Source organism: Balaenoptera ricei, chromosome 1, assembly GCF_028023285.1.
Source record: "Balaenoptera ricei isolate mBalRic1 chromosome 1, mBalRic1.hap2, whole genome shotgun sequence".
In the NCBI taxonomy this organism is placed as follows: Eukaryota; Metazoa; Chordata; class Mammalia; order Artiodactyla; family Balaenopteridae; genus Balaenoptera; species Balaenoptera ricei.
This window is the reverse complement of record NC_082639.1, coordinates 44679122-44965564: the sequence shown is the minus strand read 5'-3', so window position 1 is coordinate 44965564 and position 286443 is coordinate 44679122. Positions and strand designations below refer to the sequence as shown.

Below are 286443 nucleotides of genomic sequence, written 5' to 3'. Positions count from 1 at the left end.
ATCCAGCAAGGTAGGCTTCTGTAAAGGTGTTTCAGGGACCCACACCCAGAAGCACCCGCAACGTGACCTACCTTCCCATCGCTTACAAGTCTCTCCTCTCAATTTCTCTCTGTGCATTTAATGTGCTCTTGAAATAGACTTTCCTCCATGGAGCCCTCTTGATGGCCACTGGACATATGCACAGGAATAGGCACTGCTTTTAGCATCTCCCTGAGTAGGTTGATAATTAAGGAGGGAAAATCTTGCTGTTGCCAGAAACAGAGATAGAATGCAACCTTGCCCGCTGATGGGCCTGGGCTGTCCAAAGGCAAGGCCATCACTCCAAGGTCAAGACATCTTCTACAATCCAGACTGCTTACTCCCTCCCACTGGCCAAAAAAGAGCCTGCCTTTGTCTCCCCAACTTTCAGACCTTGTGTATGACAACAGGAGTTTTTTGAGCCCCCTCTGTGTGTCAAGCACATGACATACGTTAACTCATTCACTCTTCAAACAACCTAGAGAGAAACAATCCAAGCTCAGAGCACCGGACCAGGGCTGCTGGACCCTAAGATCGCTCCTCTTCCTCTGAGTCCCACTTCCTTCAAGTTGGCCCTTGTGTTTTGTTCACAATGCAGCTCCCAGCACCAGAGCAGAGTGAATGCTCAACAGCCCACATGACAGCGTGCAAAGGCTCTAGATGAGCTCACAGGGTTGTGGGCTCAGAGCCAGGAGAGACAAAGGGAAGTGGGGCCTGCACAGGTCACTCTGCAAGTGGGAGAGTGGCAGAGGCTGGATGCACAGGCTTGCTAACTCCCAGCCAGAGCTCTGGGATACACACAGCCCCTCCAAGCTGGTCAGTCTTTCCATGAACTTTTTCTCAGGGCATCTCATCTCCTAATGATGGGAGTTCCTTGAGGCCAGGTCATTCAAGTCTTCCTTTCACACAACAAACGCTCAGTATGTCACACAGCATGGATGCCCACAGTTTTGCTGGAGACCCCCATGTGGCTGTCAGGCTCCACTCAGGGAGATGGCCCCAACTCTCGAATCCCAAGGCCTCCAGGTCTGTCAACAAGACCCAGAGTTTCACCAGGCCTTCTCAGAAGGGCTTGAAGGGAAATCAGTTGAACCCCTATTTTACAGATAGGGAAGGGCAGGGACTTGCCACTTAGTGTAGAACCCAGGGAAGGAAAACAGGAGCCACATCTCAGGCTTTGTCAGCTTGTCACTCTCCTTTTTCCTTTCTCCCCCAGACAACACTTCCAAGATTCTGTTTCCCTACATGTAAAATGAGAGGATTGGGATTTATAGTTGCTAAGGTTTTCTTTAGCCCTTTTTGGGTTCTAACATTCTGTAACTAGTATTTACAATAGGCATCATTTATTAAATGTGGAAAGAATAGTCTCTTCAACAAATGGTGCTGGGACAAGATGCAAAAGAATGAAGTTAGACCCTTACCTCACATCATATACAAAAATTAACTTAAAATGAATCAAAGACCTAAAGGAAAGAGTTAAAACTATAAAACCTAGAAAAAAATAGGAGTAAATCTTCACAACCTTGAATTAGGCAATATTTTCTTAAATATGACATTAAAAGCACAAGCAGCAAAAACAACAAAGATAAACTGAACTCCACTAAAATGGAAATTTTTTGTGCTTCAAGGGGTACCATTAAGAAAGGGAAAAGACCCTCTGAGACCCTCTCCAACCAGGCTGGGCCTAAACCCCACCCACACACCCTCACCCAGGGCCTTACCTCCAAACTCCAGAACTCCACACTCCAGAGGCCCCCCTTCGGATGTGCTGCCTCTCCCCTTCCATATAGGTCCTAAGCAGAGGCTCCGCTCCACACTTCAGTGTTGCCCTGCCTAGGCCCCACCCCCAAGGCCTTTTCGGCTGCGTGGGTCCTGAGCCTAGGCCCCGCCCCACCCTAAACCCCACCCCTGCCTAAAGGTAGTTTAGTTCTACCACCCGCCTAAACTCCACCCTCATAGACAAGGCCTTTTTCTTTTTTTCTTTTTCTTCTTTCTTCTTTTAGGTTGGAGTTCTGTTTTACCTTGTTGTTGTTGATTCATTTATATTTTTATTTTTTCTAATAAATCTTTTATTTTTCTAACTTTATTTTATTCTTTACACTTTGTTATTGTTCTGCTCATTTTAGCTTGTTCCCCTTTTTTTTTTCTTTTTCTGTTGTGGTTTTGTTTTACCTTGTTGCAGTTGATTCAATTACATTTTTATTTTTCCTAATATATTTTTTATCATTCAAATTTTACTTTATTTTTTATTCTTTGTTGTTGTACTGCTCCTTTTCTTCTTTCTGTTTTTTTGTTTGTTTGTTTTTGGTTTTTGGTTTTGGTTTTTTTTGTGGGTTTTTTTGCCATGCCATGCAGCTTGCGGGATCTTGGTTCCCAAACCAGAGGTTGGGCCCGAGCTCCTGTGGTGCGAGCACTGAGTCCAAACCACTGTACTAATGGAGAACCTCAGACCCCAGGGAATATTAATCGGAGTGAGACCTCCTAGAGGGCCTCATCTCAGCACCAAGACCTGGCTCTACCCAACTGCCTGCAAACTCCAGCACTGGATGCCTCAGGCCAAACAATTAGTAAGACAGGAATACAGCCCCACCCATCAGAAAAAAAAATGAAATGACAAAATAATATCTTGCAGACAAAGGAGCAAAGTAAAAACCTACAAGAGCAAATAAATGAAGATGAAATAGGCAACGTACCTGAAAAAGAATTCAGAGTAATGATAGTGAAGATGATCCAAAATCTCGGAAACAGAATGGAGAAAATACAAGAAACGTTTAACAAGGATCTAGAAGAACTAAAGAGCAAATGAACAGTGATGAATAACACAATAACTGAAATTAAAAATACTCTAGAAGGAATCAATAAGAGAATAACTGAGACAGAAGAACGATAAGTGAGCTGGAAGATAAAATGGTGGAAATAACTGCTGGGGAGCAGAATAAAGAAAAAAGAATGAAAAGAATTGAGGGCAGTCTCAGAGACCTCTGGAACAACATTAAGTGCACCAACATTCGAATTATAAGGGTCCCAGAAGAAGAAGAGAAAAAGAAAGGGTCTGAGAAAATATTTGAAAAGATTATAGTTGAAGACTTCCCTAACATGGGAAAGGAAATAGTCACCCAAGTCCAGGAAGCACAGAGAGTCCCATACAGGATAAACCCAAAGAGAAACATACAGAGACACATATTAATCAAACTATCAAAAATTAAATAGAAAAATTATTAAAAGCAGCAAGGGAAAAGAAACAAATAACATACAAGGGAATCCCCATAAGGTTAACAGCTGATCTTTCAGCAGAAACTCTGCATGCTGTAAGGGAATGGCAAGACATATTTAAAATGATGAAAGAGAAAAACCTACAACCAAGATTACTCTACCTGGCAAGGATCTCAGTCAGATTCGACAGAGAAATCAGTAGCTTTACAGACAAGCAACATCTACGAGAATTCAGCACCACCATACCAGCTTTACAACAAATGCTAAAGGAACTTCTCTAAGCGGGAAACACAAGAGAAGAAAAAGACCCACAAAACAAACCCAATTCAATTAAGAAAATGGTAATAGGAACATACATATCGATAATAACCTTGAATGTAAATGGATTAAATGCTCCAACCAAAAGACACAGACTGGCTGAATGAATACAAAAACAAGACACTTATATATGCTGTCTACAAGAAACCCACTTCAGACGTAGGGACACTTACAGACTGAAAGTGAGGGGATGGAAAAAGATATTCCATGCAAACGGAAATCACAAGAAAGCTAGAGTAGCAATACTCATATCAGATAGAATAGACTTTAAAATAAAGACTGTTACAAGAGATAAGTAATGGCACTACATAATGATCAAGGGATCAATCCAAGAAGAAAACATAACAATTATAAATATTTATGCACCCAACATAGGAGCACCTCAATACATAAGGCAAATGCTAACAGCCATAAAAGGAGAAATCGACAGTAGCACAATAATAGTGGGGGACTTTAACACCCCACTCATACCAATAGACAGATCATGCAGACAGCAGATAAATAAGGAAACACACGCTTTAAATGACACAATAGACCAGATAGACTTAATTGATATTTTTAAGACATTCTGCCTGAAAGTGGAAGAATACACTTTCTTCTCAAGTGCACACAGAACGTCCTCCAGAATAAATCACATCTTGGGTCACAAATCAAGCCTTGGAAAATGTAAGAAAATTGAAATCATATCAAGCATCTTTTCCAACCACAACACTATGAGATTAGAAATCAATTGCAGGAAAAAAAAAAACAGTAAAAAACACAAACACATGAAAGCTAAACAGTGCACTACTAAATAACCAAGAGATCACTGAAGAAATCAAAGAAGAAATTTTTAAAAATACCTAGAAACAAATGACAATGAAAACGATGATCCAAAACCTATGGGATGCAGTAAAAGCCGTTCTAAGAGGGAAATTCAGAGCAATTCATGCTCACCTCAAGAAACAAGAAAAATCTCAAATAAACAATCTAACCTTACACCTAAAGCAACTAGAAAAAGAAGAACAAACAAAACCCAAAGTTAGTAGAAGGAAAGAAATCATAAAGATCAGAGCAGAAATAAATGAAAAAGAAATGAAGGAAACAATAGCAAAGATCAATAAAACTAAAAGCTGGTTCTTTGAGAAGATAAACAAAATTGATAAACCCTTAGCCAGACTCATCAAGAAAAAACAGGAGAGGACTCAAATCAATAAAATTAGAAATGAAAAAGGAGAGATTACAAATAACACTGCAGAAATACAAAAGATCATAAGAGACTACTACAAGCAACTATATGCCAATAAAATGGACAACCTGGAAGAAACAGACAAATTCTTGGAAAAGTACAACCTTCCAAGGTTGACCCAGGAAGAATTAGAAAATATAAACAGACCAATCACAGGTAATTAAATTGAAACAGGAATTTAAAATCTTCCAACAAACAAAAGTCCAGGACCAGCTGGCTTCACAGGTGAATTCTATCAGACATTTAGAGAAGACTTAATTCCTATCCTTCTCAAACTCTTCCAAAAATTTGCAGAGGGAGGAACACTCCCAAACTAATTCTACAAGGCCACCATCACCCTGATACAAAAACCAGATAAAAATATCAAAAAAAAAAATTATAGACCAATATCACTGATGAACATAGACGAAAAATCCTCAACAAAATACTAGCAAACAGAATCCAACAGCACATTAAAAGGATCATACACCATGATCAAGAGGGATTTATCCTAGGGATGCAAAGATTCTTCACTATAAGCAAAACAATCAATGTGATACACCATATTAACAAATTAAAGAATAAAAACCATATGATCATCTCAATAGATGCAGAAAAACCTTTTGACAAAATTCAACACCGATTTATGATGAAAACTCTCCAGAAAGTGGGCATAGAGGGAAACTACCTCAACATAATAAAAGCCGTATACAACAAACACATAGCAAACATCATTCTCAATGGTGAAAAACTGAAAGCATTTCCTCTAAGATCAGGAACAAGACAAGGATGCCCACTCTCATCACTATTATTCAACATAATATTTGAAGTCCTAGCTATGGCAACCAGAGAAGAAAAAATAAATAAAAGGAATACAAATTGGAAAAGAAGTAAAACTGTCACTGTTTGCCGATGACATGATACTATACATAGAAAATCCTAAAGATGTCACCAGAAAACTACTAGAACTAATCAGTGAATTTGGTAAAGTTGCAGGATACAAAATTAATGCACAGAAATCTCTTGCATTTCTATACACTAACAATGAAAGATCAGAAAGAGAAATTAAGGAAACAATCCCATTTACCATTGCAACAAAAAGAATAAAATACCTAGGAATAAACCGAAGGAGGCAAAAGACCTGTACTCAGAAAACTATAAAACACTGAAGAAAGAAATCAAAGATAATGTAAACAGATGGAGAGATATACCATGCTCATGGATTAGAAGAATCAATATTGTGAAAATGACTATACTACGCAAAGCAATCTACAGATTCAATGCAATCCTGATCAAGCTACCAATGGCATTCTTCACAGAACTAGAACAAAAAATTTTACAATTCGTATGGAAACACAAAAGACCCAGAATAGCCAAAGCAATCTTGAGAAAGAAAAATGGAGTTGGAGGAATCAGGTTTCCTGACTTCAAACTATACCACAAAGCTACAGTAATCAAGACAGTATGGTACTGGCACAAAAACAGAAATATATATCAATGGTATAGATCAAGGATAGAATGCCCAGAGATAAACCCACACACATATGGGCACCTAATTTATGACAAAGGTGGCAAGAACATGCAATGGAGAAAAGACAGCCTCTTCAATAAGTGGTGCTGGGAAAACTGGACAGCTACATGTAAAAGAATGAAATTAGAACACACCTTAACACCATACACAAAAATAAACTCCAAATGGATTAATGACCTAAATGTAAGGCCAGACACTATAAAACTCTTAGAGGAAAACATGGGCAGAACACTCTGACATAAATCACAGCAAGATCCTTTTTGACCCACCTCCTAGAGTAAGGGAATAAAAACAAAAATAAACAAATGGGACCTAATGAAACTTAAAAGTTTTTGAATAGTAAAGGAAACCATAAACAAGATGAAAAGACAGCCCTCAGAATGGGAGAAAGTATTTGCAAATGAAGCAACTAACAAAGGATTAATCTCCAAAATATACAAGCAACTCATGCAGCTCAATATCACAAAAACAAACAATCCAATCCAAAAAGTGGGCAGAAGACCTAAATAGACATTTCTCCAAAGAAGACATACAGATTGCCAGCAAATACATGAAAAGATGCTCAACATCACTAATCATTAGAGAAGTGCAAATCAAAACCACAATGAGGTATCACCTCACACCAGTCAGAATGGCCATCATCAAAAAATCTAGAAAAAATAAATGCTGGAAAGGGTGTGGAGAAAAGGGAACCCTCCTGCACTGTTGGTGGGAATGTAAACTGATATAGCCACTATGGAGAACAGTATGGAAGTCCCTTAAAAAACTAAAAATAGAACTACCATGTGACCCAGCAATCCCACCACTGGGCATATACCCTGAGAAAACCATAATTCAAAAACAGTCATGTACCACAATGTTCATTGCAGCACTATTTACAATAGTCAGGACATGGAAGCAACCTAAGTGTCCATCGACAGATGAATGGATAAAGAAGAGGTGGCACATATATACAATGGAATATTACTCAGCCATAGAAAGGAATGAAATTGAATTATTTGTAGTGAGGTGGATGGACCTAGAATCTGTCATACAGAGTGAAGTAAGTCAGAAAGAGAAAAACAAATGCTATATGCTAACACATACATATGGAATTTTAAAAAGCAGTACTGATGAACTTAGTGTCAGGGCAGGAATAAATACACAGACATAGAGAATGGACTTGAGGGCACAGTGGGGAAGGGGAAGCTGGGATGAAGTGAGAGAGTAGCATTGACATATATACACAACCAAATGTAAAATGGATGGCTAGTGGGAAGCTGCTGCATAGCACAAGGAGATCAACTCAATGCTTTGTGATGACCTAGAGGGATGGGATAGGGAGGGTAGGAGGGAGGCTCAAGAGGGAGGGGACATGGGAGTATATGTATACATATAGCTGATTCACTTTGTTGTACAGCGGAAACTAACACAACATTGTAAAGCATTTATACTCCAATAAAGATGTGAAAAAAAAAAAGAAAGGGAAAGGACAATCCACAGAATGGGAGAAAATATTTGCAAATCATATATCTGATAAGACACTTGTATCTAGAATACATAAAGAACTTCTACAATTCAATAATAAAAAGACAACCTAATTTTAAAATGGGCTAAAGATCTGAATCAACATTGCTCCAAAGAAGATTTACAAATGGCTGAAAAGCACATGAAAAGATGCTCAACATCACTTGCCCCAGAGAAATGCAAATCAAAACCACAGTGGAATACCACTTCACACCAACTAGGATGGCTGTCATCAAAAGTCAGATAATAACATGTGTTGGTGAGGATATGAACAAATCAGAACCCTCATACAGTGCTGGTAGGAATGTAATAGGGCAGTTGCTGTGGAAAACAGTTTGGCAAGTTCTTGAACAGTTAAACATAGTGTTACCATATGACCTAGCCACTCTACTCTTCCATAGAATAAATACCCAAGAGAAATTAAAAACAGGTTCACACAAAATCTTGTACATGAATGTTTACAGCAGCATTATTCATAATAGCCAAAAAAATGGAAACAATCCAAATGTCCACCGACTGATGAATGGATAAACAAAATGTGGTATATACATACAATGGAATATTATTCAGCCCTAAAAAGGAATAAAATATTAATACTGCCACAACATGGGCGAACCTTGAAAACATTATGCTAAGTGAAAAAAGCCAGTCACAAAAGACCATACATTGTATGATTCCATTTATATGAAGTGTGTAGAATAGGCAAATTCATAAAGACAGAAAATAGATGAGTGTTCGTCCAGGAATGAGAGCTTGGGGCAAATGGGAAGTAACTCTTAATTGTTATAAGGTTTCTTAGCGGGGGTGGTAAAAATGTTCTAAAATTGATTATAATGATGGTTGCACAATTCTAAAAACCATTGAATTGTACACTTTAAATGGATGAATTGTATGGTATGTAAATTATGTCTCAATAAACCCATTATTTTTGAAAAAGAAAGTCTGTGTGTGGAATTTGTTCTTATAAACCTAGAGAAATGATGGCAGAACCCATGCAGTCTAATTAAGTGACATCTTGGCAGCAGCACCAAATGACTAATCTGTTATTTTTCCCACTGGCACTGCATTTCTCATCAGTATGCAGCCCTGTCCCTTGCTTGGTCAGCTGTCTCACCTCAGAGACAGAAAACTAACAGGTCAGGTACTAATTATAAAAAAAACTCTCCTTGAGCAGAAGAAAGGAACAACAGGGAAACGTGTGCATACCAGGTACATACTGCAGCAAACCTTTTATTTTTTTTTTTTAATTTTTAAAAAATTACTTTAGGGCTTCCCTGGTGGTGCAGTGGTTGAGAATCTGCCTGCTAATGCAGGGGACACAGGTTCGAGCCCTGGTCTGGGAAGATCCCACATGCTGTGGAGCAACTAGGCCCGTGAGCCACAACTACTGAGCCTGCGTGTCTGGAGCCTGTGCTCCGCAACAAGAGAGGCCGCGACAGTGAGAGGCCCGCGCACCGCGATGAAGAGTGGCCCCCGCTTGCCGCAACTAGAGAAAGCCCTCGCACAGAAACGAAGACCCAACACAGCCAAAAAAAAAAAAAAAAAAATTATTTTTAAAAAGATTTTTATATTTTATTTATTTTTGAATTTAATTTTAATTTTATTTATTTATTTTTAATTTCTGGCTGCACTGGGCCTTCACTGTAGCTCATGGACTCTTTGTTGCAGGCTTAGTAGTTGCAGCCTGTGGGCTTAGTTGTCCTGAGGCATGTGGGATCTTAGTTTCCCCACCAGGGATCAAACCCACGTCCCCTGCATTGGAAGACAGATTCTTAACCACTAGACCACCAGGGAAGTCCCTGCAGCACACCTTTTATACAAACTAAAAGATTTAAAGTCAAGGGTTGATCTCTAAAGAAACCTCAAAGAAACACCATGGAAAAACATGCTCTTACAGGCACAAGGGCTGATAGGAGGTGAGTTGGGTGCTTTTACAGCTGTGCCGGGAGCCTGGGTAGTCTTTGTTCTTACAAGCAAGTTTTCCCACAACTTCTTTTGTTCTTTCTCCAGGGGAACAGCCTGTGCAAAGGTGTAGAAGTGGGAGAGAGACAGTGGGGTGAGCTGAGCACTGAGGTCGTTCAGGCCGATGCAGTGGGCAGGGTGGGGAGGGTGGGAGGCTGGAGAGGTCAGTGCGCCAGGACCACCCAGGGCTCTGACTCCAGCTGACGAGTTTGGATGGTCTAGCTGGGTGACCTTGGGCAAGTCACCGACATCTCTGAGCCCAGTTGCACATCTATAAGTGTCCTCGGAGGGTGGTAGTAAGAATCCCATGAGATAATACATTGTAACAGGATTAAGAAGGTTCTTGGAAGGAGCAAGCACTGAGTAAATATTAGCTGTTACAAGGACGATGATGTTTCTCTGGCTTCCCCAGATTGCCTGACACAGGGAAAGTCTAAGTGAAATAAGAGAGGGAGCCTTGATAAGCCTTGATCTCATCTCCTCCTAAAACCCCGTTAAGGTGACGGGACAGAAATAAGAAAGACCGTGGGAACAGGAGCAGAGCCAGTGGAAGACGGGGCTGATGGGGCCGTGGAGACTGCACTAGCCGGGCAGAAGCAGCTCCATGTCTGCGGAGGGGGCACTGCTGGACATGAACAGGGTCTCCCACGGAGCCCCAGAAACGCCCAGGACTCAGAGGCACCAGATATTGAAGAAGGTGGGGGCTAGGGGTGGATTAAAAAGAAGGGGGGTGGTGGAAAGTCAGTGTGGGAGATGTTAGACTTCCTGGTACCCCCTTTCCCAACCCTAAAGCCAGGCAACTAGTCCTCTCCTTACCACTCACCTCCCACTCCCAGGAGACCAGGAGATGAAGGTTCATTCTCCAGAGACAAAGAACCAGGGCAGATCCTGACCCAGAAACATCCTGAAGGACAGGAGGATGGAGAGTCCTCTCCGCAGTAATTGGTCTCTAGAACCCTCTCCTCGAAAAGCTGACTTGCTACCAGAGCACCGCAATGGAGCCCACAGTCAACAAGTTGTGCCCCCCCCCCCCCCCCCCCCCCCGCCATCCTGAAATCAGACACACAGCTTCTTTTTTTTTTTTTTTTTAGTGCCTGTAACAATCACCAGGAACAAACAGGGACAAAATAAACCCTGGAGGAAACAGACAATGCAGGCAGCAGAGCAAAACTGAAACAACAAACAAAGGAGAACTGAAATGAAACCCTGGACAGAAGGTTTGAAAGGTAACATTAAGGAAACCCTTCAGAGAGTAGGCAAAAAGTATAGAAATAGAGAATAGGAAAAGATAAATAAGAAGGCTTGAAGATCAATCCTGGGAGTAATATCTGACTAATAAAAGTTCCAGAGAGAAAAGAGAAAATGAAGGAAGGGAAGCTACAAAAGAAGCATTAAAAGAAAAATTTTCATAATGGAAGGATATGATCCTCCAACTTGGGAGGCCAGGACAATGGATGAACAAAAGAGCCTCACCGAGACAAGTCATTTGAAAACGTCTGAAGACCAGGGATGAAGGAGGGGTCCTAAAAAGAGGAGGAGGAAGTGGAGGCTAAAAGGAGCAAGAGAGCCCCATACAAAGATACAGGGTCAGAACGTCAGCGAATTTCTCAGAGTAACACTGGAAGACAGACAACTGTAGAGACAAGTCTTAAACCTTCTGAATGGAAACAATTTTCACCGTAAAATTCTATGCCCAGCTAAACTAGTAATCAAAGGTGAGTGTGGAATAAAGATATTTTCAGACGTGAGCTACAGAAAAAAGTATTTTCTATGCACCATTTTTCAAAAAGCTACCAGAGGACAAGCTCCACTAAACTAAGGAAATAAAGCAAGAACGAGGAAGGAATTGGATATTGCAAACAAGGAAGCCAGTGCAGGAGAGGTCAAAGCCAAGGCTAAGTGGACAGCCACGCAGCAGGGCTAGAGGAGCAGAGGGCTGAACTGGAGCCTCTGACGCATCCGGCAGTGTGGACAGTGCTATGGAGAGGTGATATACGTGGCCATCAGAGGGTTTGCGAGGGATGAGCAATAGGAACATAGAAAACTAGACAAATGAGAAAACAAGGCAATTATTAATTTCAGAAAACAGTAGAAGTATGAGAAAAAGAAACTAATCAGAGTACAGTACTTGGATTAGCAAATATTTACACAGTCACGATAACAAAACTCCAGAATATCTATTTAATGAAAATTTATGTGCTATAACTACTGGGAGTTTGGGGAAGAGGGAAGTGGTGGGAGCATCAGAAGAAAACCAGGCCATCACTGTCCCCCAGGAAGCCAGCAGAAAATATCTCAAAGTTAAGAGGCAAGAAATAGCAGTTAACGTATTGTATTGAAGTGTGAAAGTGAATACAGAGGAAAAAGCTTTAGGATTTGACTGTAGCTGCCCCTGGGAAGTGGAACTGGAATTGAGGCTTCTTGGGACTGGGATAATTTGGGGACTGTTGATTTTTCTTCTCAGCCCATAGTACACTACTTGGTTTTTTTAAAAAAACAATGTGTTTATATTACTTTGAGAAAAATTAAAATGAAGGAGCAGTAGGAATAATTAATCCTCTTGGTAGGTGAAGATACTGATGCTCACTAAGTCTAAGGGGCGTGCCCAAGACCCCAGCATGGCCAAGTTAGGACAGGAGCTGGGTGCCCCACTGCCAGGTGGCTCTCGGGTACCAATGACTGTAAGCCATGGTCACAGGAAAGATGAAAACGGGAACGTTACCATGTTGAACCTCAACCTTCCAACGCTGGAAGGACCATTTGAAAAAAGTTCAATCCATGTATGTTATGGTTGGTGAAGCCAGTTGAGTTCAGGAGAAACGTATGACCAGAATTTGTATTTATTTGATCCAAAAGCTTGACTTTCAAAGAGGGGGAAATATGGGACCAGGGGAAATTCTTCTCAGTGACCGTGAATTCCCGGGTCACAAAGCAGAGGAGACAATTTCCATAATATTCCACCTTATTCTGTGCACGCTTCCAAGCAGCCTTTGAAGCTGAGTTTAGAAAGCAGCCGAGAGGCTCTTGCTCTAAAACAAATCAGCTGTTTCCCGCCTACCCCTCCCCAATGCCCACCCCCTCCACCCCACCCCACTGCCTACTTTTGCAGCCTCAGCTCCCAGCAGCCCCCTCTCAACCTACACTCCAAATGGGGGCAGCTCAAATATAGGGTGTGGGGTTTGGGGGTGCCAGGGCTGGACCGGGTGTGGTTGCTCTGTGAGTGCCCTGGGCACAGCGGGCCTCGCCCGGACTGGAAGCCAGTTAATGTTGATGGAGGGAGGAAAGGAATGAACATGTGAGTGCTGGGCTCGGAGGTGCATCCAGCCTGGCGCCCCGGACAAGCTGCCTTCGCCTGCAAAGTGGTGTCTCATAGGGTTGTCTGCGGGGCCCCTGGTTCAGAGCCACTGGGGGCCACTGGTACAAATGCAGATTCCCGGCTCCCTCTCAGGCCCTCTGAGCTTTGCAGCCTGCGCCCCAGGGCTCAGCGCCCTTCCTCCAGCTGTGGCAGCCTTCTACTGGGCTGAGAGGTCTACTTGCGGCCCCCAACCCTGGTCCCAGGGATTTGTGCCTCCTGGCTACTCACAGAGCAGGGTGAGAACAGAGCCGAAGGCCCAAGACCCTCCCCTGGTGGGGGCATTTGGGGGCAGGTGGCCTTGAAAGCATTCAGTTCCTTGTGCCTCAGTTTCCACACCAGCAGAGTCAGGGCGCCGACTTCCCAGAGGGGTGTGGGGATTGGGCCAGTGTGGAAACATCCTCAGCAAACTTCAAAGCCCTTCAGAGCCGGGAGGCAGCCTCCTGGCCGAGAACACTAGCGGAGGCCGCAGTGGGCAGTGGGTAGGTGGGTCCAGGCACAAATCACTGCAGGGTGTGGGGCTAGGGAGGCACAGGCGCTGCTGGGCCCACCTCCCTGCACTTTCCACACCCACCCAAGTGAAGAAGGCACCACCATTGACCAACGGGAAACAGGCCTGACAGCGCTTGCGGGGACTTTACCCAAGGTCTCTGGCAGAGCTGGGAACCGAGCTGGGCCTCCTGCCTCCTCTCCAGGACGGGAGAAGCCCTACCCCAAGACAAACTTTCAAATTCTCATTGCAGCTAATAGCCCCTTCGAGATATAGTTAAGTAGAGACTACGGAGCCCTCTCTGCTGGAACAGCCTGGGTCCTGGCGCCCCCTCGTGGCCGTTCCTTCAGCTTTCCCCAAAAGCACTTTGCAGTCCAGCTGCCTGAATTGCTGGTGGGAGGAGACCCCGGGGTCCCCACCAGCTGCAGGGGGATATCCCAGGTGGAGGAAGGGGTCAGAGGCCTGGATGCCTCTTGGATTCACTGTGCAACCTTGGACAAGCTCCTGAATGCAGCCAAACCAAATTGTCAGGGGAGATTAGAGCAGAAGGCACCCTGGAGACTACTAACCTCCCCCGACTCATCTTACAGGGGAGCAAGCGGGCCTAGAGATGCCAGGCAGGTGTGATGCGGGAGTGGACACGGGGGTGCTGGGGAAGGTGCACCATCATGCACTGGCTGGCTCTGGAGAGGGGGGCTTCCAGAACCAGGAGAACGCGCCCTCCCGACTCTCACCCCCAGCCCAGGACCCAGGGTCTTCGGGTCAGCCGCTTCCCTCCCCCCCTCACTGTCTCCACTGTCCTCCCTCCCCACAGCCCGACTCCTGGCTGCTCCTCCTGCCCCAGACCCTCAACACTGCCAGGACGGTCCCTGGGCAGGCTGGGGGCAAGCTGGAATTCACGTCCAGCCTCAGTGCCACCCCAGCCTTGCCCCTGGGGCCCCCTCCCAGCTCCACGCCCCTCCACCCATGCAGTGCTCACACTGAGGACCCCACGGGCCAGTCCTGTCCAGGTGCTAGTGGCAGACTCTCCTGGAGAGGCAAACCTCCTTTCCCTCCTCCCTCCCAGAACCCCAGCCACAGGCCCCCCTCCTGCCCCCCCAGAGTCGGGAGTGCTGATGGCCCTCTGTGACCATCAGAGGGCCCTCTTGTGACAGCTGGCCCAAAACCCCACAAACTACCCCCCATCCTCTGCCTCCTCCATCTGTAGCCTCTTTGCTCTTTCCTCGTCAGCACTTAAAGAAGTTCTCAGCTAATCTTAACACACACACTCACAGACCCCCTTCCCTCACCAGCTACTTCCTATTTCTTCAGAGCCCAGTCTTCAAAAGAGCAGTTACACTCATTATCTCCCCCTTCCCACTTCACAATCACTCCAAAGCCCTCTTGTTCTGAAATCCATTTGACACTCTTTAGTCCACTCTTGACCCATTCAGCTCAACCAGCTGACCCAGGTTCACCCACTATGTCTGTCCTCTCGGGTCTCCAGGCCTTTGCATATGCTGTTCCCTCTGCCTGGAACACCCTTCCCTCCCTTCCTCACAATACTAATACCTTCTTATTCTTCAGCACCAAGCCTGAGTGTCACTTCCTTTGGGAAGCCTTCTCTGATGCCCCAGCCTGGTCTGGCACACCCTCTAAAGGCAGCCCATGATTCATGTGACCTGGCCCCTGGTCCTCTCAGCCCCAGGGAATTTCTTTCAGTTTCTCAAATATGAAAACCTTTTTCCTACCTCAGAACCTTTACCTGTGCTACTTTCCTGCCAGGACCCATATCTGCCCACCCTGTCCCCCATTTATATCTGGAAAACTGGTGTCTCCTCTTCCGGGAAACCCTCTCTGCCTCTTCAGAGGCCTCCCTGGGTTCCTGAGGTCCCAGGCTTCCTCTGTCACAGCATTGACCCCTCTGGGTGTCACGGAATGCATATGTCTGCCTCCTGTAAGCTTAATGGCTCGTCATTCCTGGGCACCGTTCGAAGCACTTTGTATATATTAATCCTATACTGTATAGAATAATCCTATTGCTATCCCTGTTTCACAAGGAGAGAAAGTGAGGCCCTGTGTCCTTCATTAAGGCCAGAGCCAAGCACACAGTCTGCACCAGGCAGAGCTTCCCAGATCTAGAGCTGAGAACCGATGCCTCCAAATCTGGTTTAAATGGAAACCAGCCTCTGAGCAGCTCCCCACCACCCCCCCCCCCAAACCAGCCCTGGATGAAGGGTCTGCATCCCCTTTCATGCTGTTTATTCTTTTGAACAAATTGTGAGTTTTATAAGACATTCAAGGCCTGTGGTGGCAAACACATGTTCCCATGGTGAGAGTCATTGGACCTGCTGGGCAGAGGGCTGTGAGTGCAGACGGCCCAGCCACCCAGCCCTGCTCTTCCTGTCCCTACTCTTCCGAGAGCTGTGGACACCCTCAAGCACCTACAGCCCCTTGGACCACTGGAGAGAGAGGCCGCAGCTTCATCTCCGCAGCTCCCTGACTCCACCCCCCGCCAGCATCTCCTTCACATCCATGGCTCCCACACTCCAAGGAATGCCCCCCAACCCCACTCTGCAGCAGCCGGAGCCTCACAACACTGCTGTCATCTCCACTCAGCAGGGAAGGAAACCGAGGTTCAGAGAGGGCAGGTGCCTTACCCAAGGTCACACAGCTGGTTAGCCGAAAGGTTTTGTGTCCCTTGTACCTGGCGCATTGTACTCCACGCATGATGTCCTGGAAAAGCCTGAAGCTCTAGGAAGCAGGGGCGCTGCAGTCTAGGCCTGACTCTGCACCTTGGGAAGTCACTCACCTCCTCAGGCCTCAGTTTCTCCTTCTGAAGAACAAGGGGGATGGGCCCACAGAGCTCTGCAGACCCCACACTTCCAAGGAAACAGCTTGGCCGTGTGACCTCAGGCAGCCCTCACAATCATCAGGTCCACCCCTCTGAATGCTGACTCTGTCAGTGAAAAGACTCTCCCTATCTCTTTTTTATCAATTTTACAGGTAACCCTCAGAAGTGTCCAAAACAACGGAGGTTGTTTTAGTCTCACAAGCATTCTCCAACCAGAACTTGGTTTTTCAAAATAAAGTAATTGAACAAGTGCCCCATAAAATGTGACACTACGTAAAGATTCAAATATGAGGCAACCTCTCTTTTCGGAGGGATAAATTTGGGGGAATAACCACTTGCCTCATATTTGATCATGTATGGTAGCTGCCCCTCCCCAGAGGCCTGGGGGAGCACCCTGGCTGCACTAGGCCTCTTTCAGGGCACCACTGACTCCGTGCTCCAGCCACACCCACAGCAGCCCCTCCCTGAACCCCTTAGGAAGACTTTGGTCTTATGGGGATAGTTCCTGGGAGGGGAAGGCTGCAGACCCAGGTGGGCTAGGGCAGATATGTGAGACAGTGACATTGCAACAAAAACAGAATGATGAAGAAGAGCTAGACCAGCAAAAGCATTCTGAGATGAGGAAACAGCAGGTGCAAAGGCCCTGGGGCAGGGATGAGCTGGGAGTATGAACTAAGGGGCCAGAGTGGCTGGCAGGAGGTGGGTGAGGGAAAGAGTGCTAGAAGGTGGGCCGGCAGGGGCCTGGGCAGTGAGGTTCATAGCAGCACTGCCCCCCACAGCCAAACCTGCACACCGAGTGCCAGCAAGAGGGACAATGTGAGAAATCTGGGACACCACACAGGAATATCACATAGCAGGTAAAACAAAAGGGCCACAGCAGCCCACAATGATGTGGATGAGTGTGAACGATATATTGTAATAATCGGTGAAAAAAGTTCGCCCCAAAGATTACAGCCTAAAATAACTTTAAAAAAACACTTAGGAAAACATATGGATGTGATGAAATAAAAAAAGGAAAGCTAGTGAATGAGACACAGGGATTCAGGGTGCTGGCTACAGTGGGTGGGGGAGGTGAGGGTAGAATTGGGGACCAGATGGCTGGATGGATACTGTCAAGGGCCTGGCTTTTGTCTGGAGCAATGGAGTGATGGGTGCTTATCACATTATTAAAAACAAACAAGCAAATGGAAGTAGGCCGTGCATGGGCCAATGATGAATTTATCTCATGTACCAGCCTGGGTGGTGACCATTTGATTCAGAACCTCAGAAACCAGGCCAAGGAGTTGGGGTTTTACTGGAAGAGCAATGGGAGCCACTGCAGGGTTTGGGGCCGGGAGTGACCTGATTTGATTCATATTTTATAAGGATCACTCTAGTTGATTACGGAGAATGGAGTGGGGAGGGGAGGCAGGGCGTCCAGTTAGAAGGCCACTGCCATCCACCAGGCAGGAGGTAATGCTGGGGGCAGGGGTCAGTGGTGGCTGATAAAGCTGAGAGCTCTGTTTTGCCATGTCCAGTTTGAGATGTGGAGCTGGTTACTCTCCCTTTGCATCTCACACACAGATCCCTTCTCCACCCTGTGTCCCGAGGGGCTGACCCCTGTGGACAGCATCTCCTGGGCTCCTTTGCTCTCTGGCTTCCAGTAGGAGACCAGAGGATGGGAGGAGATAGAACTTGGGATATCTCCTCTGCAATGAAAGGTATGTGGCTCCGTGTGGTACCAACTACCACTAAATAAGAGGCATGGTGCTAAAGGGGCCTCTGGGTTTTGGAGGTTGCATACACCACACCTGGGGGTGCAGCTCTGACCTACTGACTGGGGAACTGGTACACCTGCCAGTTTTGGATGGGCCCATAGTAAGAGCGGGCTCTGCATTTGGTCCAGACTGTAGTGCAAGCTGTCCTGCCACACGGGCCTTATGACCCAATAGATCCAACGGGACTTGGGGTGACGGGGGCCGAATGGCGTGGGCTGGTGTCCCTGGCATGGCCCCCACAGAATCGCAGCGCAGACCGCTGAGGTTTGGGAGCCCAGCTTGCTCTCCTCCACTGACAGCTCTTCAGGCTCTGGGAGAGACTGGACCCCGTGGCCACGGGACACTGAAAGGCTGGGTGACCTGAGCTGCCGGCTGGATGTCCTCCTGCTGCCTACCCTCCGCTGCCCCTGCCTTCTCCCCTGCTCTGTGCCCCGGAGCCTGACCTGTGTGGACTCTATCAAGGGGCTCCTTTGTCCTCTGGCTTCTGGCTGAGCTCAGCATTGAGGAGCCCCAGCAGGAGATTGGAGGGGGGAGGGGAGAGGGGTCAAAGTGGAGTGTCCCTGGGAGAGGTCCTTGCTCTGTCATAGCAGACTTCTCTACACGACTCCTTCCATGTCCCACTAGCTGCTCTGTCCCCTCGCCCCTCAGCCACCCCAGGGATGCTACCCAAGCTCTCTAGGTACTGCACTGTCCTTGTGGTTTCTCACTCCTCACCAAGCTTTTTTATTAATTCCTTTATTGGGCCCCTTAAATTATCTTAATTTGAACATGCTGTTTCCTACGGGGATCCCGTATGATAGGTGTGTAGGCAGAATTCTAAAATGACCCCAGGAGTCCGCCCCCTGGTGTACATGTCCTGTAGAAACCCCTCCCCATGAGTCTAAATATGATGGGATAGTCACTCCTGTGACTACATTACGTAAGACCCTATCATAGCAGACTGGAGAGAGATTCTCCCGCTGGCTTTGAAGAAGTAGGCTGCCATGTTGTGAGAGGCCCACATGCCTGGGGCTGAAGGTGGCCTTTAGGAACTGAGGGTGATTCACCACCAACAGCCTGCAAGAAGACCCCAGTCCAACACCTGCAAGGAAGCGAATTCTGCCCGAATGAGCTTGGAAGAGGATCCTGAGCCTCAGACGACATTGCCATCCTGGCCGACACCTTGATTTCAGCCTGATGAGACTCTGAGCAGAGAACCCAGTTATGCAGTTACCCAGCTTCTGACTTACAGGAACTACGAGACAATAAATGGGTGTTGTTTTAAGCCACTAAGTTTGTAGTGATTTGTTATGCAGTCATAGAAAACAAACACGCTGGATTTTATCCGCTCCTCCAAACCATAGGGTTGAGCGTGAGCAGCAAATATGTGCGCAACACTGGGCTGCAGCAGGTCCACAGGCAGAAATAAATCATGCGAACACTTGGCTTACACGCCCATGGAACCTTCTGCTGGACTCTGCCATCTCCTTTGGGGAATTCCCTGTGACCAATTAGCAGAAGAGAAGCCACTAGGAGCCTGATTTACAAATGGGTGTGCATGGTGTGTCACCACCAGCCAGAGTGGATGGAGGCTGCATTACAACCCCATTCAGGGGCTTCCCTGCGAGTGGTGAAAGGAGATCCTCCTATGCGCAGGGCTTAACTTGTACCTGATGCCCACGTCAGAGGAAGGAGGGATGGCCTGAGGTATGGATCTACACTGATTCATGGGCAGAGGCGTATGGGTTAGCTGGCTGCTCAGGGTTTTGGAAAGAACAAGATTGGAAAACTGGTGGGTATGTGGCTGGACCTCTCAAAAGAGGCAGTGTGTGAAGATATTCACTCCCAGGAAATGTGCACCAGAGGGTAACCACTGCAGGTGAGGCTCTCAATAGCTAGAGGGACAAGAGGACCCATCTTGCAGATGTCAGTTAATCTCTCTCCCCAGCTCAGTGGGCTCATGAACAAAGTGAGTGTGACAGCAGGTGTATTAGTCTGCTTGGGTTGCCATAACAGACTGGGTGGCTTAAACAACAGAATCTACTACACACAATTCTGGAGGGTGGGAAGTCCAAGATCAAGGTGCCGTCAAGGTAGGTTTCATTCTGAGGGCTCTTCTCTTGGCTTGTAGGCAGCGTCATCTTGCTGTGTGTTCACCTGACCTCTTCTTTGCATGCATGGAGAGAAAGAGAGAGGGAGCTCGCTGGCGTCTCTTCTTATGAAGACTATTCTTATGGGATCAGGGCCCCAGACTTATGACCTCATTTAACCTTAATTACCTCCTTAGAAATCCCATCTCCAAATACAGCCACACTGGGAATTAGGGCTTCAACATATGAATTTGGGGAAGACACACTCAACCCATAACAGCGGGGAGGAAGGCTTTTCATAGGCTCAACAACATGAACTCCCCCTTACCACAGCTGATCTGGCTGCTGCCGTTGTTGAGTGCCAAGTCTGCCAAGAACAGGCCAGTGCTGGCCAATGGTGCCCAAATGGCACCACTGTCCAGGAAACCACGATAATGGCAAGTTGATTACCTTGGATGTCTTCCACCATGAGGACTGCATCAATTCATCCTCATGGAATCTGGGTATAGATTTGCCTTTTCTGCTGGATACTTCTGCCAGCACCACCATCTGTGGTCATACAGAATGCTTTCTCCATCACTATGGTGTGCCGCACTGTTGCCTTCAACCCAGAAGCGCAATTAATAGGGAGAAAAGTGTCGCAGGGGGCTTGCACCCAGCAGCTAGCCTGAGGGGATGGAGGAATGGCTGCTGAGGGCTCAGTTACAGCACCAGCTGGGAGTCAGCACCCTGTGACGACGTAGGGGATCCACTGCTTAGGATGGGGTGTGTGCTTAATCAGTGACCGATGTACAGTGCTGTCTCCCACCAGGAGCGTCCCCACTCACTTTTAAAAACAATAACAGCTTTATTGTATATAATGCACATGCCATATTATTCACTTATTTAAAGTGTACAATTCAGTGGGCTTTGGTATATTCATAGTAGTGCAGCCATTACCACAGCCCACTCACGGTTATCCCTTCATAACCCACTTGCGAAGTTTTGGCTTCCCGTCTCTGCAACATAACAGACCATGTTGGAGCTCTGCCCAAATTCCCTCCGATTGCTGCTGTCCATGTTTGGGCCCTTCCTGGGTTCGGCGTGTTTTTGCTTCCAACAGGCACATCTGAGACCTTTTCAGAGAACATCCCTTGGGCTTCCAGAGCCTGGTTGGCCCACAAGCTCAGACAGCTGGAGGTGCCTGGGCATTTACATCACCCCCGGGGCGGTCCTTAACCAGTGACTGAGGGTGAAGGAGTGTGACAGCCCAGTTCTCTGGCCTCAGCTCCCGGGCTGAGGCTGAGAGCTTGCCTGAAATGGCATCCTTCCTGGCTTCTCCCCCTTCCCTGTCCTGCTCTCCCCTCTCCCTAACTGGTCTCTCCCAAGAGCACCTCCTTCATAAATCACTTCTACACTAACCTCACCTTGGGGTCTGCTTTGAGGAATCCAAACTACAACAGCAGCCTTGGGCTCAGCAGGCTGGGGGGTGCTAGTTCTCAAGGCTTCCACCAGAAAACACTGCCATGGTTCCGCTAAATTAGAAGCGGGGCTGCCTCTTGGCCACTTTGGACTCCTTGTGCTATTGAACTGACAGGCAAAGCGTTGCCGTGCTGTCCTGAGTGGGTGGCCGCAACTACCAAGGGGCCACCGGGCTCTGCTGCACACAGGGAAAAGAAAACTGGGCCTGGAACCTGCAGAGCCACTGAGGTCGGGGACAGATGCTTCCATATCCTCTAAAACAGTAGGCGGAAAGCTGCAGCAAATGACAATGATGGGCTGACCAAGGACTCGGGCCACGTGAGGAGGAAGAGCTGGGTCACCCTCCCTGGCACAGAGCTCCCACCAGCTGAGCGGCTGGCAGAGCATGAGGGGAACATAGAACGGGTGCTAGAAAGAAGCACTAATGATGATTCGCCTCTGCCTCTCAACCAGCTACAGACGTGGCGACTGCCACCACGATCCGCGTCTTATGCTGACTGGTCAGTTTCTTTCCCCTTTCCTGCCATCTAGCTGATGCTCTGGTTTAGGTTCCAGGCTGGAGTGTGACTGAAGTGACATCACCCCAGGACGATCCAGAGGCTGATGGCTTGTGTCCCTCCTCTGATCTTGAAGATAAGAGTTTCTTGCTCTGAGAGAAGAGTAAGGACACTGAGTGGCACGGGGTGGACTGTGGCAGCGACTCTCTGCCTCCCCCCAACTATTCTCTGCCCTCTTGCCCTATTCTGTGCCCAAGGGGCTAAGCCAGAGCACTGTGAACTGCATCCCACCCTCACCACCAACCCCACCGCTGCCCACAGCTCCTTTGCCCTGTGGCTTCCAGTTGGGTTTGGCCAATGGAAAGCACCAGCAGGAGATCAGAGGAGGGTGGGAGGAGAGTGAGGTAGGGCTGTTTCTACCCAGTTCCCTCCATGGTCTAAGCTATTTTGTGGGGCCAAAGTTATATCCCTCCATGACTGCAGCCCCTGCAGGCAGACCCGCCTCCACAGGCTCCAGCTCACTGTGGGAACACTATTTTCTAGTCTAATCCTGAACCTTCCAAGTTGACTCCTGTTTCCTGCCAGGACACCTTTTAGACATGCAGGGAGAGAGGTGCGTAGACAAAGCCGACACAAGTGTGGAGCCCGGGCCAGCCCTTACAGCACACTAGACTGAGTGTAAGGACGTGGATCTGGACGAGTAACTCCAGAGAAAGAGCATTGTCAGGAAAAAAGGAGGGTCCAGGGCCTGCCTGAGGAGTGCCAACATCCAGAAAGCAGGCAGAGCAGGGGGCAGAGCAGCCATGCATGAAGGAGCAGCGGTGAGGCAGGAATCAGGAGAGAATAGCGTCCCAGAATCTAGAGAAATGTGTGCAAAATGCATCAGGAGGTTGAGGGAGCAGAGGACAGAGGATTGACCACTGGATTTGGCCATGAGGCTATCACTGGTGACCTGGATGGATGAGTCAGATGTCATCCTTACCTGTGACGATCCCACTGGAGAGGCAAGTGAGTGCAGTAATGTCTTGGAGGGAGAGGTACAGGACACACCTGGCATCAAAGGAGAGCAAGACTGGACTTCCTTGGGAGGCTCAGAGCAGGCTCCATGGAGGTGCTGATGAGGCCCAGGGGAAGGGTGGCCCAGGCAGAGGATGCTGTGTGAGCAAGGCATTTTGGGAAATTCTCGTGCAATGGGGGCAAAGAGGCATAGAAGACTCTGAAATGCTCAGCTGGACTGTGGGTTGTGAAAGGCCTGTAGGTCAGCCTGAAGAACTGGGCCTTGCAGCAGTGGGGAGCAAGAGGAGGGTTTCATGCTGGGGACTGCCCAGGCCAGGATGTGGGAGGGAAACAGCCACCTTATCCTAGGAGCCCAGCACAAGGCCTGGCCCATTGCAGGCACGCAATAGATGCTCATTGGCACTGCGGACAGAATACGGGCCGCTGCTGATGTTAAAGATGGTGGCTGGCATCACCCTGTGACTAGGTTGGTACACTGTGTTAGCAAAACATTCATTCCAAATCGGAAAAAAAAAAAATCCAAAATCCAGATGTTCAAAAACACTGACAAAGACCGACAGTGAAATGGCCAGGGTTTCCAAACCAGGTGTGTTTCACATATTTCGGAACGAGGTGTTATTATCTCTTGTTTCCCCAAGTCGGGGGGTGGGGGGAGCAACTCTACCAGCAAATGGCTGACAACACTGGGAGGCAACTCAGTGTTTGCTGGGTACCTGGAGTATAGCTGGGAATTAATTGTCCATGAATGCGGAAACGCAGCCAAGTCCACACAGAGTTCCATGGACAGCATCTGCTCCCAGGAAGAAAGGAAGGAAGGGAGGGAGGGAGGGAGGGAGGAAGGAAAGAGGGAAGGAAGGAAGGAAGGAAGGAAGGAAGGAAGGAAGAAAGAAAGAAAGAAAGGAAGAAAGAAAGTCCTGATTCCAATTAAAAGAAGAAAAAAGATGAAGACACCACCCAGCACCTAATTACTGACAGACCAATGCCTGTGTTAGCTCGAATGTAAGAGCTGACATGATAGAATGTTAGCATCTCACGATCTGCTGTTAATTAAACGTAGCACAAAGGCGCAGAGGAGCCGTACATCTGCTCACAGGATGCCGCATGGCTTGGGGAACGCTTCCTGGCCCGCCTACCCGCTCACTCACCGGGGCTGGCGTGGAATCCCCAGCCTGGGCTTGAGGGCGGGGGTGAAGGACTCTATGGTTGGAGGTTGGACGGCCCCAGAAGGAGTGAGAGGTGGGCTTGAGCTTGCTCACCCAGATGCCCTCTGCAGATCGGCTGTGTGTGTGTGCCCAGCCAAGGGTTTCTCTGAAGGCGGAGGGGTCAGTTTGGTGGCCCTGCTTGAGAAGAAAATCTTAGCCGGAGAAACCTTTAAAATTTTAAGTTAGCAGTAAGAGCAAAATATTGGAAACAACCTAAAAGTTTCATAGCGGGGCACTGGTTACATAAAGTAAGGTGCATCCATGTAGTGAAGGACTACTCAGCTGCTATCAAGAATGAGGCCAGGAGGATCTCCAAGCTCTGATGCGGAAGTTCATAACCAGGGTCCGGAAGAGAATTAGGGGCTCTGTGAACTTGGCTGGGGGAAAATTACATCTTGATTTTCACTAACCTCTAACTATAATTCAGTGTTTCTGTCAATTATGAGTTCAGGCCACCAATCCCAGTAGAATTAGCAGTGACTTGGTCACCAATAGAAATCACAGATTTCCTTATATCATTTTACAGTGGTTGCAAATAACTCAAAATATCAATTATATCACTACTTAAAAACGGTTAATAGTGATTAGACCCACCGATAGATTTTGTTATTTAATGTGTTAGTAAAGAAGTACACGTATTACTAAACCACAAATGTATTTCTCTATTTTGACAAGTATATTAAACATAATTGGTTTCCTCTGTAACCTTATGTGTTTTATTTTATCCATTTAAAGCAATGCTCTGAGAAGGGGTCATAGGCTTTTCCAGACTGACAAAGGGGTCCATGGCTCAAAAAAAGCTCAGAAAATCTGATCTGGTGTTAACGAAAAGAGAAATGTGCAGAACAGTGTGGATCATACACTACCATTTGTGTGTTTTAAAAAAACATATCAGTGGAACAGATTAGAGAACTAAGAAATAGATCCACACAAATATGCTCAATTGATCTTTGACAAAGGTGCAAAAACAATTCGATGGAGGAAAGACAGACTTTTCAACACATGGTGCTGGAGCAATTGGTGCTGGAGCAATTGGACATCCACAGGAAAAAAAATGAAACTCAACCTCACACCTCAGACAAAAATTAACTCAGATGTAAAATGTAACACTGAATCTGAAAAAACTGAGTAGGCTGTATCAATTATCAATATTCTGGTTATGATACTGCATCATTGAGGGAAACTGGGTAAAGGGCATGTGAGATTTCTCTGTGTTATTTCTTAGAACTGCATGTGAATCTATACTTATCTCAAAATCAAAGTTTAGTTAAACAAACAAACAAAAAAGCTTGTACAAATCATCTCTGGAAGGAGACAGAAAAAAGAGGAGATGTCTCTGAGGAAAGAAACGAGAATGGGTAACAGAGGTGGTGAAAAAAAAATCTGCTTCTGGCTTATACTTTTACCGTTTTCTTATATTCACAATTAATTAATTATTTTAAAACAAAAACAAACAAAAAGTTTGGAGAAAAATGAAGAAATGAGCATGACGAGAAATCATCCCGATGAAAATCAAAACTGTTTCCTAGGTTACATTTGAACTAAAAGTACCATTACTGATAATTTTCCTATCTACCTTGTGGAAGGGTATATATTTAAATTTTAATATACCTCATTTTTAAAAAATCAAGTACTCATTTTTTAAAAATCAACTTCATGCTACTTTGTTCATTTTCAAAATGAAAATAAAAGGTTTTAATTTTTAAAATAATTTTATTCCTTGTATAAGACCTGAGCTAGGTTGTTCTTTGTGTTCAGCCTGTCCACATGCCTTGAAAGCAGCTAGGCTGGGTGGACTACCATTGGGCAGCAAGTCTCAGGGGGCCCATGACTTCCCCAAGACTCACAACTCTCCCTTGCTGAGAAGCAGGAGAGGCCAGTGTGGTTGGGAACTTAGCTCTGGACTCAGATGGAACTCAGATTTGATCCTGGCTCTGCCACTTATAGACTGTATGACCAAGAGCAGGAACTTAACCCCTGTGGGCCTCAGTTTTGCCATCTGTAAGATGGAGGAATTACAGTGCCTGCCTGGAGGAGTCGCTGTGAGAATTCACAGAGAGAATTTGTGGAAGCACTCATACAGTGCCTAGCACATGGGGAGCATCAGGAAGTAAAGAGCCACAGCTGTTAGCCTTTGTGTTTCTTAGCCTCCCAACACAGACTCAAAGAGGATGCTGCCTTCAATCATCTGACCCCACGAGTACCATATACCGTGCACTGAGAGGTGGCATCGAAGGCGTATTTCTCATGAGAGCTCCCTGCATCCTCAGCACACCCCTGAGCCAGTGCTAAGAGGGCAAAGGAGGCTCAGAGAGGTTATGTGATGTGCCTAAGTGCACACAGCTAGGAAGAGGTAAGGAGGAAGAGTGGGGCCCTAAGACCTTGGGTCTTGGCCAAGGAGAAGAAGCCACGGCTCATTCTAGGGCCTCTGAGCAGCTCTCTAGTAAGAGGGGCCTAGGTCCAAGCCCTCCAAGACCACGGCGTACAGGAGTGGAAGGAGCTGTGAGAATCCCCAGGACGGCAGGAGACGAGGGAGAGGACCTCGTCTCCTGCCCTAGACCCAGAAGGGCATGTTTAGGCTGCAGAGGATCCCCACCCCACTCTCCAGGAAAACTGGGAAGGTCAAGGAGGGAGGGCTTCTCTCCAGTAGGGTTTGGGGGGCCAAAACCTACAGGTGCAGCTTTAGAAGACACGCCTCTGTCCTCCACTCTGGCCACAAGAACAAGCATTCTGTCAGTCCCAGCTCACACCATGGGGCTTGAGGTGAAGCCCAGGCCACAGCAGGGGCTCGAGCAACAGGAGGTGTTGACTGCCTTCTGGCCCAAAGACCCCAAGGGCCCTTTCCACACTGGTCACAACAATGCCTATTTTAGCATTCTCTCAGGAGGCTTTGCATGCTGGGGTCAGTGAATAGAGTGAGCAGTGGTTTTAGGAGGCAAAAGTCCTCAGGCCGCTCTCTCTGTGCTATGCTAGAATCTGCCGAGAAACGAGGGTACATTCAGGTAGTCTGTGTTCAAAAATATCTCAAGATGGTAAGTCAGGGCAAAATGGATATTAACAACTCTGTAACTGGTGCCCAGGGATGTATGTCATCCTCTGTATGCCCTTAGCCACTTATAAGCTGTGTGACTTTAGGCGAATCACTATCCCTCTCTATGCCTCACTTTCCTTCATAAAACAGGGATGATAACATACCTCTTCCCTGGGCTGCTGTGAGTATTAAATGAGGGAGCGGTGCAGTGCTTGGCACACAGTAGAGTTTTGGTAAAGGCTGACTCCCTGTTCCTCTGCCCCCGTGTGACGCCCGAGCAGATAGAGCACAAGTGTAAGGCAGAAACGCCGAGTGAGTGGCCAGAGGCAGGGTAACTCAACCCTCCACCCAATAATGCACAAAATGACCCTGAAATTCTGCAACTGGTGCTGGATAACCGTAGTCCTAATGAATGCTGAGCCCACCTGGGAGTGGGGACACAGAGACAAATGAGACCCTGTCATTGCCCCCAGGAAGCTCACGGGCTTGTGGGAGGGACATCTACTCGGTGGGATCAGTGTGATAGAGGGCCTGGGCAGGCCCCAGAGATCCTCCTAACCCAGGCTGAGGAGCCCTGGAGGAGAGGTCACCTGGACCAAGTCGGAAAGGGATAAGTAAAAGATGAGTTAGTTGAAGCTGGAAAGTCTAGGAAGAAGGCTTAGCGTGAGCCAAAGTGCAGAAAGGAGAGAAAGGGTGGGGGGATACGTCATGGGACACGGGGATTGGGGCTGGTGTCTGAACACAAAGATAGTAGAGCATCTATTTCAAGAGCAGGGCAGGGCAAAGGTGATTGCTGAGAGGTTGGTGATCATACAGCCCGGGCTAGAGGCTCATCATTTTGATTTCCCAGGGAGATCCCAGGTCTCCTGGGGGCGCTGCACGCCTATTCCTCCAGCTGTGCTTGCGGAGGCGCAGCAATGGACCCGCGCGCTTCTGCGGAGGCCAGTCGCTGAGCAACAGGCCCCGCCCCTGCGGTTGTCTCGCCTCCACGCGCCCTCTCCTGGCGGCCCCTTGCCACTGCATCCGGCGTCAGGGAATGCCGCCTGCTGCCTTCCAGAACGTTCTCCCAACTCATAGCCAAGCCTTGGTTATTTGGGTTGAGCAATGCTGCCCCCGCCGACGGTCTCTCTGCTTCCAATCTTTTTCTGCCTGGACCTGGCTGACTCCACCCCTGCAGGACCTGGGCTGGGCCAGCCAGTGAGGGAGGCGGCCAGAGAGGGGGGCAGGCAGGTTGTGCTGAGAACGTTGGTCTCAGAGCAGTAGGGAGCCATGAAAGGTGTGTGAGCGGGACAGCAACATGAGCGGATCTGGTGTTGCAATGCTCATGCTGAAGCTGCTGGAGGACAGCCTTGTGGAGCAGGGCATTCAGGGAGCACGGATTAAATTGACTGCAAAGGCTACAGGCAGCAGGGGTCAACTGAGCCCACCAGGAAGTAACCATGGTGACGGCACACAGGAAAGGGCAGGCTGGGGCTCTCAGAACTTGGGGTTCACATCAAGGGGAAGGGAGCTAGGCAGGGTTCCACCCTGCCCCACAGCTGGTCTTTTCAGCCCCAGCAGGCACCCTCAAGGCTGCAGGAAAAATGCTGACCAGTCTCTGAGACTCATCGGTTCACAGGTCTGCAGGACAACTGAGCGATCCTCCCCTTCCAGGAGTCCTATGGACATGGATCCCTAGAGGACAAGGGGACATTGCTCTTCTCCATAGGACAGAGCTTCCCATCTCAACCCTGCAGGCTAATTAAACATTGGTCTGGAATGGTGTGGAGTCCATGTGGTCACAGACTGCCTCTTACTTGAGTGTGTTGATCAGAAATGCAAAAACAGCTTTACGGATTAATGCAGTTTGGTTGAAAAATCTTTCAAAGCATGGGGTCTAAGATAAAGCAAAGTGATGAAAAATTAGGGTCACTGATCCAGCCCCACCTGGCCATACTGTCAGAAGGTCACAGGTCCAATGAGGGCAGAGTTACGCCAAGTGGAACCAGACGCCGGGTCTTCCCCCACCCTCCTGGGGTTCCTACAGCCCTATGGAACCAGGGGCAGCACCAGCATTGGGGTGGCTGATAGCTTTAGCCTCAAAGCCAGGCTAGTCCAAAATCACTGCATCATCAGGTCCAGACTGAAGCCAGTGTGACCTGCAGGCCTCAGTATGCCTGGTTCTGTTCTGCTGAAAGCACTGTCTGTAAAGCAGTAACTGAAAAATTCCTATGACTGTACTTGCTCCAGTACCTTCCAACAGAACAGGCCCAGGCCCTCGACCTCCAGCCACCACACTGATGTTGAGAGAACAGTTAGAATATCACTTCTCAGTGTTCTTCCTGCCACCTGTCCTAAGACGCCTGGCCCACAGGCAAGACAGGAGGCAGGTCGGCCTAGTTTCCTGGGTGCCAATCCTTCCCAGACAGAGAACACGACACTGTCCCTCACCCTCAAATCTGTCACTCCAGGTCTCCTACCCTTTCTATCTCCCTACTGAGAGTGCCTACCCTCACCTAACTCATTCTTGCACTTTAAGATGCAGTCAAAGCCCCAATTTTTCCAGAAGGCTTTCTCTGACCACCCCCCCCCACCACCGCCAACAGCCCCTTTGCCTCTCTCTGTCCCATAGCAATCCCACTGGACTGTCTATTTGTCCCACTAGATTCCATGCTCCTCATGGGCAGAGCTGATTGCCAGGTTCTGAATCCAGCAGAGATGCAGGATGCTTTTTAAATGACAGAGGAAGCGAAAACAAGGGAAGAGAACCAGGACCCTAAAACACAAAAATGGGATCAAGTTCTGTTTTTTAAAACCATGTCACTCAGCAGGGACCATGAAAGGAGCTAGGAAAGAGAAACTACAAGAAATCTTTACATTTTATGTGTCTGCATCAAATTTCCTTAAAAGGTCTCTACTGCTTAAAATAATAACAACAATACTGATAGTAAAAAACCTACTAGCCTGGTCCAAGGCTCTCACTTGGTAACCGAAGTAAAGGAAGGGCCTTGCCTAACTACATAGAAAGAGCAGGCCAACAGGCCACAAACCCCAGCTCCTGACTCCCCTACCCAATGCTGCCTTCTACGAAGATTTAAAGAGAGGATAAACCTTCCACAAGGATTTCTACTGCCAATTTTATTTCAATAGTCAACTGTTCCCAGAGAAGAAACTGCTGGTGCCACAGGTGATGTGGAAGAACCGTCCTATTCTCTGAGAACTGCATCAATGCTTATGAACAGACTACTTTTTAAAGCTGGTAATCACTATAAAAACACCAAACAGTCAAACTTTAATAGATTTTTTAAAACCAGAAATGATGCCTATAATGGCTTAAACTTCATGGAGGACAAGTAAAGCAGCCCTAGCGGCCGGAATGCTTATAGTAAAGGCCCCTGGAGAAGGGGCGAGGGGGAGTGGCCAGGCTGACCCTGGGGGACAGAGCAGAAAGGAAGGATGCTGCAGAACCTGCTGTCAGCACCCTAGTCCTGGCTGCTTGTGCCATCCACCTGGATGTGCTGGACACCTGATGTCTGTGTGGCCCCCAGCTGGGGACCAGGTGGAGGCAGCAAAACCAGAAGGCTGAAGTAGACGATGCCTCCTGTCCTGGAGCGGGACCTAAGGAATGAAAGGCTGCCTCTGGGGGTGAGTCTGATAACAGCAGCACAACTCAGAGATGGTTAAATTCATTCCTTAACGTGAGCTTCCGCCAGTCCCCCACTCCTTACAGCCCTGGCTCTGCCCTGGTGATTTCATCCTCCAAGCTCCTTTTCAACCCCCTGTTATCTCAGGATTGAGAGAACTTAAGCAATCACCTTCCTTCCTCCAATCTTGAAATGGGAATTAACTGCCATCTTACGCCTATCACTATCCTTCCTCCCTACACATCACTGAACAGAGACAAGAAAATTATTGCTGTAACACCCCCAAGGCCCCACTCTGCTGGCCTGAGGGCCTGGGCCTAGTCGGACTGCTCCTGGGACGAAGGCTGGCTGGGCTCACACGGCCCCTCCGCATACTGGTCATCTGTGAAGGACAGAGAAGAGGGGCTGGATTTAGCAAGAGGGAAAATTACCTGTTTTCAGATGTAAGTTTTCTCTAAGGCATTCTCATCATTCCCAGTCCCTACGGAGAATTAGTTATTCCCACTGCCACCTTTAATTTGCTAGGAGTCAGGACACTGGAATTCTAGCCCTGGCCACATGATACAGATTCAAGTTCAAACTCCAGCTCTGCTTGTCACAAGCTGGGTGGGAGGAAGCAAGCTACTCCCAGCTGTGAACCTCAGTTTCTCCTTCTCCTCAGCTTCTCCTTCTGTCAAAGGAGATGAGGCCATACTTTCAGCCTCAGCAGCATCAGGGGATTAGGTGAAACAGTAAATGAGAACTAACTTTTACTACCGCCTTCATCGTTTCAGCCATCTTCAGGATGGCCTCATGAAGTAAGGGACCCTTATTAGTCCGCTTGTGCAGATATTGAAACTGAGGCACCAAGGAGTGAATTAACAGGCCCGAGGTCACACCGTTGGCAAGCGCTGGAGTCAGGACTTATACCCAGGCTGTGCGGCACCAGGGCCAGCATACTTCAAGCCACACTGCACCATCTCCCCAGCTAACAGATCTAGGTGTTGCACACACAGCAAGTGTACAATAGGCCTCAGTTTCTTTTCCTGTGGAGCCTCAGGGGAGGATGGAAAGGGAAAAAAAAAAAAAATCCTAGAACCTTTAAAGCTGCAAGGGCCCTCAAAAGAAAACCCAAAGCATTTTCACATCCAGAGTTGCAGTTGACCCTCACAGTAACCCTGTGACAGGGCCCATTTTACAGGTGAGAAGACTGAGATCTAGAGGAGGGTGTGAGTGCCCAAGATCACCCAGTACACCAGTGGCAGAGCTATGAAGGGCAGGTTCTCTCCAGAGTGGCCTGGGGGAGAGGAATCATCCCCACCAGCCCCCAAACTGGCTCCAGCTGCTGCTCCAGGCTCAGCACGTGCTGTTTCCCCAGCCAGAGAGGCCTGGCACCTCTGGTCTTCTGAACACACCACATGCGTGCCATCCTCCAAGTCTCTGTCCACGGGCACTACTAAGGTGAGGAAATTAGCATTGGACCTGGAGCCAGACAGAGAATTCTGTTGAAATCTGAGCTCCGCCACGGACATATAGGAGAAGCTCTCAGGGTTCTGTCGGTTTCCTCACCTGGGAATGGGGACCCACCTCCCCTAGATGCTCACGGATGGAATTTAGGGAAGGGTGCAAGGAAGAGCTTACCCAGGGCCCAGCACATTTAAAATTCTGTTCTCCATTTCCCTTCTCTGCACGTCCACTTCACAATAGGGCCCCCTTCCTCCAGAAAGTCTCCCTGGCACCCCGGCAGCTGGAAGATGGGAGCTCACTCACCAGTGTCCACGTCAGACACGATGGACAGCGAGAAGGATGGCGGCGGGGGCAGGCAGTGGAGCACAGAGAGGTACCGCGGGGGGAACTGGGGCGGCGGCGGGGGGAACTGGGGCGGCGGCGGCGGCAGGTAGTAGCCGGGCTGGAGGTCTTCCACTGGCTCCACCACCTGTGGGGCACACACAGCAGAGAGCCAGAGGGGAGAGGGTTGGCCAGAAGGGCCGACCCAACGTTCATTCTCCTGAACGGGGGGCTCCCCATGGGGCAGATTCACCTCCGTGGCCCAGACACCGGGGCACAGGGCGCTCGGCAAGCACCTGCCATAGATGACTGAGGCAAGAAGGAACACAGGCACACCTCAGATAAGCCCAGGAGCAGGCGCACTTGCACAGGTCCACAACCTCCTTCCATCCTTACGACCCTAGGAGGGAGGTTCTACTACTATCCTCACTGTGGTGACCAAAAACTGCATCAGTGAGATGAAGGTACAGGCCCAGGGCCACAGAGCTGGTGAGTGGCAGAGGCAGCACTGAATCCCAAGTCGGCCTGACCCCACTGCTTTGCCACGGAGAAGGATCTGCATGCACCCCGACTACGTGTGGTCCCACCTTCTGCACGTGTAATGACTCAGACTCCAGGGTCGCTGGGCCTGGGGGGTGTCCCCCTTCTAACCGGACAGTGTAGTGCAGCCGTTCCTGAGGCAAGGGCAGCTGGGTGACCTCAGGAAAGTGGCTTCAGCAATCAGCCCTTCTGTATTTCTGTTCCTTCTCTGGAAGACGGAAGCTCACCCCACACCACAGGACCCCAAGGCTGGAATGAGGGGATGTGGAGGGGTGATGACTACACAGAAAAACTCAGAGAAACTTAACTGGAAAGACATGAATGGAATAGAAAATTATGAATTTCAGGTGTGGGTCCTATTATTTACTTCTCCATCCAGATACTTCAGAGCAGCCCTTCTTAAGCTGTGTTCCAGAGAACTCTGGTGTCCTACAAGGTATTTCCAAAAGTGCTCTCAACAGTGTTCTTTGTCCAGGGAGTTTGAGAAACCCTGCATACCACCACCACAGTGGTGAGTCACACACAAGCATATTAAAGGCCTCGAGGCAGTCTGCAAAAATCTCCTTAGGTTAACCCAGCACTTCCTAACTTAATTTGACCACAAGGAAGGGAAGATAAGCCCACTTCTGAGTACCTGCCATGTCCCAGACCCTGTGCCAGACACTTTGTACGCATTCACACCTTATTGCTGGAATCTATCAATGGCCCTATGAGATAGGACTCTTACCCCCGTCCTACAGATTAAGAACCCAAGCGAGGTCCTCAGAGGTTAGGTGACATCCCCAGGCCATGTGGCCAGTAAACAGCAGAGGTAGGATTGGTCTTTAGGTCTGTGCGATTCCAGGCCTGTGCTCTTTTGTGGGAAGAGAAAAGAGGAAGAAAGAAGTAGCAGGTGGGGCAGGACAGGAAGAGAAGGTGGAAGGTGGCTCAGGGCGTATCTAGGAGGCTGGGCAGGGGGCAGCAGGACAAGGATGAAAGCAATTCATAGGCTCTTGGGTTCAAAGCAGCTTCACAAATAAACGCCTGATCCTCTCTCCAGACGTGAAGGGGGTGCGAAGGGGGATTATTAGTGCTTTAATTCCAAGCTGCTCAGCGGAGTCTCTCCCTGGATCCCAGCTCCTGCCTGGGGCGTGTGGTGGCAGCTCAGGCCCAGATAAACCAACTGAGATCACACTCGTAACAAAGGCCGTCTGGCAGGCCTGTCAATCAGAGCCAGGCCCCAGGCTTCTGTGTGAGCAGACGGTGGGTGTGTGCTCCATTTGGCCAAGGTCCCTCTCTTTGTGTGGAGGCTAGAGACGCCGTGCTCTCCCTGGGCTGCAATGGGGTGGCCGGCACCCCCAAACTTCCGGCAGGGCAGGGGTGGTGGTGAGAGTCAAGGGCCATGTTTGCCCTGCCTCTGTCCTGGCTCTGTCACTGGCCAGCTGTGTAATCTGAATCCTAGTCCCTCACTCCCCAGTCCTGTGACCCTGGACAAATACATAACTTCATGGAACCTTCTTCCTCTGCCCTACAATGAAATAACATTCACCTCGAGGGCTGACATAAGGGCCAGTAGGCACTCTGGAAATTATCAAGACCAGGGGTGTTCAAACTTTTCCCCCTTGAATGAATGGAAAATGATTTCTAAATAAAACTTTAAAAGATCTGGAACAGACAGAGGAGAAGCTGCTGAGGTGAAGCAAGAGTGGGGATCCAGCCCCTGTGCGCCTGACCTGCCTGGTCACAGCTGCAACCCCACTGAACTGGCGAATGACCTGTGGCTAATGACCTCATTATTAAATGCCAAGCTTTTATCCTTTCTCTTACTCACTTCCCACATTAAACCAAAGAAGCCTACTCTCTACTCACTCTTCTCCACCCTCCACCCAAGGGAAACATCTCTGTAACACCCAGGGTTAGGCTTGTAGCTCTGAGGGAGAGAGTAAAGGTAACAGTGGTCTACATTTCCATGAACTTGAACTGCGTCTGAGCCAACCTCCCCCACAGGTCCAGCCTTATGGGGTCAAAGTCAGGACTGGTCACCCAGGCCTCTCACTGTCCTGCAGTCCTGATGGCCCTCAGTGGTTGCCAAAAGGGAGAAGGGTGGAAGGAGCTGGTAACCAAGGTCACAAAACCTGGTCACCCCACCCGTATCTCACACATCAGCTCTGACTTTTACACATCCAGCACTCAAAACTCCAGGCTCAAAAGCACACCAGTTAGTAGCCAACCACTGATCTTATAAAAGGATTAAATTTCATCCATTCTTTCAACAAATATCTCCTAAGGTGACTGGTGTTTGGGGAAGGTTTCCATATTTTTCCTGACTAAGCTTAAATGCCATTTCCTTCTGAAGGCCCTCTGCCGTCTCCAGTGGGATGTACCTTTGGGGCAGGGGACCTACGTCTGCTCCTGGCTCTGCCCTCAAATGTGTGGCTCCAGGAAAGTGATATTTCCTTTCTGGTACCCAGCAAAATGAAGGGCCCTTCTAGCACTGGCATTCCATGGGTCAAGGCTGGTGGTCACTCAGTGTTACTGTGTGGCGGTTCCTTGGGCTCATCTGAAATGTGTCTGTATTCCTTCTTGCCTGAGCTCCTGGAGCCTTTTAACCCATTCCACAGCCCAGTCTGACTTGTCTACATGTGTACAGACTTGGCTACACACGTGCATTCCCAGAGGCACACACGGTACAAGGTCAATGCTGTATCCTTCTGACCAGTGCCCAAGACCTGGTACAGAGTGGGCACAACGGCTGGCTTCCTGGGACTGAGGGTCCGTAAAAGCAGCCAGGGTAACTGGGATAAGGCGGAACCTCGAAAAGTCAGGGATGGGACTCACCAAGCCTGCTCCATGGTAGTGGCTGCAGGACACGTGCCGGAAGTCCTGCTGCAGGGGGACCCCTGGGGTAAGGGATGCATCCTGGTAGCCCAGCAGGAACGGGTGGTAGGGCTGCATGCTGGAGCAGCTGCGGTACCGCTTGGAAGGCTCTCTTTCCAGGTGCTCAGACCCCACCACATGATCTGAGTTGACGCTCAGAGGGGGCCCTGAAAAGGGACACAAAGAGGGAAGTGTTAAGAACACACGGAGCTAGGAAACAGGGCATCACATTACTGTCTGAAGGTAGCAGTACAATAAACACTCATATCCATTTACAGAGAACTCCCACATCCATTATGCTTTTGACCCTCCCTGCTTTTTAAACCCTTCACCCATGTTCCACTCACTGTTCTTAGGAAAAGTCCTTTGGCACAGCCACGAAGCCCCATGTGGGCTGGTTCCTGCCTCCACTCCAGCCTCCTCGTCCCCGAAAATCTAGCAGCTCCTTCTTTCTCCTCCACCTCAGGGCCTCTGCAGATGCTGTTCCCTAAGCTTGGAAGGCTTTTTCTCCTAACCCCACTTTGCCTCTTGAAGTCCTCAGTACTCAGCTCCTAATCTTCCTTCTGACCACAGCTAAACCATCGATTGATTATTAGAGCTCTATACACCAATCTGTGCGACTCTTTGATCAGTGGTGTCCCTCTCCCAAGGACAAGATCCTTGAGGGCAAGGAATCTGACTCATCCTTTTCATCACTAGTGTCTGGCACATAGTGCTCAGGGCTCAGTCCCTGTTCTTTGAGGGATGAAACAAAGGAAGGCACTGTGGGGCTTCCCCGGGGGAACAGTGGTTAAGAATCCACCTGCCAACGCAGGGGACACAGGTTCAAGTCCTGGTCCGGGAAGATCTCACATGGCGTGGAGCAACTAAGCCCATGCGCCACAACTACTGAGCCTGTGCTCTAGAACCCGCATGCCATAACTACTGAGCCCGTGCTCCACAACGAGAAGCCACCACAATGATAAGCCCACGCACCGCAACGAAGAGCAGCCCCCGTTCGCTGCAACTAGAGAAAGCCCGGGCACAGCAACGAAGACCCAATGCAGCCAAAAATAAATAAATGGAAGGAAGGAAGGAAGGCACTGTGTCCATGGAAAGGTATCCTTCTCCTAGAATTGCTGTTTCAGATCTGTCTTCCCCATCTAGTTCTCTAGGGACCTATATTTTCCTAGAATGTCCCAGAAGGCAGAATCGGGCTTCAGAGAGCATCAGGCCAATCCCTTTAGCATACAGAGGGGAGAGACTGCCACAGAAGGAAGGAGCTTGCCTAGGGTTACAGAGTGAGCAGGCCCCCAGCGTCCTGACTCAGACTTGTGCTCTTTCTACCACACTGCCATAGAGAAAACCAAGAAAACACGTGTCTGCACCCAAAAAGAGCCCCTTTAAAAAAGCTTCAAATCTACATGTGACTTGAAATTGTAATAGTGAAAGCCACAAGACCTAGGGAACAATGTAATTTATGCATATGGAGGGAGGGGAGAAAAAATAGGCAACAGCAATCATCTCAATAGACTGTCCTGTAGGGAGCAGAGATCGCATTCCCACCCACGCCTGGGAAAGGGCTGGAAGGGCTGCACAGATAGACCCATTGGGGCAGGGCATGGCTGAGGGGCGGGGCCTCTAGGGCACGGAAACGGAGGGGACGGTGCGCAGGCGCAGTCTTGTTGCGCTAGCCCACCCATAGGGACGTCCTGGGGGAGGAGCCTCCAGCCCAAGAAAAGGGCGGGAAGAGGCGCGCAAGCGCAGTATGGTCAGGCTCCCTCGGGCCTCTCCGTGGAGGGGGAGGGGCAGCTATGTCGACTGGAGGCCATTTTTTTCCTTTCAGGATGGAAAGGCAAAAAGCTGTAGCTAAAAGTTAAAAGCCCTCAGAACCACCCATTCCTTTCTCTCTTTTACCTTCTTGCAAAAAAGGCACCGAACCCAAATGCCTACTCAGAAAATGGTATCCCAAAGCAAGGTTACCTCTAGAAAGCATCTTCCCCACCCCCACCCCTTCCCCGCGGGATCCGAGCAGGCCTGGGACGCCGGCGTGGGGAGCGGGGAGGCGGCAGCCCGGAGAGGAACCAACAGCAGGGCAAGGCCGCGCGGGGCCTGGGAATCTTACCAAAGTCGGCGAACGGCGGGCTGAGCGCCGGCCGAAGCGGCCTGCGCAGCTCCAGGCGTCCGGGGCAACCCCGGCCTGGGGCCTCCGCCCCGAGCTGGGGCCTCAGAGAACTGGGCATGGTCGCGGCGGCTCGTTCTCTCGGCCCCACGTGGCCGCGGCCGCCCAGAACTGGCTGGAAGGCACCCGGGCCGGGGCTCGGGCCCCGCGGGCGTCTCTCGGGGAAGAAGGCGGCCGCGCGGCCCTCGGGGCCCGGGTGCGCGACTCCCGAAGCGGCAGGCAGAGGCAGCGTGCGGAAGCTTGAGCCCAGGACAGCGGCCGCGGCCGCGGCCCCGGAGGCCAGCTGGGGCCCCTGCACGCACAGGGCCACCTCCTGCTCCTCCTCGTAGGCCTGGTTCGTGAGCACCTGCTGCGCGGCCATGATCTTCTGGCGCTGGGTGATCAGGTAGCACTTCTCGCAGGTGCACTGCTTCCAGCGGCACTTGCCCGCGTGGCCCTTGAGGGGCACCAGGAAGCCATGGTTCCGGCACCGGCAGCACCTGGGGGCGCGCAGCATCTTGTCGGCCAGCTTGGCAAGGTCTGCCTGCATAGCACAACCGCTACCTCTGGGAGCTGCACAGCGAGTGGAGCAGCGATGAGCAGCGCCCCACGAGTCGCTCGTGCTGGGGACTTTGGATACACTTGTAACAAAGCGGCTCTCAGTGCGTCCCAGGAACTGCAGCAAGACCCTTGCATTTTCCCTTCCTTTTTTGGGTGCAAAATTTGGAGTTTCTATCCCTTGGTTAATAAGATGCAAGGGATTGGGTTGAATAAATTCTTCATGGAATGCTATTGCATATATGTCATCTGGATTATCTGATGTTTTAGGCATTTAATTTCCAAACTCTTTATTCCCGCCATCCCACAGACAGAAGCTATTTCGTAGTTTCAAAAAAAGGCGGAGTGATATTCAACGGTGCACAGATTTAAAGCTCCAGAGGAACATATAAACCCATTCCGGTAGAAAAGCATTCCAAGAGGCAAACCGTGTTTCTCCTTCCAAAAGCTGCTGCTTCTGCTGAATTTAATTTATCTCCCCTGCAGGGAAGCAACCGTTCACAGTGATGCTTCCAGAATATTCTCAAGAGCTCAGTGCAGTGTGATAGCTGCTCAAGGGTGTGCCCTATAGTAATTCCCATTTTTTAAGAGTCTTATTGGTATAGGAATGCATTTCTGGAAGATGGCATATTGCTGTTGTTGATGCCTTCCAAAGTCAAGCATACTTAGAATGCTTTAAAGTAAAATAGACTTAGGATATTTTAGCATGAGCTTGAACCATTGCCTAACTGTGCCATGAATTTAGTTACCTCTGTAAAACAACCCAAATCTCGGGACACCTAAAAAGCTGCCACAAACTTCATAGTTTCCCAAGACTACTAAACTAATTCATTTTTTTTGTTTTATAGAAATCTGTGACTCCCTGAGGTCTTCCCCCTCCCTCCTTAGGTCCAAAAAAGAAAGAAAAAAGCTTATGATCATAGGATCAATCATTTTCTTTAAGGAGGTAGTTATGGTTAATACCTGGCGAAAACGTGTGTAATTTTAACTGCCCTTTCTCTGAAGTTCTCTCTTTCGGGTAGCAGAATGGTAGAAGCTGAGAGCCAAGGCCTGGTGTCCACCTTGATCTTCCTGAGCCTCTGGTTGCAGCTGTATTTTGCATTTCTCACCAGCTGCCTGACAGTAGGAAGTGGTTGCCAATCTGAGGCTGATTATATACTGGAAAGCTGAAAAGAGGTTTCTAAAATCTTTTTCTGCTTTAAAGAAATATATTCCTCATCTTAATAAGAGGGCAAAAAGTATATTCTTCCTGTATTATTTGGCCCTTTAGGAATTTCACTGGTAATTTAAATCCATTTAAGGAGATCTAGGTTTGTCTCTGCTTTGTTCTAACACCCTGTATCTTAATTTTTGATTTAAAAAATAAAATATGGTCCCATAGATACAAGGACAGGCAAGCTCTTTTTCTGACTCTACTCAATTCAGAATGTCTAACTTTTTCACCGACCTTGTCAATTGAAAATGTTACTTAAAAATCATATTTTCAATACTACTGTCAAAAAATCTGGGGCATAAGCTGCATTGTTTCATTATGCTGCAAATTATAAGGTCATTTTCTGCATTATCAAATTTAAATTTTTTTTATATAAATTTATTTATTTTTTGGCTGTGTTGGGTCTTCGTCTCTGCGTGAGGGGTTTCCCTAGTTGTGGCGAGTGGGTGCCACTCTTCATCGCGGTGCGCAGGCCTCTCACTATCGCGGCCTCTCTTGTTGCGGAGCACAGGCTCCAGACGCGCAGGCTCAGTAGTTGTGGCCCACAGGCCCAGTTGCTCCGCGGCATGTGGGATCCTCCCAGACCAGGGCTCGAACCCGTGTCCCCTGCATTGGCAGGCAGACTCTCAACCACTGCGCCACCAGGGAAGCCCCTCAAATTTAAATTTTAACATCAGGTGACATCAGCTGATAAGGTCTAAACAAGAAAACTACTCTCATTTACATTTCATGCTTGACCACCCAAGCTCTCTTCATTTTCCTATTAATGATTTAAAGGAAAATCCTATTCAAAGACAACTATTTGAATTAACTTATTTTAGCCTTGTTAAGGACAAAATGCTTCCATATTTATTTCATAACTTTAGGGGCAAAATTTACCCAAGGTGATGTGAATTTGCATAGTGCTTTGAATTAATAAACAGCCATATATCTTTTTAATCAGTAGTCACATTATAAGATGCAGAAACCTCAGGGTTTATACAGTAAACAAATAAGAAAAAAAGAAATACTAGTTTATTTCTCTCTTCCCCGCAAAGTCTCAATCTGTGTAGGTAAATTCCAACAGAGCTTTATTTATTTCACTCTTGGAAATTCAGGCAAATTGATAGTTTTGTTTTATTTAGGTTGATGACTGATTACTTCTTAGGCTGCTGCTGCTATATAGAAATAGATAGACATACTTCTTTAAATTATTATTTAAAAAGATGGTAAGATGTAAAAGTGAAAAACTGGAAGTCAGAGAAGGATGACAGCAGTAAGTACATAATAGACCCCTTCCTTCCCCACACCTAAACCTTTGGCTGTTATGTTTAAGAAAGTCTGCATCATTGTAAGCAGTAGTTTATAAAATGACAAGTTATAGTTGCTGGGGAATCACCAGTTTGACTAGTTAACCACAAAGGGGCTGGTTGATGGTCATATCTGAGTTCCAGCTTTAGATACGGCTACTTTTTCCTCGGAGTCCCAAATTTCCTGCTTTGAATGATGCCTCTTCTCTTCGGTTAATACGATTGCTATTCGTAGTGTTTAATTCATATTCATCTTAAAGAGCCCTGTATTATGCAGTACACAGGGGTATCACTTAATCATTAAATATTGCATGCACTATAATGTTTCCTCACTGGTAGCACACAAGAATAAGGAAGGGCTTTTTTGCCTATAGCATCTTTCCCCCAGCGGCTATAACCTAGATATCTTCTATCTTCTTCTTCAGGTTCTCTCTAGTGAGCAATGAAAACTTTATTGAAGATTTTGTAGGGGATAGAGGGGAGGATTTACATGACACATCCTACAGCAGATGCTTTAAAATCCTGCCTTAGCATTTCTGTTCTCTCAAGATCCTCCTCTGCTGTGCCACGCCCACTGGAGAGGAACTGGTCTGGTCCCCCCCCCCCATCTCCACCACCTCCCACCCCCACCCCAGTACCCAGCCTCTCTAGTTTTTCTCTCCTTGATTTTTGAGAGTTCTGTAATGGATGTGACTATCTTACTTTTCTTTATGTCTAGTTCAATGTAGACATTCAGTAAATATTTGTTGAATGTACAAATGAATCTTACCTCCCTCTCCTGCCAATGTCAAAGTTATCTCCTTTCTCACCGGCACAGTAAATCAACTTGAATCCACCAACTTTTCCCAAACATCATACAAAACAGAAAGCCCAGAGTGAACAGGACTACTCTCCCGACAAGCAGAATCTGAGGATCAACTTTGGTTCCTTGAGCTTACCCCTTATCCCTGATGGTTTAATAACAGTAATAATACCTACTAGCACTTACTAAGTGTTTGTATGTGCCAGTAATTATTAAGTCCTTTATGTGTATTAATTCATATAATACTCAAAACAACTCTCTAAGGTAGGTACTATTATTTTCAGCTCCACTTTACACATGATGAAACTGAAGCCTACAGAAGTTAAGTATCTTGCCCAAGGTTTTCAGCCATTAAGTGACAGAGCCATGATTCAGAACCAGGAAATTTATCCTCAAGGTCCATGTTCTTAACCATATATCTGCTAGCTCAATATTTCTTCTAAGCAACACAGTGCTCTCCCCAAGAAAGCATTGGTGATTAATAGAAATGTTTGTCTTGTTACATACCCCATTACAGTTGGGGCAAAGGAGGATGAAGGTGTAGCAACTTGGTGAAAATTCCTAGGATGCCCTGCTTACTTGCTTTTCTTTACCCATAGCCAATATTCATTGAGTGCCAACTATGTGCTAAGCATAAAGGACACAGAAGTAAATAAAAAGATAGGATCCTTACCTTTATGTATACTTCCTAGCTGGCAAACCAGGCAGTAAACAAACAATTCCAGATGAAAGCTGAGGAGTAGTGGGGAGACCCAGGATGCTATGGGAGCCCATATGAGGGTCCTAATCTGGATCAAGAAGTCAAGGAAGACTTCCTTGAGGGGCTGATTCCTGAGCTCAGGCCTAAAGGATGAGTAGGAATTAGCCAGGTACAGGAGCAGGAGAGGTGTGTCCCAGAAAGAACAGCATGTTTAAGGCTGCAGCGTGGCTATCGTACAGTGAGGTCAGGAGACTGGAGGGAGAGGAGATGGAGAGGTTGAGCAGTAACCATGTGGAGGGAGTCCTTAGAGGAAACTATAGCAGTCACTTTTGAAACTGAGCAGTCACTTTTGAAACTGAGCAGGACCCTGCAGGGCCCTCCGGCATACAATAGCCCCTCCATGTCTCCCGTTTCTTATAAAGAAAAAGGCTTTATAGTCTCCTAGGCCTTCCCAGAGTTCCAAAGAACAGATGCAATCAGTTACTAATTAGGAAAGTGAGGGAATGCAGAAACAAAGGAAAAGCAGTCAAGAAACAATAGTTCAGCAGTAAAACAGAGTCCTAGTTCCTCCTCAAGGGATATACGCAACAATCTGACACGTATCTTTGAGTTATTCTGTAGGAACTGGAACTAAGACCCCCACCCGAGTGGAGGATGGTGATCACAAGCTGAGCAGGAGCACTAGACCCCAGACTGGTTGGAATCAGAAAGTTAATGGTTAAGATTCCTGAAACACCACCCTGTTACCTCACCACCAACCAATCAGAAGAAAGTCATCCCCCTGCAACCCTCACCCCAAATGTTGCCTCTAAAAGCCCTTCCCTGAAAGACATCGGGGAGTTCAGGTCTTTTGAGCATGAGCTGCCTGTACTCCTTGCATGGCACCCTATAAATAAACACCATACTTTCCTTCACCAGTAAAATGGCTTTGCTGCACAGCAGGTGAGCAGACCCAAGTTCGGTTCAGAATCACTATCTAAGAATAAGGAGTGGAAATGACATGGCAGAGCCAGGCCCAACTAGAACCCACATGTCCAGACATCTAGTATCTGTCCTTGGTTTTTCTTTCAGAAGGTGGAACAATAAGTCACTAGGACTCACATAGGTATTGCAAGATTAAAATGGAGCTGAGTGGGGTTTTCTTTGGGGCAGTTGTTCCAGGTGGGGCACACACTGGAGGCCAGTCATGGCCCTGAGCTAGCACTACGCTAGGCAGGGTTGTTCCTCCTAACCCTGGGTCCCTGACCGATTCATATGACATCTCCTAGGAATCTTAAACAGACGAAACACAAAAAGCAGCAGGGATGGAAGACAAAGGAGTGAGAGAAAAGAAAAATGAGATGAAATCAAACAGAAAGCAGTTGAAGAGATTGTGTAGATAAAGACTGGAACAAACAATTCTGTGGAGCAGATAAGAAGTACAACACCTGGGCAGAGAGGGCATGCTCACAGTGGCATTGCTAGCTGAGTTAGACTCAATAGCACTGACATTTGTTTTGTTTTTACTTGCTAATTTAATGGAAACAAGTATTTTTACACACACAGAAACTTTCACAGTATATATAACTGATCACTTGTACTTTTGATAGTACTATCCAATTTCTATAAATTTCAAGAAATTTTTTGTCTTAAAGGGTGACATGTCCCTATAAGTACAGTGTTAAAAGGGGCTAGTAGCTTTAATATCTCTGTCCTTTGTTAAAATGCAGATTTGGTTTAATACAACATGCATGAATTTAATGCCAATATATGCAGGATACTGTTCCCTAGTAAAATCAGAGTAAAAAGGAACAAAGTATACACCAGAAACTAGCACAACATTGTAAATCAACTATGTGAGAGAAAAAAAGAACAAAGAAAAATGTAATCTTCCTTTCTCTATGTATGTTCCTTGTCTAGTTTCTTAGAACAGTAAATTCCTATTTATCAAAAAAAAAAAAAAAAACACAAAACACCCAGTGTTTCTCCCTGAATTCTGCTTCTATGAGAACAGCAAGCAGACATCAGGAATTTATCTTTCAAAAGACCTTTTCATTTTATGTATAACGTCAGTACAAATTCAGTCCATGTTATAACTGTAAACAGATGACAAGAAATACTGCTCTAGAGACAGGCAAACTGGGTTGAGAACCTGATCATTACTTATTAGCTGTGTTACTTTCGTTGTCATTTAACTTCTTTGCACCTCAGTAGTAGTAGCGGTAGTAATGTTTGTATAATTGCTGCAAATTCCGAAGTGTCCCACATTTATCCCATTTAATGATATTAAGATTTAATGTATGCTTACAGCTTTGTAGGCAATGCAAAGTGTAAAGTGCAAAATGTGGCCTCATTTAAACCACAGAACAACATCTATAAGGGAGGTACATTTATTTTGTCCATTTGACAAATGATAAAACTGAAGCTTAGAGAAATTAAGAAATTTCTTACCCAAGGTATACAGGAAGTGTCAGAAATGTGTATGAATAGCCTCCAAGTCTGTATCTTAGCCACTACACTATAGTACCATCATTTAGCTATTTCATTTACTTTAACTATAAAGTAAGATCTCTGATTCTTGCAGGATTAATGAGATAAGGCATTTAGAATATCCAGCACAGCAACCGGTATCTGACACATGGTTAGCATGCATTATGCGATGTCAAGGAAGAGGAAGGGGCAAGGGAATGGAGAATGAGGAGAAAGAAGTAGTACCTCTGGCTTACCCAAGTCTACCTCTAATCAGAAGATTCGATTCAGCTGCACAACCTTTTTGTGGTGTCAGGCTCTCCAAGCACAGATTAAACACAAGCTGTCCAGTACCATAGCTATGAACCCATGTGGTTATTGAGCACTTGAAGTGTGGCTAGTCCAAATTAAGATATGCTGAAAATAAAATACACACCAGATTTCAAAGACATAGTATGAAAAAAAGAATGTAAGTATCATTAATAATTGTTTATAGATTATATATTGAAATAATGATTTTTTGGATGTATTGAGGTAACATGGTTTTTTTTGAAATGTGGTTTTTTACTTTTTTAATGTGGCTACCAGAAAATTTTAAATTACATATATGTCTCACATATTTCTATTGGACAGCTCTGAAAGAGAGATTTGCCTGCTCAATCCTCCTTCCATTTCTGAAGACCAGGTTTTCAACAGCAGCTCAAATTCAAGCTGTCTTGCCATTGTCATGAGGAGTACACCGCTTTCATACATCCCTTCCTCATGTTGGCTACATTACCTTCACTAACTTGAATGTACTCCTTGTCATTTCGGGCCTTTCCAATGGGATCAAAACACGCATGCTTTACAATTGGAAATATTTATCTGACTACTAGAATATGTTAGCTAGAAGAGTCTAATAAAGCTCTAGTTTGCATTTTGAATCTGCAGATGCATCGATGTTATTTTCATAGGAATATTTTCATATTTATCTTGTTAGCTATAAATTACCAATAAACTGCTGGGTAAACTCGGAAAGAAAGAAGGGTGTCATTATATACTAAGGTTACACCATTACTGTGATACATAGTCCATCAGATTCTCCTAAGATTCCAATCAAAGGGCACAGGTAGATTATGTACATGCTGCTTGATCAGTGGAGTTCTTTGGAAATTTAACATTGTTAAGAACTCTGGAAACTTAAAAAGTACTTGATGTATGTACTTCCCTCCCCAGAACCCACCACAGGTAAACAGTTATTACCACTAGGAGCACTAATGTTGCTTCACACAAGTAATTCCTTAAACAAACAAACAAAAAGGCATGAAGATCTGTTATGAACGATTTTCATCCAAACATACAGGGATTATTACCTCCCACAACATTCTCTTTAAACATGGTTAGACTGAGTTTAATGAGTCTGGAGATTGTTGCTTTTCCCCCTTTAACTTGCCAGATAAATCAGAAATATTTATTTTAAGAGACAATTTAAAGAACTCCGTAATTCCCAATCTGACGGAGTTTTACAAATAAATCTCAGTTAAATGCCTGTCATTGTTTCCAATCTGGTCAAGCAAAAAAGGGGAAAAAGTATACAATTCATCAGAATAATTAGTTGATTGGGGTTAAATAATTCTAAGAATAAACATTTGACCCCCTGGCACATCACAAACCTCCTGGAGAGAGGAGGATTATAAATTAAATGTACAAGATTTAAAATGGTCCAGATACACCCTGAAGATTATTGCAGGCATGTGGGACACATTTAGATAAGTTAAAACCAAGTGTGGGTTTAGAGTTTAGCCATCTTTGATCAGTGGTTTACTAAAGGTTCATTGCTTTGGTGTGAGGATGGGGGGGGAATGCAGAGCAGCGGGTAGAAAGAGAGGAATAGTGGCAACAGTGCCCCCTGCTGTCCAATGGGCCACCTCCCTTCCTTGAATCAGGGATTTTTAGAGACATGGTACCCCAGGGGATAATGAAACCCTCTTAAGTATGTGGAAGTCAGGAAGGAAAGAACTAACATTCATTGAGGGCCTATAACATTGCAAGCACTGTGCTATCATTTAAGTTAGTAATAATATGAAGTTCATTACAAATTCAGGAAAGAATAGGATGAAGTTTACAGATATAGAAACTGCGATTCAAGAAAGATAACTTTTACAAGATTCATAGCTAGAGTTGCAACGAGCCAGGATTTGGGCCCAGGGCTGCCTGGCTCCAACGCCAGTGATTCTTATGCCACAGCACACTAGTAGTGGCTGGAAGCCACGAGCACAGCTCAGACTCCTATAAGTACACTGTCCTGATTTGCCTGAGACGGAGAGGGTTCCAGGGACACTGGACTTTCAGTGCTACAACCAGGAAAGTCTGGGACAAACTGGGATGAGGTGGCAGCCCTAGGAAGAATTCAATTGAATAAGGCACTAGGCTGGAAGAGTCACTTTGGAAAAGGAAAAAGGCCGCCCGGTTGTCTGTCCTGTTCCTCTCTGTGGCCCCCCCTGCTGTGCCACAGGAGAGCAACCTCTGTTCTACTTGTTTTATGCCATGACATGTCCTGGGGCAGTGTCAAAGAAGTTCACACTTCTGTCACTTAGGATTTCTTCAGTTCCTGTCCTAAACCGTCTAAGTCAGTTGGAATTTAGTTAACAGAATAAATCATCCACTCAAGTGGAGGGGAAAGAGCAGAGACTATGGCATCACAGAAACATGGGTGCTGAGAGGATTAAGGAGGACCAGAAAAGGGGGACAAGTAACAGAATTGACACTCATGGGATGCTCATTAATGCACAGGGCACTGGGCTAGGTGTTTTGTGTGCATAATCTCTTCGTATAACAACTCTAAAAGGTTATAATTAGTCCTAATTACAGGTGTCAAAAATACATAAATAAATGGAGCTCAGAAAGGGGCTAAATAACTTGTCTAAGGCCACACAGCTAGAAAAAAAAGTGAACTCAGAATTTATTTCTGCCCAAAGCATGCGACTTTTTCCACTATACATAGTGTCTTACACATAGTAGTGCTTAATAAACATTGAATTCCCCTTCCCATTCAGTTCCTAAGAACTTAAACTTATTAATTTCAATGTCCTTCATGTGCTTTTTAAAAAAATGACATACCAAAAATTGTATTCTCTAAATGTTTATGATGGATATAGAGATTCACGATGGGGGATGAAGTTACCTGCTTAAGTTCATTGTATATGTTAAAGCTAAGAAAATAACTCAAGCAACTACTCCAGTTCACTCTCACTGATAAGGGAGTTGGCCAACGCCCACGGAGACTGGATAGAACACCGAATCATGACCTGATACATAAACAAAGTAAGCTGTGTTCTTACAGTCTCATCTGAAGTATTTCCTTTACAGTTTTTTAAAATGGCAATTTACCAGTCTAGATTAAATACAAATGAATGTCTGGCAAACTAAACTGTAATTACCAGAAAAACACAAAGGAGGTAGGTTAATAAAGGAAAGTTTTCTGACATACATACTTTGCCTCTGATTCTGAAAAACGACATGAACCGGCAGAGGAAAGTGGAAAGACATACACAAACACGTGGACATAGGGGTAAGGACATCGTGCACAGATATATACTTGTGTAATTGGAGCAGAGAAACCATCAATGGGCCTAAGTATTTATGGCCGAAAATCAAATACCCTACCTGCAAGTTAAAATGTCATGAGAAGAAAGTGAGCAAATATGATGTAGAGGTCACAGGATATTTGCCAGATACCTGAACAAACAGAGGTTCTGTAGCAAAGAGGAATAGGCAATTGGCTTTTGGGTAGACAACAGTGTCCGCCATTTATATCTATAAAATGGGAAGAATATCTATCTTGTACAGTTGTTGTAAGGATTAGAGATATTTACATCACCTGGAAAAGAGCAGGCATTTGAGAAGTGTTTGCTGTTTTATCTGGGAACTCTGTGATTCTGTTTTAGAGCTCATAAAATTCTGTTTGAGGACAATGTAGATTATTAGTTCTGCTTTGGTATATTAATTCAAAATATGCCTGGCACATAATAGAAGTTTAGTAAAAATCTGTTGAATGAATGAATACATTTTAACTTTCTTCTCTTTAAGTATAACAAATAAGAAAACATAAAAGTCTACATCTGGCCCTGTGGAAAGGTCTACTGTTCAACTCAAGTTAGCAGGGAGAATACAGCAAAAGTGTAATAATGATTTCAAGACAGAAATGTTGCCCTACGTTACATAAGTACCAAGGAGATAAACTTAATAGTGGTGGTTTTTGTGCTCTGTAATGCCAAAATACTTTTATAGGCTACTTCCAGTTGTTTCTGACTTTATGGCTTAGTTATTGAACTAAGAATTGTCTAAGAAAATTCTGGTCCTGAAGATTTCTAGATTGGTTTCTTCAACTTGTACATTTTCTTTAGCAATATCTTAACGGTAAAGAACAAGTATCTCATGTGAATGAGATAAGTTGATTTCACCTCAGTTTTCACAGAATAGCTGGTGACCTGTGTTACATGTTAGTAAAACATACAAGTTGTACCTTTAGGAAACAGAGGCCTAAGTAAATGGTAATTGCTATTATTACTCTGGTCCTCTTTACTCCTTGTTTTCTCTAAACTTCATTTTTGGATAGAGTCCAGCATTTCCCCAAATATGCTCCACGGAAGACTACGTCTGTGAAATGTGAATAGATATAATATAAAAAAGGGCTTCTGAGATCCAGTAAGATTAGGGAACCCTAAGTTAACAAAGTAAAGTTCTTTACTATGGAACGTCTCTTTAAGAAGGGAATCTGCAAGAGGAAGCTCTAGTGTTCCTTAACCTTTTATTCATTATTGGCCTTCCCTTCCCACATCCTTTTTAGACTTTCTTTCCCTAAAGGCCTTTTTCTATCCCCCTGACCCTCCCTGCTCTCCTCCCCCAACCTGGAAATTAAATAACACGGAATAAGATTTTGCTGGGTAGAGTTGAGTTTTGGAAGGTCTCAAACCACTGTACTAAGATTTTTTTGCCCCTTAAGAACCAGTTTTCACCACCTTAGGGATAATATCACCTCAGTTGAGAATGAATGCTCTAGTACAAAATGCCCCTCGAACTTGTTGGACCACTGACCTTTTTCAAGTGGACCAATATCCTCAGGAACATACTTAGGGAAGCCCTGATTTTGTCAGCATGGGATATTTTAACACTTCATTGTTCTCTTATGACTCAAGGAGAGAGTCTTCTCTTTAATACTGAAATTCCTGGTGTTAAAAGATAAATTGAGGCATATTAAATATTCTAGGAGTTTATATGAGCAAAAGTGGATTTTTTTTTTTAACATCTTTATTAGAGTATAATTGCTTTACAACAAAAGTGGATCTTAATCAGCATCGTTTAGCAGCACCAAACAGGAAGTATTTAGAAGTGCTCCGGTGACAGGAACTAGGGGAAAGACTTTATAGAGATGCTGAAGCAAAGCAAGAAAATTATTTGATTGGTTATAGCTTAAGCGTTTGCCTTATTTGGAAAATCAAAACCAATCACAAACGGCCTAGTTGGTTTCCTTACATAAATTGCCAAAGCATTAAAGTCCTCTCAGTCTAAGGGCCTTGTTTAATTAATTAACATTGGTATAGGACTACAATAGGGGCTTCCCTGGTGGCACAGTGGTTAAGAATCCACCTGCTAATGCAGGGGACACGGGTTCGAGCCCTGGTCCAGGAAGATCCCACATGCCATGGAGCAACTAAGCCCGTGAGCCACAACTACTGAAGCCCATGCGCCTAGAGCCCGTGCTCCGCAACAAGAGAAGCCACTGCAATGAGAAGCCCGTGCACCACAACGAAGACTGGCCTCCACTCACCACAACTAGAGAAAGCCCACAGGCAGCAATGAAGACCCAATGCAGCCAAAAATAAATAAATTAATAAATTAATTTTTTAAAAAAGACTACAATAAGGAAAGGAGTTCAATAAGACTTGTTGATTGAGGAGTCTTGTATCTGCCTCTGCTTTCCCTCTGGCCATCATCCCTAGTTTGTGGTTAGAATTTTACACCAACCAATTTTTAAAAAAATAATTATGATATAACATGTGTAAAGTGTGTAATGAGCACTAATTTTCAATGTACAGCTTGATGAATTTTCAGAGTTGTATACACATCCAGGATATGTGTTGAATTACTAATCAGAGAACCTTAAAAAAATTCTTGACCTCCCATCATCCACATTCTGTGGCTTTCAAACTTTAGTGAAGTTTAATGAAGAATCCACCCAAGGGAGCTTATTAAAATTGCGTAGTCCTACGCTCAGATTCTCATTCAGAGGGTCTAGGGTGTGATCAGGGATTTTAAATAAAATTCTCCAGATGATCCTGATGCAGGTGATCTATGGATCACACTTCTGAGAAACACTGGCCTCCCTACATGATAAAAGTCAAAGTCCTGAACAGGTATTAAGGCTTTGCCTAATTTGACCCAATTCTATTTTTTTCAGACTCAACCCTTGCTGGTTTCCACCATGCCAAATTACTCACCTCTCCTCAGTGGGTCATGCACTCATGTTTCCCCTAACCTGGAATTATCTTTCCATTCTTCTTAATATAACCAACTCCTACTCATCCTTCAAGACCTCTGAGAAGTCTTCTTAAATTCATCAGGCAGAATTAGTTGCCCCTCATTGTTCATCCAGAACTTTATTCAAACTCCTGTCATAATACTTAACACACAATACCAATTTTTAATCTCCTTGTTTAGACGTAAGCAAGAATATGTCTGGCTCTTTGCTAAACCCCTAATCCTGCATAGGGGCCAGCACACAGTGAGTGAATGAATGAATATATGCTACTTATTTACACGTGGAGTCATTTACTTCTCATTTTCCAGGCCAATGAGACTGCAAGCTCCCTAAGAGGAGAGAGGATTTCTGACTTTCGTAAACTCCAGAATCATGGCAGGGATTCAGTAGTCAATGAAAAAAATACCTAATGAATGAAAATAATCAGCACCCTTCTCTCAATTTAGTGAGAACCTCCATGCTTCCTGAACCTTCATAACTCTTGGAGGGAAACAAGAGTGGAGTGTGGGTGTTGGGGGGAGATATCCTTCCCATCTGCAAAAGAAGAATGTTAGGTAAGGCTAGAAGCTGAGGGACTGGGCCTCCAACGCCAGGTTCCTGGTTCTCTCTGCCCATTCCCTCCATAGAACACTCTGTGGCCATGGAGATGACCATTACCATAAGCGGGCAGTTGAGTGAGGACTCCAGAAAAGTCTTTCAGGAAGGCAACGGTGCATGGCGACTCTTCGCCCTCTCACTCACCTCCTTATCTATTTACTTGCCTATTCATGTGTTTACTCGTGTTTGTACTTGTTGATTTATTTTTTTAGCATCTTTGTAGAAGACTAAGCCGCTGAGCCAGACAGAAGCCACTTTAGGAACGGAAAGCCTGACCCACCAGCGAAAGACCTAGGGACCTAGGGAGACCTAGGGACCACTGACCATTGGGTAAGAAGGGCTGAGGGGCGGGATTCCTGCCGTTACCAGAAGCCCATTCACCCGAAGGCGTGGGGGCGGGGTGAAGGGCGGTCCTGGAGGTGAGGGGCGGGGCGATGCCCCTACTTAAAATTTCAGGAGGGGGATTGCAACCCCAAACAGCCCAGCCGATAGTAGGGGGTGTGCAGGTGCAGGTAGAACGCGACTGAAGCCCTGTGGGCGCCAGCCGGCCTGTTCCTCACCCTGACCTTTGGGTTGGCGGGCTCTCGGGGTTAAATTCAGACGCATGCGCAATGCACCGGGGCCCCTGAGGGAGGAAGGAGCTCCGGCAGAGGGGAGTGTGTGACTAAACCGAGCTCGGCCACGTGTGACGCTGGCAGTTACCGAGCCCTGAAGGCGAGAAGCGCGGGCCGACTCAAGGGCAGGCCCTGGGCGGCGGCTGCGGAGGAACCCAGCTATGAGTACGGCTCCACGAAGTACCTGCAGCTGTGCGGCCTGGGCGGGATGCTGAGCTGCGGGCTGACACACGCGGCCGTTGTGCCCCTGGACCTGGTCAAGTGCCGCATGCAGGTGGACCCCGGCAAGTACAAGGGCATCCTGAGCGGCTTTGGCGTGACGGTGCGGAACGACGGGCTGCGCGGCCTGGCCCGAGGCTGGGCCCCGACCTTCCTGGGCTACTCCCTGCAGGGCCTCTTCAAGTTCGGCCTATACGATGTCTTCGTATAGATCCGCTACGCGCAGCTCCTGGGCCAGGAGAAGGGCTACGAGTGGAGAAGCAGCCTGTACCTGGCCGCCTCGGGCCGCGGCCCCCAGGATGTACGGTGAGGAGGGCCGGTGGGCCTTCTACAAAGGCGTGGCGCCGCTCTGGATGCGGCAGATCCCCTACACCACACAATACTAGTGTGTAGGATGTTAACGTTTGTGGAGAGGTGACTTAACGTGCAGACCGACTTTAAGTGATTGATTCCTTCTTTCTGGCAATCCAAGAGAATTGCAACCGTTTCTTTTGGGGGTTTGAACCATTATCTTTGGGGAGTCGGCATGGTTGCTTTAACTCAATAGCTTTTCAACAATCATAACGAAAAAATTCTTAACAGGAAGTAATGTTAGGTGATTTCGTGTCTCTAGATTACACCTTCTTTGATTCACCATTCGGTGGAGATTATCCAAGCATCACTACTGAATAGCCTACTACTGAGGTTTTAAGGTCAGCACAACTATGTGGGACAGAGAGCAAAGTAAAATTCTGCTACATGGTGCTCATCTCAGTAGAAATCGTGCACCTGTTGAATAAAGGACCATTCCGTATTTCCTGTTCATGTCCATTACAGGTAAAAATTATTAAACGTTAAATTGTGACTTACATTGCCTGATAGCTTAGAAAGCATTCACTGTTTTCAAAGAGCATGACATGAAATCTGCATTTTCTCATTTGGCTTTGTCCTATTCTCTTCCTGATGTTGCTGATTAGAACCTAGCTCACTCCAGGAAATGCTACAATTGGATCAATGTGGAAAACCAAAATGAGATGAAGGGCAGGCTCTGGGAATAAGTATGTAAAGAAAAGTCTCTGTTCTCTAAAGATTTCTTTTGTACAACTCAGCTTTCAACAGCCATACATCCAAAGAAAATCATACCACCCTGACATTTAAACACACACACAACCCTACAAATTCCAACAAATTTTGGTTAAATATTAAAGAATGGTTTTTGTGATTTTGAAAGGAAAAAATCTCACTTTTAATGTAACAAATGTCATTCATTTAATTTGGTAGATATTTCACTGATCTTTACAGTGGTTGAGGTTCATAAAATTTATTGAAGTTATAAGGCATGTTTTCAGTTTTCTGTAGCCTTCACGTCTCTGACTGGGGAAACTATAAAATTAGTGAAATTCTGTGAATTAGAGATGTTTGTAGAATGTGAATAAGAAATAAACTTCAATATGATATTTGATATGATTTACCAAAATGTTACACAATTGCCCTAACAACTTGTATTAAAAACCACAAACTTAGGATATGTTAATGTTTTAACTATGTAATAGTAAACTGTTTAGTGGTTAACAGAAAAAAAGTGTCTAAGTATGTTTGAACTGTCTTGACTGGATAATAAAGAGCTTGGAGGAAAAAAGTCAGAACTTGTGAATGAGATGCAATGAAATTTATATTTAGCACTCCTATTTTCTTAGGGAGGATGCAGGAGACAGGTCATTGTGTATTTTTAAGATACTTTCACTTTCCCTAGGAAGTTAGTGTCCATGTTTGTGGAAAAGAAAAGTTCTCAAGGAAGGAGAATGATAAATTTTGAGGAAATAAATTGTGCAGTTTCATTTTTGCAAAATTTTAAAACATATATTTTTGACTAGTGTTGTAAAATGTTTGTAGGAAGTTTCTTTGGTCAATAATTTATTAAGTAAATTACTTTCTAATGTAATGTAATTTAAGGAATTGCTACAAAATCTATGGAGTTTCAAGAAAGTGGGAGACCGATTATTCTGGTCTGTGGTATTTCATGATTGTTCTGTTGACAACACCAGATAATTTCTGTAATATACAACGTGTATGTTTAGACAAGTATAATCTAAGGAGAACTGTTTGGCATGATTCTTACTGTCATGGACATGGTTGAGAGGATGGGTTTACTTCGTTTGGGTCAGCAGTTTTCATATTCAGTCCCTAGATTTCTTTTTTTTTTTTAATTTATTTATTTATTTATGTTTGGCTGTGTTGGGTCTTCGTTGCTACGCGCGGGCTTTCTCTAGTTGCGGCGAGCGGGGGCTACTCTTTGTTGCGGTGCGCTGGCTTCTCATTGCAGTGGGTTCTCTTGCTGCGCTTGTTGTGGAGCACCGGCTCTAGGCGCGCGGGCTTCAGTAGGTGGCATGCAGGCTCAGTAGTTGTGGCGCACGGGCTTAGCTGCTCCGCGGCATGTGGGATCTTCCCGGACCAGGGCTCAAACCTGTGTCCCCTGCATTGGCAGGCAGATTCTTAACCACTGCGCCGCCAGGGAAGTCCCAGTCCCTAGATTTCTATTTGCCTTTTTTTGTTCATGGTAGTTTACAAATGTCTGAATAAATAGGGACCATGGTAGCTAACAATAAAGAATAAAACATAATTTAAGAAAGATAATGTGAGTTCAGAGTCATGAGGTGTTTTTTTCTAGTTACTATTCCTTTGGAACAATTTAAACTTCTATTCAGTGTTTTACCTTGTCTGTAATTACCACTCTGTGAAATCGTGCATATCTGTTAGAATTAGAAAAGCCATAGATTATGTCTGGTATTGTTAGACATTTTATATTCGTTTTCATGTAATCTCAATCTTTGAAGTAGTCCATTTTATATATAAAGAAACAGACTCAGAAGCTAGGTAGCTTGCTCATAAAGCTAATAATTGATACAGTCTGAATCAGAGTCCATATTTTCTTCATCACTCTAGCTCAGCACCTTGACATAACCAATGACTATACTTTTCATAAATTGCTTTTTCTAATACCTCAAAAAATATATTTTTTAAATCTTCTATTTGTATATACTATAAAACTTTACTAATTTTGCACTAATGGAAAGTTTGTAATGTGTCTCAATTGTGAAAAACCTATTGTGTAATAACTTAGAAGTAATCAAACTGCAAAATACTTAAATACATTTAATTTAATATTTAAATTATTTCCTGCACCAGGTCAGTGCCTCATCCCTAACTTGAAGGGACTGATGATCATAAAAACAGTGATTTTAATTTTTAAAAAATTTCTGGTACTGCAGTTTCAACAAGAGGCTTTACCCTATCACATTCTCTAATTTTTTCCTCTAAGCTTTAGTTCCTACAGCTAAAAAAGCTAGCTTGGGCTATTTATCTTTTCCCCCAGGTGCTGATTAAAAGTAGCTTTTTCAAGTATTTGAGATTAATTTCATGATAGGGAGCTGTAATCTCATCCATTGATCTGTCTTTTGAGAAGTGAATAAAGAGAGTAGGTAAAATCTTGAAAAACAAAGGCCATATTTACATGTTAAACCACACTGATAAAGATTGGAAAGAATCAGAGTATTAATGTTATGAGTATTTTTCCTTGTTGTACAAGTGTGTCTTTAGAAAGTTTTCCTTTAGATCCTTTCAAAGGCAAGAAGAATTTTCTGAAGTCAGAAGATCACATTTTGACAGGCAACCATTCAATTAAAGTATGCTTGTTTTATGTGGTCTTAAAGATCAGTTATTTTTTAAATCATGAGCAAAGAACTATTTGAAAGGAAATTTAAATTTTAGTATTATTTATAAAGCTTTGTCTTTTTTCCTGAATGCTATTATTTGGATGGGTCGGTGAGTAGAGAGGATGCTAACGATGTAATTATAACTAAGATTTGTTTGTATGTGTGTCCATTTTAGTTAGCATATTTTGAGACCTTCAGTTATAGAGTATCCAAAATTTTAGAGGCAATTTGCTAATTCTGCCCATACCCCAGTCTATAACACTGTTGATCAACATCTACCATGTGCCAAGCATTGTTCTAGGCAGAAGAGTTCTCATGAGGAGCACAACACATGGTCTTTGCCCTTGTGGAGCTTAAAGTCTAGTGGAAAAAAATTTACAGTTGTGCAAATGCTGCAAAGAAGTGTAGGGTGTTGTAAGATTGTACATCTAAGTGGCATTTGAGATGATACCTAGAGGATAAGTAGGAGGTAGACCAGCAAAGAGAAGATACACAGCACAGTATGTGCATTTCCCCTGAAGAAAGAGAAGGACTGATGGTTTTGAGAAACTAAGACTTCACTTTGGCTGGAGCCCTTCAGTTGCAGACAGCGTGATGTGAAGTGAAATAGGAAAAGTAGACAGGAAGACATTCACTGCAGGCTCTGTAGTTCTTGTTGAAGATTCGAACTTAGAGTGTTCTTAGAGCCACTGGAAAATCCCCGAAGGACTATGAGCATGAAATGACCTTCAGTTTGCTGTCTGGAGAGAAATGGAGCAGAGGGAGAGAGGTTAGTTAAAATGTTCTTGCTGGGGACTTCCCTGGTGGCCCAGTGGTTAGGAGTCCGCCTGCCAGTGCAGGGGACGTGGGTTCGAGCCCTGGTCCGGGAAGATCCCACGTGCCGCGGAGCAACTAAGCCTGTGCACCTCAACTACTGAGCCTGCGCTCTAGAGCCCACGAGCCACAACTACTGAGCCTGCGTGCCACAACTACTGAAGCCCACGTGCCTAGAGCCCACGCTCTGCAACAAGAGAAGCCAAAGCAATAAGAAGCCTGCGCACCGCAACGAAGAGTAGCACCCGCTCGCCACAACTAGAGAGAAAGCCCACGTGCAGCAACAAAGACCCAACACAGCCAAAAATAAATAAATTAAATAAATTAAAAAAAAAAATGTTCTTGCTGTAATCCAGGTGAGAGAATGGTACCCTGGACTAGGATGATGACAAGTGAAATGTTAAAATACCATGAGAAGCCGAAAGGTGGAAACAACCCAGATGTCCATCAGTGGATGAAGAGATAAACAGATTATGATATATGCATGCAATGGAACATTATTCAACCATAAAAAGGAACGAAGTACTGATACATGCTACAACTTGGGTAAGAAAGAAGCCAGACACCAAAGGTCGCATATTGTATGACTCCTTTTATATAATATATCAAAATAGGCAAGTCCATAGACACAGAAAGCAGATTAGTGATTACCTGGGGTCGGGGTGAAGGGAATGGGAAGTGCTTATTTAATGGATATGAAGTATTTTCCCCTGGGTGATTAAAGAGTTTTGAAAGTGGAGAGAAGTGGTGGTTGGACATTGTGAAAAATTAAATGCCACTTAATTGTATACTTTTAAATGGTTGTGTGTTAAATGAATTTCATCTTCATAAAAAAAGCTATCATGTGATGCTTTATGCATAATACCCCCAAAGTGGAAACAACCCAAATGTCCATCAACTGATGAATGGATAAAAATGTTGTATATCCATACAATGAAATATTTTCACCATAAAAAGAGAATAAAGTACCATTTGCCGTAAAAAGAAACAAAGGAATAAAATATATGCTACAACACGGATGAACCTTGAAATCATTATGCTAAGAAGCTAGACACAGCCACACGTTTTATGATTCCATTTATATGAAATGTCCAGATTAGGCAAACCCATAGAAAGTAGATTAGTGGTTGCCAGGGGCTGGAGTGGGAGTTGAGGGATGGAAGGGAGGAATGAGAGTGACTGATAATGGGTACGGGATTTCTTTTTGGAGTGATGCAAGTGTTGTGGAATTAGTGGTGATGGCTGCACTATTTTGTGAGTATAGTAAAAGCTGTTGAGTTACACACTTTAAAAGGGTGGATTTCATGGTATGTGAATTATATCTCAATAAAGCTGTTATATAAATATCATGAGACTATAAAATGCACCTTAAATATCTATTTCTTCCTTAAAGTACAGCCCTTACCTCTATCTTCCTCAATCAAGTTAAGACTACAGCTCCAAATGTAAACTGCTGTCTGTGACATGTTAAATTCCATATAAATGAGTAGGAAAAAATCCACCATGTTGTGAAGGCTGGAAATTGCCTCTAAGGAATGAAAAATCTCTTGGTTTCTAGTCACGCAGAGATGATTAATTTTGGAGAATCATCTCACAATGTAAGGTGTTGAGCCACCAACAATTTTGCCCTCTATTGTAAGGAAGAAACGGGAACAGATGGATTTTGAGAAAAGCAGGTGTGTGTATAGTGTCCAGGAAAATCTCAGTTAACCAGAAACATTCAGGAATTGGTGGTTTAAAATCCCCTTTTGTTTGCAATCCTTGATTAATTTCTCTTTTATAATATACTGAATATGATTAATAATTTAGGGATTATTTTGTAAATAATTTTTTGTAAAGCCTCTGCACAAAGCTTTGTAAAGCCTCATGGGCCATCAGCTATGAAAATCAATGCTTGTTGAATAGCTATAGAAGGCGTAGGGCTTTTGTGGATGGATGTACACAGACTCTAGATATAAATGAATATGGATATGAGTATGCGTGTGGGTGTGTTTAATCCTCAGTGTTAGTTTGAAATCTTGTCATTTGCCTCTACTAAAACATAGAGTGAAGGAAAATATCTGGTTTACTCTAAGATTATTTATTGAGTATCTACTATATGATATTACCTCTGTTAGGTACTTTCACATGTTATTTTACTGTATTTTTACTTTGTGTTCTAGTATGTTGTTTCAAAAATTGGTGATTTCATGTCTAAACTATAGGTAGTCCTGTGAGTTACCACAGTGCTCCAAAATGGTAGGCTATTTCTAAGGAAATGATATTTCTAAATTATTATATTTTTAATATATGTATATCAGTATTTCTATCTTTCCTGCCATAAAGACATAAAACATGTTTTCAGAAAATACTAGTAAAAATTGGTATTCTGGAAAGAGATTCTGTGAGTTGAAAGAACTCTGCCCCTTTGCAAGGCTGGTAATTCACGTAATTGTCACAAATACACGTAATTGTCAGGCTTCAGACAGGAATTGGAGCTGCTGACAGGGTGATTGTTCGTTTTTAAGAGGATGGATGGAAACCTGGCAAAGAACCACGGTCCCTTCATCTCCAGTAGTGCTCGAATTCTGGCTGTAGTTACATCCTACTGCCAGATATGAGGATTTGTCACTGTAATCATTTTCTCATACCTTAATGTCTCCCCCGACCCTTACCAAGAATATAAAGCTTTTTGGTTGCGCTAAATCAGTTATCATTCATCTTATTTATCTGTGTTGTATTTTGAAACTTTTGCTTTTTTAGATCATTTCCTATATATGATAAATGCTGTTACTAATATTTATAGCAACCATTTACTGTACCAAGCATTGTGCTAAGAACTTTACATACAATGTATCATTTATTTACAACCATTTTGTGAGTTTGTTACTTGTATAAGTTAGGATTTTTTTTTTTTTTTTTGGCTGCAAACAACACAAAATCTATTACACAACAGGTTAAACCATAAAGAGATTGATTTTTTTTTTAAAGATTTTTTATTGATTGATTGATTGATTGCTATGTTGGGTCTTCGTTTCTGTGCTAGGGCTTTCTCTAGTTGCGGCAAGCGGGGGCCACTCTTCATCGCGGTGCGCGGGCCTCTCACTATCGTGGCCTCTCTTGTTGCGGAGCACAGGCTCCAGACGTGCAGGCTCAGTAGTTGTGGCTCATGGGCCCAGTTGCTCCGCGGCATGTGGGATCCTCCCAGACCAGGGCTCGAACCCATGTCCCCTGCATTAGCAGGCAGATTCTCAACCACTGCGCCACCAGGGAAGCCCAAGAGATTGATTTGTAACAAGAAATCTGGAGACAGGCACACCAAGGTTGGTTCAGTAGATTAGTGTTGTCCCCAGGGACCTAGGCGCTCTTGGTCCTTCTTCTCTGCCATCTGTAGTGTGTCCGTGATGTTTCCCCTTGTGTTCAAGAGATGGCTGCCACCGTACCAAACATCACGTCTCAGCAACAGCATCCAGATCAGGAAGCAAGGAAGGCAAAGGCAGATGGGCTTTCTCTTCATGTGTCTCTCTTATCAGAGAGAAAAATCTTTCTCACAAGCTTCTGGCTGATTTCCCCTTTGGCCTCATAGGCCAGAATTAGGTCACATGCTTTCCTGTAGCCCCTATAAACCAATCACTGACAACAAGAACGGAGGACTTAGATCAGTGTGACACATCTGCGGGGATTAGGCACATGGGGTCCTGAACAAAACCAAGATTTTCTGTTGTCATTGTTGTTAGCAAGGAAGACGAGGTAAATGGCTGTTGGGTAGGCAACCAGGGTTTGCCCTTATATTCTTTTCCTTTTTTCGCAAACGAGGCGACTGAGGCTCAAAGTAAGGTAAAACCATAGTGACAAAACCAGGATTCAAACCAGATTTGTCTGCCCCCAAAACAGTTTTGTTGTCACATTACTTGCTTTAGCTTGGAAATTGCTCTGAGACAGAGCTACTATAGATCATATCACAAGGGATTTATTACTAAAAGTGTCAGAAAAACTGCTTTCTAACAGCGACTAATCCATAATGAAGTCTCAAAACCAGGAATCTGGGCAATGGCGGTCCATGGATAATGAGATATGATTAAATCTAAAGTTTGCTATCATCATGCTCTGAAAAAGAGAAACCAGGTGAGAAGAAACACACAAAGAAACATCTTAAAAGAAAGCAAATGTTTGTAAACCTTTTTTATAGTCACCCTCAGTCTTTTCTTTCTGCACTTTTCTCCCCATTGACTTTCCAGAAATGGCCAATTTCTTTCAAATGCTGCGTACTAGAAAAATGCAAAGGATTCATCAGATGAACAAATTTCAAAGAGCCACTACCAATTTTTTTTCCTTAAGAAATACACCAAAAAAAAAAAAAAAATTGGTTCTGAAGAACCTAGGGACAGGACAGGAATAAAGACGCAGATGTAGAGAATGGACTTGAGGACACGGGGTGGGGGGAAGGGTAAGCTGGGACAAAGGGAGAGAGTGGTATTGACATATATACACTACCAAATGTAAAATAGATAGCCAGTGGGAAGCAGCCACATAGCACAGGGAGATCAGTTGGGTGCTTTGTGACCACCTAGAGGGGTGGGATAGGGAGGGTGAGAGGGAGACGCAAGAGGGAGGCAATATGGGGATATATGTATATGTATAGCTGATTCACTTTGTTATAAAGCAGAAACAAACACAGCATTGTGAAGCAATTATACTCCAGTAAAGATGTTAAAAAAAAAAAAAAAAAGAAATACACCAAGCATCCAATTTGCTGCTGATAAATTCTCCGTAAGTAGCATTATAATTAAGCACACACAAAACCATTCTGTGTTTCCAAGAATACAGCTGGGCTGGCCCTGAATCGGTGATAGCGCATGGGCACCGAGTGGCAGCGTTCCATTGCATCTCAACTACCATGTACCTTCTTTGTGCAGCGACCAATCTGTCTCTCCCCCCACACATCCTCTGAATCACAGGCCATTGCCCATTCACCCCGTGTCTGTCACTGAGCAAGCTTTTTGGGCACCTTCACTGAGCCTTGAGACTGGCTGTCCTGCTTCCAGGTTCCAGTCAGAAACAATGGCAGGAAACTGAAGTGGTACACCTTTCTCTGCATGAGTCCCCACCACCTCAGACCCCCGGACTTGGCCCTCGGAAATGGAACAATGGTCTGCGGCAAAACTGGGGAAAGAGAGACAGTGGAGGGCGGGGTGGCAGGAAAGGGTGGAGCAATCAGACCAGGCTTCCAAGCCTGGCTTCACCACTGGCTTTTCATGGCTTTGACAGGTTACCTTACCTCCCCAAGTCATAGTTTCCTCATACGGAAAATGGGGAACCACAGCACCTACCTTGAAGACTGATTGTGAGAATTAGCAATAAATCATGTAAAACACATGGTATAAAATAAAAGCTCAGTATATTATAGCACTTATTATTTTACCAGTCCCTTAGTAAAGGAAGGCGGTTAGCATGGAAAGATTTAGCCTGTGTTGTGTTGTATTGTTGTTATGGCTGTTCTTGGTTATATACAGGATTTATTTGCTTTAATTTTTAATGCATCATAAAGTACATAACCCTTTGTGGGAAATGCAGTGCGTAGGGAAATGAAAAGCAAGTAGCCTAGTCTGTTGTGAGTATAGAAGCCGACGGGGGCAATCCCATGTCTCCCTGGCCCCTAGGCAAACAATTTCTTTCACAGTGTGTTTTTGGTATGCAAATCACTCTATGCAGATTTCTGTGTGCAAAATACAACATAGAAAATGGCCCTCTTGCCAAGGGAGATAGGAGATGTTGGCTGCCATCAAATGAATTAGCTGCAAAGTTTAGATTTCTTTTCCTACTGCTCTTTCTAACAATGTATGGGGTGAGCATATTTTTGGCACATTAAACCGAATTATTTTGGCTTTAGATTGTGTGTTCTTGTGATAAAAGTGTGTTTATTGAAGCCTGCAACTACGTTTTGAAGGCATAATAATGTTTAGTGGTATTTAATTTAGCATTTCACAACAGTGTGCCACCTCCAGTCAGTAAAAATGCTTGTTCTGAAGTCACAGATGGCTTCTGTCTGAGGTTAGGCTGCTAGTCTCCACGTACTTCCTACTTTTCTGTGTAGATTTGTGCTTATTAACAGATTTAAGTTTATATTTTGGAAAATGTTTTCTCCCTAATTAATGGATGTCTTAGTAAGTGAAAGGAATACATTTAACATTAAAATCATCTTTTTCTTTGGGTGAGCATGGGAATCCAGCACTTCATTCACAAGGCCGTATTTTATCATCCAGGCAGAATAATAATATGTCTCTTTTATGGTGCTTCTCACCATTTTCAAAGTCTTTTCCTTTTGGCTCCTCTTGTGAGCTAATGGAAGGAGGTGAAGCAAAGCCTTTGTCTGAGGTCACTTGTTAACAGACAAGCCCAGGGCTGGGCGTTTTGTTTTTCCTGATCATGCTCAGGGAAAACTGCAACTGCAGGCCAGTGGCCCCAACTTTCCCCTCTTTCCTCTTCTTTCCTTTCCCTTCCCCCAACCATTTTTTGCTTGTTCTGAAAATTTCAAACTTGCCAAACACTCATTAATTTTACAAAAACAAAGTCTAAATTAAAGGCATTTTTCAAAGCAAAGTACCTCATCAGAGAGAGAATGACAAGTGTAGCTTACTTCTATTGGACATCCGAATGGCTGGAAAAGAGAGAGGAGATAATGTCTTCACTCACTCATTTACTCATTCATACATTCAGGCATGCGTGCATGCATTCATTCATTCAACATCGTGCTTAGCGCCTGTCAGGCATTGCCCTAGGCACAGGAACACAAAGATGAAAACAGTCCCAACCACTGAGTTCACTGTCTGTCAGGGAAGATAGATATGTGTAAACAAACCGACACTGGCGTTGATTCCCCAACAGAATTATGTACAAATATAAAGGTGGCACAAAATGGGACCATTAACTCCATCAGTCTTGTAGTAAGGAAACACTTTTTGGAAGAGTTACATCTGAACAAGATTTTGAAGGATGACTAGGTGTTCTCCAGGTCGGTGGGAGTGTGGAGAAGAAAGAGCACTTGAGGTAGAGGGAATAGTAAGGATGAAGCACGGAGGCCTGAACCAGCAAAAGATGGGGAAGATTTTCATCGGAGAAATTTCTTTGGCTTAAGAACAGGGAAGGAGGGAGGTATGGCAAATATTCCTAACATCTCGTAGATCTGTTTCCCCCTTTTATTTCTACTTCACTACGCGTGCAAGGTTACTTTATGGCTTGTCCAAATTATTGCCATAGGCTGGTCTTGTTGCCTCTAGCTTCTTCCTTCCTTAACACAGAAGAATACTTCAAAGGCCCTGCAGTATTCATCCTACCCACGTCTGTTCCACTGGGCAGAAAATAAAGCCCAAGCACCTTACCCCAGACCATCTGAGACCTGTTATGACATGGTCCCTCCTGGCCCCTGGCATTGATCGTTCCCGCGCCACTGCCCATGCCTCACACTGTCTCTCAGGTCCCAGGCTCCAAGCCTGGCCTGGCTGCTTCTACTTCCCTTCCTTGCCCATATCAGTCCCACTGATCAGGCTGTCCATCCCTCACTGATCTTCACTTTAGTCCTTCAAGAGTTAGCTCAGGGACACTTTGGCTGGCTGGAATTGGCTCCATCCTCTGTCTGCCAATATTGTGTCAGAGACTAAACAGGTTTTGGAGTCCCAAGATGTGGGTTCCAATCCTGGCTCTGGCTTTAGACAAGTTTCTGAGACTCAGTTTCTCCAACTGTAAAAGATGATGGTTTACCTTGCACAGTGGTTTTAGGATTAACAGAGCACATTGTTTGAGTGATTGACACACAGTCAGTCCTCAGACATTAGAGCTATTATTATTGTTATAATTTAACCTCTTTGTGAAATTCAAACAATTGTAACTACCTTTTTTTCTTTTTAAAAATATTTATTTATTTATTTGGCTGCGCTGGGTCTTAGTTGCGACACTTGGGATCTAGTTCCCTGAACAGGGATGGACCCCTGGCCCCCTGCAATGGGAACGCGGAATCTTAACCGCTGGACCACCAGGGAAGTCCCGTAACTACCTTTCTAATTTGCCACGAGGATCGTATAAACTGATGAGTATGAAATTTCTGTAAACTGAAAAGCCCTTAGATAAAGCTAATTATGATTTTTATCTCCTATTAGTGGATTTTTATCTACTATTTGTGTCTCCATTTATGTACTCATTCATCTTTTAATTCATTCTTCCATTTACTCATTTAACAGTAAGTAAATTCCCAATATTTGGTACATTGTAAGCTCACCATGGAGGATATAAAGATGAATTTGAAATGCCCCCAAAGAGTACAGGCCTTATGAGAGAATCAGACAGGAAGGCAGTCACATCTAAAACCAGGTGGGGAACCCAGGGACCAATATGACTATGGAATATGGGAAGGCTGAGAGCTCAGGGATGAGTTCCAGAAGAGCAGCCCTGTGCTTGGGTCTGGATGGATGTTACGAGTTGGGGAAGGGTGTGGCAGGCTGAGGGAACTGGGTCAACCTGGGCCGGGAGTGTGAGACCACTTAGGGTGTCGGGGAACTGCGGTGAAGGCGGGCATGGCTTTCAGTCATCCTTATCCCCCCGCAGTCCCTGCAGCACACAGGGCCCAGAGCTGCGCAGTAAGTCGTGACGGGATGTTCCCCAGTGCAGCGAGAAAAGCCGCCCCGGCCACCATGCCAGCTGTGCCCCCAGGTCCCCCAGAACTCTCCCTCACGGCCCTGAGGGTGGAGGTGGCGTGTTTTTGCCAAGGAGCTGCAACATCCATCGTGTAATGATATGAGTCAACGGGAAAACAGGGTTTGTGTTACAGAATTTTGCTTTGAGTCAATTATGCTGAAATGTATATAGTTACAAACTGAGGGACAGTCTGCCCTTTAAAGTCTGTGGGACAAGGGTGACACCATGGAGGTGTTAAAATAAACATTAAGTTCATGATCAAAAAATGGGCTATAGGGCACTGACTATAAATTGTCAGAGGTTGAGGATTAATGACCTTTTCTGCCCCATATGTGGAGAAATAAATGCTTAGAGCAGAAACATGCAGAATTCAGACAGGCCTGGTACTATGTTACTACCACCCTCTGAAATAAGGTTTTGAAAATAAACACTTGAAAGTCTGCCCAGATTGTTGTAATCTTATTAATCTAACAAAGAGACCCAGTAAGTGCCTCAACCAGGGGGATGGTGTTTACCATGTAATTTGCAACAAGCTGATAAACACACCCTTGCCCCACTTGCGGAAAACTCTGATGCTCCCTGCAAAGAAGCAGTTGGCAGGAACACAGTAATAAAGGATTAGAGACCCAAAAGCCACGGTTTAGGTCCTGAGTAAATGTTTGTTCATCTCCCCTACACCCCAGCCTCCCAGACCCCTGCCATTTCCAAGTTCAGAGGTACAGTGTGTGGTTCATCCCAGTCTTGCCCTCCTAAGGGTTCTGCCACGATGCTTCGGCCCTTCAGAGCAGTCTGCCAAGATCTCCCTATGCGGGATTTCTGCCCTGGGGTCTTGCTGGGCAACTCTGAGGTCATCCTGGGTTCTTTGGTGGATTTGGGGGCTGGCTTCTCTCCACAGTCTGGGGGGATTGCAGAGGGCAGTGCTCCCTCCCCCAGTCTGTAGGGGCAGTGTTATTTGACAACACTGGTGAGCATGGCTCCTCATAGAGTTCTTAGTTGCGAATCACAGGACGACCTCTGGCTAACTCAGCAGGAAAGGTATTTATTGGAAGAACAGTAGGCAGGAGCTAGGCAGGCGAGGCAGCCGGGGTCATGTAAACTTACCACAGGCAAAGTCTGGCTGCCCCATCACACAGCCCAGCCACCCCTTCCTCAAGTCCACCAGCTCTGCAAATCATCTCTAAGCATGGTCAGAACATTTGTCTGGCTCCCTCAGGACTAAGATTCCAGGAGGGGGCATGCATTTGGCTGCCCCCAGACCCAGTTTCCGCCTTCTTTGTGCAGCGTAAGCCCTGCCTGCCACCAGGACCCACACAAAAGGAAGAGATTTGGAGGTTGGATGGTCAAACAATGAAAAATATCCACTCACTCCTCTGAATAATAATGGCTAACACTTTCTGAACACTGTGTCAGGCCCTTTAGATCAGCGGTCCCCAGCCTTTTTGGCACCAGGGACTGGTTTCATGGAAGACCATTTTTCCACGGATGGGGCTGGGGGTGGGGTTTGTTCAAGCTGTAACGCGAGCGATGGTGGTTCAGGCCGTAATGCGAGCGAAGGGGAGCGGCAGATGACGCTTTGCTCGCTCGCTCGCCCGCTGCTCACCTCCTGCTGTGCGGCCCCGGGGCGTTGGGGACCCCTGGTCTAGATGGATGAACTCATTGAATCCTCACAACAGGCCCATAAGAAAGGGCTCCATTTTACAGATGAGAAACTGAGACATGAAAAATTGAGTTAACATGCCGAAGCCCTCGCAACTAGGAAGCCACGGAACTGTGAGTTAAGCCTCACCGTGGGGTTTGGACAGAAGTTAGTCACTGTCCGCAGAGGCTCTGGAAAGCTACGTGTAAACCTCACCTGAGATGAGCCTCTCGCATATAAGCCGGCTCACCCAGTTTGCTCCTCTAACCTGCTCTCCTTCCTGTGTTTTTCTCTGCTTCCAGGCCCACCTGCTCCCTCATCCACCTTGTCTATCCAGGCTCTCCCCCCCATCTGTTTATGCAGGACCCCTCTCTTATTTAACGCTGGTTCGAAAGAGTGTGTGGCCCACTCTGGAAATGCACTAGGACATCAAATGCCAGGATTAATTCTACGTGATGAATTCTTCCACTATATTTTAAAAACGGTTTCTCCTTATGAGGGTCTGTTCCAGGATCTGAATCACTGAGTAAAAAAGCATATTAACCTTTACAAATCTAATAGTCCTAATTTAAAAAAAAAAATGTGTCTTATCAATGAGTAATTGTAACATGTATAGCAATAGAATTTGACATTTAGGGATTTCTATTATTTTTCAAGATTGGCATGCTTGGAATCTTGTACATGGCACGTGATCAATATTTGCTGTATTAAGGAATGAGAACCAGAGGACTGTCACTCTGGTAATTGCAGCCTTTATTGAAAGATTGACATTCTCTTTGTGAGTATGTTACAAACAAAGCCTCATTTTCAGTCTTAAAATACCCTAAAATTTTAGTCTTTTATTTCCCCATTTCTTACCTCCTTTTAGATTACTGATTACCTCCACTTGCACTGTTGGGAAAGGGTTTTTTCTTTAGAGGTACTTTTAGTGACACCCCCCACCCCCAAACACACACACACCCACACACACAGCATGAGAGAATTCGTCATGTTTCACGCCATGACTGAAATCTAAATACGACTATTTAGATTCTGAAGCTACCAGGCAAGAACGTGTGTGTCAGTTTGTCTTCTTCTGCAGAGCCCGTATCCCACTGTGATTTCTCAGCAAGACATCATAATTATCCATAATTGTATTGGGCACAGCAGTCAGATAGTGTCTGAACATTAAAGCCATCCTTCTAAAAGCAAAATATCAATACAGTGGGACACAGCACGCCATGTCTTTGCAGGCCCGAGTTGTGGTTAGAAGGTACCCGACCAGCTCCTTCAACTCCACTCTGAATAAAGTTTCTCGAGTGACAATGGGCCAATGCTTTAGGAATAAATTTGTTTTGAATAAAAAGCAATTTAAGATGTAAGACTCCAGGAGTGACCCAAAAAGGAAGGGAAAGCCCTCAAGACGCCTTTCCCTAAATCGGGATGACTGAATTCGTTTCCACCAGCTTGAGCCTTTCCTGAAGGCGGTGAACCAGAGCACGTGCAGTCCCCCTCGAACAGCTTATCAATCTCCTGCCGCAAATATGAATCAGGGCTGCGACCGGATCCTCATCCCGCTTCCCTTCGGCACAGCACCTGCCGGGCTGCGTTAGGAGTGAGCGAGGCCCGCACAGATGGAGGTCCACGCCTGGCGCTGGGGGCCTCAGGAGGAGAGGAGGAGCCCTCACAGCTCACGCTGCTCTCCTCCCAGACCCTACGGCTCACGCGCCCTTGGGCTGATCTGTCACATCCTGTTGTCAGCAGCAGAGCAGCCGGCAGATGTGTGGTGCTCAGACCACAGAGACGCTGTCACAGCGGAGCTGCTCCCGGGTCGTGTTCCTGTGAGAGGGTAACAGTGTCTCAGCAGCTGCAAGCCTGGCCCTGCCGCTGGTTGTTTAGGGGGCTTGCCTCTCCCAGGGGTCTAAACCCCATAAAATCAGTCTCCCTAAAACTTCTCTAAGGTTGCTGTGCACATTGCAAATTCCTTGGGGGTACCTACCTGGCCCTTCGGGGTGAATTAAACATCTCGTGTGTCCATGGAAACCTCTGTGGCCCAGTAGCAGTGATCCTTTTTTCTGCCTGGACAGACTGAAGGTCCCTGGGCCTCCCTGTGGGCAGATAGACCTGGAGTCAGCAGCTGTGTGTTCCGATTCCAGCACAGCCACCCGGGCGGGTTCCCTAACCCATCCAAGCCTCGATTTCCTCACAGGAAAAGTGGGGATAATAGTACTCACCTCCAGAGGTGGTTTTGAAGCTGAGAAGTGCACACGTACAGCACCTAGCATGGCACCTGGCACACTCCAGGTGTCCTATTTACTGGACTTGTCTATTGTCAAGATCTTTAAAAAGGTGGCCAGTGTGACACATTTGAGACACTGCCCTGAGAACAGAAACAGAGATGGCCATCAGGGAGAGAGGCCTCCCCTACTCCCGAGTGCACGGGGAATTCTCCTTTCCCTGAGCTCTCCAACAGTATTTAAACTCCCAACCAGGCCCTGGCACGTGGACCTAAACTCCATCGTGGGTGAGCTTCACTTGCCCTGTGAGAGAGCTTGCAATCTGCCCTATGACCACTTCTCTTAAAATTTCTCTCCTTTTGTGTGTTCTCCTTTCATAGTTGGCATTAATGGCTTCAAAGAGCCGGAAGGGACCTTGTTGATCACCTGGGTCATGGGCAGAGTAACAAGGGCAGTGGCAGAGCTGTGGGTGATATCCCTGCACTCCTGGTCCAGCACTCCTTCTGTTCTCCACTCGGTCCTGGGCATGCGTGTCCTGAAGTGTGGTTGCCCAGGGAAACACTTGCTCGGCTGAGCTGCCCCTGCTTATCCAGCAGCACAGCCAGCCTCTTGCAGGAAAGAAGAGGGGCAGCAAACGCTGTGCTTAAGGCAGCTGTTTTGGGGTCTGGCCCCTGTTCACTGTGGAGCCCCCTAAGGTTGAACACGGGTCATCCTGGCATCAACAGTTACTGTCTGGAGAAGTTAATGACATGAGCCTCGTCTGTGGCTTCCTTCAGATCCTGGAAATTTTATTGTCTGTGAATGTGTCCTGGCCCCATGCTCCCTCCTCACCAGGCCCAGACTCCAGCCTCACACCTGTGCCCCAGTCCTTCCCCGCACCCTCCTGGCAAACCAGACCCTGGGACAGTCCAAGGGTCTCCCTCTTCCATGCCTACCCGGGTCACTGAGCACTGCTGGCTTCTCAGCACTTCTGGACGTTCAGAACTGTCATTCTCCCCATTCCACCCAACCTCCAGTTCAACCCCTCACTCCTCTCCTGAACCTTCTGTCCACAGCCCTGTCCCCTGGCTCCAGCTCTCCCTGGGAAATTTCAACCTCTGTGTTCCAGGGCTAAACTGCTGGCACCACCAGCCACTCTCCGGGAGTCCCTTACCCACAGGCTATCCATTCTCTCTTCTGAACAGGTCTTGATGGGCTACCTTCTCTATCACGCTGGTTCAGGTCATGGTCACCTTTGGTCTTGGTTTCTACACTAGCCTCCCAGGCACCCTGCCCCCAGCCTCACCCCCTCCTCTAGTTCTCCCTCTACTCTGAATGGGTTATCTCTGCAAGTCAGACCTCCTTCCCCCATCCATGAACTTCAGGGCTCCCCTATCCCCCTGGGGGGAATCTACCCCTGGCTTTGGCAATACATCATGACCCTCTGTGATCTGGTCTCTGCCAACCACTCTAGCCTAGGTCTTCCCTTTCTACCCCTCTGACTTCCTGGGTCCCTCCTCCTGCAGGTTCCCTCTCTGGCAGGCTTACCTCCCCTCCCAGCTTCCTTCTTCAACTGGCTGACTCCTCACCATCCTTCCAGACCCAGCTCCTGCATTGCCATCTCTGGGGCCAACCTCAACCTCTAGGGTTAAGGTCACAGCCCCTAACTGTCCTTCTTTCTAGCCTGGATCTTAAGGTGCTATTGCTGTCTGTCTACACATGTCTCCCAGACAGCTAGAGTGTTGTTCCAAGACAGGGCCATGCCCCTTCACCTCTGGCTCCCCTGAGCCTAACAGATGGGCAGTCAGTGGCTAACTTGCAATGGAGCTCAGGCTAGGATGTGAATACCCAACACCCATGCTTCTGGCCTGGGCAGACAGAATGATGTGCCCTGCTCATGTGAAAGGACCCTATCTCCAACTTCATCTCCTACTCCTCTTCAACTCTGGTGTCAAGAGCAGGGCTGCAGGGTCATCTAGCTTCAAATACTGACTCAATGACTTACTAGTTTGGGGACTTTGGGCAAGACACTTAAACTCTATGAGCCTCAGTTATCTCACGTGTAAAGTGGAGTTGATGATGCCTGCCTCGTAAGGTTCTGATAACAATTAAATAAGGTGATGCAAATAAAGACTTAGTAAGGCCCTGCACATAGTAGATACTTTAAAGTGGGAGATATTATCCCAGTGGCTTTTTTGGTAAATACTTTAAATTAAATGCAATAAGACTGTTGTATTATTGCATTAGCTATAGAAACATACCAGGGGGTGATGGAGTGAGCACTGGGATAGGAAAAAAAAGATCCTAGTTCTACCTCTGTCACCAAACCAATGTTCTCCATGGCTTAACAAAAGGGGGGAAGATTTGATTAAATTGGTAACTAGGTTCACTCCCAGCTCACAGATCAGCTGATTCTAAGATTCTTTGATTCGACAATTTTATGAATTACCATGTATAGCCTGAGGCTCTATTGAGGTTTTTTAAGGGGAAATGCATTCAAAACTTAATTCTATTGAAGGGCAAAAGACCAGCATTGGAAAGCCAAGTCAGGTGGCAAGTCCTTACCTACAAATATTTCCCACCCACATGAGAAGGTGACTTTCCTTCTGAGGGGTTCAGAGGCAGTGATGCTCAAAATGGCCATTTGTGAATCCCAACAAAGCTCAGCATTCCAGCAGTCCCTGTGAAGGGCTGGCAGAAGCTGATGTCTGCAAAATACAGCCTTCTAGATGAAATTTGCAGGGAAATAAAGCCTTCAGACATTACAGTGTTTTCAAATATCATTATTACTGCTCTATAAATGTCACACGCCCACAGTGTATCAGGTGCCACATGGGAAATATTGGATTCGGTTGGAGGTTTTCTTAAAAGACACATAACAGTACTGTAGGCCAGTCATCTTAGTTAGTACTTATGTACATGCTGCAGAAGCAAAGATTAGCTGTGTCAATATGTATAGAAAACCCTCACAAAAGAGAGTCTGTGGGATGTGTATTATCTGCACTTATGATCAAAAGCATTTGCCTAATTTTTTTACTTCTTTAAGAGCTATTTCACCCATAAATTACAGAAAGGTTGGAGGAGTGAGGAATTATTACAGCAATAATCAGGGGGAAATTATCAGAGATCCCTGGGGTCTCCTACTGGGAGTAGTTCAGAGCCTCTGCAGCTAAAAAGAGCAGTTCCAGACCTGTGAACAGCAATTAACCCTTCCATTTGCTTTTAACTAATGGGATTCAAACATAGTTCATTCCTTTTCAATTATCCTCACCAGCATACCAAAAGGGAAATTGCTTGGAGGAAAAAACATTTTTGATGAGAGACATGCAAGAGAAAAAACTACTCTCACTAATATGATTCCAAGTGCAAATTTACACACGAGAACTATGCATATAACCAGTCAGCTGTTTTAGTATCTGGGTATATGGACTGAATTGTTTCCCCTCCTAAATTCGTATGTTGAAGCCCTATCCCACAGTGTGATGGTATTTGGAGATGGGGCCTTTGGGAGGTATTTAGGTTTAGATGAGGTCATGAGGATGGATCCCTCATGAAGGGATTAGTGCCCTTGTAAGAAGAGACACCGGAGAACTTGCTTCCTCTCTCTCTGCCATGTGAGGGCACAATGAGATAGTGGCTGTCTACAAGTCAGAAAGAGAGGCCTCTCCAGAAACTGACATCCTAGCACAATGATCTCAAACTTATAGCCTCCAAAACTGTGAGAAAATAAGAAGCATCTGTTGTTTAAGCCACCCAGTCTACGGTATTTTGTTATGGCAGCCTTAGCAGACTAATACAATGTAGTTCTTACACTCTCAGCTTTCATCTTAGACAGTGATGAGATAAAAATTCAGGATTACATTAAGCAAAGAGCCACATTCAGTGACTATGTAGGCAGTGAGGTTATTGCCTTTGACAGGCTGGTAGGGGTGGGTACCGCCATCTCCCTATTTTCTTGATAGAGCTGGTTGCTATGGACTGAAAGGATGTGTGACTATCTGTTGGGGACTCAATCCAGAGCTAAAAATATGAAATTGTCCAATAATTTGGAGAACAGAGAAGTACTAAACAGCCTAATGCCAGCAAATGGTTTGAAATTGGGAAGCAATATTGTGGAGCCCCGGCAGGTGGAGGGCAGGGAGAGGGAACAACTTAGTTTATTGTGAATTGCATTTCTCTTTACTGCACAGTTTTATTTTTAATTGCAAAATGTCTGGTTGAGCAGTTATTACTGAAATTTATTTTTGTAATAAAAGCTCTCTGTTAAATCACAGTTTTATTAACAGTGACGTGAACTGGATTTTGCTGTAATATATAAGATACTGAAGTGCTTTTAAATTTTTGAAAAAAAAAAAAAAATTACAGCCCACCCCAAATCTTAATATGACTGTTAGGCAGAAAAAACAGTGACCTAATTGGATTGCCTGAGAACTCATGAGGCACCTGTGTTGAGCATGCTGAAGGCTTGGTTGGCTTCAGGAGCCTGGTGTTCTGGTCAATTCGACCCCAAATAGCTATGTGCCCTGGGACAAGTCCCTTCCCCTCTCTGGGTCTTAGTTTCCTCATGTGTTCAAAACAAAACAAAAGGAAGCTGAACCTTTCTGCTCATACAGAATGTACGCCTCAGGAACGCCGTCCACTCAATAGCAGGCAGCCCTGAAAGATAAATCCCCAGACCTGGCAGAAAATGAAGGGTTAGGGACAGAATTGAAACGCCAAAACCATTTACCCAGGTGTGGAGCCCCCTGTTTGTCTCCAGGTCACGGGAGGAAGGGCCCAGTCTGAGCTACTGTAGGGAGCCTGGCACAGAGGTGCCCCCTGGACTGGTCACTTGGGCACTAGGTGAGGACTCTGTGCTCCTGGAAGGGCTGGGCAGGTGCCAGGGGAGCCCATGGCACAGCGCAGCTCCCCCCACCCCAGCCTGAGCCACTCACGGCAGCCTGAGGCCGGTCTGAGAAGCAGCCGGGAAAAGCTCCAGCTGCCCTCCCTCCAGCGGGGCTGGTGAATGTCGGGGTTTGGGGGTGTATCCTTTCACTAGGGCTGCCATGACAAGGTGCCACAGATGGGGTGCCGTCAACAACAGAAGTGTATTTCTCACGGTTCTGGAGGCTGGAAGTCTGAGATCAAGGTCAGCAGGGTTGGTTTCTTCTGTCGCCTTCTCCTTCTGTCTTCACATGGTTTGCCCTCCGTCTGTCTGTATCCAAATATCCTCCTCTTATAAGGTAGATTAGGGCTCACCCTAACTACCTCATTTAATGTAACCACTTCTTTAAAGACTTTATCGCAAAATACAGTCATACCCTGAGGTATTGAGGGTTAGGACTTCAACATATAAATTTGTGGAGGGAAACATGTTTCCGCCCATGACCGGGGGCTGCTGATACTTTAGTTTGATAGGGACCCTGTATTAGCTTCCCAGGGCTGCCGGAACAAATTACCACAGACTGAGTGGCTTAAGACAACCAAAATTGATTTTCTCTGGAGGCTTGAAGTCTGAAATTAAGGTGTTGGCAGGGCCATACTGTCTCTCCGAAGGCTCTCATAGAAGTTCCTTCTTTGTCTCTTCCAGCTTCTGGTGTTTTCTGCCCATGTTTGGCAGTCCTTGGCTTGTAGACACATCACTCCGATCTCTGTCTCCATCTTCACGTGACGTTCTCTCTCTGTGTGTCTGTGTCTAAACTTCCCTCTTCTTCTAAGGCTTACCCTAATCTAGTCTGACCACACTTAACTTGATTATACCTGCAAAGATCCTATTTCTAGGGAATTCTCTGGCGGTCCAGTGGTTGGGACTCAGTGCTTCCATTGCCGGGGCTCAGTTTCAATACCTGATTGGGGAACTAAGATCCCGCAAGCTGCGCGGTGCAGCAAAAAAAAAAAAAAAAAAAAAGACCCTATTTCTAAATAAGGTCACATTCACAGGTCCTGGGAGGTAGGACTTGAGCATATCTTTTTTAGAGGACACAGTTCAACCCACAACGGACACCGTCTCCTTATGCCCCTGCCCTCCTGCCCTCAGAGCTGTTCAGGTACCATTACTTTGCTTGAAGGTTCAGGAAGGGTGCTAACTGGCTCCCCTTGTCCGATGCTTTTTTAAATGCCCAATGTCTTTCTCTTTCCCCGGTACCTTTTCTCTCCCTCTCTTTGTCTCTTTTCTCTTTTCTCCCTCTCCCCCCTCTCTTGTCCTCCCAGGTTTTTGTCTCTCTGCTCTGCCTCTCTCTCCCCTCACTTCCCACTCTCCTCATCCTGGCCCCTCTCCCACCCCACCCTCCTTGCTCAAGTATCTGCCCAGAGGACACCATTTTTTCTCAGATGTGATGAGCAGGAAGAATATTCTCAGTTGTTATAAAAATCCTAAGTCTCTGTTTTGCTTTAGTGGCCACACAATGGCTTTCTTTCCCAAACCTGTCATGGATTGGGTCTGCTTTTTCCAAGCATTTTATAATAATTATTTGGCTTTTTTGGCTTTTGAATTCTCTATGGAATTAAGAAAATAAAAATTAAAAATTAAAAATTAAAAAACCCACTGGTTGTTTCCTCCTTCTAAAAGGAAGCCCCAAATGGAGATGGGTCAGTTAATTCAGCAGGAGTCCACCCTGTGCCCAGTGAGGGGACAACCGTTGGTTTCTCATTAATATATAGGAGCCCATCATGGGCCCCATGTGGGTTTGCACACGGATACAGGCTCATGCAATCACATTGTTTCCTAAAGTCTTGTTGCTGGAGCCCTGAAGCTTCTACCAGGTTTTTTCTAGGTTGCTCTTGGCTATCTGGTCAGTCTATCCTGGGTCCAAATCTTGGTTCACCACCCTCACTAAGGAATACAGATGCTTAAGTCCTAAGTAAACTATTAGCAAACCAAGAGTATTCAAAGAATAATAGGCCATAACCACATAAGGCTTATCACAGGAATTCAAGGAAGATTCCAAGAAATGAACCATCAATACATGGTTCATGTACTGATCTCAAAAATCATTATTCTGGGGCTTCCCTGGTGGTGCAGTGGTTGAGAATCTGCCTGCCAGTGCAGGGGACATGGGTTCGAGCCCTGGTCTGGGAAGATCCCACATGCCGCGGAGCAACTAGGCCCGTGAGCCACAATTACTGAGCCTGCGCGTCTGGAACCTGTGGTCCACAACAAGAGAGGCCGCGATAGTGAGAGGCCTGCGCACCGCGATGAAGAGTGGCCCCCGCTTGCCGCAACTAGAGAAAGCCCTTGCACAGAAACGAAGACCCAACACACCCAAAAATAAATAAATAAATAAATAAACTCCAGTCCAAAAAAATCATTATTCTGAGTGAAAGAAGCCGGACAAAACATGAGTGCATAGGAAACTCTAGAAGGTGCAAACTAATCAACAGTGACAGAAAACAGACTGGTGGCTGCTTGGAGGAGAGGGTTACCGGGAAGGGGCCAGGAGGAAGCAATTTCAAAGGGGCACGAGGAAACTTTTGGTGGTGATAGATAAATTCACTCTCGTGATGGGAGATGGTTTCACAGAGGGTATGCATATGCCAAAACATCAAATTGCATACAAAAAGAGATCAAAGATGATTCTACGTTTAAGAAATCTTTTAATGTGGCCAAGTGTACAAGACTTGGTACAAGGGGTCGGGACATAAAATGGAAAGGCACATGGCAGATGGGCTGATACAGTGATCACCATGTCAGTCATTCCCATGCAGGTTTGTTCCAGGACAGTGGATCCTGGGGTCCAAAGTTCCCCTGAGTTCTCACCCTACCTCTGCCTGCGGTCGTAACTTGGCCGTTTGTGCTTGGGCCTTGAGCCTGTTTTCTGCAAAATGAGGATAATAACTGTGGAATGAGGATAGTCACAGCCAGACTTGGAGTTGTCAGGGTGAGAGGTAATACGAGTGAGGTGCTTGTGACAAAGTAGAGCCTCCATAGCTGGTAACGTTGAGAAAAGGATTATTCCTCACACTTTCTCCAGGAACCTTCTGTGTGCTCAGTATTACCTGGCAACCTGGATCCTGTGAGGAGAGACATGGTTCCTGCAAGAGTGTATGTGCAGGAAAAAACAAGACATCCGCTGGGCGCAGAGACCAGCCCACCTCAGTCCTCAGCACACTGATTTTTCAGGGTCTCTTTTATTCATTCATGAGTCCAGCCCAAGATCCATCTTCACCAGCTTCCCAGAAATTGTTTTGGGATCCCCCAGGGGAGGGAGGCCTTTTCTCACAAGCAAACAAATTTTAACAACTGTTTGAAAAGTGTTTCGAACATGCATTTTGAAAGCAGGGTGTAACAATAAACACAGGATAATAAAACATATATTTGAAAGGAAATTCACCTATGCATTTGATAAGAAAGTAAGTTAGTATTAATCCAGAGCAAAGGAGAGCATGACATTGAGGGAGCGAAACATTAAAAACATGTTTTGTTAGTTGAGTTTTTAACTTTTAGCATACATACTAATGTCCTTGTGATTTTGGAGGGCTTGAGGCCCTCATCAACACCACCATCCCTTGTGGAGGAAGAGACCAGCCGTATGGTGCGAGCAGGCGCCCTCAGAGGCTGCACTGGGTCAGCGACAGGCAGAGGTATAGTTGCATGTTGGCTGGTGGCCAGTCCTTCCAGCCTCACGCAATAGCCCATGTGTAGGTAGTTGCATGAAGGAGCAGACCCCATCTTGGGTCTGGTCAAGTTGCAGAAGGGCAAACCCCTGCCCCCCCCCATCATCATCATAATCATCACCACAGCAGCAAGCTTATATTGAGTGCTCACCTTGTCCTAGGCAATGTTTGAAACACTTCCCATCTTTCATGATTGTCTTGTTGAATCCTCACAACAGTCCTATGAAGGTTACTACTATTATTATCCCTATTTTACAGATGAGAAAACTGAGGCATATAGAAGTTAAGTCACTTGCTCAAAGTCTTGCATGCAGGGTCGGGGAGAGGGGGGGAGTCGAGATGCCAGCAAGAAGAATTAATAGGGGGGTATTCTTGTTAATGGACCAGTCATCTAAAATTTTGATTTTAAGGGTATAGACTCCCTAATCCCTAAAAGGATACAGGCCTGGGGACACTAAACTGGTGTGTGGGGGGGATGCCTATTATTCCCATTTAAATGATGTTCAGAAGAGGAGTAAGGGCAGGGCCAAGCAGGAGGCATGGGGTGATTCCTCTGTTTGTCTGCTCACACACTTCGGAGTGACCTCACACTTGACGGATGAGGAAACTGAGTCCAGAGGAGCTAAACAACTTGGCCAGGGCCCCACAATGAGTACAAGCTTGGACTTGAACTTGGGTCTTCCAGGTGCTAGCTTCGCTTACAGCTAAGAACTGTGAGAGTCCCCTCCTACTCAGGCCCCCAGGACTGAGGCCCCGGCAGGCGAAGGCTCTTGTTGAGGGCCCAGCTGGCCAGAGACAGGGCTCCGTGTCTCCCTGTCTCTCTCATCCCGTCCTTTTGTCTCCTCCACATGGGCCTGGTTCCCCAAGGCCAGGCACTGTCACTATGGGTGGAGGGGCTTTCCCACCACGGTCACCCACACCAGGAAGAGAAGTGCAGACCCTTGCAGCTGCCACCCATTTGGGCAAGCAGGGGTCCTCACGTGTCAGCTGGCCCAGCTGAGGCCCCGCTTTCTCTGCTCTGCTCAGGAAGGGCAGGCATAATCCAGGAGAATGCATGCAGCTTTTTCATAACCTTTAATACCTGCACATTGAAAAAAAGAACATCCACACAGAGAAAATTAAATGAATGCTCTGTTCAAAAGACTTCGGTTGGGGAAAGCTCTTGATCAGATCTGGGAATGCAGCCAAGAAAAAATCATTTCCACAGCCTTGCTGGGAAAGGCAACAATGACCCAATTAGAGAAGCCCTTGGGAAGGGCCTGTCCTGACTGTCCCCTCTGGAAGGGGCCTTGCCACCCCTTCTCTCCCAGAACCACATCCACACAGTTCTTTAGGACCTTTAATCCTTCTCCCTTAAAAAGGAAGGGGGTTGGGTGGTCCCTCCACTGGGGCCTGGGTTGGACTAACTGTGGCACATCTTCATCACGGAATACTACGCAGCATAAATAGTAGTGACCCGTGAACACGTGCAACAACAGTGATGAATCTCAAAAACAATATCCTAAGTGAAAGAAGCCAATCTCAGAAGGATACATGCTGTATCATTCCATTTCTATGATATTCTGGAAAAGGCAAAGCTACAGGGATAGAGAGTTAGAAGGGGACCAGTGTGGCCAGGGCTGGGGGTGGGTAGAGCATGAACTGCAAAGGGTCCCCAGGGAACTTCGGGGGATAACGGAAATGCCCTATGTTTTGTGGGGTGTGGCTACACTTTGTCAAAACATCTCAGACTGTGTTAAATAGGTAAACTGTATTGTATGTGAATTTTCTCTCTCTCTACACGGCTGATAGATCACTGAAAAATGAGGGAATGAATGAATGAAGGGTAGCAGCCACTGGCTGTTTCTGGGTCCAGTCTCTGCCCTCATGCAGGTGGGAGGGTGCCTTCAGCATCCCTCTGGAGAGGCGCAGCCCTGTGGGGAGCCCTCGCCAGGCCCCATGCCCACTGGCCCTCACACACGTGTGAATGAATGAGTCCAGAGACAGCTCCCCCAGGAGGGGCACCTCCGACCACAGCTCTCACAGATAAGGCGGGAGGCGGGTCGCTGGCCTCCGCCCAGCAGGCTGCCTGGTAGACGCTGTCCTGGCTGGGTTCCCGAGGACAGCCTGCTTCTCTCACCCACCCCGCACTGAGCCTGTCTTCGGTGCCAGGCCCTTCCCTGGAGGGGCTCACACTCTGGTGGGGGGGTGGCAGGGCCAGCTGCAGACAATTATGACAGGCAGGTCAGAGGAAATCCCTGGATTGTGGAACCCGAGGAGGGACCGGCCCTGATGGAAGGCCAGAGGGGCTTCCTGGCAGAGGTGACATTCAGGCTAAGCTGGGCCAAGGGTGAGGAGGGGGTAGCGGGTGAGAGACCTGGGGAACGCCCTGAGCCAGGGCAGGCATGAGGCACCTTGGCCTTGGGGAGGAAGGCTGGGGGGTGGCAACAATCGGTTCTTCCTGGAGAATAAGGAATGAGGCAGCTGGTAAGGGCCCTCCCACATCTTGACGGCTCAGGAGCCTCTTGGACTTTGGACTCTCCTGAGGCAACGGTGAGGCCCCAGGAGAGCAACATCATCAGACTTTCATGGCATAAAAGTCCCTGTGGCAGGGGATTTACATGAGCCACACCAACAGGTTTAGGGTGTGTGTGGCTCTTACAGGATGCTTATGTGAGCGCTGTCTCAAGCAACATCTACAGAGGCACTTTGTGAATTTATGTACAACTGTCATGGCCCCCTTCGGCCAACCCTGTGAACCCACGAGTGTGTGAACCCCGCCTCATGGGTGGGCAGATAATGTAGAGAGTCCCAGCCATCCTGTGGCGGGTCCAGGCTGGAGCCTGGCACGTTCCTCGCCACCCTGCCCGCTGAAGAGGGAGAGGAGAAAATGTCATTCATGCATTTCTGTGTTCAGCAGTTGGGTGCCATCTCCCCTGGGGTGCTACCTGCCCACACCCAGGAGGACTGCCTGGCAGGACCGGAAGGCCTCGGGCCTGAAGAGCAGAGCAGTTCTATGATACAATCTGCCCCCTGAGCCTCTGTCCACATGGTGGAGGCCTGAGCTGGGCTGGACGCCATTCACGACTATGGCCAGCAGGGGGCGCACCAGGACAGATGACTTTGGACTCGACCGCAAGGATCATCCAGGAACGGAGTCCTTCGTACACTCAAAACCAGTGTGCCTGCTCTTCCTCTTTTTCCTAAAGCCCAGATGGTCAGATGTCTTCAGTAAATCATGTTCAGACAAGTCCTTCTGCACCTGACACCCTAGACCAAGCCCAGTCTTTTGGAGTGAGGGATCCTTGAAAAGCCCCCGCCAGGAAAAGCTTTTTCCAAGATAACTAGTCAGTCCTATTTATGGAGGAAGGGGGATAAATAATCTCGGGGTGAGGACTGGGGGTTGCTGATTGGAAGAGGTTCCCGGGGCATTCACCAGAGCCATTTCTCAGAGCCCACTCAACCCGTTCCCTCATTAGGCCCCTCCCTCCCAGGGGCTCTGCGTGCCGGGAGGGGTGTCAGGATCGGGGAGCCCCACTCCCAGGACACCTGCACTGGCAGGGGTGGCTCTGACCGAGCTCAAGGGCTCAGGTCGGTTCACCCCGAAGTCAGTTCCAAGGTTACCTCAGAACCGCCCTGGCGGGGCACAGGGTGCTGTGGGGCTGGGGGGAGACCTTCTCTGGTTATTTTAGGGTGAAAGCAGGCAGCCTTGCTCAGGAGCGCGCAATGCGCTGTGCAGATAAGCGTCATATGAGCAGAGTTCAGCGCTGTAATTAAATACTACATACAACAAAGTTAATCCCACACCTACTTAAAGACACGTGTGAAAGCGATTGTGTAGCGGGATTAATTGGGCAGAAATAGAACATGTGTCACGTAAATGACTATAATTATCACTGCTTTTGCTCAGCAAACCTTTCTACAGCTTCCTGTCCTCCGCCAGTGCCTTCCTATCTAAGGCAGGGTTGACATCAGTTTCATGTCCATCTTACCCACACTGACAGAGACAGTGATTTTCCTGGAGGAACTTTCCTTCCCCTACTTGCAGTCCATGTGATTTTGATAGTACTTGACCCTACACCTAACTTCAGGGGTGAGCTTGTGACCCAAACATGCCCACGTAGAACACTGCCCACATCTGTGCCCCCGTGACTAGTTTAGGAATGGGCGTGTGACCCAGTCACAGTCAATGGACTCTTAGATCTGGAGGGAAGAAAAAAATCTCTTTCTGCAGGCCCTGATGTAGGGAAAGTGAGACCATCCCAAATTTATACTGGTTGATGAAAATAAACAAAGCAGAGAGACCAGGTCCTATTGACATCATGTGATCTCTTAGATTCAGCCAGGCCTGAAGCCACTGCTGAACCTTTTAGTTATGTGAGCCAATAAATTCATTTTTTTGCTCAAGCCAATTTCAGTTAGCTTTAGGTCACATACAATTAAAAATCCCCTCTCTGCTACACGTTAGGGAAGGTTAAGGCCAAAGGAAGATAGGTGGGGAATGGGAAGGAACCTGAAGCTGGACAGGTGCTAGGGAGAGAAAATTGGACAGATCCAAGAAGAACTTAGCAGGCATCAACTATAGGACTCCCTGAGTGACTGGATTTGCTGGGAGAGGGAGGGAGAGGAGTGAGGATGAGCCAGGGGGCCAGGGTCATGCTGTTCACCGAGCCAGAGAGTACGAGGAGGAAGAGAAGGTACACGGACAGACACCAGCTTCCACTGTGCAAATGATCCGTTTGGGTGCCTGTGGCATCTGGGCACTTATCCAGAGGGCTGCTGGCTGTGTGGGTCTGAGCAGGCACCTCGATGGTCAGCAGAGGGAGAGTCTGGGAGCCTTGAGAGTGGAGCTGTTGCCCAGGGAGGGGGAGAGGAGGACAAAGGAGCTGGGCCGGGTGCCAAGGGGCACCCACATTAAGGGAGGATGAAACGCTGGAAACAGAGAAGGAAAGGGTTAGGAGATGACAACTCTGGAGAGCCCCGCCAGAGTCATTGCCAGTCCCCTCATTAACCTGGCTGCCACCAGCCTGTCTAAGGGCAGGGACCGTGTCTGATTCAGTCCCCAGTGTGTCCTCAGCACAGCCTATGCCTGGCATGTGATGGTAGCTCAGTATCCCCATCACACTTGCTGGATGAATGAGTGAATGAAAAAGAAAACAGCAGAAGGGCTGATGGACTACAGAGAGGAATTTGGTCCAACTTCTTACCAAAAAAAAAAAAAAATCAGATCGGAACATTAGGACACCAGGTTGTCTTGTTCCTTGGGTTGGGCACTTTGTCTGGCACCTCTGAGAAGGCCTCTAATTTCGGGGCCGGAGTCCTCCCCCACTCCCCTTGTCTCCCTTATGCCGTCTCAAGTCCCAGCCAGGAAGGAGTTGGCAGGGAAACAGGCCACTGGCTTTCCTTTTCCTTTTCAAGAACCTGGCCTTCCCTTACCATAGGTGCCCCTCAGCGCCTGGCACTGGCTCCCCGTCCTCCTCTCCCCCTCCCTGGGCAACAGCTCCACTCTCAAGGCTCCCAGACTCTCCCTCTGCTGACCATCAAGGTGCCTGCTCAGATCCACACAGCCAGCAGCCCACTGGATAAGTGCCCGTATGCCCCAGGCACCCAAATGGATCATTTGCACAGTGGAAGCTGGTGTCTGTCCGTGTACCTTCTCTTCCTCCTCGTACTCTCTGGCTCGGTGAACAGCATGACCCTGGCCCCCTGGCTCATCCTCACTCCTCTCTCTTTGTCCCCCGCCCCAATCCAATTTCTTATCCAGTGCCTTTGATGCCACCTGCTAAGTTCTCAGATCTGCTCACTTCACTTTTCCTCAGTCCCTTCCAACTTCAGGCCCTTGAATCTGGCTCATTCTTTACCCAACTTCCTCTGGCTGCCAAGCTCCTCTGTTGGAACTGCAGGTGGGAGCAGGAACCAGCCTTGCCCCTGTGCCTGGACCCCCTGGACTGCAGGGAGCTGACAAAATGGAACTCCCAGTGGGCGTGGTGTCTTCTAATTTGCATGTCCCTAATGACCTTAATGATCTTAAGCATCCTTGCATGTACAGTACTCATTTGCCCTTCTTATATCTTCAGTGAAGTCTCTGTTCAAATCTTTCCTCAGTTTTTAAAATTAAGTTTTTATCATCTTATTGAGTTGCAAGAGCTCTTTATATATTCTAGATACAAGCCCTTTGTCGGATATATGTTGTTTTTGTTTACAGTTTTTTGGACATACAATTCACATAACATAAAGTTCACCCTTTTAAAATGTATAATTCAGCAGCTTTTAGTATATTCACAAAGTTATGCACTGATCACTATGTCAGATATATGTTTGCAAATATTTTCTCCCAGTCTGTGGTTTACTTTTTCATTTTCTTAACATATCCTTCTGAAGAACAAACCTTTATCATTTTGATGAAGTCCAACTTACAGATTTATTTCCTCTGTAATTTGTAGTTTTTGTGTTGTATTTAAGACATCTTTGTGAAACCCAAGGTCATGAAGATTTTCTGTTTTCTTCTAGAAGTTTTATAGTTTTGGCTCTCATATTTAGGTCTATGATCTTCTTCAGGTTAATTTTTGTATATGGTGTGAGATAAGAGCCAAAATTTATTTTTTGGTCATTTTGATCATATAATTGTTCCAGAACTGTTTGTGGAAAAGAGCATCCTTTCACCTTTGTTGAAAATCAAGTGACCATATATGTATGGATCTTTTTCTGAACTTTCTAGTCTGTCTCATTGATTTATTTGTCTATTTTTATACCAGTACCACACTATCTTGATTACTGTAGCCTTATAAGTCTTGAAACCACGTAGTGTATGTCCTCCAAGTTTATCCTTCTTTTTCTAAGTTGTTTTGGTTATTCTAGGTCTTTTGTATTTACATATAACTTTTGGACTCAGTTTGTTAATTTCCACACACTTGCAAAAAAAAAAAAAAAGCCTGCTGGGTTTGACTGGGATTGCATTGACTCTATAGATCAGTTTGGGAAGAACTGACATCTTAACAACATAGAGGCTTATGATTCATTAACATGGTCTATTTCTCATATTATTTAGTCTTAATTTCTCTGAGCAATGTTTTGTAATTTTCAATGTTTAGGTCTTGAATATCTTTTTAACACATTTATACTTAAGTATTTTATATTTTTGATGCTATAGTATGATATTACTTTTAAAATATCAATTTCTAATATTTTATTTCTAGTATATAGAAATACAGTTGATTCATGTATATTGGCCTCGTATCCTGCAAACTTGTTAAACTCTCTTATTATTTCTGGTAGCTTTTTTTTAGGAGGTTTAAGATTTTCTACATAAATAATCATGTAATCTGTGAATAAAGAAGTTTTACTTCTTCCTTTTCAATCTGAAAGCATTTTATTGCTTTTTCTTGCCTTATTGCACTGGCTAGAGCCTCCAGCATTATAGAAGTGAATAGAAGTGATAGGACATCCTTGCCTTGTTCCTGATCTTAGAAGGCATTCAGCTTTCTCCTAGAAAGCATTTGGTCTTTTGTACATGCCTTTTATCAGGTTGAGAAAATTCCCTTCTATCCTTAGTTTGCTGAGAGCAATTTTTATCATGAATGGAGACTAGATTTTGTCAAAACTTTTTTTCTTTTATTAAAATGATCATATGTTCTTCTTTTTTAGTCTGTTAATATGGTGAATTACATTGATTACAGTTTTTGAATATTAAACTAATCTTACATTCTCAGGATAAACTCCATTTAGTCATGATATGTTGTCCTTTTTATATATTGTTGGATTCCATTTGGTAAAATTTTGCTAAGAATTTTGCACCTATGGCTGGTAGGAACACAAATGATTCCCTATGTTGTGTGAGCTCTGGATGTTGTGTCCCCTGCTCCTTTGGGGCAGCTCTTCCCCAGCCTCATATAGTCTCCTCACACACATGCCCTGATCAGTTCTCAGCTGAAGGCATGAGCGAGGCAGATCTGCAGAGCTTTCTCTCTGGGCGGCCCCCTCTCCTCTGGTACTCTGCCCTGAGAACTCCGGTTGTCTCAGCTCCATAGACTTTTGTTCTGTCTCTTTAGCTCAGGGAGACCAGGTGCCACCTGGGTTCCTCTTCCTGCACCGAAGCCAGAAAACTCTCCAGACAGGAAGCTGGGACAATCAAAGACTCACTCCTAGGGCTGTCTCCTCTCTCAGGGTGACTGTCCTGCACTGCCTCTTGTTCAATGTCTGGAATCCATTGTTTCATATATTTTGTATAGTGTTTTATCTCTCTTGGGTGGGAGGGTAAGTCTAGTTCCTAATACTCCGGCTTGGATGAAAGTGAAGTTCCAGTCTTTTTTAATGTGAGAAATGTTGTCAGTTTTTAGGAAGTCAGCATCATCTTTTTTCTCACTCAATATTTTAACATCAGCATTTTCATGGGACTTTAAACATTCCATAGATGTCACTGTGAGAGATGCAAAATATTCTGTCAAGAGTGTGGCCAAGTTTCGTTGACCCTGCCCATGAGTCTGGACAATGCCCATCCCAGCCAAGTAAAAGGAGGTGCAGCTCTTCCCCCACCAGGGGCTCCACCTTCCCTCCCAGACTTTTCCCATCGCTCTGATGCACTTCCTCAATGGAAGACATTCTGTACCACAAACTTCAATGAGGTGGTGATTAAGGAGTGCAGAAGAAGCATTTTTCAAATCAAACCTATTCTTTTCTTGAATGGAGCAGGTGTCTGTAAGTCACAGTTACAGGAATGAAAAGGATCACATTATTCACAGATTTCCTGTAATTAAACTCATCGACTTTCTGAATGAAACCCTGTGCCCAAAATAATAACTATAGCTCTCATTTGGGGAGTTCTGTCCGTGCACCAGGCACATTCCTGGGCACCAGAGCCAGGCAGTGGTTTGCTCCAAATACTGGTGAACACCAAGGAGGCCTCGCCTGAGAGCCTAGAGTAGGCCAAGGTCTGTTGTTAGCTGAACTTCTGCTCTGACCAATCTTTCTTCCCTCTGGTGCTGGTAGAGACCTGGGGTAGCAGATAAAGGGAACCTGTTAGGAGGTGATTGATAAGATAAACTCAGCAACAATGTAATACTAATTACCACGATTTATTAAGACTCAGTGCTAAATACTTACTCTTCCCCCAAACCCTGTGAGCACTGGATTGGGAAATTACAGCTCAGAGCAGTGAATTAACTTGCTCAAGGTCACACAGCAAGTTGGTAGTATTACTGGGATTCTAACCTGGACACTCTAACGACAAAAACCTTTCTGTTAACTGCTATGATTTGTTTAGCTAACAGAAGCCCCCCGCCAATACCTATCCACCCTTCTCTCCACAAAAATCCAGGGGAGCTTGGGTGGCTGGGGTAGCCTGAGAATTGCTGAGCACCTAAGAAAATGCAGTCCTGGGAACTGACTGCAAGGGAGCTGAGGACTCCTAAAGCCAAGAGCCACACAGAGGCCATGCTTCCATCCTGGAGGGAGCCGACTGGGCCTCTGCCCAGCGCAGGTCTCTCCCGCCCCCATGCCCACACCTTGCCCCGAGGCCTGAAAGAACCAGAAAATTCTTTTTTTTTTTTTTTAAGTCTTCTTCCAATTTAATCTAATACTTTGCAGTTGTTACATAATCTAATCCATTTTTACCATAGGCATAAGAGTGTGTAAGTCCCTTATTAAAAAAAAAAGGAGGGGGGGTATTTTTGGTCTCTGGGGTTGCCTTCCCAGAATGCTGTTTAGGGTTTTGTTCTATCTTTTAACAAGCAAAAAGATGCGATGCACTGTTAGAGTTTTTTTTTTTACTATTATCACATATATTTGTTCTCAAATTTTTTATTGAGGTATAGTTGTTTTATAATATTATATTAGTTTCAGGTGTACAACATAGTGATTCAAAATTTTTATAGGTTATACTCCATTTATAGTTATTATAAAACAATGGCTATATTCCCTGTGCTGTACAATATATCCTTGTAGCTTATTTATTTTATACATAGTAGTTTGTACCTCTTAATCCCCTACCCCTATCTTGCCCTACCCCCCAGAAAATTCTTTAGTAAAGTCTGCCATTGTCTTGCCAACCAACATTCCCATTGTGGTGCATTACAGTATTCTCTTTTGGACTTTGCTGGGTGTTATTCTTCCAATTTTACTGATGAAGAAACCAAGGCAAGGGGGTGGGGGATGATATGTCCAAAGAAAGCAAAAGAAACAAGACTTGAACTGGGGTGTGCTGCAGATCCTGCCATACTCTGCTGAAATACGAACCACTGGTGGTGAAATGCTTCCTCATTTATCACGAGCCTTCATATCCCTTATCTCGCTTGTGAATCTACAAGTACTTATGTAGCAAGTGGAAAACAGAAGGCGCTCTGTCCCTCCCAGGGGGCTGGTGGAGGATTAGACAGATAACAGATATTACACTCTTAATCCGAGGCAACCCTGACCACACAAATGGATTCTGAAGCTTCCTCTAAACCATTCTGTGGATTAATTATGGCGTGACCCTTCAGGGTCTTGGTTAAGGACAACAAAAATAGACTTAAGCAACTTGAGCAGAAAAGAGGCTTGTTGAAAGGATATTGCTTTGAGCCAAGGGGGCCAGGCTACCGAGGACCCAGCCACAACCGTGCCTGGCATCAGTGTGCTTAGGGTATCCCTGCAGCATGACTGGGGATCCCATGGAAGACGTGCCTCCATTGGCAGGAATTTGCCATCACCACCATCACAAATAGCAGCATCAGCTAACCTTCACTGAGCCCTCACCAGGTGCGGGCATGTGCCAAATTCTTTACTTGTACTTAGTCATTTTACAGATGAGGAAACCGAGGCATAGAAAGGAGAAGCAAGTTGCCCAAGATTAACAGCCAGTAAATGGAAGAGACAGGATTCCACCATGCTGGTAATTTCCAGACCCCACACTCTTAACCACCATGGTTTGCTTTCTTGCTACCATCCTTGTTGGTTCCTTCTGCTTTGTGTCACTCCTTCAGGATCCAAGGTCCCAGCATAGTTCTGAGCTAAGCCCATGGCCCAGCTTTCAGGGAGAGGAGAGGAGACCATCTCTCTGCCTCAATTTCCAAAGTGAAAGGTATGGCCCTGCATCTCAACTGTCTTGAGATTCCCCCACATGTGGGAGGGGTTCAGATGCGGGGTGACCCTCAAATGCCAATGACCCCTACAGGCCTGAGATAGCTCCTAATAAGGACTGTCTGCCATGTCTGGTCCTCAAAACCTTCGGCCCCCTAGCTGGGGGTTGAGTTACACAGACTTTGGGCTCCTTAGCAAGTAGGGTCTTCCTGGGTTCCAGGGAAGAATGGGCAACTTGCAGCATGGGCTAGTGGTCCTTCATGGGGACCGCTGGGCTGGGGTTCCCCAGATGCTTGCGGGCCTTTTTCCACACAGGATGGGAAGCCACGCTTCCCAGGACGGTGTCGTCATCCCTCACTCAATTTTCCCGAGAGACACGGCGGCTGCCTGCCCATCCCTGGAGGCACATCTCAAGGAGAGCAGGACTGCTATCTTTGTTTGGCATTTTTCAATGTCAGCAGCAGAGAAGAAAAATTAGCCCAAAGGGCTGTTTAATTGCAATATAAAAAATCATGCTTTTGCAAGGGAAAAAAGGAGAGTTCTCCACCCCCTCAGTTTCCAGTGCAATACTGTATCTGCTGATTCGGTCTCATTCAAATCCAAACAAGCAACTCATCACTGCGAAAAGTGCCATTCAAGTGAACGCTCTCCGCAGGCCTGTATTTCGCCTTGAATGTTCCCAAGCCCAACTAAGCCCGGTGCAAACTACTGAACCCCAGCAGAGGGGGTGTGGAGGGGAGATGCTACAATGCCTCCTGAAACACGCTGAGGCAGAAGGAAGTCACCAGAAGCCTTGGACTGAGTCTAATGGTCTGGTTCAAATGCCAGCTAAGACCCAGGGCATGTCCTTTCCCCCCTCTGGGGCTTAGTCTCCTTTCTGTAAAATCAGAAGATCGGGCTGGATCAGGGGCGGCAAGTATGTGAACCTTGCACCCCCATTCTTCCTTCCCTTGCCCATGCTGACAGCTCTAATTACTCAAGGCTTTATTTACTGAGCCCAGGTTTGGTCTCAGAATCCTTCTCAAAACAACACTTCAGGCAGCTGGCGCTGAGATGAAGTGTGCTGCCACCCCTGGGCTAGAAGAGTCTCCTGGGTCCCTTCCAGGTCACACACTTCAACTTTGAGAGTAGTAGCAGCAACCGACAGACCCTGCTGTGTGCTTCCTGTGGGCCAGACAGTGTTCTGAGCGCTTGGCCCATGTGAGTACTTATTTGGCCCACTCAACAAACTGGTGCGTATTCCAATGGCCCCATCTTATGGAGGAGCCAGGCTGGATAGATAACTTGCCCAAGGTTACACAGCTGTAAGTGGAGAAGTCGGGATTCAGACTCAGGCCGCCAGGTTCTAGACTCAGAGCTCTCAACCCCTCACTGCAGTGTAGGTTCGTCAACAAAGGGCCAGCCTCTGGAGAGAAAGGGGGGCCACACCTGGGTCATCTTCATGTCCCCAGCACTCTGCACTCAATATGTGTTTGTAGACGAAGCAACTGAATGGATGAATAAAGTGAAAACAAGAAAAATGCTGGGAACTACACAATAATAATGATAATAATGCCATTTATTAAGCACTTACTGTGTGCTGGACTTGATCCCCCTCCCGCCACTTGGGAGGAGCTCAGTAAATACCGGTTGAAAATGGGCACAGTAATACGTGTCTCATCCAGTACTTTACCCTTTTCAGGTAAGACCCCCATGGCCTCATTGCACAAAGGCGAGAATGTTCCCTAGTTTCCTCTGTTAGTAATGGGCAGAGCTGGGCTCTGTGTCCAAGTCTGACTCTAAATCCTGTCCTTTCTGGACTCTGCCTACGTGCTCTGGGAGGACCAGGGAGAGGGCACCTGAGAACTTGGAGGGGGTGTGTCCCCGTCAATCCTGCCCCGGGAACCCCCTCAAGCTGCTGAGACAGTGGAGGTTAGGAGGCCAGCCCGGGAAAGCCTCCACGTTTCTGCCGTCCACGTCCTGGGCTTGCTCTGCCTGGCAGCTCCATGACAGGAGGCGGGGGCCTGGGGGAAGCACACAGAGTGTAGCGGTGCCCGTGGCATCCCCCCACCTCTGCTCTTGCCCCATCAACACTGGCCGGCCTCCAGGGAAGAAACAGCCTGACCTCGCTCAGGCAGAGGCTCTCCAGTCCTTTTGACTGTGACCCACGGAAAGAAATTGGTTTTACACACACACTTTAAAACAAGTCCTAGGGCTTCCCTGGTGGCGCAGTGGTTGAGAGTCTGCCTGCTAATGCAGGGACACGGGTTCGGGCCCTGGTCTGGGAAGATCCCACATGCCGCGGAGCAACTAGGCCCGTGGGCCACAACTACTGAGCCTGCGCGTCTGGAGCCTGTGCTCCGCAAGAAAAAGAGAGGCCGCGATAGTGAGAGGCCCGCGCACCGCGATGAAGAGTGGCCCCCGCTTGCCGCAACTAGAGAAAGCCCTCACACAGAAACGAAGACCCAACACAGCCAAAAATAAATTAATTAATTAAAAATAAAATTAAAATAAAAATAAAACAAGTCCTACAAGACAATATGTACCCTTTCTAATTGTGAGTATTGTGATAACTTTCTGTTCTATCAAAAGAAAACGCTAGTGGTGACGCACTAAGTTGATTCCACGGCCTGTGAGTGGGTTGTATGACTTGAAAAGCCTCACTCTAAGGTCACACATTAATAACAACTAATGTTAGTGGAATGCTCACTACCAACTCTGTAGCTAGGAACCGATTTCACTCACACAACAGCCCTACTAGGTAGATCATCACTATCGCTGTTTTTCAGATGAGGGAACTGGAGTAACTCAGCACTGTATCCCTGATGTGTTGGTCAGCCACAGCTGCAGAACAAGCAACCTCAAAACCGCAGTGGTGCCAGACAATAAGCATTTATTTCTCACTCACTCACAAGTTTGTGGGTTGGCTAGAGTGACTCTGCCCCATAGGTCTCACTCTCATCCTCATCCTCATCCCAGGCCAGCAGGTCAGCTGGGACACATTCTTTTCCTAGCAGTGGCAGGGACACGCAAACCCCACCCACGCACCCCCCGCTCCCCACCAAGCACATTTCAAGCCCCTGTTTGTACCACACCTGCCAACTCCCAAGCCACGGCGATGCACTGTTGCCCTTTAAATTAAGGCTTTGGACTTTTCAGAAGAAGAGAAAAGACACAGACCTACATAATCAGCACAGCAGCTCTGCACGTTCCATGCAGACTGCTTTTTGGGTTTAGAGTCAAATGAAAACGTCATTTAAATATCATCCATTCACATACTCCATGGTAAGACTTATAATTCTTTGCTTCTGTGCTTCCAGTGAATTAGTTCCTTTAAGAAGGAAGGAAGAAAGGAAGGGAGGAAGGAGAGAAGGAAACAAGGCAGGCAGAGAGAGAACCCCAAGCGTGGACATGTGGGCAAATGGGCTCACACCTCTGAAATTTCTTCACCTTTAAAATGATGACACAGATGAATACATTCCAACATGCTGTTGAGTGACAAAATTAGGTTATGGCGCAGCATGTAATGTTTCATTTTGCAGCTTTGTATTCATATTTAATATATATGCATGTGCATATGCATTTAGGTGCACAGATGTCTGAAAAAGGTTCACCTAAATCTTGCAGTGGTAGGATTTGGAGTGATTTTTAATTTTTTCTGTTTACTTTCTGTTCTGAGTGAATGTTTTTACCAGGAGAATGCATTGCGTAGAGCATCAGAGAAAGCAACGAGGGCAATCCCATTTGCTCAACAAAACCAGAAGCACCAGTGCCTGTGTCCTGGCCCAGTGTCCTCAGATAGAGGCAGCGGCCACCGCCTAGCTGGCCCTCTTCTGGAGCCCGGTCCTGCTTATCGCCCAGACGGGTTCCAGCCCACGCACACTCCCTCCTCATTCGGCTGTGTCCTTGTTCTTCGTGCTCACCACCCTGGACACTCTGGACATCTTATCTTTCACGTTCCATCTCCCTTCCCTGTGCCCATGACCCTAACAACATGGAGTTAATCTTCACTAACACTCTATGAGGCTGGAATGCATTCGTGCATTCATTCATTCATTTTCCACACAGGCACTCATCTTTCCATCCCTTCATCAAACATTCACTGGTGCCTGCACTGTACCAAGCTCTGTGCTGGATGCCAGGGACCCAGAGATAAATCAGATGCCAGCCCCCAAAATATCCCAGTCTAGCATGTGACACGTACTGGCTAACAGTAGTCTTTACAAAATGCTACAGGAGCACAGGGGAAGACTTTGAGTCTCCTGGCCAAACCCTCCAGTTTACAAATAGAGAAATAGTATCCCTCCAATATACAGAGAAGCACAATAAAGGCCCCAGTGTCAGAGCTAGAAGGCCCTTAGAAGCAGCTATTAGGAACTGTAAATACGTGGCATGTGTAGCATCGCCAATCAAATTGACCATGGCAAACGTTACTGATCACACAGGCATCTTTCCCCGTGAACCTGGGGCACCTTTGAGTCAGCGTCTGCACTCTGTGCTGGGCAGCCCTACCGGGGAACTGGCATGTGTGTTATCAAGTCCAACCCGGCTGGGGAATGGAGACTCAGAGAAGCTCAGAGGCGCTGAAGGTCACTCAGCAAGTTAATCTCTGGACCCCTTGCTCTTAGACACAGAGGGAACTGCCCACAGAGAGCTTGTGTCACTGTGCGCTTCTCCCCCTGCCGCCCTGCACCGCCGGCGTCGACTCTCGTCTTCCTCTGTTTTCTGCCACGTGCCAGGCAGGGAGGAGGGATGATCCTCAGTTGAAAAAAAAACTAGGAGGTGTTGTGGCAGGCGGCCTTTTAGCGGGCCTGTAAACTGCCAAGTGGATTAGGAGGGATAGATAAGCCGGAAGACTCCAGGCCCACACACGGTAACGGGCACAGCTTGCCCGGATTTCATTTCTGATCACACCGGAACGGAGCAAGAATTGCGGACAAAGTGCATGAACCTAAGCAGCCGTGCCTGATAATTTACACTCCTCACTGTCATTTTTAAAGCGCCATGTCTGCCTCTCTCCAACCTGGGAAACACTAAATCCGGCTGCTTGAAGAACCACTTCACACTACAATACGCCAAGAGTCTTTCTCAAGACTTGGCTTGGTTTCCATGGGAGCTTCCACACCGCACCCCACACACACCGCGGCCCTGCTCTGGGGACTGAACAAGAGAACGAGTCTGGCAGAGGGGGCGCTTGACACGCGGTCTGTGTTAGGCGCAGGCCCACAGCCCATACCCACACCCTCCTCTCCAAAGCCCCATCACACGTTAGGCATTAGAACAAGTTGGGAGCACAGGCTCTGGGGTCACGTGGACTTGGATTTCAGTCCTAACCCCAACACCTATGAATGATGGGACTTCGGATAAGGCACTTAATCTCTCGCAGCCTCAGTGCCCACATTTGAACATGGGCTAATGAGATCTACTTCGTGGGGTGGTGTGGGCAGGCCATGCTGAGAATATGTGTCTGACACTTTGCACAGTTCATGGTACCCAGTTAATACTTTGAGTATGAGAGTTAACATCTTGGTTACTCTCCAGACAGGATGCTGGACCTTTCCCTGCACCCTGGGGCCCATCTGAGATGCCCTACAAGCCAAGGTTCACAGAGCCCCACCGCCAGACACAGAGGATGGACTGTGCATGTACTGGATGGATGGATAGATAGATGGATGGAGGGGTGGATGGAGAGGTGTGTGGATAGGTGGGTGAATAGGTGGATGGATGGACAGGTGAATAGCTAGATGGAAGGATGTCCGAATAGGTTCTGTTTCTGGCACAGAGACCATCAAAGCAGGGATTTGAGAAGGCCCAAGTTTGGCCTCCTTGATGGCTATCTCAAAGTTAACATGTCCTGCTCCCCTCAGTAACCCATCACTCACCCACCATTAGAGAATTTCCCTAAACTCTTCCCAAACCTACCCAGATCCTCAGCAGAACTACAGAGACTCCACCCTGCCCCTGCCTTGTTCTGCCTCATTCGGTCCAAAATCCCTAACTTAGCACTTGAGACCACTGTGGCCAGGCCAGTCCACCCACCCCCTGAGCTAGGCACAGCAAGGTGCTTCATGGAGGGAGGGCTGGCTCTGGGAGGTGTCGGGAGCTCTGCTCTGGGCTCAGCAGTTAGAGCTGAAGCATCTGGGGAGGAGGCCCAGCAGGCAAGCGTGACTGGGATGAGGCTCTGGGCCTCTTCGAATCAGCTCAGCTGGGCCCATGGGCATCATTCCTTCCCAGCTTTAATCAAAGGCTTGCTGGGCAGCCTACTGTCTCACTCAGACGCCCAAGGCGGCACAGGGCGGGGCCTCCCTTGTATCTCCTGCGGTCACTTGACACACAGTAAATTGCTTTTCATGAACTCAGGCAGGATGCAATCCAAGGGGAGCCACTGCCTCATGATGAGTGACATTCACAAGGTGCAATCTTCATTCCACGCAGGCAGGGTTAGGGCTGCCTGGCACGGAGAACCCGCAGCAGTGGTGGGCTGCTGTACCCTGGCACTGGCCTGGGGCTAAGTGCATCAGCCAGTGGGGCTCCACTGAGGAGATGTCAGTAGAGACACAGGTGGAGCTGGGTGGGGTGCCCTGAAAAGACCGGTGCCAACTGCCCGCTGCTCGTTCCAAGCCTTGGTTTCCTCCTCTTTAAAATGAGTGCAATGGCTTGTCCCACGTTACTGGGTTATTCTGAGGATCAGACAGAAGTCACAGCAGTCATAACAATGCTTGCATTTGTACAGCACGCTACAGTCAACAAAGGCCCTTCCCTTGCCAGGAATGCAATTCGGTGAATATTCTCCCCTCACCTGTGAACTGCTGCCTAAAATTCGACCATGAGACTGGAGTTCCTTGATCCTAATCCGTTATTGCTCCCCTCCTGCCCCTTCCCAGAGGGCAGCGCTTTGACTGCTCCAGGATGGACTGTTCGAGAAGGAGAAGCAGCAGCTGCTGGCTTCCGGCTAGGGTGCTCGCCTCTGCGCCCTGCTGTCTCCTTCCATCCTTGTTGTGGCAGGTTTAGTGAGGAGCAGGAAGATGCTGGAGGCCTCCCCGTGAGGGGAAGGGCCAGGGAAGGGGGTCTGGGATGCCACAGAGGAGGCTGGCTCTTCTACCCAGGGGAGGATGGGAGGGAAGGGAAACGACCCCCACAAGGGCCAGCTGATCCCAGATGTACACTGGGTGTTTCACAACGTGTCGTGTGATGCTCCCACAACCACTGCTAGGTAAGTAGGGATTAATATCCCTGTTTTACAGGGATGGAAACCGAGGCCCAGAGAGGGCAGGGAGCACGTCGCAGCCACAAGGCTAGGAGGTGGCCAAGCCAGTACTCAGATCCGCTCTGTCTGAGGTGGGGGTGGTGGATGGGGGAACGAGGACAATTACATGGTCTTGGACATGTCGACAGACAGACGAGTAAGTAGCGGGTGGAAGGGTGGTGGATGGTGAGGGATGGGATTAGGAGGATGCAGGTTAAACCATAAGTTACCAGCAAAAGATGGAGTCAGGCTTCATCCCTGCAGCTAGCTCATTGTTCTAGATTCTCCAGTCTGGGCCTCACTGGGCCCCTAGTCACAGGCAGGAGAGGCCTTTACCTGGGCAGGGTCTCCAGGAAGCCTGGGTGGGCCTCCAGGGAGGGGGGGCGGGGCAAGAACAGTAGAGAAGGCTGACTTCCTTCCACTCTGACCATGGAAGGGCTCTCCCTCTGCCTGCGAACCCCCCAACCCCGGCCCCCGCTGCCCAGGGACCGAGGGACCGCCTGGCAGGAAGTCCTGCCCTTGTGGAAGTCGTGTTGAGAGGCCCCAGGCTTCTAGAATAGTCACAGCATCACTTCTGCCGGAACAGAAGAAGTCCACCTGGGGGAAGGGGTCCCCTGGGAGTCCCAGAGTGGCCAACGCAGAACTGTTTCTCACCCTGGCTTCCAGCAGCCTCTCCTCATCAAAGGCTCAGCCTCCTCCATTATTCACCAGGCCCGGGCTGCTCCCCCAGATCCACGGGCACTGGGGTCCACTCCTCCCCCGGCTCCTTTTACCCCGGGAGCCTTGCACATCAAAAGCTTCTCTCTCTCTGCGCTCGGTTTTATTTTTAAATATACTTATTTCCTTCCTCATCTCCTAATTCATCTGCAGGGACAGCTTTCCCTTCCAGTTGCCCAGGCCAGAAACCTTGGGATCATCCTGGAAGACTCTCTGTCTCTCCCACCCACATCCAGTGGGTGTGTTTACCACTGGAACACAGCTTGTCATTAATGTTTTGGGATAGTGTCTTCTAGTCCCTTTTGTTAAAGTTTTTATAGCAAGAACCATGAATTGCTTGTCTACTCCAGACCCTGTCCTAGAACATTTCCAAATATCATCTTATTCTTTTTTGCAACAAGCCATGTGGTAGGTACTGTACGTAACTTTCAGATGAGGAAACAGAGGCCAAGAGGGATGAAGAAATTTTCTCAAGTTTAAACAATTATCATAACAATTGTGTTAGTACTGGACATGGCAATTTTTATCCTGCCTTTTTCACTGAACTATGTTATTATCATGTCCCCATGTCATTAAAACTATTTGTAAACATAATTTTTAATGGGCTACAGAATATTCTTGCCAGAGAGCATGCTCTTATTTCCCTAACTAATCCCTTATCGTTTAGAATTTTGGATATTTCTAAATTTTTATTATCATAAATAATAAATGAATATTCTTAAACATAAAGCTTTCCCATATTTTTGATTATTTCCTTCATCTAGATGTCAAGAAAGGAAAACCCAGGGGTAAAGTTGTACAAACTTTTAAAGAAAAGTCTCTGGATACCTGTTACCAAATGCCATGTTGACGTCTGCAACTGGACTGGTTCCGAGTGTGTGTGTGTGTGTGTGTGTGTGTGTGTGTGTGTGTGTGTGTGGCAGGGGGGCTCATCTCAGATATTTTCCTGTGGTGTCTTTGTCCTATTCACGGCCAGAATGGCTCACGTTTCTCCGGGCAAGGCCCTCGTTCATTATTGAAGCCCCAGCCTCGGCATGGCTGCAGCCATGGCCTCTGGTTCACCACATTAATATTGCAGGCAGGGCTCCTGAGGACCTAAATATTTGATCAGATCGTGTGCTGGGCTGTCAGTGAGCCATATTCAGGGCAAATGAGACCCTCCTTCCCTTCCGCACCTCCCAAAGTGGCGTGAGGCCTGGCCACCCTCAGACCACTCGGTCAGTTGTCTGTGGAGAGCTAATCACTATGGGGAAGACAGGGTAAAACAATAATGACATGTATTAATTACCGCAGCCTCAGAATTCACTCCTTTTTTTTTTTTTTTAATAAATTTATTTATTTATTTTCGGCTGTGTTGGGTCTTTGTTGATGCTCATGGGCTTTCTCTAGCTGCAGCGAGCCGGGGCTACTCTCTGTTGTGGTGTGTGGGCTTCTCACTGCAGTGGCTTCTCTTGTTGCAGAGCACGGGCTCTAGGCATGTGGGCTTCAGTAGTTGTGGCATATGGGCTCAGTAGTTGTGGCTCGCGGCTCTAGAGCACAGGCTCAAGTAGTTGTGGTGCACGGGCTTAGTTGTTCCGTGGCACATGGGATCTTCCCGGACCAGGGCTCGAACCCGTGTCCCCTGCAATGGCAGGTGGATTCTTAACCACTGCGCCACCTAGGAAGCCCAGAATTCACTCTTTATGTCTCATTGTGACAGCCTGCAATAGCATTCTGCAATCTGGATGGGAGGGAAAGGCAGGGTCCACGACCCCCAGCCAAGGCCTGGTGCACACTAGGTCGCTGTGCATGTTTGTCTGTGAGTGGGTGACTTGTCCTTGGAAACTAGGAAGGTTCATTCAGTTCATTCACTCGCCACTTATTAAGCACCTACTGAGTACCAGGCTCCATGCTATGTACTTTGTAGTGATTATTTTAATTGCATTTAGTACCGTGCCTAGCCATAGTGTTTTAATTTTATTATTTATTTATTTATTTATTAATATTTATTTATTTATTTGGCTGCGTCGGGTCTTAGTTGCAGCACGTGGGATCTTCGTTGCTGCATGTGGGATCTTTAGTTGCAGCATAAGAACTCTTAGTTGTGGCATGTGGGATCTAGTCCTCTGACCAGGGATCGAACCCTGGCCCCCTGCATTGGGAGCGTGGAGTCTTAACCGCTGGACCACCAGGGAAGTCCCTACCCATAGTGTTTTTAAAGGGTTAGCTATTATAATAATAACAAAAATGCTATTACTTATTTGTTATTATTATTTATTATCTCAATTGTGTGAGGGAGGCATGATCACTATTCTCATTTTACAGATGAGAAAACAGAGGCCCAGAGACTCAGCTAAGGAGCCAGGAGGTTGACCACAGACCTTGACCATTCATTCTAGATCTAGAACTGGACCTGGATGCCACAGCTCTAGCTCAGGGTCCGGGGCTGCCTGGGACTCCACGCTTGTCTATCCAGGTTCCTCCCGCCCTGGCTTCAGCCCCAGGTCTCCGGCACCTGCTCCTTGCCCAGCTTGGCTACAGGGGGAGAGGGACAGGCAAACTCCTCGGGCTAGTGGACAGGCATGGCCCTGAGGGGAGAAGACAGTGGTACTCACGGAGGAGGCCCTCCTCTCGAGCTGACATCTAGCTTCTCACTCATAATGGAGCTCCAAGGCCTGGGTGACAAGGGCCTGGAAAGAGAACAGAAGTGAGCTGCAGGGGTGACTGGGGGATGATATAGCACAGAGGATGGTGATGGAGGAGGAGGCCCAAGGCAAACTGCTGGCCCTCAGGAACACTCTTGGCCATGTGACACTAATACAGAGCTGGCACCTTGAGATAAGGCCACCTGGAGCAGCCTTGTCCCGCACGCCAGTGAAGAGTGAAGGTCTACCCTGTGCAGGGGCCAAGGGTAGGGGCCAGACTCACCTGTCAGGTCTAAGGGTCACCCACCACCTCATTGCTCTGGGTAGCCTTCTGACAGATGTGTCCTGCTTCCCACGTTCTCCCAGTTCTCTCTGTAACACCGAGTCGCATGTCCCAAGAATACTATTATTCTGTGAAAATAATCAAGGGGGTGCGTAAACTTAGTCACACTGGTGTTCATCGTGGTGGTGATAACAGTAATGCTATATCCGTATGACTAGACCCATTCACGCACACAATCACTGATTCTCTCATTCATTCATTCACCAGACATGCTAAGAGGGGCAGAGTATCACTCCTCTACCTTAAATCCTCCACTGACTTCCCATCACACTTAGAATAGAAATCAAACTCCTCACCTGGCCTACAAGGCCCTGAGTAATACACACTCTGGTCTACCTCTCCCACGTCCTTCTCTTTCTCCACTAGCATCTGCTGTTCCCTTTGTCTGAAACATCTTCCCATCATCTTTCAGTCTCAGCTCAACACCTCCTCCCTGGCAGGCCTGGCACCTGAGGTGGCCTACCTACATGGGGTCCCTCTACCCCGTCACCCTGTTTTCGTTTCTCAATAAATTATTTCATTTAGTAATTTACTTGTTTGTTGTTCACTCCGATTTTCAAAGCCCATGAAAACAGGGCCTTGTCTTGTTTACTGGCTGTACCCTGAGTGTTCACACTCATGCCTGGCATTGATGAAGAAAGAAAGGAGGGAGGGAAGGAGACCAAGCAGGTCCTCTGTGCCGGCTCTGAGCCTAGAAAGCAGAGACTGGGGAGGGGGGAGGGGCGGGGGGAGGGGAGGGAAGGACGCTGCATGTACCAGGACCCACTGGGCTCTGCGAGGTCTCTTTATCTCAAGAGATGAATAGGGCAGGTGTGTCTTTGCCCTTGTTACACGTGAGCCTCTTTAAAGACAGGCCAGCTCCTCCCCTCCCCCAGCATTCTGGGCCGGCCCCTCCTCTCAGTCAGGTGCCCGGTTCCCACTTCGGGAGCCCGCCTGCCCTGCTTGTCATTCCGGCCGCGGCTTCCTTTGCTCACGCGCTTCCCACTGCGCCAGGAGTGGGTTTCTGATAACGTCCGAATAGATTATTTAAGAGACTTTCCGCAAGGCGGGGATGAAGCTCCAGGCTGATAAGCGGGTGGGGGCGGGAGGGGAGGTTCAGGGCTCCTGCGCGGGCCGTGGCGGTTCATCCCGAGCCCCCTGCAGGTGGTTCCGCGCCCGCGTTAGCGTGTTAATTACACCCGCGGGTGCGGCGGGGGATGGGGACGGTCTCACTCCTGAGCTCAAAGAACCATCGAAGAACCACGGGGCAGGGAGAACAGGCCGGGGTCACAGGCTGAGAGGACTGGAGAGAGCCCCTCAGAAGGCCCCCAAACGGGAAAGGGTTCCCGACACAGGCAGGAATCGGGATGGGGCGCCCCTGCGGAAATGGCGGGAATGGCGGGCAGGGAGGCGTGGGGTAGGGATGCCCTGTGAAGAGTGGAAGACCTCAGACATGGATGTGGTTGTTGCCTGAGGAAGCACCTCTGATTCAGGGGCAGAAATAGAGGCTGGACCGTTCAGGGGCCTATGTTGTCACTATGGGGACCCAGGTGTGCCTGTGGGATGCCAGCCCCCTTCCACATGACTGGACAGGGGTCCTAACCAGGGCAGGGGGCTGCAGGCAGGTCGCTTGTTTTCCCTCCGTGGAGGATAAGAGCACAGCCCCCTCAGGTCACCCAGTGTGGGGAGGTGAGGTAAAGCATGGTCTGGTGACCATTGAGTGGAAGCAGGGGTCAAGCCCACATGCCCAGGTGTGTAATACCTTCCCGTTTTTTCCAGGAAAACTTAATCTGCCCCAGGTGGTGAGAAGAAGGGGCTTGTGGCTTAGGCTAAAGCACAGATTGGTCCCCACCAGTCACTACTGTCCCCAGCCCCTGGTGCTGGCAGGCCTCTGGCTCTGAGGCCTCACTCGGGTCTCTGGAGGGGCTGCAATCATGTGTCCAGTCCTGCCTGAGGTCCTGTTATTTCAGGGCCTGTGTGTCCCCCCCCAGTGAGGGCTGCTGTCTTTTCCCTCTGGGGAAATTCCTTCCTTCCCTCTCCCCAAGCTTCCCTCAGAGGGCCCCTCACAAGCATAATTTCCTGAATGAGCTTTTGAAATCCAAACCATGAAGAGAAGAGGCCTGCTGTAAGCCTCCCCTGAGCCAGGAGGACAGAGCCCTTGCTTGAAAGAGGGAAGAGAGGGGAGAAATACCAGGAGAAAAACATAAACTGGCATCTCACATGATATTCGTGCCCTCTGTAATCCTAAGTAGCAGCAGCGTTCTTGGGGGCTGCCAGGATTCTTCTTCTGCTCTAAGGTGGGTGACAGAGTGGGCTGGTGGCTGCAAGGGGTGGGGCAGGGCAGGGCCCAGGAGTAATGGTGGGAGGAGAGGGTTCTTGGCTGGGGAATGGGTACTTGAGCCTTGGGTTTCTTTCTAAGTCTGAGGAAAAGTGGGTGCCTAGTTGGTGGGCTCTGTTCAGGGTATCCCTGAAAAGCTTTGTTTGGGGGATGGTTTGGGGCAAAGTACTCAAGCCAAGTGGGTTCAAGACTTGGCTGCCATGTGCCAGCTGTGACCCTGGACCAGTGTTCTGAGCCCTCTGAGCCTCCACCATCTCATCTGTAACTTTAATGTAAAGCACCCTCAGGCTCCACCTCCCGTGGCCCTACACTGGCTGGGGAGAGTCCCTCCAGCGCTCAGCACACAGGACGTGTTTTGAGTCCCAGAGGACTGGGAGGTAGAGAGCTGGTGTGGTGGTTGAGGTGCTAGTCTGGGGAATGAGGTGGTCAGGACTGAGGCCTGGCTACAGTGCATGGTGCTGTGTGATATCAGGAAGCCGTGGCCCCTTCCTGGGCCTCAGTTTCCCACCTGTGGGTGGGAATCTTAGCCCTTGCCCTACCCACTCACAGGACACAGATAAATAATAACAACTCATCCTCATCGAGTGCTTCCTGGGGGCTCTGCTGCCCTAAGAGCCATTCATGTATATCTCATTTAGCCCACACAATAGTCCTGAAAGGTAGGTACTATTATCCCACTTTACAGATGAGGTCACAGAGGCACAGAGGGTTAAATAACTTTCCCAAAGACACAGCCAATAGTGGCTAAAGCTGTCTTCGGAGTCAACACTGTTAACCATCACACCGTGCATTGGTACGGATGGGGAAGATTTGCTTTCCAAGTTCTTGGGTTGTCAAAGCTGACCCTTGCCACCCCCCAGACCCAGACACTGGCAGGACCTGACAAGGCCCCAGAGCCTGGTGGTGAGCTGTGCTCTTTCCCCTCAAAGTGGACCTGGAGGAGGCTGAACCCAAGGACTCAGGCTGCTGGAGTTGTGGGTGGGACTGTGGGAGAAGGAAGGAGGGGAGGTCTGGCGGTGGGGGGACAGACTGTTGGCAGCTGCGGCAGCAGCCTCGCCCCCATCCCCACTCAAGGAGCAGATCTGCGTCACCGACACTGGGGCCACCTCCCGCCCCCTGCCAAAACCCAGCAATGGCTCCCAGGTGAAGAGCAGCTGCCGCCCTGGGAGGGATGCCTGCCGCTGATGCCACATGGGAGGCTGAGCCATGAGGGCCCACCTGGCTCCCAGTTGGAAGGGTGAAAAGAAGGAAAGCAGCACCCCCCCCCAAAACCTCTGCTGGGCCGGCCCCAGAAAGCACTGCCTTGTTTTCATTTCATCCGCACAACAACCTGCAGCGTGCAACTGTATGACAGCCCAGTTAACACCAGAGAAACTGAGGGCTAGAGAGTGTGGGAAGAAAATATGCAACTGAAAGCAAAGGGGACAGCTGAGCATGGAGAGTTCTCAGGCGCTGCAGGTGATGCACAGTTGCACACAGGCTAAGGGCTCAGAGCCAGCATTTGCTGAGCACCTATTTTGTGCCTGGGGCCATTAGCTCCGTTTTATAGACAGGCAAACTGAGGTTCAGAAAAAAGGAAGTGGGGGGCTTCCCTGGTGGCGCAGTGGTTGAGAATCTGCCTGCCAATGCAGGGGACACGGGTTCGAGCCCTGGTCTGGGAAGATCCCACATGCCGTGGAGCAACTAGGCCCGTGAGCCACAATTACTGAGCCTGCGCGTCTGGAGCCTGTGCTCCGCAACAAGAGGGGCCGCGATAGTGAGAGGCCCGCGTACCGCGATGAAGAGTGGCCCCCACTTGCCGCAACTAGAGAAAGCCCTCGCACAGAAACGAAGACCCAACACAGCCATAAAATAAATAAATAAAATTAAAATTAAAATTAAAAATTCCTTAGCATGATTTAAAAAAAAAAGAAAAAAGGAAGTGGCCAGCCCTGGGTCACGCAGCAGGCTGTGTCAGAGCTAACAGCAGTTCTCTGCCCTCCTGGAAGTTTTAGTCTGTTGAGGGAAACAGATTCATACCAGACCAAAAGCAACTGAGCTGTGATTGAGATATAAACTCCCCTGGGAGACAGAGACAGGAGGGAGAGTGCCAGTCAAAAGTACTTAGTAAAGGAGAGGGAAGTGTCTGAGTGGGACATCTGGGCTGCTGAGCACTGGTTTAAATGGCAAGATGGGGGAGGGCACTCCAGGCATGGGAGGAGCAGGGCAAAGTCCTGGAGGCAGAGCGGGTCAGGGCGGCGTGGAGAACTGTGGGGTGGCCTGGGAGGCTGGAGCACTGGCCGAGAGAGTAGGGAGGGGAGGGAGGCAAAGTGGCCCTCTGGTGGGGTCCCCTGAGGAATGGAAGTCTCTCTGAGGTTTGGAGAAGGGAAGGCCTGTGGAAAATGGCTGGGAGGAAGAGAAACAGGGCACAGGCCACAGATAAGCAAGAGGGGAAGAGCTGGAAGTGGAGGGAGACACTGTGGGTAGGGCTCCTGGGTTCAGCTGGGCCAGTTGTCTTGGGCTTAGGCTCTGGCATCAGGCACACCTGGGTTTGAGTCCTGGCTCTGCCCTTACTTGCTGTGTGGCCTTGGAAGTTGCTTGCCCTCTCTGAACCTTGACTTCCCCCAATATAAAGAACTGCCTCCTGGGGTTGTTGTAGATGGCAGCCGTGAACCCAGGGCTTTTCATTTCTCCCTTCCAACCTAGGAGGTAGGAGCTGTCATTTCCCCCATTTCACAGGAGGGCGAACTGGTGACTGATCATGGCTAGGATGTAAGGGTCCAGACAATTCTGTCCACCATGGAAAATTAGATGGGTCGTATCGGCTCCAGGGGTGGCTGAAGCTCTGTTGGACCAGCATCACCCTTTAGCTTCTCTACCTAATCCTGCTTCCGCCTCCTCCCTTCCGCAGGTGTTGATCCCTAGTAAATATCCTCCACGTCAGACTCCATCTCGGGCTCTGCTCCTGGACAACCCCACCTGCAACAGGTGCATTTATGTTCCAGCCGGGGTGGCTGAGTCCTGGCTGTGCCCACAGACTCCTCTGTGAGCAGCGCGGCTCCGGTGGCCAGTTCTCGAGCCCCACCCCCCCAAAAAACTCTAGGAGGAGCAAGGATGAACCCATGAAAATGAGGAACCTGTGTGCAAGGTGAGGCAGGAAGATGCCTGTGGGGCCAGCCACACTGGGCCCTGTAGTGGGCTGAATGGTAGCCCCCAAAGATACTGCCATGTCCTAATCTCCAGGACCTGTAAGTCTTGCCTTATTTGGAGAGAGGGTCTTTGTAGACATTTAAGTGAAGGATTTGGGGATAAGGAGATCATCCTGGATTATTCAAGTAGGCCCTAAATCCAGTGATGTGTCCTTGAATGAGTGAGACAAAGGAGAGAGACATGCATAGACAAGAAGGTGATTTGAAGATGGAAGTGATATGGCCACAAGCCAAAGAAGCTGGCGGCCACCAGAAGAGGCAAAGAAGGAACCCCATCAGAGCCCCTGGAGGGAGTGTAGTCCTACCTTGATTGTGGACTTCTGGCGTCTACACTGGGAAAGAATATGTTTCTGTGGTTTTATGCCACTCAATTTGTGGTAATTTGGTACCGCAGTTGCAGAAAAGGAGTACAGGCCTCATATCCAGTTGGAAGCTTGGGGAAACTTTCCAGGAGATCCCTGGAGGTCCCCGAGGTTGGGCACTCCCGGCCTGGGCTGGGGGTCAGAAGAGAGGAGGCCGGCTCTTCAGAGGAAATCTTGTCTATCTTGGATTTTGACCTTGAGTAGGAAGTACTCCTCAGGAAGGGAGGGGAGAAGACAAGCCAGGGAGAGAAACACGGTTTGCAACAGCCCAGAGAACTGAAAATCATAGTGCGTTCCAGAAAATTCAACTTGTAGATATCGTGGGAGTAGAAAATTCCCGAAGGAGAGAGGAGAGAGACACAACTCAACGGGAGGCAAGGGCCCCATCTCAGAGGTCACTGGGTGCCCACGTGAAGCTTGTTTTTCTAAATGTTATATTTTAAAACAGTTTCAAATTTCTGGAAAAATTGCAAAGGTAGCACAGAGAGTTCCCATACACCCAAATTCCCCTATTATTAACATCTTACATTAGTATGGTACGTTTGTTACAATTAATTATTCCGTACATTAAGTCAAGTCCATACTTTATTCAGGTTTCCTTAGTTTTTACCTAATATCCTTTTTCTGTTCCAGGAGCGCATCCAGGATCCCACATTACATTTAGTTGGATGTCTTCTTAGGCTCCTCTTGGCTGTGACAGTTTCTTCTTCTTCCCATGTTTTTGATGACCTTGGCAGTTTTGAGGAGAACTGGTCAGGTATTTTGTAGACTGCCCCTCTGTTGGAATTTTTCTAGTGCTTTTCTCATGATTAGACTGGGGTTGTGGGTTTTGGGGAGGAAGAGCCAGAGATAAAGGGCCACTTTCATGACATAACAACTGTACTTGCTGCCAGCAGGACTTAACCACTGTTGTTGTTGACCTTGATCCCCTGGCTGAGATAGTGTTTGTCAGGCTTCTCCGCTATAACTGTGAAGTTACTCTTTTTTCCCCCTTTCCATAATATCTTCCTTAGCAGCAGGTCATTCTGCACAGCCCACCCACCTTACGGGGTGGGAAGATAATGTTCCATCTCCTTGAAGGTGAGGGGTTTTACGCAGGAAATTTACACAGTCAGGTTTTCTTCTTAAAGCCCAGTTTTGACAAAAATGTGGGGAAATAGACACCCTGATATTCTGTCGGCGGACGTGGAGATCAGAACAGTGTTTTGGAGGCACAGTTTGACACATCCGTCCACATGTTAGATGCACATACCTTTAGGCCTAGCAAGTCAACACTGCACACATGCCTGACCACGGGTGCAGTGATGCCTGGACAGGAGTGTCTATGGCAGCGCTATTGGTAGCCATCAGAAACGGGAAACAACCGAGCGCCCACTGACAGGGCAATGGATGAGAGAATGGGCTAGATCCATCTCACAAAATACCAAAGAGCCATCAAAAAGAAAGAGGTAAATCCCTGCATGTGGACCCGTGAAATTCTCCAAGATATATTACAAGTGAAAAAAGTATTCGCAGTCTCATATGCATGAATGAAGCCATTTGCATGAATAAAAATGATGTGCATTTATATATGCACATAGGAATGGAAAATGTGTGGCAGGACCCATAAGGAACCATCACCCATGGTGACTCTGAGGAAGGGGTAGAGGAGGAGGGGCTGTTACTTTTCACTTTAGACCTCTCTGACATTTTGCACAATAAGCAAGTACGGCTTTCATGATAAAATGTTTTTAATATTAAAAATATTTCTTTGGAGATTTGCATTTTAAGGAGTCCACTGTGGCTTCTTGTGAAGGATGAGTTTGGGGAACCAGGGTGGAGTGGAGAGACCAGTTCAGAGCTCTCAGGGCATTTAGATGACAACTCGAGGAAGGGCAGGAGAAGAGGGTGGATTTGGGGGTTACTTACGAGGTACAGATGAGAGGACTTGGTGACTTTTTGGTGGAGGGGTGGGAGAGGGGAGAGGGTGTTTCATGCAGGATGCTGGCAGGAAGCTGATGGTGCCCTCAAAGTGGGTTATGGAGGAGGGTGTAACAAAGGGACTGCTTACAAGTCCAGGCAGGATAAGGGAAGCAAGCGAGGGGTGGTGCCACACCCGGGCTAGGCACTTCTGGGAGCCATCACCACCCCCAGGCCTACGGCAGAGGGAGGGCAGGGTCCCTGGAACTGGGCAGGGCAGCTGCGGGGCAGGGTGCCTGATGGGAGCTGAGGCTCAGAGGGACCAGCCTGCCTGTAACCTGGCAGAGAGAGAGCCTGGGGAGCAAATACCCCAACCTCACTCCTGCCTCTCCCAACTGCCATTGCAGATGGTACCTCCCACTGGCTAAACCCACCTGGAAGCCGGAGGGCAAGTTCAGAGCAGGGTAGAGGAGGGCGGTAGGGGGCCCAGCGAGCAGAGTGTGGGGTCTAGGTTGATGTCCAGGCTCCTGGCTTGGGTGCCTGATCGATGGATGTGCCCCTTGGAGATGGGGAACACAGAAGGGGGAGCAGGATTTTAGGAGGATGCAGGGTTCCATTTATGGTCTATTTCAGCCAGCGTGGGCTGCTTGCATGACAAACAGCCCCAAATATGTTGGGGGGTGGGGTGGAATATTGGGTTAGAGCTTAGATCCCAAATGGTCTAGCTTCCTGTGATGGTCCCCCTGGCACCCTTTGAGGTCACTCACCTTCCCCGCTACCTGCCTGGAGCTCTGCCCAGGCACATAGGCTCCTGCCTGAATGTGGAGGGTGGACTCTGGAGGACTTCTGTTGGGGGGCACACACCAGGGGTGTTGGGCTTCCCGCAGTTCTGCAGGGTTACCAAGACGGCTGCTGGGTGACCCGTGGGATCTGTGGGCATGGCCAGACCCTAGGAAGGCAGCCTGGGGATCCAGGGCCTCGGGGCTGGGTTAAGCTTGGTGGAGGGGGGAGGGGGGTACCCACAGCTTGCTCAGACCAGCCTCGGGCTGGGAGGTCTTGGGCCACCCTATTGTCCCCAGGTAGGGGGAGATCTTTAAAGAGGGTTTGGTTTTTTGTGGAGGGGTCAGCTGTGGGAGCCATGTGGTGGTGGGGGGGCATTATCCCACCAGCCTGTAGGGGACTGGAGATCCTCCAGGATGGCAGCCAAATCCTCATAGGAATGAAGACCCCAGAACAGCGCAAACAGGGTGTTTGCAGGGAAAATGAGGCACCCATTGGCACTATCAGCACATTCCATCCACAGGATTCTATAATCAGATTAGCTCCCAGGAGGGATGAGAAGATGGGGTGGGGAGAGAAAGTGGGCGAGGAAAAGGCCTCCACTCTGAGCTCTCCTATTCCCACCCAGCGCTGTTTCTAAATCTTTCATGTCTCACCATCTAATTGCCCTCCTCGCTGTTCATATCGGGAAGCTGAGACCCAGAGAGGGAAAGGGCCCTGTCAGGGTCCACAGTGTCAGGGATAAGTCACGACCCAATCCTGCCCTTCCTCTGCAGTGTGCTGTTTCCCTGTCCCCTTTGGTGACAGTCTCATCCGCCCCCACAGGAATGGTACATAATTTGCAGGACCCAGTGCAAAATAAAAATGTAGGGCCCCTCATTCGAACATTATTAAGAATTTCAAGATGATGGTGACTGCAGAGCTTGTAAGCCCTCTGATTGCAGTTTCCTGCTGATGGAAGTTCACAGTACTACTTATGAATTTTTTTTTCTAGAAAATGAGCATGAATACGATAAAGTCTCTAGATCAAACCACCAATTTACAGGAAATACAGGGGACAGAGGAACATGTTAAATAATGTCACTGGTAAGCAAATAAGAAAAACCCAGATGGTGAAAAAAAAAAGAGGCGAGGACCTTTAGATCAAGAGACTTACATAGATCTCAGGACCTAATGCACTGTGTTGACCTTATTTGGATCTTCATTCAAACCAATTGTTAAACAAAATCATGAGACAATTAGAATTGGATATTTGACAATACTAAGTATTTCTGTTTAACATTTTAGGTGTTATAATAATATTACACCTAAGTAAATAAATATAACTCTGTCTTCCCTAGTTTGCTCAGGCTGCCACAACAAAGTCCTACAGACTGGTTGGTTTAAACAAACAGAATTTTATTTTCTCACAGTCCCGGAGGCTGGAAGTTCAAGACCAAGGTGTCGACAGGATTGGTTTCTTATGAGGACTCTCCTTGGTTTGTAGCTGGCCCTTTTTTCCCTGTGTCTTCGTATCTTCCCTTTCTATGTGTCTGTGTCCTAATCTCCTCTTCTTATAAGGACACCAGTCATTTTGGATTAGAGTCACTCTAATGACCTCATGTTAATGTAATTACCTCTTTAAAGACCCTATTGCCAATTCAGTCCACATTCTGAGGTACTGGGAGTTAGGACTTCAATATATGAATTTTGAGGGGACATAGTTCAACCCATAACAGTGGCGATTAAGTTTTTTTAAGAATCTGTATCTTTTAATATTTTATTCTGAAATGTTAATGCATTAAATGATATGCTATCTGGGGTTTGCTTTTAAATAGTCCAGTTTGTGGGGGAGGGTGGCAGTGGAAGTAAAAATGAAACAAACTTGGCCATGAGCAGATAATTGTTGAAGTTGAAAGACAGGTACGTGGGGGTGAATTATTCTATTCTCTTTACTTGTATACAGATTTGAAATTGTCTACAATAAAGCGTTTTTTTAAAAAAATGCTAACCTTCAGTGGCTTTCCATCATTTATGGAGTAACCTCCAAGTTCCTAGCCTGGGACTCCTTCATTCCACCTGTCTGCTTCCTAACCGCTTTTCAGCCTACAGCTTCCACCAAACTCCCTGCAGTTCCCCAGACATAGCAGGCTGGTCCTCATCTCTCCATCTTAGCTCCTGTTCTTCCCTTCGCTTATCATGCCCTTCCCCTGCTTTTCTTCTCCTCCTCCAGGGTTCCCACCTCCAAGAAGTCTTCCCTGATCTCCAGGCTGGGAAGGTTACCTCCTTTGTGATTCCTCACCCCCATGTTCCCTGGTGCCGATCCACCTATGCAGTCACCATTGGTTTCTTTCCTCCCTCTTCTCCTTCTCTACTCCCTGACCCCCATACACTCCCCACCCCCATCCACATGCAGGCACGTGCTCCTCCCCCACAACACACACGCGCACACACACGCACGCACACACGCACACGTGTGCGTGCACACACGCGCACGCACACACATGCAAGCCTGTGAACTCCTTGAGGACTGTGACTCATCTGATCAGGTTTCTGGGTCCCAGTGAGGTGAGCATGTGGCCAAGGGGAGCGGGGATGACTGGGAGACGCAGGCCTTCATGTGGCGGTTGTCACTCTTGTGACAACACAAGAAGGTTTCACTGCAGCCCATGGGCAGCCACTGAGGGCAAGGGTGACTTTTAAGGAGCGCTGGTGTATACAGGGGGGAAGAGGTTGCTCTCTGCCTCTTCCCCAGGGAGATTCTGGCCTGGTGTTGGGACCTGGTATCACTGGAACCCTGACTTTCAGGAGCTGCTTCTCATGGACAAGTGTTGAGAGGTTCCTAAGCCCCTCCTTTGCTCCTTGGGACCCTCTCCCAGCTTGATACCCCCTTGCACAGATGAGGAAACTGAGGCTTGGCAAAGAAGTCACCTGCCCACTTTCTAGCTGTGTGCCCTTGGGGCTTCTCTGAGCTTGGATGTCACCCTAAATAGTCAAGATGTGTGACATGTGCCTGCTCACGATGACTGTTCCTCTCCCCGGAGAGAATTGAAAGACCCATCGTAGATCAATGTTCCCAACCTGCCAACCCCTTTATTAGTTACATAGCATGGGGTAAGTCCCTTCCCACTGCCAGTCTCAGTGTTCCCATCTGCCAAATGGGCATGCCTTGGGGCTTGCTGGTCACTGTCTCCCTCATTGTCCTGGGGCTGGGGCAGTGTGAGGCACCCAAGCAAGAGATGACAGATCCAAGGGCTTCTGGGTCCGCCCCCACCTGAAACAGTGGGGCTGCCTCCTGGAAGTGAGATTTCTGCAGACCCAAGTGTCCTAGCCAGAAGAAATGTGCCCAGTCACTTACAAATACCCACAGGCCTGGGGTATGGGGTAGACCCCTCAGGAAGCTCACAGACTAGAGATGATGCACCCCATCCCATACCAATGAGGGATACCCAGTGGCTGCGGTCTCAGAGGAGCCCCTGACCCACCTGGAACTGAGGAAGGCTGGGACTTACCAATGATGAATGATGGGAGGGGGCGATTCACCAGGTAGAGGGAGAGGAGTAACAGCACCAGGGAGCACTGAGCAGGGCTGGGTCGGGGCGGGCTTCCTGCAATCCGTGCACTCATTTTGTGCTATTAGTGGTCATCGATCAACATTGACTAGAGCCATAGTTCATTAGGGTTTGCAAAGTGAAGATATTCTGATTCTATTATCCCATTATCATCTTTCAGCTAGACTATTTCTCCAAAGAGAAACTTCCCTTTATTAAATATTAGGTTACCTTTAGGAACAGTCACTGCAGGTGACTAAGCAGGTGTGTGATAGGGTCAAATTTGCCTTTTCTGAAAGAAAATTTTAAAAGGCCAAATAGCAGAGAATAAACAAAGGACATTGTTAAACCACCATTCTCTAAATGTTTTACAGAGGCTTCTTCTAAGCCTTTAAGGGACAGATAAGTTCTATCGAAGTACACTGTTCCAGAGCAGAGAGGAAGGAAAGCTTCCCATTATTACCATGAAGACTGTTTAACACGGATAACAAAACACAACAAAGCGCAACATAGAAGCAATAAATCAATCTCACATAAATATTGGGGGAGTGACTATCCTAAGTAAAATAATAATTATAGGAATTGTGATGGTTAATTTTATGTGTCAACTTGATTGGGCCACGGGGTGTCCAGATATTTGGTCAAATATTATTCTGGGTGTTTCTGGATGAGACTAACATTTGAATTGGTGGACTGAGTAAAGCAGATTGTCCTCCTTAATGTGGGTAGGTCTCATCCAATCTGTTGAGAGCCTGAGTAGAACAAAAGGCTGAGGAAAGGGGAATTCTTTTTCTTTGCCTGAAGGTCTGAAGAACTTCTCCTGCCTTCAGATTTGGACTAGAACTGGAACTTAAACTATCAGCTCTCCTATTCTCAGACCTTCAGACTCAGACTAGAACTACACCATCTGCTCTCCTGGTTCTGGACTTCTCTGCTTCCATAACTGCATGGGCCAATTCCTTATAATAAATCTCTCCCTCTCTACATATATATATATATATATATATATATATCTATATCTATATCTATATCTATATATATCTCCACACATACACACACACACATATATATATATATATATATATATATATACATACATACATATACACACACACACACACACACACACACACACAGACATGCACACATATCCCATTTGTTCTGTTTCTCTGGAGAACCCTGACTAATCAGAAATATCATTCAGTATCCAGAAACACATTAAGAAAATAGCACACATCTGTAACTAATCTTTGCATGGTTCAATTTTAGAAAACCTAGTAATGTATATTAATATCAATAATGTAATATTATAAAATGTCATCATTAATAGATCAAAAGAGGAAGAAGATTGTTATCTTCTGTATAGATGCTGAAAGGGCATTTGATAAAATTCAACATTAATTCCTGAGTTTTAAAAACTTCTTGATAAAATTGAAATAGATGGATACTTCCTTAATGGGATCATGTATATCAAGGCAAAATCCATCAGCATGTGTAATGGTGAACAACTTGAAGCATTTCCAATAAATTCATGAGTGAGACAAAGATGTCCCCTCTCACCAGTCTTGTTTAACATTACTCTGGAGATATTAGCCACTATAATTTCACAAGAAATGAGGAGCATAAATATTGGAAAGAAAGAGACAAGAGTATTGTTATTGGTATATGATATGATTATACACTTGAAAAGCCCAATAAAATAGAATAATTATTACAAATAAGATAACTTGGTAATACAAAATTAAAACATAATTAAAACATAAAAATTACTAATTTCCTATATATGTACAGTGAGTTATAGAAGATAGTTAAAGGAAAAACCCCATCTTTGAAAATAGAAAAGAAGACAAAGTACAGAAGATAAAATGTCTAGCAACACATTTAATAAGAAAAATGCAAGATATACATGAAAAAAATTTAAATGCTACTGGATACCTAAAACAAAACAGGAATAAATGGAAGGGATAATTTGTTCTGTGTAGGAAGATAGTAAAAATAAATCAGTTTTCCCTATATTATTATATACATTTAGAATGTTTCCAATAAAAAGAAAAATAGGGTTCTTAGGAGTGTATATTTATTAGAGTAGGCTAATTGCTTTAACAAATAAACTCTGAGTATATAATGGCCAGAACATGATGGATGTTTATTTCTAACTTACATAAATCCCAAAATGGATGTTCCTGATTTTGGGCATCTATGTGAGTGTCTTTCTCAATCAGAATTCTTTAATCTTTGGCTCTGCTATTTTCAACACATGGTTTCCAAGGTGACTATGCTCATCTGCCTGAAGCTGGCAGAGGAATATGAATGATTAAGCATGGCAAGTTTTCATGAGCCAGTCTGAGAAGTAATACTCATCACTTCTACTCGCATTCCATTGGCTAGAACTCTATCACATAATTACATTTAATTACAAGAGGCTATGCTATGTTGTCCGAGTGCTCAGGAAATAGAGGAACTGAGTTTAAAGCACTCTTTGTCATGGGAAAATTGACAGATTCTTAAGTTCACATGAAAAATGTGCATGGGGAACATTATAAACAACTTTATGCAAAATTTGACAACTTAGATGCAGTGGACAACATCCCTAAAAATGCAACTGTAGCAAAACTGACAAAAGAAGTTATAGAGAACATAAATAGCCCCATATCTATTTTAAAAATGGTATTTGTAATAAAAATCCCTCCCACAAAGAAAACTCCAGGCCCAGATGGGCTTCACTGGTAAGTTTTCTCAAACATTTAAGGAAGAAATAATAGTGATTCTACACAGGTTCTTTCAGGAAATAGTGCTTTTAAAAATCAGCAATGAGGGACTTCTCTGGTGGCACAATGGTTAAGACTCCATGCTCCCAATGCAGGGGGCCCAGGTTGGATCCCTGGTCAGGGAGCTAGATCCCACATGCATGCTGCAGCTGGGAGTTCGCATGCCACAACTAAGGAGCATGCCTGCCACAACTAAGACCTGGCACAACCAAATAAATAAATAAACAAATAAATATTTTAAAAAATCAGCAGTGAATGTTGAATTTTATTATCTATGGAGAAAAATAATATGAGCACTTCCCAACTTGATTTAATTTCAGTTTTCTTAAATTTACCAAGGCTTGGGTGGTCCAGTGGTCAAGACTGGTGGTCCAGTGGTTAAGACTCCATGCTCCCAATGCAGGGTGCTGGGTTCAACCCCTGGTCAAGGAACTAGATCCTGCATGCATGCCACAGCTAAGAGTTTGCATGTTGCAACTAAAAATCCTGCATGTAACAATGAAGATCCCACATGCCGCAACTAAGACCCGGTGTAGCCAAATAAATAATAAAAATTAAAAATAAAATACTAGATAACATCAATTAAATTAAAAAAAAATTTACCAAGGTTTGCTTTGTGGCCCAGCATGTGATCTATCCTGGAGAATGTTCCACGTGCACTTGAAAAAAACGTGTATTCTGCTGCCTCTGGCATGGTAGGGGGGAAGCTGACTGGGAAGGTGCATGAAGGAATCTCTGGGATGATGGAAATGTTCTGTCTTCTCTTGAGTGGTAGTTATACATTGTATGCAACTGCCAAAATTTAGTGAACTGAACACATAAGATCTGTGTATTTTATTATATGTAAGTGATATCACAAAAAATAACAAAATGAATAGCTGGGAAGATGATAAAAAAAAGAATCCAAAATTAGACACAAACACATATTAGATTTTAATTTGATACAGGTGTCGTTTCAAGTGAGTGGGTAAAAATGGATTATTTAACAAATGATATTGAGATAACTGGAAAAAAGTAGTTTGGAACCACATATTACTGTTCACACCAACATTAATTTTGGATGGATCAAAGATTTAAAGGTAAATAAATGAAACCATGAAAGTACTGAAGCAAACATTGATGATTCTTTTGTGGTTCTGAGTTTGAGAAAGGGAAAGACTTTCTCAAAATGATTCAAACCAGAAGCCACAGAAGAAAATATGAACACTAAAATTGAACATGTCTGATTTGAAAAAAACCCACAAATAAAATTTAAAGAAAATGAATAAACTATCATATAAACATGAGAGACCACATGTCAATTTTTTTTAAAGATCAAAAATCTAAAAGAAAAATGGTCACAGGACATGGACAGATGGTTCACAGAAAGTGTATACAAATGGCTTCTAAACATAAGAAAAGATGCCCATGCTCAGTTACAGTAAGAGAAATGCCAACAAAAACTACATCAAGTTACCACTTCCCCCTAATAGATGGCATAGACCAAAATTTTTGATAATGTGCTGTGTTGGTGACAGTGTAGGGCAGCAAGCTCTCTCATGCATTGTTGATGGGAGTAAAAATTGTTACAATTCTTGAGACGACAATCTAGAGATATCTATCAAATATAAAACTGCATATACCCTGTGACCCAGACATTCAACTTCTGGGAATGAATTCAACAGATACACTTCCACATGTCCAGAAAGATGAATGATCTAGATATCCAGTGCAGCCTTGTTCACAGTGGCAAATAATGGCCATCAAGAGGAGGCTGGTTAAATAAATGACCGTGTCTGGATGTAATGGGATTCCATGACACTGCTTGAAGTAGATTAATGTGGTCCCTCAGAACATGGACTCCAGAGCCAGAATGCCTGAGTCCTAACCCCAGCTTTCCCACTTACTGGCTGTGGGACTGACCTTGGGCCAGTTACCTAACCTAACCTCTCCGTGCCTCAGTTTTCTAATCTCTAAAATGGGATAAGTAGCAGTAATAATAATGTCACCTACCTCAAAATGTGCTGAAGAGTAAATGAGTAAGGCACATGGTAAGTACCATGTACGGATAGACTAGAATTATTACTGATCTGAAACCATCTCCAGAATATATTAAGTACAAAAAAACAAAATGCAGTTCCAGTTGTATAAAACCAGGGTGTGCAGGATAGTTCTACATATTTATGCTTGCATATGCATAAAATATCTCTAGAAGGAGGCACTAGAAACTAGAGATTGCATCTGAGGAGTGATTGGGGTGGGAGAGAGTTCTCAACGAATAACTTGTATACTTTTTTTTTTTTTAACTTGTATACTTTTAAATGTATTTTTTACAAAGTATGTGTATTATCTATTCCAAAATTTTAAAATAAAAAATGTATATTTTGAAAAGAAATTCCCTTGAAGTGATGTAACTGTCTGTGTCCTGATTACGGTGGTGGTTACACAAATCTATACATGTGTTAAAATTCATAGAACTGTACATAAAAAGATAAAAGTAAATTTTTCTGTGTGGTAATTAAAAAATAAAAATTGAAAAAAAAAAATGTCCCTTTGGCTCTAATGCATAATACAGAGCAAGCCTGGTCCTCCAGGAGGCAAGTGAGGAGCTGATTGCATTTTAGGGGAAAAGAAATTCTTAGAACCTGTGGAAGGAGCATCAGCGGTGGGGACAGAGAGGAAAGAATTCAGAAGTGTAGAGGAAAAAGGCTTGTGCTCCATTCTTTTATGGAATACACCCCGACTTAGCACACAGTTTGCTGGGCATGGTGCGCTTTCTCCTCATAACGATCCCAGAGGATGATGGTTATTTTTTTTGTCATCCCAATTTTCCAGATGAGGTAAAAGTGATTTGCCCAAGGTATAAGTGGCAGAGCCTTTGAACCAGGTCTGACTCCAAAACCGGTTCTTTTTGAAACCGCACTCCTTCTCAGGTGGGACTCGAACCCAGCTGCACCTCAGATTGGGACTTGAACCCACAATCCCTGACATAGGAGGGGACATGAACCCACTGTCTTTTAATTGAAACCACTCACCTGGTGTCAGGACTTACTGAAGGTCAGGTTCTTTTGTCTCACGGCAGAAAGAATTCAGTGTGAGGCAAAGCGATGGGCAAAGAGTGGGTTTATTAGCAAAGGATGCTAGTGAGAGATACAAGCGAGCTGGCAAAGGAGTGCAGCCCTGAGAACAAGGAGGGGTACATTTTTATAATCAAAGAAAAAATGGAGAGGGGAGAAGACCACCTTCTTCCTCGTTCTTGGGCAGATGTCAAGACTCACATCATTAGCTCCTCCTTTGACCCTGCATGGTCTAAACGGGACTGTCATGGCACTATTTAAATAATATGTATTTTAGCAAAAGTGTTGCAACATGTACTAAAATATGGTCATTTATCTCAGGTTTCAGTATAATGTTCCCTTTCCCCTACTTTGTTTTTTTTTACCTTTCACCTATATTCCTGTTTTGGCTACATGCAGAAATGCTACTTTTCAAGGACTATTACCTCTCTGACTTCATGTAACAAGATTCAGACCCCATATCTATTGTCTTGTGTTTTAACTATCAGGGTTTGTGGCTTGAGTGTGCCTGGTGCTTGGATGCACCTGGTCTTCCTACAAGGTAGTGTAGATTGTTGCTAGGTTACTGGATTCTTTTCTTGAGTGGTCATTAGCTTACAGCAGTCTCTCAAACTACCTTAAAATTCCCTTTCTGTCTTTAATCCCCTAGTGGGATTTCTAAACTAATTATTTAATTATCCTACTCTATCCCTATCACTTTCAGCTCAAAAGACTTCTTTTCCCTAGTAAACTAGATCTGGGGAAGTCTGGGAAGGCTTCACAGAGGAGGTGACATTTGAACTGGGGCCTTGAAGTTTATCCAGGGTTCTATCCCACACAATTTCAAGTGCTGCCATTCACAAGGTAGTCTCTGGCACCCCCTGTAGTTGTGTAGGGCAACTCTGAGTTCTTCACACAGAAATGGAGAAGGTGCACCAGTTAGATTTGGCTGTCTAACAAATCACCTCCCAAATTCAGCAGTTGGTTTAAAACAATAAGCATTTACAGGTCAGCTGGCTAGTTCTGATCTCAAGCAGGCTTATTCCTGCACCTGAGTCAGCTACTGAGTCAGCTGTAGGGTGATCGACCATCCTGGTTTGCCTGGGACTGTCCCAGTTATAGCACTAAAGGACCCGCCTCCCCGGTGACCCCTCAATCCTGGACAAACTGAAACAGATGGTCACCCTAGTTGACTGGGGCTGTCGGGTCTAGGTGGGCCTGGGTGAGGATGGCTGGCACCTCTCTCTGTGGTGTCTTTCATCCTCCAGTGGGCTAGCCCAGGTTCTCATGGCAGCAATGACAGGGGTCCAAGAGAGCAAGTGGACACATGCAAGTCCTGTTAAGGCCAAGGCTCAGAACTGGCGCATCGTCACTTCTGCCACATTCTATTGATCAAAGCAAGTCTTAAGACCAGGGGTAGGAAAATAGCCTCCCCCTCTTTGTGAGAGGGGCACACTGCTAGGGGCATGGATATGGGAACAAGTGTGGGAAACGGGCCAATTTCATAATCAATCTGTCACATAAGGGAAGTCCTGACTCAGGTGTAGCAATAAGCTCAGCTGACCTGTAAATAGTTATTGTTTGAAACCAGCTACTGAATTTAGGAGGTGGTTTGTTACACGGCAAAATCTAACTGATATACCCCCAACTCATGGGGTATATTTGGGGAAGGGCAGGAGGTTCAGTGTGGCTAGAGCATAGTGGGCTGTCAGAAGATGGGAGAGAGATAAGAATGGCTGGGTCTGTGTATTTTCTCATCTCCTGGACTGGCAAATGAGGACAACAGGAGAGGGACCATGATTTCTTTATACAGATGAGAAAGACTGGGGCCCAGAAAGGGCAGGCACACACCCAAGGCCACACAGCATGGGTAGGGACTGGAACCAGGGCTTTCCCTGCTGGGCCAAGGGAGACCATGGGAGGAAGGGGGGCTTGATGGTGCTTTTGCAATCTCTTACTTAAGACCAAGAGGCCATCAAGTATTCGTAAAAGAGTGGGGAGGGGTGGCTTGATGGAGATGGATGGGTGTTGAAATCACCAAAACCCCCTGGCACCTACACTTCTGCAGGACTGTGCTTATTTATTCCTTCAATTTGAATGACTGGATTTTTCCCCTCCAGATATTCTCTGGGGCTCCCTCTATATCAGTAGTAGCAAATGGATTTACAGGTGTTTAATTAGGCTGGAAAATTATAGACAGCCAGAAGCCTTGACCATGATTCTCCCACCTCCTGGGGAGGCCCCCCTAGGCCAGGAAATCAGCCCAGTTCCGGTGAAAGGGTCTTCCTGCTGATGAACTGGCCAACCAGGCCCCTGCAAATCCATTGACCTGCCACTAACTTACTGTGTGTCTTTGGACGAGCTGCTCTGCTCTCTGGGCCTCGGGCTCCTGGTCTGTACCGTGAAGGAGGGGACGAGGGGAGACACAGTGTGGGGGGATTTGAGAAAGCAAGGAGACCTGGAGGTGGCAGGGACAACCATGAGCTGTGCAGAGGACATTACGGGCCCCAGAGTGGCTGTGAGGAGCGGGGTGGCCCGTGGAGCGGGGAGGAGATGGGAGAGGCTCTGTCCTCTCTTGGAAAGGGTAGATGATATTCTTCTTTGACCAGCAAGCCTACTGTGTGCCCAATTGCACGTAGTCTGCACGGACTCACTTCAGCTTCTCTGCACTCCTGGAGTTGGTGTTTGCTACCGTGATGGACAGACGGGGGAAGCAACTGCCCTGTATCACACAGTAGGTGTGAAGCACGGGCAGTCTGACTCGGATTCCTGGCTTTCTCCGCAAATCTGCTGAATGTCTGCAGCCACCCTCCCACCTCCACCTGCCTGGGATTAAACCGGATGTGCTCCACTGGCCCTGCAGACACACCCTCTGCCTTGCCCTCTGTTCCACCAACTGCATCACATGAGCCCCCTCGCCTCCAACTTCCGGTTCCTTCAGCCCCCGGGAAGCAGCAGCAGGAGCTTGGAGGGTGGAGGGTGGAGGTGAGAGAGAATGGGGATTTGTTCCCCGGGCCCGTCCCTGCTGGGCCAGGCTGCATCCTCCATCAGGTGGCACTCCCCAGAGCCTCAGCCCTCAGGGACCTGGGCAGGGCTGCCTTCACAGCCCTACAGGCGCTGACTGCTCCCCACTATTGCTAGGCTCAGGGTGTTTCACCACCCCTAAACCTGTCATTGGACTCATTTCCATCCTGACTCTGAGAAGGACCCTGGCAGACACCCCCACAAGGCTGCTCCTGCCCCCAAAGTGCCCTGTGCTCTATCACCCATAATTCCTCCTTTCCCCTCTCCCTGCCCCTCAAGGCCTTTCCCTGTGGACACATGGCTGGGAGGAAAACACACTGATCAAGCTGGTTCCCAGCAAAGAAGTGTTTCCCACCCATCGGTCCCTGCAAATCTCCAAAGCCAGTCTTTAATATTTCACTTTAATCAACTCTCTTTTCTGTAAAAACTTTAAAAAAATTGAATCTGAGTTTTAAAATAAATTTTTAATTTTAGAACAGTTTTAGATTTACAGGAATATTGTGAAGTTCGTTCAGAGATCGACCAACTCTCTTAAACTTTATTTGAAAAGGAAACTTTTCATTATTCCTGCAAATGAAACCAGCATGATGTGCCTCAAATAGACTTTAATCTTAAAAATGAACAATGAAAACAAAACAATGTTATTAAATTTTAAAAATTAAAATAAAAAATTAACAGCCCAATAGAAGTATTAATAAATCTGATTGATTTATATAATGCATTTTGCATGCAGAATTGGCTGGGATCAGTGCGTGTGTGTCATGAAGCGCTCCCCAGTGCAGGGCCATCACCGGGCACCAGGCTGTTTTCCACCATGACCCACGTCAGTGCCCTGCCAAGAGTCCTGTGAGGAATGGACCAGCTATAGCACAGCCAGCGTTTATGGAGTCCCGCCTCTGGTGGGGCACTGTTCCGATGCCTTACGTCTATTAACTTGTCAGAGCCTCAGAATAACCTGATGAGGTACTAGGTACTATTATTACCGCAATTTTTAGATGGAGGCACTGAGGCAGGTTAAGGAACTTGTTCAAGGCCACAGGCCAGAGCCACGCGGGGGTAGTCAGGCTCCCAAGTCTGCATATGGATGTGCTCTGTTACTGAAAGCAGAGAAAACAGGCCTTTTCCCCATCCCACCGCGGCCTCCCTGGACCACGGCAGCAGCACCGAACTCACCTCTGTTCTCTCCCGCCTATCCATTCTCCGCTCTGCAGCCAAGCGCTCTCAAACATGTGGAGCTCTGTCCTGCCCTTGCTCAACATTGCACAATGACGTCCACCACTCCTCAGTTTTATTCTCCCCCAACCAACTTTGTACTCTGAAATTCCTCTATTACATAGAAGAGGTGAAAGACTAGAAAATGAACACCCTATATCCTTATTCAATATTCAACAATCGCTAGCATTCTCTCTCTACCTGTGTGTATTCTTCTATTTTGAATTGAAACAAAGCCTTTCTTCATGTGTCCTTGGCAATAATAACAGGTTTGATGTGCTTGTTATTTTTTTCTAAATACACTTGAAAATAAATACATTACTGTGAAAAGAAGATATTTGACCATGTACCTCCTAAAATCACCCTGTGCATCCCTCCTGATATGACCGCCACACACTGGGGAAATCAGTACCTAATGTGGGAGGGATCTCCATGGACCTCCATGGTTGCTTTCAGCAAGGATGCCACCTAAACTCACCAGTTCCCTCTGGCGGCAGGGCTGGGAGCTGTGTAGGGAGATTCTGTGCGGTCTAGGTGGGGAAGGCAGAGGCATCCTGGGGGTCTTCCACCTAGGGTGGGAAGGGAAGTAGGACAGTGCAGTCATGGCTTTGCACTGGCTGTTCCCTGCACTCTTCCTGTGTATTTGGAGGCACCCTCCCTCCCTTTAAGTGGGTGTCTGCTCAGATGTCCCTCTCAGAGAGGCCTTGCTAACCACCTAGCTACAGTTCCCCCACCCCGCTCAACCTGCTTAATTTTTCTTCAGACAAACACTTCAGACCACGACACTGTTTTCTACACTAGTCTGTCAACTCCATAAGGGCTCTCTTTACTCAGCACTACACTCCCATGCCTGGCACAGAGACTGACACTAGCAGGTGCTAAATAAATGAGGGTTGAATGAGCAGATGAATGAATGAATCGGTGGCCTGGGGTTCAGATTCAGACTCTAGGCCTGGTGCTGTCACTAGGGGAAATCCAGCCTCTGCTTGCATGCCCTCAGTGATGGGGATCTCAGTCCCTACATTCCTGAAAGATGACCACATTTGAAGAGTTACTTTCTAGGTTTTTCCCACAGATATGATTTTTTATGTTGCCCCCAAAACTGAAACTTATGTTTATTTCAAACAGTAATGTAACGCCCTGAGGAAATGAGAGGGAGTTCGTGCCTGCCAGGGACTCAGGGAGGGCAAGGCCCCTCTGCTTTCTCCTGACCCCCATTTACGCATATTTCTGAGTAAGAGCCCAGTTTCCCGTCAGGCTCTGGGTCCATGGGGTCCACGCTGCCCCCACACTTCCCTACTGGTGGAAAGATGGGAACATCATCCTCTCACCTGAGAAAACTTGTTGACAAAATCCTGAACTGGACGAGGCAATGGAAAGTGCTCCAGCTGGGACGCAGCAGGCCTGGGTCCTCTGCCACAGACTCACTGTGTAACCGTGAGCCTTACCTTCCATACCTGTAAAATGGGGACAGCGAGTTTGCTCTGAGCCCAGAGATAGGAAACTATACTAGGTCAGATTTCCAAGCCCCAGGGGCCTTCTGCAAACAGCAACCGAACCACCCCATCCCCAGAGGCTCCAGGCACAAATCAGCAGCAGAGAAGCACCACGGGGCCTACTTTACCTAAGCACAGGCAGAATTGTAGCAGAAGAACCAGGCAAGTGGCTCCCGCGGCGGCCTGATTCTGAGCTGTTGGCATGATGTATGGGACAAATTAAGTTCATAAATAAAGTCAGAGTGGGCTGTGGCAACTTGGCCACAAACTGTGCTCCTTGGCCACCTTGGCTGGGGACCTGGCATGGTTGCCCCTTGGAAGACCCAGCCCATTGTCTACCATGTCCGCCTGCCCTCCCCACAGGCCACGCTGAGTCTGGGCACCAGGCCTTTGCTCAGGCCGTGTTCCTGCCTGATGTGCTCTCCCTGACTAGCTCAGCCCCACAGTTCCTGATCCAGAGAACAGGGTCTGGTGGGAGTTGAGGTGCTCCTGGGGGTGAAGTACCTGAGCCAGTAGTCGAGGTTCAAGGCCCAGTTTTAGGGTGAGGGCTGCCCCCTGCCTGGCATCCAATGGGTTAGGAGTGAATCAACTCCCAGGTTCCATCAGGAATCCCTCCTATTGGGATTCTCACACCCTGTGTACTAACCTCCCGTGCTTCAAGGTCAGCATCAGGACGCCTCCTCCAGGAAGCCTTGCTGGAATGGCTCAGATTCAGCCCCCTAACTCCCAGGCACATAAGCTTCTCCCAAGGTGGGAAGGTCCTGGGCTGGGCCCAGCAACATCATCCCTGGCCACCCTGTGTAAAATGCCAGCATCCTCCTTGCCTCAGCATTTCCAGTCCCCTTTCTCTGCTTTAACCTTTGAGCATGGTCCTTATCTGATGCACTTTAAATTTGCTGATTTGTTAATTCTCTGGCTCTCCCACTAGCATGTAAGCTCTCTGAGGGGAGGGCCTTTGTTGTTTTTGTTTGCTTTTATATTTCTGTGCCTAAGCAGTGCCCGTGTGCAGTAGCCTCAAGTATTAGTTAAACAAAGAATGAATAAAAGGAAGGATGCACAGCACATGCAGAGACTCGGCTGTGAAAGGGCGTGGGAAGTAAGAAGGCGCCACCAAATGCAGGATTCCTAGAGGGTGGTCTCGAGGTGAGGTGGGAAAAGGTAGTGAGGCCCAAACTGAGAAGGGTCTTGAATGCCAGGCCAAAGGTTAGAGGCGGGTGGGAGGTACGGCAGGACGTTAGATGGGGGAGCAACAGCGTCACATCGGGGTTTAGAAAGACACTTCTGGCTGGGTGGGAGGAAGGACTGTGGGGCAGAGAAGAGTGGGAGTGGAGAGAACAGTGAGGAGGCCATGGAAGTAGCCAGGCGAGAGAGGGTGGGCAACCTGGCCCAGGGCGGGCACCTGGGGGAGGGTCTCCTGGGGGAGATCTCCAAGGGTCACCTGGAGGGTGAGCAGGAGGCCTGGGCTGGGCAGGGACTGGCCGGCAGTGGGGAGCATCCTCTGGGACCGGCTCTGCCTGGCTAGCCTCGCCCCGCAGGGCTGCCCCACGAGGGGCAGGGAGCCAGGGGACCCAGTCTGGCCCTGACTCTTGGGACTCCAGGGATGCACGGTGCCTTCTGTTAATGGCAGGAAACTGCAGCCAGCATTGCCCACCTGGTGTCTGCCATGTGGAGTGTGGAACAGGGAAATTAAACCAGTGTGGGGAGCTCAGCTGACTCCACGTACCTGGCTCCTGAGGTTTCGGGTGTGCAACCCTGTGGGAGAAGGGAACCGTCACTGACTGAGCACCTACTCTGTGCCAGGCATGGGATGGATGCTCTATATGCATTGGATCCTTACAAACAGCAAGGCGGGTACTATTACCCCCATTTTACAGATAGGGAAACTGAGACCCAGAGAAGCTAAGTAATTTTTGGGATCACACAGTGGCAGAGCTCTTTCTACTCCACCATGCTGCCTTCTGAAAGGAAGCCAGGCAGAAGGCACACAGAAAACGAATTTATGATCAACACAGCAGCCCAGCAATGGAGGGGTTGCTTAGGGAGGGGTAGGTGACCCGTCCTAAGATGTGCAGTTAGAGATCGAGTGAATGCTTGGCAGTGTCTGCGCGGAGGGGAGGGGAGGGCGAGCTGTCTTCTGGGTTCCCCTCTAGCTGGGCACCTCATGGGGTAGGAAGGCCTGAGCTGAAGGACAGCTTTGCCCCTGCCCCAGACCCCCGCAGACCCCCGTCCCAGGAGAAAATGCCCCCTTCCTCAGGCTAGACCTGATACTCTGGAGAGCCACGGACCTGCCACTTTTGCTTGCTCTCTATCACATAGCCCTGGAACCATCAACCCTGCAACACAGGCCCAGAGAGGAAATGGGGCTGGCCCAAGTCACATTTATGCCCCTGGAGGATTGGACCAAACATGTTGTTCAGTGGTGTCCAAGGGCTCTGGCCACTGTCTAGTCGACTGGGCCCAGCCCTGCCCTGGCCACCATGATTGTCCCAGCTGCTGGATACATGCCTGCTGGTCGGAGCTTCTCAGAAGAACCAGGAAGCTGGAATTGCTGTGATTCCCAGCCCTGTCCCCAGTACGGCCTTTGGGGACTCTGCATGCACCAGCACAGGTGTGCAAGCTGGAAGTGTGGGTGGGGCCAGAGCATTTTATTTCTTAACGTGGCTTGAGGGTTGGGCTGCCTGGGGTTCCACCCATTAAAGCAGCTTCTCTTTTAGTCCCAGGGGCACCTCTCAGGTGGCCAGTCCCCACTGGAGGGCTAATGACCTGAGTCCACTCCACCAATTCTACATGTTCCAGACCTGATGAAGGGGATGCAGTCTCAAGAGTCCTGGGTCTGAATCCCAGCTCTCCCCCCAGCTGTGTGACCTTGGGCAGGTTCCCTCACATCTCTGGTCCTCAATTTCCCAGAGGGTTCAAACATTCCAAGGGCAGGACACAGCCTGTACTGTAATTTGTTTGTTTGTTTTAATCAAATTGGTTGCCAACATTTAAAACATAAAAGATCAGGAAATTTCACACAAAAAAATCTAGATTTTCAGGTTTCATTGATAAATCAGAAGATCTGGGCTCACTGGGTTCCCACCCCTGTCAGGTAATAATCCACTAGAGTAAGTCACTTTCTCCAGTCCTCACAGGCCAGGCAGCCCCTGGAAGCTGGTGGGTTTTCTACCCCTGTGTCAAGCTGGGAGCCCCCAGACTCTTGCCTCAGCGACCCCAGAGCTCCTGGCCCACGCCTGGTCATTGGATATGTGCTGGGTTGATGAATGAATGAATAAATGAATGAATAAATAAATGAACACAGCAAAAAATGATAATAATAATGCCTGCTCCCTGCCCCCCACTTTCCCAGAGGAGCACAAGGAGGTCCTGGCATTTCATAAACCTTGAAGTCCCAGGAACAACAATAACAAATATGTAGGTAGCACTTACCAGGTGCCTAGCTCTGTCCAAAGCAATTTTCTTCCATTATCTCATTTGTCCCTCACCATGCCCCTGTGAGGTGGGACCTTCTCCATCCTGGGGAGGAGAGGGTAACAGGGAATAGTATGCCGCTTACAGGGTCGGTGGGAGGATTAACTGAATTAATGAAGGTAAAGTGCCTGGAAAAGAGCCTGGCACACAGCAGGCGCTCAGTAAGCGCTGGCCATTGACACACAAGCCAGGCACTTTCACAGCAGTGATCTCGTGTGGTGGACAGATGAGCCCCCCCAAGCTGGGAGGGGTTGAGACTTGCCCAAGGTTACAGGGCAAGTGGCTTGGAGAGGATTCTCAGATGGGGAGACACGTGACTTCAGCAACATAATTCCGGCCCTGGCTTGGCTTTGGCACTCTGGGCTTCCTCCCTCCCCTCCCAGGTTTGCAGCTGGTGTTTGGAGGCTGCCGCCCTGCAGCCTGAACCCAGTGCCCTCCCTCCGGCTGACCCACCCACCCACCCTCTCAGCCCAGCTCCTCGCCCTCCAAACGGGGGAACCAAGGCCTGGGGACAGGCAGCCTGGCAGGGTGGAGGTGCCTGGATTTCACTCGTCCCAGCCCTGCCACTTACCGGCTCTGTGACCCTGGCCAACCCTCTTAACCTCTCTGATTCTCCTTTCCTCATCTTTTATGACTCGTCAAAAGTGTTTGCCTTGAGCCAGGCACTGGGCTCAGAGCCTTGCATGCATCCTTCCACGTATTCCCGATGACAGCCCCGTTTCATGGCTGGGAGGATGGAAGCTCAGTCTTTCCCTTAGTTGCAAAGCTGGGAGTAGATTCAGAGTCAGGTCTGGGTGAGTCCAAAGCCTGAGTTCTTTAAATGAAGAAAGTGATGTGTACCTCATCTGGTCATCGTGAGAACATAGAATAAAAAATAAAATAGTAGTTAAAGCTTCCATAGCCTTTAATTACTGTGCCAGTGGCTGTTCTAAATATTTTACATTCTTTTTTTTATATTCTTTTCCATTATGGTTTATCACAGGATATTAAATATAGTTCCCTATGCTATACATTAGGACCTTGCTGTTTATCCATTCTAAACGTAACAGTTTGCATCGGCCAACCCCAAACTCCCAGTTCGTCCCTCTCTCTGTCCCACTCCCCCTTGGCAACCACAAGTCTCTTCTCTGTGTCTATGAGTCTGTTTCTGTTTTGTAGATAGGTTTATTTGTGCCATATTTTAGATTCCACGTATAAGTGATAGCATATGGTATTTGTCTTTCTCTTTCTGACTTACTTCAGTTAGTATGATAATCTCTAGTTGCATCCATGTTGCTGCAAATGGCATTATTTTGTTCTTTTTTATGGCTGAGTAGTATTCCACTGTATATATGTACACATCTTCTTTATCCATGCATCTGTTGATGGACATTTAGGTTGTTTCCATGTTTTGGCTATTGTGAATGGTGCTGCTATGAACATAAGGGTGCATGTATCTTTCTGAATTATAGTTTTGTCTGGATATATTCCCAGGAGTGGGACTGTTGGATGATATGGTAATTCTACTTTTAATGTTCTGAGGACCCTCCATACTGTTCTCCATAGTGGCTGCACCAAAGTTACATTCCCACCAACAGTGCAAGAGGGTCCCCTTTTCTCCACACCCTCTCCAGCATTTGTTATTTGTAGACTTTTTAATGATGGCCATTCTGACCGGTGTGAGGTGGTACCTCATTGTAGTTTTGATTTGCATTTATCTAATAATTAGTGATGTTGCGCATCTTTTCATGTGCCTCTTGGCCATCTGTATGTCTTCTTTGGAGAAATGCCTATTAAGATCTGCCCATTCTTCAACTGGGTTGTTTGTTTTCTTGTTGTTGAGTTGTATGAGCTGTTTGTATATTTTGGAGATTAAGCAACTGTCTGTTGCATAATTTGCAAATATTTTCTCCCATTCCATAGGTTGTCTTTTCGTTTTTGGGGTTTTTTTTTTATGGTTTCCTTTACTGTGCAAAAGCTTGTAAGTTTGATTAGGTCCCATTTGTTTAATTTTGTTTTTATTTCTATCGCCTTGGGAGACTGACCTGAGAAAACATTGGTACGATTGTTCTAAGTATTTTACACATGTTAAGTGATTTCACCCACACATCAACAGTATCAGCAGGCATCAGTGCTCCTATTATCATCTCCCTATTATAGATCCAGAAACTGAGGCACAGAGAGGTTAACATGCCCAAGGTCACAAACTAGTGAGTGGTAGAATCAGAATTTGAATTCAAGCCTTCCAGCTCCAGAGTCCTTGCTTTCACCCACTATGCTGTGAACATAGAGCACCATGCATGAGGCATGTGCTGAACCCCAAACCCACAGGGGCTCTCCCCATCAGCTCTGTCATCAGTATGTCAGCTGCAGAGCCAGCAATGAGGATGCAGGCCCCAGGGATTCCTGCCCCAGACTGCTCCCCACCCCCATCATTCCAGCCCCACCTCAGGGTCTAGTCGGGTACACAGGCCATAACCACCAGGACAAAGAATCAACAGCCTGGGAACAATGCAGGAGCCGCACCATCCATCTCCCCAGAAACCCAAGACAGTGCTGGCCCAGCTGATGCAGGGAGGGATGAGGTATTTGCCTCCTGTTCTCTATCCTCACCCGGGCCTCCCCCTCTCAGTTCGCTGAGCCTAGACAGGGAACTCTACAGCAGGCACCACAATCTGGGAGCCATGAGCATACTCTCCGCTTTCTCCTGTCCTGTATCCCATCCCTCCAGGTCCTCCTAAGTGAGGACCCTTATGACGCTATTTCATTATGCCCTTTCCAATTTCTGGGCCTTTGCTCGGACTACTCCTTCTGCCTGAAGGCTCTCTCACACCCCTTCAGAAAGACCTCCTTTTCCCTGTAAGCAGAGTTTGTCCCATATTCCTCTGATACCCTATGGCCCCCATGGTCCCTTTCATGTTCCATCACACACCATTGTGATTGTGTATGTGTCGTTTCAAGCACACAATGCCCTCTACACACATAGCAACAAACTCAGAAACATGCAAGCACATAGAAATATACCACTCTCTTCTCATAGGGTACACTCCCACACCCAAAGGCCCATGCATGCACTATGACCGTCTAACCAAGACACCCATGTACGTGCTTACACTCAAGCAAGTATCAAGGTAACATCTGTGACTTTACATATGTACACACACACACACACATGCACATACACACTCACAGCACACAATCCAAGCACACAGAGCCAAGCTACCCACAGAGAATCACGTACTGCGGAAATAGTCAGCCTTCTACACTCTTGAACACACATAGATGTTCAATCATGCAGGAACATGCAACAACACCCACCAGTGGGATCACACGTGGGGATGCCGAACTGCGTACATTCCAGAGTCATTCCCTGGGTAGGCTGGCCTGAGGCTGTGAGGATGTCTCCTCGGAGACAGTCTGGAGCCTGGGTAGCAGGGCCTGGGAAACCAGGCTACCACCTCCCGCTGGAGCTCGCGCCTGGAGGGGAAGATAAACGATGTGTCTATTGGGCTCCTGGGTGGAGGGTCCTGTGCGGGAGGGGGGCTCTTGGGCTGATTCCTGGCTCCTGTTTCCTACTTGCCACTTGTGCTTTCAGACCGGCAAGCCCCTGCCCTCAGGCCAGGCCTAAGCTGTTCCTCTAGGCGCCCTTGGCAGCCTTGTCCTTAAATAATAGGAACCAGCTTTTACCAGCATTCTCTGAGCACAGGGCTGGACTGGGAGAACACCACCCCAGTGGCCTCACAGGGCTCATGCTGGTGTCTACCCTGACAGCACTGACACCATCCAGAGGGATCCTCTTGACACCTGACATGTAGGATTATTCTGCCCATTTTAAAGGAGTGGAAATGGAGGCTCAGAGAGGTAAAGGGACTTCCCCAAAGTAACACAGCCAGGGGGTGGTGGGGCAGAAATGGACCAGCCTTCCCAAGGGAGCTCCTGGTCCCTGGGCTCCCAGAACAGCACTGGGTCACCCTCACCTACTCCTGAGGGAAGCAGCAGGAGCAGGGAAACCCCAGGGTGAGGTGGAGTCTTTTCTGGGGTCTGGGGAGGCAATGAGGTAGACTTTGCTGTGGTGCAGCCTGGACTTTCTGCCTCTGAGAGGTCAACTCCTTGAAAAATCAGGAGAGGGACTCCAGGCCTGAAAGCCATAGACATTGGTGGAACAGCAGTGGCTGCTGTTACCTGTGCTCCCAGCCCCATTTCTGGGTCCTAACAGGCTGTGACCCAGTTACCAGGTAGAGACAGCATCCCTGGAAGATTCCTGTGGGACCCCAGGCTCCAGAAGCCCCTCACCCGAAGGGGTTGAGTGTCTCAGGTTATTGTGGGCACTGCAAGGGAATGGCTGGATCTGGCACCAAGGGTTTCAGAAATTACCACGGGAAAAGCTTATAGCTAAGAAACCTCCATGCCAGGCTGATTGCCTTTAAAAATTAGGTAAGACAGCCAGGAGCAGACAGAGCTCAGATCTAGAGGAAGCGTAAAACTGCTCTAGGCCTGGGCCTCCCCGAGCGCTGGACTCCAGCAGAGATTTTCAAACTACGTACCCTACTTGGGGAGGGGGCCTGGATGGAGTACTGCCAGCTTTGGGGCTCTAGGATTCCTCTCCACCCTTCAGCAGCAGCACTCAGTGTGACCACAGGCTTGCCAGTCTTATTTCTTCTTCCTGGGCCCACAGGAAGACTGCATTTCTCACCTAACTTGCCAAGGTGACAAGGGCCAGTCACTGGGTTCTTTGGAAAGAGTGTGAGCAGAAGTAATGTATGTTGTTTCCAGGCCCAGCTTTAAATCTCCTAATGTGACACTCTTTGCTCTTTTCTTTGCTTCCCATAGTGACAATGTATTGAACTTACATCATAGATAGGGACACTAAGATGGAAGCAACTTGGATCCCTGAGTCATCATGTGGAGGAGAGATGCTCAGGAAAGCCACTAACCCACATTGTACTTGTGTGAGTGAGAAATAAACTTTTATTGTTACCCCACTGAGATTTCAGGGTTTATTTTGTCATCTCAGCAGAGCCCAGACTAGCATGGCTAATATATTCCTCTTGGATGGATTTTATATCTTGAGGTTGCACAAAGATTTTTATTGAAGAAAGAACTCCGTGACTAAAATCCCACGTCCAAAGTGTCCTCTTTCAGGGTCTCCCAGCTCTGATGTCCTGACATTCTGTATTTAGACAGCTGTGGACAGTGGAAGTCAGGTGGCTTGAACTTGGTCATATACCCTGACTATGTGGCCTTGGGCAAGCTTCACACTTTTCTGAGCCTCAGTGTCCTCACCTATAAAGTAGAGGCGAAGATGCTTCACCTACAGGGCTGCTGTTAAGATCAGTGAGGAACTGTAAACTGTAAAGGGGGGAGATTTGCTTCAGGGAATGCACTGACGGTTTGTCATTATGCTCATCCCACCCACCACACCCACCAGAGGCAAGGTCAGGGGACAGAGACTTCAAGAAGGTGTGAAATTTCATTCATTCAGTTGGGGGACACTTCCAGCCTTGTGTGGGGCCCTGGGCCACAAGGCGAGGCTCTGCAGAGAGACCGTCTCTCTTCTCAACTGTATTTTCTCTGTCTTGGAGGAGGGGGTGGTATCTGACCTAATCACAGTGATGGCTCATTAAGAGGTTACAATGTTCCTGGCCCTTAATGATTCAATTAGGCCTCACTGAGGCAGGTACATTCCTCATCCTCCTTTTACAGAGTAGGAAACTGGAGGCACAGAGAGACTGAGCCTCTTGTCCAAGGTTACACAGGTAGGATGTGGGCAATGCTGGGATTTGAACCCAGGAAGTCCTACAGCAGTGCCTGGACACAAGACCTCTGGGCTATTCAGATCTCTTAGCATGTGTAGCATCGGTGTCTGGGTGGTGGATGCAGGACGGAGGAGGGGAGGCTGTCCTGGGAGTGGGCTTCCAAGATTAAGCCGAATAGTAAAATTTCTCTGTTGCTTTGTCCCCTTCTGTCTCTCTGACTCTCTCTCCCCAGTTTCCTTCTTAACCTCATTTGATACCACTCTTCCCGACTTCATAGTTTTCCTTGCCTCACTTTAATTCTTTCAGAGCCTCCTCGCTGCCCTCAGGATACAGCCCAAGATCTGAGGCTTGGCATTCAAGGCCCCAGGAGGTGCTCCTTCCAGTCTTGCTTCCTGCTGCTGCACTGTCCTGTTGTCCTGTGCCCTGTGCTCTACTTAGATTGAACTGTGTGAACTGCCTTCCCTGAGCCCAGCCTTCTCTTTCCCACCCCACGTCTCGCTCCATGTTGTCTCTGCCTGGAGCTCTCTCCCCACCTTTCCCACCAGCTCACTCAGCTCCAGGCAGCCATCCCAGGGTCTCCAGGTTTGGCCACGTCTTCTGCAATGCTGTAGCCCAGGGTTGTGTCTCTCCTCTGATCCTCTGGGTTGCCACAGTCTCCATCTCCATCTGAACCTTAACAGCTCCTCTAGGGCAGGACCTGGGCTGGGACCCCAACATTGCCCAGCACAGGGCCTGGCACAGAGGGGACATCAGTGACCTTGGGTTGCAGGCGAGGTCTCAGGAACTCTGGAGGATGGCCCCACACAGAGTGACAGGTGGAGAGGAGTCAGGGGTAAGACCCAGGGTGGGGGGGTGGTGTGAAGCCTAGGGCATAGGGAGATCAGAGTGGCTGGAGGGGGTCATTTGAGGCCTTGAGGACAGATACCCAGACTGATTCAGAAGGATGCCAGGGCCAAACCACAAACATCCCTTTAGACCGTGGCCAGGCTGTGGCCCTGGCATTAAAAATTACACGTATTATCTAATAATAGATATATATAAAATAGACGTGTGTTGCGTTTTTATAAGAAATAAACAGACTAGTCATATGCTTTATTATCCAAACCAGAACTTTCTGAGAAAGAAAGGGATTGCAGTGAATAATTATGTGGGACAACAGGTATAAATCAGGACTGTCTTGGAAACCCCGGATGTATGGCCACCCTGGGTATAAAGCATAATGAACACCTTTGAACCCAACTTAAACGTGAGAGCATGACTAATGCTATGGGCTTCTTCCTTATCCCATTTCCCTGCCTTCCCTACAGAAGTAACCATTATCTCGAATTTTGTTGAATCATTTCCTCAGTTAAGCTTGTATCACATATGTATGAAAACCTAAACAATATAGTTTATTTTTGCTTGTTTTTGAGCCCTCTAAATGTTGGATTTTGTCCTATGAAGTCTTCTGCAACAAGCTGTTCTCCCTCAGCGTTTTTTCTAAGATTTCCTCACATAGTTGTCTGCAGCTATATTTGATTCATTTCCACCGCTGTATGGGATTTCATTATATGGAGATGGCATAATTTATTAATTCATTTTCCTTCTAAGGACATTAGCTTAGTTTCCAGGTTTTTGCCATTATAAATGGCACTACTATGAACATTTTTGTATGGGTCTCCTGATGCTTGTATGCATGAGTTTCTCTAGGGTTTACACTTAGTAATGAAATCACAAGTTCAAAGTGGTTGCAGCAATTTTCACTGCATTAGGAGCATAGGAAAATTCTGTTGCTTCACATCCTCACCAATACTTGTCACTGTCAGATTCCTTTTGTGTGGAAAATCTCATTGTGGTATAAATTTGCTTTTTCCTGATTACTATAAGGTTGAGCATCTTTTCTTCAGGTTTATTTTCCATTTATATTGCCTCTGCTGTGAATGCTTGTTCATATTTTTTGCTATTTTTTTGAGTTGTTTGTCTTCTTAGCATTTGTTTGTAAGAGTTCTTTATGTATTCTGTGTAGAATGCTTTGTTCATTATTTGTGCTGTAATGTATTCTCCCAATCTGTGGCTAGTCTTTTAGACAATGAGAAAAAAATTAACTTGGAGGAAGCAGAGACTATACATGGTGATAAATACTCACAGGTAACAACAACAAAACATTATTAACATCTTGAAAGAAATAAGAGAAAATATTGCATCATGAAAAAAGAACAAGGTACTATAAAAAAGGAATAGACATTGAAAAAACAAAGAGCTCTTGAAAATATGATCAGAGGAAAAATAAAAATAAAAACCTCTGTAGAAGGTTGAAAAAATTTTCTAGATAGAAAACAAAAAGAGGTGAAAAAATATATATAAGAAATGTAGAAGACCAGTTCAGGAGGGCCAATATTGGAATAACTAAGGAGATCCAGAAAGTAAAAAAACAGAGAAAATGGAGGTGAGGAAATCGTTCTGTTATAGAGGTAGCTCTAGAAAATCTTCTCCAAACTGAAGATGAGTTTCCAGAATGAGAGGACCCACTGGGCGCCCAGCACAGTGAATGGAAACAGATTTACTCAAAGACACACTGAGGACACAGGTGTCTAAACACTTCCAGAGAGAAAAAACAGGGTTCTGTAAACAGGAAACAAAATGGCATTGGACTTTTCAACAGGAACTAGAAGACAATGGAGCAAGCCTTCAAGATTCAGAAGGAAAATTATTTCCAGCTTAGAACTCTATATCTCATCAAACCACCAATTAAATGAGAAGCACTTTTAGAAATGCAAGGTCTCAAAAAGTTTACCTCAGATACCTCCTCTCAGAAAGCTATGAACATAAGTTTGTTTTCTATGTCTGTGAGTCTGTTTGCTTTGTAAATAAGTTCATTTGTATCATATTTTAGATTCCACATATAAGTGATATCATATGATATTTGTCTTCCTCTGTCTGACTTACTTCACTTAATATGATAATCTCTAGGTCCATCCATGTTGCTGCAAATGGCATTATTTCATTCTTTTTTATGGCTGAGTAATATTCCATTATATATAGTCTTCTTAAACCAATTGTCTATTGATGGGTACTTGGGTTGTTTCCATGTCCTGAGATTACCAAAGGGAAAAGGGAAAGGGGGAGGGATAAATTAGGTATATGAGATTGACAAACTATTATACATAAAACAGATAAGCAACAAGGATTGACTGTATAGCATAGGGAACTATGTTCAATATTTTATTGTAAGCTGTAATGGAAAATAATCTGAAAAATATACATATATATATATAACTGAGTCACTTTGCTGAACACCTGAAACTAACACAATATTGTAAATCAACTATACTTCATTTTATCCTTTTTTTTTTTTGACTATATGGTGCGGCTTGTGGGATCTTAGTTCCCTGACCAGGGATCGAACCCAAGCCTGCTGCAGTGGGAGCATGGAGTCTTAACCAGTGGACTGCATTACAAAAAAAAAAAAAAAAAAAGCTATGAGCAGATGTTGCCCCAAATAAGGTAGTGAGGAAGACACGGGATGTCGGAAGCAGGAGATTCAACACAGGAGAACAGTGCAGAGAAGCCTCCAGATGATGGGGAAGGGAAAGCCCACAAGGAGAGCTGAGCAGCTCGTCTTGCTTTCAACCAGTCCAGGATGGAGAGTCAGAAATCTGCAGCGACTTCCCAGTCAAGTAAATTGGTAGAGCACTAATATGGGTGATTGTATTAATAGGAGTTTACACAAATGAGGGAGAGTTTGGGGATAAGGGATGAATACTTAGAAATGAAGCAAAAAATAAAATGATAAATAAATATCCATTACTAACTCCAGGAAAAACACAGTTATGCAGGAAAAGATACTAACCATGGCACACTGTGAATAGCATTTATTTTGTTATGATCACATAAAAATCCTTTCAATATATGGCACTAAAGCTCAGGCAACAAAAGAAACAGTAGATAAATTGGACAACATAAATAAAAAATAAAAACTGTGTATCAAAAGACACAATCGACAGAGTGAATAGGCTACCCACAGAATGGAAGAAAATATTTGCAAGTCATGTATCCAGTAAGGGATTAACATCCAGAATATATAAAGAACTCCTACAACCCAACAACAGCAAAAAACAGACAACTTAATTTAAAAATGGGCAAAGGACTAGAATAGACATTTCTCCTAAGAAGATATACAAATGGCCAAGAAGCACATGAAATGATGTGCAATATCACTAAGAAGGAAATGCAAATCAAAACCACAACAAGGGGACTTCCCTGGCGGTCCAGCGGTTAATACTCGGCGCTTCTACTGCAGGGGGCATGGGTTCAATCCCTGGTTGGGGAAGATCCCGCATGCTGGCAGTGCGGCCAAAAAAAACCCACACCACAATGAGATACCACCTCATACCTGTCAGGATAGCTACTATAAAAAACAAAACAAAACAGAAAATAACAAGTGTTGACAAAGATGTGATCCCTTGTGCACCGTTGGTAAAATGTAAAATGGTGCAACTACTATGGAAAATAGTATGGCAATTCCTCAAAAAATAAAAATGGAATTACTATATGATCCAGCAATTCCACTTCTGGGTATATTACCCCAAAGAACTGAAAGCAGAGACTTGAAGAGATATTTGCACACCCATGTTCATAGCAGCATTATTCACAATAGCCAAGAGGTGGAAGCAACATATGTGTCCATTGACAGATGAATAGATAAACACAATGTGGAACATACATATAATGGAATATTATTCATCCTTAAAAGGAAGGAAATTCTGCAATATGCTACAACATGGATGAGCATTGAGGACATTGTGCCAGTGAAATAAACCAATCATAAAAGGGCAAATACTGTACAATTCCACTTACATGAGGTACCTAGAGTAGTCAAATTCATAGAGACAGAAGTTAGAATGTGGTTGCCAGGGGTTGGGGACAAAGGAGAATGGGGAGTTATTTAATGAGTACAGAGTTGCCGTTTGCAAGATGAAAAGAGTTCTGGAGATGGGTGGTGGTGATGGTTATGCAACGGTGTGAATGTACTTAATGCCACTGAATTGTACACTTAAAAATGGTTAGGTAAATTTTATGTTATGCATATCTTACCACAACTAAAAATAATTTTAAAAATTTAAAAACTTTTTAAAATCAAAGAATCACAACCATATTAGAAGGATGGGTGAGAGTTGACTCAGAGAGTGAATGTGTGAGAGTCCGTGTGTGTATGTGTCTGGGGGTGCAGGGGGGTGGTGGTGAGAGAGCTAAATCCTTGTCTTCATGGTGGGAAGTCAAAAGATAGTGCCAGAAACCGAAAGATCAAGAAATAGAAATGTGGGCCTTCCCTGGTGGCTCAGCGGTTAAGAATCTGCCTGTCGATGCAGGGGACACGGGTTCGAGCCCTGGTCCAGAAGATCCCACATGCCGCGGAGCAACTAAGCCCATGCGCCACAACTACTGAGCCACAACTACTGAGCCCACGTGCCACAACTACTGAAGCCCGCATACCTAGAGCCAGTACTCTGCAACGAGAGAAGCTACTGCAATGAGAAGCCCGAGCACTGCAGCGAAAGTGTAGCCCATGCTCACCACAACTAGAGAAAGCCCGTGTGCAGCAACGAAGACCCAACGCAGCCAAAAATAAAATAAGTAAAATAAATAAATTTATTAAAAAAAAAAAAAGAAATAGAAATGTGTGTTATTTAACTATAGGGAGGTAAATACCAAAAGAATCAGCTAAAAGATTTGAAAGTGTTTGCCTCTGGGGAGAAGGAGATGGAGGCGGGGCGTGAACGACTTAAGTTTCTCATAACAAAGTGTGCAGAACTATTTGATTCTTTATGTGAAGTAAAAATCTGATAAGAAAAAATAAAATAAAAACTAAACCAAAACAAAAGCAAACAGAAAATTGCTGAGCCTCCCCTAGAAGGCCCTGTGACTCAGGCGATGGGGACCCAGGGCCTGACGACCTCTGAGTCATCTTGAGGAGCCTGCTGTCATGGGCAGAGTGGCCAGGGCTTCTGCCCTCCATCCTTTTTTCCCAGATTAAATGGGGGATGCAGAGCTGGCGGCCCTGAGAGAAGCGAGGCACATCTGGATGGACGGAGGAGCATTGTTTATTTGAATAAGCACACATTTATTTTAATGTGTACTGGAAAATATGATTAGCATATCAAACCTGTGATTTCATGGAGATTATTGCTTAGGATGAAGCGAAGTTTATTAAGTGAAAGGATTTAAAGGGAAATACTAGGATGACAGTAGAGCAGGTAAGGGGAAATGGAGAAAGTCATTCCCCGGTGATAAGAATGACTGACTGGTCATGGGAAATACTGACCTAGTCCAACCCTCATGTTAGGGATGGGGAGCCCAGCCCAGAGAGGAAAAAGGACTTGCCCAGTGTCCTCTAGCAAGGTAGTGAAGGAGACAGATGTGACTCTCCTGAGAGCACACGGCCAGGAGGCAGGAAACCAACACTGGGTCTGTCTTGCTCTGCTCTGGTCAGCTCTGAAACCCTGAAACGCCTTCATCCTCTCAGTTCCTGGGTGTATTCCTCTGTATGAGGTTCTGCAGCTAATAGCAGTAATGTTCACGATAATTGTAGATAGTCCTTAGGAAGTGTTTACTGTGTACCAGAAAAAACAGCAACAATTATAATAGCAAACACATATATAAGGTATACTATGTACAGAAAACTCTTCTAAACACTTTACTTATATTCACAATTTTCATCCTCACTAACCCTGTGAGATAGTGTGGCAGCCAGTCTCCGAGATGGCCCACAGTGATTTTTGTCTCCTGGCTGTCGCTCTCCTATATAGTCCTTCCCAAGTGGAATAGGGCTGACCTGTGAAACCAATAGGATATTGCCAAAATGATGGAGTGTGACCTCCCTAGTTAGGTCATAAAAGACATTGTGACTTCCTCCTTGCTTTTTCTCTCTCCCTCTTGGATGGGGGAAGCTGGCTGCCATGTCATAAGGACACTCAAGCAGTCCTGTGGAGAAATCTGTGTGTTGAAAAACTGAGTCATCCTGCCAACAGCCAATATGAACGTGCCAGCCATGTGAGTGAGCCAACTCAAACCCTCCAGCTGCAGTTAAACCTTCAGAAGACTACAGCCTGGCCAGCATCGTGACCCAACTAAGTTGCTCCCAAATTCCTAACCCACAGACAATGTGGGGGATAATAAATATTTGTTGTTGTTCTGAGTTGTTGTTGTTTTGAATTTTGGGATATTTTGTTATGCAGCAATAGGTAATTAATACTCTTAGGTAACATTGTCATCCCCATTTTATAGATGAGGAAATTGAGGCACAGAGAGTTCAAATAACTTGTCCCAGATCACACAGTTAACAAGTGATTTAAACCATGGCGGTTTGGATCTGTATAAAGTTCATGTAATAAATTAGAATCCCTTTTACAGGAATAAAGACACTGCTGGGAAAGAGAGAGAGAGAGAGAGGGAAACACAAGGACAGTGGCAAAGAGAAATTGGCAATTGGTTCCCAGTACAGCATAACAGACTTAGGCTAGACTTCTGTAAAGTGATGATAGTGGACAGTGGGGGAGCTCTGCTGTCCTTGCAGCTCAGGTGTGATTAGCTTGGGGCCACTGGTCTCTGTCCCCGGCTGCGTGGTTGACGTGGGGTGGGGATGTGATGCCTGTGGGCACCCCCTCTCTGGGGCTCTTATCACCCTGCACCGACACTGTCTGCCCCCAGACGAGAGATCCTCAAGGGCAGGGATGGAGTCTTGCTCATCTGTGCCCCTTGCCTGGTACAAGGCCAGCCAGAGCAGACTGGGGGAGGTGTATATGCAGAAGGCCCTCTGGCCCTGGCCCTGGAGAGAATTCATATGGTCACAGTACCCTTTAACAAATTATCACTGGGGACACAGAAGGGACCAGGATGACCCAGTTTCTGACTTGAGCAGCTCCTTATTGGATGGAGGATACAACAATGATAGCCCAGTGTGATCAGAGAGATTGGGACACGGCGTGTTGTGGGAGGCCAGAGGGGTAGGGAGGACCTCTCTAGAGGAGGCCAGAGGACTTCCCAGAGGAGGAGGAACGTGAGCTGAGGCCCAAAGGATGCATAAAAGTCAGCCAGAGCAAGAGTGTTCTCAGCAGAGGGTACAGCCTGGCAGAGGCCTGAGGCTCTCTTGGGGACAGGGTGAGGGAGTAGAATGTGCAAGGGGTGGGCCACTGGCCTCTGGTGGCTCTGAAGGCAGGACGCAGAGACTTGGGCTGGGCAGGGTGACATGCTGACAGCAGGTGGAATGTCACCTGTTTCTGTCTCGTGGGGAATTCATTGCACTTGGGGTTGGGCTTGAGGGTTTTCTTTGGAAACCCAGGACTGGGCGAGGCCTGTATGCTTGAGTCATCCCAGGATGGAGAGAGAGGACAGGTGAGGACAAGAAATCACTTGGGAACAAGTTGTACAAGGACCTCAGTGTCCATTTGGTGTATGGTGTGTGTCAAAGCTTTCTTCATTTGCCCCTCACTAGAATTAACCAACTTAGGTGCCCTGAAAAATTCCCATTTCTGCCCTCTGGGTTCAAATGCTAGGCCTGCCATTTACTAGCTGTATGACCTCCCCACCCCTTAGTTTGCTCATCTGTAAAATGGGATCAACATAAAACCTGCCTCATGAAGATGCTGTAAGGACTAAATGAGTTAAAGCGTTTAAAACACCTACATGGTGCTTGACCCCCTCCCCGCCTCCAGCAAGTGTACAATAAGTATTAGCTATTATTATTACTTGGTATGGTTTTCCTTTTAACCTTTTCAAGGATTTAAGCATCATTTATCTAATGCCTGTTATATGCCAAGCCTTGTATCTATCCTCTGAAAATAGGGATGAATAAGACATAGCCCTCCTAGGCATACAGAAACCATGGTAAAGGCAACAACAAACAAACGTTGATCAAACATGCCCTGTGCCAGGAACCCAGAAATGCAGGAGAGCTGGTTCCTGTCCTCAGGAAGGTCACAGGCTGACTAGGGAGAGAGAGAAGTGGCCCAAATTGGGTGGGGGCTGAGAGGAGCCTGGAGAACCTCCAATGAGGGGGTTTTCGAGAGACAAGGAGTTGCCCACTTTGGCAGCTGGATGTGTGTCGGACAGTATGAGCAAAGACCCCCTTGGAGGGGAGGTCAAGGAAGGCTCAGTCTTTATTCTTTGAGTGTTAGGAAGTTATCAGGGGTTTTTGACAGGGAATTATGTTTGAATAACAGTAACATAACTAATAGCTATTATGCACCTACAGTACAGTGCACGCTATGCATCTCCTCTAATGTAATCCTCACAACCTTGTGAGGTACTGTCACCATTCCCATTTTACAGATAAAGAAACTGAGAGACAGAGGTTAAGTGAGTTGTCCAAGATCATGTAGCTAGGAAGGGAAGGAACAGATTAAACTCAGGCAGTCTAACCCAGAGCCCATGCTCTTAATCTCTCTACCCTGCTGCCTCTGAACTTTAATCCACACAATCTTAAAACTAGAATAGACCTTTGAAATTCCCCATCTCTATTTTACAGATGAGAAACTGAAGCTCAGAGGTGGGAACTGACTTTCCTTGAGACCACAGAGTGAAGGAGGGGCTGAGATGAAGCAGTCAGTCTTGGCTGCAGGAGGGGCTCCAGAGTCCCAGGCATCCTGCTGTCACAGTGGTCATCGTTGTGCTTGGAACAAAATCCAAACCTCCTGCTGGGGCCTACAAAGCCCTCATGTGATCAGAACCTTGCTGACTCTGACCTCACCTGGTCACCCAACTTCTCATCACCAGGCTCCAGCCCACCTCAAGGCCTCTGTCCTGCTGGTCCCTTTGCCAGGAATGCCCTTCCAGCCAATCTTCCTATGGCTGGGCTCTGTCTTAGTCCACATGGGCTGCCATAACAAAATATCATAGATTAGGTGGCTTCAAAACAACAGAAATTTGTTGGGAGCCTGAGAAGTCCAAGATCAAGGCACTGAAAGATCAAGATGCCAGCAGATTTGGTGTCTGGTGAGAGCCCACTTCCTTTTTCATAGATGGCTCTCTTCTCGATGTGTCCTCACATCGTAGAAGGGGCCAGAGATCTTTCTGGGGCCTCCTTTATAAGGGCACTAATCCCATTCATGTCCTAATTGACTCCCAAAGACCCCACTTTCAAATACCCTCACATTTGGGATTAGGTTTTAACATATGAATTCTGGGAGGACACAAACATTCAGTCTACAGCAGGCTCCTTCTTGCCATTCAGTGAAATGTCACCTCCTCAGAGAGGCCTTCCCTGGTCACCTCTTTAAAGTTACCTCCCATCACTCTCACATCACCCTACTTTATTTTTTCCATAGCAGTTATGATGATCTGAAATTATTATCATTTCTTGTTTGTTTTCTTGCTTTTGTGTCTGTCTCTCCCAACTAAGATGTAAGGTGCAGGAGAGCAAAGAGGGACGTCATCTATTTCTACACTGTATCCCTGGGTAATGCCTGGCACATAGGAGGTGCTCCATAAGTTTTTGTTGAAAGCATGCTTGCATTTCATTGTCTGTCCATGGATGGTCTGTCTCCCCACCAATCAAGCTGGTACCATGTCTGATTCACCTTGGCACTCCTAGGCCCAGGGTTGGCACAGAGCAGAGCTGGGATGTGCTTGTTGGATGACCGAATTGCTAAGAGGCTGCCCTCTGTGGGAAGAAACAAGGCTCAGTAACAGGACTGCTGATGAGACAGAGTGGCTTCCAGGCCTGAGACTAACAGCTCCTGAAGCCCCTTCTTCTGCCCCTCTGCCATGGAGGTGAGGCAGCAAGAGAGGAGGGGAGGGTGGACCTACACTGGGCCTAGCCACCTTCCAGTCTGTCTCTTTTAGTGGCCAGTGCCCTCAAAACTCATTGTCCAAAAAGGCTGGGCTGGTTGGGCCTTGCTTACCAGCAGGTAGCTAAAATCTAGTCACCTGTACCCTGGCATGGATAAGATGGGGCTGAGACCTTCCAGGGGAGAGGTCTTATTCATGCCAGAAGCAGACAGCAGCCCTGGGTGTGCGTCCCCTATTAGCAGGGATGAGGCGTCCCTTCTGTGGGGTCCCACAGTCTCTGCCTTTCTCCATCACAGCAAGGACTACCCTGTCGTCCCTGAAGTTCCCCCTGATGGTCTGCCCCTCTGCCTGGCCCAGCAGAACACTGAATGAGAATGAATGAATCAAGTTTGTGCGCCAGACCCAAGCCACCTGCCTCACATCCTTAGCCGTGGGAATTCTCACATGAGAATGCAACATAGGCACGTTAACCAGCTACACAGACGTGTAATATCCGGGTTGGAGTCTTGGAGAGGTGCAGAGGTCCATTCCTGCTCCCCCAGCTTCTCCCTGATCACACGAATCCTGGCACCCCAATCCCTGTCCACTACCATCCCTGCTCCGTGTGCACATGCCCAGGCCTGTGCACCCGGGAACATCACCTCCCCTCCCGCCCAGGTTCACTCCTAGGCCTCTCTCAGCCGCCTATCAGCATGTCACCTCCTCCAGGCAGCCTGTGCTACTTCCCTTGGGCCGTCTGCCACCTCTGGGGGTAGGGGCCTCGTCTGGCTCATCCCAGCGTCTGCAGCGCCCAGCACGCGGCGGGCCTTGAGCAGGGTCACCGAGCGCGGGCCTAGGGAGAAGTGGACCAAGGGCATGAGGCAGGAGGGAAAGGAGGCGTCAGCGGGAGGAGCGTGGGGCGGAGGCGGCAGCGGAAGGGGGCGCGCGCGCAGGCTGAGGCAGCCCAGGCCTGGGGCCGCGCGCCCAGCCTGAGCCCGCCCCGCCGCCGAGCGTCACGGAACCTGCTTGAAATGCAGCCGAGGAGCCGGGGCGGGCTGCAGCGGCGGCGGCGGCGGCGGGGGCAGCGGCAGCCCCGGCGCCGCGGCAAGGACTCGGAAGGCTGAGGCGCGGCGGCGGCACGGGGTGCGCGGGGCGCGGCGGCCGGAGCCCGGGGCCCGCCATGGGCCGCCCCGAACGGGGCGCGCTCCGGCCGCTGGCGCTGCTGCTGCTGCTGCTGCAGCTTCAGCATCTCGAGGCGGCGGCGGATCCACTGCGCGGCGGCCAAGGTGCGTGCGGCCGGTCCCCGGCCCGGCTTTGCGCCGCGGGAGCGGCCAACAAAGCACGGCCCGGAGGCCGGGGGGCGGGTTGCGCCGGGGCCCCCGAGCCCGGGCCTGGCAGGGAGGCGCCCGGGTGGGATATGCTCCTCGGGACCCAGCTCTCCCTTAATTTGCCCAAGACCCCCGACCCGCGGCTCCCTGTGTGGTGGGCTCTGCCCTCCGGCACCTGCTCTTGGGGGATGGGCGCCGTGGGGGCCGGGCAGGCCGGGAACTTTGCTGGGGGTGATCACTGATGCTTTCGGGAGGGCTGTGTGATTCTCGCCGTTGGCGTTAATTTGACACACGCGCTCCGCGGCGGCGATGAGCGGAGCCCGGAGACTACCCCGCCTGACATTGCGTTTCCGGCGACCCCTGCGTGTGGCAGAGAAAGAGGGGCTGCGTGCGAGGCGGATGTGCCCGCAGCGCCCAGTGCGCGTGTCGCGGCGTGTTCAGGGGCTCCCTGTGGGCTGTGTCTGCGTGGATATCTCACTGAGGGCCGTGTGTGCGGGTGAGTGTTCTGAATGGGGGGCATACCCAAGTGGTGGGACACCGACTGTGTGTGCCTGCCACAGAGCAGCCCGTCATCCCAGGAACCCTTACCATCCTGCTCTCCTTCCTGATCGAGGCTGCCAGAGGCCTCCAGGTCGTTGGCTTCAGCATCGGGCCCTCTCCTTCACTCAGTAGACCCCTCCCCGCGGCCGGGATCGCTTGTTCCGGGGATCCGGCTCACGTCCCCTCTCCCCCGCACAGGGTCGGTCAAGGAGTGCGAAGAGGACCAGTTCCGGTGCCGGAACGAGCGCTGCATTCCCTCTGTGTGGAGATGCGACGAGGACGACGACTGCTCGGACAACAGCGACGAGGATGACTGCCGTGAGTGGCCGGCCGGGAAGGGAGGGAAAGGTGGGGGACGCCTTGCTCAGAGTCCACGTGGCTGCAGCCGCCACCGGCCCACCTGCCTGGACCTTTACTGCCGGAGCCTGCAGCCGGGAACCCTCCCGGGAGCCCCTTCCCTCCAGGCACTTAGGGACCCAGCGGGTTCTGGGCAGCCTGCAGGTCCTGATGGAGCCGGGGGCGAAGCCCGGCGCAGCAAGGCCCGGGAGGAGGGCACGCCACGCCCGGGTTGCTGGGCCGGAACTGTGGGGCGGCGACGCGACGGTCCCTGCAAGCGTCTAACTTTCTGCGATCAGGCCCTCCGGGACTCTTGCCTAGGCCCCACGGAACGCGCGCGTGTCTCAAAGTTCCAGGCAACTCTGGGCCTAGACTCACTCCTTTTCCTGCTGGGTTTTTGAATGAATGGGCTCCCCGGGGCCCCTGATTGGCTGTGCGAGGACCACCCCATAGGTCCCTGTGGCCGGAGCAGGCCAATCGTGGAACGGCCGGGTGTGCAGTTTTCTGGCGCCCTTGGCGTTGGGGCCCTGCCCTGGCCCCGCCTTGGCCACACCCCCGCGCCTCCCCTGGGTAGTAGGTGCAGGCGGGGCACTGGCGCCCGCTGCTTTTCTGCCTAGTCATGGTGAAGACCTTTCTTGTGCCACCCTGGTTGGCTGACTGCTCTCTCCTGCCAGCCAGAGTGAGGCATGAGTCATGGGGCAGAGCAGGAAGGAGGGGGCCAGAAGGATGAGTTTGTTTCCTGGAAGGGGCGTGAGGATCCCAAGGCCCCGCGTGAACCCATGGTCACGTGCAGGTGGCCGGCCGCCTTTGCTGAGTGTGGTGTTTGTACACCCAGGCGCGACTGCTTTGGAAGCTGTTTCGTGAGGTGCATACGGTTTCTGATGTCTGCGGGACCTGAAGCGAGTTAGCAAGCAGTTGCCACAGTGGAAGGAGTATAGTTCAAGGAACAGATAAACAAGACTCTACCAAAACGCAGACGCGGGCAGTCATTCATTCATCGTTACTGAGCACCTGCTGTATGCCAGGCACTGGGACACTTTGGAGAACAGGCCCACCCCGCAGGCCAGGGAGTGCAGGTTCTGTGGGAGGAGGGCAACAGGTGGACAGGCCCACAGCACCACGCAGTGGCAAGAAGGGTAGAGGGACCACCTGGACAGGCATTGTCTGTTGAGTTATAGTGTTTTTTTTCGGGGTTTGCCAGTCAGCCTCCAGGTTCATTCTCATACCAACCCAGATTTGGCTGTGTGACATGGGCGCATCTTTCCCTCCTGTCTCAGTTTCCTCTTCTGACCACTTGGGCTAATGATTCCTGCCCTGGTTTTGAAGACCAGTTCTAGAAATGTAATTGAAAGTGATGCGACTAACATGTGCCGACTGTTAGCTGTGTGCCAACCACTGTGGTAAGTGCTTATCTTATATAAACTCCTGTAACCTTCAGAGCAGTCCTATTTTATACACCAAAACAAACCAAAAAACACAAAACAAAAAAACCCCAAGGCACTGAGAGATCAAGTTAGTTATTCCACAGCTGTTGAGCTGCTAAGTAAGAGCTTAAATTTAAGCACCTGACTCCAGAGTTCTTAGCCTAATTATGACCCTAACCATTTCCCAATGCTATTGAAATTCTGAAAATGCCTGAGCCAGGGTAAAATGTGATAGTGAGTCTCCTCGCCTGGAGTTGTTCTTCTGTGGTTCCCTTACAGTGGGAGTGCTGAGGATGAGACGGGGAAGTGGAAACTGTGCATTTCTGGGCTGGTTTTACCTTATCCCTGGCTCTGTATAACAACAGTTTTGTGGGGGGTGGCTGTGAAGAGCAGAAGTGTTTCTTGTCATCCCCCTTTGTAGATAAGGACTCTGGCTCAGAGAAGTTGAGTGATTTGCCTAAAGTCACACAGCTGAGAGTGACAGAACTTGGTCAGGGTGTCCACCTGCCTCCTAGCTCAGGGGCACTGTCTGCTCCGGTGGGAGTGTGGGGCAGAAGGACCCAGGAGGGTGATCCGGGTGCTTTTCATCTCCATCGAGGCTCTGGGCAAGATGGAGGAGTGAAGTAGCAGGTGGCTGGGTGACCCCAGATGGGACCAGGGCCAATCTGATGGCCACTCTGGGCTCCTGCTTTCATTCTGAGATGGATGGGGTGGACTCACAGGCAGAGAGTTAGTGAACAAAAGCAACCGACGTTGAGGGCTTTGCTGTTGGTGTCAAGTATCCGTCCCCAACACTGGATTTTTCTGGGCTTGTTTCCTCATCTGCCAAATGGGGGGTAGCTGTTGCTCCACCATCAGTTATACCCATAGAAAGTCTTCACATGGGGCTGCTGAAGAGAAGGGAATGGATGAGTGTTCACACCACCAAGGTCTTTAGAAAGGGACCCCTAGGGGCCAGAAAGAGAAATCTTGAAGAAAGGGGTGGGAGATTTGGGTGGCTGTATGAGGCGGCGTGGTGTTGGAGAATGGTCTTTTGTCACCCCTTCCTTCCCCATCTGGGGAGTTCCCTCCATTCCGGGCCACCTGCCCAAGCTGCATTTCTTGGAACCATCCTCCCTGCCTTATGGACCACTCCAACCATTCCACCCTGTGAGAGGGCCTGAATCACCCCATCTCTATACCTTTCGGCATGCACAATGGGGATTGCCATTTGTAAGTGAAGTATCTGTGGGGCAAAATGAGTTCAAGCTCCCAAAGGGGCCAGAATGCAGACCATAAATTCTGAGAGCTGATGGAGGTTGGAGGGAGGGAGCTTGTATGTGGAAGAAGCCAAGGAAGGCTTTCTGGAGGAAGAGACAGCTAGGCAGGCCTTGAAAGATGGTAACTAATGCCATTCCCTCAGAGCTTACCATTTAAAAATAGGTGATGCAGTTTCCACATTATAGAGGAAGAACTGGGGTTCAGACAGGTGAAATGACTCCCCGCAAATTCACACAGCTCCTCAGGGTTAGAGCTGGAACTCAAACTAAGACCTTCTAAGTGCTGAAACTTACCCGCAGCGGATGGGACTTGGCCTTTTGGAGACACAGATAGAGCTGACGGGGATGGGGAAGGGAAAGGCTCATGGGGTTTCAGTTCCCAGCTCAAAGGGCCTTCAAAGTGGAGGAAGGGGCTGGAAGCCCAGGGGCGGCCCGGCCAGGGGAAGGGGTGGAGTTCCTGGCTGCACCTGGGTCACGTACGCCAGCTGGCGCCTTGGCCTCAGTTTCCTGTTGCTGCTTAGTGTCTGGGAGCAGAGACAGGGGTTCTGGTCTCCAGCCAGCCCTTTGCCCCCGGAGCAGTAACAGAAACAACAATGAACACTTACTGAGCACTTGCTGTGGACCAGGAGTTGTGCTGAGATTCTACACGTATCACCTCGTGCACCTCAAGTCTATAAAATGGGGTGACTCTTGGAAGTACCCGCATCTTCCTCATTTTACAAAGGCACAGAGGGGTTAAGGTGTATGATTTTTAAGTGAAACTGAAACTGCTGGGGTGTGAATGCAGGCACCCAACTAATTGAACTTGTGCTGCATCAAGCACTAGCTGACGACCTCAGGCAAGTCCTCCCAGGCCTCTGTTTCCCCATCTTGAGGGGACATCAACCCCCCCACTCCACTTCCAGCTCTGGGAAGAACTCTGCGCTTCTCCGTGTGGATGGACTGCTTAGACAGGTGGACCGGTCGTATGCTCAGTTTCCTCTACCTGTTCAGGCTTCTTTAGGCTGCCCTGTTCTCCCAGCCCCCATCACCCCTCCGTTCCAGTTTTAATAAAGAGTGGCCGCAGCAAGGTCTCCCATGGCCGAGAGTTCATTAGCTGGCAAGGCCAGGCTGCAGGAGTGCTGAGGCCTGCTGGGAAGCAGCCTTGTAAATAATTAAAGCTCGGCCACAGCTCCCAGCTGGGGCTGCAAGCCCGCATCTGGTCTTCAGTGTGCCTCCTGGCCTAGGCCATTCTCACACCCCTGACACGAGGCCCAGCTTCGTGTCCTTTTTTGGATGGAGTCATCTGACGGATCATGCTGCGCTCTCTGAACCTCGGTTTCCTCATCTGACCCACCAGCTCCACCATTCGGAGTCCTCCTGAAGCTCCCATGTACCCATAGGATAGGGTCAGCTTAGACTCCTCTGCATCTGGCCCTCTGTGACCAGCTTCCGCTGCCCACTGCCCTCCAGCCCCTTCCTGCTCTTCTTATGAACCTGTGACACCAAACTTCTGTCACATTCTGGCCCTCCTACTGCTTCTTACTGCTAGGACTTTGCACGTGCCATTCCATCTGTATGGAACACTTTCTGCGCCCTCACCTGGCTACCTTCTTTTTGTCATCTTAGAGTCATCAGTGCAGGTATCACCTCCTCCAGAAAGCCCTCCCTGCTACCCTCTTTCCCCAGGGCTGAGATACAGGAGTCGAAAGAGGGGACTTAGAGATGTGTGTTGGAATAACTCAATGTGGCCTTGAATCAGATACTCCTGGTTTTCTATCCCAACTGTGACTTCTGGCTGAATGGCCTTGGAGGTGATAATAGTCTCTCCCTCCCAGTGATGAGGATTAAGTGAGATAATATGCCTGGTAAGCAGTAGGTGTTCAATGAATGGCAGTGGGTCTGTCCATTCCTGGAGGAGGAGTTTCACTGAGGTCTCTAGATACCTGTCTGCCAGGACCCCCTGGTTCTCCTGCCCACATTTGCTTAGCCCGAGATCCAAAGTCTCCCGCAGCTGAGGCGTGCCTCAGCCAGAGGGTTCCCCAGCCACAGTGGAGGTGGTCCCAAGGCCATTCGGCCCTGAGATGGACCTGGGAGTGGAGAAAGGTACCTAGGGAGGGCCTGGGGGAAGAAATGAATCAAACAGGCCTGGTTGGTCTCAGTGAATGAGTGGCCAGGGCCCTGGGTGGGGCAGAGGAAGGCTTCCCTCAGGCCGTATGCTTGTCCCAAGGCTGGTTTCCAGACCTGTCTGTGCCTGGGACGGGGAGGAAGCCCTACAGCCCCCATGGCTCTGCCCCGCAGGGCCTAAGCTTCTCCCTTCACTAGGGCCAGGTCAGTGTCTCCGCGGCTGGCCCCAGCAGGCCTTGGGAGTGTTTGCTGAAGACTCTCCCATGTGGCTTCCCAGGGGCTCTCCTGGGACGGAGTTCCCCTCTGGGAACCCCCTGGGCTTTCTCAGGCCTGCTGGGGGTTCTGAGTGCAATAGACCTCAGGGCTGGTTGGCTTAGTCCTCTCGGTTGTCTGCAGGCAGCTGACTTGACAGTTTTCCCTCCTTGGGGAAATAGCAACAGCAGGTGAAACCAGAGAGATGCCCCCAGGGAGAGGGTGAGGAGCGAGAGGACCCAAGAGGGCTGATGGAGCAGGAGGGTATAGGCTTATTTGTGCCACCCTTCAGGGCTGTTACCAAGTGGAAGTCTCCTGGCCCAGGGTCAGTGGTCAGACCCCCAGGCCAGTGCCATCCCCATGAAGCCAGTCCTGGGCCTAGGGGAGGGTATGGGGCCCTGCTCTGGGGGCTGGGCAGCCAGGCCTCGGGGCCCTGGATCTCAGCAGCACTGGTAACACCTGCTCTGCAAATGCCCGCATGCCCAGATCACCCAGTCTTTGAAGGCCTGGTGGAGATGCCACCTCCCCCAGGTGGCCTTCCCTGACCTCTTGTCCTCTTGCTCCCTAGCCCCTGAGCTCCCACAACATGTCCCTGTTCTCCCCTCGGTCTCAGATCTGTCTTCTCCACATTGTCTGCTCTGCTATCCTTGTGCTGAGCACGAGGGATTCCAAAATAAATAGCTCCCTTGAGGGAATTACTAATAACAGATACTGGCTACTTACCCCCATGCCTGGCACCATGTTGGACAATCTGAATTCATCAACGTTACTACTCACAACCCTGTGAGGGCTGTTTTCTTATTATTCCCATTTTAAAGATGATTGAAACTGAGGCTCAAAGAGAAGTGACTTGGCCAATGTCATGATGTTTGAGTGCTAGAGCCAGGATTTGGCCCAGGCCTGTCCACTCTGGAGCCTGGACTCTTCCTTAGCATCTTCCTCTCTGAGCTTTGTCTACCTGGTTGGGGTCAGAGGGCCTGGGGCTCAGAGGTCATGGAAGAAGAGGGTGAGGGGCTGCAGTGTCCAGTGATGCCTCCCTGTGCTACAGGTTTCTGTCTAGGAGGGACCGTCTTTTTCGGAGACCACATGGAGCCCCAACATAAGGCCCCCCTTGTCCAGCACCCCCCATGAGTGTGACCCTCCACAGTTTCCAAGGGCCTTCCTTGGCCATTGCCTGTGGGGTGGTGAGTACTGTTTCCATTGTACAGATAGGAAAACTGAGGACCCAGTGATATGTCTCTGATGCAGATGACTTCAAGGAGTGTCGTTTCCAATATTACCATCCTTCCTCAGAAAAGGCCAAGAGCCCAAGTCATCCAAAATGTGGACTTTGGTTCTCTGACCCCCATGTAATTCGCTGACTCTAGGTCTCATACATACGTAATTTTCTTCTGCTTGGATTGTCCTTCCCTGGCTTCTACCCATCCTTCAAAACCCAGCTCATTACCACGTCCATGAAGCCTTCCCTGTCTTCCTGGTGCGATCTAACCTCTCCTATGTCTGGATGCCCATGGCTTTGTGCACCCTTGTAATAGCTCATCGTAGGAGCTCGTGGTTGCTGGGAGTGTCTGTGGTGGGGGACCACAGGGCCTGGCCCAGAGCCGAGGCATTTGAGGGATGGTGTGTGCATGAATGAATGGACTGAGGAAATGTCACCCACTTTTGAGGGTGAGAAGCTGATATCGGTCAGATGTAGGGGACCCAGGGGCCTCTGAGAAGGCCCTGAGGGGTCCTTGAAGCTGGAGAAGGGAGCTGGGCTTCCTTTAGGGACCATAGTCAGGCCCCCTCTTGTGAGCTGGGTCACCTGAAGCCCCGAGGGCACCAGTGACATCCACAGTCACACAGGGCCTGGGCACGCAGGCCTCTCAGTGCTCACCCTGCAAACTTGGGAGCTTCCCAGCCCCAGGCTTCAGAAGGTGAAACCGAGGCCCTGGTGGCTGGACGTCAGCTCCAGGTGTCAGCGGGGACCCATTCTCAGAACAAGGGTGTCCTCCGTTCCTGGGTGGGACTGAGTCAGAACAGTACGCTCCCACCTGCTGCCACCCCGCCTGCCCTTTCCTTTCCCTGCTGGACCAGGGAGCAAGGTGTTCTCAGGCTGCAGGCGGGCACTGGCTCCTGCACACAGAAAGGGACCGCAGGTGCACACTGCCCCTGGCTGCGGCCTGCTGCCCACCCCCAGATCGCTGGGAACTTGTCTAAAATAAAATTGTTAACTATAGTAAGAGATCATGAGCATGCTCACTGCTGGGGGCTTTCTCATGCAAGACCTCCCTCAGCCGGTGCCTGGAAGCATCATCACTGCACTTCACAGGGAAAGAACCGAGGCTCTGAGAGGTGAAGTCACTTGCCCCAGGCAGGCCAGCGGGTCAGCGGCAGGACTGGGCCATGCCTGTCCGGCTGCATTGTGACACAGGTGAAAGGAAGAGATACACGTTCACACATCCCAGTCACAGCTGCAGTGGGAGTGGCCTGGGGTGTGCTGCGACCGCCCTTCCTGTCTAGGTACCCCAGGCATCCGTCCTTGCCAGCCCCCGCCAGTGGGTGTACCGGCTCCCTCCTGAGCAGCTCTGGCCCCTGGGTGCCCCCAAGCATGAGCGCGGCCCCAGGTGGCAGTTTTTTTTTTTTTTTTTAATTTATTTATTTATTTATTTATGGCTGTGTTGGGTCTTCGTTTCTGTGCAAGGGCTTTCTCCATTTTGCGGCAAGCGGGGGCCACTCTTCATCGCGGTGCGCGGGCCTCTCACTGTCGCGGCCCCTCCTGTTGCGGAGCACAGGCTCCAGACGCGCAGGCTCAGTAATTGTGGCTCACGGGCCCAGCTGCTCCGCGGCATGTGGGATCCTCCCAGACCAGGGCTCAAACCCGTGTCCCCTGCACCGGCAGGCAGATTCCCAACCACTGCGCCACCAGGGAAGCCCCCAGGTGGCAGTTTTGATCATCAGTCGTGCTCGCCATGGCTCCTCTTACAAGCCGGTGTATGTCACAGGCCCTAGGAATAGCCCCTTGGCTGGAGTGGCTCAGGAGCGGGCCCTGCCTGTGAGCTCCCCCATCCCCCTGCACCTGGTTTGACTTCCCTGACCCTGGTAGGGCCCAGACCAGGTGCCCACAAGCCGGCTGCTTTGGGGGCGAGGAACCCAGCTTATTATCAGGCCCCTTGGAACACCCTCTAGTGACTAGGAGAGTCACCCAGAGAGGCAGGGCCATGGGGCTCCTAGATCCACACAGTTCCCATGACCCCTCACGGCCTCCACGCACCTGCCCCTTGGATATGGCAGCCCAAAGCCTCTCTGAGGTCTGCCAGTCTGGGAGTACACAGGAATGGTCAATGTGACCACCGCCCTCCCTTGGTCACTGGCTTTGAGATGCCACAGGGGACTTTACCCCAGCCACTCTGGAGACTATTTCAGTTTCCGGCCCTCTCAGCCTATTCGAACCACAGTATGGCCTTTTCCACTTTGTGCCTCACAGCTGCTCTGGGAGGAAGGTGGTGCAGGAGTTCATTATCGCCCCCATTTTCCTGATGAGGAAAGTGAGGCTCAGCAAGGGCATGGGGCTCGCCTGGGGCCACACAGCCTGTTACTGGTAGTGCTGAAGCTGAAACACACTTCAATTGATTTCCTTTATTTTTCCAACGGAAGTAAGTTTTTCCGATTATATAAAGGTAATTTCATGCTTGTAATTTAAAGAAAAGAAAACACACAGACAATTCAGAAAAGGGAAAAGAGGAAGGTAGGAGTCCCCCTTGGTTATACCACCATGGGAGCTGCCTGTCCTCCCAGAGGTGTTCTTGCATTCTCTGCATGCGAGCTGGTGTGCATGAACATGTGTGTTTCTGGGGTTTTTTTTGTTTGTTTTTTGAGTGTTTTTGCAAAACGAGCGTGTGTCATGCCAGTTGTTTTCTCCCCACATCATGCACATCTTTCAGTGTCAGTAACAGTAGATACGTATTATCGTTTTAAAGGGCTAGATAGTAGTCCACTGCATGAATCTTCCCTAATTTAATGACACAGTCTCCTATTGAGAGACATGTGTTTAGTTGGTCATATATATATATATATATATATATATATATATTTTTTTTTTTTTTTTTTTTTTTCCTGTTCTACACAGTGCTGGGGTGAATATCAGTACTACACCTTTGTGCAGTTGTCTGGTTCTTCCCTTAAGAGAAAGTCCTAGGAAAAGCATGGCTGAGCATGTGCGTTTTCATCCTCACCTTGTCGCTCTCCCTCAAGGAGATGTTTTCCTATCTCACAACACCCCCTGGCTCCCCATGGCCCTTCCCAGCCAGGCTGGCGGCCCGCAGGACCTCCCTCTTCCTTGAGCACAGGGCCACCTCACCCTGGCCCCGTGGGGCAGACAAAGTAGCCAGATCCAGGCCTCACAAAACAAAGCAAAGAGAAGGGACAACTGTGTTCTGGCCCCAAGGACTCCCCACCCCCACCAAAGAAAACAGAAGGGAGTATAACTGGTCTTCATTTTTCTCAAGATATTTGTAGAATCTGTCTCCTCCACAGCTTTATAAAAGTTGTTCTGCCCCTGCCCCTGCCTTGCTGTGTGACCCTGCGTGAGGGGCTCTCCCTCTCTGAACTTCATCTCCCCTTTACCCATTGGTCCTTGCTCCACCTGCACTGGAACCAGCACTCTGAGCAGATTTCTTCTCCCTGGAGCTGGGCTCAGGACCAGTCCTGGCCTGGGGGAGGGGGACCTGTGGCCCTCGAGCTCCTTAATGCCTGGTGAGGGTTGGTAGGAGTGTACTTGGCTTTGCGGGTGGATTCCAGGCAGGCAGATGGAGGGTAGCTGGGCTTTTTAGGGTCCACTTCCAGAACTCAGCCCTAAGACCCGGGTTCCTTGGGCCACTTTCCCTTTTGTCTTCTTCCTGTGCCCGTGACTGCATTGGATGCAGTGGAGTGATGGAGAAAAATGGAGTCAGGCCACCAGCCCTGTGACCCACTAGCCAGGGTCCCTGGTATGGGTCTTATGTTCTGAGCTTTAGATCCCTGGTCTCTGAAATGGGGGTGATGAGCCCACCTCTCAGAGGTGTGCAGGCTGATGTAAAGTGTTCTGCCCAGACCTGGCCCTGAAGTGAGCATCCCCTTTCCCCTTCCCGAGCCCGTGATCCCCGCCAAGTAGAAGCGACCATCAACGGCTTTCCTTCTCCTCCTCCAAGGACATAACAAGAGGGCAGTTGCTGAAACAGCAGCAGGAGAGATGTAGGTCAGCTGGCCATTTGGGAGGACTCGGCTGCCTGGGAGAACAGCAGCTTCTCGGGCCGGGAGGGACCGTAGGAATCACCTCATCCGCTGCCATCTGCACCGGGGGCCCCAGGGTGGCTGCTTCCTGGGTGGCCTAGGGGAGCTGGTTAAGCAGAGAGAACCAAGGAGAGCTGGTTAACCATCCGGGCCTGGCATAGTTAGTTATCTAGGAGGGGGCCTTGGTTCACCAGTGGGTCCAGTTTAACATCAGAGAGTTGGCAGCTGATGAGAGGCAGGAAGGGCCCGTCGGCCCAGGTTAAGCTGCTGGTATGAATAGCTGGAGGCCAAGGGTGGGCTTTCCTGGTGGCGTGAATCCAGGGATATTCACGCCAGTGCTCCTCCCGCCCGCCCTCCCTCTCCACTTCCTGGACCCCGAGCTGCCATCTGCTGCCCCCATCACCCTCAGAGCTGCACTCGGCCATGTGCACCAGCACACTTGCGTGTGCATGGAGTGTGCGTGCGCAGAGAGTGGGTGTGCACCAGGAGGGAGGTGACTGTTCTGGACGCACAGAGGCTGCAGGGACAAGGTGACGCTTTTCCTCCCATGCTGGCCAAGGCCGCCCAGCCAAGGCAAAGCCAAAGTCCCCCACTGGGCTGTTTGTGGCAGGGAATTATTTGTAGCTGGAGAGGTGCCAGCAGTCTCTGTTCCCAGCCTGCCCCCTGCCATGGCAGCCTCTCCCCTCCAAGCCTCAGCCTATAGCCCGCTGTCTGCACCCACCCACGCCCCACCCAGAGGGCTGAGGTTGATATAAACGCCATGGCCCAGAGACCAGGCCCACCTCAGCTCCACCCTTGCTCCTACCTTACCTAATGGCCATCAGCAGGTCTCTGCCCCTCTTGGGTCTCTGCTCATTGGGAGCAGGGCATCTCCAGGCCCCTCTCAGCCCCAATTCTCTGGGATTCTTTTGTTTTCCCCTGAGAACCACGGAGTTCGCAGGAGCTCCGCCATGGCCAGGACCCAGACGTGGCGGTCCAAGGAGCTGCCCCCGTTGCCTGAGGCCCAGAAGGCCCAGAGCAGGGAGCAAGGGCTGTGAAATCCAACCCATCACACAGGGGATGTGGCTAAACCGTATGTGCAAAGCCGGAACCAACTGTTTATTAGCAGCACCTATATCCACTTGGGGGTTTCCTCCTGTTTACTTTTTTGCTGAGTCTGACCAGGCCAGTTCTTTAATACCTGTAGCCCCAGGCTTTAAATATGCTGCATATGTAATGCTCTCATGTCTCCCCCTCTTTTTGTCCCCCATCTGCACAACTGCCTGCTTCTTGGAGGTGCATGGACAAGGCAAACACATGGCCTCCCAGTGTCAGCTAGACTGGGGTTTCCACTGCAGTCCTTCCACGTCCTAGTTGGAGGCCTGGGACAAGTCGCTCGAATCTGAACCCCAGACTCCTGCTCTGTGCACGCGGGTAATGAGCAATTCCTGGTCTGGGTACAGTATCTGAAGCCTCATTGGGTCTCACAGAGCCAGTCGGTTCTTCCTACACCGGGAACTGGGCCATACCAGGACACAGAGGTCTGCCAGCCGTGTGGTTGGAGCCCCTGTTCTCTCTGCCACCCCTTCTCCCAGACCCCTCGCCCTCCCTCTCCCTGGCCTTTGGCCTCTCCCACACTTGCAAATTCTGCACTGAGTTCTCCCCCTGGAAGCAGAGGCCTGAGCCCTTGTCGCTGTTGATCCGTTACGAGCGAGTCCCCCCCAGGCTCTCACCCTCACCACACCAGGAGCCAGGTAGCCTCACCTTGTCGCTGACTTGCTGAGGGACTTGGGCAAGTCTCTGCTCCTTCCTGGGCCTCAGTTTTCCCACCTGTGAGGATTGGATCAGAAGTTTGAGTCACTTTGGACAGCTTTTGAAATTCAGATTCCCTGACCCCTGTCTAGGTCTGACTCCAAACCTCTGCTTGTTGTGCGGCCAGGTGGGAGCCATAGACATGGGGGTGGGAAGCCCCCCAGGTCCTCTACGTCTGACTGCTTCTGCATTGCCTCATCCATGAGTGACTCCACTGTGACTCAGATAACAGCAGGGCCTCTAACCAGGCTGCCTGGGATCGAGTCCATCCTTCACTGCTTCCTAGCTGTGGGACCCTAGGCGAGTTACTTCACCTCTCTGAGCACTTGTCTCCTCTCTAAAATGGAGCCATCAACACCTAACCCTCTAGGTGGTTGGATGATTATATGAGTTTGTTTAGGAAAAGCACCAAGAATAGTGTCTGGACGTGATCAGTGCTCCATTCAAGATTTGCTCCACTTATTTTGACCTCTTTTTCTGAACCTCCATCTCCCATTTGTCCTTTAGGAATCCCCTCCCATGCCAGGCTGCTGCACTGCTGGGTGGGCTGGGAGGGGCAAGGGAGTGCCCCCAGAAGTCACCTTTGTCCCTGCTTCTTACCCCGTGGCCCCAGGCCATAACTTACTGTCCTAATTTAATTAGGAAGAGTCCTTCCAGGGACCTCATTAGGAAATGAGCCCAGAACCTTGGGGACCTCCAGGAGGGTTGGGGTGCAGGAGGAGGTTGCATTGTGTCTGATCCTGCCCAGCCCTTGGCCCCGTGCCCCAAATGTGCCCAGGAAGATAAGGGAGCCCAGCCCCTCAGACCTGTGACATGGAGCGTGGGCAGCCAGGGCCTGCGTCCTCTGCCCCCTGCCCAGCTTTGGCCTCACGCCCCTGGATGGGGTTGGGGAAGATTGAGAGATGAGGTTTCTCTTGTTCTGCTCCACCTGCCCCTGGTGCCCGCTGCCTCTGGCCTGGCACAGAGCGAGCCTTGGTGAATGTGTGTTGAGTGAATGAATGAGTGAGCTGTGGCTCTTGGGGCTGGAGCAGCATCTTTTTTTTTTTTTTAATTTATTAATTTATTAATTTATTTATATTTTTGTCTGTGTTGGGTCTTCGTTTCTGTGCGAGGGCTTTCTCTAGTTGCGGCAAGCGGGGGCCACTTTCCATCACGGTGCGCGGGCCTCTCACTGTCGCGGCCTCTCTTGTTGCGGAGCACAGGCTCCAGACACGCAGGCTCAGTAGTTGTGGCTCACGGGCCTAGTTGCTCCACGGCATGTGGGATCCTCCCAGACCAGGGCTCGAACCCGTGTCCCCTGCATTAGCAGGCAGATTCCCAACCACTGCGCCACCAGGGAAGCCCTGGAGCAGCATCTTCATTTGGCCAAAGCAGGCTCCCCACCCCCACCCCAATGCAAGAATTCCCTCAGCAGCCCCAGGGGCTGGAATTGGGGAGGGGGGGATTGTCTGCTTGAATACCTCCAGGGACAGGGAGCTCACTAAGCAACCTGATAGCTTTTTCTGTCCCTGGATAGCCCTTCCTGTTACAAAATCTGTCTTCCTTTCCATCTCAAATCTGTCTCCTGTGACGCTCCTGCCCTACCCAGGTCCCAGCTCTGTTTCTGGGACCTCTGCTCACAAACACTGCCCCCTACCTTCACTCCAAGCCTGCTCAGTGTCCCTTCCTGGCCTGTGATAGCTGACATGCTGTGTGGCCTCGGGTAAGGCCTATCCCCTCTCTGGCCACTGCTTCTTGGGGCCTGGTGGGCTGCACACTCTGGGCTCTATAAATACTGGCTGCTTTCTGTAACCGTGACCTACCTCCCAAGGAAGTGGGGGGCTGAAGACAGATGTGCCATGGCCAGCAGTAAAGGTGACACCTCTGCAGACAGCTTGTCTCCGGGTCAGCAAGGTGGCAGTGCCCAGACCCTGCGATGACCTGTGGCCGGGCACACGGGCACTGGGGGCTGTGCATGGACCTCTTCTGCCCTGAGGCCAGTCCACAGCATGGACACTGCCCTGGCCTTGGTTAGGAACCTGGGAGTCATCACAGCCCCCGTCTCCCTTACGTTTAACGGCCACCAAGGCCTGATCCTTCCCTCCTACTTGCCGGTCCAGGCCCTTTCCCCATCCCACTTCAACCTCCCCGGACCATGGCAGCAGCACCAACCTCGTCTCTGTTCCCTCCCTCCCGTCCATTCTCCGCTCTGCCCCGAGGGCTCAGACACGAGGAGCTTTGTCCTGCCCTTGCTCAGCGTCCTACAGGGACGTCCCCCACTCACAGGATAGTCTGCTTGCTAACATTCAGGGCCCTTCAATGCCCAAACACATACCTGGCATCTCTCCTGCTGCAGACCTCACCATCCACTTGTCCCCCCAAACCCCATGGCTCTGTGCTCCAGCCACACCCCACATGTGTTTGGTGTCACAGGGGCATCATCACACTCTCACACGTGGGTCCCTCTGCCTGGAAGGCCCTTCCTCTGCTTGTCCAGCCCCACTTTGCTTCAAGAGTCTCCATTTCCAGGCAGCCTTCACACCCCAGCTGAGTCAGGGCCTCCTCTGGGCTCCCCCGTCCCTGTGTTTCCTCCCATCTCCATCCTTGCCACTCTGCATCACGATGGTCCGATTAAGAGCCTGTGGTTCACACCAGACCACGGGCCTCAGGAGGATGGGGCAGGGGGACCTGGCTAGGGCCTGCGGAGAAGCAGGGAAGGGAAGAGAGCGGCTTTGGCTTTTCACATGCCCAGCGCCCCTCCCACCCCAGGCTGTGTTTCTGCCCCTCGTGCTGCACCCTCCTGCGCCACGTGCCCGCTCGCACGTGGTGTTTCTGTGAGCCTCCGAGAAGTGCCTGGTGTGGACTGGAGCCTTCGAGTCTGAGCTCCAGCATCCACTGCAGGCCTACTCTGTGCCAGTGCCCTGCTGGGACCTGGGGAGGATCTGCAGATGGAAAAGCAGGCCTTGGCCACCCAACTCAATATGTGACCTTGGGCGGTTGGCTTCTCTGAACCTCAAGCTTCCTTGGCAGTGAAAGGGGTGGAGGATCCATGTCTCCTTCCCTTTTTCCTTGGGCACATCTGTGCTGCAGTTGGGGGCAGACGTGGCTTCACAGGACCCTGAGACGGCAGCTAGACCAGAACTTCCTCCCTGCTGGGGCCTGTGGGGCCTTGGGCCAAGCTTCGCCGGGATGCAGGGGGAAAGGGGTTATGCTCTCTGTTCGGTGCAAAGACCCACCCCCATGTTTGCCCGCACTTTGGCATTACCAAGCGCCTGCTCCCATGCAGGGTGCCCGGCTTGGAACCGCCCCCGTTTTAAAATGAAAAGTCTCATGTCCAATGGGACTCTTGGCCCGCCGGCCTGCACCCTGCCCACCCCCGTCGCTGCTCCCCCGGCTCTGCAACAGGTCTTCCCCCGTTACCTGTGGGTTCTGCTGCCAGTTGGACAGGGCTCACTCTAAAAAAAGGAAAAAGCTGATTTCTTCCCCATGTTTTGGGAGAATTCAAGGAGACATAGACCCCCTTGGAAGGTCTGGAGGAGCCAGGGCTGAGCGTCCCGGTTGGGGTGCTGGTGTGGACGTGGCCAGGAGGCCTGGCCTTTGTTCTGACCCTGCCTCTGACACAGCTAGCTGTGTGACGGCTCCCTCTGGGCCTCGGTTTCCCCAGCTCTGCCCTGCTCACCTCACATCAATACAGTGAGGATCATTACCTCGACAGCCCTGCCTTTGCGTTCCTGCTGCCCTTTATATTCTTCAAGGCATTTTTCTGTCTGTTCATGTCCCGTTCTGGCCTCGCTACTCCCAGGAGGAGGGCAGCACTAGGATCTTTATTCCCACATCAGACAGGAAGAAGCTGGGGACACAGGCCGTTTGCCTTGTACAAGGTTCTGTGGTTTACAGAGCCCTTTCCGTGTATTGCCTCTGGGCTCCTGGTATCCCTTGGGAGGCGGGCTCAGCAGGATTTGCTGTACCAGTTGTACAGATGGGGACACTGAGCCCACAGTCGCACAGGATTTCGACTCCTTAATGGTTTGGGAGAACGTAAAGGAGAAAGACTTTTGGGTGGGTGGCCGTGCTGTGGCCGTGGTGTGTGGTGATTACCGGTAAGTGGGGGTCACTGGCTGGCTGGTCCTCTTCCCCTCCCCACTCCCAACTTTGTCAATGGCTTCATCAGTAGGAGACAGATGCAAGGGAAAGGAAGACACAGAGAGGAGTGGGGAGAGAGAGGACGTGGGGTGCAGGGGAGAGCGCTGGGGAGGTAGGGGGGAGGGGTGGGGTCCAAGCAGCATCGCTACTTCCTCTTGTGGTTCTCACAGTCTGTCTGCACCGATTCCTGACAGATGGAGGGAAGGGGAGAGCTGGTGCCAAGAGGCTGTCACCGCAGGCGGGCAGAGCTGGGGGAGGGTGCTTTGTGGCTAGTGTTTGTACGGGGAGGGGGCAGCAGCTGGTGGTCTGGCTGCTGGGCCTCCTTGGAGCCTGCTCCCCGGGAACTGTGGTTGGCAGGGTTGTAGATGCTGGGGGGGCAGGAAAGTGGGTAAGGGGTGAGCCTGCCACCTGCCTGGGACTGGCCGTGCCCTCGCCCCTGTCCAGGCAGACAGCCACCTGTCTCTCCTCTGCTCCCTGCTGCCAGCAGGGCCCTCCCTCCAAGGACACCTCCTAACCCCCCCGACTGGGTTTCGGGGTGGGTGGGGGCTCTGGAGGCTGATGCTGAGCTGTGGTCAAGGTGGACCAGGGCAAGGAGAGCATAGGCACCAGGAGGCCGTCGGGATCAGAGGGCCATGAGGGGCTCAGAGCAGGTGGGGCCTGACCTCATGTCTGCAGGGCCAGAGCGCATTCACTGAGCTGCCCCGGGTGTTCCCCAAGCCCCCTTCATGCCAAAGGGCCTCTTGCTTTTTCTCCAGCCTCTGACACGTGTACAGGGGTGGGCAGCCCTGGCCCGGGGTCAGTTTGGCAACTTCAGTAGCTCTTGCTTTTTTAGATCGTGGGTTTCTCCAGGCAGGGTTGTGTCTCATGCTTTCTTTCCCAACTCCCGTTGGCCAACACAGTACCCAGCACAGCGGAGGGGCCCAGTGAATGCTTGTTGAATGAATGGATGGATCTCTTGCTTGCACACCTCTTGGGACGGAGACCTCACTTCTTTATAAGGCAGTTCTTTTTATTTCCAAAAACAGAGTTCTTTCTGATTCTGTCCTGAGAGGCCCTGTGGGTCCCAGGCCTGTCACAGGGGCTGTACAGAGTCCCCTGGCTAATCCTGCTGCCTTGGAGCCGCCCTGTAGAGACCAGAGAACCCCCGAGCCCGCCCGGCTCCTCAGGGGCACCTGACAGGGCCGGTCTCCACTAACCTCCGGGGGGGGGGGGTCAGTAATCATAGCCATCGTTTATTGAGCTGCCACTCAGTGCCAGGTGGTACCTCACTCAACCCTCAGGTCAGCCCGATAAGTGGACAGACTGTCCACTCCCTCCTCCCGACACTGTTCCCAGACACATCCTTGACACCAAGACTCCAACTGGGTGTCCCTCAGGTGAGCCCTGGGGACCTGGGGCCCAGAGCCCCTCCTGTTCCCCTGGTTGTGCTCCAGGGGGAGCCCCAGGACCTTAACATGGCCTGTCCTGTTCGGTGATCTAAGGTGTGCAGGGTGATGGCTGGGGGCCCGAGGTGTTGGGATGGGTAGGTGGGAGCTTGGCCTCCTTCCTGCTGCTCCTTAAAGTTGGTTCTGGTCAGAGGTGTCCTCCACATTAATATTAATAATGGCAATCATTAATGATAAATTATGGTGTTCCCGCCCCATGCCAGGGCTGCGCTGGGTGCCCTGGGGGAAAGCCGAGGGGAGTAGAAGGGGGGACCAATCCTGAGAGCAGTGGGTGTACCTTCCACTGCATTTTTCTCTTCCCCAGAGCCTGACACAGGCTGGGCCCTCGGGGGGCAACTTAATAAAGTCTTAGTGGTTGAAAAACAGATACCTCTCTGATGGGACACCTACTGCCCAAGGGCCTGCTTCTCCCCTTCCTCCATCATTCACAGATTGATTCCACTAACATTACTGCCAGGCCCCGTGCCCACCCCAGCATGGCCCCCACTGCCTGACCTCACCCCTTGCCTTGGCTCTTGAGATCCTTCCAGGGGCTCTCAGTGAGCGTCATGGGTGACTGTGGTCCCCTCACCCCCCTGACTGTGTGACCTTGGGCAAATTAGCTCCCCTCTGAGTGCCTTGGTTTCCTCATCTGTACAATGGGGCTATGGTAGTTTCTTCCTCGAAGGACTATGAGGAGGATTAAATGAGATGGATGATGAGCACAGCGCACGGTAATCACTCAATAATGTTTGTTCTTATGCTCATGATGGGGTGGGGGGAGGAAATGAAGATCTCAGAGCACCTTTGCTCTCCACGCATGACCTCAGGAATCCTCTGACAACTCTGTGAGGGGGGATTTGTCTTGTTCCTTTGCTGACGGGGATGGTGAGTCACAGAGAGGTAGGGTGACTCACCCAAGGCCTCTCAGCATGTGAGTGGCAGATCCGAACCCTGGTCTCTCAGGCTCCGAGGCCCATGCATTTGTCACTGAGCCAGGTAGGGACGAAGGGCTTAGCCTGAAAACTCCTTTGGAATTGGTGTTGCAAAGGCTCCCGGCTTCCTGTGCTGATCTGCAAACCTCCATCCCCCAGATCCCAAATCCCTCCTAATCCTGGGAAAGAGGCAGCCCCGGGTCACATCCATCAGCGGCTCTGAGTGCTCTCCCTGGGCCTGTCATCTCCCGCGTGAGCTGGGAAGTGGCAGGCGAGGGCCTGGACTTCGAGGATGGGGGATTTCCCCACTGGGTTGAAATCTGTCACAACATTCATGTTAATTAAGCCTCGTTAATTCAGCCTTCTGCTTATGCAGAGCTCCTGACAGCAAATTACTCATAAGTGAGGCGGTAAATTTATTGCTGCGTTTTCCCAAACACTCAGCAGCAAAGAACATGCCCCCGGGAAAGGCAGAGGAAAGGCCTGGAGGGCAAGTGCTGCATGGTTCCTGCCGGCCTGGACCACCAGGGACCGTGACCCAGAGAACGGCCGGGGTTCACCAGGGGACCTGGGTGACGATGGGCTCTGGTCCACTCAGAGCAGGCTGCCTGGAGACAGAGTGAGCTTCCCCTCACTGGAGGCATGTAAGTGGGCAGGCAGGGAGCATTGCGAGTCCCTCTGGGCTGGCCCGTCATCTTCCCGCCTCCTCCATCTCGCCCGGCAGACTGCTCTGGCTGTGTGCATTGTTTCCTCTGACAGTGCCTTGGAGTCACACAGTAGGGCTCGTAAAGGGTGAGTTGGGATCTGGACGTGAGCCCCAGAGCCCACCCTGGTGTCTGTAAACACCTTCCTCTGCAGTGAAGTCTGAGGAACCGAAGTGTGCAGGCAGGACCAGACAACCCGGCCAGGGGTGCTGCAAGGGGTCTTTCCCTGTCCTGAGTTATAGGGTGCTCTTGGAACCAGGATCAGGACCACATCTGGGCAGATGACCCTTGAGTCCGGACCCTGCTTACTAGGCTAGGTATCAGACCTCCAGGTGAGGATGCAGGCTCTCCCGGGCAGTGGGAGCCCCTCCCCCGCCCCCGCCCCACCGTCCTTCCCCCTAAGGTCTGCTTCCTTCCTTGGTTTCTAACTGGGCCATGCCTGGGACATTTGGAACAAACCCAGGCTCTGGGTACATAGAACTTTTAAAAAATTAATTAGAGCATTAAATGGTAGCCCTCTGGGAGAATCCCACCATCTGGCTGTCACAGGAGAGGCAGGAAAATCTATGCATATCTGTCTGTAGCGTGTGAGCATCATATGAAGCCACCTGTGTATGTGTGGGTGTGTGGCCCCTGTGCTGCGGTGTGTGCACAGCATGGCGTGTGTGTCTGTGTTTGGTATGTGGTGCACATCTGAGTGTGCAAGTGGGCAGTGTGTTTGTGTGCATGTGTGCCCATCTGCATGTGCTGTGTGCATGCGCCCGAGGGTCTGCATGTCTGCCTGAGCACACTTCTGTGCCCAGGCCTGGCTTTTGGGGGCAGTGAGTCACACTGAGCTGTGTGCAGAGAGGGGGGCAGCCTTGCCACCCCTCCTGGCTGAGGTGATGCTCACAGAAGGGGTGGTGGGCCGTGCACAGGTGGGACAGGGGTAGGTTTGGCAAGTGCACAGCAGGCCTGCAGGGGGCGGGCAGGGTGGGATTCTCATCCCCTGTTTGATAGATGGGGAAACCCAGGCCTGCCCAAGCACTGAGCCAGTGTGTGGAGAGGCCAAGACTGGAGCCCTGGCTCTGGGACCCCCTGGCTCTGGGGCCCCCTGTGCAGTGCTCTTTTCACACCTTTGGCTTCTTTTATGCTGTTGGATTTTCACGGAGGCTCAGAGAGGTTCTTGAGAGGGTACCACTCACATTTCTCAGGGTTGCTCAGGGGGCAAGGTCAGGACTTGCACTGCAGATCCTGCATCCTTCTTACTGTGTGGAGGAGGGTGGAGTCAGGGCAGAACACTGGGCCGATGGATGGTCACTGACTTGCTGTGTGGCCTGGGCCCATCCTGTCCCTTTCTTTTTTTTTTTTTTATCAATTAGTTTATTAATTTTTGGCTGCGTTGAGTCTTCGTTGCTGCGCGTGGGCTTTCTCTAGTTGCGGCGAGCGGGGACTACTCTTCGTTGTGGTGTGCAGGCTTCTCATTGCAGTTGCTTCTCTTGTTGTGGAGCACGGGCTCTAGGCACGTGGACTTCAGTAGTTGTGGCACGTGGGCTCAGTAGTTGTGGCGCACAGGCTTAGCCGCTCCGCGGCATGTGGGATCTTCCTGGATCAGGGCTCGGACCCATGTCCCCTGCATTGGCAGGCGGATTCTTAACCACTGAGCCACAAGGGAAGCCCCATCCTGTCCCTTTCTGAACCTCATGGGTGTTGTAAGAACTAAATAAGGAGATGCATGCAAAGGGCTTTGTAAACCTCAAGGTGTGGTAGATAGACGAGGGCCTGGCCCAGGGGCGGCTGTCACACTATGATCAGGGCCACGTGTCTCCAGGGTTCCTTGAGGGGCAGGTAGGAGGTGGGGCCCTGGACGGAGGCTGGTGCCCTCCCCAGCCTTGCAGACTGTGAACCTTTCCCCAGAACTATCTGCCTGGGTGCTGAGTGCTGGCACTTACTGTCTTCCAGCTCCAGTCTCCCACATGTGGCTTGTGATGATGAACTAGAGCAGGAACAGGGCTCAGAGAGCAGTGGGACCCACCTCTCCTCCAACAGGTGGTGATACTAAGGTCCAAAGAGGGTGAGTGGCTTGCTCGAGGCCACATAGCAGCTCAGGAGTACAGCTGGGACCAGAATGCAGGCCTCCTGGACCCTGGCTCTCTTCTCCTTGGTACTGTGTCTTTGGAAAGGGAGAAGGAGAACAGAGAGGTGGTTCCTGTACCTGCGGGGAGGGAGGTGGGGGTACCAGCCAGCTGGAGAGAACTTGGGATCCCCTGAAGCTCCAGTTCATTATGCATGAATGAAGGATTTTTAAAGCATTGTTTCAATGATTATTGTTTTTACTGTGTATGCAGAATGCTGGACGGTAAAGATGGTTTGTATCTTAGGCTGTAAGTTCTGTATAGATAGAAAAGACCCAGGCCTCAAGATTGCACATGTTCTTTCATTTATTCATTCATTCATTCATCGTTCATTCATCCAGCATCCATTTCCTAAGCATCCCCTTGGTGCTCACCATGTAGATCTTATCCTGCCTCCAATGAGCTGCTTGTCTGGTGGGAAGGGTAGTTGAGTGACAGGAACACGGGTGATGAGGCTGTGGCCAGAACAGGCCTCAGATTCCATGTGGGGACATGGAAGACTTTTCAGTAGAATGGGGGAACCCCAAAGAATGAGGAAGATGTGCCCACCAGACACCCTGGCCTCATATGGGCTTGACCTTGGACAGGTTGACCATTCACCCAGAAATGGGCCGCTGGGCACCTTCCAGCTCCACTCCCCTCCCCTCCCCCATGCAGCTCTCCCTGGGCTCGGGCCCACACCCAAGAATGGAGGAGAGGCCCCCTTAGAGGACCCTGGCTGTCTGTGGGTCCACGGGTGGAGATGGCAAGGCGTGCTGGTGGCTGGAGCTCGCCACCTGTATGCCTAGGTGGGCCAGTCTTGACTCTGCCCCACTCAGGGTTATGATCACGGGGGGAGTAGTGGTGACACCACTTCTGAAATAGCTTGTCCTTTGAGCCCAGCTGGCTGCCCGGCCATGATTCCACCTGGACCTTTTTCTCCAAGGAACAGCCCTTCTTTCTACTTTATACACAGAGAAACCATGTTAGGAAGAACCAGAAGGCACAGGATGACAATGGCCAGGCCTCCTGATGCCCTTTAATAATTGTAACAAAAACTTCCTGAGGGCCTACTAGGTACAGAGCCTGGGGGTGGGAGAGCGAAAAAGAAAAGTTGAGAGGAACTTGTATCACTACGTCGGGCACTGCTGTGTTATCTTACAAGCAACTACCCTGCAAGTCAGGATGCAGCATCACAATTTTAGATGAGGGAAACAGAGGCTCCGAGAGGTCAAGTAACCTGCCTGAGGTCACACAGCTAGTAAGGGGCCAAGCCAGGATGTGAGCTCTGCTTCCTTAACCTGCCCCTCGTGGGAGGAGGACCACAGAGGGCTGCAGACAAGCATCTTCCAAATCTCTGTACTGGGAGAAAACGTCCACTTGAAGAAAAGGCTGAGGAGGATGGACTTGTCATGGGTGGTGGACGTGCTCACGGAGCAGGCTGTTTCAGAGGCAGCTTCCCTTTCAGCCAGGCTGTGGTGGGACCTATCTTGTTGGAGGAACCATGCTGGCTCAGAGCCCGAGTGATGGGCCCCTGTCAGAGGGGCTCTGAGAAGTGGCAAGGGTCTAGGCCAGGATGCCAGTGGGGCGTGAGGCTCTGCTGGGCACCTGCCCCACTCCCTCTCTCAGCTCACTTCCCACGGCCGCAACTGTCTCCTCTGCCCAGCTCTGGCCGGGAGCCCTCCCAGAAGTCCTGCTGGGGCCCTGGCCGTAGGCACCGAGATGCGGCCCTTGGCCATTAACTCTGCCCACGCTGCCTGTCCCTTGGCTGGCTGCAGAGAGGTGGGCGGTGCTGGCCAGAGCCCTGGGCGCTAGCCCAGCAGGACCAGCACCTGAGACAAGGCCACCTCTGAAGACCTTGCCTAATGGCAGGGCTTACCAGCACCTAGCAGGGTACTTGGCACACAGCAGGCCCCCTACTTGATTCTTTCAGCTTCCAGAAGCAGAGACTTGAGACTTTTCAGTGGGAACAGGGGTCATCAGAAGCTTGGCCCTCCCAGGGTCTGTCCCAGAGTGCAGGACTAAGGGTGTGTGCTGACCCCGACTGTACCAAACTCTTCCTTAAGTGGGCCGGGACCCCCTCTGCTGTGAGCACTCGCCAAGCGGTCCAGTGGCAACACGTGGGCATGCCTTTTCTCCCCCACTCTGGCAGAGCCATCTCCCAGGAAACGTGGAATTTTCCCTCATTCCCATTATTAGGGTGCCAGGGCAAACAAACAGCCTAATCCAGATGAGCGCTGGGCCACAATCACATTCTCTTTAGGGGTTTTCTCTCTATTTCCAGCAATTTTGAGAAGCCTGAGTAATTGGTATTCCACACAGGTTAATAGAACTGCTGTCTCCTCTGCATTATGCCTTAATTTCCTTTATCACATAGCAAGTTGGAATTAATCGCCCCTCTCCTTCCTTTTTCCCACCGAAACACATTACCAGCCTGTCTGCTGGTTAAAGTCATTTTGTGGCAGCTCTTGGCTCCTTTCCACTTCCCTGGGAATCTTTCTGACCAGAGCCAAAGAACAAGGAGGGGTGAAAAATCCATTTGTACGAAGTGGGGATCTCCTGTTGAGAACTTATTTCCCTCCCTGTTCAAGAGGAAGGAACGTGTCCAGCCTCCAGCCGGCACAGCTGACTGAGTCCCCTGTCGCTGAGAGCATTCAAGAGGGCGGAATGGCCATATGTCAGCAGTGGGAACAGAGGATTCCTGCACTGCTGGGGGGGAAGGGACAGGCCTTTGCCACTCCTGGCGCTTGGATTAGATTCTGCGATTTGAAGCTTCTAGGATTCTGTTGTTTGTAAGTTTAAAATTTTCTCTGTGATTTCCAAGTTGAAAAGAAGCTGTGAATCCATGATCCTACCATTGAGCCATTTGGGTCTAAGTACTTTTAAATCGTGTGCTTTAAGATTCTAAGATACTCTCCTGGAATTGGAGATTCTGTTCTGTGATTCTAGGCTATTTTACGATTCCATGAGCCTCTTAAGCTGCAGTTCTGCTCCATGACTGGGTCTCAGGAGGGAGTGTAATTGCTTTGCCGAGGCTGCTTTGGGAGTGTGAAAAGCCCAGGCCTTCTCTGGCCTCAGTTGCCCCATTTATGAAATTCGAGGGTTGGACCAGAGGGCCTCCAGGACCTGCCTCGCAGGTCTGTTCTGCCTGCAGCTCCTTTGGCTCCTTCTGAGCTTCGTCCACACAGTGCCCCGTCAGCGCTGGCCACCCCACGGCACCTCTGGGAACCCAGAAACTTTTCCCATCTGAGCCACACCCCTTGCCCACTTGCCCCCAGCCCTCTCGCATTCCAGCAGGAAGGCGACCCAGCTCTCCTCCAAAGTCCCAGCAGGAAAGCCGGTGGGGATGATAAGAAGAAATAAACCAGATCATTGACAAGAGCTCCATCTTCTTTGTGGGCTGAACAATTCAGTCTACAATTTCAACATCTACAATCTTCTTTAAATCTTGCCCCCCAAGGGGTGTAGTTACTGATTGTTAGCCCCATTTTATAGGTGGGGAAACTGAGGCTCTGAGAGGTTAACTCACCTGTATTGGTGAGTTCCAGGACCGTGAGTCGCTTGCTGCTTGCACAGCTGCTGGCCACATGCAGGCTGGATTGAACGAGGCATGAGCAGCCCGAGGTGGTCAGTGTGATGAGGGAGCCTGGGGGCATCTCTCCCCAGAATCTGGGACAGGGTGGGGTTGCCACCCACACACTCGTGCTTCTCCCCTGGAACCACCCCTGGGATGTTCAAGGGCTTCAGAGAATGGACCTTGTTTCCTTCCCAATGCACCAAGAAGCCAGAAAAGAAACTGCCTTCTTCATCTGCTTTTAGAATCTACCTTTTCCTTCTGGATCAAACGGCATTTCTCAGGGCGGGCTTCTTCAGCCCCCACTGCTTCCCCATTGGTGCAAAATCACCCCTTCTTTGAGATCCAACTCAAAAGGCTTCTAGCTCACCGCCCCTGTCCCCCAAGCACCCCTCACCCCTTAGAGGAGAGGCACTGGTGAGAGCTCCCCAGGGCTGAGTTCAGCATCCTTGTTTACAGCTGGGGCACTGAGGCCCAGAGAGGGAGATGACTGTCTGAGGCCACACAGCAACCTCGCCACCCTCGATTCTGATCAGGACTACCTTATCTTGTTCTGGGTTGCAGCCGTTATATCTGAGTTCTTGTCTCCTCAGCTTGGCTGTAACATCTGTGAGGGAAGGTCCACCTCTCATCCTTTGCTTTCCTTGTCAAGCATTAGGGATAAGATGCCCTGGGTTCTGGTCCTGCCTTGAGCTCTGTGACCTTGGGACAGTCTGTTGCCTTTCAAGGGCTTTTGCTTCCTCATCTCTCAAAGGGGGTGATGCCCCCTGCCTCACAGAGTTGCTGTAAGGAGCCAGACTGAGGGGCGGGGGGCTGGGGTCGTGAATCTGCCGCTCAGCACTGCATTCATTCAGGATCCCAGTTCTGCCAGATTTCCTTCGGCCTTCACTGAGTTTCCAGCCAGAGACTCTCCTTGTCCCCAGAACAGCCCCACGGTTCCCCACGTCTGAGCTGCTGCTGCTTTGTGGCCCCTGCTGTAGGGCCCTTGCCCCCTCTCCATGGAGCACCCACCTTGAGCCACGCTTGTGCTCTGCTGTCCTCACCACCCAGCTGCACACCTGCCTCCCCTTCTAGACGCGGGTGCTGACTGAGCTGGCTCAGGGCATGTAGCCCTGCCCGCACGTCAGGAGTGCCCTCCGTCTGTCCCTTCCACTCTCCACCTGGAGGGGTACCAAGGCAGGCCTGTGAATGGTGCACATGGAAAACCTGACTCCTTTCTCCTCCGATGTCTAGATGAGGAGACCAAAGCACGGGGAGGGCAAGGGACTTGTCCAAGGTCACCCCAGTGGTCGGGGCAACCTGGAGTAGTGCCCAGGGCTCTGAAGCCCAGACCACTCAGAGGCTCCTCCCCAGCTCCCCCCCGCCACAACCCAGGCCTGGGTTTGCAGAATGCCCCCAGAATAGCCCTGTGAAGGGCTTTCCCACAGCCAAGGGCCCAGCTACAGTGGGAGGGGAAGGTTTGCATCTCCCTGAGGCCAGCTCCACAGGCTGGCTGAGCCTTGGGATGACTCACTGAGCCCACTCTGGTCTGGTGGAGCCTCCCAGGGCCTCCCAGGCTGTCAACAGGGAGATGAGTGATGTCCAGCCAAGCTGCAGAGCTTCACCTCGGCACTGACGGCCAGGGTGGGCACAGCCTGGAAGGCTTGCTGCGGGCACTGTCCAGGTAGGTCTGACCTGCCAAAAATATGGCAGCAAAATAAGCACCCTGTGGTGACTCGAGCTTGCTAGTGTCTGGGCCCTGGCAGGCCCCAGGCAGGAACTCCACTCCTTAGGGCCTTGTTGGAGGTAGAGGGTGTTGTCAGACGCCATCAACAGCTGATGATTGAACTGGCCTTGAGGAGTGGGGAGAGTTTTGCCAGGTAGAGATGAAGAAGCACCTCCTGCAGGTGGAGCTGCACGAGTAGGGACACCAGGTAGGCAAGCCCACGGTTTGTCCATGACCGTTGGGTGGATGTGGAGGCGTTGGTAGCTAGGGGTGGGCGAGAGCAGTTAGTGGGGCAGCCTGAAGTGTCCCTGAGCACCCTGCTAAGACACTTGGTCAGATTCTAGGGGAGATGGGAACCCAGCAGGACCAGGAAAGGTGGCTTTCTGATGATGGAGAGGCCTTCAGCGGGACAGTGGCTACTGGCTGTGGATTTCCAGCCCCCTACCTGGAGCCACAGGGGTGGATTGGGAGGGCCTGGGGACTGAGCCACAGATCCCTTCCTTTGCCAGCCTCACTCTGGACCTCTTTTTAGCACCATAACTAAAAAGAAAAGGAACTTAGAGGTCATCTCGTCCAATCCAGTCCCGTCATGGAGGAAGAGAGCCAGGCACAGGGAAGGCAGAGGACTTATACAAGGTCACACAGTAGAGCCAGGTCCCCAGGCCAGTGGTGGGGAGAGCCCAGTGCCAACCCTGTTTGCAGTGAAATGGTCTTAACCTCTTTCCAAATAAAAGCCAGCATCCTCCCAGACACAGGCCTCAACTACTTTGCAGAGCAGTGCCCTAACCCTCAGGCCTCCTGTTGGGCACCCAGTGGGCCAAGGCTCCCTGGATGGCTGGCGAGGGGCTGAGGGTGGCAGAGAGCCCATACCAGCCTCCTGGGCAAGAAGCCCAGGGCCAGCACAGAGGGGGTGCCCCAGAGAGGCCGCAGCCCAGCCAGCCCCAGGGGATGGATTTCCCAATAACAGGGTGTCGCTGCCCATTTATCACCAGGATAGCCCAGTGGGGCTCCTCTCAAAACGCTTCTCCTACCAGCCTAATTGGTGAAAGTGTTTGCATTTTCCACTCAGGTGGGGCTGCTTCCCAGCCGCTGCCTTGTGGGCAGAGGGTGCGGCCATCCAGAGGGTGGTGAGGAGGGACTGCCCCTCCCCCAGACAGGTGGGGGTCATCATCCCGTCATTCACTGCTTCGTGCCACCTGGCTGCTTGGGTAGGAACGACTGGCCACCGGGCTCCTACTCGCTTAGCGAACCCGACGCAGGCTGCTGACTGAGGCAGCTTCTCAGGCCCGTCTGGCCCGACCTCCTCGCCCACCGAGGCAGAGTTTTGTCCAGGGATCCCTGGGTTTCCCACTCGAAGTCAGCAGGGTGGAAGCAACAGAGCCCAGAGAGGCCTGGCGGTGTTACGCAGCTTGTTGGTGGCAGAGCCGGGCTGGAATGAGTCCTGGAGCCTGGTTCCCAGCCTGCAGAAGAGCTGTCCCTCTTCCCGCTGGGGCTGGTGATGGGAGAACAAGGCCTGGAAGGTGGGGTCCTTGGCAGGCTCTGAGGTCTGTTCGTGGGAGGCAGAGCCGTGACTGACTGGGGTTAGACAGGAAGGTCCCCAAGTTCAGAGGAGACTGAGTCCCCACTGGGGCCAGCCAAGTGCTCTCACCTGAGCGGAGGGACAGCGTGTGGCTGGGAACCAGGCAGGGCTCTGGCTGGAGGTCGTGGAGGGTTTCCTAGCCACGCCTTCTGCCTTCTGGAGGCTCCTACCCTGAGGATACTGTGAGTTTCCCTCTAGCTGTTTCCTTGAAACCTCAAATCCCAGCGCCAAGTGGGTGTCCCATATCCGGAGTGGGCAGTCCTGAGCCTGGAAGTTGGTCGGGGAGTGGCCGTCCTCTCCATGCTGCCTGCTCCTCTGACAGCACCTCTTGCGTGGTGCTTGGTCCTTGTGCAGGCGCCCGCCGGGGACCCCTGCTGATCCCATCCACCTCTCCCCACACCCGTTCCCCCCGACCCCCTCACAGCTGTCACTGGCTTAATACCCCTCTGTCCACAAATCACTGCGACAGGAAGACCCCTTTGTCGTCTGTCCCTCGGAGACGTGCATCTTCCCTGTGGCGACAGGGAGTCCCACATATCCCAGTGATGGCTTGGACCTCCCTTGGTGACAGGGGGGCCGGGGTCGGGCAGCGTCCGAGAGCAGCTGGGATGTGCCAGGGCCTGGAAGAGGGACTTGGCTGTGGGAAGCCCCAGGTGATCCCCTGGAGCAGCACCGTGAAGCACGACCCACCTGTGTCGTAGAGTCACAGACCCAGAATGTCAGCTGGAGGGAGTCCTTAACGATATGTTCACCTGAGGAAACTGAGGCCAAGGGGGAAGAGGTCACACGGTCTGTCAGAGGTGTGGGACCATAGGTATTCTTTGAGCACCTGCTTGGCATCAGACCCTGTGTGAGGGGGACGCTGAGATGAAGGAAATGTTGGCAGGTGCTGGTATGCGGAGTCAGGTGGACACCCGGCTGAGGACATTGTCCAGTTTAAAAGCAAAGGCGCCCTCCCCAAAGAGTGATCCTCCCCCCCACCCTCCTTCATTCTTTCATCTTCTGCCTCAAGCCCTTCGCATGCCCACCCCTCCCCGCCAGCATCTGCTGCTTCGTTTCCTCTTACTCCCCAAGTGGGATGCGAGGGTGGAGGAGAAAGCGGACTCAGATGTCACCTGCTGATGGATGGTGGTGGCCTGAGCCCCGGAGCCCGCTGGGCAGCACAAAGCCGCAAGCTGAGCCTCTCCCATCGCGCTCTGTGGGTGTCGGGACACTGTGGGAATGGGTTGCCTTTCTGGCACCACCCAGAGCCTCGAGTCTGACTGTCAGCGTGGACTCGGGGACACAGTCCCTTGCAGGATGGGATCGGGGGGTGTCCACAGCTTGTCGACACGTGTGTGTCATGCAGTAACTGTCCTGGAGTCCTGTCATGAGGCTGAGGGTGTGTGGGTCAGGGTGGTGCAGTCTTAAAAACTTGGGTCCTTAGAAAGTGAGAACCTTAAACCCACAAAAGCTATTCTTAATGTTGTATTAGACTCACGGGATCTTTAAACTGAGGGTTTTTGGGAACATCATGTGTCGGGGGCGGGATCGGGGGCAGGTTTGAACCCAGTGCTGCTGGACCCCAGAGCTGCTGCTGCTGGGCTGTGAGCCCAGGGTTTCATGGCCCCACCAGGGCTGCTAAGGGAGCGATGGGGTCCCCTCTCGCCCTGCTTCCAGTAGTGCAGCTCCATTTTACTCTATTTTATATGCTGGGGTTTCACTTAGGAAAAGCATCCCTCTGCTTAAAAATAAAGTTTTCCAGGCCCTGTGCTGTGCTGCAGCTCTGGGCCAGGACCCGCCTCAGCCTGAGAGGGTGGCTCTGGCCGGCGGGTGAACAGGCAGGCAGACCGGGCTTCCCGGGAGGGGGTGCAGGTTGCTCTGGGCCACTGGCTCCTCCCCCTCTCGCTCCTGCTGTGTTGTTGCTGCAGCCAGAGAACACTCCGGGTCTGTCGTGCCGTTGACTGGGGTGACAGTTTAATAGTAGCTTCCTGGGCTGTCATTTAAATCTGCCTGCCAGGTTAGTAGGCCGGGGCCGCCTGGCACGCCCCCTGCCCCCACCCCCGATCTTCGTTCTGCTGGCAGTGGTCGTCTTGGCAACGCCAGGGCCTGGCGAGCTCTGCAGAAGGGTAACCGTGGGGGGAGCAGCTCTTTCATCTCCCCGACCCGGGTACAAGTGGCCCAGCTGCCTTAGGGCTGGGCGGCGGGGCCAGAGCCAGGCCGCTCGGTGCTGGTCCGGGTCTGAGAGAGGAAGTGGGAACAGACGAGTCCCCTCTGTGCACAGGGCTCCAAGGTGAGGGTTTACATCTTTGCTCTCCCAGACTCTCAACTGCCCTGGGAGGGAAGGGACCTGCCCCAGGTGGCTCCGCAACAGTGTTGAGCTGGAATCACCTGTCTGTGGGTCTCTGCTCTGCCCTCAAAGAATGTTCCCTGGGGCCCACGACCTGTCTGCAGAAACCTGAGGGCAGGCAGAGCCTGCATCTCTCGCATCTCCCTGTCCCGTGTGGCCTGGTATCAATTCCCCCCTGACCCCATCCTGGGCTTGCCTCTAGACATGTCCCTGCTCTTAGGACTGGGGTCTCCCCAGTGGAGTCCCCTCAGCTTCACTTTGCCCCAAGTACTCCGGGAATGCCTTCTCCTGTTTTTCATGGCTTGGTGGAGCTGGCTCAGAGACAGAAGATTGGGTACCAGCCTCTGCTGTGTGACCATAGGCCAGTCCTTCCCCTCTCTGGGCCTCATCTTCTGATCTGAGGGGCTGGCACTACAGCAGTGTTTGGTCAAGTGTGGTTCATTGGACACTTGTTTCTTGGGAAATTAATAGACATGGCATCCAACAAAGACATTCCTTGGCTAAACAAGTTTGGGAAGTGCTGGAGGAAACAAAATCAATCTGATATCTTTACTGTAGGCGTCTCAGGGCCCATAGTAAGCCAGTGGGCATCATGAATCTCCAAGGGGAAGGTAATAAATCTTAACCCAAACATCTGGGTGGATGGTCGGTCCTGCAGCTCTCTGCCCTGCCCTCTGCCTCTCTCTTCCTCTGCCAGGGCCTGATGGTCCGTGTTCATGGACACGCCAAATCCTGAAGGAGGCCCAGGCAGCTTGGAGCCATGGGTTTTGTTGGCTGCCCTGTGCTCAGCAGGGGCGGGGTGAGTCCCTAGGTGAGCTCAGGGAAAGCCAGGTCCCTGCACTGGGCCTCTGAGGGGCAGCCTGGTGCCATGCGGGGTGAGTTGGCCCCTGGCCTAGTGGAGCTCCCAGGTCCCTTGCCACTTGCCTCCTCCCCAGCCCCAAATGGCCATTCCGCTGGCTCCTCCACACCCCATGGCCTGTTATCCCTCTCCCTGGAACACCCTTCTCTGCTCTCCTCACTCTCACAGCTTGGATGACCTCTCTTCCTTGAACACAGTCTCCTCTTCCAGGAAGCCTTCCCTGACCCCTGGGATGGTTGGGTAGCCCTTGCCTGGCTTCCTGGCCACACAGTGGGACTGGGGGTCAGAATACCTGGGCTCAAGTACAGCCCTCCCAGAGACACGTGCTGTGCCTTGGAGCAGCCCCTTCTCCCTGGGCCTGGCTTCAGCTTCTAGAACAGGAGAGCCGCAGAGGGGACTTCAAGGCCCTGGGCTCTGACAGGACGGAGCATTGTGATTGCCAAGATGAAGCCACACTGAGCAGCTCCAGCTGGCAGTCCTGGCTAATCTTTGTTTTGAAGCCTCCTGTCTGCACTGGGGCCGCAGGATGAGCATGGGTGGGGAATAACAGCATGAAGCATGCACGTTGTCTCGGGGCAGGACGCTTCTGGGGACGGGGAAGCTGGGAGGTGATGAGTGATCATAACAATTTCGCAAGATCGTAGACTCTGAGCACAGAGGGCTGAAGATTCAGTCAGCTCCACACTTCCATATCCAGATGAGGAGGCAGGCCCATGTGGCTGATGAGCCCAGTGTCACACACACAGCAGCTGGGGCTGCTGACTTCACACGCCGCAAACTTGCACCTTTCTGCTTTTCAGTTCATAAGGTCCTGGCACCATCCTTAGCCCGTTTGCTTCTTACAACAACCCTGTGTGTTGAAGCAGAGATTTTATCCCTGAATGTAGGTGAAGAGAGTGAGGCTCAGAGAAATTGTGTAACTTGCAAAAGGTCACACAGACCACAAGTGGCAGAACAGAGTTCCATCAACCGTGAGCAGTCTGATGCTTTCCTTGGCCTGCGTTCTTGTTATAATTAGCAGCTCCCCCTTCTTTTGTCCTGGATTCCCCATTCTCTCCCCCTCTGCCCTGGGGTTGGCCCCTCCCCACTGCCCTTAGGAATCCCAAGTCCTTTGTGGCAGCCCATCTGTTGCCATGGCACCAGATTATGATGTCGCAGATCCTGGATGACTGTGTACTGCTCCTGGGCTGTGGAGTACAGGGATTCACAGAGGTGGGAATTGTCCAAGGGGTGACTGGCGTGGAGGGACATAAATCCCTGGAAATAGAGAGCCACGGCCTCGAGCCCAGCTTGGGAATCACCTTGGAAGCTGGAGCCAAGGCTGCCAAGGCCAGGAGAGTGGGGGCTGGCATGGTTTGCTCTGACAGCTTCAAAAGACTGCCCTGCCCTCATCTCTTGGCGGGGCTGATGTAGCCTCTTGACAAGGGGCTGTTGGGCTCTTTACACTGCACAACCTGACACTGGGATGCTTGCTCAGATCCCTTTTTGCCTTTTGACCTTGTGTGGCAGTGCTGCCTGGGAAAGCCACCATCCTCACTTGCCCAGAGAGAGAAGGAACTTGCCCAGGGTCACCCAGAGAGGAGGTGGCCGTGCCAGGGTTCAGGCTCAGCTCTGCTTCCAAAGCCTTCCACGTGGTTACACTTCACACAGGGTCCGCCAAGGTGGTTTAGTCTAGTCCCCAGCCTGAAACTGACCATGCTGCCTCAATTTCCCCAGGGTGGTCCATTAGCAAAGCATAAGTTGTCACAGGCCCAGGTTTATTCTACCGCACATTTCTGGGCACATTCCAGGGGAGCCCTTCATGCAGGTGCCTCTGGTCTGTGGTGGATCCGCCACATTGCCTTGTCCTGCAGCCTCTGGGATCTTGTCCAACTGCATTTGCCTCTCTGGGGTCCTCATTCTTTGCCCGATAATGCTGAGGTGGCTAAGGGACTTAGTATAAAGAGTCCAAGCTTTGGAAGCTGCCACATGGACTTGAAATCCCACTTCTGCCACCTACCACCCTCACCTCTTTGAGCCTCAATTTCCTCTTGTGTAAAATGGGATTAACAACAGCTGCCAGGATTGCTATGAGGAATCACTGGGATATTGAGTGAAAGGTGCCAGGGCAGAGCAAGGGTGGAAAATGTCCAAACTGGTCATGACAGTGAAACAGGTCTGTTCCCCAAAATACCACCATGGGACATGCACCCGAGCCTGCCATTTCCTGGCCTCAGTGCTGCCCTTCAGGACAGTGATGTTGCTTGTGGCTGCTCTGGCCTCTTTACCTAGTGCCTGTCAGGACTTGGCACACTGTTGGAAGCCAAGCTGACTCCCAGGCTCCCAGGATGCCAGGGAGGAAAGGGTCCGTGGCGAGCAACTGGCTGGCCGAGGCCCAGTGATGGAGCCCCTCCATCCCCTTCTTTGTCAAGCCTGCCTTGCTCTCCTGGGGTTTGCTGGTCATGCACTCGTGCTGACAGGCTGGGCGGACTTCTCATCAGTGTGCTCAGGGCACAGACACAAGCTCACTGAGCGCTGAGCTGAAGCTTCCATGGACTTCCCACCTATTCTTGGGCTTTTCTTCCGTATCTGATGCCCCTGGGCATTTTGTTTGGAGAGCCACGGTGGGGAAGAGGGACATCTGACTGTGAGGTCCAACTGTGGCTCTGCTGCCACCTAGGTGTGACCTTGGGCATGTAACTTAACACCCTGGGGCTGAATTTCCCCACATGTCAAGTGAGGACAGAACAGGCCCTTTGTCCTGGGGTTTCCTGGTAAAGTGCCTAGCACAGAGACTGGCACACAGGATGCACTTGGAGAATGTTAGAACAGGAAAAAGAAAGCACTGGAATATATGTTTCTTTTTTGGATGCTGAGCTTCCTGTGGAAGGAGCACTCTGGTGTTCATATTAGGAAATGCCCCAGGTGCCGTGGTTCATAACTATACTTCCTTTCTGATGCATTATAAGCCGTGATTTACCAAAAGGCAGTACCACATTGGTATTTATCACCCATGTCGACCCCTCAGTGCAGGGCTCAGGGAGGGCTTTTTGGGGGTCCTGGACTGGGAGGCAAGTGAGCTCGTTCTTGTCCCTTCCTTCCTGTGTTTCCCTGACCAGCCCTTTTCTCTCTCTGGGTCTCAGGCCCCCATCTGTAGGTAGACTCTGATTCCTCTGGTTTCTTCCAGCCCTGCACAGGCAGAGATGTTCTTCTAAGGAAAGTGTGAAGAAAGCTCAGCTTAGAATGCAGATGTACTGCAAGGATTTCATTGAAAAGAAAGGCAGAAATGGAACGGATTCAGGAGGCCTAGCGTCTGTCCCCAAATCCCTGTTAGGCTGCTCAGGGGGAGAAGTCATGTGGCTCCAGAGGGGGTCAGAGGGCCTGTGGGAGGATTTACATAACCCAAGGCTGGTCACTGGGAAGGAGCTTCCCGGGGAGAGGGAGAGCCTGGCCCTGGAGGTGTGGGAGCAGAGGCTGGGCAGCTACGTTTCCGCTGGGTTCAATGCCCTGCACTGAAATCTACCCTGAGTTGGGTCCTGTGCTGAATGTGATGCAATCCCTGCACTGGGGGAGTATCAGGCCAGTGGAGCGACAGGGAGAAAAGCAAACCCTGTTGGTCCCTGTGTTCTTGTCCCAGTTCTGCTCCCAGCTGTGAGAGTCCGACCTGCTGCGTACATCCCCTATGAGGGCACAGAACACCCCATTTCCTTTGCTTCTAATTAAGACTCAAACCATAAAAACAGCAATAGCTGCTACTTACTGAGCATCTGCTGTGTGCCAGGGTCTCTGCTGCCTGATCTTCATACATTATAACTTCTTGTTACTTCTCCTTGGAGCCCTTTGTTTCTTTCTCTCCATTATATAGATAAGAAAACAGAGGCTCAGAGCTTAAGTAACATCCCCAAGGTCACACAGATAGAAAGAGGCAGAGCTGGGATTCCAACCCCCTGTGTGGCCATAAACGCCTTGGGAGCAGAGACTGATTTGGATGTCTTGCCCACAGATTCTCTTTCCCTCGCTCTGAACAAAACACACCTCATCAATCTTGCCACAAGGTGATCATTTACTTTTATGATTTATTATCACCAGCTCCCTGGTGCTTGCAGAAGGAGCCTTGACTTCAGTCTGGTTGTGGGGAGCAGGAAAGGCAGGTAAAGGGACTGAGAACCGGCTGAAGGGGCTAAGGCAGCTACTGTATATGATCAGGGAAGGCTTCCTGGAGGCTGTGACAGTGGACCTGGACTTGGGGGGAAGAGAGAGGTGTGATGGGAATGGGCATTCCCTTGATGGATGTATCCTGTCACCCTTGTTGAACTTGGAGAGCAAGGCCAGGGATTGCCCATCTCCTCCTGGTGTGGAATGAATAAGCCTTTCTCTCCTGTCCTCTCCTCTTGGTCAGGGAGGCACTCGTGGCCTCCTGGGGCCATGGGAGGTCACGTGGTCCAGCTTGCAGACCAGCACATTCTGGTCACCCCGTAGCCACCTGAGTGTATGTCCTAGAAAAGCCTCCTGTGCCCACCAGGCCCCTCACGCTCTTCTCCTTGCCCCGCAGCTAAGAAGACCTGTGCGGACAGCGACTTCACCTGTGACGACGGCCACTGCATCCGAGAGCGGTGGAAGTGCGATGGCGAGGAGGAGTGTCCCGACGGGTCCGACGAGTCCGAGGCCACTTGCAGTGAGTGTTGCCCCTAGGCTGGGGGAGGGGACCTGGCTCTGGGCTTCAGTTTCCTCATCACGTCTTCCCGGTTGGGAGGTTGGGAGGCTCGGGTGAGGTGATTTGTCATGCACAGCCTCAGACTCACTTTGTGCTGAGCCCTTGCAAGCTCCGGGCTGACAGTCCGGTGCCTCTAGTTGCTGGTTCTGGTGACCTGTTTCTGGACTTTCTTCCCAGCCCTCTGGCGGTTTGGGCCCTGCTCCTGTAGTTCCAGGAGCTAGAAACAGCCCCTTTGTGCCCTGCTGCCCAGAAGTAGCCAGAGCACATCCTCCAGGCCTCCCCTCAGCCTCCCCCACTATTTTTTTTTGAGGACTCTAATCATAATTCTAATAGTGCTAATGGCAGCTGGTGCTTATCAAGCATTCACTGTGTAGTGGGCAGTGTGCTAAGCACGGTGTATGCTTTCATTCATCTTATTCCCACAGCGGCCTCATGAGGCAGGTACTGTCACTTTCTGACTTTTGCAGAGGTGGACACTGAGGCTCAGAGAGGTTGAGTGACTTGCCCAAGGCCACGCAGCCGGAACTTTGAGGCCCCAGCTCTGTCCTCTGCTCTGGGCCGGCTGATGGCAGCGAAGACAGCCAGGGGCGAGGCGAGGGCCAGAGCGGAGCCCCAGGCCCACCTCCCATACTCAGGCTTTGTCTCTCCACGATTTCTTTTCCAGGACCTAATCCTCAAAGCAAACTTACACCCGCCAGGTCATTCCGTGACATTTGTTAAATTAAAGAGGAGATGAGACGGGGGCAGGGAAGGACCCGGTGGTCCCGGAGGCAGAGCTTCAGCAGAATGAGCCTGAGACAAAAGGCTGGGGTGGGGGCCGCACGTGGAGGACAGGGGGCGGGGCAGGGGGGACCTGGTTGGGGGTGGGGGGGCTGGCAGGGACCTGCGAGTCACAGTCCCAGATCTTCCTTAAGGGTCACAGTCACCCCAGAGGCAGAGGTGGGGACAATGGAGGCCAGCGTCCCATCTAGGGCTGCGGCTGGTGATAACTGGGTTTCCTTGTCTCCTAGCAACAGAGCTACCAGTCTCCGTGGGAGAGAAAGAGAAAAGGACAGAGAAAGGGAGAGCAGGAGCCATCCCCGCCCGAGACAGGGCACCCCCTCGTTTCCTTGCACAGCTGCCCTGCCTTCCCCAGACTTGCTGCAGGCCCTGTTCTTCCCTCACCCCACCAAGTAGCCAAAGCTGGTGCAGTCCCAGGTGTCTGGGCCCAAGGGCAGCCCAGTGCTTTGTCCTGAGCTTCGCTTTGGGAGGAACAAAGCCCAGCCACGCCCACTTGTGACTCATCCTCCTGGCAACCTTGGGGAGGGGGGGGTGGATCTGTTTAGAGAGAAAGAAACTGAGGCTGGGACAGGTTCAGCCACTTGCCCAAGGCTGCCCGGCTAATATAGGGCAGAGCTGTGTGCAGCCCAGAGTGTGTGTTTGGGCAGGGGGCTGTGGCCACCATGGCAATCAGCTCCGTCATCCAGACCCCGTGCCTGCGGTTTCCCTGGACACTGGAGGTGGGAGGGGAGGGGCAGCACCATCAGGGTCGTTACCGGGGTCTGTCCTGCTGCCTGAGAGCTGGGCTCCCCCTCCTCCCCAGGTCTCTGTCTCTTTGCACTGATGCTCCTTTTCATCTCCCTCCTGCCCAGCCCTGCACTGTCAGGCTGCCTCCCTTCCCTGCTTGCCCCTCCTCACCCTCCCTCTTGCCGGCTCTCTCTCTGCTGACCTGCCCACATTTCCCTCTGTCTTCCTCCCTCTCGTCTGTCCCAGCACTTGCTGCCTTCCCATCCTCTGGGCTGTGCGGGTGCCCTCGGGCCTCACGCCTCCTGCCTCCCAGGCCTGCTTTGTGTTCAGCTGTAGAGCACGGTTACTCTGACTTTTGAGTAATTGGAGGCTTAGGGAAGCTGAGGGCCCTGCTTCCTAGACACACAGGTGGTTCATGGCTGGTCTGCCTTCCAGGACAAAAGGCAGGCTCCGCAGTGTCTCTGAGGCTTGACAGGGGGCTCCGTGGGAGCTGCCACCAAGGCCACAACCTGGGAGTCGGCGGCCCAGCTCTCCTCTGGGCTCTCCCAGTGATTCACTGTGAGGTCCTGCATACTTTCCCGCCCCTCCCTGGGCCCTAGTTTCTAGCAGTCCAGAATTCCAAAGACTGTGATTCTAAGACTCCTGGACTCTTAGGATTCTGAGGCCTTCTTTCTCCCTTGCCTGTACCCAGCTGGGGCACAAGGCCCAGGAATCCACTTTCCATGCACAGTTACATTGGTCACAGGTGGGCAAGGTCTGTAAGTGGGGAGGGCTGCCTGGGGGAGGGCAGCCAGAGTGGGTCCTTGAGGGTCAGGCAGAATTTGCAGGAGCAGGACCTGGTAACAGGCTTGCTCACAGCCTCAGGACCTGGTAACAGGCTTGCTCACAGACTCCTGACCAAGTGAGAACCCAGCAGCCAATTCACAGCCCATTTAATTGGCGTTGTCATAGCAACCTCCACAGCCTACCAGGTTCCTGGGGACTGTGCCAGCTTCCAGGATAGAGCCCCCTGCCCACCTGCAAAGAAAGATTATAGGCAGTAGTAAAGGGTAGTGGGTTTGATGTCTGATATATTTGGGTTTAGGTCCTTTAACCTGTGAGACCTCAGGCAAATTGTCCAATCTCCCTGAGCCTCAGTTCATTTGTCTGCAAAATGGGGTAATGGTACCTACCTTATGGGGGGTTATGAGGATCAAATGAAAAATATGCACACAAAGTGTCAGTGCTGGAGCAAATGGCAGTGTTATTTTATGATTATGTTTTGACTGTAGGCCCGCTCCCCAATTTAAAGCCTTAGAATAGTCTGAGTGAGAGGGGTTTGCATGGAAGGGAAAGGGATTTGGGAGCAGGTCCCCCTTCTTGTGTTCCCCCATTATGTCATCTGCCCCTAGCTGCCTGGGGTTTCTCCCAGCTCTGTTTCCTTCTGGTTCTGGATTCTGTGTCTATCAAATTGAGCCTGGAGTCCCAGTGGGAAAGCCCGGACATGTGCCTAATGAAAGTAGCATTTCAGCTCTAAATATAGCTCACTTGACTGAGGCCGTTTGTGATCCACCTTCAGGCATCTGTTGGGAGGGGCACGGGATGGGGGTGGGGAGGTTAGTTCAAGGTGAATGAGTTACAATTCTGGGTGCTGCTTATTGAAAATGAGGTTTTATTCATGCATCTTAGAGCCTTCCCATCTGAAAGGGGGACCTCACAGATTAACCAAGCGCACCTTCCTATCAGACACCAGAGATTTTCTGAGATCCCAGCAAGTTAGAGGCCAACCCAGCTGACCCTGTGAGAAGAAGCTTGGTGTAACTGCCCCCTTCTGCACAGTGGGACGTCCCATGTCGTGCTTCCTGGGGCAGCAGCTAGACCCTGTACTTCCCACTGCCTGAGCCTCTGTCCCCTCGGAGCTGGCAGTCCCCGTGTGGAGGTTGTCTGTCCCTATGCCTCTCGTGACCTGACAATGCAGATGTGCTTGCTCAATAAGTAGCTGTCAAGCACTTTCATTCTTTTATTCAACAGACATTTCCCTTTTTGTTAATTTGTGAACTTATAAATTAGAGAAAGTACCATTGGATTTGGATTTCTGGTGCAGGCTTCTCTGGGAATTTATAAATGCCTCCGGCCACTCCAGGGTGCAGTTGCAGGCCCTTGGTGACTTGGAGGATTCCTGATGTCTGAGAGACAGTGGGGTTTGTCACTCCTGCCTCGGAGAACCTGGGGTTACTTGGACAGCAGGCCAGAGGGTTCCCTTGCGGCATCTGTTTCTGAGAGAGAGAGAGAGAGAGAGAAGGAGGGAGGGAGAGAGAGAGGGCAAGAGAGGACAAGAGGTGGAGAGAGGGAGAGGTGTTCAGTTCAGGGGTGGACGCTGCGTCCTGGCAGGCCATGTGGACTCTAATAATGTGTAATGTGCATCCCCAGGGGTGAGACCAGGGCCCTCCCAGCCCTTTGTATCTGCACTTCATGAAATAAAACTAGGGCAACTGTTTGCTGAGTTCCAAGTTTGCTCCAGGCCCTGAGTGTAGGGATTTCCATGTTTCCTCATTTAAACCACCCACCAACTCTGGGAGATTATGTAGCCCCTTTTTCAGGTGAGGGGAGCCAGGGTGCAGAGAGGTTAAGTAACTTGTTGAAGGACCTTCATGTTAGTAAATGAGATTTGGACCCAGGCCTGTCCGACTCCAAACCCATGCTCTATCTCCTGCGTCGTGCTGCCTGGGACCTTTAGCTTTAGTTATCCTGAAAGTGGACATCAGACGGCCATCTGCCATCTCGCAGACTCTGCCTGAGCAAAGGTCCAGTGAGCCTCCTCCCTCCAGTGACCCCTCTGCAGCCCAGGGTTGCCAGGAGACCGGTGGGGCCTACTTTTCTCACGTGCAGTGTCCAGTGCCACAAGTTAAGCAGTGCATTTGGAGTTGAGGGACCTGGGGAAGAGGCCCAGCTCTGCCCTTCACCACAAGACTTCAAGCAAATGACTTTCGCTCTCTGGGCTTTGCTCTCCCCATCCGTAAAATAGAGGTAATAATAGCACCCACCTCGTGAGGAGATACTGCACATCAACACTCCCCAGACTCACTTCCCAGGGCTGGGCGGTGAGAAGCATCACCCAGGAGCCCACGGGGCAAGGTCTGTGTCCTGCTTTGGGGAACAGCTGCATCCCAACAGAGACGGCAAGGTTCTAGGAGAGACAGCAGTTGGAACACCCAGCCTCTAGTAGCCGGGCAGGTGACTTCCCCTCTCTGGGCCTCTGCCTCCTGTCACTCCAGTGGCTGCTCCTCAGCGTGACCTCCAAGGCCTCTTGTGTCCCGGCGTTCCAAGAAGGTGCCTTGGCTCTTTGAGGGTAGGAGGGCTGGTGTCAGGCACTGCTGAATCCTCGAGAGCCTGTAATTAGAGCTGTCTATTTAGGGACACAGCAAATGTCTTATTAATTATAAAGAAAGGAAGCAGACGGATTGTTTAATCATTGTCCTTGCTGAAAGGTTATGCAATTAACTGTATAAATATTCATTCAGAATTCAAGCAGCTGCCTGCTGCACTGGGGTATGCAGAACCAGGCCCCCGGAGATGGTGTGGACAGGTCAAGGGCCATTTCAGTCACCTGGGCTTTTGGGCGGAGAGTTTGGGGCTGGTTCTGGGCCACTTCTCTACCCACAGGAGCAGGAGGGGTTTGATGGAAAAGGGCACGGTTTTTAGTCAAAGGAACTGGGACTCTGCCCCTCACTGCTGTGCATTTTGGGCCAGTTACTTGGTCTCTCTGAGCCTCAGTTTCCTTATCTGTAAAATGGAGTGCTTACCTGCAGGACCACTGCCCTGCTCCATTCCAGGGGTGCCACTGACATGATGATCTTTGTGAATGGTGCCCCTGGAGTTTGCACTCACAGCCTGCAGGGCCTGCTTACCTGGCAGGATGAGGGTCAGGATGACATGGGAAAATATCAGCTCCTCAGAATGGAACAGCCTGACCCACTGTAGGTGCTCAGTAAATGTGGCTCCCTGCCAACTCCTCTGTTTCCTAAGGGCTGGCGCAGGGATATATGGCTGCCTTGTCCCTCCATCCCATGGTTCCCTCAGGGGCTTACAAACATACAGAACCTCCTCTATCACTTTTCTGGGAGTGAATTTAAGAGATGAAATATCCTATATCTTTTAGACTTGTAGAATGATAACTCAGGGGTTCTCAAATAGGGTGCATGAGAATCACCAGGGGAGGTGGAGTGGGGGGAGTTGGCTAAAATGCCTGGGCTCTGCCCTCGAAGTTTGGATTCAGTCTAGAGTGAGCTGGAGCCAAAGAACCTGCACTTCTAACAGCCCTCACACACCCACCCCTTAGTCAGGACTCTAGGACATGCTGGTCGCTGCAGCCCCCTCGTGTTCTGCTGGGCCCAGAGCGGGAAGTGCTTTCTCGGGTCCTGCAGTGCCTGGGTGATGGAGGTGCTCTGGGCCCCTCTCCTGACTCCCAGGCCCCTTACCACCTTGCACTACCGCCCCGAGGAGGCCTTCGTAAAGGGTCTTTGAGTGTCAGTGCTTTCCAGGGCTCTACACGACAGTATTTGTAAAGGGAAATTTCTGTAAAATGAATCCTGTGAATCCCGTATTCCCAACAGGTCGCCTTATGTTTGTGAAATGTATTCCTAGGGATAACTTTGGGGTCCACAGTTAGGGGTCCGAGGTACTCCTCTCCCACAGCGTAGTAGTGTCTGGGGGCCTTGACTCAGATACCCGCTCCCAACCCCACCTTGTCTGTGCCCTTTTCTCCATCTCTTGTGGCCTCTTACCCCAGCTATGGAAGGAGGAGGAAGAAAAACTGGTCTGAGATCAGAGAGAAAAACTGAGGGTAAGGCACCAGTGACCTGCCACCTGCAGGGTGCAGTGGACTGTGTCCAGCCTCTGGCATCAGACACAGCTGACTGCATCCTCACTCGGCTCTTTACAGCTGTGTGACTAGGACCTGGTGATGGGTGCCATGTCTGGTACACAGCAGTGCTCAATAGCTACTCACTGAGGGTTACAATAAACAAGTCCTCAGCTGCTCCGCGTGGAGAGTAATAGTAGGTATCATTGGTGAGCACTGGCTGGGCGTTCTAAGTGCTTTACAGACATTAACGTAGGTGTTCATAACAATCCTGTGGGATAGGGAATAGTATTGTCCCCACTTTATGGGCACAGAGATAAGGATTGCTGGCCAAGGTGGATAGCCAGTGAGTGACCGAGCTGAACCCAGGCAGCCAAGCTCCAGATCCCATGGCCTCGACCTTCGTGCTGGAGGCCCCGACATAATCTTCACCCTGCTGGGTTGTTGTAAAGATTAAATGGAAGCATCTAGCACTGTGCCTGGCCCATCCTGGAGACCACTGAGTTCGGCCTCGTGTACACCCTGAAAGGCAGAGGGAGCCAGCCACGGAGGTCTGAGATGTATCTGCCTCAGCTGGGTCTGTCACGTGGGCCATTCTGGGACGCTCAAGATGAGAGCCATCCCCAGGCCTGATCAGGGTTCTCATTCTTTCTTCCAAATTGAGAATCAACCCTGGGGCTTCGAGCCCCTGATTGAGTCAGCCTCTGATTGCAGCTGCAGTAATTATCGCTATGTGGTCCCGCTGGGCCCTGCCACTCGGCGGCCGCTCTCAGCAGCGGCCTCAGCACCGTCACCAGGGAAGGGGGCTTGGAGGGAGCTGTTGGGGCCTTGGTGAGCCCTTCACATCTGCAGGTTCAGATCATGGAGTCACTGATCTGGAAGGCAAACTGAGGCCCACATGGGGCATATCTCACCCAAGGGCACACAGCTGGAAATGGCAGAGACTCATGAAGGGCAAGGCGGCTCCACATTGCTGGAGCCTAAAGGGAAGGCTTGGAAGGGTGGAAGGTCGGGCCGGTGAGGCAGGCGGGGGTTGGCTGGATCAAGGAGGGCCTTGAGGGCCAGGGGCCAGGGGGCTATGAAAGGGTGTTAGGCAGGGCAGTGGTGGGGTCAGTTACAGGATTCAGGAAGTCTTAGGGGAAGACAGGGGCTTCTTCTCAGACGAAGAAACTGAGACATGGGGCAGGAAGGCCCTGGTGGATTCCCAGGGCCTCGGGCCCGGTGGCTGAAGCCAGGCAGTAGGACCGGTTGGCACCATGCCCTGTGTCCCCCTCGGCTAAGCCATGCATGTGTGTCTGTCTCCACAGCCAAGCAGGTGTGTCCCGCAGAGAAGCTGAGCTGTGGACCCACCAGCCACAAGTGTGTGCCTGCTTCATGGCGCTGTGATGGGGAGAAGGACTGCGAGAGTGGAGTGGACGAGGCCGGCTGTGCCACCTGTGAGTCCGGGGTCAGGTCCCCAGGGTTTGCCAAGCACAGTCAGGCAGCCTTGGGGAGCAGTGGCCGCTTGTGGGGAGGGGCCAGGTTCTCCAGGGGGCTTGGCAGGTGGAGAGGAAAAGGTAACGGTCAGGACACTAGTAATGGCCGGGCACTTTGGAGAGACATTCTTTTTCATCCTCACAACCACCTCACGAACAGCCATTATCATTCCCCATTTGTGGGTGAGGAAACTGAGGCTCAGACGAGCGAGGAAAAGTGCCCACAGCTGAGTGATGGAACTGAGATTCGAATTCAGGTCTGGACCGCAAAATCCATGCGTTCTTAAACCACGCCTGCCTGACATCTGCTCATCCATTCCATACGTCTGTACTGATCTCTGAGCAAGGGCAGGGAGACCAGGGTGGGGACCGTAGTGAGAGATGGTGCTGGCCCGGGCCAGGGCACTGGCAGTGTCGGGGGTGGGGAGGGGGACAGATTCCTGAGGTGGGAAGGAGGACTGTTGCTAAAATCTCAGATTTGAGCCCCGGCGCCATAGGGCAGGAAGACATTCCCAGCAGCCTCGGCAGGGACAGATGGAAGTGGTCACTGGGGCAGTTCCACATCACTGAGCTTCAAACACAGGGATTATCTCCTTCCCAGGGAGCGGGCCAGCAGGGCCTGGGCCAGTGGGGAGCACAACCTGACCATGCATGTTTCATATTTGATGGGCACCTACTGTGTGCCAGGCCCGGAGCCAGGCTCCGAAAGGGCCGATAAGGTGACCGCTACAGAGTCCTCCCTCTGGGAGCTCATGATTAACGGGGTAGACAGACTGGCTATCATTACTAGGCTGTGAGGCTGGGCTGAGATCTGGGTGATCCCTTGGGGGCTTTTGCCAAGCACTTGCCCACCACTGTCTCCCACCCCCTTCCTTCATAAGCTTCTGTATTTCATCCTATCCATCCTTCCTGGCCCGGGGGAATGCCATCTCCTCTGGGGGCTTCTGAGTCACAGCACTCTAGGATTCTGAGTCTGGAGTTTGGATATGTCTGAAGCCGGAAGCATCTGGTTATGGGGGCAGATCCTGGCTGGGTCCAGCAGTTTCAAAGCCCCATTGACGGCATTGGCTCATTTCTTCAGCTGTGATAATTTTGTGGGGCCTCACTGGCCAGTGAGAATCCTCTTCCCTCCCCAACCCCCTGAAAATCAGATATTTCCTCAGTCATCAGGCCATCAGCCACTACTGCAGGGGGTAGGAGTAGCTCTAACAAGGGCATGTTGTGGCAGGACTGTTTCCTGTTAATTATAGGAGATAGTGGTGTTCGAAGGTCCTGTGGGGCTGCTCTGCTTCAGCTCCCAACCACCGGGGGAAACAAAAAGAATTCTCCCTTCTCTCATCCCTCAGAGCTTCTTCCATTCGTGAATGCTGGGCGTGGGGGGTCCCTGGGCACAGGCCTGAGGATATAGATCTTCAAGGTGCTGTCAGCTTCGAAACCTTGGAGCGAACTCAGGATAAAGTAGCACTTCTCAGAACTCTGATCGTAATGAGTCCTCCCTCCCTGTCTGGACAGGAAGGAGGGGAGCTAATCTAGACATCAGCTTAATCTTGAGGGGCAGACATCACAGGGTAGGGTGTGCTTTTCCCACCAATGCCCCAACATCCCAAAAGCCCAGAAAGGGGAAAAAAAATGCATCTGTCAGAAACTTGGTAGCGCTGTCAGCAACACATGACACGAGCTGCCTAAATTGTGAAACTGAAGACATCGTTCTCTTTTATGTTCCCTAATGATGAGAAAGGACTTTTTCCCCACCGGAAAATAAAAACACAGGCTCTTGGCGCCCCCACGTGGAGAGATCTGGTGCTGCCACCACCGAGTTACCTGTGGCCACAGCTCCTGCATCCACACCCTGCCTGGGCCCCCAGGCCTGTTCTTGACCTCTGTGTAAGGAATGAAGGAGGGAAGGAGGCCAGGTCGCTGCTCTAGAAACAGCCTACACTGCAGGATGGGAGGAAAACCAGAAAGCTGGGATGAGTCAGAGTAGGAAGTAAGAGCCCCAAACCTGAGTTCTGGTTCCCTCATCACCATGGACTGACTGTGTGACCCTGGGCAAACTGCTCCTCTCTCTGGGGCTCAGTTTCCCCATCTGTAAACTGGTAGTTGGGCTGGTGGTCACTAAGGCTCTCCCAGCCTCTGAGCTCAGAGCAGCCCACCAGAGAGGGGAAGCCCAGGGCCTCAGGCAGGGCCAGTGACCTGTGCCCTTAACTACTGCACATCCCTAAATTACTCCTCACACCTGGGCGTTCCAGCCTCCGTCCACACCACACCGACTCACTGCAGGGAGCTCCTCTGTGCCAGGCCTTCAGAACAAAAGTGGATCAGTCTCAGAGCCCACCCCCATGCAGTCTGTGGTCATGGGGCAGACAGAGAAGGACACAAGACCCAGACACCTGAGCAGGCTGTGAAGGGCACCAGAAAGGAGAGTGGAGGTGGGTGGAAACTTGCCAAGCAGGGGAGCACGAAGTGTGTTATGAAAGAGGTAGAATTTGGGCCCTTAAAGGATGCGAACTCATCATTGCGATATACAGAGACAGTGGTGGGCAACAGATGGGCGCCCAGCAGATGGAACAGCTTGGGCAAAGGCCAGGAGGTGGGAAAGTGTACAAATGGTCCAGTGTGTGACGTGAAGCTGGAGCATGTGCGGGAGTGAGGTGATGGGGCAGAGCACTAGCTCCATGCTAGTGGCCTTGGATGCTAGGCCAAGGGACTTAGGATAGTTCTGGGCAAACTGGGGAGGGGGAGGGACCTGAGCTGTGTTGTAAAGAAGCAGGTCCAGACCTTGTTTCCTGGAAGGGTCAGTGTCATGTTACATATCATTTCCTGAGAACATCACAAAGCCCTTCAAGACAGGGTGTGTTCTGCAGCCTTAGAGACTCTCCTAGTCCCACCATCCTGCTGGGAGCAGCACAAGAATTCCTACTCCCAGTGAGGCTGGGGAGGTTCAGGGAGGCAAGTGTGCTGCCCCAGGTCGCCCAGCATGACCCTGGCAGGACCCGGATTGGAGGCCCCCTTTGCTGTCCCCTGTTCGGCCCCCCAGCCGGGCTCATTCTGGCCCATGGGTGAGGGTCAGGGCCCCTGTAGCGGGACCAGCGGGCCGGGGCGCCGGGGATGGGGTCCGGCGGGCCGACCGGCTCTCTGTCCCGCGCAGTGTGCGCCCCGCACGAGTTCCAGTGCAGCAACCGCTCTTGCCTGGCCGCCGTGTTCGTGTGCGACGGCGACGACGACTGTGGCGACGGCAGCGACGAGCGTGGCTGCGCCGACCCGGCCTGCGGGCCCCGCGAGTTCCGCTGCGGCGGCGGCGGCGCCTGCATCCCCGAGCGCTGGGTCTGTGACCGCCAGTTCGACTGCGAGGACCGCTCGGACGAGGCGGCCGAGCTCTGCGGCCGCGCGGGCCCCAGGGCCACGTCCGCGCCCGCCACCTGCGCCGCTGCCGCCCAGTTCGCCTGCCGCAGCGGCGAGTGCGTGCACCTGGGCTGGCGCTGCGACGGCGACCGCGACTGCAAGGACAAGTCGGACGAGGCCGACTGCCGTAAGCCACCTCCCCTCCGTATCGCCCAGAGCCGCGGGTGCGCGACTTTTCGCGGAGGGGCCGCGTCTCCTCGCCCTAATTTATTTATTTATTTATTTTTGGCTGTGTTGGGTCTTCATTTCTGTGCGAGGGCTTTCTCCAGTTTCGGCGAGCGGGGGCCACTCTTCATCGCGGTGCGCGGGCCTCTCACTGTCGCGGCCTCTCTTGTTGCGGAGCATAGGCTCCAGACGCGCAAGCTCAGTAGTTGTAGGCTCAGGGACTTAGTTGCTCCGTGGCATGTGGGATCTTCCCGGACCAGGGCTCGAACCCATGTCCCCTGCATTGGCAGGCAGATTCTTAACCACTGCGCCACCTCTCCTTGCTCTACTCTGATCCTAGTAATGTTTTAACGGTGGCAACAGGACTTGGGAAAAGTGAAGTGACTTGTGTGAGGTCACGTGGCTGCTAAGCTGCGGAGCTCAGGGTCTTCACAGGTACCTGTGACCTTCAGTAATGCTCCCCCCTACCCCATACCTCCCATCCCTGCCCTTCCCTGCCCCAAGCAGTCACCCAGTGGTTCCAATGCCAGACACCTTGGTACACTTAGGAAGCCCCCCACCCTGCCTACCTGCTGGGCCTGCTCATCCTTCAAGGCCTCGCCCAGATTCCTCTGATGGACCCAGCTGGGCTGCATCTCTCCCCAGAGCTGCTGCAGGTCCCTGGCGCCCTCTCTTACAGCACATCCACACCGTGATGCCCTCGTTGCTCGCCCCTCAGCCCCACTGTGCACCCTTGAGCTCCTAGAGGATGGGGAGGCTCTTAGTAATCTCTGTGTTCCCCACCCCTGCACAGCACCGCACACACACTGGGCGCTCAGGAGGGGTTTGCTGAAGGGATGAGGTCGTTAAGTAATGAGCACGGAGACTCCAAAGAAGACCACGTGTCTGTTTGGAGGGGTGGCCCTGGGGAGAGACGGTGGAGTGGGAAACAGGAGACCTGAGTTGTAGTCCTGCCTTTGCCAGCCAGAGTGCTGTGTGACCCTGGGTGAGGCCTTCCCCCTCTCTGAGCTTCAGTCTCCCCATTTTGTGCCTTGGCCAGGTGTCCTCCAAAGACTCCCAAGCTCAGCGACCGGTTCTGTTTTTGCCAGGGGTGGATATGGAGTGGGGGTGAGGGTGGAGGTTGGGGGAGGAGAGCCGTCCCAGCACCACAACGGCCCTGACTCTCTCCCCTTGCCCTCTCCTGGCAGCGCTGGGCACCTGCCGTGGAGACGAGTTCCAGTGTGGGGATGGGACTTGTGTCCCTGCCGTCAAGCGCTGCAACCAGGAACAGGACTGTCCAGACAGGAGTGATGAAGCTGGCTGCCTGCAGGGTGCGTGTGGTCAGCGGCAAAAGGGCAGCATCCTCTGAGGCGAATGCCTGCGCTCCTCCCCCTGGCTCCGTAGAGAGCAGCGAGGGAGACATCACCCCTTGGTCCCTAAGATGCATCTTCCCTCAGAGCACTACTTGCCCCTAAACCACCCAGATCCCCTTCCTGGGGTCCTAGTGGCACTAGACCTGGATTTTTAAGGACTTTGCAAAAGCTGAAAGAGGCCTAGGGGGAGGGGACATGAAGGCACTGCAGGAAGTTCAGCCCCCACCATTTGTCCACATCTAGGCCTCCAAACAGCCTCCCTCACTGGTTCCCAGACTGAGCAGAGGCTGAGTCCCGCTTCCCAGGGAGCCCCCTTAATTCTCAGATGGCTCTGCGGTCATCACTCTGCAGCAGCAGCAGGGACCCTGACCCACTGGTCATCTGGAGAAATGGATCAGTGATTGGGCAGCGAGGTGGCCTCCTCTGTCTAGGACACTTGGAGCATAGGTCCCCCTCAGGAGATGGTCAGTGCAGCCGCCAGGGTCTCTGTAGAGCTGCTGCTTTTCCCTCCAAGTTCCCTAATACTGACAGATCAGACACAGACCCCCATGCCCTGCCCATCTAGATGATGCTTGGGTATCCCGATTATCCCTGGGGTCCTGTCCTTCTGTGAGCAGAGCTCCCACTGGCCCTGTATTCAGCTGTCTGTCCTGGGTCACTTTCTGGAGACCAGCGGGGGCTGGGGCTGGAGCTCTTCTCACCTCCCATGGGCCCAGCCCACCCCAGCCCTCCCTGCCCAAGGTCTCACAGGTGCTGTCCACTCTCTTGTCCGGCCCGACAGAGTCAACATGTGAGGGTCCCCGCAGATTTCAGTGTAAGAGTGGCGAGTGCGTGGACGGCGGGAAAGTGTGTGATGCTCAGAGGGACTGCCGGGACTGGTCAGATGAGCCTCTGAAAGAGTGTGGTACAGTACCTGTCTCCGTCCCACTGCTGGACTAACCCTCCCTGCCACGCCCCCTCCTGGCCCCCGGCCCTCAGCCCTCACCTGCCCCTCTGCACACATTCTGATCTGACCCTCTCTCTGGACTCGTGTGCTGTCCCGTGGTCTCAGACGGGGCTCTTTGCCTTTGGGGCCTCTTGTTCTGCTACTCTGCAAATCGAAGGGCCTTTCCTTTCCAGATGCTCAGAAATTATGCTTCCTCTCACAAATGCAGCCTCTCCTCACTTCTTCCAGATTCAGACCTCTGAGTGTGTGCTCACTCTGGAACTTTCTCTCTTCCTCGTTATTTTTGCTCTGCCGACCTAGCCAGGGCGCTGGCCTCCGAGGCCTTCCAGCCCCCTGCAGGAGACCCTGCAGAGGAAGAGGTGGGGAACAGCAGGCAGTGGGCAGACGAGGCACATCTGAAGGCCACTGGGCTCAGGCCAGGCCCGGATGAGCATAGGGCAGACCCAGCAGCAGAGGGTGGCACCATCCTGAGCCCTGAGGAGCTTTCTGGGAGACCAGACTCACAGGCTGGACATGAGTTAGGAGTGGAAAGACGGCCAGAGCTGTAGGGGGTGGATTCCAGGCTAAAAAGAAGAGGAGAGTCTGGACTGTAGGTGGGCGGGCATCCTAGAGAGCACGCAGGAAACCCAGCGTGGGCTCCAGGAAGGTTCATTTCTGAGGTCAGGGGACAGAGAATCCCTTGGGGGACAGAGCCTAGGTCAGACCCTCCCTCCCCTACCCTCCTGGCAGACCCTTTTTCACCCAGTACCTCCCCTCCTGGGCCCTCAGGGGAGCCTCATCCCCTGGAGCTCCCTGGAATAGCATGTTTCTGCCCCTACTGAAGATTAAGAAATTGATTTCGGAAGGAAGAGTAGCTGGGTGAAGGTCACTTGGCCTTCACCTGAGCTTGCAGGTGACAGACTCCCCCCAGGCCCTGCCATGGGAAGTCCCAGAAGAAGGAAGTTATGGAAAAGAGGATAAGGAAGCAGGAGCAGCTGAGCCTAGCCACCGCCCCCCGCCCTCTACCCACAGACTACTAACCTGCTAAACTCTCTTCTCTCTTGTCTTTTGCATGACACACCAAAGAGACGTATGTACGCATGTGTTTGTGTCTCTGTGCTGGTGAGAGGCCAGTGTCTGTACCCATGGCTCCTTCTCTGAGGAAGGCAAGGGAATTGCATCACGTATCTCTGTGCGGCTCCCACGTCTGTGTGAATGTGCCTGCCTGTGCACGTAAGCTGGTGTGTGTGTGTGTGTGTGTGCATGCAGGTGTGTGCATGCAGGTGTGTGCATGCAGGTGGGTGTGCGTGCTGGGAGAAGGGCACTGCCCCTTCCTTCAACAGGGGACCTCCAATGCTCCTCAGGCCTCTCTGGGCCACCTTCCCCTCTCCCCACCCTGCAGGCCCCCCAGCAGAATCACCTCCAGGGTAGGTAGAATTGGGAAGGCCCGGAGGCTCCCCTCAGCCTCTGCCTCAGCGCTGGCCTTCCAGGGAAGGGTTGACAGAGATAGACAGCTCGGGACCCGCTACCCATTCTCTGACCCCGACTCACCTCAGCCCTGGAGGACTCAGTTCCTTGGTCTTTCATCGAAGCCTGAGTCGCGTGGAGCTCTCCCCTCTCCCCTTGCAGAGCCATCCTACACGTTCCCCTCCACCCCGTGCTCGGTAAACACAATGGTTGAGCTGCTGCTCCTGCAGAAGGAGGGGTAGGAAGCGAGTGACGCGTGACTGAGGCCGTGAGTGAGCAGGTGAACAGATGAATGGACGGGAGGGAATAGTGTGGGAGAGGTCAAGGAGGGCTTGGAGTGACAGAAAGAGTCCTGGAGGGTGGTGCCCTACAGAGACCACCACAAAGCTACCACAGCTCAGCCCACCCCGAGGAGCTGGGTCTTTCCAGGGCTGGGCCTGGCTGAGTCACCCCCAGGCCCCCGAGTCATGGGGTTGCTATGGTCTTCTTCTTTCAGTTCTGCCAACATCCCAGAGAAACAGGAGGCGGCCCAGGGGTAAAGAGGAGCATTCCCTAAGCATGGCTCAGGCTGGAGGTGGGGCACCACAGCTGTGCATGGCCTGGGGTGGGCAGCTCAGACCAGCTGTGTGCATGGCCCTGGCTGGCCTGGCACAGCTCTGCCTGGCTTGGCTGGAGTGGTGGGGTGTGGGCCTGATGGGCAGAGGGTGGCACGGCACCTTCCCTGGCTGGCAGAATTAACCCTCTGTGGTTCTAAAGCCCAGAAGATGCTGTGTGAACTTGGTGAGCCTTGGTCGTGGCCTCCCTGACCTCCGCTAGGACCCTGCCAGGAGGTGGTAAGGGAGTGGAGGATGGGGGAACCAGATGACCTCCTGGCATCCCTTCATCCCTTGCAGCAGTTGGTAATATTGGGACCAGGCCTGTGACTAAGTGTAGGAATAGGGACAGGTGCTGAAATGAGAGGAGGTGAGAAAAATCCACCGTAGTTCACGGTGGGAGAGAACTGACTTAGCAACAGCTCCGTGGAGAAAGAGGCCTGGCAGTCTTAGATAACCACAAGCTCAGTAGCGGGCAGCCCTTGTTGTTCAGACTCCTCTGGGTGGCGGACTAGCTCTGGGCCCTGCCGGAGAAGGACACAGACAGATGGAGTGCATCCAGAGAAAGGCACTTGAGTGGCAGGGGACCAGGAATCGGGGCTTTAAGGAGATTCTGAGGGAGCCATTGGACTCTGGCCAACCCCACACAGAGCCAGCTGCCTCAGGGGGGAAGCAGGCTTCCCGAGGCTGGAGGTGTTTAAGCAAGGGCATTTCGGAAGGGATTCTTGGGGTACCTGAGGGTTGGACGTGTTACCTGCAGGCACCTTCAACTCTGAGGTCACGAGGAAGGAGGAGCCATAAGAAATGTGTTTGTGAAAGGAAAGACCTTAGGCAGCCTAGCTGCCTTCAGCCTGGTGGTGGACAGAGCCCTGGCCTGGGAGGCAAAGGACCCTAGTTCTGGTTCCACTCTGTCCTGTCTATGTGACCTGGCCCTCTCTGAGCCTCCTCTTGCCCAGTCACCTGGCTAATGAGGCTGAGGCTCAGTGAGGCTCTGGGGGAAGCTCGCTGCCCTGGGTCTCTGCTTCAGCTCTAGGCCCATCCCTGTCCTGCCCCCACCCCAGTCTGAGCTCCTGGACCCTCAGGAGCCCACGTCCCTCCCCAGGGCTGAACGAGTGTCTGCACAACAATGGCGGCTGTTCCCACATCTGCACCGACCTCAAGATCGGCTTTGAGTGCACGTGCCCATCGGGCTACCGGCTCCTGGACCAGAAGACCTGCGGTGGTGAGACCCTCCCCGAGCCCCTCAAGGAGGCAGCTCCTCCTGCCAGTTCTGACCTCTGCTCCTCCCCACAGACATTGACGAGTGTGAGGACCCAGACGCCTGCAGCCAGATCTGTGTCAATTACAAGGGCTACTTTAAGTGCGAGTGCCACCCTGGCTACGAGATGGACACCCTGACCAAGAACTGCAAGGCCGTCGGTATGGACACCACAAGGTGGGGGGCAGGGGAGCAGCTCTGAGGGAGTCCAGGAAGCAGTGTGCTTCACATACGCGAGGAGCAGGTGTGCACACCTGCGTATACACATACAGATGGCAGGTTGCACACACGGTGCTCAGAGTGTAAATATTCAGCACGCACACGATGCACTGTGCATGAACACCACGCAGACGCTGCACAGCGCCACCCGGTACAGCCCACAGAGTCTGCACTATCACGACACACAGTGCCAGACGCGGGCTGGACCGTGCTGGCTACACGCGGCACGGGCAGCCCACACAAAGAGCAGGCCATGTGCAGACCTCACGTTGACCGTCAGGTCAGCCAACGGAATTCACTTGTTTTATTCAGTTCTTTACACTGAACACCTAACATTGTTGTAGGCACTAGGGATTCAGCAGTAAGCAAAACAGACATGAATCCCTGTCTATCCTCATGGGACTTACACTCTAGTTGGTGAGACAGACAAGAAATCAGAAAAATAAATACAGTGCATGGTAGATGGTGATGAGGGTTCAGAAGAAATATAAAGTAGAGAAGTTATAGTTTTTGATAGAGTGGTCAGGAAAGCCCTCACTGAGAAGGTGACATTTGAATAAAGACCTGAAGGAGATGAAGGAGTGAGCCATGCATTACCTGCAGGAACCGAAGGCAGCAGCATGCAGGGCAAGGAGCATAGGAGATGAAGTCCAAGAGGTGACTTGGCGGCAGATCACAAAGGCCTTCGAGACCATTCTAAGGGCTGACTCTTGGTTTCACTGTCAGTCAGGGGGAAGGAAGCCTTTGTGGGTTCAGAGTAGAGGGACAGGGTGTGCCTTACATTTTAACTGACTTCCTCTGACGGCTGTGTTGGGAATAGACCGTCGGGGGCAGGGGAGGAAGCGGGGGAACTGCTGCAGAAGTCCTTGCAGTCAGCCAGGAGAGAGGTGATGGTGGCTTGGATCAGGGCCTTGCGTGGGAATAATGAGAAGTGGACAGTATGACAGTATGAATATATTTTGAAGGTCAGGATTTATTTTGAAGCAACAAGATTTGCTTATGAATTAAATATAGGATGTGAAAGAAAAAAAAGGAGTCAAAGATGACCCCAAGGTTTTTGACGAACTAACTGGAAAAATAGGATTGCTATTTATGGAGTTGGGAAAGGCGGTGAGAAAAGCAGGTTTGGGAGAATATTAGATTGATTTGGACATGTTAAATTTAACAAAACTGTTTAGACATCTAAGCAAAGTATTGTGTAGGCTGTTGGATATATGAACCTGGAATTCAGACGCACGAATATAATACCCATTCTATAGGTTATAACAACACAGCAGCTACAATAATTGACATGTAGCCCGTAAACCCAAAACATATACCACCCAAACTGCACAATATACAGCACATACATTAGCCCATCACGTGTAACATGCAACCTGTTCTTACCCCCACATGGGACAGGTGTGACACAGAACAGGGATTACATACGTGCAGTGGAGACAACATACAATGGCCCATGTATACACAAACCCCTACATGTGAATATCTAAAGTGCAGTTACACAAAAACTCAAATCATAAACACACAGGGTTCCTGTCACAGTCACAGCTCTCAGTAAAAATCACCTCAAGGTACCCTGTAACCCAGCTCCTGCCCTCAGGAAGGTGAAGTGTCTTTGCTCTCATTTTGAGGTGAGGAAAATCACAGTTTGTCAGTGGCGGAGCTGGGCCTTGAATCCAGCTTTCCTCCTTTCTCCTTGCGCTTAGACCTCTATTTTTCCATGGTATCTGTTTGTCCCACACCTTCCCTGTCACCCCAACCCTGCTTTGAAATAATCTACACACAGGTCGCACACCCAGCCCCAGACCCCACCTGGCTCTGTGCTGGTCCTACCCTGTCCCCAGGGAGCACAGATGGACAGTGAGGAACCAGGTGGCCTGCAGAAGTGTCAGCTGGAAAACAAGAGGGGGAGAAGGTACAGGCAGCTCCAGGGGCAGGTGTTGCCATTCAGTATTGCAGGTGCCTGCGAGTGGCCCGTTCCATCTGAAAACAGGCTGGAGGAGTGGCAGCCTGTGCGAAGTGCTAGGCCCTCATAGGCCTGGGGGACAGTGACCCTCCCCATGGAGTAGCCAGGAATGTCTAGCTCACTGAAGATCTTCCTAAAATCTAATCCTAAGTCTAAAAATGGGTTTGTGTATATACGGGAAGTTGTGTGTTGTCCCTTTGCACGTATATAATCTGTGTCATATTATACACATCCCACCCCTGCTATTGGCTCAGAATAAAGTGCAAACTCTTCCCCTGGATCACAGGCTCCTTTGTGATCTGGTCCCTGCCAGCATCTGCAGATTCACCTCATGCCAATACACTCTGTATATACTAAAGACTCACAACGACCTCCTTGAATCTCCTCCCTCCAGTCTCACCCCTAGCCCTGAGGTCCGTGCTCCATTCTGCAGCCTCAGTCATCTTTCTAAATCATTTAACGCTCATGTTGCCCCTTCTTGAACACTGCAGAGGGGCCCAAGCAGAGGAGGTGGCAGCTGCTGGGGAGAAATGCATTCTAGGTAGAGGGACAGCTTGAGCAAAGGCCCCGAGGCAGCAAGCTCTGCCGTGGCGAGGTGATGACAGGTAGTCTGGTGGCCGGAATCAAGGTGTTAGCGGGGTGAGTGATGAGGCTGGACAGGGAGTTGGGGTCATGCTGCGGAAGGCCTTCCGTGCAGGCCAGAGGAAATGGGGAGTCATCAAAGATTTGAGGGGAGTTTGTGTCCGATAAAAAGAATAAAAATCCCTCTGTTACACTTGGTGCTTTGCATCTTATGCTTTTTGTACCCATCATTTCACCTGCTTCTTTAACCTGTGAGGTAGGAGTCGTCACCACTTTTTACAGGAAATGAGGAGTCCCCCAGCAAACCAGTGGTAGAGCCTTGGTCTCCAGATCCCCCGCCTCTTAACACTGACCCTTTCCCTCTCAACCCCCCTGCATGGCAGCTGGCAGAAGCCCGTCCCTAATCTTCACCAACCGGCACGAAGTGCGGAGGATAGACCTGGTGAAGCGGGACTACTCACGTCTCATCCCCATGCTCAAGAACGTCGTGGCGCTGGACGTCGAAGTTGCCACCAATCGCATCTACTGGTGTGACCTCTCCTACCGCAAGATCTACAGGTGAGTCGAGGCCTGGGTCCTGCAACCAGGCCTAGGGGGGTGCTGGGGCCAACAAAGGAGGAGAGGAAGGGTGGCTTCTGCACCCCTTCTGCCTCTATATTTCCCCAGGACAGAGATGGGGCTTAGGAAGGCACGTGGGTTCACAGTGGTTGTGGAACTGCCAGGACTTCTCCACCTGCTGGGCCTTCCAGGGCTGAGGGCTTGGATGGGCGAGCAGCTTTGAGCCCCACACGTGGGGGCTTTGACTGGCCTCTGGTGGCCTGATGGGGCAGTGCGAGACACAGGAAATGTTCAGCCAGGGCGGAAAGGAAGCAGCCTCTGGGCTTTGGTAGGGATTTTCAGAGCAGCTCACATATATGTGTGTTGGATGCTGGGGACTCAAAGATGACTCAGACCTGGTCCTGCCTGGAGGATCCCACTCAGAGCATAGCGACATCCATTGTGATGATCATGAGGGAAAAGTATAGAGGAGGCCTCTGACCCAATCTGGCGGTCAAGGAAGTCTTCCTGGGTGGCACTACCTGCGGTCCAGCCCTTCACACCACAGTCAGTGGACTCTGGCGCTTGGGAAGGCTCCTCGCACACACAAGGAGGTTCTCTCCTAGGAGCCTCTGCATGCCCAGGCCCCCTTTCTTTGTCCTGAGATCCACTTGGCAGGACTGCCGATGACCAGGCACTGGGCGGGCTGTTGAGCGAATGGTGGATGGATGGATGCTGCTCGCTGACGACTCGATGCCTATCACACCCCAGCACACACAGACACGCTCACTCACACTCGCACACCCAGAACCAGCTTGAGCGGTGCCTGTCCAATGGTTGTGACGGAAAGAGGCAGGATTTGATGATGCCCCGGGTATGGAGCTGTGGGAGGAGGAGCCAAAATGAATTCCCAGGTTCATTTTGGGAGTTTCAGTTTCCGGCTTGGGAGGTTTCGTGGACAGTGGTACCGTTCTCTGAGATGGGAGCAGGGGAGGAGTTTCGGGTGGGGGGTAGGCAGTCTGTCTGTGTGGCTGAGAGGAGGGGAATGGGGATGAACAGTTTGGGATATGTTGAGTTCAAGGTGTCCATGGGACGTCTGACGGGGGCCAGTTGGCTTTATAGTCTGGAACTTAGACAGTTGTCTGGATCAGAAGGTCAGAGCTGTGGATGGCCGTGGGCACTGTGGAACTAATCACCCGAAGAGAGGGTATGTGGAGAGGAAAACCTTGGGAAATAAAGCATTTGGGAGAGAGAAAGCCCTGCTAATTTTGCCTCCTGAGTGTCTGCTGTATTGTGGCCCCTTCTGTCCATTCTTACTGCCTCAGCCCTTCTGCACACCCTCTTCGTCTCTCACCGGGATGCCGTCACAGCCTCCTAACTGGTCTCCCTGCCTTCATTCCCTCCTCCTCCAATCCCTCGCATATTCCGCAGGTGCCACAGTGATCTAAGATGCCTATCTGGCCATGTCCTCCGACCTGTTCAGTTACCCCTCCACAATGAAATCCTGAGCCTTTAGCGTGGCACGCAGAGCCCGTCAGGATGTGGCCCCTGCCTACACTTACTTCCTGTCTTACACCCCACCTACCCCACTCCACCCCCACTGGATCTTTCACTGTTCCAGAACACACGCCTCGGCATCTGCACATGCTGTTCCCTCTGCCTTCTGTTCTTTGTGTTCCTGACAAACTGATCCTTCAGGGCTCAACTACAAGGCCTTCTGCAGCCCTCCAGGGTGATGTAGTCTCCATTTCTCTGCTGCTATAGCCTCTGATACTTTCCGTAATCACAGTGTATTGGTGTAATTATCTGGCTGTAAATTTCTGTCCCTACTAAACTGAGCTCCTCCAGGCCAGAGACTGTGGCTGACTTGAGCCTGTATCCTTACCCTGGTGGCCCAGGGAATGTGTGGAATGGAAATTAGCCAAGTTCCTCTCCAGTGCACTGCTGTGGCCCAGAGGGAAGAGAGAGGGGAAGGGCAGCTCCATATGGGCCCGGGGGTGGCACACCTGCCCATGCCAGCCCTGGTTGCTCCTAGCGCCTACATGGACAAAGCCAGCGACCCAACAGAGCAGGAGGTCCTCATTGATGAGCAGCTGCACTCTCCAGAGGGCCTGGCAGTGGACTGGGTCCACAAGCACATCTACTGGACCGACTCGGGCAACAAGACCATCTCAGTGGCCACAGTTGATGGCGGACGCCGCTGCACTCTCTTCAGCCGTGACCTCAGTGAACCCCGGGCCATTGCCGTTGACCCCCTGCAAGGGTGAGTGTTTCCACCCCAAATTGCCCTAGGCGCTCAGTCCTCATGTGTCTGTCACAAGAGCTACCTTGAGGGCTTTGGAAGGCCCTGGGCCACCCAGACACAAGCCACAGGGAAGAAAGTCCATGCGGGCCCCTCAGCTTGTGAACCCCTGACCGAGGGTCCCTTGCACATTGGTCGCCAGGGCGCTCCCAGGACTCTGCCACTCTCTCACCATATCATAGAACCAGAGCATCTCAGAGCCGAGTAGGGCTCTAGAAATTGCCTGATAGATGCTCCTGGGGCAGAAAGTCTTCCCTCAGGCTGCTGCGTGCTGCAGGTGGGCATCTGGCGACTGCTCACACTTCCAGAGACAGGAGCTTGTTACTTCTCATACAGCCTGTTTCATTTTGGGGTCAGCTCTGCCCATTAGAAAGTATTCTTTTGTTTGTTTCTTTCTCATATTCCCATATCTGCCTCTCTTCGACTTCCTCCATTGGCCTCCGGAGTTACCTGTAGCATGTCTACTCCCTGCCCTGCAGGACAGCCGGCAAGATTTGAGGACTGAGATTACTGGGTCAGCTCTGCTCCAGCCTGCCCACCTCCATCCCCATCCCTGTGGCCCACAGCCTCTGGGCCCCTCACTACCCAGGCTGCCCTGCTCTGGCCATGCCTCCATATCAGGGGTAGGGATTCTGAACAGAGCAGGACTCCCTCCCTCGCTCCCTCCCTCAGTGGGGATGTCCTGAGATGGCATGGTTTTTAAGCGGCTGCATCATATTATGTTTACCAGGATCACCGGCTTCTTCCTACTGCTGTTTCCTTAATTGTTAAGCAGGGATAAGAAAACCCTCTTCTTCCAGTGAGGGCAGCTGGGGGTGAGGCTGGCCACCTGAGAGGGTGTGCGTGGCCTTGGGAAGTGACTGACAGCTGCCGCTTAATAGGCACGCACAGGTGCATCCAGGCACTCTGCAGACCTGAGTCACCTCATTTAACCCCCACCTCAACCCTGTTCTCTGTCTGCTATCACACAGACCTGGGGCTGCACCTCCCGTGTCCCCCAAACCATATAGTTACACCCAGCCCATTCCTGGTCCATTGTGGCTCAGTCAGGGTCCCGCCAGGAAACCCACTGCACACTCATTTTAAGATAATTTAAGGCCGGTTAATAAAGGGACTGTTTACAAAGGAGCGGGTAAGGTCTAATGCACTATCCTGGACTAGTAACAGGTAACAGGCCTGAGGGGCAGGAGCAGGGAGGGTTACCCAAGTTGGGAAGGAAAGAGCGGGGTAGAGAGGGTCACCTTTAGGGCATTAGCCAGCTGGAGGCACCTTTGTAGGGGGGAGTTAGGGGAATAAACATCCTGACCTCAGTCTCTCCCCTTCCCCCTCCGATATTTTGCTGAATACAACTGGAAGCCAGACGGCTAGAGAGCCCAGCCCATTGATTTGGTTCCCACATGCACCAGCCTTTTGGTATACAAAGCAGAACGGCAATGGGATTCAAAGTGGCAAATGGAAGGGATCCAGAACAACCAGCCCCCTAGCCTGGAGCCAGCCTTGGCTTGACACCAGGTTTCAGCAGAGGCATTTTGGGGAGGATTAAGCACGCGGGCTTTAGAGTCCAACTTAATTTGAACTTAAATTTGAAGCCTGGCTTTACTACTTATTCACAACGTGATCTTAGGGAAGTCAGCCTCTCTGAGCCACAGTTTACTCATCTGTAAAATGGGACTAATAATTATACCCTCCTGGGGTAATTGTGAGGCTACTTCGTTCAACAAATAGTAAATAAGGCCTACATGCCACACACGAGCTACCTGCCAGGTACAAAATGAGGAGTAAGGCAGATGAGGAGCCTGCCCTCAGTGGAGCGTATAGACTAGTGGGGAAAACAGACAGTGAACAAATATGCCACACGCCCGCATGCATACGTAAATAACCGATGGTGTGAGCGCGCTGGAAGGAAAAAAACAGGGTGTTTTAAGAGTCAATAACAGGGAGGACCTATTTACATTGAGGGTCGGAGGAAGGTTCTCTACTGAAAAGACGTTCTAAATGGCAAACAAGTGGGGGCAAAGGCTCTGAGAAGGCCTTGGTGCCCTGAAGGATCTAAGAGAAGCCCTGGGGGCGGGTGTGGAGTTTGTAAGGGAACTGGGCAGTGGTGGCAGGAGAGACAGCCAGAGAGGTAGGCAGGGACCTAGTCATGCAGAGCCCTGTCGGATGTGGTAAGGATTTGGGATCTGATTTTAAGGTCAACAGGAGAAACCATCATAAAGTTTAAAAACTAGAGAGTAATAGATCTTAAAAGTTATCACAAGAAAAACAAATTGTAGCTATGGGTGGTGCTGGAGGTTAACTAGCTTCTTGTGGTGCTCATTTTGCAACATCAAATCATTATGTTGTACACCTGAAACTAGTGTTGTATGTCAATTATATCTCAATTTTAAAAAACAGGATAATGACAACTTATTTCCATTTTTAGAAGCTCATTTTGCCTGCTCTGTAGGGATTGGATTAGAGGGGCAGTGATTACTGCATTTGTAAGTACATGAGATGAGGCCACTCACCTAGTAAATACTCAATAAATGTTCAAGAAAAAAGAGAGAGAAGCCCTGGACAGAGTTCTAGCTGTGTGGCCCTGGCTAGGTCATCAGCTTTCTCCTCTGTCAACCAGGAAAGTAAGAGGGTTGACAGGGCCCTTCCCTTCCTGCTCTGGCACGCTAGGGCTGTAGCTGGAGCTGCTGAAGTGGGAGAGATGGGCTGACAGGCTGTTCAGCCGAGGTCAGGTGGACTCGGGGAATACAGGCTTCTCCAGGCACTCAGATAAGGCGAAGACCAAGACGCCTGCCAGCGCTAAGGTTTGATGGTTCCCATGAACTTCAGAGGTCTTACCAGTCCCCACTAAGCATAATCTTCAATATTCAGAGGGCCATCGAGCCCTTGTGACCCACACCACCCCAATCACGTCCCCTGACAAGAAGCCCATTGGGTTCTTCTCTCTTCCAGGTTCGTGTATTGGTCTGACTGGGGGTACGAGGCTAAGATCGAGAAGTCTGGGCTCAACGGTATGCACCGGCAGACACTGGTGTCAGACGGTATTGAGTGGCCCAACGGAATCACCCTGGGTGAGCCCTGCCTTCCCTGGTTGGGGGGACCTGTTCTAGCGCCTGGTGCTGGCCACTGCCTGGAGCTCCATGGGTCTTGTTTCTGTGTCCCCTTATAGTACCAGTGCCTGTGTTTCCTGATGGTTGCCCTGGGCTGGCCTCCTTCTGAGGCCTGGCCTGGAGATGCGGGCAGGGAAGGGGCACAGAGGAGCAGAAATACGGGTTGTGGTCCCAGGCTCACAACCCGATCCCCTTGTCCCTTTTTCCTCCTCAAGATTTGCTGAACCAGCGCTTGTACTGGGTAGACTCCAAGCTGCACCAGCTGTCCAGCATTGACTTCAGCGGAGGCAACAGGAAGATGCTGATTTCCTCCCCTGACTTCCTGAGCCACCCTTTCGGGATAGCTGTGTTTGAGGTGAGCTCCGTGAGGGGAGGCATGGCCCCATCAGGAAGCTGAAGCCTAGGAAAGGCTGTTCAAATAGGACAACTCCCTGAGACTCGTCCAAGTGGAAACAAAGGGACAGGGAAGCCGACTGGCTTGTTTGTACACAATATGTGAGCTGTCTGCAAACAGAGGCTATGCAGCCCGTTGTCCACCTGGCAGCCTTTCCTGTGCTTCCTCCCCAAGGCCCCTCCCTCAGAGCACTTCTCACAGGTAAGTTGCTAGACCAGGTACCCTCAGCACCCAGCACTGTACCCACGTATACAGAAGGTACCCCAATAAAGAAAGGGAAAAGGAATACACATTTCCTTAGTATCATTTACTACTGGAAATGGCCTGAGAGATGCTATTCAATTCAGCACACTCTCACTGACCTTTGCTGGACCCTGGGGTCATAGAAGTGAATCAGACATCATCCCAGTCCTCAAGAAGCTCACAGGAGGGTGAAGAGTCAAGACCCTCCTGTGTTCTGACCCTAACAACCTTTCTCCTTGGGGAATGAGGAAGCCAGAAGCGACCAAGTTCTCGCACACCCATACCTCTTCCCCAAAACTAACTCTGCCACCAAGGGGAGGGAAAGCAAGGGGACAGTGGCCTGTGGTGGGCATTGGCAATATTTGCTTGGAGCGACATCACCCAGCACAGCTCTGAAATTGTGGGCAAAGCTCCAGCTCCCAAGTCCAGCCTCTGCTTCAAAAGACAGGTGTGTTCAGACACATGTGTTTGTGCTTGTGCGTATATGTGGCATGTATGTGTATGTGCCTGTGTATACATAAATGCGTCTGTTTAAAAATGTGCATTCCTGTATGTGCTAGTGCTTGTGAGTGTAAATATGCATACCAGTACTTAGACAAGTTCATTTTAGGTACAAGTGTGCCTTTGGGTGTGTAGATGTGCATGTGGGTATGTGTCTAGATCTGTACATGAGGCTGCACGGTTGTACCTATAAATGCGGATTTGCCTACAGATGCACATTTAGGCTCGTATGGACTAACCATTGGATGTGTATGCGTGTATACCCAGAGGCTGTAGGAGGCCCCATAGGGATAGTTCTCACTAGATCATACATCCTCTCCAATCTTGGTCCCAGGCCCTAGTAATGGTAACAGCTACAGAGACCCAACCTTGGTTTCTGCTGAACTCCAGGAAGCAGGCCTAGCTCAGCGTTAATGAGCAGCCTTCAGGCCAAAGCACTGAATAACCCTCTGAGACAGAAGGGAACCAGAGCATACGCCACAGATCAGAGCTGAGAGTCCCACTATGAATCTGTGGACAAGAGAGTTCAGGGGAGATGCCAGAGCAGTTCTTGTGACTATGGTTTGAGGCCAAGCCCTCAGGCTGAGGTCATGGGTTTAAACTCTAGGCTTCCCATCCTCTGTATTTGTACCCCACAGGACAAGGTGTTCTGGACAGACCTGGAGAATGAGGCCATTTTCAGTGCAAATCGGCTCAATGGCCTGGAAATCTCCGTCCTAGCTGAGAACCTCAATAACCCACATGACATTGTCATCTTCCATGAGCTGAAGCAGCCAAGAGGTGAGCCTTCCCCAGTCCCAGGTCCGCTGCCCACATCCTCTCGCTCTAGTAGGCAGGCTGTATTCACATTCATGTCACGTCTCAGCATCCCCAGAAGTAGTGGCAACAGTCCCTCTCCTTGGTGGACTGCCTTGCTGTCACATACTTTATTTCATTTTGCCTCAAGCTCTTGGTGAACTAAGGCTGGGTAGAAATAAATAAATATACAAATGTCCCATTTTTGCCAGTCTTACAAAGTATGGATATTACTGTTCTCATTCAACAGCTGAGGAAACTGTAGCTCATAGAGGTAAAATAACATTAGCAGGTGGTAGAGCTAAAGCCTAAACTTAGACCTGTCTGATTCCAGAGCTCCTTCTGCCATAAAGGAACACATTGCTTCTCATTTGCTATTTGTTCGTACTTTGCAGTGGTATAAAGTAGCGTATCCTAGGGCCATCAGTAAGTCAGCTTGCTGGTTGGCAACAGACGCCAGGAATCCTACAATTAGGTTGTCCCTTCCTCTGTCACTAGGATGTACTCATTCTAACTGTAATGGGAAGGGTGAAGGTGGGAAAGCAAAAAGGGGTAAGGAGATAAGGTTGGTGCCTGATTCTAGATTAGAGATTTAAATAAGAAAGAGATATGGCATGTGGCATAGGGAGGAAAAAACATGGACTTTGGAGTCCAACAGACCTCAATTTTAATTGTCTCCAAAATTACTAGAGGTATAGCTTTGACAAGTTTGTTCTCTTTGAGCCACAGTCTTTTATCTGTTAACCTGGGCATAACACCGCCCCCTCCGAGTTGTCATCAGCATTAAATGAAAGTGTGGGAATGGACTTGAGGACACGGGGAGGGGGAAGGGTAAGCTGGGACGAAGGGAGAGAGTGGCATGGACATATAGACACTACCAAATGTAAAATAGATAGCTAGTGGGAAGCAGCTTCATAGCACAGGGAGATCAGCTCGGTGCTTTGTGACCACCTAGAGGGATGGGACAGGGTGGGAGGGAGGGAGACGCAAGAGGGAAGAGATATGGGGACATATGTATATGTATAGCTGATTCACTTTGTCATAAAGCAGAAACTAACACACCATTGTAAAGCAATTATACTCCAATAAAGATGTTAAAAAAAAAAAAAGGAAGAAAGAGTAGGGATAAAACAGCAGGTACAGTGACGGAAGGTGCCCAGTAAAAGTAGTAGAGAAAGCGTTTTGATTTAGCCGAGTGGGAAGGGCCTCGTACGTTGGGGAGGGAGAGCCTGGTACGTCCCGTCTGTGCCCCAGTACTCTCTCTCCCCATCTCTCTCTGTGCCATTAGCTGCAGATGCCTGCGAGCTGAGTGCCCAGCCCAATGGAGGCTGTGAGTACCTGTGCCTTCCTGCTCCTCAGATCTCCAGCCACTCCCCCAAGTACACCTGTGCCTGTCCTGACACAATGCGACTGGGCCCTGACATGAAGAGGTGCTACCGAGGTGAGCAGAGCTACTGGGAGGGATGGCCCCTGGCAATGCCAGACCCCACCTGCTGAAATTTTCCTTGACTTCTGAAAAACCACGAGCGCCTGGTCTTCCTCCATCTTCTCTGGCTACTTGTTGCCTTTGTAGGCTCCTCTTCTGTACCTACCTTGAATGCTGGTGTCCCGTAGGGTCCCTCCAAGGCTTTCTCTTCTCACTCCCAAGAAAAATGCACATATACGTACAGCATTTTAAATTCAGTTTCAGGGGGATCAGGGATCCCTTGAAGACCTCAAATTAAGAAACCTTGATCCCCATGGCTTTGATTACTATTTATATGCAGGTGACTATGATCTTGCCCGTTTCTCACCCAGAACTTAACACACTATCTAGCAGCCCTTTTGTGATATGACTGAGACTAACAGTTAATACTTCAACCATATAAATTTATATCCATCCTCCAGTCTTGATGAAGGCACGAGGCCTTTTGTTTGAGCATAAGTCTGCTGCAGCATTCGTTATTTCCAGCTTCAATTGTTTAAAGTGGAGTGAGTATTTGAACCTAATAGTGTACCAGTATACATACAAACTCCTTCTAGATTTATATAATTTCCACTCCTCCCAGTCTTTTATCGTGGTCTTGCCCACACCTAATTCTACAGCATTGTCTTAATGACTCATCTTTATCAAATCGAAATGCAGTATAAACACAGACAAGATGCTTGGCATTCAGCTAAAGTAAAAATCATAGCCCATTCAGTAGGATTAGGGAAGGAGTTTGAGCTGAGCCATGAGGATGAGTTCATAAGTATACTTCATCGAGGCAATAATTTAGGCACTAAAACAGCAAAATTCTTTGTACAGTGACCTTCATGATATTTCCCCCACAGCACCTCAGTCTACCTCAACTACGACGTTAGCCTCCACCACAACGAGGACAGTAGCCGACACCACCAGAGCCCCTGGGACCACCGTCCGCAGCCCCGCCTACCAGAACCACAGCACAGAGACACCAAGCCTGGCAGCAGCGGTCCCAAGCTCAGTTAGTGTTCCCAGGGCTCCCAGCATCAGCCCGTCTACCCCACGCCCTGCAACCAGCAACCACTCCCAGCACTGTAAGGAAATGAGTTCTGCCTTCTTTCATGACACGGGCGGGTCCTATAGGGAAGCCAGGAAGGGGGGATCTGTGGGAAGAAGTGGTCATACCAGAGCTAAATATTGGCTGTCTACAAGGAGGAAGCAGCGGGAGGAAGAGTGCCAACCCGCAATTTAGGAGTCACAGGTGCTCCTACCTTACAGAGGGTCTTGAGAGAAGCTACTTCCTATCTCTGAGCCTCAGTTTCCTCACCTACAAAGTAGGATAATAATAACCCTTCCCCTACCTGCTTCGCAAGGTTGCCATGAGAGACAGAGGCATCCGTGTGAACAGAAGTGCTCACGCACACAGCCTCTGCTGACTCTGATAGTGTGTCTGTGTCACACGTTACTGACGTGGATGAGGGAGCATCCCTCAGATTTGGAAGCTTCAAGTGCCCTGGTCTCAGTTCTCAGCACTCTCGGTAGGTTCCCCATATAGTAATATCCATAACTATGGTCTGTTAGTGCCTGTCTGCAAACCCTGGGATGAAAATAATTAAGTTCACCACTTATTAAATCATCGGGAGCATTAATTGTCACTGCTAGAAATGGTCTATCTCATTAACCAGCAAATACCTTTTAAATTGAGTTACCTGCTAGGGGGAGTTCATTTAAGAGAATAAACTATCTTTTAAATTTTTTCCCATATGTGCATGGCCCAGAAACTAAGCAGCGTGGTAGCACCTTAACAATCAGGCCCATCTTGCCAATAGGAGCTGGATTTTCAGAGTTGAGCGCTTACCCCGAAGTTCGGAGAGGCAGGTGGGTCACGTGTGAAGTCCAGTTCCTTTCACTTGGGCCGAACCTCCGACCAGGGGGTCTCCCCACTGGCTTCATCACGCTCTAGGCTTTAATATCACTGTCCTGTGTTTGCTTGGGACCCGGAGGGAGAGGAGAACGGCATTTCCACAGTAAACTTTGTAAGCAGTGCAGCTCTTTTCTCCCCTTAATAATTAGGTTCCCTTGGAGTAACTTGGAGAAACAGACACACTGAGAGGATAGCATTTGGGCTGTTGCCGGGAGACAATCATCTCCTCTCTTGGAGCAAATGATAGCTCCTCTTCACACCTCAGAGGGCTGTCATGAGGATCCAAGGGAAAACTGCTTTTTAAACTAAAAAGTTCTGTACACATGTTATAATGAAGATGAGTGTAAGAGAATGAAAAAGATGGCACAACCTACTTTTAAAAATATATAGTACAATTTCCAAGCACTTTTCAGTTTAGAAAGTGCTTTTATCTACCCTATTCAGGCCTCACAACAACCCCTACCCCACTCCCTGGCCTCTCTGAACTAGGCAAGGCTGTGCCAGGCACTGTGCTACATAAGCATTTTACATGAATTATCTCATTTAATCTTCACAATATCCCTAGGAAGTAGGTGTATAATTATCCCCATTTTAAAGATAAAGAAATATAATATTTATAATATATAACAACTTGCCCAAGGTCACAGAAGTAGTAAGTAGTAGAGCCAGGATTTGAACCCTAGAAGTCTGACCCAGGAGCCTGTGCTCTGGATTCCACTATGCTATACTGTGTCTCATTTTAATTACTCATTAAAAATAAACTGATGATGCAGATGGACAGATAGACCACCAGAAATAAGAGAGACAAAACAACAGATACTGGCTGAAAAAGGCAATTGCCCCAGGTAGTCAGCAGCATAAAGACCTAAGGGCTCAGCCCCGAGCTTCCTACCACCCAAATACTGTGGAAAGGGTAAAGGATTTAGGTCACAAATCCTGGGTTTGAATCCCAGCTCTGCCACTTCTCTGTGAGTCCCCAAAACCCCAAGAAGACTCAGTTTCCTCATCTGTGAAATGGAGATGACCTCTGTCCTGATAAGATCTGGAAAGACTAAATTATTAAGCAGTAGCCAGGATCATCATTTTGGGACGGGGGCAAGAAGCAGTTGGGTCGTTTTTACTGCTTGAGGCCAGCAAGGACCTGGGACTCACAGTGATGGAGCATCGTTCTGCAAATGTTTGTGTTTTCCAGATGGGAATGAAAGTGGCAAGATGGGCTCAACAGTCACTGCTGCTGTCATTGGGATCATTGTGCCTATGGGTGAGTGTGGCCCCAAGTCACTGGTGAGAAAAGAGAGACCCTGCCCAGGGTCTGGGTAAAAGCACTAGAAGAATAGAGCACTTAGCACACGGACCTCTCTCATTGACTTTTTCTGCCCTGGCTGCCTTCCTGCTCACCTCCCAGTCCTGATTTAGTTTGGTTTCTTAGCTTGGCACACAAGGCTCTTCAGGACCTGGCCCCAGACAACTATCCACGTATTTCCCCCACTACCCCTCGCTGATACTCTACACACCAGCCATGTGAAGCCAAACTGTAGGCTCCATGGGGACAGGTCTGGTGTGTCTCTTGCTCGCCACTCTCCCCAGCTCCTAGCAGTGTCTGGCACATGGGAGGAAATAAAGTATTTGTCAAATTAATGAGTAGAAAAAACATACATTTAAAAAAATTCGTAGAGCTGCTTGCCATTCCTTTAATAGATCGTGCTATCTTGCTTTCTTTCTGTTTCGTTTTCAACAAACGTTTATCAAGCAGCTATGATGTACCAGATTCTGTGATAAGGGGAGGGAAGGTGATTAAAAATAAGTAAGACATGGTTCTTGTCCTCCAAAAGTTTATAGACTTGTTGGAGAGACACACATAACACAGATAATTTGATACTGACATGGTAAGTCCTAAAATGAAGCCATATGCAGTTCAGTAGAAGTGCAGAGGAGGCACTTACCTTGGAATTGGGAGAGGAGGGAAGCGGACAGGGGAGGGTTCCTAGTGGAAAAGTTATTTGAGCCAAATCAGCCAAGTGAAGAAGGATCAAGAGCAACCCAAGCAAGTGAAGACAGCATGGGTAAAGCCAGGAATGGGAAATGGCACGGGAGGGCGGGAGTGGGGTGGATTTGGAATATGGCCAGAATATAACATTTGGTTAAACCTCACAGAGAGCCATGTGGGCTGATTCATTCTCTCTTACCCTGATATTCACTTAGTATCCTGCACATCCTATCTCTCATACCAGTCTCTTCTCTTGGTCGGATCTTTGAATTGCGATTGTCCATTCATCGGTTTATCTCCCTTACTTGCCCATGTGTAGTACCTCAAGGATAAGGACTTGGCCCTTTTATCCTAAGAATCCCCAATATGGTGGTGAGTTAGCGAGTGAATGTTTTAAAAACTTCAACACCATCCAAGGGACTGTGCGAGGTGCCAAGGATCCAGGGAAGAAAAAGATAAAAGACTTTAAGAGCTTTCACTTTTTAAGCAGACCTAATCATAAAAAAGGTGATACAAGAGAGGTGTTACGACATATTATAAGGCGCTATAACAGAGACCCGATGCTCTGTGGAGGAGAGGGAGTGGCACTTCTAAAGAAGGTGGCATTTGAATTGGCCTTGAAAGGCTTTATTAGTAAAGATGATGGTGAGACTATTCCAGGCTCATTTTGAGTAGAGTGGAAAATACTCAGCCTTGTTTAGTGAAAGAGAAATCAGCTCCTCTCCTGCCATACTCTGCTCCATAGAAGGGCATGTGTATGCTGTTTCCCTGATGTAACTGCCCTAATAGAATCATTATTTTAAATTTCTGCTAATCTGAGGGGTGAAAGATGAATATTCTTTCCCTGATATTTCCCTGGGAGGCAGAGTATCTTTTCACAAGCGTATTGGCCATTTACATTTCATCCTTTATGAATTGCCTATTCACAGTCTTTTCTTATTTTTCTATTGGTTCCTTGTCTTATTCTTACTTATTTGTAGAAATATTTATACATAATTAATGTTAAACCTTTGTAAAATATGTTACAAATCATTTCTCCCATCCTGCCACTTGATTTTTAAAATCTGTTTATGGTCTCTTTTGCCATGCATAAATTAAAAATTTTTAAGTATCAGATCTGTTAATATCCTACATTATGACTTCTGGGCTTTGTGTCTTGCTTAGGAAGGTCTGCCTCATTCTAAATTATTAAAATATCTCTCTGTATATTTTTCTACTATTTTAAGCATTTTTTAGTATTCAATTATTAATCCATTTGGAATTTAGAATGCAGCAAGAGGTAGAGATTTAAGTATTTTTTTCTACATGCTTGTCTAGTTTTCACAAGACCATTATTGAATAGTCCATCTTTTCCTTCTGACTTGAATTGTCATCTTTATTGTAAACTATATGCCTATACATACTTTGATCTGCTTTTAGGCTGTTTATTCTCCACCAATTCCTATATACTATTCCTATACACTCGAAACACAACTTTATGATATATTTTAATGTCTAATAGGGTATTATTATTCTTGGAACATTTTCTTAGCTATTTTTATTCAATTTCTCTTCTAAGTGAACTTTAGAATCATCTTGTTAATTCTATAAAACTTATGATGGAATCTTATGCCTTGGGTATATAAATTGATGTGGAGAGAATTTACATTTTTACAACATTGAACCTTCCCATCGAGGAACATGACATATCTCTCTATTTATTTGAGCCTTCTTTTATGGCCTTCAGTAGAATTGTATAGGTCACATAGGACTTGCACATTCCTTACTGGGTTATCCCAAGTATTATAGTTTTTTGTTGGGCTATTACGAATGTGTTCTTATTCCATCCATTTTCTAATTGGTTATTGCTGATTAATAAGAAAGCTATTGATTTTTTATGTTGATTCTTGATGAACTAAAATCATTTCTAATAGTTTTTCATATGCTTTTCTAAGATTTTCCAAGCATACAATATCTGTTAATGACAGTTTGATTTCTCCCTTTCCCATGTGTGCCCTTCAATTCTTTATTCGGTCTTACTGCATAGCTAGATCTCTGGGACAACAAATTCTAGCAGCGATAACAGGCCTCCTTGCCCTGTTCTTATCTTTATGTATATCAGTTATTATTGATTATTATAATCTTACCAAAGTATTGTAGAAACCCCCTCTATAGCATCCTGGATAGCTATCACCCAGCCTCCACTTGAATGCTCAGGGTGACTGCTTACTATCTTGTGAAGCTGCTTGCCCCATTTTCTCGCGGCTCTATCTGAGAAATTCCTTCTTTACTCATTAATATATCCATTGATTTAAACTCAGAGCCTGTGTTTCCCTGCTGTGTCCCCTTCTAGAGATGCTCCTCTTCTTGCAGAGCCCCAGCTTTGGAAAGAAGCACCCCACCCCACCCTCCACCCTCCAATTTGGGGAGAGAATGGTTTCTTAGAGAAATCCAGGGAAGTAGCAGTATTAGGGCAAGAGTGTGGTGAAGAAATTCACTCACTCACTCAGCATGTTACTGAGCACCTACTCGCTACTGGGCACTGGGCACAGTGAGAGAAAGAAGGCACGGTCCTTGCCTTCAAAGAGCTCAGTCTAGTTGGGGGTACACATATATAAAGTACAACACTGTAGTCTGGGAACACACATGAGGGAACAACTGACTGTACCATGAGAGGTTGAGAAAGACTTCACATTTGAGCTGGATCTTGAAGGATGAGTAGTTAATGAACGAAGAGCTAGAAGAAGGGCTTCCCAGCAGCAGAAAAAGAATATGCAGAAACAGAGCCTGGGAACAAGGGGCAGTCAAGTTGGAGAGGTGGCGAGAAATGCACTGATGTCTGGGCAATGGGCTGGAGCCTGCTGGAGATCCACTGTAACGTGTCTCTTCCTCCAGTGGTTATAGCCCTGCTGTGCATGAGTGGCTACCTGATCTGGAGAAACTGGAAGCGGAAGAACACCAAAAGCATGAATTTCGACAACCCTGTATACAGGAAAACGACAGAAGAAGAGGATGAGGATGAGCTCCACATAGGGAGGGCTGCTCAGATTGGCCATGTCTATCCAGCAGTAAGTGTTCCTTGCTGGAAGAATTCCTTCCTTCCTTTCCTCCCTCCTTCCTTCCCTCCCTTCCTCCCTTCTTTCCCTCCCTCCCTCCCTCCTTCCCTCCTTCAGACATTTATCAAGAACCTACCATGTGCCAGGCACTGTTCTAGGCCCTGGGGACACAGGAATGCTGGGGTAGGTGGTTGGGATAGAAGGGTATCAGGACCACCTTGTACCTAGAGGCTCTCCTGGAGTAAAGAGGCCTGTCTTTGTGCTGAATACATTTTCAGAACCTTTGGCCTAGAAAGGCAACTGTGGCCATTCAGTTCAAATGCATTCACTTCAGTGAACAATGTATACCAGTTATGTGCCAAGTACCACATAAGATACCAAGTGTTCAAAAGTAAAGAAGGGATGTACTTGCTCCCAGGGAGCTGGTGGGGGAGTTAGAGAGTCACTGGCTATTGAACAGCTGTGTGCTGAGTGCCATGGTGGAAGCTCAAGGGTCCCCTCTTCTAGGAAGCTTTCCCTGGTTTCTCTGTTCTCTCACCACCTCTCTCCATCACAGCACCTGTCACACTATAGTCTACTTGTCTTTTTACTCATTGGTCTCCCCGCTAGACCGTGAGCTCCTTGAGGGCAGGATTGTCTGAATAATGTTTCCCTGGTGCCTAGCACAGCATATTTGGCTCCCAGTAAGTATTTGTTGAACCAATGCTATGGAAACATCAACAAAGGTGACAGAAGAACTGTGTCCTTGGAAGATTCATAGCAGTCTTCCACGTAGAGAAGGAGGAAAGTGGCATTCCAGAAAGAAGCATGTGCAAAGGCTGAGAGGCACGACAGGGCGTGGCTTGTTGGGGGATCAAGGACCACAGAGTGGCTGGAGCAGATGTCATGGTTGTATAGCAGAGTCGGGGCTGGGTGTGACCTCATAGGTCATCCAGTCCATCCCCCTGTCAGGCGATCAGCAGCTTTGATCACCCACTGTGGGCAGAGCCCTGTCTTGGGGAGACCAGAGAAATGGAAGACCCAGCCCCTGCCCTCAAGGAGCTTTTTGTCTTGCCGGGGGAACCAAGGTCACAGCTGCACCAACTCCCGAAGAACCCTCTTTCCGAGCTGCCTGTCGTCAAGTGCAAGGTAGGGCAGTGCCACTCTGAGTCTGAGGGGCTGATGAGTGAGGGCATGAACCAGGCAGGTGCAGTCAATCCTAGAAGGCTTTCTGGTTCTAGAAGGCTGCAAACTGTGAGCTGGGTGTCGGGGCAAAGGAAAGATGGGTTAGTTGCAGACCAAGGAAATGGCATGTGGAAGAAATGACTGAGTACGGGTTAGGACAGACAGAATTGCCGCTGAAGCTAATTGTTCATGAAGGGGAGACGTGGGAAATGAGGTCGAGCAAGTGAGGAGGGTTAGCAGATGGCCTTGAGGATCCTTAACCTTGGTCAATCCAAGCAGACAGTTGCTTAACCAGTTTTTAAAGAACAGAGGGGGCACAGTGGAAGAAATGTTGAGCTTGGAGTGGAGATGACTCCCAGTTTCACTATTCCACAGCTCTGTGATCTCAGTCCCTTCTTTCTGATTACTTTTATTTGTAAAATGGGAATAATAACCCCCACTCTCTCTGCTGCCTAAGTTTATAAAGTTCAAGTGAGATAGCACATGTGAGAGTGCTTTGTGAGTTAGAAAGCACTCTGCACATGTAAAGTGTCATTGTTTCCAGAGAAGGAAACAACCACTCAGGAGGAGCTCTTCCGGATGAATCTAAGGCCTGAAGAATAAGCTCCTGCCAACTGCAGAGAAATAGAGTAGGAGAGTGAGAAAATTGACATTTAGTAAGAACCTACTGTGTATCAGACACTACTCAGTGTTTTACATGTATTTTCTTGTTTAGTCTTTACAGGAACCTATATACTTGATATTATTAGCCCATTTTGCAGATGAGGAAACTGAGACTCAGAGAAATTGAATAACTTACCTAGGATCACAACTAGGAAGTGCTAAAACCAGGATTCAAACTCCTATCTGTATGTACACAAAAGCCCTTCTCAGGTAGCTCCACCGTCACTGCTGGGACCTGACTTTGGCCTAGAGATCTATCTTGAGGAGAGTGGGAGGGTCACAGACTAGAAAAAGATAGTCTAGTGGAGCAAGGCCGTGACATTCATGCAAAACCACAAATAATCCAAAGATGATTTGAAAGGCAGTGGAGTTACTTTTTATTGTTTATAGAATGTTCAGAGATGGAAAATGCTAGTCTGGTTCTATCTTATGCTGGTGAGGTTGCTTTAGAATACTCTGGACGCCATGTGTGTTAGGTACTACATTAAGCACTCTACATACATAATCCCATTTGATTTCCCAACAACCCTATGAGGTAGGTCCTATTATTACTCCCATTTAACATGATGAAACCGAGGCTCAGAGAGGTGAAGTGGTTAGCTCAAATTCGTATAGCTATGAGAAAGATCTTGAAACAATGGGGTCTATCCAAGGAGGGTATCCAGGAAATGGAAGAGTGGGACACAGCATTATATCAGGACCAGGTGGGGGAAGCTAGATGTGTAGCCTGGAGAAGAAAACACTCAGAAGGAAGGGAAGGGACCACAAACACTGAAAATTTCAAGGGTTGTCTGTGTAGAACTCTCTGAGTCTAAGAGAATCAAGGAACATCGGAAGATATAAAGGAGCAAATTTCATGACAATATAGGAAAGAATTTAAGTCCACTGTCCGCAATGGAATAGACTGGCTCAAGGGTTAGTGGGCTTACCATCTAGTGGTCAGCCATTTGTGGCAGAGGGAAGTCTAGTATCTAATGACTAGAAAGTTGGGGTGAGGGAAAGAGGGATTAAACTTAATTGATCTCCACTGCCTTCCAATTCTGTATAATTAGTTGGGAGGGGTGCAGCCAATTACCTTCCTGATTGTGATTAGCATGCTAGAGACAAGTAGCTAATGGCCTGGGATTAAACATTTGCCAAAGCTAACCCACTGAAGTTGAGCAAACCTAAAATCCTGTAAGGGAGGATGGAGAAAGTTTGGATCTCTGCAGCCCTCCTCTTTACAGAGGCAGAACAAAATAATGAAAAATATTTCTGGATTCATACAGATCTGGGTTCAAATTGAGTTCACCCGCTTGCTATATGATCCAGGACAAATGCTGTTTAAGCTCGTTGAGTCTCAGTTTTCTCATCTGTAAAATAAATATGACAAACCTGTCTTCTGAGGTAGCTTGAAGAATATGTGAGCTACTGCCTATAAAGTAATAGAATTTCTGGTATCTTGTGATCCAATAAATAGCTCCAATGAGTCTAATGATGATTTCTTTGCTCTGTCTCCCCCAGCGAGTGGCATTAAGCCTTGAAGATGATGGACTGCCCTGAGGATGGGACCACTCCCTTCGTGCCTCATGGAATTCAGTCCCATGCACTACACCCTGGATGGTGTATGCCTGGATGGAAGGGTTTCTGTACATGAGTCTGTGTGTCTGTGTGTGTGTGTGCGTGTGTAATTTTTTTTAATTTATATTGCGGAAAGGTAACCACAAAGTTATGATGAACTGCAAACATCCAAAGGATGTGAGAGTTTTTATATGTATAATGTTTTATACACTTTTTAACTGGTTGCACTACCCATGAGGAATTCATGGAATAGCTACTGCTGAGTGACTAACATGATGTACATAACCAAATGGGGCCGATGGTACAGTAGCTTACTCACCATTTAAAAATTATATTTACAGAGGGTATTTGGTTTTGGGGGGCTTTTTTAGGTTTCAGAGTTTTGTTTTTTTGTAAATAGAATGATTATGCTTTGTGGCTATCCATCATCATAAGTAAAAAAAAGAAAACACTTCAAATCCCTCTCCCATTTAGATTATTTATTAACATATCTCAAAAGTAAGATTAGTTCTATAAGTAATTTAGAGAGGTGAGAGTATTTATTTTGGGTATGATTGGCCTACCACCTGGACTCTGTGTGCATTTATGTTTATGTGTGTATGTGAGTGAGAAAGAAAAATCTGTAGAGAAGAGGCACACCTATGGCTGTTGTTCAGATACATAATGATAAATATATTTTAAAACAGTCCACAAGAAGGGTTATCTGTAGTTTTCAGAGAAGCCTTTGGAAATTTGGACCAGAAAAGAGATACCATGGTTTGTGCAAACATGCAGTGGGGAGAGGTAGATCTTTTCTGCCTCTGGCTGTTCCTGGGATTCCAATCAGTCAGGAAAAGCCCCTCAGCTCACCCGTGGCTACTGTGGTTCTTACCTGGGCTTTCTCTTCTGTGGCTAAAGCCAGTGTACAGACTTCACACAGTACCCAAAGTTGCCGCGAGCGCAGGTGAGAACATGCCTGAACCTCGGCTACTCCTTGTTTTAAAGTTCAGCATCTCAAGTAACTTCATTTTCCTTTAGGACACTTGGGTTGAATTCACTGTTTCCTCTGAAGCACACTGAGGGTGCCATCCTTACTTATAGAGAGCTAAATGGAGAAGTTTCTTGAACAGCCCAAGTTTACTGTTGGGACTGGCTCAGGCACTGACCTCTGAGTATGCTATGGGTTGAGGATAAGGATGGAGGAATAGGTTTTGTTACATCTCTACTTCTCCCTTCCCCTTACTCTCTACCATTTCCTTTAGGTGGAGAAAACAAGTTAAAGTGATACATAGGTTTGTTACCATCGTGTGTTCACATAGATGAAACTAATATTTGGCTTAAATTAGAAAAAGTGGCCAAACCTAAAGTCCTGTTTGAGGGGGAAACGGCGTACACAATACTACAGTATATTGGATATATATGTTCACACAGGGATTTGGTTTACTGCTTTGTAAATAAAAGGAGAAACTCTGGGTATATGTATAGATTTTTTTCTCATTGTGGACACTTACTTTGCTTTTCCTGGGCCTTGGGGGAGGCAGGGAGAAGTGCACTTTTCTTTTTGTGGGGTCTACCATTGAAAAGATAATCCTACAGTCCCAGAAGGAATTCAGTCCCCGTTGGCTCTTATCCAAGGTGTGGTCTTAACTCTGCTGTTCTGCCACTTAACTCCCACTGGACAACCAGGGATAATGTGTGACATGGAAGTGTTTGGTTTAAATAGGAGCAGAGGACATGTATCTAACCTTAACATACCTGGAACTTGACACTTTTAAGCAAATTCCTCCCCTTCTACTCCCCAGCTGCCCCCAACTCTGTGAAGCTTGGATGTCTCACCAGCTTGATACCCTCTGAATTTCCAGGCAGACGTTCTGGGGTTCTGTCACCCTGTTCCTAGGACCTTTCTCTACATCACTCATGGTCTCCTGTCTTCTGAGAAAATAACTGTATTCTGGAGCCTGGGCACTAAGCTTTGCATAAGCAAGCAGTTTCTTCATGATATACCTGTGTTGATAGTCCTGAAACATTCATTGAGAGGGTACATGCAATTGACCTTGAATGAACAAAACCAAACAGAATTTTAAGAACAGGTGGCCAACTCCTACAGAGCTTAATCACTTACTACTATTCTTTCAAGAATGGAAAGTAAAATTATTTTTGACTGAAGAAAAATCATGAAAGTGAAAAACACTGAAATTTACACAAAACAAGCAACTTTTTCTGTAACCTGCCTCCAAAGAAATAGAATTTCCTGGGGAAATGATAAGAGTGACTAATGCAGTTTCTAAACTTTTAGTCAGATCCTGTCCTTCACAGAAAAAAATAATGAATAGGGTCAGTGATTCAGCCTGAGATCTCAAAATGATGATGAAACACAACTTTCTAAGAGACATCCATGTTTCCTGAATATGCTACAACTGCAGTTTGGAAGAGGCAGTTACGGAAGCAACCTACAAAAAACTGTGGACTACTCATGTGTTGGATGGCAGTAAATAAGATGAAATCTGAGGAGTCAGGTTCATCCTTCTCTATTCTTGGATGCATTTTGAGGTACAGTTGCACTTCTGTTGCCTTTTGCCCCTGCGTCATCATATACCTACAGCCAATAATGGATCACAGAGTCATTGGACTATAGAGCTGGAAGGAAGCTTAGAGATAAGGCCTGAAGGGCAGAAAATTTATCAGACATTTTTTTATGTGTGTAAAAGAAACTAGTCCCAGCCCTTTTCCTCGCTTTCCTTTTCCAGGAGACTACTTTGGGCTGCCCGAACATTGTATCAAACCTGCTACCTATCTTATGGCCTATCTTTCTGGTGGAATTTTGAAAGCACTGGCAGAAATATTCTTCCAGAAATGGGGAAAACTAAAATTTTATTTATTTACTCTTGATAGCATGATTACATATAAAACAGATTGAGGTAAACTGTAACCTCAGAATGAGATCGTATTTAAATGTATAGCAATAAGTACTTTTCATCCCTCCAGTTCTGTGTGATTGCAATATGTATATTCATCCACTGAAACCATTTGCTAGGTACCAAGTAAGTGCCAGGTACTGCAGATGTACAGGTCAGTCAAATGCTTTCTGTCCTGACAGAACTCACAGTAGCAATTAGAGGAAGACATGTGGAAACAAAAAAAAAAGGAATAGATATTTTTTGGGGTACTATTAGTTTACAAAGGTGTAAGAATGGGGTCAAGAAAGGCATTGTAGGAAAAGTGGCCCTAAGCTAAGTCTTAGAAATTAAGTAGGGGTGTCCAGGCTGCTTCAGGCAGAGGACACACTGAGCTAAGACACAGAAGCATGAAACAGCATGGGGATCTTAAGAAACTGCATGTAATTACTTGTAATGAGCAAAAGGCTCAAGGGAGACTTAGCAAGAAATGAGGCTGGATGGAAAGACAGGTTCAATGTAAGCACTTTATAGAATACTTCTATTTAATTTCTGATTCAATTAATGAAACATTTCTTGGTCATTTACTGTGTGTGTATAAGGCACCAAGTGCATCATGGAAAATTGATCAGAATGTGTTGCCAGCACTTTGCAGACATGACAGTCTTCACTCTCAAGCTTTCCTGTGGCCAAAGGGAAACAGTGACTGCTTTTCACATATTTGAGTTGAAGTTTTTTGATACGGTCAATGAAGACTGATAGAAGGGCAGTGGGATTTTCACAGAAGGATTCCATGTTGTCAAGAGCCTCTGGGATTTTCTCAACGGTGAAAAAGAAAACTGGAAATTTTGAAGACGTGGGGTCTGCAGAGCGGACCCCAAGCACTGTCCAGTCGGGTGCTAGGGGGAATGGGGAGAGAGCACAGGAATGTGAGCCTCTCTACACCACTCCCTCACTCCTGCTATACACTCATCATTTCACAAAATATAAATGAGTTATCAGTTAAATGCTTCAGAGTAAATAATTTCTTTTCCCAGCAATGCATGAAGATAGAGTATCAGAATCTTCTCACACTATTTTTAGGGTATTGGGGATTTTCAGGATATGGAGAACTTAGAGGTGGAGGAATTACAGCTTCAAATTTTCAGTTAATATAAGAAATCAGGAAGCTTTGTTCATTCAGGCTATGCACCATGTGCATAGTCAAGAATCAGCAGAAATCCTCTGCATTTGCAAACACTTTGTGCTATAAAAAGTAATTTTAAAAAGCCACCTGTATATGTATATATATATTTAAAGACATGAAGGTTTTGATACTTTTTTACAAAAATTACAACAGAAAACAAATATCTGTACAAACCATGTGTTTTAAAATAGCATTTTGTTCTATACAAGCTGTTGTTGATGTGGGGTGAGCTCCTGGTTTGCAAACTCCATCACATTGTACACAAATGAACATTCCTTGTTTGTCTTCCTCCGAACACCCCCAAGTGACCATATTTGATGTAACAGGCATGTTAGAATGTTGGGTCACACTAACCATTTATGCTTTTTTGTCTTGTCCTTCTGAGTTCCGTTAGCTTCTGTACTCAGTCCCCTTTGCAGTCTGGTTTCTCTTCCAGAGGCAAAGGGTGGTGTGCTGCATCTCACTAGTTGTACCAACATCATCTTGGTGAACTAAAAACCAAATGTGGACATTTGTAAAATCAGTGCACTGTTTCTAGAGAGAGATTAAATTCATTTTTTTAAAATCTGAAAGTACTGTCATGCTTTAATGAGGGGGGGAGTGAATGATATTGTGAGATAAAGACTATCAATATTATAATTCCCATTTTAGAGGTGAGAAATATGAGTGAAGAAACTGCCCAGAGTCAATAGTTATGTTTAGTGCCCCCAAAGTACGTGTAGCACATGTGGTGTTCTCTGCCTCGATTTTCCTTTTCTGCCTCTTCATCTGGCTAACTCCTATTTGTCCTTGAGTGCTCTCCTTAGGAAGCCTTCTCTAGTCTCTCAGACTCAGACCTAACTCATAGGGTTAGGTAATTCTGTGCTTCCACAACAAATTTTTCCATTTGTATCCCAATATTTTCGCTCTGCCTCTAACTCCCATGCCAATGAGGTTGCTTTTACCAAGGTCACCCAGGACTTCCTTGATTATAAACCTTGTATATATTTTCAGTCCTTATCTTCCTTGACCTGGAAGCAGTATGTAACACTGTTGGCACTCCTGTCTTGAAATACTTATTTTGGCTTACATTGACACCATACTCCTGGTTTTTCCCCTACCTCTCTGGCTACATCTTAATCTCCTTGCCTATGAGTTTCATACTTCTAATCTTTCCATTTTCCAATCCAGTCTACAACCAACCAGAGTGATCTTTCTAGAATGCATTAGGTCATGTCACCACCACCTCTTTCCACTTTCCTGCCTAAAGCCCTTCATCCATTTTCCTTCCATTTAAATCCAGTCGCCTTGGGTTTTAGCCCAAACTCCTTAATATGGGTTGTAAGGCCCTTCATGATTTGTCTTCTACCCCTTCTCCAACCTCATTATTATATTCACAATCTTATTCTGTATTCTAACCACACAGTTCTGGGCCTTCTGTCTGGAACATTTTCTTCAGGAAGACTTCCCTTAGACCCCCTAGACTGGATTAGGAGCTACTCCATGTGTTTCCATAGTATTCTGTGCTTCCCCTATTTGTAAATTTTATCCCTACATTATAATTGCTTGTATGTTCCTTGATTGCCTCCTCTGTAAGCTCTATAAAGGTATGTCTTGTTCACCACTGTATTCCCAGCACATGACACATAGTAGATGCTCAGTAAATTATGCTAACTTCAGGCACATCAGACACATAGACCATGCTTTTTCAGCTATACTATGTGGCCTCATACCCCAAAACCTGAAATCACCTTACAGCCTGATTGGAGTCGGGTGTCCTTTAAATTTTCTCAGCACTTTTGATATTTGCCATATCTGCAGATGCCCAGATTCATCAATTACGTTATAATTTTTTATAATTTCACTCTTGGAAAATAACCTTATGGTAATTACCCAATGTCTCTAAATACTTAACTCCAACTACCACCTCAAGAGTGTCATGAGGATTCGAAGAACAAGCACTTGTAAACAGACTCAGCCTAGGGGTTGACATTTATTAGGTGCCTAATACACAGTGGATCCCTTCTCTTTTTTATACAAGTCCCTTGTTACCACCCACATCCACTGGTTTTTGTTAAATAAGATGCCTTATAGTAATTTACAGTTTACAAAGCATTTTCCAATTTCCAAGACATTGTTTCTTATCCTTACAACAGTTCTGCCAGATGTATAACATTATTATGCTCATTTTAAAGATAAGAAACCTGAGGTCCAAAAAATTCAATCAGTTCACCTTTGGTCACAGTGAATCACTGTCACACAAGGGATTATTTTAATACAAATCTCCAGTGACTTTTCCCCCCCATCACACCCACTCTACACTCTGCTACCAATTCTTTTTCAGGGAAAAAAGTAGTAATGGCAAGACTGGGAATGAGAATCAGAGACCACTAGCCCAAATACAGAACAGTGTAGTTAACAGGCGCCAAGAATGATGCCATTTTGGCATTGTCTCTAGATCCAACTCCATTTTCCCCTCTGGCTGGAACTTAGATGAACTACAGCCGGCTTCTACTAATTAGGAGTTTTGTTGCCCTTGGCCTAAGCAAGGAGGAAAATTTTTCCATAGCCAGAAAGCCTTCACAGAGGTCAACCACTTTGGCCTGAAAAGACAAGAGCCTCTCGGGCAGTAATTCTCAATCCTGACTCAACCGGGGAGCTCTGCAAAACAAAACAAAACAAAACAAAACGATACCGACACACAGGTCCACTGTAGATTTTGGTTGAATTGGTTTGGGGTAGGGCCCAAGCACCAGTATTTTTTTAGGTGCTCCAAGGCGATCCGATTGCGCAGGCCGGGCTGAGAATCACTGCTGGGTAGGCTGTGCTGGGGAGTGGGAGATCAAATATTCAACTTAAGTCCTATTCACAGCACCTCATCTAGAGACCCGTGAGGTAGAAAGGGAAAGGAAGAAATAAAAGGTAGAAAGAGAGAAAATGGGGGATAAGTGCGGCCGAGTTAGCTGCAGGGAAATGAAAAGCTCCACTGTGGATTCAGGGAAAGCGTCGCTGAGAAGGATTTCTAGAACTCATCCTTAAACAGGCAGAGTTCAGTCGGAGCCTACGTTAGACGCATTCACCGTGGTGCGCTGCGTTCTCCCTTGAGGTCTCCCTTTAACCCTATCTTACTGATGAGACGACCTAGGTCCAGAGACGGTGAAGGGCCTTTTCCGACTCACACAGTCGGGTGTCCCAAATGGAGGTGGAGCCTGGGGGGACGCAGGATTCCGGGTGTTAAGCCCGAGTTCAGGCAACGCGGCCTCCAGACCCCCGCCCCCCGCCGCGGGGCCCAGAAGTCCACGGACGGCTTCCGCCCTCAAGCCCAGGAGAAGGCAGGTCGACCAGCCTCAGGCCCTTCACGCCTCGAGCTGAGCCGGCAAGGCTGCACAGACCCCGCCTCCGGGGGAATGGAGCTTCATTCGGCCGGGAGGGGCGCAGCCGCCTTGTCCCACCTCCGGGTGGACGGGGTAGGAATGGGGTCTCTCCGCTACAGGCCGTGCCGTTGCCTGACGTCACTTCCGCGCGCCGCCGTAAACGTCAGTGTCGGGCGCGTACGGCGGCGGTGAGGTGTGCTATTAAAGTTTGGTCTTGGTTGCCTTTTGCCAGCTATGGAGAGTGATTTCTATCTGCGTTACTATGTGGGTCACAAGGGCAAATTCGGCCACGAATTCCTGGAGTTTGAGTTCCGGCCGGACGGTGAGAGAAGCCTCCCGCTCCCCGGGAGCGAGGACTAGGCCTGGGGGCGGGCGAGTGGGGAGGCTGGGGGTCCGGAATGTGCGACGAACTGGAGGAGGAAGGGACAGATGGCTGTGAGACGCTGATTTGGAAGGAACGATCCTATGTCCGCCCCACTGGTTCTTTCTCTGTGTGTGCAGGGACTCCTGTTTAGTGACGTTTTTGACCATAATGCTTCATTCAACAGACATTACTTGAGCGCCTATCTTGTGCCAGGTTCTGTTCCACATTCTGGGATGCAGGAGTGAACGATGGACACGCTTCCTCTCTCATGGAACTTGTATCCTCGTGCTGGGAGATCGTAAACAAACAAACAAAAAGATTCCAGATAGTGATGAGTGGTCAGAAAATAAAACAAAATGATGAAATAATTGCTGGTGGGCCGCTTTTAGAAAGGGTGGCCATTGGAGAACTCTGAAGAGCAGATATTTGAACTGAGATCTGATTGCCAAGAAGGAGCCAGCCTTGTGAAGCTCAGGAAGAAGAGCATTCTAGGCAGAGGGAGAAACAAGTGTCAAAGCCGTAGGGCAGAGATGAGATAGGCATGTTTCAGGTGCCCAGTGTGGCTGAAGAGTACGGAACTCTGGGGAGAAGAGTAGGAGATGATGTCGGATAAGTATGCAGGGGTCACACCATGTAGTCTTTATAGTTATGGTAGAGTTTAGATTTTTTTCTAAGTGCAGCAGGAAGCAATTGGAAAGTTTTAAGCAGAGGTGTAATCTGTTCTTGAAAAAGTATTGAAACCATTAGGTGCAGAATGGGCAAGAATGGCAACTACTTAATGGGAGACGGTTACAGTTGTTAAGACAAAAAGGATGTTGTTTGGGACTAGAGTGATAGTAAAAGTAGAGGGAAGGATTTTTTTTTAAATTTATTTATTTTTGGCTGTGTTGGGTCTTCGTTTCATGCGAGGGCTTTCTCTAGTTGCGGCAAGCGGGGGCCGCTCTTCATCGCGGTGCGCGGGCCTTTCACTGTCGCGGCCTCTCTTGTTGCGGAGCACAGGCTCCAAACGCGCAGGCTCAGTAGTTGTGGCTCACGGGTCTAGTTGCTCCGCGGCATGTGGGATCTTCCCAGACCAGGGCTCGAACCCGCGTCCTCTGCATTGGCAGGCAGATTCTCAACCACTGCGCCACCAGGGAAGCCCCGAGGGAAGGATTTAGGATACTGTTGGAGGCAGAACCAGAAGGACTTTGTCAATTGATAGGATTTGGGGAGTGGCCAGTATGGTGAAGGAAAAGGAGTCAAAGATGACAGAAAACTTCCACTAAATGGGGGCACAAAGATGAACTGACAAGCCCCAATTGTAGAGAAAGTTTTGTTAACAATAACAAGACAGTGTATTGGGTGTTGTGGTAGAAAGAAACAGAAGATTCTAGGAGCAGAAAGAAGGTACCTAAATTATCCTGAGGGTCAAAGATGGCTTCCTGCATAAGATGAAGATGACACGGGGAAGGGGGGTGTGAGTCTTTAGGAATGTGTAGGAGTTGGTTAGGCAGATGAGTCAAGAAGGCATTTTGGACAGCATTAACAGCAAGGAGGCTGAAAACCCAAAAAGTGCATAGGATGTTTCAGGCAGAAACCAAGACAGTTGACCCTGGAACAACAAAGGTTTGAACTGCATGGGTCCCCTTATATGCAAATTTTTTTCTATAGTAAATATTATGGTACTACATGATGCACAGTTGGTTGAATCTAGGATAAGGAACCATAGATACCAAGGAACCGCAGATGCAGAGGGCTGGCTGACTCTTAAGTTATACTCGGATTTTCGACTGTGTAGAGGGTGGGTGCCCCTAACCCCCACGTTGTTTAAGGGTCAACTGTAGTTTGATTAACTCCAGCTCTGTGAGAGAGGACTATTATAGGAGTGAGGCTGGAAAGGGGCTCAGCTTAACAGTAAGCCACATTAAGGAATTTGGATTTTATCAAGAAGGCAGTGGGAAGCCATTGTTAGTATCAGAGTATTAGAGTCACCTAATCAGATCCATCTGTTACTATATCACTTTGTCCACTGTATGGAGAATTACCTGAAAGGAGAGAGACTTGAGGCAGAGAGACAGTGCAGTGAGGCATCAATTAACTTGGCTCTTTTTAGTGTGCCTTCTATAGGGAAATAATTATCTCCTCTATTTCCTTTTATCTTTTCCTTCACATCCACCATATATACCCAAATTAGCCTGTTAGATGCACATATGCACAAAGGGCCTTGTATACCAAATATGCTCAATAATAAATCCACAGCTTTTCCATCATAGGGATAGATAAGAATGTTTCACAGTCACATGTTAATATTTGTAAAAAGCATTTTACAGTTTTCAGAAGTTTTCACCACTCTTTTGAGCCTTAGAAGGCCCTGTGTGCAGGTAAGTTATCAATTACTCCTATTTTCAGCTGAGGACATTAACCTGCAGAGACATGATTTGCCAGTCACAAAAGAGTCTGTTCTTTTATCACACCTGAGCTGTCTTTTGCAAGAATTGTAATTCATTGTCAGCTGTATTTTTGGCTGGGAGGCTATTTAATAGTGTCGACTGAAAAAAAAAATGCACAACCTAAAGATTGAGAATTATGTTTTATTCGGCAGAAATACTGAGGACTTAAGCCTGGGAGACAGGCTCTCAGATAGCTTTGAGGGACTGTTCCGAAGAGGTAAGGGATGAGCCAGGATATATAGGAGTTTGTGCAAAAAAAAAAAAAACCTAAAAAAACAAAAAAGAACAGGTAGTCAGAAGATCAAAATATTACTATTAACTATTAATTAAAGAAATACCAGACAGCTCAAGTTAAAGAAGTTAGCACTTTTCTATGTAGAGGAAGATGCTTGGCTCCTTGGGATCATTCCTTTGATATGCACGTAACTATCTAGGGCCAGTATCCTGTTTCCCCCACCCTGCATCCCCTCAGGGTCCACCCGTGGGGAGGGAGCTGGGAGTGGTGTGGCTGGTGGCTTGATGGCGGCAACATCCTTTGTTTACTGATAAGGCAGGCTTTATTTATATGTTTTTATTATATATTGAATTTGTTTTTTGCCCCTCACAGGGAAACTGAGATACGCCAACAACAGCAATTACAAAAATGATGTCATGATCAGAAAAGAGGTAATGTATCTTCTGAGAGCCTTCCACTCACTACCGTTTAGCCTTTTGTCCTTTTTTTGTTCTTTCTGTGAGTAGTATTGAAAGATAAAGAATAGGGAAGTATAGACATGTCTGTAGACAGCTTCTAAAGTTTTTCTCAAATCTTCTTTTAGTTTATATTTTCTTTAACAATGCTGAATCGGTAACTGGTAATCATTTGAAGTCTTGCAAATCTTGGTTTGAACCCTGAATCTGCTACTTACTAACCATGTGACCTTGGGCACACTTCCTGGTTGAACTTGATAAGTTTCAGTTGCTTCATCTGCAAAAACAGAAAACCTACCTCCCCCACTAACTTAGTGTTTGATGTATTCCCTGATATGTAGCACTCAATAGAGCTCTTTTAATTTGCATTTGAATGGGGGAAAGGGAGCATGGGAAAGCAGTTGACATCACTGAATGCATGTTAGATGCCAGGCATGACACTAGGTATTACATCTGTGATCTTATTTTAACCCTTTTTGTAAGCCTCTGTGATGGGTGGTATTATATACCCTTTACAGATAAGACAGTGAAGGCCCAGATATTAATTATGGGGCTTGTACAAAGTTAGCCCTCCTAGTAGGAGATTGAGCAGGAATTCAGACCTATGCCTGCCTTTGTCAAGTCCGTGTGCTCCATTTTGGCATGATTTCTACCACACCATTAAGGTTTCATCAAAGTTATTCTTTCCTTTTAAGCACTTTGTCACATTTGAAAATGTCTTAACAGTCAGTATATTCTCATGCTATTGTATTTAATTAGCAATCAGTATTATGCTTACCCACACGTCAGCATCCTCACAATTTTTTTTAATGTGGACTAATATGTAAAATGTAAAAGACATATCTCTGCTCTTCAGAAGCATGTCATTTAGTTAAAATTAACCAGAGTTACTCACAGATCTTTTGTTTGGGGCTCAAGTGTGAGTTTAGTAGGTAGGCAAGGAGTAGGTCCATGTGAACAGGATGTACCAAGAAATAGAAACAACTAGTTGGGGAACTGAGGTGTAGTCATTGGGCACTTCTGACTTTGCTGTCCTCTTGGCATGCTGAGGTCAAGCCGGAATGTCTTCCCACTTACAGAGGTGCCAGAAATAAGTTTTCATGAGTAGTTTTTTTTTTTTATCTTTCATCACTATCTGAGTCAGAATGCTGCTTAGCGATACAATTTAAATTCTGTTTTTTAACTTTCTTTCAGGCTTATGTACATAAAAGTGTGATGGAGGAACTGAAGAGAATAATTGATGACAGTGAAATTACCAAAGAGGATGATGCTCTGTGGCCTCCTCCTGACCGAGTGGGCCGGCAGGTGGGTGTTTTAGCAACTATCCACAGTGCAAAAATCTTACCAATAAGATGAGGTTTACTGCTCTGCATATGACACTGAATATACTCATGTATGTATGTGCGATATGGAGCCCTACACAGAGCAGATTACCAGCACCTTGGTCTAAGGAAGCACTAATCCCACACAGAGGATCGGGGAGAGCAAGTGGTGCTGCTCACCACCTAGAGCCCAGCCCTGAATTTCCTCTTGTGATCCCTCCCTTGCTTCTCAGAGTATTCGCTGCCCATATTACTTACTGAGTAACGACTATGGACAAAACCTTGTGAGGATACAAAGATAAATAAAACATAGTTATTTCAACAATCTAATGGAAGATCATGCAAGCAACTAAGTATATCTGTTTAAATTCATGGCTTAGATATTTATTCTGAAAACATTGTGGCAATTAAAAAATAAAAGCCACTGTCATATTTGACTGAATTAATAGGAAAGGTTCTTCTTTCCACTTTAATGCTGCTTTCCTAATCCAGACTTCTAATTGATTTCATTGCTTCTTCTTTTGTCCTGTACAGCCCATTTTTTCCTTCCTGAAGCCAGAGTAATCTTTTAAAATGTAAATTTGTTTATTCCACTGATTTTAAACTCTCCAGTGGCTTCCCACTGCATTTAAAATAAAGTCCAAACTCCCACCTTACCTTCTACTATTCTCACCATCTCTCACTGTGTTCAGACCTCACCAGTCTTATTTCTGTTACTCAGATACACCTAGGTGGTTCTTAGTTTAGGATCTTTGCATTTCCTACACGCTGCCCGGAACATTCTATCCAAGACTGTCTTTATTATTGAGGTCTTCACATGTCACTTCCTCAGTGATGTCTTGCCTGTCCATCCAATCTAAAATGCCTTTCCCCAGCACTTAAAAAAAAAATCTGGTTTTTGTCTTCATAGCATTTATCATTGTCTGAAATTGCCTTGTTTGGTTTTCCTTATGCATCCCTCTTCCTCCTCCACTGCAACAGACATACACATACACATGCATACTCCTTCAGTACAAGGATTTTACCTATTTTTTTTCACTGCTATATCTCTAGTGACTGAAATAGTGCCAGTGTATAGTAAAAGCTGAATAATAATTATATTTATTAAATTAATATGGAAACTCGTATAAGCTTATTCTAATTAACCTCAGAATGATGGGCCAACTCTTGAGGAAGAGTGAAAAAAATCTCATCCTCAGTACTTACTCAAGTTAACTTTTTAATTAATGTTCATGAGATCTTAGTAATACTATATATATGTATTTTGCTTTAGGATTGATAAAATTTTCAGCTCCATTAGCTCATTCAGCATTCACAATAGTCCTGTGAAGTGGGCAAGGCATACTCCTGTATACCAGCAACAACCTACTGGATAGTGTAATTAAAAACAAAATCCCATTCATAACAGCAACAAAAGCTATACAGAACTTGGAAGTGAATTTAACAAGGTATATAAAACTTATGGGAAAGGGCTTTATAGAAGGACATAAAAACATGTATCATTTTTATGGATGGGGAGACTCAATATTATATTGATTTTCACCAAAATAATTTATAAATTCATTCCAATTCAGATCAAAATCACAACAGGATTTTTCCTAAAACCTGATGGAGCCTCAAATTCATGGACGATCAAAGGGGCAAGAGTAGCCAAGATAATTTTGAAGATTTTTTATAAAACTATAGTCATTTGTATGGTGACATTGCCTCAGGAACTGACCACTAAACCAATGGGACGGAATAGAGAACCCAGAAACATTAACCCATGAATATATGGGAACTTGGAACAGTATATGACAGAGGTGGGCTTTCAAATTAGTAGAAAAAGGATGGACTGTTTAACAAAGTATACCAAGTTGATTGATTGGCAATATATTTATAGAGTATTTTTTAATTAGACGATTTATAGAAATCAAAATTTTAAAACATAAAAGAAAATATAGACTGTCTTATTATTTCCGGGTAGAGAAGTTTTTTAAACTCCTCAAGGGAAAAGATTAGTAAATTTGACTTCTTTACATCTAAAACTTTTTTATCTAAAGATATCAAGATAAAATTGAAAGATAAGCCACAGGTTAGAGGAAGGTATTTGCAAAACATAACTGGCAAAGCATTTCAATCCAGAATATATAAAGAACTACAAATTAATAATAAAAAGGTAAACTAGTGGCAGAATGTGTAAAGGTTATGAATGGACAATTACAGAACTGGAAAAACAAGTGAGCAATAAATTTATGAAAAATTTACAGTTTTATTTGAAAAGTGAAAATGAGGACAACAGTGAAATACCATGTCAGACCTATTAGAACGGTCAAAAAAAAAAAAAAAAGCACCAAGTTTTAAAAAGGATATGAGAAAGAAAAGGGGGATTCATATATACTGGTGGAAACAACATTGGTACAACCATTTAGGGAACGATTTGTTAGTGTCTAGCAGAGCTGAAGATATGTTTACCTTCTAGGAATTTCCTAGAGAGATTTTCACATATATACACAAGATGCATAGAAGGATATCCTTGCCACATTGTTTATAGAAACAAAAATTGGGAACTTAAGTCTGCTTCAATAGGGAAATGAATATTCTAAAGCATTTAAAACTAATGGACTTGATCTACCTACAAAAACTTTGTTGAAAACAAAAAACAAAATAAATGAACAAGCCAAACAAAACCACATAGATAGAGAAATCAGAGTAGTGGTTACCAGAGGGAAGGGGCTGGGGGAGGGGGGGAGGGGGTGTTGCACAATGGGTAAAGGGGATCAACTGTATGGTGACAGATGGAAACTAAATTTTTGGTGGTGGGTACACTGTAGTATTTACAGAAGTAGAAATATAATATTGTACACATGAAACTTTTAAACCAACTTTAACCCAACATGGGAATTCCCTGGTGGTCCAGTGGTTAGGACTCGTTGCTTTCACTGCCGTGGGCCCAGGTTCAATCCCTGGTCAGAGAACTAAGATCCCACAAGCTGCGTGGTGTGGCCAAAAACAACAACAGCAACAAAAAAACAATGTTAACTCAATAAAAAACAAATAAAAAAAAAACACCCTTGTTGAATGAAAAACGCAAAAAGATACATACAGTACAATCATTTATGTAAAATTTTAAAAATATACTACCTAATATAAAATCATGAGTGGAAAGAATACACCCCAACTTCTGGGGAGGCAGGAAGGAGAATAGAGTGGGAGGTGGGTCTAAACTCTAATATTTCTTAAAAAAGAAATCTGACACAAATATGATAAAATATTAACATTTTCAAATCTGTGTGTTAAGAAGTAGAGCTCAATAGATTGTAAGTTTGGGACTTCTCTGGGGGTCCAGTGGTAAAGAATCCTCCTTCCAGTGCAGGGGATGCGAGTTCGATCCCTGGTCGGGGGAACTAAGATCCCACATGCCGCAGGGCAGCTAAAGCCACTATTAGAGAGAAGCCCGCGTGCCGCAACGAAGGAAGAGCTCGAGCGCTGCAGCAACAGATCCTGCATGCCTCAGTGAAGATCCTACATGCCGCAACTAAGACCCAATGCAGCCAAGGAAAAAAGAGAAGTAAATAAATAAATAAAAATAAATAAATATTAAAAAAATAGATTGTAAGTTCCACAAGGGCAGAGATGTTTGTTTGGTTTTGCTGATCTGTCCCATAGGCCCCCCCACAATTCCCCACCCAGTTGATTTTTTTTTTTTTTTTTTAAGATTATAGTACTTGTTTCACTCTTTAGAAATTCAGACCCAAGGGCATACAGCTAGTAAGTGACAAAGCTGAGATCTGCTCAAGGTCTGGAATTCTTTTCCTTGTCCCATGTTGCCCAGAAAAGTTAGATTCTTGGTATTCGTAAAACAGATTTATACATGTTACTCCACATTGTTAACAATGAAAACTCCTATACAAAGCATGATGTAAATTCTTCTAAATGGTGGAGCCTCACACGCACAACTTCCTCTAAGAGTATAAGCTACTCAAGGGCTAAACCAGTATTTATCTCATACCAATTATTTATCTCTTTGTTTCCAGTACCCAGTACAGTTTAGGGCTCAGATTGAAATGGTCTTGGTAATGTGGCCAACTGTATTAGAGTTTGTGTGATTTGGCAGATGATGAACCCTTCTCCTGTGTGACTGATGAAAAATCCAATTCAGCTTGACATTTCATGTTTCTAGGAGCTTGAAATTGTCATTGGAGATGAACATATTTCTTTCACAACATCAAAAATTGGTTCCCTTATTGATGTCAATCAATCCAAGTAAGTATCCATGATCCTTATATCCAGATGTGTCTGTTTTAGAGCAGGCTGATATGAAACCCTCAACCAAATTGGGACCATTATGGTAAGATCTGGTACAAATGTAAGACAGAATTGGTCACCTTTGTCCCCCTCAATAGAGAGACTCCAAATTATATATTTTCAAGGGCTTGCTCCTTTTGCTTTTGGTGTTTTAGTCAATCATTGCTAATAAGAGCTTCTCAGTGACACACACACAGAGTAATGCCATAAGAGCAGCCAAAGTGGGTAAGAATCTGGCCAGAACAGAAATGAAACACGAAAAAACAAGTGCTGGAAATAAACTGTAGAATCAGTGAGTCTGAACACCTTCCTCAGTGTTGGCTATTCAGATAGCACATCTTGAAGCCTGACTTTAGTGAAACTTGAAATTATTCAAAATATAAATTTAAAAATTCATTTTGTCAATAGGGTAAATTATAAAGTTGAGACATGAATCTACATACCACAAAGAATCCTTAGAATTTGGCAACCTCTTTGGCTCTTGTGCTTTGAGGATTTGGGGTTAGATATGGCTCACTTTTAGTACATGTTCGGCATAACTGTCTTCCTGTGAACAGTCTTGTTCTTACCCAGTTATGCTGTAGTAATCGTCAGCCTCTTGGTCCTGCTTAGTACTACTTCTTAAAAAATAAGTTTTCCTAATTCTGAAAGTAATACATGCTCATTGTTGAAAATATAGGAAATACAGAAAAGTAGAAAGGTGAAAATAGCCCGTAAACTTATCAATTAGATAGCCATTAATCTTAAAGTATTTCTTGTCTTTTTCCTGTGCTTTAAAAAATACAGGCTTTTAAAGCACAAAAAATGTAATTGAGATCAACAGTCTGTTACTTTAATCATGATTTTTTTCCACTTAATATAAGCATTTCCTCATTAAGAAGAAACCTTAACATTTTAAATTACCTCATACTATATAGCATTTTAATACATTTATTAATACATTTTAATATATAGCATATAGGCTTTTTCTTCTTTTTGGACACTGGGTTGTTTTCAAAGTTTTAATTCTGTAAATACCTCTATGAGGAATATCCTGGTACATAAATAATCTGGGTTAGTAAATGGTATTTTTTTGCTGAGTTTTCTCAGCTTTTTAAACATTTTTTTCTTCTTGCATTTTAGGGATCCAGAAGGCTTACGAGTATTTTATTATCTTGTCCAGGACCTGAAGTGTTTGGTCTTCAGTCTTATTGGATTACACTTCAAGATTAAGCCAATCTAGATTGAATATTGGTGTGGACACAAGGGGGGTGGGAGTGCTGCTTTTAATTACCATTATCAAGACATTTTTGTGTATATCAGGGCAGTATTTTTTTTATAAACTATAAATGATTGTCTTTAATAAATACGTAACAAAATGAAATTTTTATTATTTTATAAAGACCCGAACATGTGCACTCTTCTCAATTACTTTTTAAGACTAACATCCTATGTGAAGTATTGCCAAAAATCTAATCAACTCTATACATATAACTACCAGTTTACAGGAAGTAAAAGAATAGAGAAACATGCTAAAAAATACAGTGGAAATCCAATCAATATCCTTGTCCTGGGAAACTCCAGGACAAGGGATCTGATTTCTTCAAAACATAAGCTGCAAACATAAAATAAATGGAGATGGAGTGAGAACCTATATATTAAAGGAGATTTGAGAGACACACAATCAATACAGCATTTGAACCCTATTTGAATCATGATTCAGGAAATGTAAAATTGACATCATTAAGGAAATTTGAACACGATATTTGGTATTAATGAAGTATTGTTAATTTTTTAGATGTGAAATAGTATTGTGGTTGGTATCTTGGGTTTTGGTTTTTTCATCCAGCTTAATAATTGAGGTTGGGGTTTTTTAAATCACCTTTATAGATATATCTGAAGCTACTTCAGTATGGGGGGAAATATTTGGTTTAATACATTATAAGGGATAAAATGCCTGGTCTCAGAAAAATTTTCCAATAATTCATTTTAAAATCAGAATACCAGCAGCCATTAAGAAGCAACCTGGTTGTTGTAGATAGATAGTGTGGGGATTTGTTCAGCAGGTAAATCTGTAGGAACTTTTTCTTGCTGCTAAATTGCATGGCTTCCTTAGTGAGGCAAATTGCTGACTGAACAGACAGTGGGTGCTGAAAGGAACTAGGTCTTGATAAATCTCATTTGACTGAGGGGAGGTGATCAGGCTGAGCTCAACATCCCTCAAGACAGGCCAGTTTGGGACAGGTCCCAAGTCTGGTGATTCCTAGGCAAGTGTTCCTCCACAACACACACACACTCTACTTTGCCTCCTTCAAAGATTACAGGGCAGCAAGTTAGGTGCAGATCTGGGACCTGAGATGTCAGGCTTCCTGGCTATAGTGCACCCTCTGCTACAGAAGGGTACCTGGCAATCAGGTAAGTTCGTGGCAAAGTAGACGTCCAAAAGAGTCACTCCAAATTTTAAAGAAACTAGACCTCAGGAAGCTGTAAAAGCCTCCAACAGGCTGTTCCTTATATTGCTCACAGCTTCTGTATGGTCTCAGCTGTGCCCTGCACAAGAGCACAGGTTCAGTAAATGTATGATAGAAAATAAACCAGGAACCCAGAGAAAAGCCAGTTGAAAGGGAGTGTCCAGTCTTGGCGACCACAATGAGAAGGACATGTACACGAGCCAATCCTCTGAAAGGTCCCCTGGGGGAAAGAGGAAGGAGCAGCTTAAAGATGAAAAAGGTCCCGTCTCTCAAATCTACGAAGCCGGCCCTGGGCTGGGTGAACGGACGTGATCTAAGAAGCCTCCAAGGGTAGGCAGGGACCAAGCACGAGGTTGCGTGAGGGAAGGCAGAGTCTGAAGGGCAGGAATCGGACCCCGCAGAGGTTTCGTGCAGGACTGTCTTGTTAGCTGCGGTATCCCTCAGACTAGCATGACGTTCAGTAAATATCTGGAATTACCGGTTGCTGGAGGCAGCCTTCCGCGGGTCCGAGCACCGGCTAGTTGCGGACTCAGCCTACCTCCACAGGATCACTTTGCCTAGGAGAAAAAGCCAGGTGTGCGGGTGAAGCCCCGGCGCGCTGAGACCCGCCCCGCGACTCCGCGCCCCGCCCATAGCCGCAGCAAGGGTGCGCAAGCGGCGCCCGCCGTTTACGACGGGCCGGAAAGCAGTGGCCATAGCAAGCGCTGGCTGAGCCGGGTCGCTATGGGGGTAAGCGGAGGCGAGCCGCCGCCGGGGCAGAGGCTGGGAGGTGGCGAGAACCTGGGAGGCAGGAGCTCGCGCCAGGAGGGAAGGAGGGGAGTGGGCTCGCGCTAAGAAGGGGCGGGGAGGCGCAGCTCATGCCGGGAGGGGAGGAGAGGGGCGGGGCCGGACAGGGGCTAGGCGCGGGGCTGCCCGGGCGCTGTTGACGCCGTCGTCCTGGCGCCCCTCCTTCTTCTGCTCCTCCTCTCAGAAAATCGCGCTGCAGCTCAAAGCCACGCTGGAGAATGTCACCAACCTCCGGCCAGTGGGCGAGGACTTCCGGTGGTACCTGAAGGTAAGGCTCTGGTGGGGGCGCCAGGGCCGAGGGCGCGTAAAGGTTTCCCACCCTGATCTCAGTGGTGAACGGGAGCTTTCTCTCCGGCTAGATGAGAAATGCTTATTACATGTTCTCTTTTCTTCTGCATAGAATTTTATGTTTGCTTTTTTAAGTTTATTGGTCAATTCTTTTTATTCTTTTTTAAAATTTTTATTTATTTATTTATTGGCTGCGTTGGGTCTTCGTTGCGGTGCGCGGGCTTCTCATTGCGGTGGCTTCTCTTGTGGAGCACGGGCTCTAGGCGTGTGGGCTCAGTAGCTGTGGCTCCCGGGCTCTAGAGCGCAGGCTCAGTAGTTGTGGCGCACGGACTTAGTTGCTCCGCGGCGTGTGGGATCTTCCTGGACCAGGGCTCGAACCAGTGTCCCCTGCACTGGCAGGAGGATTCTTAACCACTGTGCCATCAGGGAAGCCCTACTGGTTAATTCTTAATTGGCAGTATCTTGAAATATCTTTTGTACTTTTTTCCTCTGTAACGTATTTCATGGTATGTAAACAAACACTAAACGAAAGGCTACTTGAAGGGATCTTGTGATTATTTAGTAAGAATAATTTCACCTTCTCTTTTGTTGATTAGGTTTTATTTACTGTGAAATCGTTTAATTTTGTGCATGGGTCCATTTTTTTTTTTTTTTTTTTTTTATTTATTTTTTCACACACACACACTGTATTTTATTTTTACAAGAGATAAATCGACTGACACCAAGCATTGTACATGGATGACCACAACAAAAGCAACAATGATTGCAATTACCAAACATGAAACACACTCATACTATGTCATAGTATTGACATTCAGTCCAGTAATCCTCCACTGTAACAGCTCCTTTACTTTGCAGTGAAAATTGATTTGTATATTCTTTGCCTCTGAGTCCTTGTGGAATTTTTTTTTTTTTTTTTTAAATTCAGACAGAAAGTCACAAAAATTATACTCATCCTCATCAGTTCACTCAGTCCATGGGTCCATTTTTAATTCCCCATCCTGTATTGGTAAATCTGGTACTCTAGTGGAATGGTCTACAGAGGTCCTCTTCTTAACTGAGCAGTTTGAGGCCCTTTACTCTCCCAGATCCCGGAGCTTCTGATCTGTTTTCCTTTTAGTCTAAATCCCAGAATCCTTCAGTACCTGGCAAAAGCCCTATCTTTCAGGAAGCTTTCTGCCCACCTTTATTTCCAAATATTTTGGAGCCTGAGTGCCAGGGCTTATTTGAGGAGTTGATGTTTCCTGGCTTCAAAAAGTAGAGTCTAGAGAAGGAGACAAAGAAGGAGTAGCAACAGAGTGATAAATACTTTTACCAGGAACCTACAGGGCCTGTAAGGACACACAGGAAGCTCCTAACTCAATGGGGGTGTGGGGGGACTTTGAAGCCATTTCTGTACTACTTGAGCCTTGAATCCCTAGCCAGACTGGGGACTTCTTAGAGGAGGATGAGCAAGCCAACACGAGAAACACTTTGCCCAGAGATAAGTCTGGTTACGTCCTTAGTGGGGCTGGTCATAAGGATGAGGTAAGATTGCTGACAAGATGATGACCCTGCCCATCTCACACTGTTCTTAACCCTTCCCTCAGCATCTGCCCAGCTGAGCCAACTTCTTTACTAATACTCTTTTTCCCCCTCCCCAAGATGAAATGTGGCAACTGTGGTGAGATTCCAGAGAAGTGGCAGTACATTCGGCTGATGGTAACTGCTCCCCCCACCACTATACCCATATACAGACACACATAGGCCTCTGTGCAGGGATTTGTGGCCCTCACCTCCCCGGTCTTTGGACCCCACTTTTTGTGGTTTGGGAGGGCAGGCAGAGTGTGATCAACTGGGAACAATGGGCTTTGGGATGTGAGGCAGAGTTCAAAATCAAGGGGGAGTCCTTTCCTCAGTCTCAAGAAGCCTTCCCAGGATTCTTGTCCTAGCAAGTTGCTCACCCTGTCTGGGTCTTGGTAGATATAGATGGTGTGTATTTAAATATTGTTATAATATTAATTGATAATAAGTGGTAGGACTGGGTCTCCTGGGGACCCTTACATCTGACTGATATGTGACTAGAGGTTCTGTTTACTGCTTGCCAGGACAACGTGGCACTGAAGGGAGGCCGTGGCAGTGCCTCCATGGTCCAGAAGTGCAAGCTGTGTTCAAGGGAAAACTCCATTGGTAGGTAGGCCATGGATACTGACCTCTGCCACGCTGGCCCACGGCTTTGTGGTACCAGACCGAAAGCATGCTCATGTTACCAGTGGGTGGACCCAGGCCTGAGGTATCCAAGCTTCTGCCGTAGACTCTTGCCCAGAGCCACACCTGGGTACCTGGGTGGGGCTGGGATATGAACTCAAATCGACTTTGTCTTCTCTTTTACATTTCAGAGATTTTGAGCAGCACCATCAAACCTTACAATGTAAGTTTCCTGCTGCAGTGGCAGGCATGGTGGGATTAGATCCCAGCTGGGAACTAGGAGGCCTGGGTTCTAGAGTTACATCTGCACCAGAGTGACCCACCATGGAACTGATTGACTTCATGTGCTTACTTGTTCATTCATTCACTGTCAGTCATTTATTCACCTTACCCTGACTGAGTGCTCGGTAGGAAAAAGACTCATAACTAGGCTATTGTACTGCCTTCTTATAAGTGTTGGGCTGTGGGAGCTTAGGGGACCTCTGACCCAACCTGGCCACTCAGTTTCCATCACTGGGAACACTTGCCTTGTCTACATCTTGGAGGGCTAGTGAGCCTTCTCTGAATCCATGGGTGAGACAGTGCATCCACCCTTGATATTTAATTTTATTAGGTATTTATACGTTACTGCATTAACAGATTAGTCCAAAGGTGAGGGAGGGAGTGTATGCTTTGGGTCTGTGTCTTTAAAGAAGGGCAGTTACTTGTCTTCATCCATTCCTTATTTGGTATTTTTGAAAAATGTCTGATTTATGCTAAATTCTCAGCTTTGTCCTGAAGTTAAAGGGAAAAATCACATAAGGACTTGCCCTCAAGTAAATCATAATCTATTGGAAGAGACAGACCAGCAAACAAAAACCAATCCAGGGCCAGGCACATGGTTGGTGTGCAGGAAGCATTTCTACAGTAAATGACAGAATGAGAATGGATGTGTGGGTGTGTCCTTGGGGTCTGTGGGCCCAGGGGTCAGGGAGGCATGAATTTCGTGGCTGTACCACCCCCCTCAGTGTGCCTCCTCCACATGCATATCCCACTTCAAAGGCTTTAAGTCAGCCCCTGCGTTGACAGCATGGCGGATGGTTAGCAAAAGGCCACAGCGAAGTGTACTGGGGCCTTTTAGATGACCTGGAAACCTTATAGCTTAACATTCTTCTTCATAGTTTTTATTTTGATAATTTTATCTACCATTCATTGAGCATAGTGTCGGGTCCTATACTGGGCACTTTACACCTAGTTCAGGTTCTCACAATAAACCTGTAGTGGTTTCCTCAGCTCCAGCTGACAATCTTAGGCCCAGAGGAGAAGAGAGGCAGAACTGTGTCTGAGCTCACATCTAGGCACCCTGACCCCAGAGTCCACATCCAAGAAGGTCTTGTGGCAAGCAGGTGTCAAGGCAGCCTTCTTCCAGAACGGGATGAGTTGCCCCTGAGTCCCATTCTGGGCTCTCAGGGGCTGTGGAGTCATCCTGAGGGCACAGTTGGACCTACCTCCTCAACACACTTCCTTTCTAGGCCGAAGACAACGAGAAGTTCAAGACGATAGTGGAGTTTGAGTGCCGAGGACTTGAACCAGTCGATTTCCAGCCCCAGGTGCATGTCTTCCTGGGGAACCTGTATCTTTGGGGAGGGCATATAGGAAGTGACAGCAGAACTGTGCTTCCTACAGAGACTGTGGACTAGGAATTCTCATTTCTAAGAATAACAATTGTTATTTATTAAGCATCTAATATATGTTGGGCACCAGGCTTGTCACTTTTAATGTTACCTCACTTAATCCTCACAGTAACCCTGTGAAGTTATACATCCTATTTTTCAGATGAGAAAAGAACTTCAGAGATTTTGCCACTTGCCCAGGGTGATGCAGTTAGTAAGCAATGGAGCTGTAATTTGAACCCACATCTATCCGACTCCAGAGCCAGTGCTCAGGCCACTTTATTTGTGTAGCATTTTCACCTCACAACCCTGTGAGGTAGGCAGAAGAGAGAGTATTGTCATCCCCGTTTCATAAGTAAGAAAACTGAGGTCCAGAGAGGGAAGTGACACGCCCAGGGTGTTTCAGAAAATCAAGGGTAATGGAAGGGTTTACCCCACACCTCCTGCCTTCTGGGCCAGGGCTCTAATTTGGAGAAACCACTCTAGTCCCAGGGCAGCTGCCAGGGCATGGAAGCTCAGTAGTTATTCCAGAAGAGTAGCCCACACTGTATTTCTGTCTTCCCATGCCACAGGTGTTGTGAGAAAGGCCAGTTCCCTGACCAGGCCCCACAGGCCAGACCAGTGCCTCCTTTCCCCCAGATTAACTGCTGCCTTCCTGTCACCTGCAGGCCGGGTTTGCTGCTGAGGGTGTGGAATCCGGGACAGTCTTCAGTGACATTAATCTGCAGGAAAAGGTACGAGACTTGGGGGCCTTGCGGGGAGCTCTAGGGCACCTGGTGGGAATAACCCTTTTGGTGAACAAGGCTCTTCAGTGGGAAGCCGACTCCACACTTTCGTGCTTTTTGTTGGTGATTTTGGCGTTTACGATAGCCCCAAGTGTAGTGCTGAAGCGCTGCCTAGTGTTCACACGCAGGAAAGCTGGGTGTGCCTTACAGAGAAGATGCGTGTTAGACAAGCTTGTTCAGGTGTGAGATACAGCACTGTTGGCTGTGAGTTGAGTATTAGTGAATCAGCTATGTGTATATATATATATATATATATATATATATATATATATATATATATATCACACAGCACTGTTGGCTATGAGTTCAGTATTAGTGAATCAGCCATATATATATATATATATATATATATATATATATATATATATATATGTGTGTGTGTGTGTGTTAAATAAGGTGTTTTTAAACAGAATCAGATGCTCCCAGGAACCGAACCCTGTATTTCCCCTGGGAGCAGTGATTCAGTATTCACTAATACAGTGTTTGTGGGGACTTTGTAGAACATAACTACTGTGAATACCAAGAATCAACTGGACATGTTACTGCCTTGCAGATAAGGAAGGCTTGTAGTCAGGCCTCAGAGGAAGGAAGGACAAAAACATTGTTTGCATAGCACCTAGTAACAGTAACTGGATTTACTGAGCTCTCATATGTGCGTGGCCCTAGGCTAAATACTCTTACATGTGTTAACTCTTGATTCTTTCAACATTCAGTGTAAACTCTATTGCTGTCCTCTTTTTTTTTAATAGAGGACAGAACCAAGGCTCAGAGAAGTTAGTGACTTGCCCAAAATCACGAAGCTAGAAAAGTAGGAATTCAGGCCTGAGCAGTCTGGCTCTGTCCTGGGTCTGACATGTTCCTGAAGATCTGAGCCGGAGCCTGAGCTGGCCCTTTTAAGGCCTAGTTCTCCATTCCCCATGCTGTCCCAGGCTGCCTCGTGAGGCTAACACTGCCGTTTTTTCCCACAGGACTGGACTGACTATGACGAAAAGGCTCAGGAGTCTGTGGGAATCTACGAGGTCACCCACCAGTTTGTGAAGTCCTGAACCCTCTTCCTGCACACTTACCTCTAAGAACTGAAAAGGGACAATGTGCCCCAAGCAGCACAGTGCAAAGGCTGGTCCCCTCATGTCTCGTCTCCTGGCAGCTGTTCAGGCCCTCACAGCCTGCGTGCTGGGCTGTCACAGCTTCCCGAGCCCCACCAATAAAGCCCCTGTTTGTGCTACACTGGTGGATGAACAGCCGCTCTCCTCCCTCCACTCCCCTTCATGTTGGAGGGCTTTGATGGCTTCTTGGCACCTTCCCACAGTACAGAATCTTAGCCTGATCCAATTTGCAAAATAGGAGCACAGAGCTCCTAAGGGCACTCAAGCTCTTGGGGAGTGCACAGGCCACCCCAGGGGACCAGAGGTGTCAAACTCATTGGTACAGAGGGCAGCGGAGCCTGCGGAATGATGTCACGAGCCCAGTAGTCCTGAGCCAAAATGTCACATTGACCACCTTGGCTCTTGGGTAAACCCAGGCAACTCTGTTCACTGGTGTCACTGCATATTCCAGGGCCAGAAGGGACTTTGGAGGTCAGCAGTTCCATCCTGGCATGAATCTTCTCTCTACAATCCCTGCCAGATGGTCATCAGGTCTTTGCTCACTTGCTGTGATGGGGCAATCCCTCCCACCAAGGGAATCCCTATGAAAGTTCTTCCTTATGTTGAGTCAGCCTCTATGCTTCCTTTAGCTCCTCCTGATGGTCCTGGTTTGTCTCCTTTGTGGTCACACTTCTGTATTCTTCTGCCCCTGGACAGCCCTGTGGAGGTGTGAAGACAACAGTCCCAGCCTCTGTGTCTCGTTGGCCTGGTTCCCTGGGTCTAAAGATCCTCCTACAGTGGATAGAGTTGTTCAGTGCACAGTTAAGTCATGAGGGCGAGCTCACATCTTCATACCGGTGACTCCACCATTCGGAAAACCTGTCACGAGAGACCTTACTCCTCTCCAGTGTTCTGCTGGAGCCTGGAATTCTTTGGAAGTAAGAATTACTACCTTCATTTTCTGCGTGGCCCTCTGGGAAAGGGTCTGCCCACTCCAAGGCTGGTTGTGGAGCTCTAGGAAGGGGATCCTCAGAGGCAGGTAAAGCTGGCCATGTCCAAGGGCGGGGAAGAGATGCCTGCCCTGTCCCCTCTCCAGTCTGGCAGCTGTCACGTGTCCTCTAGGTCCCCCATGTTCCCGGCCCCTGGGCCTGTGCTATCTGCACCTGACAGAACAGGGCTTCTTTGGCCTCCTTCGGCCAGCAGCTCCACCAGCCCCCACTGACTAGAACGGTCCATTGCCTGGCCTGAAAGCAAACAAGGGAGCGTCAGGCTGGATAAACAGGCTTTCTGGGTTTTAGTCTCTGTACTAGCCAGTATGTTTTATAAAGGCAAGCACTAAAAAGGATCTCAAGGTTTTCTTTATATTGTATTTTCTCATCTTGTAGGGAGTAGAGGAACCCAAATAATCAGTAACAGATGGAAAATAGATTATGTCAAAGATGCAGAAAAGTATTTGGTAAAATTCAGCAACAAACCATAGAAACGCTTAGCAAACTAGGAACAGAGAGGAACTACCCTTACCCCACAAAGGATATCTACAGGAAACCCAGAGCAAATGAAATGTTTGAAGTATTGCATTCACGATTGGGGTGAGAGGAGGATATCCTGGATCACTCTTCATCATTGTCCCTACACTGCCCCCGCCGCAGCACTTAGACTGAAAAGAAAGTAAGGTGCAAGGACTAAAAAGGAAGAAATAACTCACTTTTCACAGATTTTGATTTTCCACTTAGCGAATCCAAAAGCATTATCAGGTGCTGGATTTAAGATCAATATACAGAAATCAAATGCATTTCAGTACACTGGCAACATGTAAAACACAATTCAAGAGAAAATACCATTTACAATAGGAACAGCAACCAAAAATATACCACCCCCAAAGGTAACTGGGAATTAAATCTATCATATATGTTCATGACCGATCAATTGGTCAAAATGGCAGGAGTAGAAAGACCCTTAGCTCACCTCCTCTCACAAGCACACAAAGATCACAACTGTTTGTAGAACAACCATCAATGAAAAATATAGGAACCTCCTGGAAAAGATCTACAACTAAAGATATAAAAAAGGGACCACACGAGATGGGTAGGAGAGGCGGGCTTATGATACAGTCAAGTCCCATACCCCCAGCTGGATGACCCACAAATGAGGGTAATTATATTGCAGAGGATCTTCCCACAGGAGTTCCTGTACTGGGAAGAAGAGCCCACAGAGCAATTGGCCTTGAAGGCCAGAGGGGCTTGGTTTCAGGAGTCCCACAAAACTGGGGAAAGAAGAAACTTAAAGGGCACACAAAACCTCACATGCTCTGGGACCCAGGGCAAAAGCACTAATTTGATAGGAGCCTGGGCCAGACCTACCTGCTGGTCTTGGAGAGTCTTTGGGGTGGGGTGGGGTGGGGGGGCGACTGTGGCTCCCCTGGGGACATAGACACTGGTGGTAGCCATTCTTGGGAGCTGCTTCTACCACATGGACCCTGGCGCTGGTGGGCACCACTGTGGATCCCGTCCTCTGGCTCATTAGCACCAAGACCTGGCCCCATACAACAGCCTCTAGGCACCGGGGCTGGGACGCCTCGAGCCAAGCAACTAACTGGGTGGGGACACAGCCCCACCTGTCAGCACACAAGCTAAAGACCTCACGAGCCCAGAGCCACCTCTGGACACTGCCCTGCCCAACAGAGGGCCCAGGGCCCAGCTCCACCCACCAGTGGGTAGGCACCAGTCCCAGAACCCCCTGGGCCCCAACCCTGCCCTCCATGAAGTCTGCTCTAACCTTCGGACCAGCCTCACCCACAAGGGGACAGATACCAGAGGCAAGAAATCCGCAATCCCACAGCCTGCTGACCTAGTCGGCCCCCAGCAGGCTGCCCTGGGACCAGCTGGGCCCTGACCCTGCCCACCAGCAGGCCAACAAAGCTTTGGGACACCCCACACTCCACCCATGTCAGGAATCTCCCTTCCCCCAACCCCGAAGTGATACGACACCAGCTCTGGGATCCTGGGGCCCTGCAACCATACTCCAGAACCCAGCTCTGCCTGCCAGTAGTCTGACACTAACCTCAGGACCTGGCTTTGCCCACCAGTGGGCAGACTACAATCCTGGAGTCTTCTGGATCATGGCTCCACCCACTAGTGAGCCAGTACTAGCCCCAGGGCCACCTGGGGTTGTGCAGTCAGCTGCCTTGTGACAGCCCTGCCAACCAAGAGCCAGCAGACTCTGCGTAAGGCAGGGCCTGGCAACCAACTGGACTGGGGGCTACCCAAGCCTACCAGACTGCCCACATAGCCTGCCAAACAGAAAGACCCATGCAGCCCTCATGGGGGGAAACCCTAGAGCATATAGCTTGGGGACAAGAGGGGAGTGGGGTGCTGGGACACATAGGACGTCTACAGAAGGCCACTTCTCCAAGGTCAGGAAAAAACTAACCTACATGATACATAAAAATACAAACAGCAATTTAAGCAAAGTAAGGCAACAGAAGAACATGTTCCAGATGAAGGACCAAGGTAAAAGCTAAGAAGAAGAACTAAGTGAAGTGGAGAGAGCCAATCTACCCAAGAAAGAGTTCAGGATAGTCATCATAAATATGATCAAAGAACTCGGGAGAAGAATGGATGCACAGAGCAAAAGTTAGAAGTTTTTAACAAAGAGTTAGAAAATATAAAGATCCAAACAGAGATGAAAAATACAATAACTGAAATGAAACATACACCAAGGGGAATCAAAAGTAGACCAAATGATACAGAGGAACAGATCAGTGAGCTGGAAGACAGGGTAGTGGAAATCACTGATGCTAAACAGAAAAAAGAAAACAGAATGAAAAGAAATGAGGACAGTTTTAAGAGACCTCTGGGACAACATCAAGCATACTAACGTTCACATTATAGGAGTCCCAGAAGGAGAAGACGGAGAGAAAGGGTGCAGAGAACACATTTGAAGAGATAATAGCTGAAAACTTCCCTAATCTGGGAAAGGAAACAGTCATCCAAGTCCAGGAAGCACAGAGAGTCCCATACAGGATTAACCCAAAGAGGAACATACCAAGACACACTGTAATTAAAATGGCAAAAATTAAAGAGAGACTATTAAAAGCGGAAAGGGGAAAGCAAAAAGAAAGGAATAACATACATGGGAATTCCCATAAGTCTATCAGTTGACTTTTCAGCAGAAACTCTGCAAGCCAGAAGGGAGCGACATGATACATTTAAAGTGATGAAAGGGAAAAATCCTGCAACCAAGAATACTGTACCCAGCAAGGCTCTCATTCAGATTTTATGGAGAGATCAAAAGCAAAAGTTCAGAACCACCAAACCAGCTTTACAAGAAATGTTATAGCAACTCTAAGTGAAAAAGAGAAGGCCACAAATAGAAACATGAAAATTACGAAAGGAAAAAGCTCACCAGTAAAGGCAAATATACTATAAAGGTAGGAAATCATCCACACACAAAGCCAGTAGGAAGGTTAAAAGAAAAAAGTGGTAAAATCATCTATATCCACAATAAGTAGTTAAGGGATGCACAAAACAATTAGATGTAAAATATGATGTCAAAGACAGTCACTGTGATAGGAGGAGAGTACAAATGCAGGGGTGTTAAAATTCATTTGAAATTAAGAGATCAGCAACTAAAAACAATCACGTATACATAAAGATTACTATGTATAAACCTCATGGTAACCACAAACCAAAAATCTATAACAGATATACACACAAAAAAGAACAAGGAAAAAAATGAAATTTTGCCGTTTGCAACAACATGGATGGACTTGGGTATTGTGCTTAGTGAAGTAAGTCAGAGAGAGAAAGACAAGTACTGTATGATATCACTTATATGAGAAATTTAAAAAATAAAACAAACTAGTGAATGTAACAAAAAAGAAACAGACTCACAGATATAGAAAACTAAGTGGTTAACAGTGGGGAGAGGGAAAGGGGGAGGGACAAGAGAGGGGTAGGGGATTAAGATGTACAAACTAGTATGTATAAAATAAGCTACAAGGACATATTGTACAGCACAGCAATCTAGTAATGGAGACAGTTGCAGAAACTGAAAAGCACTGTAATAAAGGTCAGATTGTCAGGATGCTCTGGGCATACACAGGAAGGGCACCAACTAACTCAGTCTCAGAGGGGTGGGGTGAGAGGAGGTGCGGTCTATCTGAAACCTGAAGGTTGAGCAGAAGATAGCTGAAAGGGTGGAGAGGGGCTTATGCTCCAAGCAGAGGCAACTTCCTCAGGGTAAGCTGTTAAGAGAGGTGGGGCTGACAAGATGAGCAGGGCCAGCTCCATCAAGGCCACAACTGTCACACTGAGGAGTATGGACTGTTTTCCAAGTTAATGGAAAACCACTGAGGAATTTTAAGCAGGGATATGATCAGACTTGTACATGAAAAAAATCACTGGCTACAGTGAGGAGAATGGACTGGAGGGAATGAGTGGAGTCTAGAGGCAGGAGGAGGGCCAGTTAGGAGGGGAGAAATAGGCTCCGCCTCTTGACAGGAGGCGCTACAAAGTCACCTTGCAAAGGTGCGGGTGCCGGAAGGGAACAACGCAGTCTCCAGCAATAACACATTATGTGTCAGGCCCCTCGCTGGCCAAAACAGAAGCCAAAGCTGGGAGTAGCGGAGGATGGAGGAAGGGATGACCCATTCTTCCGGGGAGACCCCATGAGCGTGGCTTCATGGGAGGGGACATTTGAGCTGGGCTAAAAAGAACAAGGACTGGGGCTTCCCTGGTGGCGCAGTGGTTGAGAACCTGCCTGCCAATGCAGAGGACACGGGTTCGAGCCTTGGTCTGGGAAGATCCCACATGCCGCAGAGCAACTAGGCCCGTGAGCCACAACTACTGAGCCTGCGCGTCTGGAGCCTGTGCTCCGCAACAAGAGAGGCCGCGATAGTGAGAGGCCCGTGCACCGCGATGAAGAGTGGCCCCCACTTGCCGCAACTAGAGAAAGCCCTCGTACAGAAACGAAGACCCAACACAGCCATAAATAAATAAATAAATAAATAAATAAATAAATAAATAAATAAATAAATAAATAAAGGAGTTCCTTTAAAAAAAAAAAAAAAAAGAACAAGGACTAATTGGCAGAGGATGTGCTGGAGCCAAGGGCATTCTGAGGATGGAGGATGGCATTTGCAAGGTACAGCATCACAGTAAAGCTCAGACATGTCTGAGACCAATGCGAGGCTTAGTGTGGCTGAAGCATGAAGCATGAGGCATGAGGAGGGCTGGTAAGGAAGTGAGGGGCTGCTAACGTGAATTGTTTTTTGTTCCTGCCTAACAACTTGGTATTACACAAACAGTATGATATTAATAAAGGAAAAAAGAAAAAGAAATAAACATTTTCTTAAACCCCACCATCCTAGCTCCCTAACAGAAGTGTTTATTTTCCCCTGTTCTCTTTCAGGGCCTATCTACACACAGACATGTTTTTATATGGCTATAATCCTAGCAGCATTAAGATTATATTTAACTGTTTCCACTTAATATCATAAATACCAAATGTGATTCTGCTTATTCAGTGGCCCTGTCTTCTTTACAATGGAAGACTCCCAGAAAGAAGATATACTTGTAACCAATTCCGCTCAAGCAGTCCCCCGAGCTCTATTCTCTGCTGGAGGCTCCCTTCATCTCTTTGTTTATCAAGCCCCAGTTGTGTCTCCTGAAACACCCTAAACTCTCTCCCTTCCAGCACCTACCCCACTGTCTCATGTCTACTTCCTCCAATCCTGGCTCCCATTCCTTTTTTGTCAGTTATTCTGTCACATGAAGATAATTGGATAGGTGTCACTAGATTTGGAAAATATGTTTGAGGTGGTCTAATTTAAAACATAAGCTAATAAAACCCACAATGAGATACCACTTCACACTCACCAGAATGGCTATAATCCAAATAGATGAAAACAAGTGTTGGTGAGGATGTGGAGAAGCTGGAACATTCACACTCTGCTGGTGGGAATGTAAAATGGTGCAACCGCTTTGGAGAATATCCTGGCTGTTTCTTAAATGATTAAACATAGAGTTACTACATGACCCAGCAATTCCACTCCTACGTAAATACCCCAGAGAAATGAAAACATATGTCAACACAAAGACTTATACACAAATGTTCATAGCAGCATTATTCATAATAGCTAAAAAGTGGAAAAAACCCAGATGACTATCAACTGATCAATGAATAAATAAAATGTGATCCATCTATATACTGGAATAGCATTCAGCAATAAAAAGAAGATAAGTACTGACATGTTCTGGAACATGGATAAATCTTGAAAACATTATGCTAAGCAAAAGGCCACATATTGTATGATTCCATTTATATGAAATGTCCAGAATAGAAAAACCTATAGAGACAGAAAGTAGATTATGGTTTTGTCTAGTATTTGGGGAAAGTTAGGGGGTTGAGGGAAAAGGAGAGTGACCGCTAATTGGTACAGCCTTTCTACTGGAGATGAAAATGTTCTAAAATTGATTGTGGTGATGGTTGCACAACTCTGTGAATATGCTAAAATGACAGAATGATATACTTTAAATAAGTATGGTATGGAAAGTATAGCTCAATAAAGCTGTCTTTTAAAAAATGTAACCTACATAGTATCCACAAAACTCACTCTGGGGATCCTGGAGGCACCTCAAAGAGTAGCAGATAACTTCCAGAGAGGCTGGTGTGACTGTGGATCTGGAGATGTGCCATACTTGTTCAGGAGTCCTGGAAAAGAGCCACCTGGACAGAGCTTGCTGGCTTCCCAAAGCACCGTGGGAAACTCCACATGGGAGCTGCTTTAGGGTCAGGAGCAACAGGTATTAATTTAACAAAACTCATCCTCCTGAGTTAGGAGGCCAGCTAATTTAAGATCTAATTACCGGAAGCCTAGACAAACAAATACAGGAAAAAAAGCACTGGACAAGGAATCAAGAGAGTTGGTCCTAATCCTACATGTTACCAAGCTCCCCCAACCTGTCCATCTTTTGTATGGAAAATGGGGATAACTTCTGTTTCAGAGCTCAGGGGATCAAATCGGCTGATGCTTTACAAATAGTTGAGTTCTGTACAAATGTGCAAGACCTGTGTGTGAGCTCCAACTGGATTGAGACTTAACTGTTTTTGCCATCCTAGCTACCTCGTAGAACCCTTCATAGCATGAATCCAAGATCAGAAGGAGGGGTGGAGGAAGTTGTAAATAGGAATGCCGAACACTGGGACAGGCCGGCAGTTCCCCTTAAGGGACTGCTCGCACCCAAGAGGTACCGCCCAAGGGTACATCCACCTGAACATAAGCATGAAATATACTTTTCCACCAAGCTTCAGTTGAGGCTTCGGTCTTAAGAGCTCCTGCTATGGGGAACTTGCTATCCAAGAGGGGTCAGCACTTCAATAAGGAATGGAACAGCGGCAGCAAGACATCACAGAACAAGAGAGCACAGGCTCAGCTTCAGCTGTATGCCAGGTGCTTTACCTATATCGTTACAGCTAATTCTCATGACATGCTATAGGAATTATCCCCATTTTACAAAGGAACTCACAGACCAGAAAGGCAAAAGAACTTGCCTCTAGTCATAAAGTGAGGACATGGTGGAACCAAGATACCAGAGTTCAGGTGTTCCTGATCATGGTTCCTGAACGAGAGCAGCATATGCTGATGTGCATTGGCAGCCACAGATGCCTCTCTCTGATCAAACCATGGAATGTGGAGGACCTGGGACCTGTTGGGTATTCACTAAATGGTTAATGAGCAAAGGATGGACAGGGTTGGCTAAGAAGACATGCAGGAGTGTTTACATGAACTGTAAGGAGGATTAAATGAGATAATGCATTGGAAGAGCTTTGTGACTGGCTCATACCAGAATTCAACCCAGCTGTCTAGTAACTTGCTGGGCAAGCCACTGGAAACGCAGGTAAAATTAAACACAAACAAAAACCCTTCTTTTTCAAAAACAAAACAGAATATGCTTCCTTTTCACGTTACAGCAGTATTCTAACAATAAATTGTTAGAGCAGTAATGTTCTAACAATAAATTCTGTGCTCACTCAATGGAAGGTTTCAAGGGCAAAATGTACAGAGCAATAATTCTACCTTATTCCACAATTAGCACACAAGATTCAACTGGTAAAAATAAATACACACCAGTTATTAATCTTCATTTGGCTGGAAGAACAGTGATATAGAACTCCCTAAATCCATGGGTGTAACCCTTTGTTGCAGCAGGACTATCAGAATTGAGCAGTAGTGGTTTACTCCTTAGAAAAATGAAGAGGGTTTTTAAACAAAGGATATCCCAGGAGAGAGAAGCAAGTTTACAGGAAAGATAAAAGAGCATTTCCTACCATCACCCAAAGAGCCAGGAGCCAATATGAACTTACTATCACCTGAACTTACTACTGGAAAGTTCTTTGTGGAGATTAGGCAACGAGGTTAAACAATTAAAAACAAAAACAAAAAACAAAACAAAAAAACCCAAAACCTAAGAGGAACCACCTCTAAGCATGAATTGCATTTTATTTCTGCTTCAACAATAAATACACCTGAGTTATTTTCTAAGTCTTACCTCCTGATCAAATGTCCTTAAAATTGAAATCTCACATTATCTTTAGTTGTGACCTAGTCCCACTTGGAAATTACATGTTTAGCTTTAAAACCATGGTTTTAAAGCTCAAACCTTATAGCACTGGTGCTCAGGCACCTCACAATTAGTTTCGTTAGTCACAGAACAGTGCATACTGGCTACAGAGGCCCCAATTTTCATGTTGATGAAGCAGTAGAGGCTTTTCATCCACCCAGAAGTTAAGATTTGATGGCTTTGCCTTCTAAGGCATCAAACATGCTTTCTAAGGCCTTCTCCACACACTGGAGAAACTCATGGGCATTGCGGCCTTGGTAGGCAGAGACGTTGCAGCCTATCCAGTTGTCATGAACAGCATACGCAATGCCAAAACCATCAGGGACCACCGGGGCAAAGCCGCCGATGTTCACTGCTGGGCTGCTCAACGTGCTCGTGGACAGGATGTTGTGGTTTATCTGCCTATATGCAGGGTCCAGGTATAGCTCAGGCAGGTCAATCCCTTTAGCTGCTCCCAGGTACCGCAGAGCAAACAAGTGTCGATCAAAGCCCTGGCCTGTCAGAGACAAAATGGAAAACCAGAGTCTCAGAATCTCAGAACTGAAAGGGACCCCACTTGGTAAAACCTCCCACCCATGGTAGGAATACCTTCACAGCATCCTTGAGAGTGGAAGAAGGGTTTGTTTATCTCTGCATGCACACCTCCAGCTTGCTAACCTTTGGAGTTTATTCTAGAATATTCCTTTTAAAAAAGCTGTGAACAGCTGAGCTAAAAATCAGCCTAAAATGAACATGATTTTTAAAATTTTGAAATTGAATCAGTTTAGTCAAACAGTCAAGAAAAGTATGTGGAGAGCACACTATGGACTCAAAAACTAAGGTAAAAGCCAAAGTCCAAATCAAGTGTAAAAGACAAGATTGAGTCAGTGGAACAAAATGGAAGGGGTATTTGACCAGGGTTCTAATCTCCGCTTTCCTGCTAATTTGCCGTGTGACCCTGAGCCAGTGGTCTCAGTTTCATACTTATAAAATAGAGAAGGATGAGACTAGAATGTCTTGGAGGTCCCTTTCAGTTCCAGGACTTTGGCTACATGAAAGGACTGGACTGTGTGATCCTCCAGGTCCTTTCTAGGTCTTGAATTTTACTATGAAGAGGCAAAGAAGGATGACACTTAGGTTGGGAAGAGCTTCTGAGATGGCCTATTTACAGGCAGCCAATGCACTTCAACCGAAGTGAAGTAAGAGGGGCCGTGGGCTTAGAAATCCTACGTTGTCAAAAGTGAGTCTGATGACTAATAAATAATAGGAAGACAGTATGTAACACGGATGAAAGTGACCTTAAATGAGGACGAAGTTAGATGCATTTCCCCATCCTTGCTTAGGAGGAGAGAATATTCTGAACCCTAATGTCTAGTCTGGCTGTTTGGACTGCTAAGGTAGAAAAAAATAATCATCAGTTGGCAGGTGGATTAAACCTAGTGAAGAGGTGGAAATCAGATGTGGGGTAGAATAGTGCTGAGGCTTACCCCAGTGCTGAGGGCAACAAGGCCTAAGGGCATGCTCCCCAAACCCTGTCTCACCCATCGCTGCTTCTTTGGTCAGCTGGTTGTGGTACGTGGAGCACTTGGCCATCATCTGCTGAAGCTCTCCAGCGCTGTGCTTGGAGGGCTCCCTGACAAAGGCCTCAGAGCATCTCTTTGTGAAGACGGAGGCCGGGCGGATGGTCTCAGTGCGGCCGTGCTTGAATGCTGCAGTGCTACAGGACTCATAGGTGGCCACTGTCTGCCCGTACTGCTGCAGGAAGGCCATCTGGAAGCCCAGCTGAGCCACCGAGTCAGGGCTCAGCTTCTGCTTCTTCAGGAAATCTTTGCCTCCTCTCTGAAACTGGATGTAGTCAATGGTGAGGGTTTTCATGGTGGCATCAAATTTTTCCTTAGCAGCGCTAATGCCAGTCTTTAAAGCATCATTCAGCTTGAAGTTGAGTTTCTGTACGGCGACAGAAGAGTCAGTGTTAGCTGGCTGGCTCCGTGGAGTGACAGCAGGGGCCTGAGTGCTGTCTTTAAACACTTCATTAAAAAACCTGAGCACTGCAACACCATCGCCCCAAGCATGCTCAAAGTGGACAGCAGCAGTGCCATCCTTGGCTATAATGAGGTTAAAGGATTTATCAAACCAGCGGTTTGTGCCGTCACCGTGCAGCATGTTGTGGGACAAGTGGACAAGGTCCTTAATGGGGAAGTCATCTAGGCAGAGACAGAATACAGCAGAGTCCACTTTCCTCAGGGCCTCCTCATTGCCACCACTCACCAGCTTCTGTCTGAGCTCTGCCCAGATGTCCCGGTTCTCACTGGTCAGATATGACAGTGGAAACTCGGGGGCCAGGCTATTGTCTGAGAGAATGTACTTCAGATGAGCCTGGATTTCTGAGGCGCTCACAATGTTCCCATCTTGATCCAGGACATCAAAGACATAGAAATGTCCTTTTCTTAGGACCAGGAGGTGTCTGGCCTTGTCATCAGTGAAGAGTTCATCTCGACTGGGTTTGGGTAAACGAGTGGAATTGAAAAGCCGAAAATACTGGGACATATCCAGGGGATATGCATTGACCAAGTAGGCGCCATACCAGGACAGAGAGGAAGGCACAAAGCGTATGAGTCTCTTGAAGGTATCAGTGTCACTTTTGGCAGGGTTCAAGTGGAACACTTCTGGTTCCAAAAGGTCAGCCCGAAGTGTCTTCAGAAACCGGACGGCAGAGACAGTCATGTTGGTTGCCCGGGTGAGCTGGTCGTTGTACTCAGACTTTGGGTCAGGGTTGAATGACATAAATGGATTAAAGTTCAGGACAATGGGGTCTCGGGCAGTTAAGTACATATCAAACCAGGGACCTAAAAAATAAAAATTTAAAAAGAACAATAAAGAGTTAATGCAGTTCCTAAAGATAAAATTTGAGAAAGAAAAAAAAACATCAAGCATATTCAGAAGTGACATTAACCTCCAGAGGATGGGATTTTCTGATTATTTTTTTGCTCTGCAATAATTCGTAAATGGTAAATGGGATCATATGTGGTGCATCTGATTTCTATCACTTACGATAATGTTTTGGAGGTGCATCCATGCTATAGCATTTATCAGTCTTCATTTCTTTTTATTGTTAAATAATGTTCCAATAATGTACCACATTTTGTTTATCCATTCATTTGTACATGGACATTTGGGTTGTTTCCACTTATTGGTTATTTTGAATAATGCTGGTACATACAAATTTTCCTGTGGACATATGTTCTCAGTTCTTTTGGGGGATATAGCTAGGAGTGGAATTGCTAGGTCATATGGTAAGTCTATGTTTAACCCCCTTTTTTTTTGACTGAAATTGTTTGATTTTTTATGAATTTTTTCTTTTTTTATTGAAGTACAGTTGATTTACAATGTTGTGTTAGTTTCAGGTGTACAGCAAAGTGATTCAGTTATACATATACGTATACCTAGTCTTTTTCAGATTCTTTTCTATTATAGATTATTACAAGATACTGAATATAGTTCCCTGTGCTATACAGTAGGTCCTTGTTGTTTATCTATTTTAGATATATTAGTGTGTCTCTGTTAATTCCAAACTCCTAATTTATCCCTCCCCAGCACCAACCTTTCCCCCTTTGGCAACCATACGTTTGTTTTCTATGTCTGTGCGTCTGTTTCAAACATGTTTTGGAAATAAGTTCATCTGTATCATATTTTAGATTCCACACATAAGTGATATATGATGGTTGTCTTTCTCTGTCTCACTTACTTCAGTTTATATGATAATCTCTAGGTTCACGCATGTTGCCGCAAATGGCATTATTTCATTTTTTAATGGCTGAGTAATATTCCATTGTATATATATACCACATCTTCTTTATCCATTCATCTGTCTATGGACATTTAGGTTGCTTCCATGTCTTGGCTACTGTAAATAGTGAAGCTATGAACATTGGGGTGCATGTATCTTTTCGAATTAGCGTTTTCTCCAGATATATGCCCAGGAGTGGGATTGCTGGATCATATGGTAACTCTATTTTTAGTTTTTTAAGGAACCTCCATACTGTTCTCCATACTGCACCAATTTACATTCCCACCAGCAGTCCCTTTTCTCCACACTATCTCCAGCATTTATTATTTGTAGAATTTTTGATGATGACCATTTTGACTGGTGTGAGGTAATATCTCATTGTAGTTTTGATTTGTATTTTTCTAATTAGCAATGTTGAGCATCCTTTCATGTGCCTGTTGGCCATCTGTATATCTTCTTTGGAGAAATGTCTATTTAGGTCTTCTGCCCATTTTTTTTTTTTTAAGATATACAATTTATTTATTTATTTATTTTTAAATTTACTTTTGGCTGCATTGGATATTTGCTGCTGTGCGTGGGCTTTCTCTAGTTGCGTCGAGTGGGGCTACTCTTCGTTGCGGTGCGTGGGCTTCTCATTGCGGTGGCTTCTCTTGTTGCAGAGCACGGGCTCTAGGCACGTGGGCTTCAGTAGTTGTGGCACACGGGCCCAGCTGCTCCGTGGCATGTAGGATCTTCCCAGACCAGGGATCGAACCCGTGTCCCCTGCATTGGCAGGAAGATTCTTAACCACTGCACCACCAGGGAAGTCCCATTCTGCCCATTTTTTGATTGGGTTGTTTGTTTTTTGATATTGAACTGTGTGAGCTGTTTGTAAATTTTGGAGACTAATCCCTTGTTGGTCACATCATTTGCAAAAATTTTCTCCCATTCCGCAGGTTAACTTTTCATTTTGTTTATGGTTTCCTTTGCTGTGCAAAAGCTTTTAAGTTTAATTAGGTCCCAATCATTTATTTTTGCTTTTATTTCCATTACTCTAGGAGACAGATCTAAAAAAATATTGCTGTGGTTTATGTCAAAGAATGTTCTTCCTATGTTTTCCTCTAGGAATTTTATAGTATCTGGTCTTACATTTAGGTCTTTAATCCATTTTGAGTTTATTTTTGTATATGGTGTTAGAATGTTCTAATTTCATTCTTTTACATGTAGCTGTCCAGTTTTCCCAGCACCACTTATTAAAGAGACTGCCTTTTCTCCATTGTATATTCTTGCCTACTTTGTTGTAGATTAATTGACCGTAGGTGTGTGGATTTATTTCTGGGCTCTCTATTCTGTTCCACTGATCCATATGTCTGTTTTTGTGCCAATACCATATTGTTTAGATTACTGTAGCTTTGTAGTATTGCCTGAAGTCTGGGAAGGTTATGCCTCTAGCTGTGTTCTTTTTCCTCAGGATTACTTTGGCAATTCTGGGTCTTTTGTGGTTCCATGTAAATTTTAGGATTACTTGTTCTAGTTCTGTGAAAAATGTCATGGGTAATCTCATACAGATCATGTTAAATCTGTAGATTGCTTTGGGTAGTATGGCCATTTTAACTATATTAATTCTTCTAATCCAAGAGCATGGTATTTCTTTTCATTTCTTTGAATCACCTTCAATTTACTTTATCAATATTTTTATAGTTCTCAGCATATAAGTCTTTCATCTCTTCGGTCAGGTTTATTCCTAGGTATTTCACTTTTTTTGGACACAATTTTAAAAGGGATTTTTTTACTTTGTCTTCCTCATATTTCATTGTTAGTGTAAAGAAATGCAACTGATTTCTCTATGTTAATCTCGTATCCTTCTACCTTACTGAATTCGTTTATCAGTTCTAATAGTTTCTATGTTTGGGAGTCTTTAGGGTTTTCTATATAGAGTATCATGTCATCTACATATAATGACAATTTTACCTCTTCCCTTCCAATTTAGATACCTTTTATTTCTTTTTCTTGTCTGATTGCTGTGGCTAGGACTTCCAATACTATGTTGAATAGAAGTGGTGAGAGTGGGCATCCTTGTCTTGTTCCAGAATTTAGTGGGAAGGCTTTTAGCGTTTCACTGTTGAGTATTATATTGGCTGTGGGTTTGCCATAAATAGCTTTTATTATATTGCGATATGTTCCCTCTATACCCACTTTGGTAAGAGTTTTTATCATGAATGAATTTTGAATTTTGAATTTTATCAAATGTTTTTTTCTGCATCTACTGAGATGATCATATGGTCTTTGTCTTTTCTTTTGTTGATGTGGTGTATCATATGATTGACTTGCATATCTGAACCACCCTTGTGACCCTGGGATGCATCCAACTTGATCATGGTGTATGATCCTTTTTATGCGTTGTTGGCTTTCGTTTGCTAATACTTTGTTGAGGATTTTTATATCCATATTCATCAAAGATATTGGCCTGTAATTTTCTTTTTTGATAATGTCTTTGTCTGGTTTTAGTAACAGGATGATGGTGGCTTCATAGGATGACTTTGGTAGGGTTCCCTCCTCTTCAACATTCCATGTGCACTTGAAAAGAATGTATTCTGGTTTTTTTGGATGTAATGTCCTGAAGATATCAATTAAATCTAACTGTTCTATTGTGTCATTTACAGTCTCTGTTTTACTACTGATCTTCTGTCTGGAAGATCTGTCCATTGACGTCAGTGGGGTGTTAAAGTCTCCTACTATTATTGTATTCCCATCAATTCTCCCTTTATGTCTGTTAGTATTTGTTTTATGTATTTAGGTGCTCCTATATTGAGAGCATGCAGGATAATGAGTGTAATATTCCTCTTCTTGTATTGATCCTTTTATCATTATACAGTGTCCTTCTTTATCTTTCTTTATGACCTTTGTTTTAAAGTCTATTTTGTCTGATTTAAGTATTGCTATCCCTGCTTTCTTGTCATTTCCATTTGCATGAAACATTTTTTTCCATCCCCTCACTTTCAATCCGTATGTGTTCTTTGCCCTAAAGTGGGTCTACTGTAGGCAGCATATTGTAGGTTCTTGTCTTATTATCCAGTCTGCCACTCTACGTCTTTTGATCGGAGCCTTTAGTCCATTGACATTTAAAGTAATTATTGATAAGTATGTATTTATTGTCATTTTAAACCTTGTTTTTCAGTTGATTTTGTATATCTTCTTTGTTTCTTCTTTTTGTTTTTCCTTTTGTGGTTTGATGGTTTTCTTTTGTATTATGCTTGAGTACCTGTTTCCTTTTGGTTTTTTTGTGAATCTTTTATATGCTTTTGATTTGTGGTTACTCTGATTTTCAAGTATGTTAACCCATCACTAAATCTACTTGCTTTAGACTGGTAGTCATATAAGCTCAAACACATTCTAAAAGATCTACATTTTCTTACTCCCCTCCCCCATATTTTGTGATTTGATGTCCCATTTTTATATCTTCATGTTTACTCTTCTGCTGTACACTGTAGTTATGATCACTTTCATAGAATTAAAAAAACTTTTTTAAACCTATGTACTGACTTATTTAAGTGAGCTTTAATCCTTTTATATATTTACCTCTTCTACTGTTGTTTTCTCTTTCCTATAGATTCTTGCTTCTTTTCTATTTAGACAAGACCTTTCAATATTTATTTTAAGATAGGTTTAGTATTCCTGTATTCCTTTAGTTTTTGCTTGTCTGAGAAATTCTTTATCTCTCCTTCTATTCTAAATGATAATTTGCTGAGTAGAGTATCCTAGGTTGCAGGTTTTTCCCTTTCAGGACTTTGAATATATCTTGCCACTCCCTTCTGGCCTGCAAAATTTCTGTAGAGAAATCAGCTGATAGCCTTGTGGGGGTTCCCTTGTAACTGCTTATTTGTTTTTCTCTTGCTACTTTTAGAATTCTCTCTTTATCTTTAACTTTTGGCATTTTAATTATGATATGTCTTAGAGTAGGTCTGTTTGGGTTCATCTTGTTTGGGACCCTCTGTGCTTCCCGTGCCTAGAAATCTGTTTCCTTCTTTAGGTCTGGGAAGTTTTCAGCCATAATTTTTTCAAGTACATTTTCAATCCCCTTTTCTCTTTCTTCTGCTTCTAGGATTCCTATTATGTGTAGATTGGCATGCTTTACGTTATCCCATAGATCTCGTATGTTGCTTTCACTTTTTTTCATTTGTCTTTGTCTGCTGTTCTGATTGGGTGATTTCCATTATTCTATCTTCCAGATCACTTATTCATTCTTCTGCATTATTTAGTTTGCTATTTATTGCCTTTAGCTTGGTTTTCATCTTGGCAATTGAGTGGTGTAATTTTGATTGGCTCCTCTTTGTAGTTTCTAGTTCCTTGTTACAATGATCTGAATTTCTAACAATAGCTTTTCTTAATTCCTTCAGCATTTTTATTACTTCTTTTTTGAACTTGTGGTCTGGTAGACTGGAGAGGTCATCTGTTTCATTGTTCTTTCAGGGGATTTCTCTTGTTCTTTTAATTGGGAGTAATTCCTCTGCTTTTTGATTTTTCTTATATTTCTCTGACTCTATGAATTTAGGAGAAAGAGTTATCTACTGTGGTCTTGAAGGGCTGTTTTTATGTGGAAGTGTCCCTGTGTAGCCTGCTTGAATCCAAAATTTCTCGTGTGAGGGCTGTTTTTAGTATGGATGCTTGCCATCTCTTTCCTCAGGGTGGCCCTTGTCCCCTTGATAGGGGGTGTGTTTGGTGCTGTGGTGACCAGAGCCTGCACTGGATGTCGGGTGGGGCCTCCTCTTTGCTTTGTGGATGTCACAGCCCTGCAGGGGGGAAGGGTCTGCTCCCCAGTTGTTGTAGTAGAAGTCCCCAGATCTGGTTCTAAGCTGTGGTGTGAAGCAGGTGGGATTGGAGCACTCCCTCTGGGAAAGGAGCCACTGCATGTTTCTCCCCAGGAACTGTGACGCAGGACGTGTGATTCTGTGATGCTGCCTGCCACCTGGTGTGAGCGCCCACAAAGACCACTATTGCCTGGCACTGCCCTTGGGGGACACCTTTGCTTGGGGGCTCTGGTAACCTGAGGTCCCTTAGGAGTGCAGGCGCACTCACAAAGTGGTTGCTCCATAAACCCACTGGAGCCGTGTTCCCTGAGCCCGCCTACAATCAACCCAGATGGCCTTCAGGCACGCATGGTTCTGGTCCCAAATCCACCAGAGTGAGAACTCACTGGGGCCACCTCCCTGCGCCCACAGTGGGACTGCTGATAATCAGCTCAGACAGCCCCCAGGCAGGCACGTGCGGTCCTGAACCCAAAATCTGCCAGAGAGGCAACCTGCCAAAGCTGCAACCCAGCACCTGCAGTGGGATCGCCAGAGATAAGCTCAGATTTCAGGCCCGCCTTCATGTGTGCCGCCCACAAAGTTCACAGCATCTGTGGTGACTGGAGCCACACCCTGCTGTGAGCATGCTGACAGTGAGGCTGCTATAGCAGGTCCACAGCCCTCCCTTCGTGTGTTGACAATGGGGCTCCTATGGCAGACCCACAGCCCTCCCTTCGTGTGTTGACAATGGGGCTCCTATGGCAGACCCATGCTCCATCCTGTGTACACTCCCAGTCGCAGCCTGGGTCACACTCCAGGCCCTTTGGGATGTCTCCCCACAGCCAAACCGTGTCCTCTCCCTGGGTGTGTCCTCTGAAACCTGAGTTTCAGCACCCAGTCACTGAACACACCAGCAGGCACGCGTCTTGGGCTCAGAAATGCGGCAACATGGCCAGGACCATCTGTGTTGGTGTATCTCTACCCTGCAGGGCGGCAAGCCAGCTCCCACACTCTCCTCTCCAGCCTCTGAAGCTCCCTATCTGTCCTGGTGGACCTCCCAGCCAGTGAAGGAGGTTCTCAGCGTGAGGAAAGCTGTCCTCTTTCACCGCTCCCTCCCAGGAGCGCAGGTCCTGTCCCACGTCCTCTTCTCCCTTTTCCCTTCGTCCTACCCAGTTACATGGGGATCTTTCTTGCAGCTTTGGTTGTATGAGATCTTCTGCAAGCTTTCAGTAGATGTTCTGTGAGAACTGTTCCACGTGTAGATGTGTTTCTGATGTATTTATGGGAGGAGGTGAGCTCCACGTCCTTCTACTCTGCCATCTTGGACTGAACTCTATGTTTAGCCTTTTGAGGAATTGCCAGGGTGTCTTCCAAAGTGGCTGAACCAGGGCTTCCCTGGTGGTGCAGTAGTTAAGAATCCGCCTGCCAATGCAGGGGACACAGGTTCGAGCCCTGGGCCGGGAAGATCCCACATGCCGTGGAGCAACTAAGCCTGTGCGCCACAAGTACTGAGCCCGCGCTCTAGAGCCCGCAAGCCACAACTACTGAAGCTCACGTGCCTAGATCCCATGCTCCGCAACAAGAGAAGCCACCGCAATGAAAAGTGTGCGCACCGCAACGAAGAGTAGCCCCCGCTCGCCGCAACTAGAGAAAGCCCGCGCACAGCAACAAAGACCCAACGCAGCCAAAAATAAATAAATAAAATAAATAAATTAAAAAAATAACAAAGTGGCTGAACCATTACCACCAGCAGTATACAAGGGTTCCAATTTCTCCACATCCTCAGCAGCATTTGTTATTGTTACTGTAAGTCTTATTTGATTGGAGCCATTCTGGTGGGTAACCATCATTGTGGTTTTGACTTACATTTCCCTAATGTTTATTAATTGCTTTTTCCTCCTCATTCCGTTTCCTTTTTTGACACTTACAGAAATAAAAAACAATAATACCTCACTGGCATTCATGCTGAAATAGAATAGTTGTTAATTCCTACCCCATCAGCTTAGGTTTCTCGTGCTTCATCTCCTTTCAGGGACAACATTCACACCTGACTGTCTCCCTAGTATGGCAAAAAGTCTTCACCATCATTCTGTGTACTATGTACATTACTGCACTCCCTCTTTTAGGAAATGCTTGAAAAGCAATTAGAAATAACTATCAGTGCGAGTGAACCAATCCAACTAGCCCTCTGTATTCCTGTGGATGTTTTGCTTGTAAAAATTCCAGATGCAGTATCTTATCAGAAAATGTGTTTTCAAGGGAAGTTCTTGGTGGGATTAGGAACTTCCTAATCAAATATAGTCTATCTTTGATTCAAGGAAATAGTTTTTACATATAAAGTATTGGGAAAGGATTAATGGACATGAATTTATCTATTATTCATTTGTTGGTTCATTCATTCCATTTCATTCCTTGAGAATCAGTGCTGTGCCAGGCCCTGGCCCAGGGGATATAGAGAGGAATAGGGCGTGGACTTTAATTCAGAAGAACTCTGATAAAGGAGACAAACAGAATTAAAACATAATGCAATGCACTAAAATGGGGGCAAGACATATTTGACAAAAGAAGACACGAATTTATGTCTCTGATCCCTTCAGTAAAAGAATTTTAAAGAGACAGAAACCAATAAGGCAAAGAGAATGAGAGAGGAGAAAAGAGCAAATATTAGAAATTGGAAAGCTCTCTAGCCAATTCAAGGAAGCCAACCCTAACCTGGCAGCAGAGAAAGCCAAGAAACAGTATGATTTACACAGCAGAACCCCCAGAGGGCTCAGGAAGTAGCAGCCTAGATATATCTCGTTGGAGGGCTGTTTAATTAGACCCCCACCTCACCCCCCAGATTCCCTCCCCACTCCAATAGGAGACTTAAGTTTTATTCACTGGAGAAAGTAAAACTGGGGGACATAAGTCACATATGAGAGCTCAAGCCTTCTTCCCTTATCCCACTCCTACAACAGCAGCAAACAGGAAAATACCTTTTGGCAGTTTACTGGAAAAGCCTTCCCTGGGAGTCTAACCCAAAGACGCCAACATCAGGGGTACCCCGAGGAAATGGTTTAGCTGATCACATTACAGTGAAGCTGTGACTGACAAGCACAACCTCATCTACAGAGCTTCCCACAACTTTTAAATATCTCATTCAGATCTAAGACAACAGAGAAGGATTATGAAACATCTGAAGAAAGAAAAGAGGGTAAAACAAACCAGCAAAAAGCAAATTCGAGACAGACTATGAAGGAAGATGAGAATTAAAAAAAAAAAAAAATCCCAGGTAAATTATTAAGCACATAGAAAGCAAAACAAAAGAAAGTATAATTATTAACTTCAGAGAAAACAAAGTTCATATGGGAAAGGAAAAACAATTCCAATGTGCTACACAATTCAGCTGACAATACTGTTTACATGATTATAATAGTGTAAACACTAGGTATTGAGCAAATGAAAATTACAAATAACTATACTGTGACAATGAGGGGATGGAAATGTGGTGAGGATATAAAAGACTGCTAAATCCTAATCTTTTACAGTGAGACATCAATAGATAATGCCTAAAACTACAAAAGATGCATTAATATGAGTAAGTAATTTAGAGAATGGGGGAAAATGAGAAGTGAGAAATTAGGGCAAGGTCAGGAAATTTCCGTTTCTCCTAACAAGCCTGAGAAAACTATTTGCTTCTTTAAACTATATGCATGTATAACCTTATTAAAAATATAAACTGAGTTAAAAGAAGTGCTGTGGGAACAGAGGTGGAAGCAACCAACTCTGAATGGGAAGAAGGGCTGAAAGGTTTCATAGAAAAATCATCCTACCTGATCTTTTTTTTTTTTCTTAATTGAGATGTAATTGACATACAACATTATATTAGTTTCAAGTGTACAACATAATTTGATATTTGTATATACTGCAAAATGCTCAGCACAATAAGTCTAGCTAACATCCATCACCATACATACTTACAAAATTTTTTTCCTATGAGAAGCTTTAAAATCTATACTCACAGCAACTTTCAAATATACAATACAGTATTATTAACTATAGTCACCAGGTTATACATTACATCCCCAGGACTTACTTATTTTATAACTGGAAGTTTGTACCTTTTGATCCCCATCTCCCATTTTGCCTAGCCCCTGTCCCGAACCTCTGATAACCACCCTAACTGGCTCTTAAAGGAAGAATTTGCCAGGTAAAAAATGGTGGTGCGAACAACATGGATAAAGGCACAGAAGAATGAAAGACTAACGGGTTGAGGGAAGGAGTTGTTCAGTTTTGCTGAAGCATGAGTGTGTCAGGGAGGATGGTAAGAGATGAGGCTGGAGCGGGCAGTTGGGCCAGACCGTGAAGGACCTAGAATGATACACACAGGACATAGGACTAAATCCTGCATCCTTTACAGACAGAACCAATGATTAGGTTCTGTCTTGATCCCGCCTACAGAGCAGGCAAGCTACTGCTCTTGAGCATGGACTCCAGGCAGCACCTCAGTGGAGGATGAACTCACTCAACCTTAATGTTTACCTCAGGGAGAGAGGATGAGATAACACTTCAGTGCTGGTCTCACCAAAAATATCTGTGAGATTAAAACAGGAGAGAAGATGATTTGCTTTCCATTACGGAGGGCTCTGGAAATATCAAGCCCACAGCCCTGCCTACCCACCTGAAATGTAGCTCGTATGTTTATTCTGCTTGTCCTGAGCGACCAGCTGCTTGTGCAGTTCTTTTCCAATCCCATTTTCAAAACTCTTACACAACTGTTCCGTTTTCCTGAAATGTTCAAGAAAAGATAGAATCAAACCATGGCAGGGAATAGATGATTTTTATTTATTTATTATTATTATTTTTAACATCTTTATTGGAGTATAATTACTTTACAATGGTGCGTTAGTTTCTGCTTTTATAACAAAGTGAATCAGCTATACATATACATATATCCCCATATCTCCTCCCTCTTGCATCTCCCTCCCACCCTCCCTATCCCACCCCTCTAGGTGGTCACAGAGCACTGAGCTGATCTCCCTGTACTATGTGGCTGGAGAATAGATGATTTTTAGATTCATGGCCAAGAACTCATCACAGAACTTTGGGTCCCCAAAGCATATCCCTAGAACCAGGGACTGAGATCAGAAAGTATCTCTGGTCAGAAGAACAGGAATCAATCTAAACAGATAAATCTAGGATATCTTAAAATGATTGATCAGGAAGATGAATCCACATCTCATAAAACAATGTGTAATCTGGGAGGCAGCTTGGCATGGAGAAAATGATATAAGCTTTGGAGCCAAGAAGAGCTAAGTTTGAATTCTAGCTCTGTTACTTTCAAACTGTGTAACCTTGGACAAGTTACTTGATCTCTCTCAGTCTCAGTTTCTCTACATGTAAAATAGAGATAATACACCACCTTACATGGTTTTTAAAATATTTATAGAGCTAAGGATTTAGGATAGTTTGAAACATAATACTTAATAACAGGTAGCTATTACATCATTACCATGTCAAGAGAAGATTCAAGTGACTAATGTGGAATATTTAAAAGCAGAGGACTACATTATGAATGGTTCAACTTTTTTTTCCATCACTGTCCATTGAAGGACTCCGTGATTCTAATGAGAAGGCCAGTTATCTGCACAACAAATTCCCATTGTGGAAAAAGAGTACTATACCAGGATACAAGAGCTTGATGGAATCCGCTTTTTGACAATATCCAATATTGTTTTCCAATTCCATACTGAATTAGTTTCCTAGGACTGCCATAGCAAAGTACCACAGACTGGATGGCTTAAGACAATAGAAACTTATTCTCTCACAGTTCTGGATGCTAGAAGTACAGAATCAAGGTGCTGACAAGACCATATTCTCTCTGAAGACTCCAGTGGAGAATCTGTTCCAGGACTTTCTCTTAGCTTCTGGTGTTACCAGGTATCCTTGGCATTCCTTGGCTTGTTAATCCACTCTAATCTGCCTCTGTCCTCACATGGCTGTCTCTGTGTCTCTCCTCTTCTTACAAGTATACCAATCATATTGGATTAAGGACTCAGCTGTCTCCAGTATGACCTCATCTTAATTAATTACATCTGCAACTACCTTATTTCCAAATAAGGTCACATAATGAGGTTCTCAAAAGGGAATGAATTTGGAGGGCACACTATCCAACCCAGTACATATGCTCACCAAGCAAACTTCTGGTCTGCCACATGCTCTCCTTAATGAACCTCCCTACCAAGAGCACATGCCCTCTGTAAATGACTGGTACCAGCTAGCCTACCAGGTAACACCCACCAAGACAGCACAAATTTGGCATTCTGGCTTATAAACCATTGCCTGTTGAGTCTAGTTAAAGAGACTCTCACCTCAGGGCTTAGTCAGCCCTTCATGAGTGAAAATCTATTTCCTGAACTTGCAAATGTAAAGACTAGGTCCTAGGTGTCTGGTGACCCAATCAAATCACAGACACTCCCTGAAACTTGGTTCACCAGCACTTGCCAGCCTCCCCTGAGCCACCCATCCATGGCCATTCAGGGTTCTCAGCTTTTACCTGAACTGGCCATCATCCAAGAGAGGCTTCTGCGCACTGAGGTATCTCCTAATGGTGTCTTCAAGTTTGGGAATAGGCAGCCTGGGAAGAAAGTAAGGTCAAGTGTAAGGGTGACAATCTGTGGAAGAGGCTAACTAGCTTCCCAACCCAAACTAACCAATAATTACTGGATAATTAACTTCTTTCCAAAAAAAAAACAACAAAAGGAAGCCACTTACAAATGAGAATAGATGAATTTAAGTATCATTGGTAGCTCTTTTTTTTTAAGTAAAATAATAACTTTTTGACGTATTAATGATGAATTTCATAAGCTGAATTAGTAAACATACTAACAGATTCCAAATGGGGAAGCAGAAGCTGCCCCAAAATTCCTGTTTCCTGTCACAGTTATAATACCTGTGTTAACCCTATACTGGCACTGATTTTATTTCTACCCTTAGTTTGAACGACTGTCTTTTTCTCTCCCAAGATGAAAAAAAAACTTTTATTTTTAAATTTTCTAGTGTATTTTATGACAGAGAATCATACAAAAGGGAAACACAGGTCTGTCCAATGGGCCAGCCAACCATGGGATCGACCATCAAGCCATGCCCAGCTCACCAGGAGTCCTGTGAGGAAGAACCAAGTCTTCCTCCAGCTTACTTACTCATCATTCTCTACCGGTGGATTCCCAATGACAGCTATGGCGATGAAGTTACAGGTCCACAGTGAAATGAAAACACCAGGGCTATGTCGTGAGGCATACTTTTTTTTTTTTCATGTTAATAATTTTATTGAAAGATATATCCCCTAGTACCAAAACTTAATCCAAGTTTGTTAGGTTACCTCTGCCAACTCAAAATTAACACTGATACATTCAAAATATCTAAATATAGCAGCCATTTAGGAAAACTGAAAAGTTATCCATAAAACACAGTTTAAGACCTTACTATAAGATACACTGTAGTTCTTCAGTTTATTTTTCAATGCATGTTTATCCAAAATACAATGTCAAAAAATAAATCTGAATTTACAGCCATCATGGACTTAGGCTGCACTGAGTAACCATTCACAACACTTTAACACTGTAGGTCCCCTTACGTGGACTTATGCAGAAAATCCCCAACACTACCTCAGCTATCTCTTAAGTACAAAGTTACCTACTTACCTTTCTCAAGACTTTGTTTTGATACAGTAGGGACATTAAGGAAAATTTACCTTCTTTTTAAACAATTCTAAATTAGAGGCAATGGCAGTTTTATAAAAGCAGTCCTTACTAAAAAGATTCTGGAGTGTTAACTCTAGCCTGAACTTACTTTAGTGGGGTAAAGTAAGTTTTCAGAGTGATGATTTATTTTGGAGTTATTAGTACAACAAACTGAATTTTCTCAATGGAACTAAATTAAGGCAGTATAGATTCTACAAAAAAATTTTTATCATGGATACAAAGTCACCTGTTTTCTATAAAAATGATCAAAGATCACTTAATGAATATGCTAAACTTACCAAGTCTTTATTTTTGCCTTCTATAAAATACCCTCAATGTAAATGTCAAATAACAACATTGTCCATATGACTGGATTATCTGATACTAGCAGAAGATGGCCATAGTTGTGAAGTTACTGGTTCACAAGGAAATAAAACAAACATGGATAGTACAGTGAGCTTTTCACAAAGCTAAATTTGCTTACATGAAAAGTCTGTTCTTAATTCTGAGATTGTCCCATCCCCCCTTTTTGGGTGAGAGTCATTAAAGGTCTTTTTTTTTTAAGAAATAATGTTGATAACAGTATTTTCCCCTATAATTTTACTGATCTGTGAAATCTAAAAGTATAAGAACTACTGACGGTGAAAAGACAAGGAGATTTAGAATCGGACCTAGGCTTAAGTCCCAGCTCTGTCACTTAATCTCTCTGATATGGTTATAGATGGCAAATTACTTCATGTCCCTCAGACTCCATTTCCTGCCTCACAGGAAGTTGGAGAGAAGAACTGCCTCACAGAAAGATCTGAAATCCTGCCAAGTTCCAGCCCCACCCAGCACAAGTCTATCACCAGCACAGCTGGTATATGGAGAGGTTAGGTTCACAGCCTTTGGACTCTCACAGATAACTCAGAGTTTGCATCCAGGATTCTGTCACTTACTATCTAGGTGATCTTGGGAAAATTTCTTACCTCTCCAGCCCTTCTTCCTCCATGTGTTAAACATTAGCTCACTGGACCATTATGAGGATTAAATGAAATAAATATATAAAGAACTTAACAAGGTACCTGACATATAGTAGGCACTAAACATATAGCACATATGGAATGTGTATTTGTAGAACCCAGATACCTATTGATATCTATAGACAGCTCCTTCCATCTCCTTTTCATTTCCCTCCTAGCTTCCTGCTTCCCTCCTCTTTTGACACCTCCCACCTTAGGCACAAACCCTGTCCCCAACCATTCCCTTCGACCCACTCAGCAACATCCAGTTTAATAACATAGCTATTATTCTTCACTAGCCACCTCCACTCTATCTTGCAGAACCCCCATTCCATTCTGAATAAACTACCCTATATTCTATAACTTCTTCTCCGGAACTTCTTCTACCTCCTCACCTTTCTCAAAATCTGACTATTCTGTAAATACCACTTGCCTTCAGATTTCTCCTCAAAGAAAGCCACTTCCCAACTTCTAGGAAGGACCCACACCCTCCTAACCTCCACAACCTGCCATCAACATCAAACAAGTTTCTTTCCTCTCAAATCTAATTGTACCACCTTCTCCCCATCCTCATCTGTTATCCACTCCAGGGAATGCTGGGTTAGTAAACCAGCTCTCTGGTTGGTAGGGGGTGAAGCCCTGATTTGTAGCATTTACCAATTTCTGTAAATCTCCCACCATGGCCAAGTTCAAGCTACCAACATGATGTCACCGAATGTGGAGCTGGGAAGAAATGCACAGAGTTGGCTCACATGATTATGGTGATGTATAGAGAGGGGAGCTCACCACTCATTAGGATTCTTCCTCTGAATCCCCTTTTCTCACCTCCACTGGCACATGGGCTGGCACAGAACAGGTACTCAATGTGTGTTAAATGAATTAGTTGATTACCTTCCTTTACCCCCCTATGCACCCCAGGACCCTATATTCTTCTCTATCATTTTTAGTGACATTTATGTATTTATGTCTCTCTTCCCCATCAGACTGCAGACCATGAGATCCTTTAAGGATGCAGAAGATGGAGTTAGAGATTCTCTTCTCCCATCCTGTTGGTTTTGACATCTTCTTCTGATTCTCTTTTCCTCCATTATGTCCTCTTGCCCTAAAAGTGCCAGTTTTCTCAAGACTGGCTCCTCTGCCCTCTTCTGACTCCCATTGGTGATCCCCCCTGCTCTGACAGTAACGACTCTGACACTTACACAGGCTCTTCCAAGCAGGCAACGAGAAGAAAACTAAAGGTATGCAAGGGAGCATAATCCTGTCAACTGTGGATTCGTTCTTTGTTTAAGGACAGTGTGCTATGCTGGAAAAGCCTAAGCTTTGAAGTCAAACAAACCCGAGTTCAAATTTTAAACAAGTCACTTTTCAGAAAGTAGACTGGTGGTTACCAAGGGTGTTGGGGGGATGGGGAATGACTGCTAATGACGGGGAGAGGTGATGAATTAGATAGTGGTGATAGCTGCACAACTCTGTGATTATATAACCCTCCCCCATGGAACTGTACACTTTAAAAGTATGAATTTTACCAGTGCACAGGCACTAGACCCAGGACCCCCAGGGCCCTGCAGCCAGAGACCACAGGACCCAGATGCACCCACCAGTGAGCAGGCACTAGCCCTCAAATCCCTGACCTGCCCACCAGTAAGCCTGCTCTAGCCTCAGGACCAGCCTACCCACTAGCTGGTGGACACCAGCCCCAGGGCAACAACAGCCCCACAGCTGGAGGACCCAGCTCAGACTCCAGCTGGCCAGCAGCACCTGCCCTGGGACTGGTTGGGCCCTGGCCTCACCCACCAGCAGGCCAACACAAACTTCGGGACACCCTTGACCCCGCAGCCAGCTGTGTCAGGAGCCAGCCCCATCCACCAGCAGTCCAACACCAGATCTGGAACCTCTGGGCCCCCCGGGCCCTGCAGCCAGACCCCAGGAATTGACTCTGCCCACCAGTGAGCCAGCACTAGCCCTGGGACTGCCGGAGCTCTGCAGCCAACCACCTTGTGACCCAGCCCAGCCAACTGGCAGCCGGCAGCCTCTGCACACGGCAGGGCCTGGCAACCAACCAGACCAGGGGACAACCAAGCCTATCAGACTGCCCATGGTAGTCAGCCTACCACAGGAGAAGGACCCACGCAGTCCACATTAGGGGCACCCTTAGCGCATATAGCTCTGGTGACAAAAGAGGAGTGCAATACTGGGACGCATAGGACATCTCTTACAAAAGGCCACTTCTCCAAGATTGGGAAACATAACCAACCTACCAGATACACAGAGATAAAAACAGCAAGTTAGGCAAAATGAAGTGACGAAGGATCATGTTCCAAATGAAGGAACAAAATAAAACCCCAGAAGAAGAATTAAGTGAAGTGGAGATAGGCAATCTACCTGAGAAAGAGTTCAGGGTAATGACTGTAAAGACGATCACAGAACTCAGGAGAAGAATGGATACACAAAGCAAGAAGTTAGAAGTTTTTAACAAAGACTTAGAAAATATGAAGAACAATCAAACAGAGATGAAGAACACACTAACTGAAATGAAAAATACACTAGAAGGAATCAAGAGTAGACTAAATGATACAGAGGAACAGATCAAATGAGCTAGAAGACAGAGTAGTGGAAATCACTCATGCTGAACAAAAAAAAGAAAACAGAATGAAAAGAAATGAGGATGGTTTAAGGGACCTCTGGGACGATATCAACTGTACTAATATTCACATTATACGGGTCCCAGAAGGAGGAGAGAGAGAAAGGGGCAGAGAACATATTTGAAAACATAATAGCTGAAAACGTCCCTAACATGTGAAAGAAAACAGACATCCAAGTCCAGGAAGCACAGAGAGTCCCATACAGGATGAACCCAAAGAGGAACACATCAAGGCACATTGTAATTAAATGGTAAAAATTAAGCATAAAGAGAAAATATTAAAAGCAGCAAGGGAAAAGCAACAAGTTACTTACAAGGGAACTCCCATGAGGTTATCAGCTGACTTTTCAGCAGACTCTGCAGGCCAGAAAGGAGTGACATGATATATTTAAAGTAATAAAAAAGAAAAACCTACAACCAAGAATACTCTACCCAGCAAGGCTCTCATTCAGATTTGATGGAGAGATCAAAAGTTTTTAAAACAAGCAAAACCTAAAAGAGTTCAGCACCACCAAACCAGCTTTGCAAGAAATGTTAAAGGGACTTCTCTAAGCAAAAAAGAAAAGGTCATAACTAGAAACATGAAGATTAGAAAAGGAAAAAGCTCACCAGTAAAGGCAAATATACAAAAAGGTTAGATCATCAACCACATACAAAGCTAGTAGGAAGGTTAAAAGAAAAAAGTGGTAAAATCATCTATATCCACAATAAGCAGTTAAGGGATACACAAAACAATTAGATCTAAAATATGATGTCAAAAACCGTCATCATGATATAGAGGAGAGTACAAATGAAGGGTTGTTAAAATGCATTTGAAATTAAGAAACCAGCAACTAAAACCAATCATGTATATACACAGATGGCTATATTTAAATCTCACAGTAACCACAAACCAAAAATCTATAATTGATAACACGCACAAAAAAGAGAAAGGAACCCAAAGGTAAGACTAAAGATTGTCACCAAATCACAAGAGAAGAGAACAAAACTAATAAAGGAACAAAAAAGAACTACAAAAACAATCTCAAAACAATGAACAAAATGGCAATAAGAATATACATATCGGGACTTCCCTGGTGGCTCAGCGGTTAAGAATCCGCCTGCCAATGCAGGGGACACGGGTTTGAGCCCTGGTCCGGGAAGATCCCACATGCCGTGGAGCAACTAAGCCCGTGCGCCACAACTACTGAGCCTGCGCTCTAGAGCCCGCGAGCCACAACTACTGAGCCTGCGTGCCACAACTACTGAAGCCCGTGCGCCTAGAGGCCGTGCTCCACAACAAGAGAAGCCACCGCAATGAGAAGCCCGCGAACCGCAACAAAGAGTAGCTCTCACTTGACACAACTAGAGAAAGCCCGTGCACAGCAACGAAAACCCAACACAGCCCAAAATAAATAAATAAATAAATAAATGTATATTAAAAAAAGAATATATATATATCAATAATTGCTTTAAGTGTAAATGGACTAAATGCTCCATTCAAAGACATAGAGTGGCTGAATGGATACAAAAACAAGACCCATATATAAGCTGCCTACAAGAGATTCATTTCAGATCTAAAGACACACACTGATTTGAGGGGATGGAAAAAGATATCCTATACTAATGGAAATCAAAAGAAAGCTGGGGTAGCAATACTTATATTAGACAAAATAGACTTTAAGACAAAGACGGTTACAAGAGACAAAGAAGGACACTACATAATGATCAAAGGGTCAATCCAAGAAGAAGATATAATAATTTTCAATACATATGCACCCGACATAGGAGCACCTAAATACACAAAGCAAATATTAACAGACCTAAATGGAGAAATTGACAGTAACACAATAACAGTAGGGGAGTTTAACACCCCACTTACATCAATGTACAGATCATCAAGACAAAAAATCAATAAGGAAACACTGGCCTTAAATTACACGTTAGACCAGAGAACCTAATAGATACATAAAAAACCTTCTATCCCAAAACAGTAGAATACACTGTTCCAAGTGCACATGGAACATTCTTCAGGACAGGTCACAAAACAAGCCTCAAAACAAGCTAGGCCATGAAACAAGCCTCAGAAAATTTAAGAAAACTGAAATCATATCAAGCATCTTTTCCAGCCACAATGCTGTGAGACTAGAAATCAACTACAAGAAATAAACTGCAAAAAACACAAACATGTGGAGGCTAAACAATATGCTACTAAACAACCAATGGGTCACTGAAGAAATCAAAAAGGAAACAAAAAAATACCTGGAGACAAATGGAAAAAAACCCACAATGACTCAAAATTCATGGGACGCAGCAAAAACAGTTCTAAGAGGGAAGTTTATAATGCTATAAGCTTACCTAAGGAAACAAGAAAAATCTCGAATAACCAATGTAAACTTACACCTAAAGGAACTAGTGAAAGAAGAACAAACAAAACACTAAGTTAGTAGAAGGAAAGAAATCATAAGGAACAGAGCACAAGTAAATGAAATAGACTAAAAACAAATAGAAAAGATCAATGAAAATAAGAGCTGGTTCTTTGAAAAGATAAACAAAATTGATAAACTTTAAGCCAGACTCATCAAATAAAGAAGAGAGGACCCAAATTAATAAAGTCAGAAATGAAAATGGAGAAGTTACAACTGATGCCACAGAAATACAAAGGATCGTAAGAGATTACTATGAACAACTATATTCCAATAAAATGCACAACCCAGAAGGAATGGACAAATTCCTAGAAATGTACAATCTCCCAAGACTGAACCAGGAAGAAATAGAAAATATGAATAGACCAATTAACAGTATTGAAATTTAATCAGTAATTTAAAAACTCTCAACAAACAAAAGTCCTGGACCAGATGGCTTCACAGGTGAATTCTACCAAACATGTAGAGACAGTTAACACCCATCCATCTCAAACTATTCCAAAAAAACTGCAGAGGAATTAATGCTTCCAAACTTATTAATAAGAGGCCAGCATCATCGTGATACAAAAAACAAAGATACCACACAAAAAAGAAAATTACAGGCCAATATCACCAATGAACATAGATGCAAAGATCCTCAATAAAACATTAGCAAACCAAATCCAACAATACAATAAAAAGATCATGCAGCCTGATCAAGTGGCATTTATCACAGGGATGCAAGGATGGTTCAATATCCACAAATCAATGTAATACATCACAATAGCCAATTGAAGAATAAAAGCCTTACGATCATCTCAATAAATGCTGAAAAAGCTTTTGACAAAATTCAACATCTATTTATGACAATACTCTCCACAAAGTAAGTACAGAGGGAACACACATCAGCATAATAAAGGCCACATATGATAACTCCAGAGCTAATACATACTCAATGATGAAAAGCTGATAGCATTTCCTCTAAGATTAGGAACCAGACAAGGAATTCCACTCTTGTCCCTTTAATCAACATGCTATTGGAAGTCCTAGCCACAATAATCAGACAAGAAAAAGAAATAAAAGGAATCCAAATTGAAAAGGAAGAAGCAAAACTGTCAGAGTTTGCAGATGACATGATACTACGTCATAGAAAATCCTAAAGACTTTATTAAAAAACTACTAGAGCTCATCAATGAATTCAGTAAAGTTGCAGGACACAAAATTGATATACAGAAATCTGTTGCATTCTACATGCTGACAATGAACTATCAGGAGGAGAAACTAAGGAAACAAGCCCATTTACAATTGTATCAAAATGAATACCTAGGAATAAATCTAACTAAAGAGGTAAAAGATCTATAAGACACTGAAGAAAACAATCGAAGATGACACAGATGGAAAGATATACCTTGTTAATGGATTGGAAGAATTAATATCATTAAAATGACCATACTACCCAAAGCAATCTACAGATTCAATGCAATCCCTATCAAAATACCAATGTCATTTTTCACAGAACTAGAACAAATAATTTTAAAATTTGTATGGAAACACAAAAGACCCCCAAATAGCCAAAACAATCTTGAGAAAGAAGAGAGCTGGAGATATCACATTCCCTGACTTCAGATCATACTACAAAGCTAGCATAATCAAAACACTATGGTACTGGAACAAAAACAGACACATAGATCAATGGAACATAAGAGAGAGCCCAGAAATAAAACCACACACTTATGGTCAATTTATCTATGACAAAGGAGGCAAGAATATACAATAGAGGGGCTTCCCTGGTGGCGCAGTGGTTGAGAATCTGTCTGCCAATGCAGGGGACACGGGTTCGAGCCCTGGCCTGGGAAGATCCCACATGCCGTGGAGCAACTGGGCCCATGAGCCACAACTACTGAGCCTGCGTGTCTGGAGCCTGTGCTCCGCAACAAGAGAGGCCACGATAGTGAGAGGCCCACGCGCCGCTATGAAGAGTGGCCCCCGCTTGCCGCAACTAGAGAAAGCCCTGGCACAGAAATGAAGACCCAACTCAGCCAAAAATAAATAAATAAATTAAAAAAAAAAAAAAAAAGAATATACAATAGAGAAAAAACAGTCTCTTCATTAAGTGGTGCTGAGAAAATGGAACAGCTACGTGTAAAAGAGTGAAATTAGAATATTTTATCAAACCATACACAAAAATAAACTCAAAATGGATTAAAGAGCTAAATGTAAGACTGGAAACCATAAAACTCCTAAAAGAAAACATCAGCAGAACACTCTCTGACATGAATCACAGCAATATTTTTTTTGATCTGTCTCCTAAAGGCAAAGGAAACAAAAGCAAAAACAAAACAAAACAAAACAAAAGCAAATGGGACCTAATCAAATTGAAAAGATTTTGCAAAGCAAAGGAAACCATCCAAAAAAAAAAAAAAAGACAACCTACTGAATAGGAGAAAATATTTGCAAATGATTTGACTAATAAGAGGCTAATGTCCAAAATATATAAACAGCTCATACAATTCAACGTCAAATAAACAACCTGATTTAAAAAATGGTCAGAGGGACCTCCCTGGCAGTCCAGTGGTTAAGACTCCATGCTTCGGAACTTCCCTGGTGGCGCAGTGGTTGAGAATCCGCCTGCCAATGCAGGGGACACGGGTTCGAGCCCTGGTCCGGGAAGATCCCACAAGCTGCAGAGCAACTAAGCCCGTGTGACACAACTACTGAGCCTGAGCTCTAGAGCCTGTGAGCCACAACTACTGAGGCCACGTGCCACAACTACTGAAGCCCGCATGCCTAGAACCTGTGCTCCGCAACAAGAGAAGCCACTGCGATGAAAAGCCCGCGCACTGCAACAAAGAGGAGTCCCCGCTCGCCACAACTAGAGAAAGCCCGCATGCAGCAACGAAGACCCAACACAGACAAAAATAAATAAATTAATTAATTTTTTAAAAAATCAAATCTGACTCCTATCTCATGATTGTAACCACCATGAGATGCTGCTTGCCACTTATCCATTACATCATAACTGTTTACCTGTTAAATCTCCCCCACTATACAGTAAGCTCCTCACCATGACTGACTGGTCTCCAAATCCCTATTAATAAATATTTATCAAATTAATAATGTGAATGTGTAGGTCAGGTTGTTCCACCCTTTCTCTCCTTTGGACTTGCAGTTTTATATTCTGAGATTAACTGCTCAGTGTGTATAAATAGAACCCTAAAAAAACCACCTAACTGCACTGTACACCTAAAAATAGTTAAAATGGTAAATTTTATGTTTTGTATATTTGACTACACTGAAAAAGAGCAAAGATAAAAACGTAACACCTAAAAACCAAGCAAATGGGGGCTTCCCTGGTGGCGCAGTGGTTGAGAATCTGCCTGCCAATGCAGGGGACACGGGTTCGAGCCCTGGTCTGGGAGGATCCCACATGCCGCGGAGCAACTAGGCCCGTGAGCCACAATTACTGAGCCTGCGCGTCTGGAGCCTGTGCTCCACAACAAGAGAGGCCGCGATAGTGAGAGGCCCGTGCACTGCGATGAAGAGTGGCCCCCACTTGCCGCAACTAGAGAAAGCCCTCACACAGAAACGAAGACCCAACACAGCCATAAATAAATAAATAAATAAATAAATAAACAAACAAACCCAAAAGTTAAAAAAAAAAAACAAAACCAAGCAAATGATAGTGCAAAGCTTCCTAGAGGAAAGCAAGTCCAAAGCCACTTGATTAAAAGGCAGTGATATAATAGGAAAAGGAAGAGGGAAGGAGGAAGGGAGATCCAATTGGACCACTTAATACTAAGGGACTAGTCCTTCCCATGCCAACTAATAAGGACAGTTCCCTATTTTGGCATCTTACCACACTCTAGCCTCACAATAGTCCTATGAATTGTGTGTTCTGTTCCTACCTTACAGGTAAGAACTAGGGCTCAAAGAGGTTGACTGAATTGCCTGAAGCTATACAGAAAGAGTATCAGATCCGGAATCTGAAACTAAGTTCTACCAGACTTCAAAGCCAGGGCTTTTCACCAAGTGTGACATCAAAACGAGTGTGAAAGACAATTCATTTTACCTCTCCAGAATCTCAGATAAAAGGAATCTCATCTTATCTAACTTCCAACTCACAGGTGAGATGGTGGAGGCCTGGGGAGGGAGTCATCATTTAAAGTTATACACAGGTGATGAGCGCTACTGTTTGTAGCTCCAAGATATCTGTGCTGTGGATTGGAGGAAATGATCTTGATATTCTTAATATTCTTCCCAGCTTTCCAATTCGAAAATGGAGAAAACCCCTCTGATCTTACACCTGGGTGGGGCCCGGGACTGTCTGAAAGTTAAAGGCCATCTGTTGCTGGGCTTGGCAAGTGAAGATAGGCTCTGTCATTCCTCACCTTTCCCCCACATACTGGCTCAGCTCATAGTCAGGAGGTCAAGGCGTATCTCACAGGCAGAGACTTTTTCTTTCTCTTCCCCATCCTCCTGCCAAATTTAAACAGTAGGATTGGGGCTAGATAATCTCATTTTAACTTGTTTTAGATGTTTGCACACTGTAATTTCACAAGAATCCCTCAGATGATACTCCTGAGAGGATGGGGATGGGCAGTGATGACAATGGGTTAAGGGGTTCCCGGCTGTAGAGAAAAACAGCAACCTAGTAGTTGGGGTTGATGCCTGTGACAGTCTTTGTTCTGTTCATGGGGTAGGGTCTCCAGCCCCTGGACTGGGAGGGAGATCCCTGATGGCAGTTTGGGGAGAAAGGAAGTAAAAAGGCTCTTTGAAACAAATTTGGAAATTGGCACCAGGAACTAACTGGTGAGTAGGTAGAGAAGTTAAAGTTTGGATTTAGGGGGTGAAGGAATTTAGGGACATTTCTAATATTGGAGGAGACCTGGCAGCTTAGAGTAAGGCTGGGAGTTCAAAGACTGGGCAAACTGGAAGCTGAATTAAAGAAAATACCGGATGAGGGAAGGAGAGAGGAAGATGTATGGGAGCTGTGTTTCACAGGGGACGTAGATTCTGGAAGAAGTGTTTTAGAAGTGGTGGTGGGGGGAGTAGCTATGGTGAGGAGGCACAGAATTTGGGTGGACTCTGTATCTAATGTGAATAAGGTAAGATTTGGGGAGGAGTACTGAGGGTGCTGCCTAGAATTCTGTGAGGGTGGGCTGAAGTTGCAGGGGGTAATGTGGGTTAGGGAGGAGGGTGGGGGTAGTGTTGAGGAAGGTTTGGTAGGGGTGAAAGGTTTCCAGGTGAAGACTGGACTTAGAATGCTGAGGACTTGGAGGGTAAGATGAATACTTGAATCTGCTTGGGGGAGGACAGCGTGCTAAAATACAAGAGGACTGGAGGCATGGAGAGTGGGGCTGAGGGTTATGAGTAACAGGCATGAAAAAGGTGGCGTGCTGGGAGAAATTGAGGGAGAGGAACTATTATATATCAGGAATTGACCCATCCATATTCTGTGCAGGAATGCGGGAAGACAACCTAGTTGGAGGGCTAAGGGTAGTGTTGGCGATATGCAGGTTGGACATTTTTCAGAGAGAAATGTGAGGGACAATTAGATATTTGATTGGAAGTCGGTTTTTTGGAGGAGTTGGAGAAGAGCTCAAGAGAGAAAATCTGAGAGAATAATGGCTGTGGGGGAGCGGGGGATTCTGGAAGAGAATTTGGGCATTCTGATGTTCCAGTGCCATGAGATCCTGAAAGTCACAGGATTTTCAGATTGGAGAATGCGGCAGCGTCCCAGGTAAAACTTTGGAAGCGGAAGAGGGTTCAGTAGAATAGGCGTGAATGACTGGAGAGAGGCTGGGGCCGAACCCCAGCTCGTGTGGACGGCGGGGGCCGGGAGGCCGGGCTCACCTGGGCAGACTGTCCTGGTAGTGCAGAGTGGGCACGATGCTCAGCTGCAGGTACTGGCCTGGGTCGAAGCCTGTGCTCAGGAGCCGACTGGGGGCTCCCGGGCCAAAGGCAAGGCCCCGGGGCCAGGCGCGCAGCAGTAGGCCGGCCACCATCGTCCCGGGAGGCGGCAGCAGCGAGAACGCGGAGAATGCGGAGTTCTGGTTACAAAGACCAGGCCGCCGCCCTCACTGCCCGTCACGGACTCGCGCTCAGTTTGCGCCCGTCCGCGGAACAACTTCCGGCCTTCTGACCCCGCCCACGGAAGGGCCCGCCCACGGAAGGCCCCTCCCTCAGATGGGCCCGCCCGCAGATGGGCCCGCCCGCAGATGGGCCCGCCCGCAGATGGGCCCGCCCACAGGCCCACCGCGGCTCAGAGGGTCCAGCCCACTGCGGGACTAGCACGGTGGTCTCTTCCCGGCTCTGTTGGTCTCTCTTCTGCTTTCTAGGCGGCAGGAAACCGAGCTCCGAAGCCACACCCTTCTCCTGTTTTGGAACAAGATAGAAACTGAACTGGAGAAAAAGAGAAACCGAAAAAAGCTTTTGGAATCTGATAAATTTGATCCAGACCCTGTCCCTGGGAGATCGTGGGAAAAAACTTAAACCTCTCTTTCCTCATCTGAGAAGTAGAGGTATGATATTCAACCCAGCCCCCAAGTTCCTAGATGTGAAATGAAACAACTTGGTGTGTACGGTGCCTGGCGGTGTAAGCAGTAAATGGTGGCTGCTGTCGTTACTAGTCACCCGTCAAGTTTGCCCAGCAG

General features: G+C 47.9%; 5 protein-coding genes, 1 long non-coding RNA gene and 1 pseudogene across 20 annotated transcripts; 4 read left to right on the top strand and 3 right to left on the bottom strand.

Moving 5' to 3' along the window:
- Positions 1-31404: 31404 nt before the first annotated feature.
- DMRTB1 (DMRT like family B with proline rich C-terminal 1) lies at positions 31405-38940 on the bottom strand. The gene is made up of 5 exons (XM_059912719.1): positions 38355-38940; positions 36212-36417; positions 33442-33528; positions 32837-33002; positions 31405-31469 (listed from the first exon to the last, which is right to left on the bottom strand). The coding sequence occupies exons 1-5, from the start codon at positions 38938-38940 to the stop codon at positions 31405-31407; spliced, it is 1110 nt and encodes a 369-aa protein (XP_059768702.1).
- A 1034-nt stretch (positions 38941-39974) lies between these two features.
- LOC132359153 (solute carrier family 25 member 3-like) lies at positions 39975-53736 on the top strand (annotated as a pseudogene).
- A 91878-nt stretch (positions 53737-145614) lies between these two features.
- On the top strand, positions 145615-226678 carry LRP8 (LDL receptor related protein 8). 12 transcript variants are annotated; one of them, XM_059922777.1, is made up of 21 exons: positions 145615-145731; positions 146512-146631; positions 182587-182709; positions 190402-190530; positions 193718-194098; positions 195324-195446; positions 196270-196392; positions 198377-198454; positions 199576-199695; positions 199767-199892; positions 202882-203056; positions 205071-205298; positions 208284-208402; positions 208657-208796; positions 210218-210359; positions 211663-211815; positions 212688-212912; positions 214935-215003; positions 218604-218776; positions 219716-219892; positions 222095-226678. In XM_059922777.1, the coding sequence occupies exons 1-21, from the start codon at positions 145626-145628 to the stop codon at positions 222131-222133; spliced, it is 3069 nt and encodes a 1022-aa protein (XP_059778760.1). In that variant the 5' UTR covers positions 145615-145625; the 3' UTR covers positions 222134-226678. The 12 variants fall into 12 exon arrangements, with proteins under 12 accessions (XP_059778760.1, XP_059778769.1, XP_059778713.1 ...); XM_059922786.1 differs by lacking the exon at positions 196270-196392; XM_059922730.1 differs by lacking the exon at positions 198377-198454 and having other exon boundaries at positions 219832-219892.
- On the bottom strand, positions 224985-229691 carry LOC132365904 (uncharacterized). 3 transcript variants are annotated; one of them, XR_009503301.1, is made up of 3 exons: positions 228885-229691; positions 226565-226701; positions 224985-225923 (listed from the first exon to the last, which is right to left on the bottom strand). It is a non-coding gene; the product is annotated as an uncharacterized LOC132365904 (long non-coding RNA). The 3 variants fall into 3 exon arrangements; XR_009503302.1 differs by having other exon boundaries at positions 229270-229691; XR_009503300.1 differs by having other exon boundaries at positions 229369-229691.
- A 14-nt stretch (positions 229692-229705) lies between these two features.
- On the top strand, positions 229706-240044 carry MAGOH (mago homolog, exon junction complex subunit). Its single transcript, XM_059922849.1, has 5 exons — positions 229706-229885; positions 232964-233022; positions 234241-234351; positions 238531-238613; positions 239778-240044. The coding sequence occupies exons 1-5, from the start codon at positions 229798-229800 to the stop codon at positions 239875-239877; spliced, it is 441 nt and encodes a 146-aa protein (XP_059778832.1). The 5' UTR covers positions 229706-229797; the 3' UTR covers positions 239878-240044.
- A 1581-nt stretch (positions 240045-241625) lies between these two features.
- Positions 241626-248030, top strand: CZIB (CXXC motif containing zinc binding protein). The gene is made up of 8 exons (XM_059922835.1): positions 241626-241834; positions 242076-242159; positions 243824-243880; positions 244267-244348; positions 244558-244589; positions 245878-245955; positions 246687-246752; positions 247772-248030. Exons 1-8 carry the CDS (start codon positions 241829-241831, stop codon positions 247847-247849), a joined length of 483 nt encoding a protein of 160 aa, XP_059778818.1. The 5' UTR covers positions 241626-241828; the 3' UTR covers positions 247850-248030.
- Positions 248031-257362: 9332 nt separating this feature from the next.
- CPT2 (carnitine palmitoyltransferase 2) lies at positions 257363-285923 on the bottom strand. Of its 2 annotated transcripts, XM_059922816.1 has the most exons (5): positions 285644-285923; positions 272579-272659; positions 270704-270810; positions 259032-260336; positions 257363-258007 (listed from the first exon to the last, which is right to left on the bottom strand). In XM_059922816.1, the coding sequence occupies exons 1-5, from the start codon at positions 285793-285795 to the stop codon at positions 257676-257678; spliced, it is 1977 nt and encodes a 658-aa protein (XP_059778799.1). In that variant the 5' UTR covers positions 285796-285923; the 3' UTR covers positions 257363-257675. The 2 variants fall into 2 exon arrangements, with proteins under 2 accessions (XP_059778799.1, XP_059778806.1); XM_059922823.1 differs by lacking the exons at positions 272579-272659; positions 285644-285923 and adding an exon at positions 270565-270616 and having other exon boundaries at positions 270704-270789.
- Positions 285924-286443: the final 520 nt, after the last annotated feature.

Bases quoted from the DNA above. Each gene is read 5' to 3' on its own strand.
- CPT2 (XM_059922816.1), bottom strand. From the start codon at position 285,795: ATGGTGGCCGGCCTACTGCTGCGCGCCTGGCCCCGGGGCCTTGCCTTT. The intron at 272,660-285,643 runs GTGAGCCCGGCC...CTTTCTTCCCAG, and splicing joins TACCAGGACAGTCTGCCCAG to GCTGCCTATTCCCAAACTTG. The intron at 258,008-259,031 runs GTGAGACAGGGT...TGTCTCTGACAG, and splicing joins GACCAAAGAAGCAGCGATGG to GCCAGGGCTTTGATCGACAC.
- CZIB (XM_059922835.1), top strand. The intron at 242,160-243,823 runs GTAAGGCTCTGG...CCCCTCCCCAAG, and splicing joins ACTTCCGGTGGTACCTGAAG to ATGAAATGTGGCAACTGTGG. The intron at 246,753-247,771 runs GTACGAGACTTG...TTTTTCCCACAG, and splicing joins ACATTAATCTGCAGGAAAAG to GACTGGACTGACTATGACGA.
- LRP8 (XM_059922777.1), top strand. From the start codon at position 145,626: ATGGGCCGCCCCGAACGGGGCGCGCTCCGGCCGCTGGCGCTGCTGCTG. The intron at 146,632-182,586 runs GTGAGTGGCCGG...CTTGCCCCGCAG, and splicing joins CAGCGACGAGGATGACTGCC to CTAAGAAGACCTGTGCGGAC. The intron at 194,099-195,323 runs GTAAGCCACCTC...CTCTCCTGGCAG, and splicing joins GTCGGACGAGGCCGACTGCC to CGCTGGGCACCTGCCGTGGA.
- DMRTB1 (XM_059912719.1), bottom strand. From the start codon at position 38,940: ATGCAGGCAGACCTTGCCAAGCTGGCCGACAAGATGCTGCGCGCCCCC. The intron at 33,529-36,211 runs GTGAGTCCCATC...CCCTTGCCTCAG, and splicing joins ACTACCATGGAGCAGGCTTG to GAACGGCTGCACTACACTGT. The intron at 31,470-32,836 runs GTGAGTGAGCTC...TGTCCTTCACAG, and splicing joins CGTGTCTGACGTGGACACTG to ATGACCAGTATGCGGAGGGG.
- MAGOH (XM_059922849.1), top strand. From the start codon at position 229,798: ATGGAGAGTGATTTCTATCTGCGTTACTATGTGGGTCACAAGGGCAAA. The intron at 233,023-234,240 runs GTAATGTATCTT...ACTTTCTTTCAG, and splicing joins ATGTCATGATCAGAAAAGAG to GCTTATGTACATAAAAGTGT. The intron at 238,614-239,777 runs GTAAGTATCCAT...CTTGCATTTTAG, and splicing joins ATTGATGTCAATCAATCCAA to GGATCCAGAAGGCTTACGAG.